The 264,407-nt window shown below is 41.0% G+C and overlaps 8 protein-coding genes across 21 annotated transcripts in view; 4 read left to right on the plus strand and 4 right to left on the minus strand.

The window, feature by feature from the left end:
• The window catches only part of map4k2 (mitogen-activated protein kinase kinase kinase kinase 2), a 72,124-nt gene extending 23,187 nt beyond the window's left edge, over nucleotides 1–48,937 (minus strand). For all 5 annotated transcript variants that reach the window (XM_036146100.1, XM_036146096.1, XM_036146099.1 and 2 more), the window contains exons 1-15: nucleotides 48,659–48,937; nucleotides 32,690–32,747; nucleotides 30,517–30,607; nucleotides 25,386–25,450; nucleotides 25,033–25,088; nucleotides 23,020–23,067; nucleotides 22,895–22,937; nucleotides 22,675–22,747; nucleotides 20,109–20,240; nucleotides 19,875–19,937; nucleotides 15,985–16,066; nucleotides 14,981–15,094; nucleotides 14,309–14,387; nucleotides 3,742–3,800; nucleotides 3,620–3,666 (exon numbers count right to left, since the gene is read on the minus strand). In XM_036146100.1, coding sequence (XP_036001993.1) covers nucleotides 3,620–3,666; nucleotides 3,742–3,800; nucleotides 14,309–14,387; nucleotides 14,981–15,094; nucleotides 15,985–16,066; nucleotides 19,875–19,937; nucleotides 20,109–20,240; nucleotides 22,675–22,747; nucleotides 22,895–22,937; nucleotides 23,020–23,067; nucleotides 25,033–25,088; nucleotides 25,386–25,450; nucleotides 30,517–30,607; nucleotides 32,690–32,747; nucleotides 48,659–48,754 — 1,106 coding nt within the window. In that variant the 5' untranslated portion in view covers nucleotides 48,755–48,937. The remainder of the gene's footprint in view (nucleotides 1–3,619; nucleotides 3,667–3,741; nucleotides 3,801–14,308; nucleotides 14,388–14,980; nucleotides 15,095–15,984; nucleotides 16,067–19,874; nucleotides 19,938–20,108; nucleotides 20,241–22,674; nucleotides 22,748–22,894; nucleotides 22,938–23,019; nucleotides 23,068–25,032; nucleotides 25,089–25,385; nucleotides 25,451–30,516; nucleotides 30,608–32,689; nucleotides 32,748–48,658) is intronic.
• A 2,014-nt stretch (nucleotides 48,938–50,951) lies between these two features.
• Nucleotides 50,952–66,630, minus strand: men1 (multiple endocrine neoplasia I). 3 transcript variants are annotated; one of them, XM_021309537.2, is made up of 10 exons: nucleotides 62,568–63,003; nucleotides 59,256–59,464; nucleotides 58,647–58,775; nucleotides 56,672–56,712; nucleotides 56,502–56,589; nucleotides 54,967–55,103; nucleotides 52,182–52,323; nucleotides 51,926–52,099; nucleotides 51,651–51,845; nucleotides 50,952–51,536 (listed from the first exon to the last, which is right to left on the minus strand). In XM_021309537.2, the coding sequence occupies exons 1-10, from the start codon at nucleotides 63,001–63,003 to the stop codon at nucleotides 51,324–51,326; spliced, it is 1,764 nt and encodes a 587-aa protein (XP_021165212.2). In that variant the 3' UTR covers nucleotides 50,952–51,323. The 3 variants fall into 3 exon arrangements, with proteins under 3 accessions (XP_021165212.2, XP_036001995.1, XP_012706041.2); XM_012850587.3 differs by adding an exon at nucleotides 66,494–66,630 and having other exon boundaries at nucleotides 51,324–51,845; nucleotides 62,568–63,105; XM_036146102.1 differs by having other exon boundaries at nucleotides 50,952–51,845.
• Nucleotides 66,631–67,359: 729 nt separating this feature from the next.
• Nucleotides 67,360–106,930, plus strand: rtn3 (reticulon 3). 3 transcript variants are annotated; one of them, XM_021309540.2, is made up of 9 exons: nucleotides 67,360–67,675; nucleotides 83,944–83,991; nucleotides 89,165–92,353; nucleotides 99,003–99,210; nucleotides 99,585–99,723; nucleotides 101,689–101,758; nucleotides 102,031–102,077; nucleotides 103,373–103,431; nucleotides 103,874–106,930. In XM_021309540.2, exons 1-9 carry the CDS (start codon nucleotides 67,591–67,593, stop codon nucleotides 103,920–103,922), a joined length of 3,894 nt encoding a protein of 1,297 aa, XP_021165215.2. In that variant the 5' UTR covers nucleotides 67,360–67,590; the 3' UTR covers nucleotides 103,923–106,930. The 3 variants fall into 3 exon arrangements, with proteins under 3 accessions (XP_021165215.2, XP_021165213.1, XP_021165214.1); XM_021309538.2 differs by lacking the exon at nucleotides 89,165–92,353 and having other exon boundaries at nucleotides 67,379–67,675; XM_021309539.2 differs by lacking the exons at nucleotides 83,944–83,991; nucleotides 89,165–92,353 and having other exon boundaries at nucleotides 67,382–67,675.
• A 7,241-nt stretch (nucleotides 106,931–114,171) lies between these two features.
• On the minus strand, nucleotides 114,172–125,837 carry si:dkey-106g10.7 (uncharacterized protein C11orf95 homolog). Of its 2 annotated transcripts, none has more exons than XM_036146109.1 (5): nucleotides 125,261–125,837; nucleotides 122,973–123,347; nucleotides 117,563–117,919; nucleotides 116,936–117,391; nucleotides 114,172–115,506 (listed from the first exon to the last, which is right to left on the minus strand). In XM_036146109.1, the coding sequence occupies exons 1-5, from the start codon at nucleotides 125,382–125,384 to the stop codon at nucleotides 115,016–115,018; spliced, it is 1,803 nt and encodes a 600-aa protein (XP_036002002.1). In that variant the 5' UTR covers nucleotides 125,385–125,837; the 3' UTR covers nucleotides 114,172–115,015. The 2 variants fall into 2 exon arrangements, with proteins under 2 accessions (XP_036002002.1, XP_012706042.2); XM_012850588.3 differs by having other exon boundaries at nucleotides 122,973–123,476; nucleotides 125,261–125,831.
• A 5,828-nt stretch (nucleotides 125,838–131,665) lies between these two features.
• si:dkey-28a3.2 lies at nucleotides 131,666–149,674 on the plus strand. Of its 2 annotated transcripts, XM_036146104.1 has the most exons (8): nucleotides 131,666–131,791; nucleotides 131,881–132,011; nucleotides 136,538–139,861; nucleotides 145,080–145,751; nucleotides 147,310–147,359; nucleotides 147,443–147,504; nucleotides 147,591–147,911; nucleotides 148,393–149,674. In XM_036146104.1, exons 3-8 carry the CDS (start codon nucleotides 136,706–136,708, stop codon nucleotides 148,407–148,409), a joined length of 4,278 nt encoding a protein of 1,425 aa, XP_036001997.1. In that variant the 5' UTR covers nucleotides 131,666–131,791; nucleotides 131,881–132,011; nucleotides 136,538–136,705; the 3' UTR covers nucleotides 148,410–149,674. The 2 variants fall into 2 exon arrangements, with proteins under 2 accessions (XP_036001997.1, XP_036001998.1); XM_036146105.1 differs by lacking the exon at nucleotides 131,881–132,011.
• A 2,592-nt stretch (nucleotides 149,675–152,266) lies between these two features.
• ecsit (ECSIT signaling integrator) lies at nucleotides 152,267–158,823 on the minus strand. 2 transcript variants are annotated; one of them, XM_012850591.3, is made up of 8 exons: nucleotides 158,713–158,823; nucleotides 158,319–158,473; nucleotides 156,722–157,127; nucleotides 156,381–156,604; nucleotides 155,423–155,480; nucleotides 155,065–155,213; nucleotides 153,426–153,531; nucleotides 152,267–153,342 (listed from the first exon to the last, which is right to left on the minus strand). In XM_012850591.3, the coding sequence occupies exons 2-8, from the start codon at nucleotides 158,439–158,441 to the stop codon at nucleotides 153,056–153,058; spliced, it is 1,353 nt and encodes a 450-aa protein (XP_012706045.2). In that variant the 5' UTR covers nucleotides 158,442–158,473; nucleotides 158,713–158,823; the 3' UTR covers nucleotides 152,267–153,055. The 2 variants fall into 2 exon arrangements, with proteins under 2 accessions (XP_012706045.2, XP_021165216.2); XM_021309541.2 differs by lacking the exon at nucleotides 158,713–158,823 and adding an exon at nucleotides 158,570–158,706.
• A 5,527-nt stretch (nucleotides 158,824–164,350) lies between these two features.
• Nucleotides 164,351–243,353, plus strand: eml3 (EMAP like 3). 2 transcript variants are annotated; one of them, XM_012850592.3, is made up of 24 exons: nucleotides 164,351–164,768; nucleotides 198,200–198,376; nucleotides 198,551–198,671; nucleotides 200,325–200,798; nucleotides 204,591–204,701; nucleotides 204,961–204,989; nucleotides 207,037–207,072; nucleotides 208,092–208,212; nucleotides 209,452–209,601; nucleotides 211,289–211,358; nucleotides 212,376–212,492; nucleotides 212,777–212,872; nucleotides 224,307–224,441; nucleotides 227,681–227,819; nucleotides 228,068–228,219; nucleotides 228,343–228,468; nucleotides 231,326–231,457; nucleotides 232,947–233,014; nucleotides 234,943–235,031; nucleotides 237,243–237,340; nucleotides 238,862–238,949; nucleotides 239,217–239,315; nucleotides 239,402–239,532; nucleotides 242,558–243,353. In XM_012850592.3, exons 1-24 carry the CDS (start codon nucleotides 164,744–164,746, stop codon nucleotides 242,762–242,764), a joined length of 2,991 nt encoding a protein of 996 aa, XP_012706046.2. In that variant the 5' UTR covers nucleotides 164,351–164,743; the 3' UTR covers nucleotides 242,765–243,353. The 2 variants fall into 2 exon arrangements, with proteins under 2 accessions (XP_012706046.2, XP_021165218.2); XM_021309543.2 differs by lacking the exon at nucleotides 200,325–200,798 and having other exon boundaries at nucleotides 164,355–164,768.
• Nucleotides 243,354–244,291: 938 nt separating this feature from the next.
• Nucleotides 244,292–264,407, plus strand: part of mta2 (metastasis associated 1 family, member 2) — a 47,589-nt gene continuing 27,473 nt past the window's right edge. The window contains exons 1-3 of one of the 2 annotated variants that reach the window (XM_036146107.1): nucleotides 244,292–244,681; nucleotides 253,588–253,655; nucleotides 261,610–261,703. In XM_036146107.1, the coding sequence (XP_036002000.1) occupies nucleotides 244,654–244,681; nucleotides 253,588–253,655; nucleotides 261,610–261,703 (190 nt within the window). In that variant the 5' untranslated portion in view covers nucleotides 244,292–244,653. Of the gene's footprint in view, nucleotides 244,682–246,884; nucleotides 246,919–253,587; nucleotides 253,656–261,609; nucleotides 261,704–264,407 lie in introns of those variants that run through there. The other variant, XM_036146108.1, reaches the window with a different exon arrangement.

Raw genomic sequence — 264,407 nt, forward strand, 5'->3', positions numbered from 1 at the left:
CAATTGTCCAAATTCAAAGTTGAGCTTCATGTCTCTAACAACTGAAATAAACATTTTATCATCAAAACCACAACATCTATTAGTCACCTCTGACCATGCATCTCTGCAGAGAAGAGTTGCAAACCAGTACAGTTTGTTGTCGGGTCTAAATTATTAAATGAGTGTTCAATAAATATTTTTAATTTTTTTGATTTATACCAATAATATAATTTTAAAATTGAATCCTCCATCAAAAACTTAGCTAAATGCTGATTTATATTATTATGAAATTGATCAAATGTAATACGATGCCCCTAGAAATATAAATGGGCATATGTGCTCTAAGAATATATTATAATATATTAGAAACATATTGAAACTTGTTAATGCTGAATTTCTGCTTATTTGTCTTTATTATGACTAAGTTAATGCCTGTTTATCCATGTCTTCATATTGTCCATGTGTTCATTATAGATTACACTCAATATAGTTTGGATTTCTTCTCCTCACTCTCAGCTGGAGTTATTGTTAATAATACTGTAAAACCATTTTCTAACTCCACATTTCAAACCTTTGTTCTCAATTCTAATTAGTAAAAAGTTTCAAATTAAAGATATAATTATAACATAATAAACGAGATTGTGCGGTGACCATTCCCTACACTAACATATGCTGTCTTTCTTTACTTTTAACAAATGTTTTACTTTTGAATTGTATTGATCTACTTAAGGAAATTCTCACACCAGGTTGATGAATCGATTACTTTAAGATGTATTTTTGTATTTTTTTCATGTCTCTTTTGGTCATGTGTTGCCTTGGAGGCATGCCCATTACCAGCACTGGCAAGGAACTACAGTCTCACTGGGGAAAACCAATGGACAATAGAGAGTTAGTGATGACTTAGACAGTATTTGGGTTTATTCTAGGTATACATTCCCCAGAATAAACGCAGAGACAAATTTCCCATCTGTAAGACTATAAATGGAAATATTTATTTTATTATTTATTTCAATATGTAAATAATCTCTGCTTTCCAGCGATTTCATTTAGTTAAAAGAGTGTTAAAAAAGAAAGTTTGTACCCTCCTCTTTTGATAGGCAGTGGTATATGCTTGTAATACCTTTAAAAGTCGAGTAAAAGTTGAGTAAAAGTATAACTGTTAAGAGCTACCGCACCTGGTTGGCGGTGAACACCCTAAGTGGACCCAGCTCTTTTTACCTGGGTGTTGAAATGTTCAACACCCATCCAGGAGTCTTTATCAATTCTGATCAACCAGCAGTTGGAGCGCAGCTGTTTTTAAGCACATGGAGGCCCATTCTCGTAGTCTCAGATCCAAATCAATGACCCACTCGTCACCAAGCAATAGCTTCTAAGACAAGAGCGCTGTTCAATCCACCATCGGAACACTGAGAATGGATGGACCACCTGCAGACCTACTAGGACATGGATGTCCACCTAGACTGACAGGTTGGACTAGGAGAGCATTGATCACAGAAGCCAGCCAAGAGCAGAGGGCTAATCCAGGTTGAGTGAGTAAATAGCCTGTCCAGAGATTAGCTCAAACCATTTGCATTTCCAGCTGCACAGACAGGGGCTCAATCCGAACGTGCATAGTAATAGCTTCTAGCTCCTGTTCCTTGAACTTTCATACGGTCAACAGTTAGAACTCTATGGTGGGAACGAATGGAGCTTCGGGCTGCTGTGCCGAATTTGGACAGCCTTTAACTTTGATGTCATTGGGGCGCGCATGTGGCGCATCGGGTAGCGCAACCCATACACAGAGGCCTTGGTCCTTGACGCGGTTGACCCGGGTTCGAATCCGACCCGCGGTCCTTTGCCAAATGTCTCTCCCCCTCTTCTACCCCCCTTCCTGTCAGCCTACTTTCGGAAAAAGCGAGCGGCAAAAAATCCCCCCCCCCCCCCCAAAAAAAAAAAGTAACGCACATGGATGATGCGAGTCAGATTGTGGGATACCTTAAAGCTTCTTAGCACTGGTAAGGGACGTTGCGATGTCGCTAGGCACTGGACATTGCAAAATTCCTAGGCTAAACTAGATGCAAAAGGAAGCATACAAGCTCCTTTTATTACATCCTCTTACTGACTGCACTATTCAGACAGCACTTATCATGGTGAATGCTGATGCACTCCCGCTTTGGCTAAAGAGTCCTGACCCAATAAGGATATTCTGATGGACCCTGTCTCTATGCTGTGGAGCTGGAAATATGAATGGCTGGAACTAATCTTTAGACTGGCTTTTTACTTTCTGAACCTGGATTCCCCACCTCTGGCTTTTGCTCAGGCTTTTGCTCAGGGACCCGGAGTGGCAGTCTGTGGGAGTCAAACCCAAATCCTCCTTCCTGGAGGATTGCGCTCGAACCACAAGGTTCGAGCGCAATCCTAGGTTTGAACGCAATGCTAGAACCACTAGGCCAAGATTCCACTATTTATTGATGTATTTATTCTCTATAATAAATTATTAAATATCATTTAATATAACACTGATTTGGAGAGATATTCATGTGGTCATTTTTAATGAAGCTACAGCTAACATGAACAGACTATCAGCCATTAACATCCCATAATAATCCACGAATGTCAGTGGCTGGTATTCAAGCTCATCCTTTCACAGTAAAACTCATCATTACATACTGTTACTAAGACTGAAGTCTAAGAGCAGGACTCTTTGTTACGTCTCAGGTCTTTGAGGCACAAGTCTAAATTGAGTCTGAAGCCTTTTTTTGCAACTAAAGTGCCAGTAGAGTCAGAGTCTCTAACTAAAGGTGCCATCTGTGCATGTTGTAAGATGAATCTGCACCCCAGTAACAAGTCTCCACAGCCCCTAAACGGATTGCCCTGTACTTAGTTCCATCTATCTTCCCTTCAACTTATACCAGCTTTCTTCTTCCTGCTAAAGTTAAGCATCCCCACAGCATGATGCTGCCACCATTGTTTTGTGTCTTGGGGATGGTGTGTTCAAATATATGTAGAGTGTTTTACTCAACACAGAGCGTTTTTCATGATGGCCAAAAAGTTACATTTTGTTCCCTGTATGTCTGTTGACAAACTCTGAACAAAATTTTTGACAGCGGCTTTTGTCTGGTTACATCAAGTCAATATTTGTGATTGGACAAATAATAACTGTCTTTCCAATAGAGTCAGTGTTATCCAGGGCCTCTTGGCCAGAGGTGGGTAAGTCTGGCTTCAGAAGTAAAAATCCTGCCTAGTTTTAATGCATCCTCTTTACTTAACCAGGTTATTTTAAACCAGTGGCCTCAAACTTAAATCCTCGAGGGAATGGCTACACCACCGCACTAGCATGCAGTCAAGCTCTGTTAACAAGCTCACATTGGAGTAAGGTGTGTTCAACCAGAGAAACATCTAAAAGTTGATGCACACCAGCCCCCGATGACTGGAGGTTGATACCACAGGTCTAAACATTAGTCCCTGGCTCAATCCGAATACCCTTACAGAGCAAGGGCTCTATAGCCAAAGCGGAAGTGCGTCAGGGGTCGCCAAGATAGGGACATATTAAAGAAATAAATACAATTTCTCTGCTGTCTGTCTTCAGGATAACCTGTCCATCACATCCCAGCTATGTTTTAAAATCAGAATAAGGATAGGAATGAAGGGAACAACTTACGGGGAGTTATCTTCATCTCCAGACAGACTCCAGTTATCATAGGAGACCTGCTGAAAGCACAGCCTTTAGTAATGTTATCTGCCACATATGCCATCAGAAGCAGGACGGTCGGAATGCATTACCAAGTCAGGATAAGGCTCTGTGACTTTTCTCAGTGGACGTCCAAACTTTATTTGGTCAACTGCAAAGAGAACACCTCAGTTAATAACAACTTATTTCAGTAATAAACACAAGTTTTTGCAGCTCAACAGGTTTGTAAGTTTCTATTCTGTCTTCACTGAAATGCAACATGTGTGAAGATCCGGTTTGTCATCTAACCACAACGAGCCTGAGCCGAGTTCAGTTCACCTTCAAAGCAGCAAATGAGGAAACTGTCAAAGCACAAGCTGCTCTCTTATTTCACCCCTTTTCTCATAATGTTTCTAAAAGTCTGCTTCGGGCAAGGAGGAAGGTTTTATGCGTAAACCTCTGCAGTAGTTTTCTTAAACCTAATCAAAGTATGAAGGCCTGTAAAAAAAAAGGAGAACATTTCAGGTTTTTGCTTTTCACACTCTTTTAAGAAATAAAAGGACATGTGTGGGATATTTTCTTCATCTCTGGCAGTCAGAGAGTTCACTATGACATAAAGATTGACTCAGAGAGTTCAAACAATCTTCCAAAATAACAGAGAACATTATGTGCCATTAGATACACTGCGCTGGAGTTGATCAAAGCTGTTTGATTTGAAAAAGCTGATGTGAAAACTCTCCACTTCAGTAGGAACATTGATACTGTACTCAACCGAAAGGCAAAGCCACCACTGCCATAGCTGAGACTGTACTACTTTCACTTTCTTCTGACTATAGTAATTCAATACACGGATAGACACACAACACAGTTTTTCACCGGAGCTCTGAGTCGACTTGTCTCGCTCTTCAGCTGAGCTCTCTCTCTCTCTCTCTCTGATTATAACTGTGGTTTGGTTGCAACGCATGTTCTGTGTTGGCACCACAGCTAACGGTTCTCAAGCTGCCAAACAGGGGACACTGCAGTAACACAAGGCTAAGTGATGGAACAGCACACAGCGTGGTGTACTGGGTGTGGGATGGTCAGTGGTGGTGAAGGAAAAAAACGGAACTCACATTCATTCCATCCATTTTTACTGTATCACTTTTTCTTTGCACCCAGATGTCACAAAGTATTTTAAAGAAGAAGTAGACCTAGCTACATCTGGGCAATATGGGAAAAAAAGAGATCAGAACACATCTGTATTGAACATATTAAATAATTATATCAATACAGTTTAAAATTAAAAGTCTAGTGTAAAATGACACCTGTTTCAATACATACTGACACAAACTTATAAATAATAAAATGAATCAGTAATGTGATTTTTCTCAAAGGAAATCCCATAAACCTGTTCCATTAAGTGTCCTGGTACATTATCGATTACAACCAATAAATATAAAATATTACTTTTTCATCTATCAATAATATTAATGCCTAACCCATTTGTAGGACTCTTTAAGGGTGGAAATATGTTAGAGTGCAAGTAAAAAAAAGGATATAAATTTTACACTCCTGAGTACAATCTTTTGATCTTGTAAAAATGCTTAAACAACGGAGGCCCCTTTGCTCCCTGATGGACCAGAAGTTCCGTCTGTGGAACTGAATTTTAAAGCTTATTTGATTATTTTTTTAAATGACTCCTTGATTAAATTTAATTATTTTATTGTCCAGTACTACTCAACTATTCAACAGAAAAACATGACAGAAATTTAGTAAAGCTACACTCACCAGCCACTTTATTAGGTGCACCTGTTCAGCTGTGTTTTAACTAAATATCAAATCGGCCAAATCGGCAATTCATTTCAGAATCTAGATGCGTTTAAGATAACTTGCTGAAGTTCAAAGCCAGTATCAGAATGAAAAAGAAGGGGGGATTTAAGAGACTTTAAATGTGCTATGGTTGTTGGTGCCAGAGGATCAGCTCTGACTGCTGAGCTACAGGGATTTTCACCAACAACCATCGTTCAGGTTTACTAAGAATAGTGCATGCTTGCTCATCTACTTTAGAGAGGAACTTACAGCTTGTTACTATTAAAGGATACATTATTTTTGAAAGTCTGAAAAGTAATACCATGTTAATGAGCTTTACCACATATCGATGCAAAAAGTAGAATCAAATATTGTCATTCAGAACAGGCCTGCAGTTCACAGACTCGTCACTCTTTACCCAGCCTGGTTTAATACTGACATACAGCATTTCAGGCACAGAGCCAAACTTTGTAGCAGCAGCAGTCTGACTAACCATATCTCATATTGTTAAATCAGAGGTACAGGTGTTTGCGGGTTATGTGTGAACATGTGTACAGGAAGCTGAGGCCAACACCAGGCGGAAATATGACAAGCAGTGGCCAAAGTGTGAGGCCAGTCTGTTACAGCAGAAACACTTGTGCAGCCCGGCAGAATTAAGTCACTCGGGTGGGTGATGCACTTGTGTCTGTCACACACCAGGCATGTTTTCACTGCCATCCTCTGACGCAGCCTTCATCCCACATGGACAGAACAGTTAGAGGACAACAGCAGCCTGACTGAGAGCCTGTTGTGCTCCTTAAAATATGGCTCGGACAGCTCTGGATAGTGGGGGTCATCGTAGACAATGAAGCCACTTTTCAGCAAGTACAAGAAACATACAGAGGACTTTCTCATTCTTCCATTCAAGCACCACCATCAAATGCACTTTAACATAAAATGGACATCAAGACCAAATATAATTTTCTTACAGAGAATATACCAAGAGAAGAAGCAATCAAACTATCTAAAAGTTATACAAGGTTGTAAACATGGATGCTACCTTTCTGTTATCAGACATGTGCTATGTCTTTCTATCTACAGTTAAACCCAAAGTTATTTAGACCCCTGACAGATTGAAATTTAAATGTAATTTATTGAGTCATGCAGTGTGTTTTTGATTGGAAATCTCAAATAACTCAATGTATGTAGTTCCACCGAGCTCCATAATAATTCTAGCCTTGTGTGTACAAATGCTAGATCTAGGACATGCCTGATTATCTCAGCAGAAATTATAGGAAAGGCTCAACAACAAAACAAAACCTTGGACCAGCAGAAACGATCCATCTCTGATGCCGTCCAACTATCATCCTCCATCCACACAACAGAGGAAGCAGTAGTAGTAGAAAATTCAGATGTTTTGCACATAATGGATACCATAAAAGGTGTTGCGCCATCAAGCCAAGAGGAAAAATCTGAATAGGTTGTAAGCAAAGGAAGTTCACACTGCTGCATCAACTGAGAGACTGCGTCCGCGCTGGGGAGAGAAGCCACCCATGTGGGCCGCATGGGACACAAAGACTCACAAGCATCAGCAGGGTCGACCAAGCTGAGTAAAATGTGCTTTCTGTGAAACTCATTTCCCGCTGCTACGCAGCACAGGGGGGGGGGGGGGGGGGACTCTCGTCATCCAGAGTACCTGACTGGGCTCGGAGAACTGCCGGCTGGATCAAAGCTAAGTTTGCAGTCTAACTTCTGCATAACCAGACGCCGGAGTAAAAAATCCGTCTATGCTGAAATCAGCCTTGTATTTTTTCCCCAAGCTGTTGCAAGAAGCTGACTCCAGACGGCGTGGAGTGGCCTCCCACCTGCAGCCGGCACAGGACCCATTTTCCCAAGCTGAGAACAAAAGCTGAGCTGAAAATCGCCCGCTGCAACCGGGTCAGAGATTGCATGTGGGACCCCGGAGTGGCCTGCTTCAACCGCCATGTTTTGGCTAGCCCATAGCTGCGTGCCTCCCTTGGAGAACTTCAATTGCTTCCAACTGGATGCTCCAAAGTGAACCGAACTGACACACCTGCACCAGCAGGTTTGGCAGAGAAATAAACAGGAAAGTTGAATGGTTTATTTAGAAGGTTTACTTAATGCGTTTTGACTGTGCTTTTGAAACATGCGGAGCTTACAGAATAGCTCCCGCCATGCCATGCCATTGCTGATGTAATTCGAGTGTCTTTTTACGGTTCTAACAAACGTCATCTTCACAACGGCTTTCATACATTGATGGGATATTAATGTTTGTGTTATCCGGTCCGCTCATTACGCCCACAATCAAGCCAAAGCTTTTTAAAATTAGTGCTGAATGTCTGCTAGCCTATTGCTATTAGCTTCCGGTAACATTCGCTCTTCCCGGATACGCAACTACGGTTTGTTTCAAACATAAGGTTTTTTCGTTTTGCTCCACCATCGTTCAATAATGCTATGAGCGTTATTACTGCATTAATATTGAACATTAATGTCGATTTTATGGTGTTTTTGTATAACTTTAGGATTAACCGATTTTAGTGACCAATCGCTACAGCGACCCCTAGCTTCCCTGAGGTTAATCGCATTAATAAAATCAAGCGTTCCTAAAGTTTACTGAGCAAATCATTCTTTAAAATGTTATTTTACGAAATAATGTTTGTTTAACTCAGGTTTTGCACTGTGAATCGATTGAAACACATTCCAAATGTTGTTCTGAATTAGTTAAGCTAATTGAACCTCAATTCACATTCTTTAATTATTCTGATGATGATGATGATGATGATGATGATGATGATGATGATGATGATGATCAACCATTTTATTTTGTCTTTTGTTTCTTTTGTGTGTACATAGTCCCCTAGCTTCTTTTTATCTTCATTTTGTTTTGTAATTTTAGTTAAGTTTAGCCTAGTAGAGAGGATTTGTTGATTGAAATATAGTGTTAATTCAAATAAGCAGCATTCTATAGTGAAGTTGTCACTCATTTATCCTATATGTGTGTAGAGTCTGCTGTTAAAAGTATTTCAGTGCTCGAATCATTCCTTTCAACTATTGTCCCAATATCAGCCCTTGTGCTGATATTCACCAGACAATACCTAACAGACAGAGAATTATTTATTAAACATTAAATAACTTTAAACAGTGTGTAATAGTACAACAAAGGATATGGTTGATTTAAAGAAAGTGCACTCACAGCTGTATGAGCATTGCTATACTTTTTGTTGCATGGAGTCAGGATTTATTTGATGTCTGAGGCAGCGTGTGAAGTACTGAGGGAGCATCAGTAACTATTTAAAGTTCTTTTTCTGGGTGACTTCATCAAATCTGTGACATTTGCTGCGGGGGAACTTTGACCTCTTGTCTTATACAACAACGCTTCATTTCACTGGGATTTGTCTCCATTTAATCATGCACACTGTTTAAAGTACTTGTAAAAGGTTAGGCATTAAATGCCAGACACAAACAGCATGGTGCCATATTATCTGTGGGAACATCTGGTGTGTAGGAAACTTGGAAATTTTCTCAAATCAGGTTTCCAATTAGTCTGCTAATTGCATGAACCAACTCTTGAACCTGAACCTTTTCTTCTCTAGAGAGTCTCAGTTTTACCTTAAAGGAGACATATCATGCAAAATCCACTTTTTGTCCCTTAAACATGTTTTGTTGTGTACATGGAGTCTCTAGGTTATAAGATGGCGGCGCGCACAGGAGCAGCGGCTCTTAGCTCTCCAGTTTGGTGCTTGTTTTTGTGTTACTTTTTAGTGTCTACTTTCTTATTTTTGTATTTTTGTACCCACAAAATGGAAGGATTTGAGCTACAGATTGCCAAAATGAGCTTTCTGCAGAACTATAGCATTATTCTTATCACAGAGTCGTGGCTTCACCCAGGAATTATGTTTATTAAAACATGGTCCTAAACATGGCTTCTGAAAAGTTTAACAGTCCTTTTGCCAGCAGAAGTTTTGTAATGAATAATGTAGTAACGTCTTTTTGTGATGGCTAATATCTCATCAGTGCCTGACATCCCAGTCTTTCCATCCCTGGTGGTATTCTCAACTGACCACAGAAGCCATTTAACCATTCAAAAATAGTTAAATACACAACTACTGTGTGCTCAGTCATTTAAAAGCACAGGAAATGGCAAATCAATGAGTTTTAAAATGTAATTTTTTTCCCGTTCCTTTTTTACTGGAGTTCAGATAAAGGCAGATAAATTTGCCGATCTACTCTCTGGTTTATTTTTATTTAGTTTCTATTCTATGTTCATATATATGCAGCTGTGTTTCTTAATTTCATTAAAATACCTTTGATGTCCAAAGCAAATCTTAGCTGACAGTGTTTCAGTTAAAAGAGAAAAAAGACTTCCCTTGAATCTCTCATATGTGAGTGTTTTTAACTCATTGCCTGAAAAATTTCACAGACCTGCACCCAGGGTCCGAAATTAACACTCGCCAGTCGCCAAATGCGAGTAAATTTCCCGTTTGGCGAGTGAATTTCAGAGGGCTAGCTGCCACATGGCGAGTAAATGTTTGTACCAAATAAAATAAAAGTAACATAAAAATAACGAAACCCATACGATCCGTTCACAGCTCTGTCCATCCAGAGCTCAGTCTAGACCCGCCTTCTGCGGTGCTGGTTCAGCTTCTTTCACATTCAGAACCAGTCATGGCTGAACGCTGGATCAGAAAACAGATCTGCTAAGCAGATACAGTCTAAAACGCCAATTAATCTGTTTATAAGTTTCGTTCTTATTTATTCTGTTTTTTTTAACTACCTGCGCTGCGGCTCTGTGCTTCACCGCTCTTACTGCGCCTCTCCCGCCCCCCCTCTCGGAGCGAGGTGCTTTTATCAGCGGCCAGCCTTCAAAACGTGAATCGCTACGTTTAATGTCCTTCCACTCGTACCAAAATGTCCCAATTAAAGTCAGAGTCAGTAACTGTTTTTTCATGCTCTTTTGTTTTTAACGACACAGGACCAGCGGTGCTTCAGTGGGCGTGGTGCGTTGCGCTTGAATTCAGGTGCGCAAAATTACGTTACATGTAACCTGTAACATCGGGGGCGCAGCGCACGAGGGTAAAATCCAGCAGCGAGATCAGCGTAAAGACGCAGCGTGAACCCTGAGTGCTTTAAGTGTTGCAGCTGAGGGGAAAATGTTGAACCGTACACAGGGGCGGTTCTGAACAGGGGCCAACAGGGGCCTATGCCCATGTAGAACTGTTCTTGGCCCCTGTTATGGCCCCTGTACTAAAAACATGATGTTAAAGGTATACTATGCAACCGGGGTTGATTTTCCAGCGAGGCTCCCCCAAGAGGGCGAAAGTAAAAGTGCACTGTCGTAAAGATGCTCAGCTGTTCTGGTTCCTCCGTCAAGCCAGGCGTGGTTGTTTTGAGCTTAGCAGACAGGCGAACGCAACGAAAAGTGGAAAAAACGGCAGTACAAACAATGAATAACACAGTGAAGGTATGAACATCAAGCTTCTTGCAGCGCTATCTTGGCGAGGCGGTCGCCGCCGCCTCGCCAAGCCGCGACCGCCGCCGCCTCGCCAGTTTTATTATTATTATTATTTTTTTTTTTTTTATGTTGGCGAGACGCTACCGCCACCGCCTCGCCAAGCCGCAGCCGCCGCGGTAGCGTCTCGCCAACATAAAAAAAGATTATTATAATAATAATAATAATAATAATAAAACTCAATATGCTTGCATGTTTATTTGACCGGCTGAGCGGAGCGGTCGGGTCGGAGCGGGGGCGGGGGGGATTGGGGGGGGAAACAAACTTTGCACCGCTGACCGGCTGAGCGGAGCGGCGCGCATATCGAGTTAGTTTTATTTTTTTATTATTATTTTTTTGGAATGTCGGTGAGGCGGTAGCGTGAGGGAAACCCTACAATGTTACTTACAATCGCATCAGCAGAAACGCGAGGTCCGCGTCAGCCTTGCAGCCTTCTATGTTCACCCGTGTACGACTCCTCTCTCTGTCCAGAGCCCTTTTCCTCTTTCTTGCCTGCTCCAACATGGGCTTTCGCTGTTTTCTCGCTGGTTCCGGCATGATAACTGCACAAATATCGCCACTGCGCTACCAACGAGCACACCTTTCACTGCGGGCGTGTAGCAGTTCTCGCCGTAAAGCAAGACCGACTCTCATGATGCACATGAGACTTCTGAGCCTGTGACTGCGGGCCGACTGCTCCTGCAATTGCAAGTGCGGTATTTCCCCCACAGACCACCAGGGCGGCCGAGAAAACCTTAGTTCAACCTGAAATGACTCATTTAATCATCCAAAACGGTATGGAACATATTAATTAACTGAAAAATGTTGCATAGTATGCCTTTAAATTTCTTAGGATGATAAATGCTGACAAAGATAACGTGACTGACTGGTCATTTGGATCAGTTGTATTTTTTTGTTTATGTTTTTACCCAATAATAAAATAACAAAATAATTAAAAAAATATAAAAAAATAACAATTAAAATTAAGCTGTTTCACGTTAAGCTCCCGCTGTATTGAGAAAAGATCAGGGGTCTGCAACCTGCAGTTCCAGAGCCACAATTGGCTCTTTGGCTTACTTAATATTTTAAACGATGAAATGTTGACCTGTTAAGTTCCCCCCCTCCCCCCCCAATCTTTTGTTCTGTGCCCCTGTGAAAAATACTGGCCCCACCCTGACCCACCCTGCTAAATTTGGTCTAGAACCCCCACGGACCGTACAGGCTTGATGAAACTCCGCCTCATTCACAAATAAGGCCAACATGGATAGGATAATGATAATCTGTAGTGTTTTTTAATCGCCTGGATGTGAATCTGATAATTCATATTATATATAATCATCTACAATATTTTCTTTTTTTTAAATCAGGAAACAAAGGTTTCTCTTCCAGGGTCCAGTCAGCCACGTCCCAACCACACCCCCCATAATTAACATAATCTCACTCTTAATTTTTATAAAAGTTGAGGTCTGGTCAGGATTAATATTTTGGCCGGTAAAAAATATGCCTGGCCGGTGGATTTTTACATCTACCGGCCAACTTGGCCGGTGAATAACAAAGTTAATTTCGGACACTGCCTGCACCCTGTTCTGATGCATCTCCACATTCCAGTTAGAAAAAAACTAAAAAGTTCAGTAGGTCCTCTGGAAGGTTTCTCCTTGGTTGAAACATTTTGTCTCTTCTGCAACTGCTTAGTGGCTGGAGAAGAGACAGTATAAGGTACTGCTCATAAGGCCGAGTTTACCTGAAACTCCTCAGACTGAAGAAGTCTCTTGGAGAAGAGATGAAATATTTCAACAAAGAAGAACCGTCCACTGGTCCTATTAAACTTTTTTGAGAACTCAACCTTGTTTAAAAGTCTGCTTTTGATTTGTCGATCATTCTTGGTTGACTTGGGCATGGGGACAGCCTCCCGCAAAGAGCGCGTCTTCAGAACCAAACTGAGAAGAATAGTTTCATCAAGCAAAGAAACTGGACCCCCAAGATTCAGACCGGAATGGTCCCACTGTGGACCGCGGTTTTCATGAGCTTGTGATCTTTGCAATAACATTCATCTTCTGAATCTAAAGACATGAGCCTCCAAACATCACAAAAGCCAGAACCAGAAGAGGTCAGCTCAGCATTGTTTTGCTAAAAGTCACCTGTGGGTAGTTGGATCGGCTGTGGGAGCCAAAGTGAGTATCCCTCCTGCCAGAGGGGGGTTAATGTCACTATACCACCAGGAATGCACAAAGATCCATGGAGTAGAACTGATTGCAAAATACTTTAAATTGCTAAATTTAGAACAGCACAGTGCCCATGCGCCCTAGCCATCTTACATTCAGACAAACATTGAGTGAGTTGTATAGTTTACTTGTATGAGTCAAATAGTGAACAGATCTGTCATAAATATCGACTCAACAGACATATTATAGTAATGACAAAACCCTGCTGTGTTGGTATGATGATATGATCATATGAAGCGAGTTTTCTCATTCATTCCCTAAAAATTCCCCAAAGGAATGCTGAGAAATATCAACATTGGATACAAGCTTGTAAGCAGGAGGACTTTGCTGTGGAAATTCTGACCATAGACACCTATATGTGCTTTCTACAGTTTGTTGGTTGCAAGGAGCCAACAACTGAATGTCCAGACCAATTTTCCTCTAATTTCCCATGTGTCTGAGCATTCACTGGACCTCTGTGTGCAACATCACATGTGCACACTGAGGTTACACCAGTATTACACCTGTTCAAAACCTGAGATTATAACAAGTTACATGGCTCACTAAAATAATCAAATTACAGCAATAATTTATTTTAGATTACTTAGTTTAGATACAACTGATTTAGCCAAGATTACATCATAAAGGCAAAAATCTTGGATGTCTTTAAAGAACTGTACAGTATGCTTTATTTCAGAGGGGTCCTGCTAAGGAAGAACTGAAAGACATGCACATCTTTTACAGTTAAAATTTTATTGCAAATAAATGTGGTACAATGCAGGTTGCACAGTGCAGCCACGCTTCTGTCAGTCTGGTCCAGGGCAGCTGTGGCTACAATGTAGCTCACCACCACCTGGGTGTGAATGTGTGCGTGAATGACTGATTGTAGTGTGAAGCGCTTTGGGGTTCATCAAACTTGATAAACCGCTATACAAGTGCAACCCATTTATATATATTGTTATAGTCCTTAGGCTTGTGCTCATAAAATAAGAAACGTATAAACAGAGCTGCTTTTCAAAAACGGAGATAGAACAAGAAGGAAGAAGCCGTACACTGCAAAGGACTCCAACTACAGCGCTCCAGAAACAAACAGCAGGTGTAGAGCTCAAAAACCAACCAAATTGGTTTAAAAACAGCACTTACAATCTCAGATAAGCAGATCTCAAACACACAGCCGCACAAACAGCTGACATGCAAACTTACATTGTTCTTCAGACAGGGTCCTCTCTGCAGGCAGACGTTTTCCTGATGACTGAATCTTGTCTGGAGCCACTTCACCAATCTGTCAACACCATCAAACACACCAAGATCCATCAGTGAAATTTCACAGAAATATTAATACAGAGAATCAACATTTAACTATGAGCCTCAGACCAGGTAAGTTACAGCAGATGATATGTAATGTTGAAACTGAGAATTGTGTCATTTTTCTTTTAAACTTGCTCTATATTTCAAAAAGAAGAGACAAGAGCAGGTGAAATAATGTGTACTGTCACAGCATGTTCTGAAAAGGCTTTAGATGGTCTCATGTACTGCTTCATAGATTCTGAAGGTTCCTTCACAGCACTGTTTGGATGTGATGACGGTAGAAATATAAACGCAACAGCTAGTAATGCACAGTGTCATATCCAGCAGTGTGTTGTGCTCTGCATGTGGCTCAGCTTGGCTGACATCAGTATGTCATCACAGCAGCACACATGCAAATGGACCTGGATGAGTCATTAGTGCAAGAGGTTTTTTAGTGAGATGTTTCAAATATACTAATTTAAACATTTGTAAAACAATATTTAGTAAAATTTAACTAATTGTCCTCATTTTAAAAATGATTTTGAAGACTAAACAATACGATTTTGCTGACAACGATGAGCCACTGACCTCCAGTTCGTCATCTATGCTGTGTGTGAGAGAGTTGTGCAATGCAGGGTTGTTGGCCATGTCCAGCAGCTCAATGATCAGGTTACGGGTCAACAGCTGGGTCACAAATGGATGCTGAAACAGCAAGGAATGTTGAGAAATATGGTACAGTTAGCATACAGTTAGCAATGCTTCAACTCCTTTTACAATTTTCCTGGACAGGAGACCAGAAGAACTAAAAAGCTTTAATATTAGAAAATCTCCTATTAATCTTATTACAAAATATTCAATTATACAGTAGTAGCATGAGAATACGATAAAAACAACCAGTTGTGTGATGTCAGCCGATATCATAGCAATAATTTTAATACTTTCTAGTGGCCATGGTTTGTGTTTTGGACTGTTTATTTTTCCACTCCATGCTCCATACCTCCCAGCCACCACTTAGCACTGTGATCAGATCCACTTGCTGTCAACATTCCACCTGTTTTCCTGCTTTTATATACCCGCCTCACTCAACACTCCCTGCCAGAACATCTCGTCTTGTCTCACCGCCTGCTTGTGATGTTCCCCAGTGTTTTCTCGTCGCCCTGCCTGTATGATCCTTTGGACCTGTTCTCATCCTACCCTCGCTAGTTTGGTTTACCAGTGATTCTGTGCCCCGCCTGGTTAAGGTTCCTCCCTGTTTCTCGCCCTGCCCACACGGGGAACACATGAGCGGCATCTGGTCGAGTCTGTCACTGCATCATATTATCAGGACTGCTTCTGCTGCTTCATCTGGTCATCTGTTGGTCTGCCTCCACTTTCACTTCCTTAAATAAACCGTTTAAATTTACCATTGTGTTGGCTCGAATTACAATAGTGTAATTAACACCTTAACTTGATTCCTTCTCTAGTTACAGAATTTCAGTCGACCTTTTTCTCGATGTAAAAGTGGGAGACGAGGCTGAGCTCATGAATGTTGCATACAGTCTTTTTTTAAACTCTGTCGGCTGGTTAATTACTATGTGGGAAAGGCTGCTGACCTGCAGAAGTGTTTCAGCTGAGGGCCTTTTCCGGGGATTTTTGTTGAGAGCCATCTTCACAAAACTGTGAAAACCCGCAGACCTGCAAAGAGATGAGAATGAAAAGAAATAAGAAAAACTGTCGGCTTAAAGAAGGAAAGTTGTTCCCTAACAGATCTGGGTAACACTGACTGTACAGTACTGTCCAAAAGGCTTGAGCCAGGCCTTGTGTCCTGAGAAATTATCTGAGAACTATCCAGATACTGTTTTTTTAAATTGATAGTATTTTTAGTATTGATAGTAGTTTTAGTCCAATAAAAGATTAAACCTTTACCAGAAAAAGGCTTCACAAATTTGATTATATGAAGATCAAAACTGTTTGCACGCTAAATACATGTCTGCATTTTGATACTGTCGCTTCATGCTTGCTCAGTATGAGGGATTGCTGCAAAGCCATGGACAATGCAGATGACTCTCCCTGTGGCTCTACGGTTCCCCAGGAGTGAATGCTGACTTTGAAGCAATCAACTGGGTTCCCCTATATAGTAAAATTTTTGACCAATCTGTATAATCTGACCCAATCTGTATAATCTGGTTGAATTTGAAGTTGGACAGTGCCTTGAGATGACATGTTTCATGAATTGGCGCTATATAAATAAAATTAAATTGAAAAAAATTGAAAAACTTTTATGTCAAGCATTTCATCTGGGAGATGACCTAAACCCAAAATGCCTCAAATACAAGATGTGAAACATGCTTGTAAAACAAGATGGCGGCCCTGCTATTGTAAACAATGAAAACAAGAAAATGTTTGCTGCTAGTGGTTTTACACAGTGAGGTAAAAACAGGCTTCAGGTCACTTGTGTAACTTCAAACTGGATAATTAAAATCGCATTTGCAATATAATCACAATTTTAAAAAGCACAATCTCCAAATCACAGAGGTCTGTAATTTTTGGCTATGTAACAATTAAAGGATCAGACGCGTCCTTTAGGTGTCTGTTATGTTTAAAGTGGGTTTGCCTCCACATGGAAGGGAAGAGAGTTGCAGCAGTGAGATAATCAAGTTTAATTACTTCTTTTAGAGTTTATATAATCAATATTTTTTTACCATAAACTTTCAGGAGACTTACCATAGCATTAAGTACCAGTCAAAATGTTTAACACATAGACTTGTTTGTTGGTTGCACTTTATGTTCAACAATATTTTGATAATATATTTTCCTAACCATATACAGTATTCAGCATTGCATGCTCTTCAATGAAGTGCATTGACAAAATAAAATCCAGATTTTCAAAAAATTTTATCTAAAAAAAATTGTAAATTCAAATGATTCTATTAAATCGTTTTATCACCCAGCCCTAGGTTCGCATCAGTCATCGAGTCGATTGATAAAGTATGTAACCTAACCTGACCCTTGCCATACGGATGTCGCTCCGCCTAGCTCCACTCATCCATCTGGGACCTCTCCATGGGAATTGCCTTTATTGAAGGCTGGGCCTTATCAAAAATCCTTGCATATGATTGGATAAGCCACTTGTCTGTCATCTTTATCGAAGTGCTATTTCAACCACTCACACCAAAGCTAACCCGTGACGCTGTGAGAACATTTTTTGTAAATGTGTTTGCGGCTCTAGTGGCACGCGTTTTATTGACAGTGAGCTGACAGGAAGAGGGGGAAGACAGGCGACAAAGCACCGCGGATCGGAGTCGATCCTGGGCCAACCGTGTTGAGGACTAAAGGCCTCCTAACATGGTTCGTGCTAACCGCTAACAAAACAAAACTTGCCAAATCCGGTCGGGGGAGAAGGGCGAAAACATGGTTTCCACCAACAAAAGCCTTCAGAGCCGTTCTCTGATGTTCTTTTAATGAAACAATATTAGGTAGACTGGACAACACGGAAGAAATAGCAGCATCAACGTTAACGCTTGCTTCCTCGATGCGAGCCGCCATTGTTGTCTGAATCAAAGCAGTCTCACGTCACGGTCGCTTATCCACTACGTCACATCTATGAAACTCCAGCCCTGCGTCCTGATTGGCTAGACAATAAAATTGGTTGGAGAAATCACTCTCTATGGGAGATGTCCCAGATGGATGTGAGTGAAGCTAGGCGGAGCGATATCAATCTGGCAAGGGTCAGGTTATATGTAACCAACCAGAAGTTAAATTGAAGACAATAATTATATGCAATACACGTTAACATCATATCCAGGAGATTTCTATACATTTCAGCAAAATCTCAGGCTTTGGTTATCCCCTGCAAATGAGTCACATAAAAAGCAGATGTAGGGGGTAATTTATTTATTACATGGGGTCCTATTAACACAGGATAATCCTAATCCCGTGTGAATAGGGTTTTAATCTGTATTACCTTAATCCATAGTTTTGACTTCTTGTACTATTTGGCAGCAACATAATAGCAATAACACATAAGGGATAGCTAGTTTCATTTACATATTTTGACATATTTTTCTCCAGTATATTAAATGCATAATATTAATATGTAATATTTAGGGCTGGGCAAGTTAACGCGTTAATTTCGCGTTAATTCATTAGACTATTAACGGCGATATTTATTTTATCGCGCATTAACGCATGTGGCTCAAATGCTTTCAGTCAGTGTCAGTCAGCACGCGCGCTGACTGCAGCGCGCTGTCACGGAAGCACTCTCCCGCCCCCCCTCCCCTCTCGTACATGGCTCAGCGGCGCCAGCCAATCAGCACGCAGGCTCAGCCTGGCCCGCCCACTCAGCTCTCACACAAACTTCAGCGCCATCTGACAAACTTAAAGAAACAGCTGAGAGAGACCGCAGCAGCGAAAAAACATGAACAGGGAAGTAGCACCGTTTGGCTTTATTTTAATACCGTAAATGAAATCAAGCTGTATGTTTTGTAAAAAGCCGGTTCATTTCAGTGGAAACACAACAAATTTATCTAAGCACGTGAAAAAACATGAAAACGTCGAGCCCCAGAAACAGAGAGAGGAGACGAAACTTCTCTCACTGCCCCGACAGACCCACAGACTGACGTCTCTGACTGAGGCGTTTCAGTTCTCCAGGGAACATCCAGGTAGATCAGTGGATGGATGGATGGATGGATGGATGGATGGATGGATGGATGTTACTGGAGCCCACACATAACATGTAATTAAGACCTTGAAAGAACCCAGTACATATATTAAAAAGTGTTATTTAAGATAAGATAACATTAGTTAATCCTTTTTTTAATCCCACGACGGGGAAATTTATAGGATTAAAGCAACAGGCAGGTGCACACAACACAGACAAAATTACATAAGGATTGAAATATATAAGAGGTGGATTAGCGAAAAAACACTGAACATAACATTATTATTATTATTATTATTATTATTATTATTATTATTATTATTATTATTATTATTATTATTATTTAATTGTAATAATAAAATAAAAACCACAAAACCCAAAAGATCAACAGTTTCATGATACATCAAGCTTAGGGACTGGCTAATATACAGCAGGTCAAAAAAGGCCATATTTTGGCTGCAGTGCTTGCTGTTCTCTTATGAAGAAAAGATCAACTAGTGCACTAAATTCAATAGATGGGTTGAAAATATCCTGTATAAAATAAGTGCTACAAATGTTACAACACTTTTGTTCATATGGCAGCAGAACATTAAAATAAAAGTGCTTTTTACACTACTTTTGAATTCATTCTTGGAGTTTGTAAATACAATGCGATTAATCGCGATTAATCGCGATTAATCAGGGCGATTAATCGCGATTAAATATTTTAATCGTTGCCCAGCCCTAGTAATATTATATAATTCTCTCCATGATAACACTGTGACCAAAGAAAGGTTCATCGTCACTTTTAGACCATTTCAACCAGTGCTATGCATGATTTTCAAGCAGTGCTGTAAAACTTACCACTTGGCTTTATCCTTTAGTTTTGGAGGCTGGAAACTGCTCTTGGACATCAACATCAGTGCTCTGAAACAAATTTCATTTGAGTTTATAAATGGTTCTTTATTGCTTACATGCACTAAAAGTGCAGGACAAAAGACAAACAGAAAGCCATTCTGTGTTGTTTTTCGGATATCTGTGAGTCTGGCTGTTTTCCTCCTGTCTGAATCAGAGCGCCAGCTGTCTGTGCTGACTCACCTCATTGGGTGGAGGTCAAACATGGGCGGCTGGAGCTCAGCCAGCTCGATGGCAGTGATGCCAACAGCCCAGATATCACATAAGTGGTTGTAGCCGCCTTTCTTCTCCACTGCAGCCACCTCTGGAGCCATCCTGGACAGGTAAAGGGCATATCACTGCTGAATCGTGCTGATGACCATAGTATGAAGCAGACAGTGATATCTTCCTCACTTTTTAGGGCCAATAAGCCATTTGTTTAATTTAGGGCTGGACGATATAGAAAAAAAGCATATTGATAAAATAGAAATAATTTAGATCGATATCAATAATTATCAACAAATTCTAAACATATATTTAAGTGCAGCCCTGGATATTTTATGCTGCTTCTTAGCGATCTATTATTAGATAAAGACACACTGAATTCAAACACAACCCTGGATTCAACCAACTTTTTACCAAAACTGCAAGTTTTTAAAAAAGAAAAAAGAACTTGTGCTTTCTGAACTCTTTGAAGCAAAGTACAGAGACAACGCCCTTTGCATTGTCTCTGTACTGAATTGTGCTATACAAATAAATTTGCCTTGCCTTGCCTTGAAGGGGGCGGAGCTTGGTGAAGGCACATTCCCGTGTTTGTGATTGGTTGGGAGGATGTAATGACGGTAGTATTAACCTACATGATAGGCTAGAAAGCAAAAGGAAGGAAAACTGTTCTATTGAACTTTTTATTGAGTCTTTTGATGGATCTATTGATCGATATATATTGTTATTGAATTATTGTCCAGACCTAGTTTTATTTCAATTTATGTATTTCTTTTTATTCCGTCTATGCAAATGTGTTGTTTAAGTCTGTATGTACCTTTCTTTGTTTTTTTTAGATTTACTTTGGTTTGAGTCTGTTTGATGCATTTTTTATTTATTTTTTTAATTAATTACCTTTATTTAATCAAATAAAAACCTACGAGTTTAAGACCTCTTTGACAAGGTTGACCTGGCCCAGAAAGACAGCAGCACATGTCGTTGTGGACAAAAATCTTAAGATGGAAGGAAAACTTTCAGTGAAGCAAGTTCCAACAGTTCCAGTTCAGATTATAGGGCAATCCAAGAAAATGGAGCAGAGAAACTGAAAGCTTTTTTTTCCCTTTTCAGTTTAAACTCGTGGTACAAATAAGCACAACATGACTTAGGGCAAAACAGTTTTCAGTTCTTCGTCAAATTGTCTTTCATAAGGGATTAATTATTTTTTTTAAAACTCAGATTCATTAGCCTTGGCTAATTTTCTCTAAGCAACATATAGCATCCCAAAAGAAATGTTCCATGTCCTCTGCCAATTTGGACTTGCAGTGGCAGCTGGAGTTTTTCTCGTTTCTTGATGTCTCAATTTTCATCCAAAAAGTCTCTTCATTCTGGACATGTTTTGAGGTAACAGGATTATAAATTGAAGTCAGAACAATCAGTGTCTCAGCTGTGAAAATAGAACATGACAGAACAAATATATATATTTTTAGTGTGGTCCCCTAGCACATCCAGATGGCCAAAAGGTTTTTCATTAAAAGAGTCAGCCTCAGTCAGAGAAAAACTTGTGATGATGATGCTAAGAGGGGGTATTTGAATGGAAACTTTACTGTCTGACAGTATATTTAACAAATATCATGAAATGAAGTACCAGCCTATCTCTAATTAGCTCCAGGACCAGGGTTAGCCTAATAGCTGCAAGCAAAAGCAAAAGTAGGTGATGAAAAAAATGTGTAAAATTAAAACATCTTGTCCAAAAACATCAACGGCCCCACATAACTGCCTACGTCTGTGATGAGTGTGCAGACAGTGCCCCCATTGACAGCAGTTACTCATATACAGGACATCAAGGATTTTTTCAGCTTTCTACTCCGTATTTGATCTAAAAATATTCTAGATTGAGCTAATTTAGAGGGATGGTTGGTTTGGGGAGTTAGGTGGAAGGAGAAAGACTAAAGCCATTTACAAGCCTATCCTTGGTGAAGGTTTTTAATCTTGCTGAAGTTTTCAGGCATCGGGTGTACGATTTACACAGCCATCCAGTAAAACTATGCATCTCATGTGTTGTAGAGGCAAATTAACAGATCATTTGTTCTGATAGTGTCTGATATTTTATCTAGAATGACATGATTACTGTATTTGTTCATCTTGTTTGTGTAAACTGAACTAGATGGGTTACATTTCTAATGGTGGTCATGAAAATAAATTTTAGAGTTATGAAAAACCATGCTTCCTTTGCAAATGTATTTATTTTTTCACTCATATCTTTATTGCAACACGTTTTTTAAATACAATGAGAAAGAGAAGACACAACAAAATAGTCAAATATCAGCACAGATATTGTCAGCACAATATTTACCATTATTATTATCACCATCACAAGGTTTTCTAATATCGTGCAGCCATCGTGCAGCCAACATTTATGTTGTCTCTTCTAACACTGGGAATCAACACCCCCCCCCCCCCCCCCCCCACCACCCCTATTTAGAGCAAATCAGTCTGGGGAATGAACACTAGATTGACTGTTAATAGTATGAACATAACTGTTTGTTCCAGGCTGTTTGGTTCAACTCACCAGTAGGGAGTTCCAATAAAAGACTTTCTTTTGGCCACTGAAGCACTAATCTCTGCTGCCACTCCAAAGTCAGCTACACATAGTGAGAAGAAGAGACAAGCACAGAATCATGTTGAAGGCGTATTCAGAAGTTTCTGGTCAGAGTCTGTGCCAAACTAGAGTCTAAGGTTACTAACATGTGTCTGTGAAGGTGTTAAAGAATTTAATGCAGATGACTTACCCAGTTTGACATCACCTCGCTCGGTCAAAAGGATGTTAGCTCCCTAGAAAATGCACATACACAGTTTGTAAACACAGGATGATCTCATTTTATCACTATAGTAGTAGAAACTATAGAAGCTATACCTTTATGTCTCTATGCATTTTGCCTGTTTCATGCAAGTGATACAAACCCTGAAAAAAGACAGAAAATAAATTAGATGAACATACATTTCTTTTGTATTAGTAATTATCTTAATGGTTTCCAGTATGTTAAAGTCATAGATAGATTCACTTGTCAGTAGATACTACCAAAACATCCATGAAGCTACATTTCCAGTTATTTTTACAGGTGCTACTTTCTTTTCTGGGCTCTTTTTCTAAACCTCTTACAGTTTAGCTTTGGTAGGTCAAGTCTGAAACTGAATAATACATTCACTGTATAAAACAATTTATTAGCAAGTTAAGAATAAAAAAGGATCAGTCATATTTAGGCTTAAATTGTTAGTCAGCCCAGCGATGAGCAGGTAAATATGTTGCTTTACAAGGAGGATGACAAATCCCACAGCACCACAGGGAATAAGTGCTGGCATCATGAGTGGACACCCCACTTGCTGGGCATCTGTGTATTTGCTCATATTATCGTCATATCACCATATCGTCATGGTGATATGCACATCTGACATATCATCAATTACAGCTAGACCAACAAGTCTCATGTGCCCAAAAAGGCAACCCTTAATGACCTCTGACTTGTGCCTGTAGTGCTGATGGTGTGTCTGTGTCAGTTAACTAACACTCATCTGGCAGTTGTCTGATATACTATTACACCACTTCTCTGCTGTTGTTGTAGACATACAAACTGAAATATTTCCAAACCCAGCCGTGCACATGTTGTGTACCCAATCACCGACGAATCAGTGGCGCAGTAGTAGTAGGGACTTCATCCTACAATTGGCGGGGTGCTGGTTCGATCCCCCGTTCCGACTGTCTTAGTTGTTATTTCCTTGGGCAAGACACTTCACCTGAACTGCCTGCTGGCAGTGGTCATAGGGCCCGGTGGCGCTGATGCTTGGCAGCCTTGTTTCTGTCAGTCTGCCCTAGGGCAGCTGTGGCTACTAACATAGCTCACCACCGTCAGTGTGTGAATGACTGATTGTAGTGTGAAGTGCTTTTGGGTTGTCAGACCAATTAGAGCACAATACAAGTACAAGCCCTTTACCATCAGACTATTCTACAGCTGGAGCTTAATTATTTTCACCAGTCACTGTAAACCAGCCCAAATTAGTAGGGCCTTGACGACTAGCTTGAACATGTGGAGTAAATGCTCTTATTTGGGAAAGTGTTTCCAGTGTGTTGTATTTCATTATTTTTGCCATATCAGGGATAATTTGTACCACAGCTTTCATTTAAAACTTTTATTTGACAGCAGATACTTTCTTTTTTTTAAGCAGTAGATACTTTCTAAGAGAGAAATGAAACATAACATGGCTGCGATGTTACTGTCAGCCTCACAAGCAGGGTTGATGAAGAAAGACTACCCCACTCTTAAATCTGATTATCTTTAGATTAATGTGCCTATTTGCGAAATTCTGAGGTTTAAAGTGAAACTGAACAGTGACTTGTGCAAACAGGCTCTGGCTTTATGCATCAGGGCCCTGCAGTCTATTGCCAAACAAACAATGGAATGACTTCTGAACTATTTTCTGTGGCAGATATTTAGCTTTATTGCAGTAAAGACACCAAATTATCATACTACAAAAATCCAGATGGCTTTTCCCTATTAGTACACACACATTTTGCCTACATTAGCTTACAACCACAACTACTATCAATCATCCATGTTATGGTGAGCCTAAATACTTTAGCTGAAGACAGTAGGATTTATTTTCTTTAGAACTGAGGAATGGTCTTTCATGATAGGAATGTACAAGGTTCAGAGGAGCTCCAGTTTCCTTACTGGCAATAACAACCTTAAGAGTCTGTGTCCCTTAGAGAACCACAATGCAGTGAGATAGTTAGGCTTAGCTGGTAGGCTGATGGCCTGTACTGCAGGACAATTAATCTGTAAAGTATGCTAAGAGAGCTGTGGCTGCAAAATAAAAAAAACTGATAATGGCAGAAGTAATCAATGAGAAGGTTTTATACAAAAAGCCTTACCTGAAGGGTTTCCCTGCACACAAATGCTATCTGTTTCTCTTTTAACGGACCTGTCACTGGAAACACAGTTTGGGTAACAGTTTAGAAATCACCAGACATTGTGTTGTTTTTTTCTATGGGTGGGTTTTCTTTGACATTAGTGACCATAAAAATGACAGACTTTATGAATCTGGTAGCGCTATTATCTCGTTCAAGATTTACACTTTTTTAATTTGATCAAATTGTATTAGTGCAAATTAAAAAATGCTTTTTATTTTACAGAATAAGAATCTATTACAGCAAAATCAATCCTAAATGAACAAGATGTTATTGAAGTCAGCCACAAAAAGCACTAAAAATGGATCAAAACATACCTTGGTACATATCCTGAAGTGATCCTCCCCCACAGTACTCCATACAGATCCACAGTTTGGTGTTCCTGTGGAGATACACATCTTTTTACAGTTAATATAACTTTGCTGTTAAAGTGGCAGGTTATTGTCATGAAATTAATAAAACTATGAATAATCATTTCAAAACTTCTTCCATCTTTAATCTGACATATATACAGTATGTTTGAACAGGGGGGGGGGGGGGGGGGGGGGGGACGAATCTATCAGGGAATAAAAATCTAAAAAAAGCTGAAATAACCTGATGCATAGGTGAGCACATCCTTAAACAAATACTTTTTGAAGCACATTTGATTGAGTTTCAGCATTTAGTCTTCTTTGGTCCTTCAGCATGTTCCGTCTTGACTTGGTATTTGCCATTTTCCTGAGCTTACATTTTCTTCTAGTGAAGCCAGGAATATTTTGGTCGTTTTAACACAAGCTTGAACTCACAGTGATGCTGAAAAATAAAATTCCACTTTTACTTTTCCTTTAGAGCAAAGTTCTGAAGGTTTTGGGTAAAAAACTATGTGGTATTTAAATCAGAGTTGTTGAACTGGCGGCCCTTTTTTCACGGAAATGATGAAACAATGACGAGGTAAACATGGCTCATTGACGACTAAAACATGATGAGACTGGTGGGAGTTTTTGTTGATGAGACGAGAAGAAAATGTTAGTAGGTGGTCTGCCAGATGTTCAAAATGCATGAAATTTCTGGCTATTGTGCCTGTAGACAGTCAGTTAAAAGCTCCAACATATCAGCAATGCTGCTCCATCTGCTGACTAAAACAAGACTAAAACCTTTTTTAGTTTTTGTCAAGTAAAACTGTACGAAAACTACTGCATGAAATTAATAAAATGTGACTAAAACTAACAAGGATGTTTGTCCATAAGACTAAGACTAAAACAGTGGCAGCGGCTGGTCGAAGAAAGAGTAGAGACTCAATGGTGTTAATTAAATCCAAACATAACGTATTGCATAACAAATCTTGAAACACATTACTTATAAACATAATCAGCCCTTCTCTCTTTTTCCAGTAGAGCAAGTTTGCTTAAATGCTCCTGACCCATTATGTTGCGTGTGTATGGTTTGACTCTTTTTAAGCAAGAGAAGCTGCGTTCTACACCAGCTGATGTAGCTCCTATTTTGGCAACCAAGCACAACAGCTTGTACAGCTGTGACATTGCACCATCTAATTCCATGTCTTTAAAAAATACCAAAAATCACACAGTTTTCCTCTCTTCCCATTGCAAGTCCCAATTTTAATATAAATCCGTCAGTTATTTGATTCCCTGAATCAAATAACTGACCATATATTCTCAGGACACTTAGGAAACACATGTTTCATTTCATCAAACTTCCTTGGATTGACCAGTTCCAGAAGCTGCCGGCTTTCTAGGTTTGAAAAACGCCTTGAAATCTGTTCTGTCAGATTGTCAGCGATAGCCATGTACAGTTTTCTGTAATGATCCTGAGGGTCATACATTTGTAACTGGCGGCGCTTTCCCATGGGCTCATCTTGAGGGTCTGCTGTGAGATTTGCTGCTTTTGAATAAACAATTTGAAAAGCCTCTTCTGACCTTTTCTCATAGACAAAGGCCTGGAGAGATACAATTTTAGTTTTACAAAACCCCACATCCATAGCCCTCTGTTGGACAATGTCAAAAATAACATCTGTTTCACAGAAAATTTGGTTGTACGTGTACAAAAGGAAAACTACGGAAGAGGATTAGGGCCATTCAAAAAAAAAAAAAGTCTATTTAATTATGACTTATTTCTCAGAATTCTGCGAAAAAATCTAAATTCTGACATTAATCTCAGAATTCTGAGAAAAAAGGCGGAATTCTGGCTTTAATCTCAGTATTCTGAGAAAAAAGTAAAAATTCTGACTTTAATCTCAGAATTCTGAGAAAAAAATTAATAGACTTTTATTTTATTTTTTTGAACGGCCCTAATCTTCTTCCATAGTAAACAAACTCAAAGTCCATCTTCATTATGTTCCCATTGGCACAATCTATTGTCTCATCATCCATGTTTTCTTTTCCAGATACAAGCTTTTCAAAAACCTATAGCAGGGTATCATAATTATCTCACAATGTGAGATGTAAAATTCCATCTAGTGGGAGCATTTTTGGGCAGTTTTGAACACCCTACAGACTGAAGAAATGACAATCTCTTTGTAAAAAGTGGTAAACCCAGTGACAGTTGCAAAAATACTCTTGACTAAGGCAATCATTTAGCACCCTGAAACAACACTAGGTTCAGCCTGTGTGCATAACAATGCACAAATGTAGCACTGGGGACTATTTCTTTAACCTTGGCCTGCACACCCCGTTATAGGTTTGGGCCACTAGTTTTCTCTGAAATTGTAGCTCTGCATGTTGTGGCTTAAAACTTCAAACACAGACTGAGCATCTCGTCCTTCTGACAGATAAAAAAAATCCTTCCTGTATTTTGCCTGCACTGTCCACATACCGAATAATAACAGACATCTGTGCATGGCATGATAAATCTGTACTTTCAGCTGTTGAGCTGTCTGAGAGCGGACTCAACAGCTGATTAAAGCGCAACATACTCATGAAATTAAACACATTTTAGCTAATATGTGATGCAGTTTAATGACTACATTTATTAAGTTTAACAATGTATATTTGACCAATTATTTTAGAAAATTTACATGGGAGGTTTAGCCTCCAGTCCCTAGTAATCAATAAGAAATCCCCACTGGACTAAAACTAAGATGGCTGCCGAAAACAACACTATTTAGAACTGTTACTGAGAGCGTGATTAGACCGCCATGTTCTACTGCAGGTATGGTGCCCTTTCTGTGATTCTTAATGTTTTTATGCCAAACTTACCTTTTGAAAATGGGAAGTCTGTTTCATCAAACCATAGTACATTCTTTGTTTGTTTATTGAGACTTTAGCCAAGCTCAGATGTTTTCTTTGAAAAAAAAGATTCTGTTCTTTGACTACACCTTACTCCAGGAAACTGAATGAACAGAGGACATTTTTTGCCACATGTAGAACATACCCAGTTATCAGCCATTGTTGCTGTCAGCCTCTTGACAACATTCTTCACTGCCTTCCAACTCTCTTATTAAACACCCTTCAGCTTCCTTTTTCTGCAGCAGTGGAGTCTTGTGTGGCGTTGATCATACAGACCATCACCGTAGAATGCATCACATCTTGTTTTCTTTGAAACAACTGTACTTGCTCGTTCAGGGTCTTTCCTCACGCGGTCTTTTGCTTTTTGACAACTCTTCTGAGAATGATTTTCATTCCACTCTGAACACTGAAGTCTACAGAAAACCTACTCACACAGACCGATATCTTCTTTTTGATTCTCACCACCCACTGGAACCCCAAGTTTCTGTCATCAGAACCTTACACCATTGAGCCAAACATGTCCCCACTAGGACAGAAGGGAAGAACAAGCAACAGAAACACGTCAAAGATGCTCTCCAAACCTGTGGATACCCTAACTAGGCTTTTGTCAAATCAGCAAGGAAATCCAAAAGACACGTTGCAGAACAGAATGTGGAGAAGAATAAGCACAAAAACATTGTAATCCCATATGTTGCCGGAGTCTCTGAAAAACCTGGGAGATCCCCAAACAGTTCAAAATGCAACAGGACCATCAGACAGAGGCTGGTGCATCCCAAGGACAAAACCCCCAAACCTAAGATGAGCGGAGTGGTGTATGCAGTTCAGTGCAGTGAGGAATGTTCTGATCTTAATATTGGAGAAACTAAACCACTTCTCCACAGACGCATGGCTCAACACAGGAGAGCTACCTCCTCCAGACAGGACGCAGTCCCCCTGCAGCTCAAGGACAAAGGACACTCTTTTGAGGACCAAAATGTTCAAATTCTGGACAGAGAAGACAGACCGTTTGAGACGGGGGTGAAGGAAGCTATTAACATAAAACAAGAAAAAAAACAACTTTAAACAGAGGAGGAGGGCTCAGGTTTCAACTTTCAAAAACTTACAACACAGCAATAGGTTTGATTCCTGCCCAGTTTCACCCCAGTTCACACCTCCAGACATGTGACCACAACATTTCTCCTGTGAGCCAGGCAAACCATGAGCCTAACAACTCTCCATGGAGAGGGCCGATCAGTTTCGGGTGAATCTACATGTGAATCCAAGCTGTGACAAGGCCTCGCCGGCAGGTCTATGAAGCTTGGAACTCCACACTACTCCAGACATTTTGAATTGAGAAAGCTTCCTGGATGGGAAGCAAAACGTCTTCAGCTTCAGAATAGAAGTCCAGCTTTGTGTTTTTTTTGTTTTTGTTTTTTATATTGCAGAGAGCAGCTGCTCCTGCCCAGTTTATGATGTAACGATGATCTGTCCACATCAGGATTATGACTCCAATAGCGCTCACTAGAACCTTCAGGACTGATGTAATGTTGAGGATTCCTGTCCTGATTGATACTTTTGTACATGGGAGAACTGTGAGCCTTTGTAACCCTTCTACAAACTATAGGTTTAGCTAAAGGATATAAATTACAGGAAATTTCAACCAGGAGAAGTGAACTTTATGTCAGGTTTGTGGAATTCACTATAAATGATGACAGGTGTGTACCCAATAAGACTGAAACTGAATTAAAAGGTGGCTCAACGCAGTAGTTAAAGGTTATAAACAATTAGGCTACTAAACTACTGCAGCTTTTTTTTTACTTTTCTACATTAGCTCTTTTTGAGTTGAATTATAAAGTGCACTTGTCCCATTAAGTGTGTATAAAGTTTTGAACTGACCTTTCTGGTCTCCTTTTTTACATCAGAAAAACATGACATGTCAGCACAGAAGTGATGTTTTAAATCCACCCTAGGTTCTGAACACGCACTCTGATTTATTCACTCCTGTAAAGAGGCAGCTTTGAATGTGCTAACATATACAGTACACGGCATCATTCCACGATGTTGACACAGTAATACGTTGACCTGGCTACAGTAGAACAGGCTGCTGTGCTGACTAAACACCAATGACAGTGGGGGAGGAATCCAGCTGCAGTGTGAGGAAAACAAACCTTGACTATGAGAGATTTTCATCCATCAACAATAAGTAATTTCACTCATGTAAAATGGATAGGCTAAAAACATTCGTCACCTGTGATAGCTGCCGAAGTAGGCCACAATGTTTTTGTGCTTGCATTCCTTCATCATGGTGATCTCCTGCTGGATGGATGTGATGTCATCACCTGTCCAGACAGACATCTAAGTGAGTGTTTACTTCTCAACAAGACAGAGTTCACACCAACAGGAGAAAATTACAGAGCTAAGAATCCCAGGCCTAGACTAAGAGTGAGGGTAGGACGTATTTATGATCTGCAGAGGTTGTGGAACCTGTTTACTGTGGCGGTCTATAAGAGAGTGCAATTTCTGTAGGTCAAACAATTGTAGAAAAATACTGTAACAGTATGCATCAGGACTTTATATGCTGCTGCATAATCTAAAGAGGGGAAATATAGAAGTAGAATAAAATGCTATGATTCCGTTTTTCTGAGTCTGTTAATTACAGGCTCCAATTTATTCCAATATGTCCATCTTTATACCTTCTTCATACTGGATGTAACGCTCTTCATTACTAATGTTCATCCACTTAAAGAAAAATCCCTTACTGCCATGAAGAAAACACAACCCAAACTAAATCCTGCACATGAAGGCGGTTTAATTTCTTATCCTTTGAAATCAACTGTGTAGGATGTTCTTTATGATAGTCTTCCTGCACCAGGCATATACAGAACAGATAACCAGCTAACTTGTTTTTTTCTGTGAAATCATTTATCCAAAAATAAGAGACCTGCATTTTGCAGGACTACATGTAGCTCTCACTCCCAGCATGCATTTGCTTTGGCATTACCTTAATGAGCTTATGAAAAATCACAATTATTGTCAAACAGAGTTGGATGACTCTTAAATCAGACCACTGCATGAAGACTGTCAGGAAAACAATGCTCGTTTGAAGAAGGCCATGATGTCAGCTGACCTCATTGTAGACGTATGATAAACCTGACCAGCTGAAGTAACCATACATCATCACCGGCTTTCACAATCCACAGTAGTCACCGGGCATCAACAAAAGAAAGTAAATGGTAGAAACACAAAACCTATGGGTGAAAAACAAAGTAAATTCTTACTGTTTCAATGGGATTTAAGAAGGAAAGTAGCATCAAGGTGCCGCTAACTGAAGGACTTTATTTATCATTTGTACATCATCACTGTCACCACATCTGTAAAAAGTTAGGTTAATTGGTTGCTGGAAGACCCAAAGTGTTAATTCAATGCACCAGCATCAGCAGTGACTTTACAGAAGCAACCGTTTCAGCGTAACAATTTATGACGACGTCTACATACAGTCTAAACGTGAGAAAGATCAGCAAGAAATTCTAAATACATTTAGAACAGCTGGCAATCTCTTCAGGAATAGAAATTCCATGAAATTCACCATAAAATCAGAACATGCAATGTTTAGAGAAACTGCAAAAACCAAAGGGCTACATCTCACATGCTACATACTTAAGTTAGCGTGTTAAATGTTTAAATTCATGACAGGAAAGGCTTTGAAATGGTGCTTTTCTTTTTAGATAGAACGTGACAGCACTAGACAGAGTTGCTTTAGAATGAATGTCTGGAACGATGTGTTCTCTCCAGATTAAACCAAAGAGGAGATCTTTGGCCACAACAAACAGATCCATCTTTAACAAAAACCAAACACAGCACGTCAGCACTAGGGTGAAGAATGGGGCTGGAGGGGGGGGGGGTGATTTGGACTTGTTTTACTACTATAGGAAAGTTTGCAGTTAACCATTAACTCCTCTACCAAGCTATTTTACAATTAATCTGTTGTACAGTTGAAGCTTCGCCAAAACAGTCATCAGTGGAACACTGATGTAAAACACTGCAGGGAATCTAAAACAGAATGACTGAAAAAGAAAAGAACCAAGATACTGAAATGGTCCAGTCAAAGTCTAGAACTTAACCTGTTGAAATATGAGATGAAAGCTGTCCAGCAACTAACATCTGCAAACCACAAAGAACCAAAACAAAGTTGCAAAGAAGAGTGGGCCTTATTTCTCCCAAAGGATGTCAGAGACATGTAGAGAATTAAAAGTTATTAAAACTTCAAGTCATTAAATAATAGGGTGCCCTTCACACACAGTTTCATCTTTTTAACAAAAAATGAAAGTGTTGAGTCCATCTCTAGAATGGACATCCTTTCCAGCACTTATTCACTGTAAAAGTAATTTGCTTGAAAGTCATGTTTAAAGTCTCAAACCTACCAGGATCCAGCTTGACAATCTTAATCGCTGCCAGTTCAGACGTCCTGATGTTGCGAGCCTGAAAAACAACAAAAATTGGTCATTTAAAAGGAAGATTTAAAGACTATATATTTATCTTCATATTTCATACAAACAAGACTGTAGATGAACCTCAGAGAAAAACATGCACTGTTTTGGCTGTCCAGTTTGAGGTCTATCTTTAGTTCAATTAGAGGAGTCTTTAGTCCTTTACTCTCATTCTGATCAGAAAATACACTTTTATTCAGAGTAATGAAAAAGAAAAGAACTATTGGTTAAAGTTTGGTCCTTGCACCATTTGTGCCAAACACAGCAGATCCCTAACAAATTTGGCCTGTTTCGGAATAGTTTTTTTGCGACATCAAAACGTTTCAGATAATTTAACATCGGATGTTGAAATGATTGTTGCAAAGTAAGGCAATGTTGGTTTGCATAGTTTGTTTAGCCTAATAAATGGAATCATCCTTTGAATTTTACCTTTGTATGACACAAAGAGTTGTTTGATGATCTGAAAAATCTAAGAGTTGCAAAAAATTCCACAAATAGAAGGAATTCCTGAGGGGGCAAATAACCTATTCACAGCATGCTGACACTTATACCCCCACCATGTTTGGCTCCAGCTATGATGCTGTTTTTCTGAAAAATCAAAAAAATCTCCACTTTTGTCCTGTCAGCTGATTTCCCTAAAGTCTTTCAAGATGTTTTTGACAAATATGAAATGGGTCTTGTTTTTGGTCTGCAGTGGTAGAATATATTGTCAAATAGAGCCAGGTTGATTATTTTAAATAAATGAAACCATCCTATGAAAAGTAAGTGTGACTTAATGGAAAAACAGAAGAAATCAAAGAGAGGAGAGGTGATCTTTCATGTATCTGCAGCCAAAAATGCAGCTAAAATAACTTGAAATCTTGTCTGTGACATGTTTTGATTTAAGACCTGTGCAATGACCGAGGAGGCAAGAAGGTTTGAAGTTAACCTGCTGCTCACAGCCACCAAGAGACGTTTTCACACAGACAAAGTGTCATGTTGGTAGGAAGTGGGGGAGGGGAGGTGTGAGCAATACTTCATTCTAACCGACAGCACTGCTGTCATTTATGTAATTATCATACAGCATCGCATACCAAGGCCGGCTCGAGCGGTTGAATTATGAAAGCCTCACGTGGCCAAAAAGTGTTTTATCATCATGGCCATATCACACAATAAGTAACAGAAAAAGCATTTAAATAACACTAGAATGAATATACAGAATTATAAATAATTATATGCCAATGACAATGTCAATTTATTTATATGGCACATTTAAAAACAACAACTGCTGACCAAAGTCCCTCTCAATGTTGCCAACAAGCATGCTCAGTCAGCCAGAGGCCAAGGAAAGGCTGAGTTTTCAACTGACATGGACATGATTTTATGGCCTGAGTGGTGCAAACATTGAGAGGTAAGGTATTCCAAATGCTCAAACACCACAGGATGGCATTGAGCATTGGCATTATGATAAGACCTTATCACCCTTATCAAGTTGGAGCTATGACTAGATTTTTTCCCAACAAGGACTGATCAGATCTTTGCTTCTGAAAATATATTAATAAAGATTAGAGAGACTCTTGATTTATCCAACACCAGGTGGTCCTTACCTTGCTAGACTACAATGTATTCTGTCTGAAAGGAGCATCTGGGACTAGGTAAGGCTTGCAGGCTGGTTCTTTTAAGTATTTATTTCTCATAAGTTCCCCATAGGGTCCCCCTAGGATGAGCATTAGGACCACTCATTTTTATAGTATAGGCTGCTTAGTCATTGCACAAACTTAGCAACACCTCAAAATCTTTTTCACATTGCACCACACACAGGTCCATATTTAACAATTACAATCCCATTACATGCATTCTGAAAACCCAACAACTCAAAGTCGCAGTAAAACAAAAGGGAAAATGATTCTCTAAGGAACCAGTAAAGCCATTGTTTATATGTAAATAACATATAAGAGGTGACTATAGCCCCATTTACACTTCCCTTGTTAAACCGATCCATGCCGAGCTTGGACCGAGCTTGAATCAGTTAACCAAGCCGAGCTTGGTTCTGATGACCATTTACACATCAAGCTAGAACGGTTCCTCGCCTCCTAGTGACGATCTACGGTACTACTGCTCTCTAGGACTGATAACGTTCAGGAAGTTATCCTTGGTTATAATTGTGATATTTTGTTGTTTGCGTAGAGTCAGGCAAAGAAGACAACATTTGGTGAATTTAATTGATGGAGTCGGCTTTTGGGAAGTGGATAAGACAAACGATAGTCTAACCAGGGCTTACAGATGCAGGAAACGACAGACGCTGAGGTTCATCACACTGCTAAGCAGAATCATCACTGGATACCGTGTGGCACGGTAAGGAAGGTATTTTTATGAAAGTCTGAAACCGCAAAATGAGTCAGCTGACTGTAAGGAGATGACGCGGTCTGCTCATGCACTTTTTATTATCAGAGAACCGTGCCACTGAATAACCAGGCCAAGTCCACCCATCGAACTGGTCTAGATTTAGCGCGGTCCGGTTGTGTCTGGCACGGTTCAGTTCAGTTTGCGATCCATTTACACTCGATAGTTATCTCAGTTACCGAGCTCGGACCGTTCTTGGCACGGGTTAAAAAAGGATAGTGTAAATGGGGTATAGATATTAAAAGTTATTGTAAAATATCTAATGGTGTAAACATCCTCAGTTCGTCCTAAAAACATTAGTCATTCCCATTCACTAACTGCACTGACATCAGATGGAATATTTCAACTCTGGGCATCCATAACAAATGAGGTAACAACCGACAGAACAAACCGTTTCCCTCAACACAACCTGTGGCTCGTCTGTTTTAACTTCCTGTTTTCTTTCCTGTTCCACTTTAGAGCTTCCTGTAACTACAGTGATAGTGATGTCACAAAGGGGTTTGTCAAAGACAGGCCTGAAATAATACTCAATGAGGCTTTTACAGACAGGAGAAGGAAGAGGAAACTTCCCTGGACTTTCAGTAGGCCCCCAACATTCTGTCAACCAGAGATATGTAAAAGAATTGTAAAAAAAATTAATTTCTATCAACTGAGCCCAAGCTTTTCTTAATGAGTGAATGGGATCAGGATAAAAACAGCTGGATAAATGAAAAACAAACCAGCAAAGAACCTGAATTTTAAAGGAAGAAACTGAGGAAGAGTAATATTTTGCTTTTTTTTTTTATTTTGCACTCATTAATATACATAATGTGACATCAGGGATTACATCTTTATTAAAATGAAACTGCTAGGTCCTCTGCAGGAAGATCTGGGGTTTAAATTCCAGACTTGGAATCTGTATACTGCACATGGAATTCACATTAGCAAACATACATGAACTACAGCATTTTCAACACAAACCAAACAAAAAAGAGTTGAGTAGGTCCTCTCTGTACTGGTTCTTCTTTGTTGACACGTTTCGTCTCTTCTCTAAGAGACGTGCTCAGTCTGTGTCGTGCATCCTGCCTGTTCAAGTTATTTTTGGGCTAGTTGGCTGTTTTCTATTCTCCGTTCTGCTAAACTCCATTAACTGGAATTAGCTTCACCTAGGACTCTGCTTTTACCCCTTAACACCTCCACTAGTCCGCCTGTTAGCACACCTTTAAATACCTGACTTCCACAGCCATTCTCTGCCAGATTTTTTTTGGGGGGGGGGGGGCAAAACTCACACTCTGACCATTAAAATACAGGCAGAAGTAATTTTTCAGAAAATATTTGTGTGAAACATATTTAATATTAGAGTAACTATATATATATATATATATATATATATATATATATATATATATATATATATATATATATATATATATATATATATGTAATATGTTTTCTTTAAATAAGGGGTTATTAGAACTCCCCCCACCCCAACATAAAATGGTTTGACCATTAGGACAACGTCTGGCTGCAACTTTGAAAGTTTGTTCCGCTGCAAACTAAGAATCACAGGTACACAGAAAACAAAAGAGAAAAAGAGAAGATGACACCAAAGGCTTGATGGATTTTATGAGTAAATATTCTTTAAAAACTCAGTGTGAGTCAGGAACAGGTCCAGGAACGGAATTGCAGAGGAATGGTAAGAAGCAATGCATTTATCAATGTGATTTTAAAGTATAGCATCCGCTAGCTAGTGTAAGGGGGAAAACACCTTTTCTTTTACAGAAATACTTAAGCTTAGCGCCAAAAGAGCAGAAAGCAGAGAGAGGGCAGAGGTCCAGGTACAGTCTGAAAGACAGAGTGGAGCAGGAGAGCCAGCTGAGGCAGGGAGATGGGGGGGGGGGGGGTACGCAGCGTGTGTTTGAGGAGGAGACAGAGAGAGACAGAGAGAGCCATCCCTAGCGATGACAGAGACAGTGCAGGTGGGGGGGGGGGGCTTACTGCCCGATCGGATAGTCTGAGCATAGTCGCTCAGAGACGGATCACGCTGTTAATTTTAATGATCTCGCCTTATGGCCAACAAAACTGACTGATTCTGATGGAATGAATGTTGTGCGTTTAATGGCAAAAAGGAAGCCTTTCTCAGAGATGGCAAATGAACCGCCAGCAGATTTAGAGGGCAGAGAATTCCCAAAGTATCTAACATATTCTACCTCATGCAATGGAAGAGAAAAAAATGTTAGGGACTGGCTAATGTACAGCAGGTCAAAAAAGGCCATATTTTGACTGCAGTGCTGATGTTCTCTTATGAAGAAAAGATCAACTAGTGCACTAAATTCAATAGACTGGTTGAAAATATCCAGTATAAAATACAGAGATTTCCAGGGCATGAAGTATACAGTTAAGTTGACTTTTTGTGTGTGTGTGTGTGTGTGTGTGTGTGTGTGTGTGTGTGTGTGTGTGTGTGTGTGTGTGTGTGTGTGTGTGTGTGTGTGTGGTGGCGGCAGGTGTAGAGGGGGGGCCCAAAAAGACAGTGTTGTCCCGGGCCCTAGCAAAGCTGTCAGCTGGCCTGCTTGTGAGAGTTGCCATCCTGCATTAGTGTTCTGGATTTTCTTGTCTTGCCTTGGCCTCGCTGGATACCTCATTGGCTTTCTGATTCTGGACATGACCTTGAACTGTTTGGTTTACTATTCCTCCCATCCCCTTTGGAATTGTTCTGCATCCATCCTGTTCTGCTCATCACCTCCTGCTGTATGTCTGCACTTCCTGCATTTAGCTCTTTTCTGGACATTGTCTGCCTGCATCAAGTTTCTGCTATTGCTTCATTTATTTTCAATAAAGCTTTTTATACACAACGGGGGGACTGGCTTGAATATCAGGTTCTCTGTCTGTACGTTAAAGTCTGAGGAGTAAAAGGTAAACTGAGCTTCATAAGCAGCACCTTCACATAGTGGATCAACAAGTTTTATGATGACCGCCAGATGAGCCAGCAGTCACCCTTTCAGGAAGGAAGATGTTCTCACCCTGCATAGAGAGGAACATTGGTTTGCGAGAAGACTAAAGGAGGCCATTTTTGTGACGAGAAACCATCCATTTTTTAAACGGGCTGGTGACCTCCGGGTCCAACGGTCGCCTTCTTACAATGCCGTTAATGCGAGTATGACTCAGCCCCCTGGCAACAATTAGTGGCCATCAGGTAGGCTGATAGTCCACTTTTGCATGTGAGCAACTAGTTTTAATTGTCACTGTTAAACTTGTTGATCCACTATGCTAAGGCTGAGTTTACCTAAAGCTCGAAAAGAGGCAAGGCAAGTTTATTCTGGTTGCTCTAACCACTAGTGTTCCATGTACACTTTTCCTTACCCGACCCGTACAAATCAAATGGCAGCCCACTGCTCCCCAAGGGTGATGGGTTGAAAGCAGAGAACAACTTTCGTTGTAATGTATCTTTCAATGTATGTTTCAATGACAATAAAGATGATATTACTATTACTATTACTAAAAGTGCAGCTAACATCTCTGCAGACCCCACACATCCTGCACACAAAGACTTTACCTTCAGGTCAGCACTACAGACTATTTGCTAAAACCAGCCACTACAGAGACAGTTTCTACTATAGACATTATATATGTAGGCACACCAAGGACTGGCCCTGAGTCCGATTAGCTCCACCCCCGGAAATCAACTCCAGTACCCCAGATGGTCAGACTAGCAAATTACAAACTGAGCGAGTTATCCCGGCCAGAATCTGTCCCCCGTGTCGGCAGCGCATACAGCAGGGAGAGCAAATCCAGTGCGCTCCGTCTCATTTCCAATAAATATGAATAAAGCTACAGCTGAACTGTAAAGCCTTTCCGCTTACACGCTCTTATTCAACAATGGCATTTCTCGGAATTCTTTCGGAGTTTAGGAAAGAGAATGAAAAAAAATCTCCTTTTATATGGTCACGTTGGCCATATCGAGAGTCACTCCGGCAGACACCGAAGCAGCAGTGTTTTGTTGTTACCATCATATTTGCTGATGCAATATTCGGGACAGAGCTGTCTGCTTCACCACTCTACACAGCTTGTCCGACCACAAGATGGCCACGATGCAGATGCACTGCCTGTTCTAAATTTAGTAACTCGACGTCATGTGAGGAATGCCCCATTGGAGCTGACGTTTCAGCGCGGCCGCCATCTTGGATGGGTCTCTCACGTGCCCCAGTGTATTTATTTGTACTGAGGATGCTGTTTGGTCAACAAAAATAAATCATGATTCCCTGAATTTTTACACAATTTTCACAAGGTTTGGTTTTGTTACCAACGGCAGAGATGTTGTTATGATGCATTCACACATAAAATTCATGTTTTCATGCCGAAATATGTTGTTTTATGCTGTTTAACAGAGACAAATATTTTATGACATAACAATAATGTATAAATCAATATATTATATTTTAATAAAGAAAAAAGTTTGATTGTTCATTGAAATTTATTTCACTCTCTTACACACATTTAATTCTGAGCCTTCAATACACAACAATAATTTATTAATATTTTTGCGTGATCTGCATGCACACATTTATACAAACCGTGTTTTTTTTTTTTTTCAAAGGCCTGGAAAAGTATTTCTTAAAATTTCCAGGTCATTCCAGTGTCTTACGGTGTCAAACTATCCTGCTTGCAACTGGGTCTGGAGCTTAAGCCTTGAAAAATAACCGTTTTGCACAGCTTCTTGCATCTGAATTGCTTGCCCGAAACTACATCAAGGTAGATTTAAATATCACTGGAGAAAAATCAGCTAAATCCCATTCCAGCTGGTGCATTTATTCAACCAGTGCAAAATGCTGCACAACAAATGAGATGTGGCAACACACTGGGGCTGTCATGAGGAGTCCTTCTGAACAGAGAGGATTTCCTAACAGCTGTGCTTTTATGGTGCATTCGAGTACATCTGGTACACTGGATTGCCTAAATATAATTTAAAAAAAAAACTCCAGAGGGATTTAAACCTTTTTTATTCTCAAACATCTAAACAACATGATAGAACCTTTCAAAGTCCATCCATCCATCCATCCATCCATCCATCCATCCATCCATCCATCCAGTGGTTATTCATGCTTTAATCTAAAAAATTTCCCAATTTTCCTATCAGTGGCCACTTTATTTGATCGAGACAAACTGAAAATGTACTGAACAATTGACATGGCTGGACGACATGGCCAAAACATATATCACAATATATTTCTTAATTTTGGTCTATATGATATAATTGCAATATTGATATAAACAAAATAAAAGCCTCAGAAAGACTGCAAAGAATGCCCACAACAAATGCCTGTACAAACTTATGACAATTATTTTACAATGTTTATAAAAATTCTCCAATAAAGTTTTTTTAGAATAATTTGCTTTAAAAAAAAAATACATAAAACCCAGAATGTCAGTCTGTGATAAATGCTGTATTCATAGACTGTAATGTAAATTGAAATATTGGAAATATCACATCACCTTTATTGAATAAAGTTATATCACAATATCTAATGATATTGAATTATTGTCCACCCGTATTAGACCCCTTGTAATAAAGCCATTCTGATTCTGATTGTGCAGCACATACCTGCTTTGTGACCCTTTTCTGCCCAATCTTTAACTCCTTGACTGATGTCTTAAGAGTTGCCTTAATGTTTCTACAAAATATTATATATTTTCTCTATTTTGCACCAGCCCCTCCAGCAGAAAAACATCAATCCAACATGATGCTGCCACCTCCATACTTCCCAGGTGGGATGATATTCTCAGGCCTGCAAGCTTTCCCCTTTTTCCTTCAAACATAACATCCATCATTATGGCTTCAATCTTAGTCTGATCCACAGGACACGTGTCCAAAAATTCTGGTCTTTGTCTCTGACTTCATTTACAAACTATTCTCTAGGGTTTTATTATGCTGTTTGCTGAGTAATGGCTTCTTCCTTTCTGAGTGACCATGTACAACACTCTTCACTGTGAATAATGGCACTATCTTATCAGATCCAGTTTGCATCTTAAAATTATCAATTTTTATTGATCTGGGGTGGATACTCACATTTTGCAACATTACATGTTCATCAGGGACACAGAACCAATCTCCTTCTTCCATTCATCCATCCCTCACCTATACCCCCTTATCTCTGTAGGGTGATGTATTATTGGCTTCATGAAGTGGAAGTGATCCAGTTTGATGCAACCCATGAGTCTGGATGGTTTACCACCTTTAACATCTTCTCTCTTTGCTCCTTCAACGTCCAGCCTGCCTCCCTCTCACGCATAAATATGCATTTTGTCTTACTTTAACTGACTTTAATTCCTCTTCCTCTTCTCTTTAACTTGCTTCCTACTCTCACTACAGATCAAGTATGAATATCAAAATCCATGGGGGTTCTGCCTGACTTCAACATGTCCATCACCACTGCAACCAAGTTAGTGCCCTGAACTGATCCCAGATATAATCCTATCCCCACCTGAAACGTCTCCTCTATCCAGCCTGGCTCACACTTAACCCGGCCCAACTCAGACACCTAACTACTTATTTATATCTTTCTAACTTTATTTATATCCCTCATTGGGGATCTTAAATCTTGAACCTTAAATCACTTTTTAAAAATTAGGGGCAAACCTGGAGTTCAGGTAAGTTGGCAGATAAATGTAATTTACCCAACAAGGAAAACATACCTTGGGATCACGAAACAAACAAAGGAATGAGGGAACCTTAAAGTTCCTAAAGTTGTCTTATGCAAGCATCATGGAAATATTCTTCAATTTACTCTAACCAGCTCCTTTGTTAGACACTGTTCAGTTGCTTTTTAAGAAAACTCATGAATCAGCTAATTGCATGGGAGTAGCACATTTAGGCATCTGGAGTTGGTCAAAGCCACTTGGGTTCAAAGTGAGTATTAGCGTGGGGAAGAAATGGGATTTAAGTGAATTTGGCTGCAGCGTGGTGGCATAGATTTTCTGAGTATTTCAGAAACTGATCATCTGTTGGGATTTCACACACAGCCACCTTTCAGGTTCACAGAGAATGGTGTGAAAAAGAGGAATCATTGTAGCCAGTATGCAGCAGTTGTTTTGATAAAACACCTACCTCAGGAGAATGAGCAGACTTGTTTGAGATGACAAAAATGCAGCAGTATCTTAAATAACTAAAGTTAGCATGCAGAATACTTATTAGGCTACAATTTACACAGGCTAGCCAGAATCTGGTTAGAAAAGATGCTAACCAACAAAAGTGTTGCTTGGTCTGATGAGTCTCAGTTTCAGAGGCAAAGTTCAGGTGTTCAGGTCAGAATGTGGCATAAACAACAAGCGAGCATCATTTCTTCCCTCCTAGGATAAATGGTTCAGGCTGGTGGTGGAGGTGTAGTGGTGTGGGAGGCTTGTTTTAGGTACACTTTGTTACCCTTCACACCAGTTAAGTATTGTTGAAACAGCCAACATGAGTCTTGTTCTGATGGCTACTCCCATCAGCATAATGCGCCACATCACAAAGGTCAAATCATCTCAAACTGCTTTCTAGAACATGACAACGAGTTTACTGCTCTTCAGTAGGCTCCACAGTCTCCAGATCTCAGTCCAACAGAGCGCCTTTCCTTCTAGTAGTGGAACTGGAGATTTCCATGGATGTTTAGCCAACAAACCAGCATCAGGTCTAAAAGCAGAAGAGGTTCCAACTCTGTAACTCAACTGCCTTTTTGGAAATCTTCAGCAACACTTGGAACCAACTTTATTGATGGATCAACGTGTTTCAGCACAAGCCCAAAACGCATTGGTCTGTCAATTAAGTTAGTTAGAAGTACTTCAAGGGTCACTGAAATTTTCACTTCATCAGATCTTTGACCATCTTCATGCACTTTGGAAGTTGGTGAAGATGTGCCAGAAACCTTTGGATCTCTGCTTTTTCTCCCCAGGAGACTTTATTGTCATTTAACTCCACGTTCACAATATATATTTGAGTGAAGTTGTGTTGCAAAACTCCAAGTAAAAACAGAAGACAAAAAAGAAACATAATTGTAAGCATGTGCAGTATAAAAGAATCAAATGTATATAATAAAAATGCGAAAATAGATGGCTTTTAGAAGCATAATCTCAGAACCTAATACTAAGCCCTGGCCTAATTTAAAATGTTTTAAATATTGCTAAAACATTTTAATTTTTGGAACCTTTAATATTGCATCAGTTTTTGAATTGTTCCAAAATGAAGATGGTAAAGGAAGTTAGTAAAAAAACAACATCTAAATCAAACATTCAGTAACTATCTCACGGTTTATTACCTTCATTTTACATTATTAAATGTAAAAGATGAGACAGACCTGCATTAGAAGTTTATTTATATAATGTTTATAATAACTGAATGGAGTCAGAGAGATCTTTGTGGTTTCTGAGAGTTAGACACTGATACATGAACTGAGTTGTTTCCTCACACCAGGATCTATTGAAAGCCCACACAGTCACATGAGAGGGTTGACCCTCCACTCCAGAAGGAGCAGCTCCACCAAATCCGCCAACAGAAGAAGTGGGAAGTGATAATGTGCTATTGTTTGTAACTGTATGTAGTGTTGCTCCCATTCACAGCTGACACACAGACCACAGTATGTTCAGCTGTCAGACCAATACAAAGGTGCTGCAGACTGTCAGTCAGCTGATCTGAGGCCAAAGAGCTGCGGCCCCATCAGAGTCTGAATCAGTAGTCACTACAGTTTAACCGCCATGAGAGGCGTCTCTTGGTCTTTGGTTGGTTGGTACTGCTAATACCAGGCATGTGAAAAACAGAACATGTAGTCAAACAGTGGATGATAGGTCTTCATTCTTTCTACAGCTCCAGGGCACCTTTTTTCAATGTATTTTTAAAAACCGAGCAGATTATGCCTTAGTGCCAAAAGGCAAGCAGAGACTTGTATCCAAATACTTTTCACGCATACTCTACTGAACACTAAAAAAAACACACTGGGGAGTTAAATCAGTTAACTTGAACATTTGTATACACACATATATATATATATATATATATATATATATATATATATATATATATATATATATATATATATATATATAAATTTTAGCCTATAACGGAATTCAAACTGATTTAAAGCTAAATTCAGCCACTGTCAGAAAACAACAGCTTACACAACATGATAAGCACAAAGGAAAAGGAATATTCTTTTAAAAATAACACGTTCAGCATTTACACACCTGTCAGTCTGTGCCCTGAACAAACCACTGGCTACAAACTGAAACCCCATCACTTCCTTTGACACATAAGAGTCTCATGGGAAAAACGGCAGCCAGTGCGGGCTGAGAACATGTGAACTACGTAAAGCTGAGACCAGATGCAGCCTCCTGCTTGAGAAAACTACTTTAATCAACTGTTTCTGAAAGAGATAAGACAAGATAAGATAAGATAAGATATACTTTATTGATCTCACAGTGGAGAAATTCACTTGTCACAGTCTAACAGTCTAACATTACAACTGTAAATGTTACAAAAATGTTCAAAATGAACTTAAACTAAATAAAATACCTCACTCCTTAAAAACAGAAAGGTCCATGCTGTGGTTTAATGAGTGGACTGGTTTTCTAGTTTAGTCTCTGGTGGCCATGTGAGACGGTCATTCAGGCAGGGGGAGAGGTCTGGATGAAAAACAGGGTCAGGGTGTTATTCGAGCTTAGATAGATCATGCTACTTGGTTTTCTTTTGCAACCCAGAATTATTTTAATTAGTTTGGCAGATGATAAGAAGCCATTGTCTTAATCTAGTCATTGACTTTATTGTGCCCCTCTTCTGTCCCTCTACTGGTATAAATAACAGTTTAGAAGTGGCAATTGATAAATGAATCGACATTTGATAACTTATCTCTATGACCCTCGAGAAGGTGGTCCTAAATTATCTTCACCCCCTGCTCAGGTCTTCGTTGGATCTGCTGCAGTTTGCCTAGCAGCCTGGCGTCTGGGTACCATCACCTACCTGCTACACCGAGCTCTGGCCCTCCTGGAGAAACCTGGCTGCGCTGTGAGGATCATGTTCTTTTGTTCCTTCTGTGCTATTTATACTAGACATCATTTAGAGGAACAAGCTGGAGCGGTCAGCAGTGGACCACCACCTGTCCCAGTGGATACTGGATTACCTCACTGGTCGACCGCATTTATATTAAGGTGTATAGGATGGTGAAGGGGTATGATTAATTCATTTTAATTTCTTCATGCCCCTTTATTAGGCATATTCACCAAATAAGGGATGTGATGGGCCGTGGAACACTGGACCAGCTCTACACCCTCAGCAGGATCCTGGAGGGGGCATGGGAGTTTGCCCAACCAGTCTACAAGTGCTTTGTGGATCTGGAGAAGGCATTCGACCGCGTCCCTCAAGGGATCCTGTGGAGGGTACTCTGGGAGTATGGAGTACCGGACCCTTTAATAAGGGCTGTCAGGTCTCTGTACGACCGGTGTCAGAGTCTGGTCCGCATTGCCGGCAGTAAGTCGGACTCGTTTCCGGTGAGAGTTGGACTCCGACAAGGTTGCCCTTTGTCACCGATTCTGTTCATAACTTTTATGGACAGAATTTCTAGGCGCAGCCAAGGTGTTGAGGGGATCTTTTTTGGTGGCCTTAGGATTGCGTATCTGCTATTCGTGGATGACGTGGTCCTATTGGCTTCATCAGGGCGTGATCTACAGCTCTCACTGGAGCGGTTCGCAGCCGAGTGCGAAGCGGCCAGGATGAGAATCAGTGCCTCCAAATCCAAGATCATGGTCTTGAACCGGCAAAAGGGTAGACTGCCTTCTCCGGGTTTAGGAGGATGTACTGCCCCTAGTGGAGGAGTTCAAGTATGTTGGGGCCTTGTTCACGAATGAGGGGAAGATGGAGCGGGAGATCGACAGGCGGATTGGTGCAGCGTCTGCTGTGAAGCGGGCGCTGTACCGATCCGTTGTGGTGAAGAGAGAGCTGAGCCAAAAGACGAAGCTCTCGATTTACCGGTCGATCTACGTTCCTACCCTCAACTATGGTCAAGAGCTTTGGGTCGTGACGGAAAGAACGAGATCCCGGATACAAGCGGCTGAAATGAGCTTTCTCCGTAGTGTGTTTGGGCTCTCCCATAGAGATACGGTGAGGAGCTCAGTCATCCAGGGAGGACTCAGAGTAGAGCCGCTGCTCCTCCTCGTCGAGAGGAGCCAGTTGAGGTGGCTCGGGCATCTGGTCAGGATGCCTCCTGGACGCCTTCCTGGTGAGGTGTTCCGGGCATGTCCCACCGGGAGGAGGCCCAGGGGGAGACCCAGGACACGCTGGAGGGACTATGTCTCCCGGCTGGCCTGGGAACGCCTTGGGGTTCCTCCTGAGGAGCTGGCCCAAGTGGTCAGAGAGAGGGACGTCTGGGCCTCCCTACTGAAGCTGCTACCCCCGCGACCCGACCCCGGATAAGCGGAAGAAGACGGACGGACGGACGGACCAAATAAGGGATGGACCAAATGTATGTGGGAGTGTTTTAATAATGGGTACTTTATGTTTACAAAATTAATTGCTTTATATTTATTTTCATACATAATATCGTAGTTTGGTGTAGAGAGACAAAACTGTGATTATTCTATTCTATTATTTCCTATAACCTTTCATAATACTTGCACGAGTCTTTGATTTTGAATTGGATTTGCTCAATTTAACTTTTAAGTATGAGCTTAGAAATATACAAAAATAAGGAAACACAACTAACTACAGACACAAACAGAGCTGGACTGAAACAGAAGCAAGCTAAGCTTCTGCTTTAGTCCCCCAAACCATTAGGTTTCCGCCAGGAACTCGTACATTTTCACACAGATCATAGATTTTAAGAATTAAGCCCAAAACACACCAGAGTCATTCAACTGTTCACATGCTGATCTGATTTCTTCAAAACCATAAGCCTCGGACAAGAGGTTCCCTCCACGAGACACTGGACTCGCAGCATGGAGTATTCCTCAGAGTATACAGGAAATCCAGACAGCATCAATAGAAGCTGCTGGTGTGGCAGTAATCACAAACCTGCAGATGCTGGCTGAACAAGCTAAAAGAAGATCGCCATTTCGCGTTCGGCCTTTTTCAATATTTCTGTGCTCCTACCATGGGTAAGTGCATACTGTTTCTATTGCCAATAGAAGTTTTAGTTAGAAATTTTCCCCGAAGCGGATATGTTTTACTTTGCCACCATGTCTCACTTCCTGTCTGAATCATGACTTTCCAGCCAAATTGATGCATAAGTCCAACAACACCTCTGTTGGACCTCTGGTACATCTTGGTCGGATGCTCTTTATATTCACTTCAACGTATTCTAATTGATCCGAACATCATAAGACCCAATTTTCTGTCAGATCGGATGCTAAATTGGATTCTGTGGGTTTGGGCCCTATGTGTTCATACAGAGAAAGCATAGCGATACATTTACTCTGGTTCCAGGATAGCTAGTTTAAAAACGTCAAATGCTCAAAACTGAAATTTAAAATACATAAGTGAAAACTTTGCTTTTAATGCACAAAGAAAAATCTTTATAGTTTAATAGCTGCGTTAAAATAGTTACTATTTCACACTATCACTTCAGTCTCTTGTATTTGAGCTGGACTTGTTGGTCAGTACATTTCCACAAATAACTCCCCATTTTAAATGGCCATTAGTAAGCCCAAACACTTCATTTTGTCCTCTTCTGCAACTCAAACAAAGCTTTATTAAAATGCTCTTCAGAATGGTTGGTGGTTGATGGGCATAACAGCAGGTGGGCCCCCAAATCAAAATCTGTTCAAGTTCCCTACAATGCTGAGCCTCCCCTAGAGACTAGTTTAACCCACACTAGACCTCCTTTAGTGGTTTCATGGCTCATATTAAACCTGAAGTCCAAACAAAAAAGTACACAGCTATAAATAAGAGATGCCAGCATGGGTAATGGACCTTTTTTCCTGTTTGGACCCATAAGCTGCCCAGTCGGATATGGAATCTGAACAATACTCCAAATTCTTGCTCAGCGTCTGCAGGATGCAGAAGGCACCGGGGGCGCTAACAGAGCAGGATGTTTGCATCCTGACACTCAATAACATAGAACATGTTCTCAGGCAGGGCAGCATATTCTCATTTGTGTAGTTTTGTAGCTTCTCAGCATAAAGACATGAATCTGTCTGCTTTAACACAGAAATATAATTTAAAAATCAGGGGAAAGATTCAACGGGACTCAAGCGACTGAACAAAGATGCCAGAGGGCTGGCTCCATGTCAGTAGAGGCTACAGGTGAAGTGCAGAGCCTGGGCATTATGGACAGGCTCACAGACTACATGACCCACTGACAGCTCATCTTGGGGAAATGTGTGATCTGCTGGTGGAGAGTTTCTCTTCTGCAGCCATCTAATCTATCTGAGGCTCTCCAAACAACCAGCTTCACTCTCATGGCAGGAAGTAAAACTTCCTGTACGGTTTGTGCACAGATGGCGAGAATTTTGACATAAACGAACAAACTGACGTTCAGTTCGGCCCATCTCCCTGAAGAAAACCTGGCGGACTCCCAGCGCATTTACCTTGAACACATCTCCGTAGGTGCCGCAACCGATCCGGTGGATGAGCTCGTAGTCCTCCAGGGGGTCCAGGAAAGAGACCCCTATCCTATCCATCATGGGAGACACCTGTGGGAGCTATTTACACATCCTAGCTGGGACCGACGGAGAAGACAGATCCAGACCCTGGTTCCTGCCGGCAGGGCGATGGGAGCAGACTAAATCCTGCTACTGGCTCAGTCACAGCGCGGATCTGTGACTGCAGGCGCAGCGCGGCGCACACATTCCGGGTCTGAAACTACAGCCCTGGTTCTTAGCGCAGGAACCAGAGCGCGCATGAGCAGAAGCGCCACTGAGGCGTTCACGGGTTGGGGGGGGGGGGGGGGGGGGGGGGGGGGGGGGGGGATGTAAATGGTGAAAAACTGGGACTACTATATTATGTTCTTAGCTATTACATGTCTTATAACGCACATGTTAACACAGGACGTTGTATTGGCAAGGAGGTTTAGTAATAAATAAAGATAACAAAAAAAAAAAAAAAAAATGCTCTTAACTAAGGTATCAGACACAGATGAACCATGGGGCCAGGAGGCATAAACCCTGTAGAGGTGGGAGCAAAAAGAACCAGGGAGAAAATATACAGAGGAAGGTGAAAGTACTCAATGAGTGGAGGCTGAGACAATGAGTAAGTACTAATCCACCAAAAGCAAGAAGCAAAATATAAACTAAATGTCAAGGATGAATAACTTAAGGGAGTAACTAAAGAATGCAGGCAGTTCCACATTCAGTCAAAACAGTGACTGAAGGTCAGCAGACTCAGAGGACACTCCATTAACAGCAATTAATGGATTTTCCTGGAGGTCATGGTTTTGTGTTTAGCACTATGCAACATGGCATCCCGCTGTTTCCAGGTCATGTTTATTAGTTGGATCCAGGAAGTTAGTTACTAAAAAGACCCAGAAGGTCCTGTTGGGTCAGATTTAAAGCTGCTGCTGAAACAGAGCTCTGAGGAGAGTCAGAGTCCTCCTCAGCTTCTCCATGAACTGTTTGAAACGCAGCCATAAAGCTACCAGACGTGCAGCATCAGAGCAGAATCACAAGACTGCTGCCCAGCAGCTGAAGAGCTGTTAAGATTATACACATAATATTATCTGTTTGGGTTTTATTCGCGTTCAAAGATCTCAGAGATGTGCTGTTTAGGACAAAGTGACATGACGATAAATTGATATTAGGGTAAGTTTTCAATGTGGGTTGCACCAACTTAGTTCCCAGTACACTTCTAGAGAAACAGATCCATCTCAGTACTTTCTCTGGTTTCTTTCACACTCGCCTTGAACCCGGGCTAGTGTTCCCACAATGTCACACGTACTAGTGATGCTGACAGGAATCCAAACCAACCTGTGCGTGTTACATTCCTATTGATGGAGTCATGCAGCACCGCTGCTGCTTGGTGTCTGCTCAGGATCCAACTGTGGTTAATCACTAAATTGCAGAATTCAGTTGCTACAGCGTTCCTTTCTATATAAAGTCCATCAGTACTGGGGTTGTATAACATTAGTGTAGAACCCTCACAGCAAACTAAGCCTGTCAGCAAAAGTCCAATTCTCCAGGTGTTTACAGTGAACTAATGTTAGGGGGAGCGGTGGCCTAGTGGTTAGACCATTGTGCTTGTGTGGGAGGTTTGGGGTTCAATTCCCACAGACTGCCGCTCTGGTTGGAGCTCACTGACCTTTAAACAGCAAGGCTTGGTTTCAAAAGAAGTTGACTTTTGATTTCCATTGAAAAGCTTTAACCAGGGTTTAAAAAAGGAAGAATATTGATGAAGTTGATGCCTGAGTCATGATGATGAGGCCATGATTCCTCAGAAACAGTTCTTCGCACCGGCTGTCTCGTCATCAATCACGTTAGCAGCAGGTCATAACATCAACAGTGCCTTTCAGAGTGCTAAAGATGCTTCTAAAGGCGAGTCAACAAAACCATTTCAGCGTTGTGCGACAAGCAGGGTTTACTATAATCATGACAAATTATTGTTTTTTTTATTATTACTTTATTACTTGCAGATACAAGAAAAAGAACTACAAGTCATCAAGCAGAACGTTGTAGCAGGGTAACCCAGGGGGGCTCCATGGAAACAGTGCATGGTCTCTCCAAGCTTCTCAAATCAACGGAATCAGGCATTCTTCGATCTAAAGGCCACCTACTTTAGAAACAACGGAAACAAAAATAAGGCAACATAGAGCTAGCAAGAAAGAAGCCGTCAGTAGAGCTGAGTGGACAATGTTACACAGTAACTATCCTAAATTAATCGCTTCAGTCATCAACAGGTTCTTCTTATCGGTACGAGTGGGTTTTTTTTTTTCCTTTGATGTTCCCCATCACTTTGGCTTCTACATACAAGTCAATGAGAAGATCCACAAGCGTGCAGTTGGCTGTCAGTTAAAACACGAACTAACGAGTGACCGCTTACAACCTATCTAATCAGCCACGTCTCCTAACTTCATTTCTTAAATTAAAACTAAATGAAAAGCTCACTTCTTCTGATATGTGATGTTTAACTTATCTGTGCAAGTCAAATGTATTGCTCAGAAGAAAGAATGTAAACGGCGATGGTTACCTACATGAAGACAAAAACAAGTGTCTCTCGGGGTTTTCACAGTTTTCCCTACACTCTCCTCAACAATCAGCATGTCTACAGTGACTTGCGCTGGCGCTTCATGAAGGACATAGAATAATCCCCCGCCGGGGTGCTCTTCTGCCTCTTCATCTGGACCTGGGACTGAGCGGTGAGCTGCAATTTGATGGCGCTGGAGTTCACCTTGGCTGCACACAGCAGCTCCTTCATCCCCTTCATCTTCTCGCTCTGAAAGACCACCACTGGGCCGGCTGGGCACGGCGACGCCAGCTGCTGGGACAAAGGGGAGGAGACAGAGTCTGAGCCGGGGGACTTGGGTGTCCCTTCCACCTCTCCAGGCCGCAGGCACTGGGAGGAGCGGCGGCGGGCAGCTCCTTCTCCCACCTTCTTGGGCTGCGCTGCGGCTGGTTGTTGGGTGGGTGGTGAGGTGGGACCAGCCGGAGGAGACAGGCTCTGGTCCTCCAGCTTGGACTCCCTCCTGGGGCCCCGCCTGCGGCCCTCCCGAGGATCCTCGCTCGACTGGTCGTCATCGTCCTGGCACTCAGGTTCTTTGGTGATGATCGACACTTTCTGCCGCACCTTTCAAATCAAAACAAGTCGATTTTTAGTTCCAAAGCACCAACAGGCCCAAATCGAAGGCTCACAGCTCAGATTCTCACCTGAGCGTCAAAACGGCTCAGCGACTGGACCAGGTATGTGGCCCAGCCCACATGAAGAACCGGAGTGGGGCTTCCCTCCTCCCACTTGCAGATTCCATCATAAAAACGGAGCAGGTGAGCAAAGCATTCTGGGTCCTGGAGTGCAGAGACAGCTGTCATCTGCTTGGCGTTCTCCTGAAAGAAAATGTGTGAAAATCGGTGAGTCTGATGTGGATTTTCATCCTTTTAAATCTTACATTCAGCAGTGAGCGCTCACCTTGTCAGCCCCTTCCCCCCCATCTCCGTCCTCCCCAGGACTCTCAGCAGTAGCCGTCTCCTTCAGCAGAGTGGGGATAACATCATTTGCGATGTCGAAGAACTCTTTGTAGATCTCCTCATCCTCACGGAAATAGTTATAGCTGCAGGAGCAGGAGAAGAGCTTTAAGAAATCTGGGAGGAGGTCAAAGTTGTGCTTGGAGGACATGAAAGAACTGAATGATTTCCTACTGGTGCTAATAGCATTACAAAGGAAATATTTCTGAGGGATTAAAGGACAGCCTTAGAAGGAGGCCATGCTGATCAGAAGTAAACTTCTCACTGTGGCCATGGACCACGCTGCGCAGGTGTCAGAAAACAGAAAACAAGTCCAGATTCGACACGATCTGAACTCCAGCGATGAAGCCCTGCTAGAAGCAGATGCACATATTTCCCTGTGATTGTGGCGCGAGGCGGAGCTGAAACTCAGGAACAATGGGAAAGCAGGAAAAGGAAGCTGATAAGACAGGGAGGGAATGCGTGTGCTGGTATTAATAGCCGCAGCTCACGGAGGGGAGTGTGAGGACGCCGAGCTGAACATTTCCTGGATCATACAACGCCTTTCAGGCCGAGTCTCAACAGTCTGGGCTTTGTTCACCAGCAGCTTAATCACACACAACTTTACACACATTAACTTAGGTGCTACATACCACTGCTTTAAACATTTTTTTCCTATGATGATGCGGCAGTTAAACTTCTGAAGGTCTCAGTTAAACCTGTAGCGATCTGCAGGCAAACAGGTGAGCTTTCACTGCCACCCTGTGTTCACTGGGAGGAAGTAACAACCTGCCTCTGATGCTTCTGATCACTTAAGATTTCACTCAGCTCTCAGTGATGGGCCGACATTTTGTTTCCCCCCCCACTGAATATATTCCCTCATATCAACGGTTTCATTTTGCTGCACATGTCGGAGTGAAATTATGTCGCTGCCTTGATTTTAAGGCTTTTTAACGCAGTTTTGTGCACAGCTACGCCACTTGGTGGTGGAAATCTGAACCTGCACTATAATTGTACTGTTTGATATCAAAAGTAGATGTGAAAACAATTTAATATACTTTATATAATTTTATGTCATATCTGATAATAAATCTATTACAGGTATCAAATAAGACTAGACCAACTGGACTGAAAGCATCGTAGTATGTCCAGTATGTGGCCTGACGTGATCAGAATACATGGAAACAGCAGATGTAGATCTGCTGTTTCCATGTATTCTGACACTCTGCCTAGAGGGAAAGATATTCATTAAATGTGTCAGAATTTTTCCTTACTTTATTTTCACTTATGTGTTTGCTGTGCATATTGTTTTTCATCCACAGTTTCAAAGACACAGACAGGGCCTCTTGAGGGCCCAAACAGCTAAAATGAAAATGAAGCTTTCATCCATTAAGCTTTCATCCATTTCATCCAAGCTTAACATTCATGCTGGAAATGATTTGATTTCAGAAGTCCACTAACGTGTTTACAGATCCACCAGCGAAGGAAATACTTTGGATGCTTCCACAAGCATTCCTGACAATCACTGCGACCAGCGACCTCTAAATGACAAAAGCTGACCCACTTCCAGGGGACCACTACAGTGTGCCACGATGGATGTCAACAGGGTAAGAGTCAAGGCAAACAAACTGCCCCTTTCAGGTGGAGTGAGAAGTTGGTTCTGCATGGTTCTGAGGAGAACCTCACAGCCCACCAGAACCCTGACCTGTTAGCAGTCAGAGCCACAAAGGACCCATCCCCACTCACCCACGCCTGTCTCTGCGCTGCTCAGCCAACTCCTGCATCACACAGCTGCTGCAGATGACGACTGAACCAACTCAGACGGTTTCATGAAGCAAAGATGAGCCCCTGCCTGTCAATCTGCATCATGGAGCCAAAAATAAACGGTGCTGCTGGTAATTCAGCAGCGTTCACCTAAAGTGAAATATAAAAATAGCGACTAAAACCAGGCCTGTTTGAGGACAGCAGGCGGGAGACAAAAACCCAGCACAGCTTTAAGAAAGTAAAGCTCTGTCTCATCGGTTTCTCACCTGAATGAAAGCTAACCATGAATAAAATCAACTGCAAATCTGTCCTAATAAAGAGACGGTGATTATTTCTGGAGACAGGCGGTTCTGGATTGATTTGGACTTCTAAAGCATGTCCTTCTGGAGTTCTACTTGCATCTAGAACCACGCGTATGATGTGAAACCTAGCAGTAGCAGGCCAGGTGTTCCAGCTGTGCCGGGCTGTGGGCCACCAGGACGGTTCCGTGGAACATCAGGAACACGCATTCAGTTTGATCTGTTGCTCTGCTGCATAATGAACTCGTGTGTATGATGAACTATGCTTCATCTTTCCATTTGTCTTTTTCTGTGTCAGTTATCCATTGAAGGTAATAGTTTTGTTGTTCATTAATAATCATTGCAGGTGAAAACCCCTAAACTTGATATAAAGACAGACGTAGAAAAGATTTATCTATGCCTAATTGTCCCAGGTTAGATAAATCCTTGCAGGAGGCTGGCCCTAGGAGAATCTAACAACAGTGCAGTGTGCAACACAGATGGTTTAAGCAGCCATACATGACTTACAGAGACTGTGACATTACACGCTCAATGGCGCAGTAGTATTTGATTATTCTGAATAGTAAACCTAGTTTTCTACATGGTATCAGAATGAGCTCTAATGACTTTAATGCTGTTATTGTTCTAAGGTTCTTCCTGGTAGAACGTCACAGTAAAGGCCTCCCATCCCTCTGGGTGTGAACTCACTCTTGCATGACCTGTGCTGCCTCGGCCCAGGACTTCAGCGCCTCCTGCACATTCCTGTGTCTGTAGTGGAAACCAGCCAGGTACATGTAGGGGTAGATGTGCTCGTTGTTGTAGAACTTCTGAGCAGAACCGACAGCCTGAAAAGAAAACAGGCACACACAAACAAAGGCAGAACATCATTAGAAATAATGCTCTTTCAAATCGGAACAAACGTCTGCTTAACCACTGAGAGGTAACAGCTTAATAACACGAGCAGAACCAGAATACCCAAACCCAGCTGTCTTATTGGCTAGAGCTGAACTTTAGCCAACCGGAACACGGATAGAAGTGATGTCACAGAATCCAGTAAATCAGTTCTGCCTGCATGCATATACATATCCAGGGATTTTTCACAACGCTCAGCCAACATGTTACAGCGTGGCATGCAGGAGGTTTTCACAGGAGGTCTGCAGGACTCTGGGCTTCTCGGCTCACAGCCAGCATCATGGGTCCACAGTCACTTGGGAGAAACCCTCAAGTTACAGGGAGCAATAAAGGACAAGGCCTTACAAAAGTATTCACACCCCTCAAACTTTCCCACATTTTCACATTAGGACCGCAACCTTCAGTGTATTTGATTTGAAAATTAGATCATAGAGCAACGCTAAGCAGAGAATGATTGTGGAGAAGGAAAAGTCATTTTTGCTGAAGACCCAGGACGACGGCAGACAGCTCAGGGAGAAAGGTTAAAGCGGGGTTTGGTTTGAAACACTATCTCAAGTTTTGATGCTATGTGTAACAATAACTGACGAATCACTGTTCAATTACAAGGGTACAAAGGTTTCATGAACCTACTAATTAAATAATGGTGGCAGCATCATGCAGTAGGGAGCATTTCTTTGAGAAAGGAAAGGGATGCTGGTCAGAGTTGAGGAGAAGATTGATGAAGCTAGATTTAAAGCTCCAAGAGACCTGGCCTGGGGGAAGTTAACCTCTCAACCAGAGACTAAACATACAGCCAGTGCTACAAATTTTAGCAAACTTAAGCTATTTTTACAAAGGAAATTGGCAAAAACCTCCATGAAAAGCTGATGGATACCCCAAAAAACTTACAACTAGATATCCAACAAAAGGTTGTTTTATAAAAGGAGCGACTCAGGGGAATGAATATTAATGCATGGACCACTCTTCAGATTTTTTAGTTTTGAAATGTTTAAAAGCCATGTATAATTTTCCTTCCACTTCACAATCATGCACTACTTGGGCTGCTCTATCAGACATCCCAATAAAAGAGGTTTGCTGTACGTGACGAAATGTGGCTAATTAAGGGCTAGGAATGCTCCTGAAAGTCACTCCTTATTAGTTTGGCCTCTGTGTGGGGAAACTGAAGCAGGTAGGAGCTTTTCAGCTGCTTCAGAACTGAATTCTAAGTCCTGCAGAGTTCCATTCAAAAAAGCCTGCCTTTACTTTTTCTGCAGAAAAAGCTTTTGATGAATTTCTATTCCTTTCTCAGGCTACTGGCTTGTGGCATGTGGGAACCCTTCAGAATGCTGTACCTTGAGATGAATTTGCAGAGGGTTCTCCTTCCCTGGTATTGGTTCTTGGTCCTCAAGGTCCGCTAGAGTCCCCATTGCCATAGGATATCTGAAGTCAGAAACAGGGAAGGAGGAGTATGAGAAGCACTCAACTACAGGAACAGCAAGCATGTGCTTTATTTCAGACTCACCTGTCCAGGTCACCTCGATCATACAGCAGCCAAAGAAGTTTCTGTGTGATAAAACACAAATACAGAATTATGAGTAAAGGTTGATGTCATTCCACTGCCCAGAAAGGGTTTTTCTCCTTTCAGTTCTAATATTTTTTTACAGGCGTGGGCCTGAAATGGACAGTGCCTTCTAAAAACTGAAGCAAGGAGCTGAAAAATATGACCCTTAGTAAAACGTTGGAATCCTATCCATTGATGGATGGTTATTCTGTAGCTTTATTTTGTTGTAGACAAAATGGCAGATGCGTCTCTATTATTCATTTCAAGGCAAAGATTTCAGGTATTGTGTGCAAATGTTGCATCAAACTTTTGTTCCATCATAGCTGAAAAGCCAAACCTAATTTGAGTGTGCACTAAATGCTCCGTCATCACGTTCTCTTTATTTTGTAATTTACAACCCTCCTAAGGCATGTTCAGGGCAGTCAAACATTTTTACAGTAGCAGGCCACATACTATCAGGTAGGAGGGTGCACTTATGCCGGTGCCCGAGCCCCGGAGGGGAGAATTTTGAAAAACAGACTCTCCCTGATATATTTTGGAAACTTTCAAGACAGGTGATTATTTAAACAATAGAGTCAGAGTGCATGTTTCAAATTCAATAAAAGGCAAAAAATGTGAATGATCAATTCTTCAAAAACATTTCTTTTTTATTATTATTCTTAAAACATTATTTTTTCACATGATGTTATCATCATGTTTTAACAAGGTAAGGTAATCTCCATTTGCATAAAAGTTGTTTAATTTGAATTACTAGCACCACATAAAACAGATCAGATTAGGTGAGGTCTATTCATCCTATTATTATTCACAGTTCTGTTATAAAAACGATCGTAACATTTCTTCACGAACAAAGTCGAATTTTTATGATAAAAATACAGGGTTGGAATTTGAAATTAAATTTACATGTTGAATTTATTTCAGTCATATCGCTCTTTTCGAAATCTCTTATCTCAGTTTAATTTCACTTGCACTCATCACACACATGATATCATATCATCGGCGAGGATTCTAGAGACGAACACAAAATGCAACCCCTGAAAAACTTTGATAATTTGCTGCTGTAATATTATATTTTATTATATGTAATATTATAGTTTTTTCAGAATAAAAAGCTAACAGATGTGCATAATCAAAAAATATCAGAAATACAATTATAGAGCATTCAGTATTGTAAGAAAGCCCACGCTGTTTCTGGATAAATACATTATTGTATGAGTTAAGTTCTATTCCGTTTTATGCCTCTTTCCTTGTAAGTTTGAAATGTCCCATGCTCCTGAATGCACCATAGCTTTCTGACGCTCGTGAATGCATCACACTGGTCTATGAACGCGGTTCTGTGTGCTGTGCATGTTTGATCTTCCGCTTAAGACAAAGCTTTGCAGTTTCAAAACTCACGTCGGCTCTCACGGTTTTATTGCACTTTTCGGCATAACAGCGGTCTGTGTTTTGATCGGAAAAGTAGCATCTCGGTTGGAACAAGGAACCCAATCACTCGTTAATGTTGCTCTCAGTGGAGACAGATGCTAAGCTGATTTTTGGGATGTATAATCGGGGAAAAGTAGGCGGCGGCAGGAGCTGCTATAGACGGCGATTTGCCGCCGTTGACCGGCTACTTTTGACTGCCCTGCATGTTTACTGGGTAGACTTGGCAACAAAAGGTCTTAAATATAGTTTCAGCTTTTGGCTTGAGCACGAATCAAAGTGACACTGAACAGCGGTCTTTTGGCAGCACTACTGTCTGACCAAGAGCAAGAACTCAGCCAGGCAACAATGGGTCCGTCTATATTGATATTGACAACAATGAATATCTTTGCAGAATCCTTTCTTTGGGATTGATACATACCTGAATGTGAATTATGTTAGAAAACTCCTGTGAGTGCTATAATGAAAAACCCACACATTTAGTCCTGGACAGCTTAATAGTGGCGTTGCTCACCTGCTGCAGCTGCAGGAGCTCAGAGCTGTCGGTGTGCAAATCAAGAGAAGGGTTGATGGCGCAGACCATGAAGGCCACCTCCATGTTTCTGTCACACTTCATGTAGGACCCCTTCAGGTACAGCCAGCTCTGACAGAAGCAGGAATAGTGCAGTGATGTGAACATAGAAGCACTGAACAGAGTTCTTATGTTTCCATTTCCCTTAGAAGTAACAACTGGCCAAAATAACCAGACTTATTTTAATAGAATTTATGTTTCTCCCCCTATAACACATGAATGTTTTACATAATATATCTAGAGGAATTTGCAAAGATCTATATGATGTTAAAATGTACTCAGAGCACTAGTCAGCTATGGTCTGAGGGGACCATGGCAACCATGACGGCCAGTCTGCAAACTTCATTCAGATCAGTTTTACTTGTATTCTTCTATCTTCTGTACATCTATATAATGAACTTTTCAACTTGTTCCCAGAACTTCACTAGAAAGGCAGAACATTGTAGAGAAGATTGTAGAGGTGATGATCTATAATTGATGCCTCTTTATATAATCTAGATTTAAAACAATGTGTGTGTCTTTCTGACCGCGCTGTCCTAAGCTGGGACTAACCTTCTCGTTGACTCCAACTGTGACCGTCTGCCCTCGGCGGTCTTCATTGCCTTTCCCATGCCAGGTGACCTCTGCTGTCTCCTCCCCGTTTTTCCCAAATATGACCCAGGCGTGGTCTTCTGACAACGCCAGGTGGACATCCTTAAGACCCAGAACCTGACAGGCCGCCACCACAGCGAAGGCCACCCCCGAGCTGTCCAGTTTGGTACCTGGTAAAATGAACAAATAACAACTTTCATCACTTAAAACCCACCCAATGCAATGTGAACTAATAAAAACATAATAATAAAGTCAGTTAGGTAATTCAGCTGTGATTTAGTTTTATTTTCATTTTTCCAACTAATCTATCTTTGTGCCTATCAATGTTTTACAACCACATGCAGATGTCAGTATCAATAGATAACAGCTAATATTCAATTCAATCCAAAAAGTGAAAGTGAAATAGATATAGTTCAAGCATTTCTTTTAAATAGGTTCGAGTATTGTAGCAGGCCACTTATGAAAACCCCAAACTCAGAGGCTTAGATAAGTTGAAAATGATAAAAAGAAAGTTTATGGTAGGAAATGTTATGGACTATACAGTTATGGGGAAGAGTGATGACTGATGACAGCTGTCAAGGCTCTATGGAAGCATATTACTGGAAGGTAAAGTGAAGGAAAAAGTATGGCAGAAAAAGGTGCACAAGTTAGGGATAAATGCAGCCTTGATGTGACTGTGAAGAAGAGGCTTTAGGTGGTGATTGAAGAGAGAGGTGTGGGATGCTGCTGGAGTCACATCTTCAGAAGGCACCAGACACAGACGTACAGGGGCTACAACTGTCACTGTGGGTCTCGGCCCACTGGGTTTCATCAAGTCCAAAGTCAAGGCAGTCACCTTCCTTCTGCTGACAAGCTTTATGGAGATTCAGATTTCATTTTCCAGCAGCACTTGGTACCGGCCCACCCTGCCAAAGGTACTAATATCTGCCTTAATCACAGTGGTAACACTTTAAACCTACCGACCTAAACTTAGCAGAAAATCCACAGGTTGCTGTTAATTAACCTACATGATGGTCCTTTTGCATTCTAGACCATCATGTAGGTTAATACTACAGTCACTACATCGTCCCAACCAATCACAAAAGCAGACCCAGGAACGCCCCCATCACCAAGCTCCGCCTCCTACAAAGAGTTTGCAGAGCTCGCATTCTTTTTTCTTTTTTAAATCCTGCAAGTTTTGGTAAAAAGTTGTATGAATAAAGGGTTGAGTTTGAACTCAGTGTTCTTTCTCTAAACATAGGTCATTAAGCAACAGCATAAAATGGCCAGGGCTGCACTTAAAAGATATGTTTTGAATTTTTTTTTTGATAATTATCGATATCGAGGAATATGATTTCCATTTTATCAATATACTTTTTTTTCTATATCGATCAGCTCTAAACACAAAACCCAATAAAGACAAAGTGAAACAAACAAAAATCATGCGGACCATAAGGTGCACCGTATTATAAGGCGCACTGTGAATTTACGTGTCTATGTGTGTCTTTGTCCACATGTAAGAAGCACCAGATTATAAGGCGCATTACAGATTCTTTCCAAATGTCTAATATCACTCCGCCTTTCTGGTAAGGTGACCAGATGTCCCAGATTTCCAGGGACAGAGCCTTTTTTGGATGTCCTGTCTCCGGCAAAAACTGTCCCTGATTTCAGTGTATCGTGGTGGAGTAAAAAAAGTTTAGCACAACAAGAGGTATTTACCCCGCCCTGCCACTGTCTCGACATAGTAGGGCTTTAATGAACGCACCTTCCCCACCCCCATAGGCGCTGCAGGTCAGACAAAACAAACCAACCCCCAGGCAGAGATTCTGTGCTTAACAAAAATCAGAGACGTCCCCAGTTTTACATCCCCATCAAATCTGGTCACTTTCCACGCTCTCTCCTGAGAGGGAGAGCTCTGCGTCTCTGTTGGGAGGACAGTGTAGTTGGACTACACTGCTCTGTTTCTAACATACGGCCAAAATAAACGTAACTTTTATATTGAATTAACTTACTTTGTTTATTGTTGCTAGCGCGTACTTTGGGCGCGGGGTGCCTTACATGAATGCACTTCTAGTTTAGACATTACAGTCAGGCAGTCCTGTAGACAGCTCAGGGGTCAGATCAGGTAGTGACACAGTGTACCGTAATGCTCTGGATATCCATTGAGTTATAGTTACACACTTTAATGGACTTTTGAGCGCATTGTACCACATAAAATCTGCCAGTGAGTACAACTTTAATTAAATATAAGGGTACACCGCATTATAAAACGCACCATAAATTTTTGAGAAAATGTAAGGATTTTAAGTGCATATTTTTCCTATAGTCCGAAAAATATGGGAAGCATTCGCAGCCTGCCCCGACACTCCAGATTGGACTCAGGGGCATCCTGTTTCCACTGAGTTCTCCTGTAGGAACTGAACAGGATTTGGAATAGAACATACTTGTCCCGGGGAGGACGATGCTTATCAGGGCACAAACCAAGCAAAGAGGTTGAAGGACTGGCCGAGATTGGACCATGTCAAAGCATTCATCAAGAAACAATACAAGTATTTATTTAAGCATCAAATGTCCCAAATGAACGTATGAAGATCTGAAGAGAAGAATGACAACAAATGCCACATAACAGGTGAGCGCAGACGTTACTGAGGACACCTGAGACTCATTACAGCTAAACGAGGTTCAATGACGTATTGAGCAAAGGCTGCAAATGTTTTTTTTAAATATATAAACCTACTAAATGTTCTGGCAAACCTTTTACACAAGATTTAGAATAAGCTGTTGTGTTTAGCACTTTTAAGAGAAAACATTCATTGAATCCGTTAGGGTTCTGGGATACAGCTCCACATAATGAATATAGAAAATATAAAGCTCTGTCAATACTTCCTGTGTGTCCTGACTTTCAATTCAATGTGGGCCTACATTTCTGTATCAGAAAATCCCTTTTTGGGTCTGGCTTAATATTCAAAGTTTCTTAGAAAGCTACTTTTGGGTTTTTTAATTATCTGTAAGGCATGACCATCCAAATGAAGTGAAATAAATACGTTCTGTGGAATGAATCTGGTAAACTCTATGAACATCCCTCTATAGACCAGGCATGATTGATTGACTGAACCTGGGTTTCTCTTTCTGAACTGAATCAGTTAAAGAAACTACGTATATTCTACCCACATGAGGGAAAATGTAACATCTTACAACAATAACAGAAAATAAATCACAGAGTTTTCTTCTCCTCCATTTTCTCATTAGAGTAGGAAAGAGACTCGTCTTTGGACTGAGCTTTAAAGGTTGTACCTGTGATGAGGCTGAACAGAGACTGGATGTGGGCCCGGTCCTTGAAATAAGATCGACTGAGACTGTTCCAGATGACATCTGACACTTTCTTCACCAGCTCTCTGCTGGACCCAGAAGCAGTCCTACGGTACTGGGAAAGGTCCACCGCCCCGCGGATCTGGGCCGTAAAGCGTTCGTACAGTGCAGAAATCATTCCTAGCTCCACTGTGGGGAAGCAAGAGGTGGGACAGTCTGGCTCCAGCGGCTCGAACCGGACCCCTGGAACATTTATGGGTATGACCCTGTTCACAGCCAGAAAGTGCTCAACAAAACCCAGTACCAGTGAGAGGAGAGCCAGGTCTGGCTCGGACTTGTGGAGCTCGGCTTCAAACAGCTGGACCACGCCATCTATGCCCCTGAGAGGAAAGTACTTCTTCTGCGCTGAGTGCAGACCCATGATGATCCACTTCCAGACGGAACTCAAACCGATGTCTGCGCTCTTGCTGTGTGAATATTACCAAGAAGTCGGGTCAATCCACACCATCGTCTCACAGGGATCCTGCCGAAAGAAAACACAGTAAAAGGCAGGTGCAACGTTTTTACAAAGAAAATAAAACTTTTTTTTTTTTAAATGCTCGCTGACCCTGCTATACAAAAGACCTCTGGCCCATACGGACGAGGAAGCTACATGCTTTAGTTTTACAAAGAAACTATCATGGAAAAATGATCATCCATGTTTATAATGTTTCTAAAGTCTCTTTCAGATCATACTTCCATTTCTTATGTATTACGCCGTGTAATGAACTGAAAGGTCCCCACACAGGATGGGGTCTCGGTGATGATCAACAAACACAGTGACCATTTTTTTCAAACTTAATATATTTATTATATTTTTATTGACATGAAAATTTCACAGCAGATGCTGGTAGCAACCCAAATAATGCACACATGCAACCAAAGTCAGGCAAATTACTCCACAAATCAAGCTATGTGCAATGAAGCGGGATGGTGAAGGAAATAAGTATCGAAGAAAAGAATGTGCAAGAAGGCAGGAAATCTGCTGAGACCCATCAGTATTAAGACAGCACTTTACTCCTGCTGTGGCAAATCAATAGCAATTGATTTATTATCAGCTGGTTAGCTATAAAAAGGTTTCTCATTAAACAGAGAGCTATAATTGGTAGAAAAATCAGCCATGCCCTATGTAAGACTTCCACATGAGGAGGTGCTGCATTTTATGCATCTGTGGTCCTGGAAGTGAATGGAGCTCCTGAATACACAGATTTAGATGGGTGACCGCATCCTTTTATCAATATAGTGTGAGGATAAATAGCACTTCAAATATGTAGGAGAATGAAATCACTCGTTAACTGACTAATTGAGGGAAGTATCAAAGAAGAGCATTGCTAATGAGGTTACAGGTACATCTAACAAAATGGAATTGTTGGGAATATTTTTATTCTTTTATTGTGTTAATGATTTATTGGGTTTGTCATCATATATTTACTGGAATATATACGTGAGGTGGTTAGTGTTGTAGCTTTATCGTTTGTTTGTGTCCTTCACTTCTCCCATTCTAGGAGACCTGCAGAAGACAGGAAACATGTGTTGATAATGATACAAGGTGATGCACCCAGTTATCTGTGATACTTGTGACCCATTCTCTGAGTAGTGAATGGTCTGCAGTGAGTGCCTAGAAGAGATGTGATTAAATCATGCTGTATTATCTTGGATGTGATTGTTCCCCTACTTCCTTAGTGCTGCAACTGTGTTTTGTAATTAAGGACCTCCACTATCGGAAATAAAAAGAGAGGTGATGATGGGGTGTGCTTCAGAGCGATGGAAGATTTGTAAATGATCAGATTTCTGTTGTTTCTCCTATCGAGAGCAAAATTAACATCTGTTGTCTTTCTTCCCTGTGTGTTGTTTAATGAATGCTTTAGGTGCTTTAAACCTGACAGGAATATTGTGAAAAACTTATATGTTTATCCCTATTGTACAAAAAGTGAAACTGATATTCTATAGTTTCATTACACATAAAGTGAAATATCCCAAGCCTTTGTTTTCTGTAATTTTGGTGATTATGGCTTAGTGATAACAGAAAATTATAATATTACATAACATCGCCAAAAAATGTTTTTTGTGTATGTGTGTTATATAATGGCCACATTATGGGCTACACAATCATAGGAAAGACTGCTGACTGGACAGATGTCCAACAGACACTCTCCACAAAAAATCTCATCACTGAAGACGTTGGTTGTTCAGAGTGCTGTATCCAAGGCTGTTCGTAGAAAGTTGAGTGGAAGGACAAGGAGCAACAGGGATAAGCCCAGCCTTGAGAGGATTATGTCTCTTAAACTATGAAACAAAATGGATTTAAAATTTTGAGGAAGCTTCACAAGGAGTAGACACACATTCAGGAAAACACTTGACTGGTTTCACAAAGCAAGTAAAACCTCTAGAATAGCCGAGCCAATCATCTGACTCTAAGAACTGAGGAACCAATCCAGAATGTGCCAAATCCACGGCTGTAATCAGATGGATGGGTGAAACATTCACTCAACGTCAAAGAGAATAATATCTGCAAACATGAAGAGTTTTAATTCTTCTTTATCTTTCCTTTATATAAAACCAAATTTGACAGTCTCCAGATTGTGTAGGAACCCCCAGAACATGGCTGCATTTAAAACACAAGAATACTTTAGCTACCTAACAGGAAAAACTATCAGACAGTAAAGGTGATGAGAACTGAAACACAGAAAATGAAGGAAATGAAAAGATCATTCCTGTTAATGCATATGCCCTTTTTTAATCAAACTCAACAAAAGTGTTTTACAGTCCATGCTGTTTATTTATGCATTTATGAACCAAAGATAGCAGGAGTTCTAAGCTTTGGTCAATTTATTGAACAAGAACTTCTATATTTTATATATGTTTTTAATATTTCTGTTTGACTCTGGGTGACTGATAGCTGCATCTCTGGATCCTAAACGCCTCCCAGGAAGAAGCAGGACATATCGGAACTGGTTTTGGTCAAAGCCTCGTGTCTCACTCAACTCAGTTTTGCGTCCAAGAGTTTACTCTTTTTTTTTTTTTTACTAATCCGAGTTCAGTGCTTAAGAATTCGGCATTTGCACATTAATATGCATATGAAGAAGATCGGTTTAGGTGAGTTTCTCGAGCGCGACCCATAAAACTCTTTGTCGAGCAAAGTGTGACGCCGTCACGCAGGAACGGAAACATCTCGTTAAACTATACTGGCTTCTTTTTAAATACTGTAAACAAGGCTACCATAAAATGAAAGGATTTGTTATGGATCATAACCGAAGCTGCTTGGCTCCTTGTGTAACCCAGGTTCCAGGATGAGTGCAGCTGGATGTAGGTGTAACAGTGCAGTGGTGGGCGGGGCACCCGCACGGCTACACTCAACCACTCAGCGCCAAGATACGAACCCTAACACATTTAGTTTCAGGAAACACGCTAATTTACCGCAGCCTAACCGGATTATTAAAGACGCATGTGAACTTCCAGTACAGCCTAAAGTGATCTATTAGGTAAATGCGTTTACCAGACTGGCCGACTGACCTAGGCTAACTAGCTAACTTTACTGGCTTGAGTCATTGATTACCTCCAAGCTTTGTTTCGCTCTTTTCTTCATTTAAACTTTCTTCTTTCGCTGAGTAAATAACGCGCAGAACCAATCGGAAGCAGGAAATTAACCTTTATTTCAAAAAGTCCCATCGCAGCAGGATAAAGCAGTGACTACACAGTTCAAAAACCAGCTAACAAGCTACCAGGCTGCTAGTTAGCTAAACTAATCTTTTGGATCACTCGCATCCTCCACACCGTTTAGTAAAATACATCATCACACTCTCCCGCTATGCGGACTCGCATTGAGCTATTGGTAACAGTAAGTATTACCTGCGATTTAGGATATTACTTACCAGTATTCTCACAGAGGAAGCCACATGTTTTTGTTTGTGTCCCTCTTCTTTTACCGCGCACTTCAGTCTGCCCGAAAATGACTCGCAGCGCGTACGACTTGTGACGTAGGCAAATCTTAGCAGATCTCACCACAATGTGCACCTCCCCCGTGACAAGTGGATGCTGAAAGACGGGGCCCATCCTAATGTTTGTAAATCCTTGTGCGGGAGCTCTATGTGTATGATGGGAAATGTAGTTTTTCAAAGCAGATCATGACAACATTCAGTAGGGGGCAGCATGAGCCATTAAGACATAAACTGATTCAAAATAGAACAAAGGTACGTATTGCATAATGGGTTACAGACTTGCATTAGAACAAATGCACTTTAGTATATCATTCACAGCACCACAGCTGTGAATAACATTTTCTTAATTTAAATAAAGTATGTAAAGCCTAATATAAACTGCTAAAAGGCATACACTGCTAAAACGCAGTTTAGATAATAAAATCAAAACGCAATACGATATTAAGTTAAAATGTGGGAATTAGTCTCTCTAAAGCATGAAATACAAAAGCCGTTTTTATTCAGAGTTGTACACCATACAACCCGCTGTACACCATACAACCCGCTGTCATGTCTTCTGTTTTGTTCAGGAATATTCTCTCTGCTTCTTTACGCCATGTCGAACATTTCAGCTTCATAAGAAATCGATAAAACTGAAGAGTTACTAGATTGCGTCTCAAACCCAATTGAGCATAGGAGACAAAGGTTACAAGTCACAATGAGTATTGCAATCTTAAGCCTTAAATTTTTCTGCTTTAAATTACTGAAAAGCGCTTGGCTAAAATGCAAACACGAGACGGAGGAGTTTAACGGCAGACATTGAACGCATCAGAGCCGACATGTTTTTTTTCCACCCCTCCTCCATAATCTGGCCGTGCCTCGATTCCGTCTTGCTCTCCGCTCTTTCCTCAGAGCTCAGACGTGCTTGAGAGGTGCGGAGCCGAAAAGTCACAAGCTACCGACACGTTGAAAGGACAGGAAGCGTCACTTTTTAGCTTAGGCGACAGACATTTCGCTGCCACAGTCCCGCTTGTGTTTAGAGCTCCAATAAAATGGATACTCAGTCCTCCCAGATATCATCGTCGCAAGGTTTTGCCGACGGACAGAACTCCGCCGCCAAAGAATCAAAAATGTCCGGTAAGACTTACTGTTACTTGCTATTAAACTGGCTTGCAGCATTTTAACGCTGACATAAGATGTTCCATTTAGATTAAGGCAAACTGGACATATTTATTGGAGGGAACGTGTTTGACTTTCTTGAATAACACAAAGCCAAAGTTGACTCTTCATCATAAACGCGTGTCTGCCTTTATTCGCTTCATTTGGGCCGGCGTGGCCACCGTGAGGAACACCTGGGTTGTTACCGTCTCTGCTCGCCACACTCGTGTTCAGTGTGTGACTGCGATGCTGAAGTCAGCGTCTGATTCGCGGCCTGCTGCTCAGCCCCTGAGTGGAACAAATCTTAGTTAGGCGACCAAACCAGCCAATTTCGGCCACTACAGTAAAAAATGTGGGAGGTTCTCTACTGCGTTGAGAAACGGGCTGATTCAGTGCTGCTAACGGCCCTAAACTGCCTCCATTTCATGTAAAACCAGCACTTTGCGCACAGTGCTTTGACAGATCTCAGATCAGGGTACCGCAGTCATCCTTTCAGATTGTGAACATAATCTGCTTTTCCTAGACGCTTTGAAAGCAGCCAAATGCCAAATGGACAGCTGCGGATCGCAGGCCAGCTTCGGCAGCCCTGCAGGCTGAAGCTTTGGCCTCCAAAGTTGCGCCCCGCCGCCGCTCTTCCAGGGGAAGCCCTCCGCTTTGATGTCGCACTTTAAAGGGCCTGAATGGCGGAGAATGAGGTGGAGCATTTCTCTGGAGGGGGGGGTTGTACCTCCACACGGGAGACAGTGGGACCTGTGGGCTGGCAGAGCCTGCGCAACCCAGCACCAGGAGGCTGGCATCAGACACAAAGGGGGCTGTGAGGAAAACGCACGACGCTCGGGCTGTTTGACATTAGCCAGATTAGAATACGTTTCCCAATACATCCTTTTACACGTTTGTGTCATACTTGGCCGTGCAAGCCGTCGGTGGGGGGGTTAAGAAGCCCCACTGGTCTGCTTTATCGCTGAGCTTTGTCGCGCTGCTCTGCACTGCAGATGTATTGTTATTGAGCAAGTGCCTGGGAAGGGAGGACCCTCTTAAAGGCGCATGGTCGCTTCCCCTGTTTGCCTTCTGACACCCACGGGCGTAAATATTTCTACCGTCTGCCTTTCAGTGTGTGAGGTGTGAGCGAGTCTTGGATCAAACTGAGGATCTGTGTTTTCTCCGGCACTGATTGACAGCCCAGGGTGTACGTGGGAGTGGCTGCTTCCCATCACTGGATGGATGCATGGGCTGAGCCAGGCCCTGCCGTGGGCTGAGCCCTCAGTCAGGACTGGACGTTTGGAAGAGTTTCAGCACATCAGTGTTTGGGGGGCCAGAGCCATACGGCAGGGTGTGGCGTCTGATGATGACTTGCTTCATCTCAGTTTGTTCTCAGCGTTGGGGAGAAAACGGCTTGAGATCAACAATAGAAGTGTAACCACCTGCATTTATTTAGGTGTGCAAATGTAATTATATTGTTGTATAGTATGCAAAAAGAGAAATGCATCACTTTTTTTATTTATTTTAGAAAACATTCAGGGAATAACATTGCTTCAGCACGGCTGTATTGGGGGGTAAAATGGTTAAGGGAGTCTTAATGTGGGTGGTTGTTAGGAGGGCTTCCCAAAAACAGCACGCCTGACTCAAAACAACAGTAGATTGGGTCCTGAAATCAATTCACTTGTCCTGGAAAAAATCCTCTACTTATTTATGTTCACCTCTTCCATGTTGGTATGGGGTAAGTGTTCTATTTTTTTTCTGGCTACCCAATTATGAGCGGGTAATGTAAACATGTTTTTTTTCTTTAATTTGAAATAAAAACAGTGACTACAGAGCTGACATTTTTTACCTTTCCCAAAAATATAATTGATTAATGTGGCTAGAATTGCTGAAACAGTAAAGGTGGATCATCGCCTTTACTGCTGAGATTTTCAGCATTTTCAAATCTGCGTTGTTCCATGATGGATTGAAAGAGTAAAAGGAGAAAACTCCACCTTTTTATGTATTCTGCTCCACTTTCTTGTTACCTGATGACCCCTCTTGACCTCTGTCCCACTCAATCGTTTGTTCTCACACTATCATTTAAAATACTGGTTCATTTATAGTAACTTCTTACTCCTTTTGTGCTTCTTCACGGACACGCATCACAAACCACACAAATAAATGCATAAACTCAGACCTAACTGTGTATTCCTTTTGCCTCAGTGGTCGGGACAAACGAGTCCGCCTATTTGCGTTCCAGTTTCCCTTCTCAGGCAGTAGGAACAAAACATGGACGATCACACTGTTGTTAAAACAATAACAATGACTAACGCTTTTCTAGGCGGTATTTTGTGCAAATAAACAGAGCTGAAGCATCCCACCTAATGACCACTGAAAGGTAGCACCTGTACAACTGACTAAATGTTACAAAAATAACAGAGAGCTGCTGCAAACAGTCAAAGTACGAGGTTTTATTCAATGTTGCTGTGAGTAGCAGCCATCATGAAAACAGAAGTCTGTTACCATCCTGTTGAGTTTCTGATTCGTAATACCAACTTTGGGGCCGTTCCAGTTCATTTTTCCACCGAGGACAAATGGAATACACTATAAGCACAATTTAGAGAGACCAGTTAACCCAGTAGGCACTTTTTGGGACTGGTTGAAGAAGCCAGAGTACCTATAGAGAACCTACACCTGCAAACTCAATGAAGAAAGACTCTTGTTGGGATTGAAATCCAGGACTTTCAGCTGCGAGGCAACAGAGAGAACAACTGTGCCACACAACAGTCCAAAAACATGTATTTGAAAAGTTAAATGTATTTGAGATTACACTGGCAATGTAGTCACCAAAATCTAGTAAAAATGCAAACGATGTAAATGTACCTTTCTGTTCCTTGGTTCTATGTTTGTTTGTGAAATGTAGAAATGTTGTTTTCATTCAGTAAAACGGTAGCTTTGAACTGTTGTTAAATCTATTTGTACAGTGTATTGTTGATGAGGCTTGCTTTGTTTTCTAGGGATGCACCATGTGTCAGCATTAACATCGGTATCAGCCGATGATGGTCACTTTTTAACATGGCAGTATCAGTCTGATATAGGGCTGCAAGTTAACGATTAATAAGTTCATCTGAAATTGATCTTATCAATCCACTAGGGCTGGACGATACGGCTAAAACTGATATTCTTATGTCAATATATTTTAAATTTTGGCCATACAATGTAATTATATCAATATAAATAAAATAAAAGCTACAGAAAGAACGCCAAGATGCCCACCACAGATGCCTGTACAAACTTTTGACAATTATTTTGCCATGTTTATAAAACTCCAATATAACATTTTAGAAATATTTGATTTAAAAAAATAAAACCCCATAAAACCTGGAACATCAGTGATTGACAAATGCTGTAATCATAGACTATAGTGCATATTGAAAATGTCTTTTCGATTTTGAATAGTTTTATTTATATGTATGTATGTATTATGTATGCTTGTGAAGGGGAGACTACACTCGGGAAAATCATTTTAAGCGCTGAGAAAGTATCTTGCTCTCTTTCTGCCACAGAAAGTGGGCCTGCTCCGCGCGACCAGACGCACACACTGTGGCGAAATAGTTTATAATTAACCCAAAACGCAGAAAACATCCAGCCAAGATTTTAACTTTTGATATCTGTTATGGGCAAATATCCCCCACTAACTTAGTAAATCCTTTAGGGTCACATTTCAGCTGTGACGAACATGATCCTGTCAGCAGGAAATCTCAGACTGTGGCCGAGACTTTTGTGTGGCAATGGAAAACAGGCACCCCTACGATCAACTAACAATTCATTGATCAGTGGCCATTTTCCTAAAATCAAGAGTTTCTCTTTTATCTAGAGGGTCTTTCCATACATCAAAGGCAAAAAAGGTTTACACTACGCTGAATTAAAAAACAGGCACTTCGTTATTTAACAATTTATTGAACCTGCAATAAATATTGAGTGAATTAATGTGTGGTTTTCTCACACATTATTAAACTCAGACATATTTATAAGGTATAGTAAAATCAGAATCAGATATACTTTAATAATCCCAGAGGGAAATTGCTGTCCCACATTTAAGTTTTTAAAAATATTAATGTACTGGGTAACAGAATAGAAAGAATAAGATGAGTGGATTTTCTTGTTTTTTTTTTTTTGGGGGGGGGGGGGTGCCCTGAAGTGGATGCACTGAACTGGGAGGGACATTTGCCAACCAGTTCTTTTTTTTTTTTTATTATTTCTGAAAGGATATTGTTTGATGAAAAGATGTGTCCAAAGAGAATTAGTTAATATATTACTGGACTATTTCATTAAACTTATTTGATTGTGGCTTTGTTTTGAATGATTTTGGGATTGAGGAGTAAAGCATGTGGCTAAAGAGCTGATCTTGTTTGTATTAATCTAGGCAGTGCTGGAGATGGATGGCAGACACTGATGTGGCTCACGCAGCTGAAGTTGCTTTTTGTAAGACATTTTGTAGTTAACATTAGGCCTACAACTAGCAGTTATTTTAATAGTTGACTAATCACAAGTATTGCTTTGTATGATTTCCATTGTCTCCTAAGTCACTTGTAAAAATATTGACATTTCCAGTCTACACAGCTTTGAATGCCCCTTTATACCCTGATCATAAAATATTTTAAATTTAAAGGAGCAAAAAGTAAGAAATTTACTGTAAAATTAATCAATCATCCTCATTTGTCCCCCGGGATAGAAGTAACATTCCCTATAAACAATCGATTCTCTCCATCAACAATGTCTTAGTCAAGTCTTTCTTCTTCCAAACCTAGAGGTACGATGCAGAACTACTTCAGTGCAGTGTATTTATTTCCTGGTTTCTGATCCATTCATATGAGAGTTCCCAGGGTTGCCAAAATGGAGCGTAGCATTTGGTGTTTCATGTTGGCAACAGAGCAGCAGCCTGCAAACATGGAGCCAGTAAGAGAAGGAGAGCAGAAATAGAACAGGATACAATATCATACACCTGTCCCGTGTAAGTAAAAATTCTGTGGGGTCGGTGGGAGGTGAATTTGGTCGTGTTTCACAGCGGCAACGGACCATTGAGGGAACAGCATAGGCTGTTGTCAGAGGCAGGCTGTTGGCCCTTTAAGGATCTCCATGTCTTTGTGGGTAAGCTGTTTAATCCACAATAACAACTTACTGTAGCTGAACAGTCTGCAATCATTATCTTGAATTTATTTGCGTAACGTCCTCGTCTCTCTTGACTTTGTAACCTGCGTGAAAGTCTGCGAAAGGGAGGAGAAGGAGGGGGTACGCCATCAGTTTTGTGACACTAGGTCTCATTATTGCTCCTTTATTTAAAGGAGCATAGCATAAGTTCCAGTTCTTGCCAACGTTTGCTCGCTCAGGCAACAATATGAGATGTCACCAGTGTTGTGCACGTGCATGGGAGAAGAGAAAAGCATCTGCAACTGCACAGGTCTGTTGTTTAGAGGCGTAATGTCTTCTGAGGTAAGAAAGTTAGAAATATTGAAGTTAGCCCGTGATCTCTCGCTAATGCGTCAATTATAGTGGAGACTCAACAAAGTAGCCAGGTGAACGAGAGCAAGCAGCGCGTCACACTCAGGCCCACGCCCAGAGGATTCGCCCTGAATCACTTTCTCATGAACTGACTAATCCATGCTAAACAGGCAACTGAGGTAAATGGAGGATAACTTTATACGTCGGGCAATTGTAAGGGCATGCATGGGGGGAAAATGTATATTAACTTCAAAACCTACGCCATGCACCCTTTTTTTTAATTTTGTTTAATAATCCCTGTCAAATTTTTTTTGTTAAAACGTCAAAGATCTAAATGTATATAAAAACAGTCTTTTGACCTTCAAACTTTTAACATTGCATAATGTTTAGAGATTTTAAATTGTAGTGCAAAAAGGGGAGCATATCAACATGTTTGCCGTCGGGCTTGCTCTCTTTGATGAGACATTCCTTAACTGTCCTTAATGGGGAAATTTGGGCGTGACACAGACAGAGTTGGACTCCAAATCAGAAATGAAAAACAAGCTGATCTAATCTAAAGTTAGACAGCCATGTGAGAAAAATATGTAAAATTGTACAAGCAACACATCTGTGTAGCTAAAGAATGCGTAAATGGACATCAGCCTCTAAGAGACAATGTAAATGATTACTGGGGGGGGGGGGGGGGCCTGGGGGGGGAGAGTTGTCATGCAGCTGGAAGGAGGGGAACAGCATGGACGGAGTGTGTGTCGAGCTAATAGCAGCTAGCGCATTAGTTCATTTACACAGAGTGGTTTTCTCCCAGGCGGGAACTTTCATGTCGCTCTCAAACATAGAGGCGTTTCAAATAAACAGACCACGCTTAGCCTGGGGGTGGGGTAAAGCCTGCTGGCCTGCCAGGCTTATAAGATACTGGGGGAAACCCTGAAGTCTAAAAGCAGCTGGGATGAAGCGCCTACAGAAGTGCTCCTTTGAGCATCTGGGATACAGCGGTCTGTCACTGAAAGAGCTCTCCAGCTATGCAGCAGCTCCATGCATGGGATAGGAGACATTGTATATTAGTGGTATGTTTCTTACGGTCCACCACCTGTACTGGGTGCAGGAGGCATCCCAGGATAGAGCTGCCCCTCCTAATGAGTTTATCCAGCTGCTTCCTCTCGGCTACAGTTAAGCTGCTGCTCCAACAGACCACACCATAGAAGATGGCTGATGCCACCACAGAGTCATTGTCGGTCTTAAGGAGCGCCCCTGCACTCCAAAAGACATTAGCAGGTAAGAGTCTGCTCTGACCCTTCCTGTAAAGAGCATCTGTGCTGTGACTCCAGTCCAGTTTATTGTTCAGTCCACTATCTCAACATCAGTTCCTGAGATGTTAACTGATATCGGTGTGCCTGTGAGAGTCCACCACAGGCTCCTTAGTTTTCCCTGTATTTAACCTGAGCTGGTTCTGCTGGTGCCAGTCTACAAAGCTCTTTATCCACTGTCTATACTCTGAGTCGTCCTCATCTGTGATGAGACCGACTATGGCAGAGTCATCAGAGAACATCTTGAAGGTTAGCAGCCTGGTGAGCTGATGGAGAAATCTGCAGTGAACAGAAACGGTGCCAGCACAGTTCCCTGTGGTGCTCCTGAACTGCAGGCCAGCCTGTCAGAAACACAGCTCCATGTCCTCACATACTATGGTTGACCAGTGAGGTAATAAGTATCTACTGTGACAGGTGGTGGTCCACTGCTGACCACTCCAGCTTGTCCTTCAGAAGTCGTAGTTGGATGGGGTTAAAAGCACTGGAGAAATGAAACCTGATCCTCACTGTGCTCTGAGGTTTCTCCAGGTGGGCCAAAACTCCATGTAGCAGGAAGATGATGGCATTATCCTCCTTGATGCCAGGCTAATATGCAAACTGCTGTGGAGCCAGTGAAGACCTCACCAGGGGGCCAAAATGGTATAGGATCAGCCTCTCAAGGGTCTTCATCAGGTGTAATGTTATTGGTACCAGCATCTAGCCGTTGAGGTTTGTGGTCTTAGGCACTGGTACCACAAAGGAGGTTTTCCACAGCTGTGGGTACCCTTCCCTGCTTCAGACTGATGTTGAAGATGTGCCCCATGAAGCTATAAAGCTGATCCGCCCAGCACCTCAAAAGCCTGAAGCTGATGCGATCCTCAGTTTAGTCTTTTGCAGGATGTTCCTAGCCTCGTGAGACCATCCTGATCTCGCGAGCTTTCAAGGTTTCACTCGCAGATCAGTCTGGCTACTCTCCGTTAAAGAAAATTTGGAGCCGTTCACCAAACAAACGTCCAATCAGCGTTGGCTTTGAGGCGGGTTGAGGTGTGACGCAACGGGAAGCGCGTCAGTTCAGTCTAAAGAACATGGCGGCTTCAGCCGATGAAACTAGCGTTAGCGTGGCTATCGAGCAAGTTTTATCGGAATTACAGAGTATTTCTCTGCTGAGCTAACGAGCCTTTACCTGCAGCAGCAAGAGTAGCTTGGCTTGTGGTTGTGTTTTCGTCGTCGCTCGTAACAGAGCGACGACGAATCTGATTGGTTCATTTGGCCCGTCTATCACCAACATAGGCCAATCAGCTAACCAGTATTTTCGCCCCTTCCCAAAGTTACTTCAACGGAAGGTTTCCAGATGGATATGCGGAGCAAATCTATCTGGCGGAGTCAGGTAAGGATGTTCCTCACCTGGAATGCTGATTCGGATTATTCACCCATTTCAAGTCACCTACAGCCTGGGTGTTCTGTTTGTGACCTGAAATTGATTTCAATATCACTGATGTTGTTGTCTTGCAGCTGTGCCGCCATTTTCTTCCTGTAGTTTTTTTCCCTCTCTGATCTTTTTCCTCAGTTTTTTCTGTACTGGTCTCGATTCTTCTCTCCTTCCTGAGCTGAAAGCCACCTTCTTCTCCTTTAGTTAAGAATTTATCTCAGGGCTTGCTGTTGGTGAAACACCTAACTTTCATGAGGGGCACAGTAGAGTCCACACATAAATTGCTATAGTCTGTGATGCATTCTGTCACTCCATCAATGTACTCCTCATTAGGATAGCAAACTACATCCCATGCAGTAAAGCTGAAGCGGTGCTTTCTCTGCCTCCTCTGACCATTACCTCACTGTGCATGTTACAACGGATTGTGTGTAAGGGGTTTTTACACAGGCTGGAGGTGAACCAGCTTATGATCAGAGCCCCCCCATTAGAAAAAGGGGTGATTGAAATATATGCCTGTTTGCAATTTATATACAGTGATTCTAGTATTTTATTGTCACTCAAGTTGCAGGTAACATACTGATTAAAGGTGGGGAGGGTGGAGGCAGGGATATCACAGGGTGCCCCGGCATTTGCAGACAGGGGCACATACGCTACTATCATGATTAAGCCTGGAATATAATTCAATATCAATATATTTCAATAGACAGACATCTGGTTCAATAGAAAAAAGTGGGTCAATAAAAAGTTAAATTGAACAGTTTTCCTTCCTTTTGCATTCTAGCATATCATGTAGGTTAATACTACAGTCTTTACATCCTCCCAACCATTCACAACGCTGACCTAGGAAAGCTCCTTCACCATGCTTCAAAGAGTTCAGAGAGTTTTTCTTTTTTAAGACTTACAGTTTTGGTAAAAAGTTGGTTGAATTAAGGGTTGTGTTTGAATTCAGTGTTCTTTATTTAAAAATAAGTCATCAAGCAACAGCATAAAATGACCAGGGCTGTACTTAAAATATGTTTTGAATTTTTGATAATTATTGATATCGATCAGTATGATTTCTGTTTTTTTCAATATACTTTATTCTATATCATCCAGCACTAATCCCAACTTGCGAGAACTTTCTTGGAACTGTAAAAGGCCTGAGCCAAACAGCTAGCTGTTCTGTATCCTAAGTGTGAAGCATTTATCTAATTGTAAAATGTCCAGAGCTGCACCATCTGTTATTAACATACAAGGCCACATCCCTTCCTCTTCTCTTACTGCTCATTGCTGTTCTTGATTGGCCAGCAAAATCCTGTGACTTAAACCTGGTAGAGAATCTATGGGTTGAAGAAGATGAGCGACACCAGACCTAACAATGCAGATTACCCGAAGGCAGCTATGCCACGCGGCATTGTTACTATGGGTGGACAATAATTCAATATTGATATTTATTGCGATATAGCTTTATTCAAAAAAGGTGATGTGACATTTCCAATATTTCAATATACATTACAGTCTACGATTTACAGCATTTGTCACTGACTGACGTTCTGGGTTTTATGTCATTTTGTCTTATTTTTTTTAAAGCAAATATCCTAAAATGTTGGTGGAGTTTTATAAACATGGTAAAATAATTGTCATAAGTATGTACAGGCATCTGTTGTGGACATTCTTTGCAGTCTTTCTGAGGCTTTTTTGTTTTATTTTTTGTTTATATTGTTATCGGAATTATATTGTATCGACCAGTATTGGTATTGGCGATATCATCCAGCTCTAATTGATACAGAGATTGATAAAAATGAGACACAACCAAGTATTGAGTGAATAGAAAGAAAGATATTTTTCAAAAGCTTGACATTCTGGTTTGAAATGTCAATTGTTTTTCAACTTATGCAATATTTATATTTTCTTAGACAGAATTTTGGATTTTTTGTTATCTGTAATCATCAAAATTACAAGAAATACAGGCTTGAGACTTTGTATAATGAATTAAAACAAAAACCTAGCAGATTTTAACTATTTTGATTTTTTATTTTTAAGATATAAATGTGTATGCTAATTTTTCTGCTTGTTCAACAATGATTCTGTCGATCTGTTCAAGTAGTTGGGATTTTATGTGATAAAATGCTCTACATGGCTTGTATTGCCTTTCTGAAAGTGCTGTTCTTGTTGTCACCACATAGCTGTGGTGGGTTATGTATGACTGGGACCTAACCAGATGAAGGTTTTTCCCAGTAATCTTTACTAGGTTTACTTTTTAGTCCTACTACCAGATGGCTTGGCCCTCACATTTTCAGCAGTTTCTTGCTGAGACAATTTTTGACGTGCACAGATGAGTGAGAGCAGTCACCAAGGAAGTGGCACACTTCCTAATGAGGCCCTCATTTCTCAAACCATATTACATCAGATGGGTTTGGTTTGTTGGTGAATTATTTGATACATGTCATCTCAGTCAATCTTTGTCATCTTGTGATAAACAGATTGTTGCATCTGTCAGATTGCATGTAGGGATCTGTAGTCTTAATTATGTCCTCTGTTGCTCATCTGCTAAAACCAATGCAATAGGCACAAAGATGTTGTGACTGAAGTTTTTGAGCTGCGTCTCTCAGTCCCAGATCTTCTTTCCCAAAGTTTCGCATGCACACATGCTCATTACTTTAATTTTATAATTTACCATTATGCTGGTTAATGAACCAGCACCTCCATTTCTTCATGTGTTGCCAAGCTGACACTCCTCTCTCCAGTCAGTGCTGGATCACATCATGTCAATGAGGTTAAAAAGGCAATCAGAAAGCCCCAGGGATGGACGGAACAGGACGAAACCCTGGTAGGAAATGCAGGCAGGTCTGCAGAGGTGTCCTTTTTATTCATAGAGTAGGCTGTGGATGCCAAGGCCCCAGGGACAAAGCTGACTGCTAAATACTAACTTTTTGTATGTAACTTACTGTACCACAGGACTGTTCTGTTTATAAAGCAACAAATCTTTATTGATACATAGACAAAGTGTTAAAGCCGGAATTTGGCCCATATCACCCAGTTCTTGCTGCTTCTTTATCTTATTCACATTCTTAAAAAAATCCTTAAATGTTAAACAAGTATTTCCTGATGCTGTGTGACTGTCACAGTTCATCTTGTTAGACTTAGCTGATTGCATTACATTATAATGCTGCGGTGATCCAAAAAGCCACTTTCTATAGCTCATGGATTCTGTTTTAACATGCAAATTTAAAGACAGTGCATCTTAATTATTATTTTATTTTTTTTGAGTCAGTAAGAATGGAGGTAGGAAAACACGCATGTATCCTTCCTCTCGCGGCTAGTTTCACCTAGTAACCTAGGTGAAACTAGCCCTAGCAAGGAGCTACAAGGAATCCCACAATCCCTTGCGTGACTTTGTGTAAGCACAGCCCACCTCATTAATGAAAATGTCCGGAGAGAAGAGAGCGCACACTTTGTAGTTTGACTCGCATCATCCATGTGCATTTCGACATATAATGTTGGAGTTAAACGCTGTTCGAAATCAGCTCAGCAGTCCGTAGCACCTTTCCACGATTTAATTAAACAAAATGGCAATGTTGTCCAGCTTGGAATTTAAGAGGGACTGTCACATTTGATTGACATTTAGATAACACGTTAAAGCATTGATTTACTGTAGCTTTACACAGGCCTTCCTGTGCTTGGTGATTTTCATTTAGATTGGCAACATCACATTGCGTATGTAGGAAGAGTCAGTGGAAACAATTTAAAAGAAAACCCATATTGGATTAGTGCAGTTGGTACCAATGCATGTAATATAGGTTTGTGTGTATTTCCTGTAGACTGAGTAGACTATGGTTTCTCAACGGGGAGGTACCGCCCCCTGGGAGGCGTTATAAATGTTTAGGGGGGCGCTGGTATGTGGGCGCTCAGGCACCGATGGGGGCGCCACAATTTGGCTTGTACAAAGTTCATTTGAACTCTACATTTTAAACTTCCATGGTTTCCCAACTAAAAATAAAGTCTGAGACCAAGAACCCGAGTCTGCTGCTGCCACTGCTGGGTAAAAGGAAGTAAACCCCAACATCACCCCTGGAGATCTCCCCTCTGCTCACTGATTGAGCGGAGAAGCCAAACAGGAACAGTCTCCGTAGTAACGCCCAAACAAATCCACCACAGCAGCAGCAAAACCCAGGAAACACAAACGCTACTTTTGACAGCTGTCACCTTATCTTTGTGGGCTAAAACTTAAATAGCCAATGAAAATTTAGACAAGCATGATAATGTAACCAGGTTTAATCACACACAACATTTCAATCAAACATGGAGGAAAACAGGAAGAACTGCAGACAATACAATGCAAATTATAGAAATTATGGGTTTATTCCATTACCCACAAATGTACACCTGCCAATGTGCCTGCTATGTGAGCATGGTTTCTCTAACAAGGCAATGAAATCCTTCACGGCTACTGGAGAATCTGTCAAAAACATCCTGACAAGGCATCAAAAGACTCTACCTACTTCCAGTCTCTGAGGGATCATCATTCAAGGTGCCCTACAATCAACAGCATGTTCACTAACAGCGTCAACCAGACAGAGAGTGGGTTGGTGGTAGGTGTGGGCGATATGAAGAAAATCTAATATCCCGATATCTTTGGGCTATATCACGATACACGATATATATCGCGATATGTTGAAATAACCTTGAATAACAAATGTTTTTAGCCAAATAGTGCCTAAAGTTGCATTGGTATATCTCATATTAACTTGCCAATTTTTCTTTTGTTTGAAAAATTGATTGCAAAATAAAAAAACAAAAATAAAATGTTTTATTTTACCCATTTTTTTCCCACCACAGTTGCACATAGAAGCTTTTCACAAATTACAATATTGTCACATTAAAGCTCTTTCATGTAGGGCTGGGCGATATGGATTAAAAAATAAATCTCCGATTTTATTATACCAAATCCGATTAATCGATTTTTTTATTTATTTTTTTCCCCTCCTTTTTGTTTAATTAAAGAAATTATTTTAAAACCTTGCTTTTATGTCAAGCATTTCATCAGGGAGTTGACCTGAATTCAAAGTGCAACTAAAAACAAGCTGTGAAACATGCTTGTAAAACAAGATGGCAGCCGTGCCATTATAAACAATGAAAATATAACAAAACATTTGCTGCTAGTGGTATTACACATTGAGCTAAGAACAGGCTTCACTGCACTTGTGAACTTCAAACTAAGTTAAAAAAAAGTAAATAAGTAAATGAAGTACCTTGTATTATGGTAAAAAAAAGTTTCTATTTAACATTTTGACAATACATTTGCATAAACATATAAGCTTATTCTGCATCACATGCTGTTCTCTTCATGGAAACCCAATGAGTGTATTGGCAAAATAAAATCCAGATTTTCCAAAAATGAAATCTTAAAGAATGGTAAATTCGAATTAATCGATTAAATCGATTTTATCGCCCAGCACTACTTTCATGGTCAACACTGGACCTTAAAAAGCAGAACATCCCAGCGGCCAAAAGGGACACCAAGGAAAAATCTGACACAAAATACACCTGAAATAAAAGGTATCATAAAAATGTGACAATCCCAAAAACAAAAGCTTATAGTGACTATAAAATCAAATGACCAGTCGCAGCTACATATTCAGAGCATCTCAAAAATATGTTTTGTAAATTACCGCGTTTTCTTCGACATCCTTCCACTGCCTGAAAAGCTCGCTGTCGCCATAGTTCTTGCTGTCTTGTCAGCGTTAAGTAAGCGCACGGGTTCGTTGTTGTGTGCGCGCGCGCGCCAGAGCACTTTCTGGTTTATAGCAGGAGCGAGTAATGCGTTCACAGCATGTGTGAAAATCTAAACTCATGGTGAATTAAATGCAGCGGCTCAATCTTGCCAAGAAAATTTACATGCGATGGTCGTGATAGTCATTTTAACTATTGCGCGGAGGAAAACTTGAGATACATCGAGTATACTCAATATATCAGCCATCCCTAGTTGGTGGCATCTTGTAATATAGCACTACTCATTGCAAAGGCCAGCTTACCGTTCACTTGGGGGGAGTCTCTTGTTATTCCCACAATAAAGGAGGCGATCTCCACCATCATGCAGCGCAACCCGGCGCCAGTCACCAAGGTCATCCCGCTCAGTAATGACAGTGTGGCCCGCCGCATACACTGGATGCGACCACCACGGCCAACAACAATGTCCTCCTCGTGGCCCATGTCCGCTGTGGGACAGGGTCCGTCTCCTGCTCCTCGCTTTCCCCATGTCATATCTTGTGGAGCAAGGATTCAGCCAACCTCTCCACATGCAAACGAAATATCAGAACTGGCTTAACCTGGTTAGCTCTGGCGCACTCAGGCTAAAACTGACTTCCAAGTGTGCAGATGTGAAAAGCTAGCAGTGGTCGACCAAGCAAAGGACACTTACTAAAGTGCTTTTAGTAACTCAAGGGCTCATTGTCACATTACAACTAAAACATTTCCATGTTGTTTTACCAGTTTCTCCATTTAAGTAATGTACAAACATGACCTACTATGTCTCAGAAACATACATTTTGATGGTAATGTGTAAAATCAATGCTTTAATTTCCTGTAAAATTACCAGATGTGCTCAGCAGCACACCAACTTGTTAGGGGCAACAGTACAGCTCCAGTCCAATAGAAACAGGGATTTTAAAGCTAAACAATGACTTCTCTCGTCATAAAACCTGTGCCAACTGAAGTCCTTCAGTCTTAACACACTGCTTACTACAAGAACACTTAAAGCACCATCACCCTGTAGTTTTTTGGCAAGGCGAGGGTGGTATAAGGATCATGGAATGGTCAGAGGGACATTTGTTCAAAAAAGGTTGAGAACCACTGCCTTAGAGGAAGTTCTGCCTTTCTTTACTCTGCCTCTATCAGTTTGCCTCACACCTCTGGATAAGACTGAGACTTAGCATTGTTGTTTAAAAAGTGAAGGAGTGGTGTGCTGAATTTGACTGAAGGAATGTTGTTGCACCACGCTTAACCTGCCCAGCTTGTGTTAACTCCATTTGAGCTTGGCCCATGGGCAACACCCCACCCTGTCTCTGGGGAAGAAACATTCCCACAGTTGAGGAGAGATCTTTGCAAAGCCTCAAAGAAGAATTCTAGTCAACTAATGACTTCCTCTTTTATAATATATTCAAATGTAGAATGTTAAACGTGGTCCAGTACACTTTTTACAGGGCAGTCCAGTTGTCTAATTGAATAGCTCCCTACAAGTAGGCATAATGTTCATATGGGATTTTTCCTGATCTCGGTTCCTGATTTCTCAAAATGTATTTTTTCCTGATCTCAGACAACTTTCCTTAAAATAGAAAATACTGTTTTTGCCCCATAATTCAAGCTTCATCATCTGTCACCATACATCTCCTTTTTTGCAGCTTTGGGTTTAATGCATTGTAAACCTTTTACGTGGGTTTTATTTAGAGAAACTGCTTCATGTTTTTTATTCGTTTTGATTTAGTTCCACCAGGGTATCGTCATGTAAAAGTTTCAGGATTTGGAAAGTCTACTTGTGTGTTGTAACACTAACCCAAAACTGTAAGAGTAGAGCTTCAGAGAGAGATGGTTGCAGGCGACAGACAGGTGGTCTCATGCTTTAGGAAACGTTAGCCTGTTTGTGATCAAAGCTTTTCCTTTGTACTTCTAAAGGTGAAGCAGCTTAAACCTCCAGTACTCGGTAAGGTGCCATAAAACCTCTGGTAGCCTTTTTACTGTGATTAAATGGTTAATGTATCTCCACCTTTCATAGCATCAAATAATTCATAACGATTAGGTGTTTTTTGTCTGTTTCTTATCTAAACTTTATTGGCTTTGAAATTTTTTGAAATAGGTTTTGGGTCTGAAATGTAGGTGCATGGGTCATTTTTGATTTACAGGTCTAGATATGAAATGCTTGGAGCATTTCTCTTTAACATTGCTCTTCTTCACTCTTAGATCTAAGTTGTATAGCATTTCGAGTTAAGATTGAATAAGTCCTCTCTTGATTTGAATGTCTTTATTTGGATGGGTTTCAGTAGAAGTTTTTTTTCTTCTAGTATGATCATTCTTCTGTCCTTTTTTTCCCATCTTTTCAGATTCCTTTCTTTCCTCTCCGCCTGTATCTCTCATTCAGTCTCCTCAAGGCAAGTCTATGGATTCTTTAATGCTGCTCACCTGCTCTATTCCTGGATATTGTTTTTTTTTTTTTGTTTTTTTTTTTTTTGCTGGCCTGTTGCTTTACTGCTCTTCATCCCTCTTTCTAGTGCCCCTCTCCTGCTTGTGAGGCTGTGAATAAAAATGCCACAAACTAGTTGGTTAAAAATAGCAGCTCCCACCCTGATCACAGCTGCTTCCTCAGCTCAACTAGTCCTGACCCACCTTCTTTATTACAAACATGCTTATCCACATCTATTTCCAGTACTACTAACTCCTAACTGTAATTGGCCAGATAAGGGTCTCCCCAACTTTTCAGGGATTTAAAGCATCAGTAATTTTCTCAGTGTCTCACCTCTGTTGTAACCCGATATGCAACCTTCCCAGCTTATGCCCAAAACAGCCAGCTCAACCTCTGACAGGTTTTCATTGGGAGTTTATTTTAGGCTTGCAAGATGTGCAGCTATGCATGGCTGTGTCCTGAGCAGCAGTAACTCTACAGAAAAGCTTTTAAAGACATTTATATCTATTATACCAGTTAATTGATGCCATTTTTATAACATAGGGCTTATCAAACTAATTAGTTCAAATCACCAGCAGCCATTACCTGCAGTTAGAACCAGTCTGTTCAACTGACGAATCGACACATCTGCTCTTCGCCCATCTTCAGTCCTTAGACCCTAAGCATTGCACCTGGAAAACTTAGCTTCCTGTGATGCCAGGAGCCTAATCCATTTTAGTTTACCAGCTGCTAGCAAGCATTATTTAGGTCAGCATCACTGACTGCAAGTTCAGGATAATCCCAAGATTGCCACCTTATTTTAAGAAAGCAGAGAAGTTCAAGTTCACATTGTGCACAGAAACCTAAAAGTAGAACAGGTTTGTGTCCCGGGAGGTTGTTCCTACCTTCGAGCTGCCCTAGTATCTGCATACCCCTCCCCCAGTATCAGCTATGTCTCCAGAGGATGAGTGGCACTGGAGATACCATCCACCACCTAGTGGTCTGGGCCTTCCATTGCCTGTTGCTCCTCACTCATGTTCCATCCTCGTAGTTGCTTATTGCTCAGTAGGGTTTGTGCATGTCTTAAACCATAAAACATTCAAAGTAAGTTTTCTTTAAGCAGTTGTTACTTTTTTACAGCCTCTTTTTGACCTGTGGATTGTTGCCTTACTATAGCTGCCATGTTTTTCCAGCCACAGTGAAACTGTGTATAACGCCATAGAAAGGCACCATCCCTGTTGACCTTAACTGATTTTTAAGAAGTATTTCATGAATAAAGTTTTGAATTGATAACATTGCTTGAGTTGACAATAACAACGTAAACCAGTGAAATTAACCAAAACATGGTCAGTTGTAAAATCACACAGGCCAGTTTGATAGAAATATTTCCTTGTCCTGCTGTGGATAAGGCAGCATCAAACCAAGTAGATGGGACAACCAGTCAGTCAGTCAGTTTCACCAAGTCCTGTCAGGGATGTAGCAACAGTTCACTTGTGTAAAGAGAATGTTAAGCCAGAATCACTAGTAGAAATAAATCCAAACTATTCCAGATTATTACTTGGTAATTTAACTTGTGAATGTAAATTCTTCTGTTCAGAAAAAATGGAATTCTTTGAAAAAGTAGGAATAATTTTAAAAACTGTTGTTCAGTTGTTGGTCTTCTGAGTAGATTGCTATCCTATAGCTGTGGTATTAAGTGCTGCATCAGCGTTGATGAACTGCCAAAATAGCCTTTCACACTGAAAAATAGAACCTGTTTGTCCAAATCTCAACATATTCTTAGCAATTATTTTGAGACTTGTACACATGGGTCAGTCAAAGTTATTAAGGTATAGTTTGGTTTTAAAAGGTTGGTCCTGATTGCTGTTATTTGAAGTATGGTTCTTTCTGTGAAGTTATCAGTATTGGTGACCTTACCTGCTGTAGAAAGATGTCATAACATTACGAGCTTTTTAGGAAGTGAAATAAATCCTCGGAGAGGTGGAAGCTAACAAGCTAGCCAGACAGTCCGCTTTTGCTGACTTTTGCAATGAAATGGCTGAAATAGAAAACATCAACAATAGCAGAATACAATTGTTTGCAATTGAAATTGAGCTGTTTGACAATTGAATACAATTGTCAAACAGCTCAATTTCAAATTGAGCTGTTTGAGTCCATCTTATGTGTTGAGCTTCAACTCAGTCCGTACCAGCTATGCCAAGAACTACGTACATCTTTGGACCTTCGTAGTTGGACCGCAGCAAATGTATGTTCCTATGCTTTCAAGGTGTGAAGTCATCAGATGAGGCAGATTAATAAGTCATACATCTTCTTAGCTTGATAACGTACCTTCACTCAGAAGCTCACGGTCATATGACATCTTTCTACTCCAGGTACGGCAACTGTTGCTGACAAAAACCTCACAGAATTGCACTTCAAAAACCAAACAGCTAGCATGTTTCTTCATATAGTTCGAGACCAGAGAAAGTGCTGGAAGGAGCATAGAGTAGTGAAGGGCGCCCCCACAGCTGTCAGCTTTGAGCCGATCAAAGAAAATGGGCCCATTTCAATCTCAACCCAGATGACTGGCGTGTCAGTGATGGAGATGCACCTGCAAAGCCTAACAATATACTCTGTAGGTCTTTTTCTTGACTTAGAAAGAGGCTTGTCTTACCATTAAAAGTTGAACTAGTCTATGATTTATTGATGTGGCTGGATACTCAGTGCTTCTGCAGTATGTTTTTTTTTTTTCTAAAACAACTCGTGATTCATTATTCTTGGTCGAATAGCTCTAGGGCTGTGAATGTAATTGTCACAGCACTGTTTGGGAATTTGTTTACAAGCGCAGAGCCAAAAGACTACAGCACTGTTGGTCACTTGGAAAGTCCGTGTTTGTGTCCCAGTTTCAACAAGCCATTGTATTGTGAAGCAGAGGAGGTGGTGGTCCAATTCAAGACAAAGTGAGATAGTCATTTGGGCTCCACTAAAATGGTCCATGTCTACAGATACAAGGGCATGTTGGTGCTTCCCAATTAGTCACGTAACAAGATATTTAAAAAGAAAATGGGAAGCCCAGTGAAAAAGTAATCTTAACAACAAAATAGTAATGACAATTAAACACGGTAGAAAGGCCCAATTCAATCCAGAAAAAAAATACATTTAAATGCTGTATTTGAGTTAAAAAGTAAAGAGTTTATTCTTGAGTAAATATTCCAGTATTTTCCTATCATGAATGGACCGGTGAACTGATCCGTACATTTGGAGCAGCCGCTGCCAAACTTTATCCCCTCTGTGTTTCAGTAGATCAAGACGCCAGCCTAGACTCACCGAGTGGTCTTACTCGGTGTGAATGTTGAGACCATTTTGCTAAAATAGGACCTGTCCATTTTAAACTTTTCAAATCAAATCTGAAAACCAGCCTTCAAACTGACAGAAGGCATCTGACACAGACTGGAAGTATGCAAATTTAAGAACATTAAAAAGATGAGCTGCAAAAGTTTGTAACCTATAGAGATGACTGATCTAGACCAGTTACACGATTCTGTTTCATTGTCCATTCAAGTAGCATTTACTTATGGAGTTGATCAAACATATTGTTGGAAGCGTCCCTCCTTTCACTTTTAGCAGTGGAATTAGATATCCAGTACTTTGGTGTGTTCCTGTTAGACTTTCCTCTCAAAGACAAACTAAGGAACTGCCATAAGATTGTAGATGGACGTTTGTTCCTATCCCTTGATAGCTTTTAGAATTGGTTAATGTTGTATATTCGTACAAAATAGCACCTCCATCTGGTGAATATATTTTGTCATAGCAATTTGACCTGCTTATTTTTATTTTAAAACCGGGACTGCTAATCAGGTCCCAAACATAATTGCCTAAACTACAGGCTTCTTCAGAAGAAAGTCATGCAGAAAGCAAAAGGAAAATGTAAAGATGACCTCGCCCTGAAGCTGAAGAGCTGTCAGTTTAGCAGATCCATCACTGACATTTTGTATATCCCATCTGACTTGGATTGAAGTTGATAAAAGCAGACCTACTTTGATAAAGTTTCCTTAAACAACTTTTTCATATTTGGCTCTTGGTGATTGACTGAATGTGACTGTATTGGCTTATAATTGCATGAAACCTGACAGTAAGTTAAATTTGACTGTAGTGGATTGATTTGTATTGAAATAAACAATGTATTAAAACTTGGGGGCGGGGGTAAATTGGGTAGGATTCAGGATATAAATAAGACTTTTTTTAACATACCTGGGGCCAGATAAATAAACTTTATTTATTTATCTGGCCCTCAGGAGCTGAGTTTTCTTTCAAACGCCTCCAAAAAGGTTTTCATATTTGTCACATGCACCAAGATTAATTTGAGAGTGAAATTCTTTAAAAATAGGGTTCAAAGTTTGAAGTTGACACACCAATGAGATTTTGAACCACAAATCAACTTGTGAACACAGACACTCTCAGGAATTTCTTTAACGTGGCTGACTGGATATATTTCATTGGTAGTTCTCATGGTGCTGAATGCGTTGCACTGTGTACGCTCAGCAGGAATGCAAGATTTTGCTTTGGGGCAGCTATAACAAAATGTGCACAGATCAGTCTGGACATGGACAGGAAATTCTACTGATACTACATTCATGAGTATGTACAGATTACATATTAGCAAATTAATAAACTCACATACTTATGCATATGATCAAACAATTACTGAGATGGTCATGTCAGTTTGTTTTAAATCTTTAGTTGCCTGAATGGCAGAGGAAGTTTGAGAAAATTGCCCCTTTTACAGACATTCTGTTTTTGCTACTTAACCATATGCTAAATAGAAACAAACCAATGCAGTCAAAAAGAAACTGTTTGAACCTACAAGTATTTACTGTGTCTAGCTATATACATTTGTTATGCAATATTGCATAGTCATAGCCACACTGTTCATAAGAGAGATAAGTTGTCAGGTTGATTGCTTCATGATGCTTAGTTTAGATTCTAAGTAGTTAAGAGAAGCATGCAAAATTGAGAAACCATCTCTATAGTTTTTACATTTTCATGATGCTATGCATGAATGCTTGGGCTGCTACCTTAAGGCATAGCCTAATGGTAATAGAAGTGCATGGAAGCTCAGTAGTAGTGACTCTCAATCTCCCCACTTTTGTCCTCTTCACTTTTGCCTGTTCATAATGATGCAGACAAGAGAGGGGTCCTGGGTTCTGACAAGTCCACTGAAGCTGTAGCCACATCATTGCGCTTTTCTTCCCAACCAGGCTCATTCTCCCCCAGTAATTACAGCAGTGACACATCTCCAACAGATGGACAAGATTCCCCAATAAAGGTGTCTCCTGTTTCAGAACGGATTAAGGCACTAGAAGCTCTTGCAGCCAAAAAAAAGGAACCTGATTTTAGGGGTAATGGAACTTTCACTCACTACAGGGAACGACACAATGATAAATCTGTTGTCGAGGGGCCCAAATCTCCCACAGAAGGCTCCAAATACACAGCTGAAGGACCCAAATCTCCCACAGAAGGCTCCAAATTCACAGCTGAAGGACCCAAATCTCCCACAGAAGGCTCCAAATTCACAGCTGAAGGTCCCAAATCTCCCACAGAAGGCTCCAAATTCACAGCTGAAGGTCCCAAATCTCCCACAGAAGGCTCCAAATTCACAGCTGAAGGTCCCAAATCTCCCACAGAAGGCTCCAAATTCACAGCTGAAGGTCCCAAATCTCCCACAGAAGGCTCCAAATTCACAGCTGAAGGTCCCAAATCTCCCACAGAAGGCTCCAAATTCACAGCTGAAGGTCCCAAATCTCCCACAGAAGGCTCCAAATTCACAGCTGAAGGTCCCAAATCTCCCACAGAAGGCTCCAAATTCACAGCTGAAGGTCCCAAATCTCCCACAGAAGGCTCCAAATTCACAGCTGAAGGCCCCAAATCTCCCACAGAAGACTCCACATTCACAGCTGAAGGCCCCAAATCTCCCACAGAAGGCTCCAAATTCACAGCTGAGGGCCCCAAATCTCCCACAGAAGGCTCCAAATTCACAGCTGAAGGGCCCAAATCTCCCACCGAGGGCTCCAAATGTGCAGTTGACATGCCCAGATCTCAAGCTGAGGGTCCCAAATCGCCAGATGAAAAAATTACACAAGCTCCTCAGAAAATGGAAGATTCAGCTGATAAGGAGTCACCAGAATCACCATTTGAAATCCTTGGAGACTTGAAGCATGTTGGTGAATTTGAAGAGACAGAACAGTGGATGAAGGCACATTTACCTCCTGTGCCAGATTTTGATGCTGCTGGCTTAATCAAAAGCACTAATTTGAGCTCGATGAAGGAGACGGACACAGATATGTCGGCTACCTTTGCTGATGTTCCTGATGCTTTCATGGATTGTCCTGTTGAAAGCCCAAAACCAAAAGAGCTTGTTGGTGAACAGAAAAAAATGGGAGTTGAAGAGTTTGATGTTAGCTTTTTGCCAACTGCTTACATGTGGGATCATCAGGAAAAATCAAGTCCAGAAGATTCATCTAATCTTGACATGGCGACGACAGCTTCACCTGCACCTCCTGCAGGCTTTGGTTCCACATCTCCTCCTTCATCCCCTCCAGCTTGCACTGCTGCTAATCAGAACGTTTCTAAAGAGATGAAAGGCATTTGGGCTGGGGAATTGGAGCAGCCAGAGGCAAATGAAGGAGACAGTTCAGGAGAGTCAGATGATACGGTCATTGAAGATCATGTTGTTGAACATGGGTCTGCTTCATCTCAATCTTTGGATCAAAATTCTATTGATGAGACCACATCCCCTACATGCGCAGCTTCTGATCTTTCCACCACTGAAAAAGAGGCAATCCCGCCAAAGTTTGAGAGAAAACTAATGCAGGTTCCAACCATAAACGTAATTGAGACTGATGAGCCCAATTACAGTGAAGAGGAGATGGAACCCGAGGAAGATGAAGACAATGAGGATGTAAAAGGACCAGACATGGGCCCCATAAGCACCTCAGAACCAGACCCAGAAAATGCTGAAAATAAAGTTCCCAGAGCACGGCCATTAGAAACTGAATTTATGGAAGGTTATTCACCTCCATCCTCACCTGTAGACTCAGAGTCTGAATACTCCCCAAAACACAAGATCATCAAGCCTACTTCTGAAACGGGTGATACGACTTCTGCCTTAAAATCGGATGTCTTTCCCAATCCAACAGGCTCAGTGGACTTACAGCCTGACAAATCGCAGTCCATTTCAAATGAAATTAGCAATCCAACTTCCATTTTTGTTGTTGACAATGAAGAAGTGGATTTCCCAGACAATGACGATGATTGGTCAGATGAAGCCCAGGAAATTCTGTTTAAATCCCCCACAACTGATCTGTCATCTCAAGAATCAGCTCCTTGCCGCCAGCCTTCGGACAAAGAAAATAGCAATACAGCTGCAGAAGAGGATTACATAAAACCTGTTCCTCCTCATATTTCCAGCTTCATGCAGGATGATATTTATGACAGACAGTCCTTTGATTATGACTTTGATATAAGCTCTTCCCTGGATCACATGGAAGTTAAAAAGTTAAACAATGCTAAGGAACGTTTTTTGTCTGATCCTGTTCAAATTGATGATGCCGAAGACAAACTGGATTTGGACAGCGCCATTTCCCTCAATGGTGATGACATTACCAAGTCTGATAGTCAGCCATCTTTAGAAGATTATCCTGAAAACCCATATTCCTGTTTCCAACATGAAACAATAACCAGAGTTGAGGGACAAGACGTTATTAAGAAGACCATTGCCAGCATTGATGCAGATAATATGGAAAATAGCAACATACTTCCATCTCAGAAACCAGTTTCACACATTCAACAAGATCCCAAAACCGGTCACAATGCAGATGAGACAAAATGCAGTCCAGACAGAACCGTCACTGGCAACCCAGCTTCTGAACCTATTGATAGTTTTGTGGAGTTCATGAGAGAGTGTCTGAAATCAAAGCAGGATGAAGAAGCTGACCTTGTGGATCAGGGGCTGCCATACGATGAGCCCAGCAAGGTTGTTTCTTCTGTCTCCCAGGCTTCTCCAGGCATGGTGGTGGATTTTGATCAAGAACATCTTACAATCAGTGCTCTCAAAGATCTAGGCATTAGCCAAGAAGAAGTGGAGGAGTCGGTGAATCCTCAGTGTGAAGTCACAGAACAGAATCAACCAAAGTCAGATGTTACCCCTACACAGCCATCATGCTTCTCCTCAGACACCAAACATCCTTGTTCCCAAAGCGACCGTGTGTTTGACGGCACATATTCCAGTGAGGTGGAAGCCATAGACGAATGGGTAGCTGAAGCCTACCATCTTGCAGAGCATGTCTTGACAGCTATACTAACCCACTTATCAGGTAACATTTCTTCCCTCTGGGCAGTAGGCCTGCTAACTTCATGCACTCCCCTCAGCGGGACCCTCATAGATAATTTTCTTGCTCAGTTTAGCACCACACACACACACACACACACACACACACACACACACACACACACACACACACACACACACACTCCATGTGGAATAGGAATGTTCACTTTGAACTCTTGAAGATGTATGTAATTACCATCTCCATACTCTTACAATGGAGATGTTATAGGAAATGTACTAGGTTTTTAGGTTTAACACTAATTTTAAAGGGAAAACTTGTTGCTTTGGTTGAATACTGTAAACAGAAAATATCGAAATAAAAAGGAAAAAAACGAAAATGTTCGAGATTAGTTTTTCCAAGCACAGCTCTGGTCCTCGAATATAAAGCTTACAAGTGTAAGGCCACTTGTACAAAGCATTGGAGCATCAATTAGTTTTAGAAAATTTTCATTAGATAAAACGTCGCTAAAGTTTATCGTTCAAAATAAATGTCTGAAACCAAAAAGTTTGATTCCCCTTATCTATTCCTTTGGCAAAGTACACAGCTGACTACCGACTGTTATTATTACCACATCTTTATCGGTTATGCAGTTGATGTTATGCTGTCTACATATCCTGGTCATTATTTTGAAAAATTAGTGCATATCTGTTGAAATCCTGGTTTTGTGTCTAAAATTGTCAGTATGGAGTCCTCCTTGGGTTAAACGGTGCTCTTGCAGTGAATTTCGAATTAACATTGCTTTCGGTTGACCTGACATAATGCAGTACAGAGCTACCATAATACGTTGGTAGCTCTGCCGCTCTGGGGTATAAAGTCAGCTCAATTTAAAAAAAAAAAAAAAAAAAAAAAACACCACTCCCTCCATCTTGTGCTTCCATAGCGAGTACTGTTGCACTTTTCAAACCCTCTTGAGACTTCTTCACAAAAGCGACTAAAAACAAATATACCGACTTTTTGTGTTATTGGCAAATTTACATGAAAGCACTCAATTATTCTGCTGTTAATGTCTTGAGGCAGCCGGGAAGGGGCTGGTGTAAGACTTTGGATATTGGACATTTGTGCTCTGCGGCTTCAACAGTCCGCCAGAAGACGGAGAGCGGCAGCCCCATATCAGCCTCCCTTTATCGGCTCGAACAGGAGGCAGACGCCACTGAAGCCATGGAGCACGAATATCCACTATCCAACCTAGAAGTAACTTCACCACGGTTGCTGTGAACTTCCCTCTCTGCCTTCCTTTGTATTGAAACCTGCTTGCTGCAGTCAGAGCAAGAAGAAGAGTAACAATTCTTTGTCCACATTGCAAATGAATCATGATGCGCAAAGCTGCCGGTGATCCCGTCTGGATTACAAAGTGGAAAATAAATATAATTTATAACTGGACTGATCCCGTCCATCACTGCCTCTGCAGCACCTGCTTTGGGCTTCACTGAGTCAGCGCCTTGAGCAAGTGGCTCTGGCCTGTTTGGCTCCACAAACCCTCCCTCAAACTCCGGGAACAAGTGGGTGGGGGGGGGGGGGGGGATCCTCCACCGCAAAAGACCAAACCATGGTGTAACTACAAGCATAGCTCTGTTCACTCTCCATAATTTAATGTGGCAAATCAAGCTTGCGGGTTCTTCCCCCATGCTCAACACAGCCCCCTCCCCTCCTGTTCCTGCGTATCCCGCCCACTTTAGCCTACTTTAATCAAAAAAATACTAATTAGCTGTAAACATTTACAGCAATGTTTAACGGTTCTATATCATGCAAAAAAATAGAGTAGGTCCTCTCTTAACTGGTTCTTTGTTGAAACATTTTGTCTTTTCAAGAGACTTTTTCAGTCTGAAGAGTTAAAGGTAAACTCGACCTTATAAGCAGTACCTTTGCATAGTGGATCAACAAGACACAAGCTGTGTTTCCATCCAATGCGCATTGAAAAAGGTTGATGGAAGAGCGTCTATAAACAGACTTTGTCTTCCAACTTCATATAAGCAATGTACATTTGAGCTAAATGACACTGTTGATATGACAACAAAGCTTGACAAAGTTTAAAGGTGCATTCACATCGAACGCGTACAAGGTGAATTTTTTCATGTTGATCGCCTGCAGTTGGTCGCTTGATATTAAGGTTTTCTTGTAAACGATTTACCGGGACAATGCAGTGAAATTCTGCCTGGCTCACTTCAATGCGTCATCAAGCTGTAGGAGCATCTATCAGGCGCCAGTAACCTACACGCCCGTTCCTGGGCGTGTAGGTTACTGGGCAGGAATAGCTTGGTCAAGGTAGGTAATTCCTGGAGGGGGCAGGTAATGACCGCTCTATGTAGACAGTCATGGACCACTTGTTTTCCAGGACAGGGAGGGTCTACTCAAACATGCATTATTCAAGCAAACTACCACTTTGGGCATGATTTTGATTAAAGAACAGCATTATGACACTGTTAAAAGCTCAAAAAGTAGATTTTTGCCCAAATATGCCCTTTAAACAAATGGTAGATGTTGAAAACGTATCATGTTGTATAAAGAGAATCTGTTGGCGATAACCTTTTTAAATAAAGGTGCTTAATTGTTAACATATTTCATCAACATCTGGCGAGCACCAACTTGGCCCAGAGCGTTCAGCTGTCAAATCATGACTGTACATGTACATCCCCAAAGACCAAAATGCAGGAATGCAATTGTAGAAGATATTTGTTAGACAATCTTAATGCTTAACTTGTAATCATGCTAAAACGACAAATTCCTTATAACAGAGGCCAGTCAAAGTATAAAAAGAGAAGTAATTCCTTATACCAAAATCACTGTTAGAGTTGGACTTGGGCAGTATTGTATTGCCTTGACTTTAGAAAAGCTTGCTGTGTATTTCCTCTTGCATTCATTATGAAACCCAATATCCAGTAAAACATGATGTGAATGACATCATAGCTTAGTTTGAGACTAAAGCTACATGTCATCCTCAGAAAATGGATCCCGTGACCCTCTCCTGCCCCTCTGTCCTTTCCAGCTTGCCAGTGGTCTTCCACCAGAGAGGGAGTTGGTGCCCAGTGTTTGTTGATCAGAACCATGAAAGTTACACAGTGGTACAGTCAATCCCCAGGTCAGGTTTCTGGCCATAACACACTTGGTAGTGTTGAAGCACGGTGCAGAAAATCAAAGTTGAGAGCACAGCTTGCAGCCGTCTTGGTGCACAGTTATTTTGGTGCTGCCATTTTATACTTGGGCTTCAACAAGATGCCATCTGAGGGGATAGTTTGCCTCCAGCTCATTTATCTGCTGCTTTTCTTTTTATTCCGTATGAGAGCAGTTTGAAATAAGTTTGTTTCCATGGTTACTCAGATCAGGGCTTTTTCCAACATGTTTGACCGTAGCAAACAAGGTATTCATTCCCTCCACACACACACACACACACACACACAGCTGCAGGTATGCAGACAGTAATCCTGACATTCACTGGACGACATGTGGAACCCAAGAGCTGACCCAGCATACAACTGTGGGCTGGGCCTCCTGCAATTAGAGCAGAGGATAGATGGCAGAGCTTAAAGGAAATGTCAGTTGGAGCTGAGTATCTTTTTTGTGGCCTAACAGGGGTGTGTGGGTTCAGCATCATCGAAGCACAACAGTAGTGTGAAGGAGACTTGCATTATCTGCGTGTAACTGTACTGGAGAAGGGATTTCTGCCTCAAGGTGTCCTGTTGAGTAGGTGTGAGCATATTAATGAGGTCTTGCAATTCTTAAAGATTCAGTGTCTGGCAGTTTCTGAAAATAAATTTTAGTAGTTATTGTTTTATTATTAAATTATTTTCATTTGTCTTAGTATCTGTTTCAATAGAAACTTTTCTTAGAAACTGGAGTTCTGATTTGAAACTGCCATTTTTATTGAAGCCATCGTATACAAAACCATATTGTGATGATCTTTTTGGCCATATCACTCAGCTGTAGCTTAAATGCCTGGGCAGAAAATACAGGTTTAGAGTTGATATAATAAGGATTCCCATTGTTATAAAATAGGTGCATAAATTAGCAAAGGGCTGAAGTGATCCAGAGATGCTTCTATGAAGACAAAACGGCTACATTTTTAATTCAACTCAACTAATTAAACCCGGCTAAACAAACAGAACACAACTGACATAAAAAATGATCCACAAGGATGTAGAAAGAATGCTGACCATATGGAACCAATAGGGCTAACTACAAAAGGCATGAGGGTTGCATACTTGAATGTTTTGTGCTCATCACACCCAGTAATATGTACAACAGATTTAGTGTGGATGACCCAGTCAGAGACATGGCACTAGAGAAAGACAGCAGACTAGTCGCCTCCAGCACTTCTCATGTCTTGCATGTTTGTCCGAACTGTTAAAGGATAAAATGGGGCGATAATATTGGCCCCTGATGTGTTGTTCAGTGCAGTCACAACCACACCACTGAATTACCTGTTTTAGGATGCAGCTCCAGGATGGTCAGGATTTCCGCTCAGCAGTCTGAAATTGACCCGTTTTCCCTGAGTGGCTCAGTCACTGGCTGATTGATTGGTCCGTCACTACAAACATATCTACATCCAAAACTCCGGCTCCCCAACATAAAATCACTTCTAAAAGCTAGTTTGCTGCAAGCTGCTTCCATAGGGCCATATATATCACAAAAGACGCTTTAAACAACCCTGAAATCCTAGTTGGCACTAGGCAGAGCTGATCGTTTGTACCTCCTGTGTGTGTTTGCCTTTGGCTCCTGTCTGTTTGCACTGAGGACTGCAGCGACGTTTGTGAGTTTCTATATTTAAAAGGAGAACTCTGAAAGTAGGCCGCTTTGCCTCCGCAGAGTACAGTGAGGGTGAGGGAGAGAGAAGAATAAGGCCCGTTGAACTCTGGCTGCTTCCCTGTGGGCACAGACAGCAAAGCATGCTGGTAGGAGACCCAAACCCATACAGTACAGCAAAACCTTGTTCCCTGCTAACTGTAAATACTGCCTTTTTTAATGGCAGGAAAGCAGGATTTATAAGAAGTGATCCATGCAACATCAAGTCTGAACAGCTGAGGTGACATTATGCACCTTTTAAAATTGGATTTAGTTCTGGTGAAGTCAGATGTCTGTATAGATCCAGTTCTCTCCATCCTCTTAGGTCCTGGAATAAAAGGAACCTGGGCTTCTTCATCCCAGTGGATGTCCTGAACAGATGCACATAGAACCAACCTGCCACAGCTTTACTCTCCTAAAATGCTGACTGACAGAGGGGCGGTAGAACTGAGCTGCATAGAGCCCCAGGGACATTAGGCCACGTGGTTTCTCCACTACCACCCACATACGGCTGTTTAAAACCTTGTTTCCACAAACTCAGGGAAGGGATTGCAGAAAGGGGCAACCCAATTTAGCCTTGCATAACCACCTTAGACCCGAGCTGTTACATCGACATGTAGGGCTTCCTCGCCTTAGGTATTCTGGGGTGCAGATGGCATTTTTGGAACATGGTAACGTATTATTTGCTCGCCAAAGCTAAATAAACCATTGTTCTCTATGTAAAGAAGCCAATGTTTAGCATTCTGACCTTACTCACCTCTGGTTCAGACAGATCCAGCTCTTTCATAGGTAGAATTATTAGAATACACTAGAAATTATTTGTATTGACCCCCAGTGGGAAAGTTCAAGTACACCAGCAGCAAAGTAATGGGCTGATGGCTCTAGTTCTTTTTCTGATTGGTTCTACGTAAAAAACTCCCTCCTTTTGTTGAGAATTGTAATTTTAAATATGACTCATTAGGGATGTGCAAATCGGAAATCCCTTTTTGTACCAGTCTTTTGTAACATTTGCTCTATACCAAAACCCAATCCCAACTTAATAAAATCGGTGTCTTGTGTATCCCATAAACCCCAGCAGCTTCAAAGTGCATTAAAAGAACACGTGACATCTCATTTTTAAATGCTCCACAGTACTACTGAGAGGGTGTCATTCTTAAAGCACCAAGACATCCATGATGCTGCAGCGTCTGTGATTCCTGGCAGCAAAGTACTTTTGTCCCAGCTGGAGGTTCTCCAGGACAGCTGCAGTAAGCTGCTCCAACACTTTTAACTTACTTAAGAAAGCTGCTGCAATTCTCTGACAACTGGTTGCACACAGCACTCATGGCTAAATGGACATCTGACTCAGCACTTAACCACCTCTCCTTTCTTCTGATGGCTAACGCCAGCATCACCGCTTCCTGTGTTGCTATGACGCGTTGGGAATTGGGCTTGTAACATTTCTGGGTGGGTGCAGGTAATCCTGTGCAGAACTAACATGATCGATTGAGCTGAATGCAGCTGTAGCCCGGTCCCACGGTGGCCAGAGCGGGTCACATGACCCAGACGGCCAGGAAGGCTCAGCAGGCAGTACAGCTTCTTCATTCTGAATAACTCTGCAAGGGTGGAAAAACACTTAAATTGTCAGAGAAAACTGATTTATGTTGATTTCTCATATCAACATAAAACCGGACTGAGTTCCAAACCTTGGTCACTCAGAACATGACTTCCTGACTCACTGGGTTTGCACATAATCGCACAGCCAGAGCGTTTATCAAGACCCCGGTCTGATCTCTGGAGCAGACCGGGGCAGCCCTACTGTTTAGTTTAAGGCCAGTAGGTCACACCGTAGTCTAACGCGCCTCTTACCTCCCCACAGTTCACTCTTTGATCCACTGGCGGGACCCGAAGAAGTCGGGTGTGGTGTTCGGCCTGTCCCTGCTCCTGCTGCTGTCGTTGGCAGCCTTCAGTGTCATCAGCGTGATCTCCTACCTGCTGCTCGCCCTGCTCTGCGTCACCATCACCTTCCGCATCTACAAGTCTGTCATCCAGGCCGTGCAGAAGTCTAACGACGGACACCCATTCAAGTAAGACCAAGACCTACCATTGTTTTCTCTACAGGACTCATGTTGGGACGTCGGCCATAAAACAAAACTAAAGAGGGCTTAATCAGGCTCGTACATGACGATACCAGCACTTTCACAGCTTAATATTGTAACCGTACTGAGCTGTGCGCACAAAAGCAACCCCCCCCCCCCCCCCCCCTCCTTAATGAGTCGATGATTGTCATGAAAATATCTCCTGAATCCTGTGTTTAGCTGTGTCTAAGGGCTGCTGGGCTTAGTGTAAAGCCTTCTCACCACAGGCTGGTTATTTAGGGATCTCTGTTGCTTTTCTGCTTCAACACTCAGCCTCATTTTGTGGTCTCATTTTCTTCCCTCCTCCCAATTTTTCTCCGCAGAGCGCTGATAGAGAAGGATGTCAGCATCCCTCCAGAGACCTTCCGCAAGCACGTGGACACCAGTCTGGCCCACATCAACCGAGCCCTCAAGCAGATGAGCCACCTGTTTTTGGTTGAGGACCTTGTGGACTCTCTAAAGGTGAAGAGCAGCAGCACTATCTATCTTCCTGGGTTCTCATCGTTTCCTCTGCATTTTACAGAAATCCAGTTCCGTTGTGTCTCATCAAGGCCAGTCTCACAGGGGCAGTCTTTTTATAGTCGCTCAGCAGGAGTTAATCTTCCTGAAATCATTTCTGCTTGAAAAAATAAACCCCCAGGGACAAGAAGGCAGTTACGATGCCTGATAACAGGACTGCAGTTTAAACTGCTGTCAGAGAGCAGCTTTCAGTCCAGCTGGTACTGAATGTAGATGAGCGTGACTGTTGGTATGGGGGCAAAAAAACCATCAAAGCCCTACAGTAGGTCTCACTGCATCATTAAATTACAATGTGGAGGGTTAGTTGGTTCAAATCTCCCAAAGGGCCACATCACTACACATTCATAGTATTAATGGCTAGGTCAGAGACTGAGCTATTCTAGAAATGAATTTAATAAGCTCTAAATGAAGGTTTTATTGACAGCTGGTGATGGGAGTCACTGCAGCTGAACAAACCGTAGGAGGCTGCTCCTTTGTTCTTCTTTATGAAGCAGGGTACAGCAGGCACTCAGCCAGAAGGTGAAACTGATGAATCACTGGTTCAGCTGCATTCCTGGCCTCACCTAAGGTGATGACTAGACTGTGTTTGTAGAGACATTTGTCATCGGTTATTTGGGAGGGGCACGCTCGCTTTCAGATGATTGTGTTCAGGTATCTGGCACCTCCCATGCAGCTCTTGGCTAACATGGTCGGGCTTTGACTCTGACAGAGGGAGCTTCACCTGTGACTTGTCTGTCAGTACCCTCTGGCTTTGCTTACATTTCTTTTTATTTTATCAGAAATAGCCACATTGTTCCATCACAATGATAGAACATCCAATTCCTAGTTATTTTTTGTTTCTTCTGATTGATATGTGGAATTAGTTGTTTTTCTTTTTTTAGTCAATATGCAACCAAAGTTGCTGTTCTCTGGGAACACATCTGGGTCCTACAGATGCTGTGGTTTCGGTTTGCTTCCAAATGGACCGTGGTGTGGTTCGCTTCTGGTTTGAATGCTAGACGGCCTCGAGCTGAAGCAACTACAGAAAACTTGCATCTCTTTGGACTCAACAAGCCACCGTAACAGTAAAGTAGTACTGAAATCATACCTGCCGCCGTCCCTGCTGGGAGTCCTTCAGTTTGCAGGACCCATCCTCCAACGCCGTTACAAAATTAGAAATAAATTATCTGGAAACCTGCGTTGAATGAGCTGCTCTTGCCACTCACTATGATTTATCAGCTGTAATAGCAGCACTAATATGCAGAATAGAGGTGCTACTTACAAGAACAGCTTTCTTCCATTTGCTGGTCTGCGCTACGTCCCGCCCTCATAATTTCTGTCCAATGAGAGCAACGATCGTCACATGTGTGGTTTTATCACAAGTTATAGTTCACTTGCAAAAAGGACAATCTGAAAGCAAACCTCACCAACCGGGAGAAAATAAAGTCAGCTTTTGGTCCGGACCAAACAAGAAGACAAAATAACCAGAACCAAACATGGAGAAGCATGTACAGCACTTTGAATTGCCTTGTTACTGAAATGTGCCACACAAATAAAATAATTCAACCAAATGGCCTTCCTAATATGAATACACCAACCCTTTGTAATGAGCCCAGTCCTTGTCCAAACAAGTCATGGGAGGGATCAGTCCAGTCGTCTCTCCCTGACGGGTGCAGGAGCCCAGAAAGCAGAGGCAGCCACAGATTCTCTATATGACTGTAGATGTGTTGAGGTGTGGAACATGAGCTTTAAATGGAGCAAACAGTGTCTGGGAGAGGATTTTCTAAAAGTCTGGAAAAGCAGGTGTGTGCAGCAGACACCCATGAGATGGCTGCTGCTGTGGAAGAACAGGAGCTTCTGACTTCATCTGAGAGTGTTGGGTCCTAAATGTTTGAGTTCTGATTCGCCCTGTGCCTGTTTTTCTAACAGCTGGCTGTGGTCATGTGGTTGCTGACCTATGTTGGAGCAGTTTTTAATGGAATCACCATCCTCATCCTGGGTAAGCATCATGGAAACCTTTCCTGTTTCCTGACCAATAATCAGGACCCAGTTTAAATAGTGCTAGTTCTGGTTGATTTTCTTTAAGGCCTTGCATTTGTGCACACGTTATATGAGTTAGTTAACGGTCTACCCGATTATGATAGAAATAAATGTTCAAATGATGTTCATGTTTAAGATGATTTGAATGCTGCATATGTGAGGTTCTGATGAGAAGGATGATTAACAGCAAGCAGAATCTTCATATTGACCCATCTGTTCTCTGTTCTCCAGCGGATATCCTGCTATTTGCTGTACCTCCCGTCTATGAGAAGAATAAGGTGTGTATGTATTTCCAGCTCCACCCCTAGGGAGTACCACAGTCATGCCAGCTGGGAGCACATGTCTGCGTCAGCTGTGAGCTCACTGGATGACTCCAGCCTTCATCAGACACTGAGGGCTTTCTGCACCTCTCTTGTTGTGGGCCCCATCCAGCTGCTGACATGATGTCATTCTGGTGTCACAAAGCATGGCCATCAGCATCACTGCCTTAAACGTTATGATGACGTAACATATAAATACATCTCTGAATAGAAACACAACATCCATGTCGGAAAATAAGTTATGGCTTGTCAATTTGCTGTTGCTGGTTTTATTAGTCAGTTTAGGCTAAAAACATCAGCTAATGTCCGTCTGTAGTGGCTTAGGAGTTAGACAGGACAAACTACATGGCTTAACATTTTGATTTTGTTCTTACAATCCAAGCTAATAAACTTGGTAGGATAGAACACAGGGTTAGTCAGGATTATTTCAAGTGAGTTTGTATGAAGTTAGCTGTAGTAGAAAGATGTTACATCACCCTGGGTTTGTTATAAAAATAAATAAATCCCCAAAGGTATGAAGGTCAACAGGATAGTCAGACATGCACTCTATTAATCCACCCAATCAGTTCATTTTGAGGCCACTGGGTAATCTTAAAACAACCAGGAGACCTGGAAAGCACATGAATGCTCAGGCAACTCTGCTAGTTTGATGAAAATCCAAAAGAGCTCTTACACTGGCATTCTTGGCAAAGCTGGAGCGGACTGACAACTCTCAGCAAGCTCTCAACACGTGCAAGTCCCCATGGACGTTGTTTTGGCTGAGCTGGATTTTAAACCAGACCTGTTCTGTTCACCAGATCCTTACAAGCAGGTCTAAGTCTTTCTAAGAGAATATTGTGATCAACTTTATCAAATGCAGCACTGAGATTTAACAGGACAAGTATCGACACAAGTCCATTATCTGAGTCCATTACAAAATCATTAGTGACCTTCACCAGAGCTGTTTCAGTGCTATGAGCTCTCAAGCCTGACTGAAACTCTTCAAACATGTCATTACTGTGGAAATGTTCACACATTTGATTAGCAACTTTTTTTTTCTCAAGAATATCAGATGAGAAAGGAATATTGGATACAGGTGGATAATTTACAGAACCTCACTTGAAGAAATTTTTTTCTTTTGACTTGCTTCTGCTCTATTGTGGTCTCGTCCATTAGGGAGCATCTCCTGCATTTTGTTTTTTTTACTGTCATAAGAATAAATAATTGGGAAGGTAATGTAGTTTTTCTGAAGGAATGTCTGTTTTTCCCTGCAGACCCAGATTGATCAGTACATCGACGTTGTGCGCACTCAAGTCAACAATACAATGGCAAAGTAAGTGAAGGGATACAATTTTAACTGTCATTTCATGTTGGAAGCAATTGATGGAGGAAGGGTAGCTTCTGACTTCATCTGAGCAACGTGTCCTAAATGTGCTATCACTAATGGCACTCTATCCATGCTGTTGGTGATACGTCACACATCGGGGCAAATGAGGCAGACCCGTTCAGGAAAACACTCTTGACCACCAATGGAGGGCTAGCTTTGCTCCTTGTTTATCTGGACGTTATTGGGAAAATGTTTAAAGTCTTCTACATTCATCATCTAAAGACAGATTTAGTCACTGCATGTGAAGCGGGAACAGTCCAGGGTGTGGCCTTATCTGCTAAGGTTCTGCTAACCTGACATGTATAGTCCGTGGAAGATGTTAATCATATCTAATCTGGAGGAATGCTGAAAAGGCTTTCGCTTTAATTCTTGTATTTTTCTGTCACAGGTTGCAAGAGAAACTTCCTGGAGCTATGAAGCGCACCAAGACTGAATGATCCCGCATCAGAAACCTCCATGCCACCACCATCCTCATCTCCATCACTCTCTGAAAAAACCAACCTCTTATCTCACCCAGCTCCTCTCCACTTCCCCAAACCCTCCCTCTCCAAGTCCTCCGCCCTGCTTCATCAACCCCCCCCCCCTCTCTACACTGAACCGTGCTAGATAGAAAATCTCAGAGCTACTCAATGTTCAATGTAAAACTACTGCGCAGCTTAACTTGCAAACATTAAAAAAGAGCCGTGCCTGCAGAGCCATGAGGCACCATGCTTATGCGGAGGTCATGTGACCCTGCAGCGTTTCCCAGCTGCAGAAAGAAGGCCGATTCCAGTGAACTAGACTGAATCTATGACCTGGTTTCATCATATCCAGAGAGCACAGGGCGGACGACGGCCGGCTCCTAAAAGCAAATGTCTGTACAGAAACCACACGGTTCCCTGCAGGTAAACAAAGCAGTTCCACAGCTAACCTTTGGCTTACTGGGGCCAGTCTCATCTTGCCCTTTTACTTAACATCACGTTCCGTGCATGGGAAGTCATTTCAGGAGCTGGGACTGGCTCTGCTCCTACTGATTGGCCTGTTCACTTCTTTTTTTTGGTTACAGGCAGTGTTTCAACCCTCTGCAATGCACTGATTGTTTTTTTTTCTTTTTGTTTTGAACCCATGAGCAGGTGGAGATAAAACCCTTTGAACCCTGAGCCAGCTGTGATAATTGGGTCTAGTTCACTGTGCTGAGAAGCATTTTTCAGAAAACTGTTCTTGTAAATAACCCAGAAAACGACAGGCTCTCTGCTCCATGGAACACATTGGCCTGGCTTTTTATATTGAAGGAAGCCCCCTGAACCCCAGCAGTCTTGACCGTTTTTTGCACCTGTTCAGTCCACTAAGTGTTGAGCTCTTGTTTTCACGTGTATATTTGGATTCTAATTATTACTACTTAGAACTGCTCTCAGTACGAGTTCTAGGATGGCTGCTTTGAATCCCTTATAGCTCGATAACAGCTTTGTAAGCGTTATGTAAGGTGTTATTGGGCTTCTTAATTTTAACCAGTAGTTCTTTAAGTCCCCTATAGAAATAAGCAGCACACTGTGTTTAGAGGAGTCCTAAATCTTTAATTCCCACATGGTTTCTCAGATTGCTGTTGTGTTGAGTGTAAAATGTGAATGGTTTGAATTGTGTTTTGCCAAAATAAAAGACTCTTGATTATATAAAAGTTGTTCAGTTTAATTTAAGACAACAGGCCAAAGCAGGCCATGATCTGGAAAACGATTGCTAAAATTGAATGTAAATTTTTAAAAAAAATGTTTGTTGCTGTGATCGTTTTTGTAATTTTTCCTTCACGGTTTTGAAAGATGCTCTTGAAAAGCCGCGACTATGATTTATCGACATTTTACACTCCATACAATGTTCCTCAGTGACCTTGGAGGAAGGAAGAGGAGTTCAGGTTTGTTACTGTTAGAAGGTGCCATTTAAGATGAAGTGTAGCTGGAGGTTGTAGAAATCCTTTTTGGAGTGGTTATTGTAGAACTCTTACTATGTTATTATTTTTTTCTTATTTTTTTTCTCGACTGCCATTCAGTGCATGTCATAGTATAAGCTGGAACAGATCTTCATCCCTTACCTATATAGCCTGTAATATATTGTTGATCCAGACTTTTGTTAAATAAGATTACTACTTGTGATTGTTTTTGTGGTGTTTTTGAACCCGGTTAAAAAACATAGTGATGTGTCGGTCCTGCAGTTCCGCCTTGAGATGATTCTAAGGGACAGCAGTCTGAATAGAGTCATCACCACTTCTGTTACTTTTCTATCCTGCTGCGGCCTGTCTGCACGTGTCCCTGCATACTGACTGAGCACTGATGGAAGGTCATGCAGAGACCTAGCCAACCGGTGCGCGCTGAATGCTTCCTCTCTCATGGAGTGCTCCCTCCTATGCATGACTTCTGTATGTCGCGTCACTGATTCACCTACACGGGTCTGAGATCACTTTTTGTTGTTCACTGTTTCTGGTGAACCCAGAGTATGCAGCCGCTTTATGTCTGCCACTGAGGAAGCTCGCTTAGCGCGTGATTAGTTACATATTGTTTAAAAAAGCTAAGAAGGAGGTACTCATAGGTTCTGGAACATATTTGCCACGTTTGTTTTTATATAGTTTAGATGTAAGAAACGGAAGTCAACCGAACAAAGAAAATTCTCACCCCTGTAAATGTTTGGAGTTTAATCCAACTGGATGGATTAGAATTGATACAATGTCCAAGGAAAAAAAAAATGTTTAGTTTATTTTTTTCATTATTTTGCTAAAGATTGTGCCTATTAAATATTAACGCTGGGTTCTTTAGTTCACATACAGCATTAAAATATTGTAAGTTTTGCGGCTTTCCTGATAAACTTAAGACATCAGGGCAGTTTAAGAGCAAAGTGGTGCGTGGGGAAAATTGTAAGAAGTCTTATTTTTAGAATGGGTAAAATGAATCAAATCTCTGTATGCTCGATGACATCAGAGGTCATGTTTGCATTTGGGCTGAGCTGACCATGACAGTGACTTGGCTCATGAGTGTGGAGCTGGTAAAGCCACTTATCTTTCCAGATGCACTGCATCGTGGAGATGGAAACCAGTGAAACAGCGAGTGGTGTTGGGGTGCCGCCAAGGTAAATGCATCACAAAGTGTGCATAGTTCTTCAGCGTGTAGAATATGATAGAGAGGAGATTAAATATGATTTATCATAGCATGTTTTGTTTCCCCTCCTTTTCCTATTTGTGTTTTTATCTGTGATGGGAGAAAGTGACAGGAATGTGTCCACATTCTGTTTCCTCACTTGTTTTGCTTTGAGCTCTTAATTGGTATTTGGACATTGTGAACTAACGGCTCAGTTTTGTAGCAGCTATGACTTTGGTTTGAGTTTGTGAAGCATTTGGACAGATGTCGCAGGAAAAAAAGAAAACTGCAAAATGTTTGTGGTCTGTACTGATGTCAAAGTGAAATAATAAAAACAACTCAAAAGATCTGTGGCTATTTGTGGATCTGTTCACCTCTGGAGGTTCATTTCAGACCAACAGGATTCCAAATCAGTTCTCCCAGAATGCTTGTAGTGTGGAGTACAGGTGGAACATTAAACAGAAAAAAGTCCAGGTATCTAAACTAAGACTGCTTTAGAAAGCTACTGTTTGGGTGGAAAGAGTGGTAAAGGTCTTATTTTAATTTTATATTTTTTCATTTTTTAGAGCTGGAGTAATTTACATTTATAACCCTCTTTAAAACATGTATTAAAAAGGAAATGTTGACTTGCCAAACTGGGAATTTGGGTGGTTAATATTTAAAAAGCTTTTACCAGCAGGTTGATTAAACATCGGGTGTATAGACAATTGTAATCCCTTTAACAGCTCAGCATTTACAGTTGAATTAAATTTTATGTAAAGCACCAATTCACAACACGTCATCTCAAGGAACTTTACAAAATCAAATTCAGTCAAATCATACAGATTGGTCAAAAAGTTTCCTATCTAAGGAAACCAAGCAGATTGTATCAAGTCTTTACAATCAGCATTCACTCCTGAAAGAGCGTAGAGCCACAGTGGAGAGTCGTCTGCATTATCGATGGCTTTGCAGCAATCCCTCATACTGAGCATGCATGAAGTGACAGTGGAGAGGAAAACCTCCAGCAGAACCAGGCTTTGTGAACGGTCATCTGCCTCGACCGGCTGGGGGTTAGAGAAGATGGAGCAGAGACACAAAAGCACAGAAGCACACATTGATCCAGGAATCCTCTCTACATTATATGGTAATAGTGGATGATATGCCTCCCTGGTTGATGTCACAGCTAACAGAACGCCGGACCAGGTGAACCTACTATGAAGTAAAAAATTATAGAACTAAAAGTTGAAATAATGAAAATTGGAGAATAGAAGCACTCAGCAGAGTGAGAAAAAATAGAACCTGATGTCCTCCAGCAGCCTAAAACTATAGCAGCATAACTAAGGATATAGCTATAAGTAAGTCTAACTATAAGCTTTATCAAAAAGGAAAGTTTTAAGATTAGTCTTAAAAGTAGACAGGGTGTCTGCCTCACGGACCAAAACTGGGAGGTGGTTCCACAGGAGAGGAGCCTGATAGCTAAAGGATCTGCCTCCCATTCTACTTTTAGAGACTCTAGGAACCACCAGCAGACCTGCAGTCTGAGAGCGAAGTGCTCTGTTAGGAACATACGGGGTAATCAGAGCTCTGATATATGATGGAGCTTGATTATTAAGGGCTTTATACGTTAGAAGGAGAATTTTAAATTCTATTCTTGATTTAACAGGAAGCCAATGAAGGGAAGCTTAATTAGGAGAAATATGATCCCTCTTGTTGCAGGATTTTGGATCAGCTGAATACTTTGAACTGCATTTTGTGGACTTCCTGATAGTAAATAATTACAATAGTCCAGCCTTGAAGTAACAAAAGCAAAAAATATTTCTAATTTTGGTAATATTCTGGATTTACAGAATGCTTTGCTATGATTTTTCTGGTTGATTTGGGAGCCCAGCATTAAGAAGCTTTGAGGAAGACTGCACCAGTACATCACACAATGAACAGAAAGGGAATACTTTTCCAGTAAAGGTGAAGTTTTAGTCTTTGTGGCCTAATAATAAAGTGCAAGAATTTCAAAATGAGCCAAACTTTACTGAGCATGATTTGTTTTTCCACTACTGCATCCCTGTATCCCTGTATTCTTGACAGCTTAAACAGAAATGTCCACTTCACTAGCATTGAGGGCACTGTTCCATTTCTTAGACGGATCTGTTTAGAGGTTACTAACTTATCCTGCAGTAGGTAACTTTCTGAGCTTCAGACGCTGAATCCAACAGCTAGTCTGATTTGGTGATTTCTACAATCTAAAAATGCCTCTAGCCTCAATATAAATGTTACAGCAAGTAATGAGTCCTTGGACAGCATTATTTTGCATTTGATAAACATAAAATAACTTAAAAAGAAAGGTACAGCAGATCCATGGTTTGTAACAATGACCTTCCAAATTAAGGCTCATACAGCTAAAGGAATGTGTTAAATATACACAGGCAATGGTTTTCTGAAAGAGAAGTTAATGGTGCTGGCAACAAAATTTAAAGTTATACATCCATCCATCCATTTTGTTACTCACTTTATCCCTCATGGGGTCGCGAGGGGTGCTGATGCCTATCTCCAGGTTTTTAAAGGGCAAGAGGCGGGGTTCACTCTGGACAGGTCGCCAGTCTGTCGCAGAATTTAAAGTTATGCTATTTTCAAAGTTTTTTTTTTTTAACATTTTTGAACACCAGTTTACTTTTTATTAAGATAGTTATTCTGATATAGATCCGTTGTTATATTCTGTTTTGTAGAACCAGTCTCAGATGGTAAGGTCATTGTGGTGGGCCATGTGCTGTGTTGCTATAAATTTTATGTAAAAAGACATTAACTACCAATATTATGGTAGCTACAAAATGTAGTCTTGCCACACAAGTATAGACGAGCACCATTTGAAGTAGAACCGGCATGTTCTCCCTCTGCATACGTTGGGTTTCTGTGTGCTCCAGTTTTCTCTTCCTGTCTAGAAATGTGTGTAATATTCACTGATTGATGGAAATTCCCCTGTGGCATGGACACACATGGTGTACTGTCGGGCCAACTAATCCAGTGTGTAGCCAATTACTTGCCTATCTACTGCTCGGGTTGGCTTAAGCATCACCATGGGCCTGCACAGGATTTAGCAGGTATAGAAACTGGACACTTGGAGGGTCTCAGTACAACCCCACTTGGGAAAAGTCTAAATAATCTTTCTAAGCCACGTTAGGACTACCTGTTTTGGCCCCTTTTGTAGCTGAAGCAACACTGACCTGCCGAGGATTGGACCTCTGAAGGTCTGCGGTGGTAAGATTCAAGGTAGGGCTACGATACGAGACCACACCTTCTGCTCCGTTCACCGCCACCTGCCAAACTACCATCCTGTGGACGGGCTCACCTCCTCCTGGACATTCCTTGTCTCCATTAACACTAACCACTCTCCCTAAAATAACACATACCTCTCCTCTTCAGTGTGGGAATCAGGATCCCACTGAAAACCTGAACACCTTTTCCCATGCAGAACATCAATAAACTTTTCAAACCATTCCAGCTTGACTGTAATTGTCGCCAGCTCTAGTCTTTTCTTACTTCAACATACATAAAAGTGATCCAAATCGATTATCACCATTTATTGGTACTGTTTAAGAAAAGCAAGAGCTGAGAGCCTTGCAGCTACAGCGAAGAATCTTTACTGACTGAGCTACAAAGTGACAAAGATCGTGGAGGTTGAATTGTTTCCTTTAGAACAGGTTCCTTTCCTTTTTTGACATTTAAGGGTCATGATAAGCAATCTAACATATAAATCTCTACTGTTGAATAACCTATAAATATTGTTTGTGCGTAAGCTAACTATAGAGCAAAGCAACGGTCCCAACAAATCACATTAGGAAGGGTTTAAGGATCAATGAGTTTTTATTCTCTGACGACAGGATCCACATTTCACATGTTGGACTTTTGAAAAGTGAAGAACAAGGAGCAGAGCAATCACTTTTCACACACATTCACAGTAATAACACTCACACAAAAGCAATGCACCGTGTCTCAACCCAACACCGCATTTAAACAATTAAGTGCTAAGTCAGAACTCTTCCAAACACAAGGAACCCGTTCCAGGCCATAAATATGAAGCATGTTCTACGCTGTGGCCTGAGGCAGGTTTTCATGTCAGCTTTACGACAGCTTTGGATTATACTCAGCTTTCATCCTTCATAAAAAACATCTCAACTACTTATGCATGTCAGTCCGGCATAAATAATACAACGTCAGGCGGCCACTCTCACACAACAAAGGAGTGTCAAATGCTGCAAAACTATTTATACTGAACATTACTCAAAGAGGAAAAGGCAGAAAAAACAGCATGTAATGTGAAAAGATCCGTTTCAGCAGAAAACTGGCCACCAGTCTGCATCAGGTCATTTTTAAGGCATTGTGCCTATTAACCAGGTGCAATACAATCATTTAATACTTTGACCCTCACATTGGAAATATCAAATGAAATTAAGCCATTAAATGTTTTTTTTTTAAATATATCAAATGAATGCTTTTAATACCAGAACAGGATATTCTGCAAACGTTTCCATTGTTTTAATCCTAATTTTTGCGTCCAGATGTTTTAAACCATGGCCATGTGGTATAAACAATGTGGTAATTATGGTGACACAACAGAAGCTAACAAATAGATATCCAAAACTGTCAAACATTGTCACCCAATAAAAGAAAATAGTGATTAAAGTGTTGATGCAAACAGAATCCCTGAGATGTGTTTTTCAAGAGAAGAACAAGTGACATTCTATGGCAGAACTATTTTACTCGTTGCATAAAGTTTGTACAATGAATGAAAAACAACAACAACAATGAAGCTGGAACAAATTCTGCAAAGTGAATTTATAAATCCAACAAGCACTTTTCCAGCTTTTTAAAAAATGCCTTCATTGTTCAATTTTGAATAAAGTAGAAAAATTGGACTTACTCACAAACACATTTAGTAAAAACCAGGATGCAAAAAGTGCTCATACAAAGGAAAAAATACAACAAATTTGTATATATTTACACATTTGTGTGCAGCATTAAGGTAGGATGAGTTGGCTGATGGAAAGGATGCAGGATGCTGCATAATCTAGACTGAGATCACGCCTGTGATCACAACGTCCTTCACCTGCACATGTAAACAAGGAGCAAATATTCTGCAGTCATCTGAGTCCCTCGCTGCACACTCCCATTCATTGTCTTCAGCAATTACCTCAAACACATTTTACTGGCTGCACAGATAAGGGTGGAGTTTAGAAGAGCTTTAGGGACAAAGTGCTGCGTTGTATTCAGAGAAAACTCACCTCGGTCTCATCTATCACTCGGTTCCTAACTTCCTGAGAAAAGACTTGGGCCCTGACCAGAAACAAGCCCCAAGTATGAACAAATAAATATTTGATGGTGTGCCTGAACCCTTAAGGCCCAGCGACTCATTCGTTTATCAAGTTGATTTCATAAAAAAACTGTTAACAATAGTCCAGCTGCCAGAATCCTTAAAGTTATCACTGAAAAGAAGTCCAGCCATCTCAGTTATGTTCTATTTATTCTAAACTAATATGGTTGCTTTAAGCTCAGTGAAACAATGTATGCTGAATATTTGTATTGTAAGAGCTGAATTAAATGCAGCAGTCTAATAAAGTGAGCTCATGGAGCAGTTATTATTTACCAGTGAAGGCTACAGCAGTGATGAAGACGCTAGGTCTCTGCGGGGTGGAAGCTGGCATCAGGCAGCCATCTTTGGAGGAAATGGCTTCTGTTTTTGCGTTCTGTTGAAGCTGTTCCATCATTAGCTTGGCACATTATTCCCACATCCTGGAGACGTTTATAGGCCGAGTGAAAAAACGAAAGCTGAGAAACAAATTAACCAAAAATAGTTTGGATTTTTTACAAAATAACTTTTTTTCCAACAATTTTCAAACGTATACCAATAAAAACACTTTCAAACACATTTAGATGTATGTCCATTGCAAGAGATGTAGCTTGTTGGTTTGTTTTTGTTAACAAAATGCTCTAATTTAATGCAACTTCTCAAAACGGTGTTATGCTGATGGCAACGTGTTCATCATTTTATGTACTATATGTAACAGACTCTGGAGAGCAATCATCCACCATCACATCTCTTGATCATGTCTGATGTGAGTTTGGGAGATGCTTCTATTCTCCGAATGAGTGAATTTGAAAAAATGCAGGCTGTGCAACGTTTAGCGCCAGCTTCTTTTCTTTACATGTTTTTACATCATTTTCCAGTAAAATACAAATGATGTTATAGATCTGAGGATCTTTACTGGTTCAACATATTTTTACTTTAAAAAAGAAAGGGTAAACCACATTTAGACAAAGAAAAGGGTTGTGAAGGAATTAGTCCTTTGGGAAACTGTACGTTGTCGGGACATTAGCGTTAAGGACCTCAGATTTCTCACACTCAGTTCTGGGAAATACGCTTGCAGGGTTTCTTAGACCCCCTTACATTTCTGCCTCTGGCATTTGTTCTCATATTCTTTCTTAGTTTAGTGTTTGTAATTTACAGTTTTATCTATTTTTTGATGTGCTTCATATGCACATATGATTCATTAAAGCGATAAAAATGGCACCTACACCCAGTGGATGGACCAATGTTGTAACAACTTGGCAAAGAACCCATCTGGGAACCTGTAACAAAAACATAGCAGTTTAATATGCATCAGTGCTTGATGGGTAAATACAGGATCTGATGGATTATCCTCTACAAACTGCAAGAGTGTTTTACAACATGTGACTTTAAATGCCAAGCTAACAGCGCTGTGGATCAAGGTTACAAAATGTAGAAACTAGGGCTGTCAGTTTTAACGCCTTATTAATGCGTTAACTTTGTTAAACCATAACGGCGACAATGTTTTTGTCGCGCATTAATCGTGCGTTACAAACCATTCCCTGATGTTCTTTTCCCCGCAACGCTCTCCGGACTGTGTATTTTTTTTTACCCTCGGTGCTTTCCGTAGTTTCAAGAATGCTAGAGACCTGTAGCAAAACAAACCCGCGCTCACTGTTACCAAATCCACTTATTTTATGCAACTTTAAACTTCTTTTTGCTAAAGTTGCATGTAAATTTCATGAGTCGCGGGTTGGGATTTTTGGGCTTGTTTCTGAAAGTGAAGTTGCTAATTTGGGCTCTAAAATAAGTGACAATGCACAGGACTTATAGAGACCTGCTTGCACTACAGACACTTTGAGTATAACCAGCTGAAATATCCCTCTGCCTTAATTCGTGCTGCAGTGCTTAAGCCATTAAATTAACAGTAAAACCTGTGACTTTATTTACATGTAAAATGTATTAATTTATATGTAAATGCTTCATACCGTGTCTATCTCTGTTTAGGAGGCAAAAAATATTTTGGCATGAAATCTTTATTTGTTTACACATTTGTTTACATCATTGTGTAAACATCAGGGCGTTATGATTAGTAATTTAGTCATTATTGGCCAGAGTTTAACATTTTATGGCACCACAATGTTTTTATTCCAATTCTGAGAAGTGCTTGAAAAATAAAAAATTTAAATATTTTTTGTACAGGCATGTTTTTAGTAGTGTCACTTATTGCATAATTGCATATTAAAATGCCCAAATAGGCTTTTACATTTTTAGAAATAAAAAGATAAAATATACAATTAATTTGCGATTAATCTTGAGTTAACTATTGAAATTATGCAACTAAAATGTTTAATCGTTTGACAGCCCTAGTATAAACAAAGCCGAATGTAAAAGCATTCCGATTTAACCGTGATACCAGCACACTAACTTGTATTCTTCTGACTGCAGTTCTCATGTAAATTTGAAAATCTTTTTTTTTTTTTATCTCTCTCAACTATCCTCAGTGACCGAACCTGCTTTGTGACGCAGACTGAAATCATCCACCTATAATTCTCACTGTTGTCTCATAGCGCCTCTGCTTGAGGCCGTGCTTCTGTCCAATTCAGCTTTACTCCAGCAGAAAATATGGCTTTGCATTGTTATGCTGTATTCCACACCGCTTCATGGATTCCATCACATGGAGAAGGCAGAGCCACGTGGCTCAGCAGTAGCAGTAGCCTCCATGTGTTATCTGATACAACAGATAATTCACCCTATTTGTCAGGATTTGGTTAATTCATCTCCAAAAGAGAGATTTTGTGCAAAAACATCAGTAGCTTCCAAAAAGGAAATCTAAATAAAGTGTCGTGGTACTTCTACATGAGTCACTGGACTTTAAGTGTTGATTAGGCTTTTGACGTTTTTACAATGTTTCTTTTCCAGCCATACCATAAAAGGTAAGAGGATATCCCATATTCGTAATCTTATATCTTCCTCTTGTACTCTTGCCTAGCATAAGACAATTGTGTTTTAATGTCATATTGAAGGTGAACTTAAGGGTCGTTAAATGTTAACGTTTGAATTTAGTTTGAGGACCGACAGGTGAGGGCTGTTTCTGACCAGAAGCCAGGAGTGACTACACAGACAGAAGCCCTTTCTAGGTGCCAAACTGTGCGGGAGAGGGAGCCGCTTCAGTGTGTCCGTGGTCCTGGGTGGAAAAACAGTCATCAGAGTGAACAAAGTGCAGGGCGGTCTGGTTGTAGCTCAGCAGGGCTTGCTCCTTCTCCTCGGCGCCGTAGAGCAGGGAGTGGGGATGAACCTGCTGGATGTGCCGCTTGATGGTACTGACCTTCAGCGTGGCCAGAGTCGCTCCACACACCATGCAGATCAGGCCGTGTCTCCTGCAGTCATAATCCATCAGGTAGTCCATTCGCCAGCGCACCTGGTAGTTCCTTCTCTGGTCCTTCCCTGGGTAGTGGCCATGGCGATGGACAGAGGCTGCAGTACCAGAATCACTGGACTTGCTCCTCCCTCCTCTCACACGCTCATCCATTTTCACCGTGTTGAGGGCAGCTTTGACATCAGAGGTGGGGTCCTCACTTCTGCCTTTGGTAGTACTGAAGACAACAGCTTCTCCGGGGTTGATCACTACAACAACAGATATTAAAGTGAGGGATGGAGCTTCTCGGGTTAAACAAAAATAAAGTACTGTGCTGCTGATTAAAGCTCATTTCCTGCAATGAGAGCAGTTAACAAAGAACATCTCTTATAACACAAGTTATCTCTGGTGCCCCACAGGCCGACATTCTTCACCTTTGTAATGGCATTAACACACTACTGGTTCCACATGATCTTGACCCCAGGAGAATTATTTCCATTATCTCTCACATGCTAATGTCTATTTGCACAATTCAGTTCCTCATGTTTGGACATCCATGCAAATTGCACAGTTCTGGAACTTGTAGATCTAAATTTATTGCCCAATATGTTACTGTGTATGAGTGAACCCATTCGCTAAACTCATGCAACTGCACAGTAAAGGGACAGCTATCTGACTTTTTGACTTATAAATAAGTCTATTTTTAGATGCTGAGGACTATTTGCAAGCTTTAAGCCTCTCAGGGAGTTTTGTTGGTCAGTCCAATCAAATGATTTCAGGAAAAAAAAGTGTTTTACATTACGTCTTGTTGTGTTTGCATGTGTAATCTGTGTAAATTCTAAGGCAGCCTTCTCAAAAATGTCATTATGGTAACACATACTGACAATAAAGATTCTTGATTCTTAATATTTTTCCTTTATACATGCTTCCTTAATTCGGTTACTATTTGGGGGGGGGGGTGGTAGACTCTTGTTATGCTGATGATGCGTTGCATTTGAGGTACAGCAAAAACAAGAAGATCCAAACTGTTGTTTCATACTGTGCTTTGCAAATGAATTCATAGCCTTTAAACTTCTTCCCATTTCATCACATAACGGCTATACTTTTCTCACTGAAGCTGGTTTGGCACCAACTAACATTGCTTATGAAAATCAAAATGAAACAACCATAGAAGACATCCTGTAAACAGTTTTAGTTTCACCAAAGGTAAAAACAAGGCTTGCTTTTCCACTGTTGCACATGTACGCCTAACAGAGAACGGTGGCACATTTCAGGTGGTGACGGCAGAAATGAGGCAACAATAAACAGAAGGCGCCTAAACAACAGCAATAATATCAGCTTATCTAATTCTAGAGTTGCAAATAAAGAAATGCTCTCTTCAGCATGGAAACCACTGGATCAGCTGTAATCTAACTCACAACTCTACATGACTCCAACATTTGGAACAACACTGGATCCATTTCATCCATTTAAGTGCTGGGTCTGAGGAAAATAAATATTATTTATATGACCTATTTTTTTTTTAAAGTATTTACTTTAGATTTAAAGTTGGAGATCATTGTGGAGTAAGGGCATTGTTTTCTAACATGAAAGGAAGTAGCGAGTTTAGGATGGCTGCAGGACCGGATGACAATAATAATCCGTAATAATCAGGATTTAACAGCGGCAAAAGATGGCAAACATGTCGACGTTTCTCACCGTCTGGTATTTGCACACCATCAGCAGAGTCTTTGGTCCAGGCAGCAGCCATGGCTTCTCTTTCTTGTCGGCTCAGAGTGGTGGTCTCTGGGTGGCATTCCTGGATGTGGCGGCGGAAGCTGCTCACCTTGCTTTCATGCAAGACCTGAGAACACACCATGCAAAAAGTGCCCTGGTCTTGGGGCCCATAGGCTACCAGATAGTCGAGGCGGAGTCGCCAGGGGTCACCCCCCCGCAGCCGCCTCTTCCTGGGCTGTCGGAGAGGCTGGGAGGCCAGCTGAGGGGCCCCGACCCCTCCATCCTCACCGATAAGACAAACATCCTGAGTTAAAGTGCTCTCACCCTGTGGGAACACATCAGTGTCCATCTGAACGCTCTTAAGCTCTTCTGTAAAAAGGTCTGCCCCCTTTCCTTTGGTGTTTGCTGTGGGCTGTGTTTTGATTGAGTCCGCTTCACCTGTTTGACAGCAGATAAACAGATGGCATTCCATCAAACCTAGCACATTTTAACATTTAAATCATCAAACCTAGCACATTTTAACATTTTAATCATCAAACCTAGCACATTTTAACATAATGTGGGATAAAACATTGACCTGAGGGCAGGCTTTGTGTCAGATGTTCTCACCGTGAGTCTGGGCCCAGGCCTGCAGGATGCAGTGTTTTTCCTCTGAGCTGTACACCAAGGAGTTGGGGTGGCTTTCCAGTACGTGGCTCTTGATGTGATCCAAGTGAAGCGAGGGAAGTTCTGCCCCACACACCATACAAAGCAGCCGGCTGGCCTCCGCTTCATACTCCATCAAGAACTCCTGGCGGAACCAAGCGTGCAGAGAATCATTTAGGTAGCGTTCCAACGTCCGCGCTGACGGTCCGGGGAGTTCGTTGGCCTCCTCTGGGGGCTGGAGGGTCTCGTCCTCTACGGGCCTTGGGGTCAAAGTGGGGGGCTGTTGTGGGTGCTCCTCAAGTAGAACTGGATCTGGAGTTTCTGCGTAGGTTTTTCGTTAAATCCAGACAAAAAAAAAAAAAAGCACAAAAATATCTCTTGAGAGCACAACCTTCGTGAGACAAAATGCAAGTCAGAATCTTTTTTTTAAATACCAGAGTGTTCTAGTTTACAGACAGCCTAGTCAAGCATTAGGTTTAATGACTTTTCTGCATTAGCACCAATCACATTTCCCCTCTAGATGCTGAAGTGTAAAACAGGTAGAATGTCGTCTGGGATGGACACACGATGCCTTTGTCCTGCACAAGTCAGGTAGGTTTCTGCAGCTCCTAACCTCGGTTTATATTCACTATGGATGTATTTATATCTAATGTGAAACAACTATTGAAGTCTAAAAGCATAACTGCCTGCTTATTGTTAAGACTGTAAATGTAGAGGCTCTGTGAAGAAAATGAATCAGACTAAGTTCTTAGTTTGAGTTTGGGTTGCAGGATTCTAACAGAATCACTGACTTCCAGGACTGGACCTCTTCTTAAAGCTGAAAGCGTTCATGTTTTCATTCTGTGTTGAACAACACTAGCAAACTTGATTAGGACATCCTGATACTTTCTTGGCCCTTTGCTGCCAGCTGCTGTTGAACAGGAAAATGGCATAAAATGATGGCCGCACCTCAGACAGACAAGGGTTGGTATGAGAGGAACCGAGGCTCGCTACAACAGTCTACCCTGGCTTTCATTCTTGGCACAACTAAAAATAATAGCATGTGCAACCAGTCAACACCAAGGCGTAAGTGACTTTTACATTTTGTCATGTTTTAACAAGATTGTGATTGCCAACTTGTGCTTAAACTCAGTTTACTTGGATAGAGACCATCTGTCCATCTATCTTCTTGCATTTATCCGGGGTAGCAGCTTCAGTAGGGAGGCCCAGACGTCCCTCTCCCCAGCCACTTGGGCCAGCTCCTCCAGGAGAACCCTAAGGTGTTCCCAGGCCAGCCAGGAGACATAGTCCCTCCAGCGTGTCCTGGGTCTCCTTCTGGTTGGATGTGCCTGAACCATCCAGGAGGCGTCCTAACCAGATGTCCAAGTCACCTGAACTGGCTCCTCTCGACGTGGAGGAGCAGTGGCTCTACTCTGAGTCCCCTCTGGATAACAGAGCTCCTCACCCTATCTCTAAGGGAGAGCCCAGACACACTACGGAGAAAACTAGATGTTCAAAGCTTCAGTTATTGTTTTAGAACCTAACCTCACTTTGAATTGAACCAGAACTTTCTCCCTGACCTGTCTCCTTTGTTCTATGGTCTTTACTGTGCTTTTTGACCATTAATGTTCTCTAAAGACCGCTGAGGTCTTCACAGAAGATCTGTATCTATACTGGGATTAAATTAAACCAGGTAGGTTCAGAACCTATCTGCTTAGCTGGTTCTGCTGGAAGTTTTCCTTCCTGCTAAGGAAAGGGAGGTTTTCCTCTCCACTGTCACTTCATGCATGCTCAGTATGAGGGATTGCTGTAAAGCCATCAACAACACAGACGACTGTCCACTGTGGCTCTACGCTCTTTCAGGAGGAGTGAATGCTGCTTGTCAAGACTTGATGCATTCTGCTGGGTTTCCTTAGATAGGAAACTTTTTGACCAATCTGTCTGGATGATTTGATTGAATTTGACTTTGTAAAGTGCTGTGAGATGACGAGTTGTGAATTGGCACTATATAAATAAAATTTAAATAATGTAACATCTGAGGGCAACTGGTGTCTTTGAACTTTTAGGGGTATCAGAGTATAGGAGAGCAAATTAAAATTCCCTCCACAAGTTTTAGATTCATATTTAAAAAACAAAATTATTGTCATCATCATTTTCTTCTGCCCTGGAAAAATGCTCTACTTTGTGTTGTTCTGTCACAACAAATCCCAATGAACCAATTTTTCCTTTGTGGTTGTAACATTACACAACATACAAAGGTTAAGGGGTGTGACTACTTTTCCAATCCACTATATTTGCTATTTACTCTCAAAGCCATATCAAATAGATGAAGTGTTTTTACCATGCTAACTCCAGACACAAACCCTAACCCTAACCTCCAGGTGAAGAGAACCAAGGAGAGTGGTAGGAAGAGAGGAGGTGCTCTGGCTGCGTTAGTGAATGCAACCCTGGTCATTTAACATTCAGAGAGACATCTGCAGTAAGGGCATTGAGCTGCTTGGTGTTAGCATGAGACCATACTATCTACCTTGGGACTTTCCATATGTTATTATGGTAACTGTTCACCTCTGCCAATGCTGCAGCCATGTGCAATGTTCTCCACACTATCATCAGCAGCCTCCAAACACAGCATCCCCAAGTCCTTTTCCTGATCTCTGGGGATTTTGATAATTTCTTCACCCTCTACACCAGGGCTATTCAACTGGTGGCTCGCAGGCCACTTCCAGCCCACAGGTGATTCCAATCCGGCCCGCAATGTCTTTGTAAGAAAAAAATCTGAAATAATACATGAAAAATGCCTGGGGACAGCTCCATGTCTCCATGTGTTCTTGATTTACTGCCGTCTAGTTGTCCCTTGTAAATAAGTTTTATTTTTCTCTAAATCATCATATTACATTCTCTAAATCAGGATTGTCTTACAGCTGGTACAGAAACTACCATTGGCATGTCTGAGTACTACAGTAAGCTATCTAATGCAGCAAACCATGTGGGTGAACCCAAAATAAGACAGCTTTTGTCTTTAGTTGTACTTCAATTATTGCTTGGCGAAGACTAACCATCCATCCATTTTCTAACACGTCTATCCCTCATGGGGTTGTGAGGGGTGCTGGTGCCTATCTCCAGCTGTCAGTGGGTGAGAGGCAGGGTTCACCCTGGACAGGTCACCTGTCCATTGCAGTAGCGAAGAGCATTTAGAAGGCAAAAAATAAAACACTTTTGAGTCTGCAAAACTGTGACGTGAACCCCACACAGTTTTGAGTTCACCTCATTGTCCACTTTAGAATCCATTTTTAGATTCTTTTATTTGTTTTTTAGCGTTGCCCCGCTCTACATCTCTGATCTTTTACAGCTCTTGAATGCCGCGTCTTCGTCTTAGGTCAGCTGACCTTTCATTACTGTCAGTACTGAGAACCAAACACACATCAAGAGGGGACATGGCCTTCTCTGTGACTGGTCCTTCATCCTTGGCGATTTTTAAATCTCTTTTAAAAACAAATATTTTCTCTTGGGCTTTTCATACTTAGTGGGGTGTTGGTTTTATGCTGATCATCAGTTGTTTTTATGTTAATTGTATGTTGTGTGTATTTTCTTATTTTATATTTTGCCTTTGGCTGTACAGCACTTAGGTCTGTGTTTCAGAGTGCTATAGAAACAAAGATGGATTGGGTTGGATCCTGTCAGACCCTCTGAGAGACAAGCTTGGGCTTTCAGCAGTGGACCCCCACCTGTCCCAGTGGATACTGGACTGCCTCATTGGTAGACACTGGACTGTGTCTCTGACAGGCTGGTCTGCAGTACAGGAGCACCACAGGGATCTGTGCTGGCACTGCTACTGTTCACCGTCTAAATTACAGACATCTCAATCAGCTCCCCTGGATGTTACCTTCAGAAGTTCTCTGATTGCCAGGGGAATCATGTCCTGATCAACACGGGGAAAACTACGGAGCTAGTGGTGGATTTCTGATGGCACAGACCACCACACTGACACCTGTTAACACCCAGAAACTTATGTTGAGATGGTGGACTCTTCTAAGTACCTAGGTGTTCACCTGAAATACAAACTGGACTGCAGTCACAACATTGATGATCTTTATAGGAAGGTTCAGAGGAGACAGATCTTTTGGAGTGCAAGGAGGCGCTCCTGAAGACCTTTTGACTGTTGTGGCATCAGCCAACTTCTAAGGTGTAGTTTGTTGAAGCAGCAGCCTATCTGTAGCTGAGAGGAAGTGCTCAGATAAGCTCATCAGGAACCCAGCTCTGTCCCAGGGTGCCCCCTTAACAGGTGCAGGTGGTGGGAAACAGAAGAACTCTGGCAAATATAACATCAATGTTGGATAATGCCCCCCCCCCCCTCTGTTACAGAGTTGGATGGCTTCTTTAGTGACTGACTGCTGCATTCTAGGTTCACAAGGGAGCACTTTTGCAGATACTTTTTTCCAGCAGTTGTTAGACCATATAACTATCACTGCTCACAACAAACTAAAAAGTTGTTTACAGCCTTGATGTTTTTGTACAGATTTTCTTCCATTCTTGTAAAGAGGCTGCTGGGGTCTTGAAAATTATTCCATGTGTTTATTTTTAATTAAATTGATTACTGCAATGGTGTTTTCACAGGTCTGCCAAAAAAGTTGATCAGACAGCTTCAGCTGATCCAGAACGCTGTTTCACTCATCCTCATTAAGACTAAGAAAGTAGAGAACATCACCCCAGTTCTAAAGTCCTTCCACTGGCTCCGTGTATCTCAGAGACTAGACTTTAATACTTGTCTTGTGCTGTATCTGACCTGCTGCTACTGTTCCAATGCAATGTGCTTGCCTCTGCAATGTTTTCCCTTTGTCTCTGTAACATTTTTCTTTTTGTGTTCATGTACAGTACTGTGTATCATCTCCTTACTGAAAAGTGCTTTATAAATAAACTTGCCTTGCCTTAGGCATAAAGATATATGCATGTTTTGTACAGTTTTAAACCACCCTACTCAGTTGCACTTTCTTTAATCTGAGTATGCTATTTTTAATAATGACTGATTTTTCTTATGTTGTAAATCTGCCCTTAGTATACAGTCACTTATTCTTACTTTTTGTTTCCACTTTTTTTTTTTTACCTTTGTGTGAATTTCCATTTGACTTTCCCTTTGCTGCCAGTACACCTGACTTTGCCCACTGTGGGACAATCAAGGATATTTCTACTTCTACCTAATGTTGTTGTTGCAATCCTAAATATTTGGCACAGTTTCCCTCCGTGTCCAGACCCCAAAACATCACACAAAGTCCCACCACTGACCCCCCCCCCCCCCCCCCCCCCCCTCAACACCAGGTTAGGACATAATGCATATTATCACCAAATGTGAGATTTAGAAAACTCAGAAGTCTTTCTGCCTACTTGTAGCTCTACTCACCACCTATATGCTGGCCAAAGTGCATAGAGTCTTCTTCTCCCTGGAGTGATGATGCAGAACCGGTTCTCTGACCTCCCCCTAGGCTCAGGTGGCTTTCCCATCCAGAGCGGATCACCTCCTTGTCTGCGGCACTCCACAGGAGAGAGTCTGGGTGTTTTTGCCTGATGTGTCTCTTGATGGTACTGAGCTTCAAGGTGGCGAGCGAGCTGCCACACACCATGCAGATCATGCCGTGCCTTTGGGGGTCAAAGTCCATCAAGTACTCGCTGCGCCAGTATTCATGGTAGTAGCGCCGGTGGTCGCGGCCAGGAATCCTGCTCAGGCCTGGACGCGATGCTCTCTGGACCCTGGGTTTGCGGCCTGAGGGCCCGGGTGCTGGGGAGAGAAGGAGTGGGTGATTGGGTCCCTCTGTGATGCTCCAGTAGCTGGTGGCAGGTGATCTGACAGGTGTGACCATTCCAGGCTCAGAGTCATCTCCACCATGGCCATTGGGCACATTGTCCTCTTCAAAGAAGAAGACAATACATAGATCAGGCTCACAGGTAGACAGTTGACCACCAACCTGAACTGAGCAAGGCACTTTATGCAGGTTGAGAACTAAGCATGGGCCAGTTTCCGGTCTAAAGAGTATACCACTTTTTTTAAATGTTACATTCTCTAAACCATTAAAATGCGTCATCATAATACTCCAACAACTTAAATCCATCAGATACCATCCAGGAGATCCGGATGTGCCTTGGGTATATTCACTTTAAAGGGACAGTGTGTAAGATTTACTCCCATCTAGTGGTGCGCTGAGTGAATTACAAATGACCAGGAAGCGTGCTCTGGTGCCTCGCCGTTAAGCGTGTAGCTACTACGGAAGCTGCAGAGTATCATAAATGTAACCATGTACAGGCAAATATGCCTGAAAGAAGCGTACACTGAAGAATAACAACAAGTCAGCAACTTAGAACTATTTCCACTGAGCTCGTCCAGGGTTAGCTAACAAACAAGCTAGCCGTCTCTGCTGGGAGGACAGAGTGGTTGCTGGACCACACCGTCCTGTTTCTAACAGAGCCAAAATAAACTTCACTGTTATATTGAATTAACTTCGCTGTCCAGCAGAAAGCCTGCAGCCTCCGCATCAGTTTTAAAGCTCCGCTCCCACCAGTTATTACTTCTTTTTCTTTTCTTGGTTACTTTCTCTTCCTTCTCGCTGGACAAAGAGTATGGATGGTTCTCCATTTCAACAGAAAACAGCAAATACAATGATCTACGCTCGTCTTTTCTTGTTTCCTACTCCTCCTCCACCGACAGCATGTTTTCATATAGCAGACAGATAGGAAAAACGCGTAAGGCTAACTTCTGGCTACGGTAATCAAAAATGGCGACCTAACATGACGCCTCCCAGTTGGTGCACCGCCACCTATGCATTTATAAACTACTCATTCTAAGGTATAAGAAGGCTTTCATTTTTGATGCCATTGTAATTAGACTTTTTGGCAGAATATGTATTTATGAAAGCAATACTTGATTTTCCCTAATAAAAAACAAAATCAGTTACAGACTGTCCCTTTAAAATAGGAAATATTGAGGCAATCTGAGGAGATGTCCCCCTATGCTTCCTAAAAGCTCATCCCACAAGTTGGACTGGCCTGCTGGGCACTTCTTACGCATCATATGGTCAAACTGCCCCCACAACACCTCATTAGAATTAAGATATAGTGTCTGTGCTGGCCACTCCATTACAGACAGAATACTACATTGAGATACGGTATTCCTGATTAATTTAATGTTATTCTAATTGAAGAAAAATTTACTGTTTAATAAAAGGATAAGAACATTTCTAATTGATCCCAAACTTAATCTTTGGTGTATATATACCCCCACGACCCAATCTAAAATAAGCATCACTTTATAATTAAATAGTTTTGGGCCCAATCTGTTTTTTGTTTGTTTGTTTTTTTAAATAAAGGTTTAAATATGCAATAAGAACATTCTGATAAGATTTAGGTACAGACATACACACTTTGACCTATTTTACTTTTGAAATGTATACATTTGAAAATTGATTAGAGGCGAGCCTGTCTGTATGGTCACTGACCACTAGATGGCAGCAGTGAGTGTGTTCAGTTTATATGCTGTTGAGCCTTTGTTTATAGGAGCCACAGAGACATAGGGGCCATGCCGCTCCACGGCTTTGTCCCTGACACGGATTAACTGTCTGACTGACAATGGCTGTGTCACTGACAGCCATGCACACCAATTCAGCTGTGGGTCAAAACGATTTTTTTTATTTTCTTTACCTCCCAAGTCGCTCCCCTCCTGCGTCGTTTCCTCCTCTCCGCTTATTATTAATGAGAGCAACTCAGACTGTTCGGCAGATCGGAGGTCCACTGGCTCGGTCTCCCCCGTCTCTTTCTCTTCCATCACTGGCCTGGCTGTTGATGTAGTTGTAGCTCGTGTACTACCTCCCTCCTCAGCAGGTCGAAGCGGCAGAGCGGGACATGTCACTCTCACATGAACAACATGTCACAGCAGGAACATGTTCCGCCGCGCGGCACCGTTCGACACGCATCTGGCTGGCGCTCATCGTTCTGGAGCCCGGGCTCTCCAGGGTTTCTCCCACGCGCCCCGCAAGGGTGCTAAGTTAACTTTTCATAGATTCACTCAATCCACCGGCGAAAAGACTTTGTAGAGCTCAAGCAAGCCTCGTCTCAGCTTAGGCCTCCAGTAATGTATTTTAAGGTTCTTGCTTGTCTTCTGGGTGGGGAGCCGGACTAGGGGCCCCTGGGGCTCCTTAAGGGGCTCCTGGGTAAATTTAAAGAGACAGTAACAGTGTCGACGACGCACACCCACCCCGGAGGGGGGCAGAGCGAGCAGCAGGCGCTAATACTGATAAGCTGCTAATACAACCGCTGTTGTTCTTTCATAAACACGTTATGGCAGAGATGCTTTAGCTCATGTTCAAACACAAGGTGGCTCCACGGCACACTAGGGCCTCCGGGCCCCACCCAAAAACATGTTTTGAGGGAGGTTTTATGTGTAGTTTGACTAACCTACGTGTGAATTTACTGTTAACACTAGCCTAATTCTATTAGTTGATTTAATTCAGTTGATGTATATGGTGCAAGAGAAACAGATTTAATTAATAGGCAGTTACGTAGAAATATATAATAAAAACCAATCCAATGTATACCAATACATCTAGCCGACATTCAAATTCAGTTAAACACTGTCAGGTTCAATTGTAATAATAATACAATACAATCAAGGTAGTAAATCACATGGCAGTTGGTAAACGTTACCTTAGTAAGCCCAATCAATCATTTTTAGACTATGATTTCTGAAACAATCCCTCCTCCGGTGCAAGAACAGGACAGATGATTGCATTCGATGGGTTTACTGAGCATCAGTCTCTTAATCTGAGGAAGCATGTGGTGACAGTGGAAAAGAACAACTCACAAGAAGCTCCGGGTTCAGTATGAGCAAAAGTCAGCTATGACTGAAGAACCATGGCAGGACAGAGGTTCCATCAACAATGATGGAACCATCAGGTTTCCATCATTTTTCTCAATTGATTGTTTAGTTTCTTTAGTTTATTAGAAAACAGGTACCAGTGCCTATTTAAAAACCTAATACAATTAAACCTTTTTTAAAAGCACTGGTATGGGTGTTCAAAATAATTTTAAATAACCATAGCCTTTTTGTCTCAATTTGACATAGAAAAAATATTGCATAATTTTAAATAGTCATACCCCATGACTACTATTTCTCAGGATGTTTTATGTTCAAACTTCAAAAGACCATGTTAACAAAGATGGTAAATGCTACAAGCTAAGCCCAAAATGAATCATTATTAATCGCCAGGTTTGTGCACACAAACAAGTAATCTGACTTTGGTTCCCCTTTGCTCTCAGTGAAGACATTGACATTCAAAGCATTGACACTCTGACAAGTGTTGATTAAAAATTATTTTGTCACTACCGAAGAAGTTTGTCTCAAGGGCCTTTTCCACCAATGTGGCTCGGAGCCCGTTCCTGTTTCCTGCACGTGTTTTCGACCCCTACTGGTGTGTTTCCACTGGAAAAAACATATGTGCTGGCAATGGAGAAGTAGTTTGGGTTGGGCACCGCAAAATATGTGGTGTTGGCACGTAACTGCGATATCACCCGTGGGGCCAAGCTGACTTCTAACATATAAGGTTAGGACACCACAGGGCAAAAAAAAAAAAAAAACAACAAGCATGGGTGAGCAAACGAAGATTCAACGGTGGTCTGCTTAAGGTTGTCCAGAGTTTCAGGAGAAATTTGAACTGAGCACCCAAAAGAACAAATTGTTTGCTGAGCTTGCTATGAAGATGGAAAGAGCAGGATTTTTTATGCTCCAAAAATCGGTTTATCAATAAGCTAAAAAAAGAATACAGAGACACTAAGAAAAATTATCACGTGGCAGAGCTGGGATAGGTAATTTATCAGCCTACTACATGGAGCTGGACAGGATTCTAGGTTTCCAGTCTGCTGATCGCTGGAAAGCGGAGGATTGGTGCAAACACAGTTATGACCCCCCCACCCCCACCCCCACCCCCTCCAATATCACATCAGTTACTAAAATGGGGAGCTGATATGGGTGGGTGGTTTAAAAATGCATGCAGGTTCCACTCATCATGCACCACAAACACTTCCATTACCCATAAAACCATAATGGATTTATAATGGAGTTTTACTGCGAGGAGGGATGTGCCGGTGGGGGGCGAAAGCGGCGTTTGTGGGGGTGTGGGTGGGGTGGGGGGGGGGGTGATGAACTTTTTTGGAGAATTTATATATGCAGCAATATGAACTACAACAAATGGTTTATTCAGTCAATTCATGGCACCTTTAAATTCTATTTGAAAATGCTTTGTAAAAATTGATTTCTACCCTCCTCATGTATGCCTGCTACAGATGAGTTTGACAATACATCTTTGTATAAATAAACTTCTTAATCGATCACTTAATCTGGATGGAATTAACGTGGCCTCTGGTAATAATGTAAAAAATCTTGGTGTTATTTTTGATCAAGACATGTCATTTAAATCCCATATTAAACAGGTTTCCAGAGTTTCCTTTTTTCACCTCCGGAATATCGCCAAAATTAGAAACATTCTGTCCAGGAGTGATGCTGAAAAACTAGTCCATGCATTTGTTACTTCAAGGCAGTACTACTGTAATTATTTACTATCAGGAAGTCCACAAAATGCAGTTCAAAGCCTTCAGCTGATCCAAAATGCTGCAGCAAGAGTTCTGATGAAAATCAACAAGAGGGATCATATTTCTCCTATTTTAGCTTCCCTTCATTGGCTTCCTGTTAAATCAAGAATAGAATTTAAAATTCTTCTTATAACGTATAAATCAAGCTCCATCATATATCAGAGCTCTGATTACCCCGTATGTTCCTAACAGAGCACTTTGCTCTCAGACTGCAGGTCTGCTGGTGGTTCCTAGAGTCTCTAAAAGTAGAATGGGAGGCAGATCCTTTAGTTATCAGGCTCCTCTCCTGTGGAACCAACTCCCAGTTTTGGTGCGTGAGGCAGACACCCTGTCTACTTTTAAGACTAATCTTAAAACTTTCCTTTTTGACAAAGCTTATAGTTAGAGTGGCTTAGGTTATCCTGAGCTACCTCTATAGTTATGCTGCTATAGGCTTAGGCTGCTGGAGGACATCAGGGTCTGTTTTTCTCACTCTACTGATTTCTACTGTTCTCCAGTTTTGCATTGCTTGTCATCATTTCAGCTTTTAACTTTTTGTTCTCTCTCTCTTTTATCTTCATAGTAGGTACACCTGGTGTGACGTTCTGTTAGCTGTGACATCATCCAGGGAAGACAGATCACCCGCTATTACCATCTAATGTAGAACAGATTACTAGATCAATGTGTGCTTCTGTGCTTTTTTGTCTCTCTTGTTGTGTCTCTGCTCTGTCTTCTGTAACTCCCAGTCGGTCGAGGCAGATGACCGTTCATACTGAGCCTGGTTCTGCTGGAGGTTTTCCTTCCCGTTAATGGGGAGTTTTTCTTCCCACTGTCGCTTCATGCTTGCTCAGTATGAGGGATTGCTGCAAATCCATGTACAATGCAGACGACTCTCCCTGTGGCTCTACGCTTCCCCAGGAGTGAATGCTGCTTGTCGGGACTTTGATGCAATCAACTGGTTTCCTTATATAGGAATTTTTTGACCAATCTGTATAATCTGACCCAATCTGTATAATATGATTGATTTGACTTTGTAAAGTGCCTCGAGATGACACGTTTCATGAATTGGCGCTATATAAATAAAATAGAATTGAATTGAATTGAATTGAATCAAATCTTTGGTGATTGTTTTCAAGTCTCGGCTTGGGTTAGAAGGCCTTCTTGCCATAATTCAAATGTTTAGCTCCCTCCACAGATTTTCAATCAGATTCAAGTCGGGGCTCTGGCTGGGCCGATTCATCATTAATATTGTTTCCAGTCAGATGAAGCAGGTGAAGATTAAACCTTAAGATAAATGTTAAAAAGCTAATTCTGCTATAAAAGAGGATATATATATATATTTTACAAGCGATGGAAATTAAATGAGGAAGCAATCTTTGGGCCTTTTAGATAAACTGAGGTAAACAGTACTATTTCCAGCTAAAATTTAAAGGAGCACTTTCTGCATATCTTGAGTTTTCAGGGAGTTGGTTCATGCCCTGAGGATCGCAACTAAATGTTTTCTCTCCTTTTTTAACGCTGTTCCTGGGAAGACAGTGAGCAGGTCTCAGAAGAACTGAGGGATCTGTTTGGTCCATCCCTGACTTTTGGATGAGCTGCTGTAGCCTGATTAATTTTTACACAGACCAGTATTGACACCATTACTGTGATCTAACAGAAACTAAGGACCTGCAGCAGTTTCTGTGTCCCTTTTAGATAGGAAACCAATAATTATGGAAGCATTTTATTGTGTGAAAAGACTGATTTAGTAATACATTTCATGGGATTGTTAAAATTCAGGTCTGTTGATAACAGCTATGCTTTAGCCTCATAGAGTTAGTTTAATGCTAATATCTAACCTTGTATTATCAAGACCAAAATAATTAGTTCTGTCTTCTCTATTAAGATAGAGAATGTTTTACTCCTCTGCTGATGGATATCAATCAGTCATTGTAGTGAACTTTGTTCCAGTAACGACACACTTAGAAATAGAAACTAATGTGTCATCAGATGTTGTGCTACTCTAAATCTGATCAAGGAGAATCATGTACATGTTGAATAAAAATGGCCTGAGAATAGACCCTTGAGGAACCCAAACTGTGTTTTGTTTTATTTGCTCATATTCATAATTACCAAATGACACAAAACAGTCTTAGTCTGTCAAATAAGATGTAAAGCACTCGAGCACAAGACCAGACAATCTGACCCACTTTGAAAGTCTATCAATCATCATTTTGTGATTATCTGAGTTAAATACAGCACTGAGACATCCATATACTTAGATGATTGCTGTATCTTCATGAATTATGGATATAGTCATACATTGCTCAGACATCATAGATGATTACATTACTTATTTTCTTTTCTGAAAAGTTTGTATTACACCATAGTTTCAGTTACTTTGGTTCTCATGCTGATTTGCTATTGTTCATTAAATATGACAGATTAGGATTACATCTTGCAGTAGTAGGAGTAGAATGTAACATTACATATATTGTTGGTTGTTAAAGTGGGTGAAAAGCATCCCCTAATGGGTATGAATCGATGCAAAGTCAGTACTAAACATCTTATGGCAGATGTCTTTGTTTGGTACACATAATGGAATCCTTTTCCACAATCAGAAAGATACCTATCGAAACTACAAATGTGTGCAAATAGGTGAAACGACTGGGACCCTTTAAGTCTGCCTGGTTTTATAACTTGTAATGGTACTCAGATATAAAGTCTGATATCCCTCTCAAATCTGAAATTAGGCTTTTGAGATACAGTTAAGTCCAAAATTATTCATACCACTTAATATAGAATTAATGTAATCAATTAATTTACCTACATGTTTCTTGGATCCAAGTAACATAAACATTTTGCAATGCCCCGGCCATAGTTTCAATTTGAATCTGTTAGTAAATCTCTGAAGGGAGCTAAAGGCTAGAGTAACTATAAGGAGGCCTTTCAACCTCAGATTTGGAGTTTATCACCAGGATAAGTTGTTAAAATACCAGAAAAATGCAAAAAGGCTGAGAACAATCATAAGAAGGGTTTGATTTTTTAACAATAAATACTTTTAATTTAATTAGCGTCTAAACTATTGCTGATGTCCCATTGTTCTAATAGAAGTTAAATAAAAACACATATACATTGACACTTTTACTTGTTATATTTACTTTGCGAGATGCCTGTGTCCTTTTCGAACAAACCAACTTCTTGATTGAATAAAATATTTTCAACTAACTCTGCGAGCTCTTTGTTCAGTTATTCCAAGAATATTCCAATTTTTGGCAGCTTAATCTTTGACCATAAAAACATAGTGAGCTGTCAGGTGGGTTGATCGACACACTAGTCGTCTAATTTTTGAAGAAAATAAAACTATGCTATTTTCCTCGACTGAATATCTTGCTTAAAAATGAAGTAAGATGAGCGGCTTTAGCAGGCCACTGCATTTGTAGTAAACACACGCGCGCACGCACGCACGCACGGAGCGCGCATGCAGGTCCCACATCCTGGTACTTTGAGCGTTGTCAAGGCAGCTTGAGACTGAGCACGGCTGGCGGACAGTAGCAGCAGTGGCCTGGCCCTATTCTGTCCAGACAACGTCCGTGTAAAGTGTCCTGGAAAGTTAGGTGTAGCTGGAAGGTAACATGTGCATGTTTCACTCCCTTGCTGTTGTATTCTTGCTGCTTTCCCTCGGTAGCCTGCTCCGACCTTCTCCCTCCATGTTCTAGACGGCAGCACAATCCGACAGGCGCCTCGTCCGTGAGGACAACAGGCGGAAGATGTTGTCCATTGTGCCGCCGCCGAAGACGGGGATCCGGGTTCGCTCTACGGACAAATGCCGCCGTGTTTCTCACTGAGGGTTGGTATATTTCCGCTAACTGCGCTTAGGTTTTAGCAACGTGGTCGCGCCCCTAACCAAACAATTAAAAGATCGGGATAAAAACGGTTTACGTCCGGGACTCATTAGGGATTGAAAGAGGACAGGATTAAAGGGACAGTGACGGTTTCCTTCCTGGTTACAGCAGCTGACACGCTTCCACACACCATAGCGTTATGGCATGAAATAAGAAGCGAATGTCTTTAAGCCCCCTTTAGGCACAACATATAAAAACGCATTGTTTATATGTTACAACCAAATGTCTTTTTGCCATCTACAAATTATTCTAAAACAGGTGAGTCGTCACCATTGTCTCCTCATTTGCACAAAGCCTTGTTGTGGTGGTTTAAATCGATTATTACAATTTAGGAAACATATAACTAAAATTAATTATTATTCTGTGAGATTCAGAATGTCTTTTCTAACACAAGAGAATATTTATTCATGTTGGGCCATTTGACACGCAAGTCAAGTTTATTGGTATAGCACATTTCGGCAGCAAGGCGGTTCAACGTGCATTACATCATGAAAACATAAAAACATCATAAACACATTGAAACAGTCAGTGGTTGTGAGACCAGTAACCAGCATTAAATTGTATCAAGTAAAAACATCAATATATGTTGGTCAATGGTCCTGTTATTATGGGCTGAAAGCAGGTGGATTTTAAGCCTTGATTTAAAGGAACTCAGTGTTTCTGCTGTTTTGCAGTTTTCTGGAACTTTGTTCTAGATGAGTGGAACATAGGAACTAAATGCTGCTTCTCCATGTTTGGTTCTGGTTCTGGGTATGCAGAGTAGGCCAGAACCAGAAGATCTGAGTGGCCCGGAGGGTTGATACAGCAACAACAGGTCTTTAATGTATTTTGTTGCTAAGCCCTTCAGGGATTTATAAACGAACAGGGGTATTTTAAAGTCTATTCTCTGAGCTACAGGGAGTCAGTGTAAGGACTTTAGAACTGGGGTGATGTGCTCTATCTTCCTGGTTTTCAAGAGAATGTGAGCAGCAGAGTTCTGGATCAGCTGCAGTTGTCTGACTGATGTTTTGGGTAGACCTGTGAAAAGACTGTTGTGGTAATCAGTGCAACTAAAGATAAATGCATGGATGAGTTTCTCTAGATCTCATTGGGACATTAGTCCTTTAATCCTGGAAATGTTCTTCAGGTGATATAAAGCTGACTTTGTAACTGTCTTTGTGTCCTTAAATATTCAGGTCTGAGTCCATCACTACATCCAGATTTCAGATCTGATCACTAGTTTGTAGTTGCTGACCCTAGTTCGTTCCTCTTTAGGTCCAAAGATTAAAAACTTCAGTTTTGTTTCTGTTCAGTTGGAGAAAGTTTTGGCGTAGGGTTTGATTTGTTCTAAGCATCTGTTCAGTGCATGGATGGGTTCAGAGTCACCTGGCGATATTGTAACGTAGAGCTGTGGATCATCTGCATAGTTATGGTAACTAATCTTGTTTCATGTTAGAACCTCAGCCATTGGGACCATATAGATATTGAATTGAAGGGGTCCCAGGTTTGAACCTTGGGGTACCCCACATGTGACTTTTGTCCGCTCTGATGAGAAGTTACCTACTGACACAAAGAAGTCCCTGTTCTTTAGGTAGGATTTGAACCTATTGAGTGTTGTACCAGAGAGTCTGACCCAGCTCTCTAGTCGCTCTAATAATAAATATATCATAGTCAACAGTGTCAAATGCTGCACTGAGGTGGGATTTGGCCAGATTGCTTTTTTTTTATCAGGGGTTTAATAACTGCTGTTTTTAAAGCCTGTGGGAAAACCCATGATGAGAGGGATGAATTTACTACAACAGGCTGGAATTTTTTAAGGAAGGTTGTAGGTAGGATATCAAGACAGTAGGAGGAGGAGCTTAACTGATTTATAATTTCTTCTAAGCTTTTACAGTTTAAGTAGTTGAAATGTAGCGATTTTCTCTGCATTTATGTTTGACCATAAGATCGGTACTGGATTTGGTGTGGATGTGCAGATTAATCCTAGCCTGGGTGCCATTCCGAATTTAGTCCCGCCTACAACGTTTTAGGTCGGGAAGTTCGGTCTGGCATTGCTCAATAGTAGCGCGAGTATGCTCGCCCAATATCTGGCGGGTCAATCGAATTGTCAGGGCGGGCTTTATACGATGATGGACAGATGATCAACGGTGACGTGGTTGATCAATAATCAACCACGTCACCAAAGCGCGCTTGGGTTGAATTCGTTTAACAACGATGGCTGCCGCTGGAGAGTTGAGGTGTGTAGATTCTGCTATTAGGTCTGTTCTAGAAGATATCAACAGGTTCGTGTGTTGAAGGACTCCTTGGATCCTTACATTCATTTTGCAACACCGGCAAAAATCGTTAACGCTCATCTTCTTATGCTAGGCTAACAGTTGAGTTCCGTTGACAACAACTATGCGTCGCTTAACATACGTCACACACTCCGTTGCTCTTATTGGTTGTAGGTCTATCGAATTGAGTGCAGAGGAATTTTTTTTCCTGGTTCGTTAGAAACACACCCCATAATCACAGCTCAATGGAGCAGTATCAGACTCAAATTCTGACTAGAATTGAGTATGACCATGTCAGGCTAGATTAATCCTCTATTTTCTTTTGAATTTTCTCAAGGAAGATCAAGGTCAGGATCCCCAATCTCCAATCCTGGCCCTCAGACCCACTGTCCTGTAGGTTTTAGATCTGTCCCAGCTCCAGCACACCAGATGAAAACTGTCTTTTAGCTTGACATCAAGTTCATATATAGAAACAGCAAAATGTCTAACATCAAGAACAAGGATTATTGCTTTACAGAAAAAAAGTCCCTTAGAATATAAAAATACATATTTTTTTCAAAAACTGTGTTAAGTTTAGGCATTACAAATAAAGAAAGAAGCAGTTAAATACTTAATGAAAGCAAAGATCAGATAGAAATCACTTTTCTTTATAGTAAAGCTGCCTAATGTTAATTCTGGAGTTCTGACAAACAAAAAGTTCTAAAAGAAATGCATCAGAGGCAAACGTGTCAAGATGAGCCTCCACCCTAAGCTTCAGTAGATGTTAGACCTCCTGTTAGTGGGAGTTATTTGTCTTTTAGTATGTATCTTATTATTTTCCTCTGACATTCTTCTGGTAAAATGTTGGATTGCTCTCTTTTAAAACATTGACTTAGATTGCTGAGGTCTGCAGAAATGTTGGTAATGTTTCCTTTCAGTCAGGTTGATTTCTCAAGATTGATTGTTTCAGTGCAACAGTGTGGTTCTTGTCATTACAAGCGTAGATGAAATGATTGTGCTAATGCAATACTGTGGCTTCAGCTGTCAGGCACATGTTCCCACATTTGACTCTAAAACACTTTGATATTCAGAGGAGTTCGTGGTTCACGGTCAACCTAACGACCGATTCTGTGACTACTTAACACGTCTGAATCACTAGCTTTCCAACACCAGGCCTGACAGTTGGTAAAAGTCATTTCTTGTTGCTTTGCCACTGAACTGTGGATTACAGCCAAATAACGGCACTTTTAATGGTCTTTTCAAAGGGCATTGTTGCAGAAACTTTGGGGTTCTCTTTAAGAGTATACAGCCATCTGGGTATTTATACCTTCAGGTAAACTTGTTGAGACTTTGGTAATTGTCTTACATGTTTTCCACTTGTGTGTTGGTTGGACTTCAGATATTTGTAAATGGCTTTGTAACCTCACAGACTGAGGGCAGCATCAATTGGTTTTGTAAGATTGTTGCTGATACCGTTCGCTTTGGCATTTTAAGTAACTTTTGTTCCAAAATCTCTGGGCAGTTGAAAATCCACACCTTTTTTTATTGTTATTTATTTTTTACAAATGCTCACACTTGCTGATGTGCATGTAATTGAAACTCTTTATAAATAACATCTGGCTGCAATTCATCTTCGTAATTATCATCAAAATAGCCAGATTAGCTATGTTTCCTTTTTGATTTTCTGCATTCAGGTTTGCTATTTTGTTTAATAACAAAATAGTATGATCTATGTGGTGTTGCTTGTTTTAGATTAGTGTTATAAAATTTTATGGCCCAGTGATGAGCATGTAATTCAGCTTGTCTTGATAGATTGAAATGTTAAAACTCCGAGAGGGATTAGCTGCTGTTATAAGAAACCACAAGCTGCAGCCTTTGTTTGTAAATGTAATGTGGCAAAAACAATATTTGTACTGCCAGAACAATGGTTAGTTGTATGTTGTAAAATGTTGTAAACCACTGCTTCTTGTTTGTCAAGAACATGCCAGAAGGTCCTACTTAAATTGATAACTAGAATATTTTTGCTGGGGTGTATTAGGTTTTACAGGCTTATCTTACATTCCTTATGATTAAGAACTTTCAAAAAACATTCATTACATACTTTTTGTTTACACAAAGTTGATACCCTTATCCAGAAAAATTGTATATTAGCCTTTTGATGTACATCCTGGTAAATAAATTTCAAATATTCTGGGGGTTTGATACAAAGATGCATCTAAAAGTTGTGTTATTTCCCCTAGGTACTCCTGCACACCAGTACAATGCCATCTGCTCTGCACCATCACACTGGAGAACACTGTGGAGTTAACAGCCCTGAATTTGTACAGAAGAACTCGACTGATCCCCTGCTACAAAGAAAAATATTACTGTTAGATGAGAACTAATGGGTTGTCTAAGCTAACGATAGCATGCCATCTCAGAAAGGTAAAGGTTGTCCAATAACCCATCGCTACCGGTCTGCCTCCAAATATGATGATGCCATGCTTGCCCAAAAGAGAGAATATTGGAGGAACAAGAAAAGAGAACAGAGGGCCCGACTGTCTGAACAGAGAAGAAAGTCAACACAAGACAGCCGAGAGGAAAAGCTCTCATACATGTATATTTCTGCTGGGGTCAATGCCAGTTTGTCAGACCCCTCTCCTTTACTAAATAATGATATCGCATTTAGTTCTTTATCAAACAGTGGAAAGACAGTTGATCACAACCCAACAGAGGCCTGTAAAAAGCAGGAGTGGCATCAGACAATGACGGTCAGCAAGGTCTTGCGTAACTTGCAGCCAACATCATGCTCCATCTCGGCTGCAGCAACTGAGGGTGGCGCTGTCACAGGGAAACGCCCACTAACCAAAAATGTTAACGATCTGGTTACCTCTGCAAAGGGCTGTGGAACCCAACATAACACCAGTTCAACAGTGCCTCCAGTCAGAGTAACCCATATTACCAGCAGCAGCTCCACAAAACCAGAACCTAAGCCATGTGGCTCTATGCAGGGCTCAGCAGTCCCCAAAACACCATGCGAGGCACAAGTTGCATTGAATGGGCTCCAGGTCTTACCTTCCAGTGTAACCACAGATACAAGGCGTGCATCTTTGTGTGGCCCTGTTTTAAGTAAGACAGAGGCCCAAAGAAGACACACAATACCTCAAAGTGGAACACAGAGTGCCTTGGTCACTAAAAAAAGGGCTACAGGTTTTGTCATTACATCAGCTCAGCTGGATTCAGAGGAGGAAAGGGCAGCCAAACGACGAGAGCACTGGAGAATCAAAAAACGAGAGCAGCGAGCAAAGCTGGCTGCTCAGATCGCGAAAGCCAGAGAAAGGCCACAAAGCAAAGATAGGACTTTTAAGGGGCAAACGGCACAGAAAACAAGACTTGTGGCCAACTCAGCTCTTCTCCCCTGTCAGCCGTTTCGGAGAAGCGCAGGCCAGAAGCAGACTCCAGTTCGAGTTAAAGTGCCATATTCAACTGCCAGGTTGGAGACTAACAAACTGCAAAGTGGGTTAGCTGTAACTAACCTGCAAACAGATCAGAAAAAAGTACAGAATCCACATAAGACGAAGGAGACGGCCATTACAGCATTCAATACGACTCCAGTAAAGAAGCCTGCAGAATCACAGAGAAAGCTAACATATGTGCATCATTCTAACTTTACCCAAGGGACTGCATCATGTAAGACACCTAGACAAAGGGCCATTGAAACAAAGAAGAATTTCCTTAATCAGACAAATTTAAGAAGTAAACCTCTCTTTGCGGCTTCAGTTTTTAGCACTAGAGGCATGCCCAAAATGGACCCTAATGACACACCAGAGCAAATAGTAGCCAAGCGGAGAGAGTACTGGCGGAATAAGAAGCGTGAACAGCGAGCTAAGCTGTCGCTGGAGAAGAAGATTCGACTGAAGGAGAAGGACTCTTTGACACGGCGAGTAAAGCGTTACCAGCAAATCCTTGAAGAGATGAGGAAGGCGAGAGCTGTGACGCTTTCCACGGAAAGGGCCCCTACCCTAGCAAACGAGGCCATTGGAGGGTTCATCAAAGAGGATGGGACTCTCACAGTAAACATACCTCACAGTAAGAAATATCAAACCACGGCTGGAGACAGAAGTAATGAGAAGCTCAATGTCATTTCTGAGAACACCGTGATGCAACCACAGTCACAAGCTAATATGAAGTGGAGAAGTGTTGCACCTCCAACTAGCTCATCTCAGGGTAAAGGTGGTTTTTGTCTTGCTGTGCAGACGGTCAACAAAACGTCTGACTTACTTACTGTCAAAACACAGCCTGACCTTGACGTAACAGCCGGTTCTAGTTTAAAGTCGAGCAAAAATGTACAGCAGCTCACGCTAAGTCAACTCCGGTCCCCTCAAAATGCAGTGGCAGCCACAGCTTCACACTTTGGTGGCTGTGTCATGAAAATTAACATCTCAAGCCATGAACCGCCGCCCCTCTCAGCACAGTCTGTGGGTCCAAAGCTGACAGAAGAAGAGAGGATGGCGAAGAAGCGAGAGTACTGGAGAACAAAGAAGCGTGAGCAGCGAGCAGCTCGTGCTTTTCGACTGAAGCACAGTATCTTCCAAGCAAGAACGGGTTCAGCCTTACTGAGGAGGAAGGCTCAGACACAAGAATCATCAAACACTGCGCAACTAAGCACCGATCTTATTAAGTGTACAGACAAAGCACAACCCTTTTCCTACACTGCTGTGCCTGCCCTGCCAAATGCAAATGAGATAAAACAGGAAGCTGAGTCTGTGCCCGCAGCTGACCTAAATTCTCCAGCAGATCGAGCCATCTGTCCAGACATCAAACCCCCAACCTCTCCACCTGCACCTCCAGCGCCACATCCAGAGCCTCAGCCATCTCTACACGCCGACAGCCAAGCCGCCACTCTGCTGGCTGTAGCCTCCATGAAGAAACTCCTGGAGGAATCCCTCAGCACCGTTTCTGAGAATCAACGGGAGCAGGCTGGCGTGGCAATAGAGAACACCGAACAGAATTTAGAGCAAGACATAAAGCCCGTTTTATCACAGCTTTATTGTGCAAAGAATGAGAAAGCTGTAGTAGCTGCTTGCTTGACATCCCAAAGTAAAAACTCGCAGTCAGATGGTGATGTGCTGGAAGGGAAAGATTTACCAAATCCCCAGCTCAAGGATTTCTTACAAACTAGTGAAGCAGTTCCATCTGTTTCAGCCTCAGATCAGGTGGTGCATCCCACCTGCGATCAGTCATCCCAGACCCCTTCAGCGCCATTCATCAGCACAGCCTCCTCATGTAGAACCCAGAGACCTTTCAGTAGAAATGGGACCCCCCAAAGCATCTGTTCTGAGCCACCAAAGCTCCATCACATCTCAACTACATCCTTGGATCCACCACAGCTCCATAACCTCGATGAGCAGAGTCAGGGCCACAACAGTGATGCGCCATCGTCAGAAAGGTACCGCAGCAGCATGACCAGGCAAAGCAGCACGAGCAGCCTTCAGAAGAAGAGGGAGTACTGGAAGCTGATGAAGAGACAGCAGAGGGCCAGGTTAAAGGCCAGGCAGAAGGAGCTACTTTCAAAGAATACCCAGGTGAGCCAAAGCAGCCAACCTCCTGAGATTAGATGCTGGTCCTTGTGCCATAAAACCAAAAATTCTGGATTTTTATCAGTATAGTCTACAGTAGTACAGTATATTTAAGTGTACAGTAGTGTATTTAAGATGATCTGCCCGGTGGTAAATATTTACAGCTTGAATAACAAGCTTTTATAACTTATTGACAAGGCTCATTGTTTTTTATGGGGCAGGCCAACACAGTAGTACGTTATTATAAAGTGGAAGGGAATTGATAGAAAGATGTATTGTTTTCCAAGGTGGAAAATTGCCTTTGGCTCACTAATAACGATGACAGTGTATTACGCTACAAAACAAAATGGTCCACAATAACAGTAAAAACATTTAGGATAAGTAGGTAGTAGTTTTAGGTAGTAGTTTCTGCATGGAGTTTGCATGTTCTCCCTGTGCATGCGTGGGTTCTCTCCGGGTACTCCGGCTTCCTCCCACAGTCCAAAAAACATGACTTAGGTTAACTGGTCTCTCTAAGTTCTCCTTAGGTGTGAGTGTGTGTGTGAATGGTTGTTTGTCCTGTTTGTCTCTGTGTTGCCCTGCTGTAGACTGGTGACCTGTCCAGGGTGTACCCCATCTCTCGCCCATTGACAGCTGGAGATAGGCACCAACACACCTCACAACCCCATGAGGGATAGACGTGTTAGAGAATGGATGGAAGGATGAATAGACGTTGACCAGTTCAAGTGAATATCTTTGGATGGGTCACTTTTTTGAGTAAATAATGCTGATACCATTTGGGACAAATTTTTATTTATTTTTTTTAGAACACAATAACATTTTCTGGACCTCAAAATCTTAAACTGAGAAAAAAGGGAATCCATTCCATTGCAGCAGACGAGCCTCCACCCATGTCTGCTCTATATTCGTCCATCTTTTCTTCAGCCATGACCAGCTTCCCTGGTACTGCTGAAGAAACTCCCCACAGCATGATGCTGCCACCTGTCATCTCAAGGCACTTTACAAAGTCAAGTTCAATCATATATACAGATTGGTCAAAAATGTCCTATATAAGGGAACCAGTTGATTGCTTCAAAGTCCCGACAAGCAGCATTCACTCCTGGAGAAGCGTAGAGCCACAGGGAGAGTCATCTGCATTGTACATGGATTTGCAGCAAATCCCTCATGTCGATTATTTTACAAAAGGATGGGATAACGCCATTTGAAATGTGACAAAAGACAGGTTTTATGCTAGCTGCAGTTTGACTGATAAACTGACAAAAGCCTGATTAACTTTATTACTGCAATGCCAAAGGGTAAATTATTTGCTCCTAAGTAATTTCCTCACCTGTGTACAATGGCTTTTATTCATATCTCTGTGCACTGCGCTGCTGCTTTTATTAACTGATCTTTGAGTCCATTAGAAACACTCATGAGTTGCATTGCCTTAATACTTATTATTTCTCATAGCTCCATGTCACATTGTACAGTGTTTATTTTAAATCTAAAAAGTCCAGCTTTCCCTAATAAAATCTTAATATTACTCTGTGAGCTGTTTTGTTTACCTGTTTTTAGCAGTTGTACTTTTTTATAGCTTTTAATCTGATCTTTGCTCTGCTGTGAGCACTGAATATTGATCTGATGGTTTGGTGCTTGATTTGTGGACAATCATACTGTGTCAACTGTTTTCATCTAGGTTTTGTGTTTGGCAGATAAATTAGGGGATTGCCAAAGTTTACTATCTGTATAATGTCATCTTTAGTCAAAGATGTATTTGTCTCAGATCTTCAGGAATGGCTTTTTGTGGTTATATTTTGCATTCAAACCTGTTGGTTGTGGTAGATGGCCACGCACACTGAGACTGGATCAGGTTCTGTTGCAGTTTTCTTCCTTTTAAAGGGGAGTTTTTTTCTCTCCACTGTTGCTACAAGCATGCTCAGTATGAGGGGTTCCTGCAATATCAATGACACATTGCAAATGACTGCTGTGGCATCCAGGAGTGAATCCAGCAAATCAACGACTTGATGCAAAACATTTTGACCAATTTAAATAAGAAATTGTTTGATAACAGGGAACTCATTGGAATGTATACAGTTGACTTGGAATCTGTCTCTATGACTGGATTAAAGGTGCTTTTTTTGTAAAGTGCCTTTAGGTGATGTGTTGTAAATTGGTACTTGTTTTTAAAATGCCAAGCCAAACTGCAACCTTTATGTAGAAAAACGGCTTCAAAAGGCTTTGTTTCATTGTTGGAAGAGAGAGTTTTAGGGGTTAGAACAGGGTGTTTATGTCCTAGAAAGAGTGTATGTTCCCCGGTTCCAATCCCAGCCTACCACTCTTGTTCCCTGGGCAAGACCCTTAGACCCAGAATGGACCCAGGCGCCGCCTGTGGGAGCCCAAGGGATGGGTTAAATGCAGAGGATGCATTTCATTGGAATGCACAAAGTTGCAATGACAAAGATTAGGAATATTATTAAAAATATAGCAAGAAATTGGAGTCTTGATATTGGAATATGTACCGTGTATCATGTGGACTCAGTCCTTCCATCCATCCGTCTTCTTGCACTTATCCGGGGTCGGGTCGAGGGGGTTGTAGCCTTATCAGCGAGGCCCAGTCTTCCCTCTGCCCAGGGACTTTGGCCAGCTACTCCGGGGAACCCCAAGGAATTCCCAGGCCAGCTGAGGAACATAGTTCCTCCAGTGTCCTGGTTTTTCTTTCGGTCACAGCCCAAAGTTCATGACCATAGATGAGGGTGGGAATGTAGATCAACCGGTAAATCGAGAGTTCGACTTTTGACTCAGCTCTCTCCTCACCAGAACAGACCGGTACAGCGCCTGCTTCACTGCAGACGCAGCACCAATCCGCCTATCGATCTCCCGTTCCATCTTTTCCTCATTCCTGAACAAGACCCTGAAATACTGAAACTCCTCCATTTGGGCAGGAGATCCTCCCCGATCTGGAGAAGGCACTCTACCCTTGTCCAGCTCCAGTCTGTTGACTACAGTCTATATCATAATATAGATTTTTAGGCTGTATTGCCCAGCCCTTCTACTTTGTTTTGGTCTGTCACCCAAAATCCCGATAAATTCCATAGAAGTTGTGGTAGTTGATGTGACAAAATGGGAAGCACTGCAGGAATGTGAATACTCTTGTAAGATACTGTACAACAGCAGCACTGTCTACTGTTTGTTTGTTTTGGTTGAGAGTGCAAGAAGGAAATGAATGTGAGATTTTCATGAACTTTACTTTTTACAGTGGTGATTCACATTTTCTCTATCTTAGCACATTTTTTTCTCTGGTGTTTCTTTGGTGTTTTTTGTTTCTTTTTGGCAGCACCTAGCATTTAGCTGGGAGCAGGCACAGAGCCAGTGTCGCATTGCAGAGGGGGAGGGGACTAGTTGAGAGGTCTTATAGCTTTTTAGCTATTTCCCTTCTTTACAATTCATATTATGAATCTGATCTGGCTCTGAGCTGTATTTGTCCATTGCTCTAGTTTCAAAAATTAAAAGAAACTCAGTTTGAACCATCAAAATATGAAGTAGTATCAGATCAACAAAGAGACTTAATTTGCTTTGTAAACAACAAGAAGGGCAAAATGGAGAGAGTGTGGATTATGAGTTGTGCAGCACACTTTGAGCTATTTCAGCACCATGGATATTGCCATGGATTTATTATTAAACAGCCAACCGCTGATAATCTAGTAACACAACTGCCGGTAGGCTATTTCAGCACCACGGACTTAGACAACAAATTTGCTCAAACCTGGGTCAAAAGGTTAAAAGTAAAGCAAACTAAACCAACAGGTTGGGAGACGAACGATACAAGGTCAATGACATTAAGTGATGATGGACGCCACTATAGCCTACATCCACGAGCTGCCACTAGGGGGTGTGCGAGATGAAAACTGTAATAGCAGTCTGACAGTGTTTTTCCCCACACCATAAAGACATGTAAATAAACATTTCCTTTGTAAAGACTAATATCAAAAACTATAAGTTTAATCAATACATAAGAATGTATTGTAATGATCCGTATTAGACTTTATTGCTAAGTGCTGTTGCACCCTTCCTGTTTTTTTAAGTTAGGTTGTTTTGGGGTTATACCTGAAATGTTATACCGGAATAGGGGTTCAGGGGACTGGTGGGGTGAAACTGTCCAGCTCTGTTTGTCCTAAAATAAAGTGTTAGCAGCAAAACATCGGTCTGGTGCTTGGGTGTCATAATGGAACGATACAGTATTCACACGAAAAATTATTTATTTAGAAGAAATCTTCTACGCTTCATTTTAAGATGAAATATCTGCAATGTGCTGTAAATGTGCACCTAGCTTGTGGCCTCTACTTCATTAATTCTGGCAAATATGCTCAATTGGCTGGAACCAGGGAAACTGTCATGCATGTGAGACATCTAAGGTTAGTCATGAATGAGGAGAGGAACCAAGAGAGAGTGAGGATTTCTGAGGCAACAGAGGAGATAACTGCAACAGATCCAGGAGAAGAAAATGAGCGAAAATCAGAAAATGTCTCTCTATCTCTCTCCTGTCTTCACATTATTTACGTCAGCAGAGGAAAAATTTAAAACCTCAAGTTTTATTTACGAGATTAAACTGAGTGACTCGTCTCTGTATCGATCACACACACCTACAAACAGCGCTGACCATGGTCCTGTTATCTGACCTGCTACCGTCACTGATACACATGTCACGCCCACACCGCTGCTACTGCTGGGAAAATTGGTGGTAGACGCGATTTCTTGACTATGCTGACGCTCAGAGCTGTAATACTTTTCATTGTGATTCAGACAGATGCAGTTCATTTTAAAGGTGCAGTTTTAGCACATATTCATACGGGAACATGGAAACCAGCACTCGGTGGTGGGGCTTTTTTCTCTTTACCTCCAAGGCTCATTTTAAAATTTGTTTCTCCATTAAATTGACAGGAGTCTAAATTTGACGAAGAACAAACATTTTTATTCCAATTTTTCCATTTGCATTTGAATCTTGATAGAAGTGTCTTGGCAAAAGATTCTGAAAATGAAAGCAGTTGATTTTTTTAGGTTGGCTCAGTCTCAGCCCTGTAAGAAGGAGCCTCTACTTCCACTAGAACCTGAAACATTACTCCACAAACCTCATGCTAGTGTTTTCCACATTTAAAGTATAAATAGAGGGTCCTTCCAATAACTATGGGTACAATGGTTATTTCTGTTTCTGAATATTCCTCTGTTTCTGTCATTGTCTATCTTTCAGACTGCAGCACTTAATATCAATGCTGCTAAATGTATGAAGCCAAGAAAGCCAGCCGTCCAGCCCGGCTCGTCTGTCACATCCGTGGCTGCAGTTAGCAGCATCCCTGAAGTCTTGGTTGTTACAACATGTAAAGCTGAACAGTCACCTGACGCTCTCCAAGTCAAACTCCCCAGCATTAGCAGAGAGGGAAATGGGAACGATGGGCCTTCACCACATCTAACCGAGTTTGATGCTGAATCTTCACAACACTGTCAAAAGTGGACACCCAGAACCACAGAAACCGACTCAGCCTCTTCCCTTCCTATGCTGAAGCCCCCTGATAACCCACTGTCAAGCATCCACCTGCTACCCGTTGAATTTCCTAATAAACATCAAAATCCCATCCTCAGTCCTATAAAAATCCCCTGTGCTCAGCTTCAAAGTCCCTTAAATACGGCTCAATCTTCTGCCCAGGCGGCTTCATTAGCTACCATGACGCCTCCAAAACCCATCCCAGGGGAGTCCGAGGAGGACTTTCTGAAGAGGAAGCGAGAGTACTGGAGGTTGAAAAAGAAGGAGCAAAGAGCAAGGAAGGCATTTCAGGACAAGGGGCTCACCCCAACGAGAGCCTCCAACAACAATAGGAGCGCCCTGCCTGCCCAGGATCTACAGACACTGACCAGAGCTATGCAGGTAAGACCAAATGTTCTACAGGTTACAGTCAGTAAGGTTGGAAAATGTGCATCCTTTCAAATGCTCCCAATTTTGATTGACGTTCAGATTAACTTTGCAATTGATTTAATTTATCATTTTATCCCAGATTTGACTATGAAAGCAGTTCCTTAAAAAGTTCTTTATAATGTTAAAATCCCATCTTCTTGTGAAAGATCCTGTGAACTTGCTGCTACTTTCCCTTTTATCTGTCTGCTATTTTCAACAGAAACATTGAGGCTACAGTTAATCCAAAAGTATCCCCTGGCAGATCTAGATTTAAATTTCTATATTTTTATATAACCCAGACCTTTGTTTGTGACAGGAAATGACAGGGATCTCCCAAAAGACGATTAAACAATGTTATAGGGGGAAAGATTTTTGAGACAAATTCTTTTAGTTTTTACAAAATATTTATTTCATTTCAAAGTTTATTTGGTAGGGACAGACACACATAAACATAGACAAACTGAACAAAACAGCAGTCCCATGTTTGCGTCATAGAGCAATAGCAACAGCTAATTCGCAGCACTTGTCCCTAGATGGGCTTTTAAAAAGTACCTCTAAAAATTAAAGTGATAGTCATTTAAAATAGCACAACATAATATTGACAACATCTGCAAACAAAGAATGAAACATAAAAACATCAAAAAAGGATCCAGTTCTGTTTTTGACATTACCAGAGTTTTTTTTTTTTTTTTTTTTTTTAACATACTAAAACTGGTTACAGACTTTAAATCAACATGAAGAGAGTTCCAAACTGCAGATTCTCTCACGGACAGAGCATTTTGAGCAAAAGTGGTTCTTCGAAAGAGGACCTTACAAATTCTCATACCTGCAGTCAACTTTTAACCAGATATGAACTTCATATGTTCACCTCAGGTGTGAATGTGGGTGTGAATGGGTGAATGACTGATTGTAGTGTAAAACCCTTTGGGTTCGTCGGACTTGGTAAAGTACAAGCCATTTACCATTTTACCATATGGCAAAGTTATTGTCATACCATCAATATTAAAGATAAACTTCAGTTACATTAATTTTTGTACTTTTATTACTAGTATTCATCGTACTACTGACCGCAGGTACAGAGCAAACAGCAGGGGATGCTGTTGTCACATTTACAATAATTTAGAAGGCCTGTATTTGGACAGAAAAAGGTGAGGCAGGTCTGGCTTCCATGTTAGCAGGCTGCTACTGGTTAGCCAAATGCTGTGCTCTATTTTGGGAAATCTCATAAGTCATTCCAGACTGTACTGCTAGGTTTAAAAGGAGGAAAACTTGACTAAGACATTGTTGATGGAGGGAACCGATTGTTTCTAGGGAATGTTACTTCCATCCCAGGTAATTATTTTGGTTAATTTATGGTAAATATCTTACTTATAGCTCTTTTAATGTTTGTGGTAGTACCTGGTCAAAATGTGAAAAGGTTCAAGGGGTATGAATACATTTTGAAAATGTTCCTGAAACCATTTAGCTGTAATACTAGATGAGAGAAAAATTGTGACTGACGTATGTTTTCTGTTTTTCTGTGTTCTTTTAGGATTCTAGTCAGTGGGTAAACTCCTCTGAAGCATCTGAAAATCTAATCAGGTTGGAACTGATGTTGAGTTTGAGGTTTTCATTATTGTTTATGTCAGCTTTTTTAGTATGATAATAAAATCTTATATTCTCAGCATCCCAGTGGATCTTGACCCGGCGCCCTTTATGTACACAGACTGCCCAGCTCAGGAAGAAGGTAACGGATCATCTATGACTCTTACAGCATGCATGCTTATCTGTTCAATAAGGCACAAAACAAACTTGGCTCTAACTGCTTTTCAGGTCAGGCAGATTTTTTGTTTGCTGACTATGATGATGATGATGATGATGATGAGGATACGATGTCAGAGGTGGTCTGGAGAAACCGCTATCTCATGGACTATGATCCCCTCAACCAGCTGCTGGTGTGCATGGTCTGTGGGGAGCTGCAGTACTCTCACAGCCTGGAGGGAGTGAGGGCCCACATCGATGAGGCGCACCCTCTCACCCTGAGGCTGGAACCCAGCCAGAAAGTGAAAATCCTGGAGGCCTGGGACGAGCAGGTGTCCCAGCGGGAGCGCTTTTTCAGCAGCCAGCTGCAGCAGCATTGTGGGCCTTCAGAAGGTAAACTGAAGCTGTTCAAACTTTCTTCCTAGTTAACATCAACATTGACCACTATAACCTTTATATTTACTGAATTTAAATTCATTTGGATTTCATCAGTCCAGTTTTCTTGTACCAGAGGTAAACTTTACCTCTGGTACAATAAGTAACCTACAGTGTATTGCACTTTTTGCTTTAATTTTAATGTTCTATTAATAGAAGCATAAAACAAAAAGCATAACTTTGTCCAAATTTAATGAAAGGTTGCCCAAAGTCTGGACCTTTCTACATCATCTTCCTATCTGATCAGAATTAGAATCAGCTTTATCTGTCAGGTATGTCTATGCATACCAGGAATTTGACTCTGTGCTGAGTCTGCTGATGTAACTGGGTATTTAATTTAATTGGACCATGTTCTCTTTTTTTGTTTTTTCTTTTGTATTTTTCAGTTTCTTCAAGAGCGTCATAATTGTGTTTCATGTTTTCTGACTTCTTTTTGCAGGAACATTCAGAAACTGATCTGGAAAGGAGATGGCGGCAGAGTTGTCTGGAAACCAAGTGTAGAAGAGAAAAACATCTGTTTAAATGTCTACTTTCAGTTCTCCATTAAATTTTGGTTTGTTTTATTTGCTGAAAGCCCTTTTAAAATAAAAGGCTTTGAGAGAATTAAGCCCCAAATAGTAACCCCCTCCTTTCCTAACAGGGTTTGGGAAATGCGGTACGAACCTTTTTAGATTAAAGCTGACCCAGATTATTTGTTGGATTTATTTTTTATATTTTGGAATAAAAGACCAACAAACTTTCTGGGCTTGATGTGTTCATACACAGTTAGAACATGTTGAATAATTCAGTTATGGACACATCCATACTGCACAGGAAGGCAAGGCAAGTTTATTTGTATAGCACATTTCAGTATGAAGACGATTCAAAGTGCTGAACATGAACAGAACGTAAGAAAAGAAAACATACAGAGGAAAGCACATTGCAGTGGCATGTTAGCGGCAGGTAAGGAAGAAAAAGGTGGACAACAAGCTTAATATAATGACATTTCAGTTAAGGAAACACATTCCAGTCTTTATTTGTGTGGATTAATTGGACCAAGTTTTCTCGTTTCTGGTTTTTGTTCATGACTGTCTCAAATTGTGTGGTTGCTTTTAAAGGCATCTCTACCATGCTGCTCTTTCAAGCCCATATGCTGTATATGCTCCTGTTTTAATATTTGAGGCAGCTGTTTCTTCTAACTTCACATTTGGAAATGTTTCTGCGGTACCTTCAGGGTTTTTTCTGTCTTGCATAGAAACAAATACAAAGGTAGCTGTGAAAGGCCAAATGTTTTTTTTTTTTCCATGCTGTTTTATTGCTAATATATTTTTGATCAACATTATTTATTATTTCTTGTATCTCCTTAAACATAATTGTTTATTGAAGGGTTAGGGTTATTCATGTTAGAAGTAGTACAGTCTCTCATTTGTAAGTATTGAACATCTAAAGATTTTTCTGCATGAGTAGTAAATGGATGAACGGAGGCCTCGCAGCTAAATATTGGAATGCATTCCCGTTTTTTCCCCCTTTTTATAAAGCTTAACAAGCTGAAAGAAGTTTCAGTTCAAGCACAAAGCTGTAAGGGAAGAAAACTGAAAGCACAGCTGTAACAGTGTGATGAGCTTGAATTGACCTTGTTTATTCACATTTGAATGTAATTCTGACTTAATGATATGTTTACCTGTTTGAAAAAAAATTGTTAAATGCCTTTTCCAGTAATAAACAATTTTTACATTTGGTTATTCAGTGCATTTTTTTTTTTTACATATCTAATCATTGTTTTGATCAAACAAAAATTATTATTGAAACAACTTTGTGTTAAAAAACATGACAGGGACAATATTTAAAGTCTGTAAAAATGTTTATGAAATCCAGAAATAATCCAAGTCTGGGAGTTTAGAAATGAATCACACATTATAAAAATGGGAAAGAAATATTAAAGATTTAATTTTCCATCAATAGTTGACCTAAACCAGTAAAGCAGCATTAGCTGGTTCTCTGTTGTTTTAGATATAAGTTTAAACTACATGACTATGGTTTAAGGTAGAAATTTCTGGAGCTATTCAAGAATCGAGAATCTTATTGTTGCTGCGTGTTACCATGGTGACATTTTTTTCTAGATCAATTGAGGGTCATGCAGCATGTTCCCAGAGGCAACACAGCTGTACCCACTGTCACTAAATGTTTAATATTTTAATGTGAAATTACAGTATAGAAGTTGAACAAAACCAGCATGACTCTCTTTATTCAATAGGAGCATGGTGTTTATATAGTGGCCATCATCAGGCAGGATGTATTGTGCTAATAGATTTTCACTAAAACTGGGGCATGTGCTTAACTTTTTCTGGATCCCATACTTTGTCCACATACAGGCAGGGCTGCAGTTAGTCATTCACCAAACATGCAGCACACAAGAACTGTGGCCCACTTTGAACAAGTTTTTTGTCTACCATTAGATGAAAGCCACTGGGACTGTATGAAAAGGTCAGCTGCATCAGAGAAGTATGTGAGAAAGGGGCGGGACATGTACAAGGACAGCAAGACAGTGGTGAGGTGTGTGATAGAGCTGGATGGGGCTCAATACATCAGGGATGAGCTCTGAGATCCTGTATGTGACGGGGATGGACGGGTTTTAGTTATGTTTAGCCATGACATTGTGATCTGTAAGGGAAACAAGGAGGAAGCCACCTTGTCTACTCTTCTCCATCTGAGAATTTTCCCATTGTTCTTGCTGTTAGCCAATGAGGTCAAACTAATAGTTTCCTGCTAATCCTAATCACCAAAAACAGGAAAAAGGCCTCAAATTAAAACAAAAGCTTTAAAAATGTTCAGCACCACCTAAATAAAGATAAAAAATAAGTCATGTTACATAATGAAAAAATGAAAAAAAAAAGTTCAAATACAAAATAAACTGAACATTCACACCCATAATAGGAATCTTTAGACCTCATGTTGCAACTGCGGTAGACGTTAACCCCTAACTGTTGTGAAATATGCTATTTGTGAAGAAACATTAATTATAAGTTGAACATAGCACCATTCTAAAATAGTGTTTTCATAATTCAAGAATGATTGAACATGTTCAAGCTCCAGGTTTGCCTCCACTTTGCTTGATTGAACTCATATAATTAGAATATTGTGAAAAAAAATGTTTTTTCAGTTATTCCATTTAAAGTGAAACGTGTATATTATAGTCATTGATTACATACAGACTGATGTATTTCAAGTGTTTCTTTTAATTTGATGATTAGAACTGACAACTGCTGAAAATCCCAAATTCAGTATCTCTGAAAATTAGACTATTACTTCAGACCAATACAAAAAAAAAGGATTTCCAGAAATGTTGTCCAACTGAAAAGTATGAACATGTACAGAACTCAATACTTAGTTGGGGCTCCTTCTTCCCTGGGTTACTGCAGTAATGTGGCGTGGCATGGAGAGGATCAGTCTGTGGCACTGCTCAGGAGTTATGTGAGCCCAGCTTGCTCTGATAGTGGCCTTCAGCTCTTCTCCATTGTTAGGTCTGACGTATCGCATCTTCCTCTATACCTCATAGAATTTCTATGGGGTTAAGGTCAGGCAGGTTTGCTGGCCAATCACGGTCCTTAAACCACGTACTGGTAGCTTTGGCACTGTGTGCGGGTACCAAGTCCTGTTGGTAAATTAAATCTCTATCTCCATAAAGTTGGTCAGCAGCAGGGAGCATGAAGTTCTCTAAAATTTCCGGGTAGACGGCCATATACCATATAACATAGAAAGGATTCCCGGATCAATGTGTTTCTGTGCTTGTTGTGTCTCTGTCTCTGTCTTTTTTAACCCCCAGTCGATCGAGGCAGATGACCGTTCACACTGAGCCTGGTTCTGCCAGAGGTTTTTCCTTCTGTTAAAGGGGAGTTTTCCTCTCCACTGTCACTTCATGCATACTCAGTATGAGGGATTGCTGCAAATCTGTAGACAATGCAGATGACTGACCACTGTGGCTCTACGCTTCTCCAGGAGTGAATGCTGCTTGTCAAGACTCAATGCAATCTGCCGGGTTTCCTTAGATAGGAAAGTTTTTGACCAATCTTGTCTGGATTATTTGACTGAATTACTTTTTAAAGAGCCTTGAGATGACATATGTTGTGAATTGGCGCTATATAAACAAAACTTGACTGAATTGGATACCTGCTTTTCCAGGCAGAGATGGGCTGGTGCCAATCTCCAGGGGTCACCCCGGACAGGTCGGTCCATCACAGGGCCGAACAACCAATGACATTTAAATACATTTTGTTCAATAGTTAAAGAAGAACCCCAGGTTCCTTTTTAATACTCATTCAGGAAAAGAGACCATCTTTGAAAAAGATGGTAATTTTTTGTTTATTGCAAAAATGTTACAAATTTTCTATACTATTGTGGAACTACTGTAGGTGTTATCAGGTGGCATAAAACAGGAAAAGGAGTGACCACTGCACTGCCAGTAGGCTGCCAGGCATCAGTCTAAAAACTGAGACCAGAACAAAGCAGAAAGTACTTTAACGTCTTAAAAACCTTTAAACTGTAACCCTCAGACTGAAGCTTTTACTCCCCTTCCCTACAAAACACAATAGGTTTCTGAAACATTTGTTTTATTTGCTGACCAGCAGGTCTGGACAGTAAAAAGCTTTCACGTTTCTCATCAGACTTTTTTTGATCATGTAATTCTTAATTATCATTACTAGTTCTTTGAAACCGGGCAACCGTTATTTATTCCAGGGTATTCTCTAAAGCAGTCGTGTGTTCTTGATCTTGTTTTAAATTTGGAATTTATTTCTGCTGTTTAAATGAAATGCTGCTTTTTTTCTGTCATGTGTTACAGGTACATAGTTTCATTTAGAGCACATCAGCTGTCATAACTGCACAAGAAAGGACCTACAGCTTGTTTTTGGAAGGCTAGAGGAGGTGTCACAACAAAACACAGAATTTTGCTTTGAGTGATGTTTGAAAACTAAACCTCATGAACATCTTCACAGCTCATCTCAAGTTGTGATGCTTTTGTGTTATTTTAAATGAACTACTTTATACCGAAATCTCACTTTGTCCAAAGAAATAAATACTTCTTAGCAGCAATAAAAAGCTTGGTTTTAGTCTCTGTCATTAAGAGTTCATTGTTTCATCCCATGGCTTCTCCTGGACTCCTCTTCCTCTACAGCCTCAGGATCTTCATCAGACTGTGGATCTTCCCTTTGGGTCTCTGGATGAGGTGGATGGCTGTGGCCCGGCTCTGGTTGCGCTGCCGCTTGCAGTTCCTGAATTCCAGCATCCAGACGGAACAGAGTGGGAACTTTACCTAGGATGGGATTGTTCTGCTGGAGGCCAGAGATCCACTGATTCAGAGTGACCTGGTCCCCCTGACTGGTCATGCACATGGCGAAGACTGGACCTTCATCCACTAGAAGACAAATACACGCGTGTTACACACTTCCCGCCAATGATCCAGTCAAATGAGGTTGTAGAATGTTACAGAAGTCTTACAGTCGTCCACGTCAAAGCTCTCATCATCCCCCAGGTCCCGGTCCAAATCCAGATCCAGCTGCAGAGGATAGTCAAAACACCGCTCTGGATCATAGACTTCCTCTTCCTGTGGGGAGAACAGTTACAGCTGAACTTGAAAAATACTGTATTTCAGGGCTAAAGATTAAAGGCCTTCCACATACTTCTGTGGAGAGAGTCAGCCGTGAGTGTGCGTGGACTAAGGCGGACTCTGCGCATACAGGTACCTGCACAGCTACATTTTAATACTGCATACGCAGTGTCATACTATAAACTGCTCGGTGGCAAGAAGTCTTTACACCAAACCGTTTTATATGCGACACCGAGCTTGATACACTGAGCTGCTCCAACCAGGCAGTCAGAAGGAATCGTGGCATCAGTCCCTCTCTGTTCTCACTGTCAGGTGTGCGGTGGGAGCCTGCTAGAAAAGAAACAGCTCTAGGTGCCCAGCTAGCTAATCACACATTTTACCATCCGTTCTGCTGCTTCGTCCCACTGGCAGAAACTGTGGGAATTGTAGGAATTTGGCACAAGAAATGTAGGCAATAGTACGCTCGACTATAAAGGGTAAAACGTCCGCGGAGTCAGTGGGGAGTCCGCCTTGAGTTTGCTCGGAGTGAACTATGCCCGAATATGTAGGGGCCTTTACTTGAATACACTTCTAGTTTAGACATTACAGTCAGGCAGTCTTGTAGACAGCTCAGGAGTCCAATCAGGTAGAGACACAGTGTGTGGTAATGCTCCAAATATCCATTGAGTGGAGCGGCTTCTTTGCTTAGCAAAGTCCTACTTCCACATTTTAACAGATTTTTGAACGCATTGTACCACATATAATCGGTAATCATACGTATTATAAGGCGCACCATCAATTTTTGAGAAGATTTAAGGATTTTAAGTGCGCCTTATAATATAGAAAAATACAGTATAGGTTAGAAGTGACTGAAGGTTATGAAGGTCAGAGGTGTGTGGGTGGTGGTTCCAGAGCTGGGGAGCAGAGCAGGAATAGATACATACAGTAGTTTTATGGTTAGTATATTTATTCTTATCAGTCTAGAGCACACAAGTCAAACTCAAAGGCCCATGGGCCAAGTCCAGCCCGTCAAGGCAATTAATCCGGCCCTCGAGAGCCAAAAAAGGCAAATCATGTCATGAAGCAGAGGCGTATATCCTTTTAAATTGTAGAAAGTGGCTAAAACTGTGCCTCCAGCAGCAAATGTTGACTTTTTTAACCGTATAGTAACAGCATCCTGCCACTAGATGTCAGTTTTCCCACAACACATTAAAACAATCCAGAAATGTCCAAAAAGAGAAAAAGTGATGCAGAATGATGAGTTTAATGTGTAACTGACCACAATATCAACTTTGTTACAGATAAACTGGGCCTAAGGGTGCTTCTTTTATGTTACTGTGCATTTTTTATACTTCTATGTGAACTGAAATCAAATCAAAAGTATCATCTATACATGTGCAACCGGCCCTTTTAATGACTTCATGATGCCAACATGGCCCAATATAGAATTGAGTTTGACACCCCTAGTCTGGAGTTTTGGATGTTGTTAGAATAATATTTGACATTATATTTGATACTATAAATTCAAACAATAAGAGAGGATCAACAAACCTTTTCTTCAGGTGGGGTGGGGTCAGCTCTGAGAACGTAGTAGTAGACACACGTCTTCCTCAGCCACAGGGGGAAGGGCCCCTCCACAAACACAGGCTTGTTTGGGTTGTGCTTGGCCAGCAGCTCCATCTGGCTGGGGCTCTGGATCCCTGTAGGCAAAATGCAGAATGTATATGAAACGGATCCAAACATGCAATCATTTTCTCTTTACCTGAGCATGACATCATCAGAAATGTCAATACATAAACACAAAAGATCTGATATATTTATTCAAGTTATTGAATATTTATTCAAGAAAACACATTTTACTTGATATCTGACGTCACATAGGCTTTTTGTATTTTGGAACAAGTCATACCTACTATGTGTGGAAGCTGAATTTCTTCCCCACTTTCAGTGATGTCTGTGCAGGGCAGCTGTGGGGAAGAGCACACAACAACATTCTAGATGAATTTTAGACAAGAAATCTAGAGATCTGCCACATTTTCACTGATTTTTACATTTAACAGAGAACATGTTATATTCTATGTTTGCCATTATGTTGCCAAGTATAAAAATAAGTGACATCTAAAGCAGTGTACAACATTGTAATGAAGCAGCAAAGACAAACATATATGCACACTAAAAGCTGACACCTACTCTCAGTTTTCCTCCAAACAGAAAATATACTCTTGTGTTGTTTGGTTGTAATATTGGTGCACTGGGGCTGCACAGTGGAGCACGGTTGGTAGGTCCAGGGCTTGAATCCCAGCCTGGCGTTTACATGTTCTCCATATGCATGTGGGTTCTTACCAGGTACTCCGACTTCCTCCCACAATCCTAAAACATGACTGTTAGCCGCACTCCGTCCCCACCTGAGTTCGGGTCACCCAAAGCTTGATCCAGTTTTCTTAGCAACCGTTTCTACATGTGAGCCCCCTGTGATGGAAACTGATGATGAAGGCAACCATTGCTAACCCTAGATGTCAATGTTTTTTTAACATCTACCCTGCTGTAATCTGAACTAATAGAGTGATCTAAATTTATAGAGTGATTTCAGCTTTCACAGCTTCCACCTGTGCCGATGATATGACTGTACCAACATAAAGTTAGTGAATTATTTTGTGCCACTGCCAAACGTTTAGGCCATGACTAGAACTGTTTGGAGTTGTCTTACGGCTAATATAAAGAAATACAGCCGAAATCACCAGAAACTGTAAGTGCACTGATACTGCTGCAAAACTGTGTGAGCGTCTAGCAGAACACAGGTTAGATCAACAAAAATCCTGGATTATTCCTCCCAACGCTGTTTAAGCTAGGCTAACCTAAAACTGTACCTGGTAGACGGTGATTTTAGAATCCAGGTCATTGGCAATGCGAGTCAGGCTCAAGCGAGCCAAGTCCACCGGGTCCTCAGGCAGGGGCTGAGGAACAGGGAAGGGGTTTACGTGCTTGAACCTGGGGAACCAGTACATGATGCGTTGGTACTTTCTCACAGGGTGGCTTTTCTCGCCAAAGATCTGGACCAACAGGACCTTGGTCTCAACGTTGGGCATTATACCTGAAGAACAGACAGGGACATTGAGAAAAAACCTGAACCCTGTGGAACTGCTTCCCTCATCAATAATCCCGCTCTACTTGGAGCCCTGCTCTCTATGTGACAGGAAAAGACACCCACCGTAGCTCTCCATCTGCTCCAGTATCTGCACCCCACACTCCTGCTGTCTGGGATAGTGGTTAAACATTCGCTGGATATAATTTCGAGGCACAAACACCTCTTTGGGAAAAACATCCAGCAGTTTGTTGTATACGCTGAGGTCTTTCTCCACTCCGAATTCTGACATCTTCTTCAGAGCGGCGTAGATAAACTCCACATGGCCACGCCGTCTTATGTCCCTCTTGGTGAAGACATCAATCACTTGGTTAAACGTGGCCTTGGTTTTGGACTCTTCGGGCACCTGCTCAAACAAGTCCTCCTGGGTGGCCAAGGACTTTGTGCTGTTCGTCTTGTCCTCATCAACAGAACGTGCAGGAACAGGCCGAATCTTTGCAGATGCTGGGCTGCAATGAAAATGCCTCAGCGCCTACAAATGAAGAGCAGTTTAGTCAGAGAACTGTACGTTTACAGTGGATTCTGTCACTTCAGCATGACAGTAAAACACCCCCAGATGCTGCTCAACAAATTTTAACCATATCGGATATGGGATTTCAAAATAAAAGCCCCTCAAAATCCCTACATTTAGTCACTTTTACTAAACCATACATTTTCAGTGAATAATTTTACTTTGGCAAAACAGTAAAACACCTCCAGGTGCTGCTCAACAAATTTGACAGTATCCACTGAAAATTTACGGTTTAATAGCGACATTGACAGCAACTTAGGAAAAGGGGCTTTCATTTTGAAATTCCACATTAGCTGTGACTCCGGCTTCCACCCACAGTCCAAAAAACATGACTTAGGTTAATGGGTCTCTCTAAATTCTCCTTAGGTGTGAGTGTGTGTGAGAATGGTTGTGTCCTGTGTGTCTCTGTGTTGCCCTGTGACAGACAGGCGACCTGTCCAGGGTGAAACCTGCCTCTCACCCACTTGACAGCTGGAGATGGACACCAGCACCACCCGCAACCCCATGAGGGATAGACGTGTTAGAAAATAGATGGATGGACATCAGATGTGGTTGAAATTTGTTGAACAGCATCTGGAGGTGTTCTGTTATGGTGAATTAAAAGTAGTCACTGAAAAAAAAACAGTTTGTAGCAACATTAACAGTAACTTAGGGCAAAGTGAATAGATGTAGAGATTTTAGAAGGCATTAATTTTGAAATTCCACACATGAAGATGGACTTTGATGAGTAACATCTGGAGATCTCCATCTGTCATCTATAAGTGAAAATAGTCACCTGGAAAAAAACGTTTTGTTTTCGTAGATATTGAGGCTAATGAGAGTGAACAAAAATAAATAAATAAATAAAAAATATATAATAAAATAATAATAAAATAATAATAATAATTAAATAAATATATATATATATATATATATATATATATATATATATTTCCATATTCACCATCAGACATGAATAATAAAAGATATTACACAAAGCGTTAAAAATTACATCAACTAACTCAAGTCAAGCGTTGCTTTTATTTAGTTACTACCGTAATGCTTGTGCGCGTGACCTAGAAAAGCGCGTGACTGCCTTGGCTGATGTGGTCCTCCTTACATGCTGAGGATCTCCAGCATTGGAGGTTGTGCTGTTCCGTTCGTGAAGCTCACCTGCTGCTGTTGGTTGTGGAGCACACTAAGCCGGCTGGTGGCCGGGGACAGGAGCAGCTCACTGATCCGGGCTGCGGTTCGGCCCGACCGAAGCAGCTGCAGGAGGCAGCGGGTAGACTTCATCCCGTCAGCGCGGCCACTCAACAGGCTTCCATCTGGCAAGAACCAACATGATCACGGCTCAGTCATGAACACAGCCATGCTTTATTAAACAACGTAGTTCAGAGTGTGAAAGCGACACTGATCCGAACCTTTTTAAACAGACGCGTAAAAACAAACCACGCTGTGGAAAATGTCGGAAAACTACTTAGATCGCGTTCACGTATTTAGTTAAAAACTCCTCATGTAGATGTTACTCGTGTTAGAGCAACGCATGCTGAGCCAACAGACATACTTCAGGTGAAGTCTCCTTCAAAAGCCGCTTTCTGTGGACGCATCCATGTTAGACAGACGGCGGAACCTCCTGGTTCTGCACCTTTAATGTTCCCCTCCAAACAAAAGAAACATTAGCGTCGGCAAATAGTTCCCGAGACTTTCAGCTAAAATGAGAAAAATCTTAAACAATATTAAATGAATAATGTGGTAATAATAAACTCGAGATTAAATAACACAAATAAAACCCCTTTACTTTGCTACACTTTCTTTGTTTTTTTTTTTTCAAGCGTCCTTCATATCTCTGAGGGTCCAGGGACAATGTCTAAAAGCCTGGCTGACACCTCTATTTTGGCCCTGAAGCCCACCCAAGGCATTCTGGAATTAGCAGAACATTAAATGAACATTTACCAAATAAAGACATGGTGAGCACTGCATTATATCCCCTAAATCCTCCTCCATTCTCCTCATTCCCATCCCCCCAACTTCCCATCCTATCTGCCCAATACTTTTCATTTGCAACAATTTTGTAAATTCTCAGCTATCTCGGTCATTGCAGCAGACAACAGGCATAAATCAGAGACAACCGGACTGTTGCTCAGTTCTTTCTGAAATGTTTTGACGCCTATCTAGGAGTCTTTGTCATCCTTAGAGAATGATCCTACATGTCCTTAAAAACAGCAGCTATCCAACTGCAGGTTGCTCAAGTGCGACCCACCAGAATTGACAAAGTCTCCTAGGTGTCGAAACGTTTTCAGAAAGAACTTAGCAAAAGTCCAGTTGCCTCCGATTTAAGGCAGTCTGGTATAGTATAAAGGTAAATTAATTATTTTCTAAAATAATTAAATATTGGGCAATCTAACTGAGATCTGGTTAAATACATGATAAAATCATACATGGTAAATGGTAAATGGACTGTACTTGCGTAGCGCTTTATCATGCCCACAGGACTCCAAAGCGGTTCACAATACATTCACGCACATGTGATTGGTTATTTTATTAGCAACCAATAACTGATGTTGATTAGAATAGAATAAAAAAATTTTGTTGTCCCACAGTGGCCAAATTCAGGTGTATCAGCAGCCAAGTGACACCCAAACAGAAAAGATAAACACAAGGGTAAGAAATGTAAAAACTAAAATTAAGAACAGGAGATTGTGCAGTAAGGGCAAGTTTGCAACATAAGAACAAACAATTGTCTAGTTATTAGTTATTCAAAATTACATAATCTAAAAGCCAAAGCAGTATGCAATGGAGCAGAGTGACCTCAGGAAATGTGCAAAACAGGCAGATATATTTATCCATAGTAAAACACCAACAGACTATTTACAAGAAAGGCAGCTCTACAACAAATTGTGGATGGGGAGACAGGGAGAATGAAGAACAAAAGTTAAATAATAATAAGTAATTTTGTTAGTAGGGTAAAGTTAAGTGTCTTGATACTGCTTAGTATTACATAGTATTACATAGAAAATAAAAGAATAGACTACTTGTTTTCTCAGAATAATATTTCAGATTTTTGTTCATATTTGTCCAGCATGACTCAAAAAGTGGGCCATTACTGTTACAGAGTAATTTTTTTTAACCCTGAAGAGTTATGATTTCTATTCTTAATAAATACCAGTGGTTTTAAAGTCCTCTTTATACTTGTTGAATTATAAAAGGTTATATGAAGTTTGGTGTCATCCACTCTTCTAACATAAATTGAAGGTATACTTTAAATAATTTTAAGATTATTATTATTCTTTAAGTAAAAACACATCATTAAAGGGGTTCACGACTAGCCCAGGTGTCCTCTTTTTTTGCAAATTAAAATATGGTCACCCTAAATATTACAAGGTCATTTTATAGCAACTTACTGAACAGCACAGCTGTTAAAATTTATCAGCCCTCAAATGTGATGTATTGGACGTGTTCTGATTAGGACTTTCACCAGCAAAGATACACAACAGGTTCCTGGCAGAAATTGTAGTTAGCGCCATAAGAGTAGAGGAAACAGAGATGAGAGGTCCAGCTCTGTATGTGACACCTGATTATAGTGCAAACGGACCAAGGCTGCAGATCTTCCTGTATCTGCCTGTGGTACACAGAGCATTTTCAATTCTAAATGCAAAGACAGAAGTTGTGTAAGCAGCCAAACCCTTTTCATGTTGGAGGGGAGGGCCGAGATGGGGGATCTTGAACGCCATATTTAAAGATTTGTTTAACTTAAACATTTGGTCTACTCTTTTTTTTCCCAAAATGGGCCTATTTTGAAAAATACTGTTGTTGACCATAGTCAAGAATTGTCTTTGGACTTTTAACCATACAAGGGTATTTGAATTATGTGATATTTACTAATGTTTAACCAAAACAAACACCTTTTTTATGTGGCCTGATGCATCTCAATAATCAAGGTAGAAAAAGAAAAAAAAAGTTGAGAAGGTGCTGTGGATGGGTTGTTCTCCGTTGAAACGTTTCATCTCTTCTCCAAGAGACCTCTTCAGTCTGAGGAGTTTCAGGTAAACTCGGCCTTATGAGCAGTACCTTCGCCTGGTGGATCAACAAGTTTAACAGTGACAACCAAAACTGGTTGCTCACATGCAAAAGAGGACCATCAGACTACCAACCAATCATTAGTGCTTTGATGGCCATGTATTGTTCCCAGGAGGCTGAGTCATGCTTGCAATGACAGCACCGTAGGAGGGGGACAGTTGGACCCAGAGGCCTCCACATCTGGTTAATAAAAGACTATTTCTCTTCACAAAAGTAATATTTCTTATGTGTTAACAAAAAATTAAACGTTATTAAAAGGTGGACAGCTGCCATGTTTCAGTTTTTGCAGTGTAGAGATGATCAGCCTGTGGTTCTGCTAATGTATAATGGAAGCCCAGGTATGCCCCATTTCCATAGTGACACATGGATTTGATTCTGTACTGGTCTGCTTGGTTCAGTTCTACACAGGTGGTTTTCCATTACAGCTGTGTACCACAGCAATGTGGGTGCAGCCGACATAGCAAGGCAGCGCAAAAAGTCGGACGCATAACGCTTTTCATCAGCCGCCAAAAATCAAAAATCTGTGCACCTGTGTGTTGGACCATGGTATTGATATGGGGCTTCCATCTTCTTGTAGTATCTAATGATATAACTGCTGTGTGGATTTTTAAAAATATGGCGGATCTGACTCCACCCCCTAGCGAATCAGTGACTGACTTACTTCATGTTTTCGGGCCGACCCACTGCACTTACAACCACATTGAATCAGGTACTAAAAAAAAGTAACCGTTCTACATAACCATTACTATTGGAAAAGCCAAATAAGCAAGTTCACCTGTAGTGAACCACTCTGAGTTAGTTCTAATGGAAAGGGGGCGTTTGATAGCTGCCTTCAGGTCATCTGCTTTCTTGAATTTGGTGTCTCTCATCTTCCTCTTGATAACACTAAATATATTCTCCATAGGGTTCAGGTCAGGCCAGTTTGCCGGCCAATCAAGCACAGTAACACCATATGCATTGAACCAGCTTAGTACCTTATAGTACCAACTTTATACATGTTGTAATGCTATTTCTAATCAGAATGCAGTAGGCAGACTTCTTAATAAATGTAGTAAAAGCTCTCATATGACCACTGGCTCCAAGTGAATTTTAGAATAAAGTACTTCTTGTCACCTACAGGGCCCTACATGCCTTCTGATTATTTTTGTCCACTTTTAACCGCTCGTGGTCTTCAATCCCAAGCTCACAATCTCCCTGTTGTCCCTTGAGACTAAAAACTAAATGGAATAGGGCATTTCAGTCAATACTGCCCCTGTTACTTGGCTTTGCTGACTCTGTGGATGCTTCTATAAACTAACTGAAAACCATTTTTTTTCACCAGGCCTTTATGTATGATTTTATTGTCCTTTTATATCCCGGTTTTTATACTATGCATAACTTCAATGTAACTCATGTTGTACTTTATTTCTGTGAAAGCCACTATATAAATAAACTTAAGTTTATTTATATAGTGATATAGTATCAGTTCATGATTTTGGACATGAGACTTTGTTTATGTATGTTTCTGTTCGAGTTGTTGAATATCTTTATTTCCTAATCCTTCTCTGCCTCTCTCATGTCAACATTTGTGTCTTCCTCACATCCACCATTGTGTCATTTCTAAGATGCTCTTACTGATATTTAAAACTCTTAATGACTGATCTTTTAGAGCATCTGTGTGAATCAGAGAAAATCTGAAGAAGACACAAAATTGAATGTGTTGTTAAAAAAAAACATGATGCATTTGTTAATCCATCCCTTTTCTAACATGTCTATCCCCTGTGGGGTGCTGGTGTCCATCTCCAGCTGTCAATGGGCGAGAGGTGAGGTACGCCCTGGACAGGTCGCCACAGAGACAAACAACCATTCTCGCACACACTCACACCTAAGGAGAATTTAGAGAAGCCAATTAACCTAACAGTCATGTTTTTGGACTGTGGGAGGAAGCCGGAGTACCTGGAGAGAACCCACACATGCACAGGGAGAACATGCAAACTCCATGCAGAAAGACCCAGGGGAGGACTGGAACCCAGGGACCTTCTTGCTTCATAGCAACAGTGCTACCTACTGCTCTAACGTGCAGCCATATTTGTTAATGTTCATTAAAAATTATTTTATATTTTCAGTAGAGAAATTACGTGATTGGAGAAAAATATTCAAGAAGACACATCTGAAGTTGAATGAAACAAGGTTTGTCTGAAGAGCCAAAAAGAATTGCTGAAAGACATAATTACAGATAACTAATGAGAACAAATATAACTCCGTAAAGCTTTGTTACTTTTCAGCCAGCATTCCAGATTTATGCCTGAAATGTTTCACCGAAAAGGGTACTCTGATCCACTGTCTGTGGGAATCCAAGATAAAATATGCTGTAATGCCAAGCTCTCTGTTTTGTGAATATACCCAGAAGACTTTTCAGTTTTCATAAAAAAGGTCAAACTATTGGACTTTGCACTCGTTCAGGTCAGCAGAGTGGTGACTCTGTGTTGGAGGAATATGAATGCACTGAGCAATGTGGATTGGAGAATTGGTAAATTGTATATGTTTGTAAAGACTTACATCACTAAAGGCAAGTGAAAATGCTTTTTATCATCTTTGGGAACATTATATAAATAGTTTAGAGAATGAACATGTAAAATTTAAATCTTATATAAATATAAAAAAATCTAAAAGCTGTTTTGTACTGTGTTGTAAATACTCCTGTGTATATTATTATTGTCTGCCAATTTATACTTGAGTTCAAGTAAAGTATGTGTGAATGTGTGGTTTTCAATGAGTCATATCTCCATTTTCCGTTTTGTAGGTTTGAATGTTTAAAGAATGTCAAAAAAAGAAATGAAAATAAAAATAAACAAACATATGAAATGTTCTAATTAATTTTTGCCATAACTGAAATGCACCTTTTCAAAATCTCAAACGACCTTCTGTAATGTTTTTGTAATGCATTTTTCAAGTACAGCACTTTGAATCGTCTTGTTAGTGAAAAGTGCTTCATAAATAAACTTGGCTTACATTTAAGCGACACCCAAAACTTAAAATGGTGCAGTACCACTAACTGCCATGTGGTGGCGAGAGAGGTCTATTAACTACAAACACTCCCTGTTACGTTTCACTGGTTTAAAAAGTTGAGAAGCTTTTCTTATGTAGTACATAACAGTTTTAAAATCTGTTTGATTACAATTACAGAAGCTGAGATTAATATATTTAGGATAAAAATGGGGTTGAGTGTCTTTTTCAGGCAACTTTAAGATCAAGCGACGTGTTTCTTTTTTAACCCCTTGATGCATATTTACTATAGAGTTGTTAGTGGATTTAGTTCTTATGGAATCCCTACTCGGTCTGAAGTCAGAATAGTGTTTTATTTAAGGGGGAAACGCGTTTCCGGTGTTGATATGCGCGCAGATTTGGAGATTGACACGTTACTGGTGTGTGCGCGTATGCGACACTCCTCTCTCAGCATGGAAAACTCACCGTAGCCTGGGGTGGATTCTGCATCTACACAAACATCACCTTTCAAGCTGAAATTTAGACTTTGGATTATGGATTCCTCCACCAACAGTTTAGGTGAGTAAAATAGCGAAACGCACCTTTTGGTTTTGCGCAGCTGGGATTGGTTTAAACTCTGTGGGTCGCTGTGTGAAACTTCCCTCTCATGTAGTGGAGGAGCTTAGCTTACTGTAGAAACCTAAATGTTGTAACTTTCGCTCAGTGTAGCTTTGACCTAGAACACGACTTCTAGTATTTATTAAAGACATACAAAGTGTCAGGCCTGTCTGTCCTGCTGCGAAGAGGCTTTCAGTGCCGTTTTTAGGCGCAGCGCTGCCGCATTCTTCGCTGTTTGGATGGGTGATGATGTGAGAGAGGAGCAGACAGGCTCGAACAAAGTGGCTGCACTAAAGGGAAGCTGTTGGCAGCTAGAAACAACCGATTCCTTGTTTTACTATCAGTAAAATGTGTGTAAGAACCGTATATGACCGCAGCTCTGGTGCGTGGGTGTGCGTGCGCATGTGGAAGAGCAGCAGACTGATTTATAGTTTGCACTGCTGCACGCGCCAGCACCGTTCAGACTGGTCACGGAATGTGATGTGACCCGGTGCACGCGGCTCGGGTCACATCTGCTGGGGGGGGAAACTTGGGAGTTTCTCAGGTACACCTTTCTGGGCTGAAAACACGTCTCTGCTCCGTAGAAAACGGAAGAAAGTGGCTTGCATTTGTAATGTTGTGCCTGTGCTCAACGTTCACACGATTCCCCTGCAGAGGCGCCTGAAGATGAAAAGATCCCTTCAGTCTGAAATAAGATACAAATAAAGTCTGTAGCAATAGATGCAAAATATGAGTTCCTTACTAGATTAGAATAAAAAGGAAAAACTGTGCATCAGAGAGGCTTCTGTAAGCAACAGCTCTCACTGTGTGTGTGTGTGAGTGTGTGTGTGTGTGGGGGGGGGGGGGGGGGGCTGCGCCGCCCACTAACTGTTGCATAGAAACTGTTGCACAATGCCGCTGTTGTTGCACATCTGTAGCCCCTGCTCTCACAGCATCTGTGCTGATGCTGATGTTTACCTGCCTTGTAAACAGATGGGTGGAAAGGCGCAGAGGAACTGTAAATATCAGCGGGAATCGCCTACCAGCATCTGTGGGCATGGCTGCGGTTTCTCTGCGCCAGAGCGAACACGGAGTTTGATGCTTGTCTCAGCAGAGGCCTCTGTTCATGATGGGGATCAGCTGGTGCTGCTGGTTCACAACATGAAGGTGCTTACCTGGCTAGATCTGTTATACTGTGTGTTGGAACATTGGAGTTTGAGTCATGCCTACATTCTCCTGTCAGCTGACTATCTTGTGATCGTTTGTAAGAAGATGAGATGGAATTACTTTTTTAGATGGTGAACCTGGACAGATTTCATCCATGCATCTAGTCAGATTAATGTGTGAATAGTTTAAATATTATATTTTACACCGGATAAAAACCATGGCTGCATCATGCTAGCAAAACACCCAGTTGTGATATAGTTGCTTTGTTGCAATGATCAGATTGTTTTTTCTTTCTTTACCATCATCAGAGTGTCCTCTTCAATCACGTGTGCTTCAGTATCTTGGCCCCTAAAATCTAGATCAGATGTGCTAGTCAGCCCATCTACTGGCCCATTATGTTGCAAATAAATTGCTAAATTGTCGGAATTGTGAACTGGTGTAAAACGAGCCTCTGATAGTGGAGTCTGTGAAGAGTTTGGCCAGTCAGAGAAATACTTGCCCCATTATAAAACTACAAAGATGGTGGCCTCATAATTTGATTCTGAATCAATCAGTGAAAAGTAATTTAAGTAAACTGGTTCTTCAGTTTTATAAATGCTTTATTCTTCTTAAGCCCATAAAGTTTTCAAAAACACATTTATACAGAAATGGCACTTAATAACTCCTGAAGCGTGTTGTTGCTGAGTGATGCCTTCTGTGGTGCATAAACAAACCTTAGACTAGAAATGACAGCATCATACGCCTTTATGAGGAGTATGGGGTTTAATAAAAACTATGTAGAGTGGTTGTTGATGTGGGGAGGGCTTCTTCCTCCACATGTTCACAAAATATGCGATACAGAAAATGTGTAAATGTGAAAGCTTTGAAAAGGCTAACACTGATTTCTAGAAGTCTACAGCTGATGCCAACAGTAAAATTCAAACAGTGTCTGGGTTTATGATGGAACTTGTCAACTCTGATGCTAACAATGCAAACCCCCACTTGTCATACTACGCTGGCTATTGAAGTCTATGATAAGTAATGTGTCAGTTGAGGTTTGATATGATTGTTCATTAGTCCTTTTATTTCACAAATACAGATTTATGTAGTTCTCTCATGATAATCTCGAAGGCAACTTGACATCTGTGCACAGATTGTACATTCTGGTTGATGATCATCAGACTAGAATTTGTGCAGACATCAGCAGGACGTTGCATCAACCAGTTGCAGCTATTTCATAGCTTTTCTTCTCCAGAATGTCGTAATAGTCTCTTTTAGAGGAGCAGGCATGCAGCTTTCAAGGAGCCTGGTGGGACACAGTATCTCTTTGTCTATTCTAGCTGTTTAATGTGGTGCATTTTGTGGCTCTGGCTGAAACATCTCCATGTGGATTCAAAATCTTTCAAGAACTTAACTTCAGATTTAACACATACTGCAGTTTACTTTGCCTGAAAAAATTCTCAGCTGTCAGTTATGTTTAGCATATTTCAATTTATGTTAGTTTTCAAACAATACTACACATTCATGTTGTTGTTTTTGAATCCATAAATGTACACATACACGTAAATGCATACTGAAGAATCAAGAGTCTTTATGGTCATTATGTAACCATAATAACATTTGCTGAGACACCAGGTCAGAATTTACACATAACACACAGGGACACAAATCCAGTCATAATGTTCAAGTTGAATGCACCAACACTTCTGAAACCCTAGAGTGTACAAATAGTCCTTAGCATCTGATAAGATTTAAATGTTCAAGTATAAAGACAGATAGCAGTCACCTTACAGAGCGATGTGAATTACTGTGCAATTGCATGAATGCATCAGACAAAACACTAGACATAGTGTTGTTACTGGTCGGCTTGAAAATTATGTAATAGAATTACGTAATTTTCATGGATGTCCAAATAGACATTAGCATATGAGAGACAGTGTAAATAATTCTCAGTTGGCTCAAGAACCTGTGGAACCAGTACTTTGTAAACATATAACAGACCATGAATCGGGCCGGTGGTATATTTGACTCTCAGCAGGGGATGATAGTAAGCAAAGTGCAGGCAGTCCAGACCAGCAGCGATGGTGTACTTGATGTACTTCAGGAGGATCCTCTCAAAGCATTTCACAACGACAGGGTTCAGAGTAACAGGAAGGTAATCAGTATTAAGGCAGATTATGATTATTTTTTTTCGATGGAGGACTTCAGACAGGCAGGGACCATGGAGAGTGGCAAGTTGGTCAGGACATGATTTTAGCATCCAACCTGACACCATGTCTGGACCTGCAGCTTTGTCGGGGTTGAGATACAGATATGTCACGTTTGTCGGTGTGAACCCGAAATCCAGCCAACACAGAGTACGTTTTAAAAGGTTTATTGAGGCGTAGAATACTGGCAGACAAGGCAGGCAGGCAGGAATGGGAATGCAACCCCAGAGTATGCAGATAGACCAGGAGGTGCAGGCAGCGATAAACTTGAGCCTGTGGTGAATGTAGGAGGTGACTTGAGCAGAGGATGCAGGCCCAAGGTTCACCAGACCAGGCAGCAGGACCTTAGGGAAACAGAGCATAAAAGCAGCACACAGACACTGGAAACCTCCTTCAGTCTGGGCTGATCACAGGCTGGGGAACAGGTGAGCAGAGGAGGAACTGATGAGTGGCAGCAGGTGGAACTGGGCTGTTGACTGACAAGTGGGCTTAGCTAATTGGTTTCCGTGGTTCTTCAACTTTTATAACTTTCTTACCACAGAAGACATTACGCCTCTAAACAAAAGACCTGTGCAGTCGCACCAGTAGATGCTTTTCCTCTTCTCCCATCCACGTGCAAACACAGGTTTCCTTTCAACTTGTCACCAGAGGGGGCAGACCTCTGCAAAAATCCTGGAACTTAAGCTATGCTCCTTTAAGCCTTGCGTGGGATCTATACTAAAAGTTTGATATGCCCAAACACCAAAAAATAGTGTATGCTAAATAAATAAATAAATAAATAAACAAATCCTGATTTATAAAACCTTGCACATGCACACCAGCAATCAATTTTGCTTTATAAATCACTGCTGCATCTGAACTTTTTTTGAATGCGGTTGGGCCTCATGTTCTTCCCTCTATACGCCCATATCCAACCATAAATGGTCAATGCAAAGCACCCCTTGGATGGCAATGTGTATTTAAATGATGTTTGATTAGCTAAAACATTGCAATGTATGTATTAATCTGTGGTACACATCACTGTGGTGATAATCAGGAGAAGAAGATTATATGTGCCAACTTTGATTTAAGATATAAAGTGGCTGATTGCCCTTTTTTATTCATTTTAAAGGTCCTTGTGTATGGTTGTGGTTCACCAGCGCAAACATGAATAACAATGCGGTTTTGAATATTTATGATAAAGATCTGATATAGAGTGAAATTGAATGTCTGAGAGGACTTGTGCAGTGTGGATGCAATAAACCTCTTTATCATCGCCAATTTCCGATATAAGCATGGGCGATAGTTTGTGTGAGGGTCAGCACATTCTGACGTCAAGTTGTAAATAGATCACCACCTTTGCGTGGAAAGTAATGCACACAAGGTTTAGTCTTATGTACATTAGTTTTGTGCGTAGGCAAGCTTTATATTTGAGACCCCTGGATTGGTGGACTGGAGTAGTCCAGAGTCATCTTCAGGTGAAAGTAAAGTTTACATTACTTTGGAAATCAAGATTCCAAATGAAGAGTGGAGAGACACAGAATCCATGTTGCTTGAAGTCCAGTATTAAGTTTCCACAGTCAGTGATTAATTGGGGTGCCATGTCATCTGCTGCTGGTGTTGGTCCACTGGATTATCTTAAGTCCACAGTCAATGCAGCCGTCTGCCAGGACATTTTAGAGCGCTTCCTTCTGCTGCGAAGCTTATTAGAGATGCTGATTTCATTCTCCAGCAGGGCTTAGTACCGGCCCACACTGTCAAGGGTACCAGAAGCTGGTCCGATGTCCATGATGTTTCTGACTTGACTGGCCAGCAAACTGGCTTGACCTGATCCCCATAGAGCAGGGGTCTGCAACTCCGGTCTTCGAGGTCCGGTGTCTCGTGCAGTCCTGCAACTTTTATGTGTGTCTCTGCTTCAACACAGCTGAGTCAAATGATCGGATCCTCAGCAGGACTCTGGACAACTTGACTGCAAACTGAGGAGATAATTCAGCCATTTGATACAGGTGTGTTGGATCAGGAAATATATAAAAGTTCCAGGACACCAGACCTCAAGGACCGGAGTTGCACCAACTGAGAGCTACTTCATTGGTGTTGTGTCATACGAAGGGCTACCAGTACTGACCTTTGAACTAGAAGAGTCAGAGTTCTCAGTTTAACTTCATTTAAAATAAATACATTTTTCATGCTTTGTTATAGTTATTGTCATTTTTAAATCTCTATAAATGCAAGTGTAATTAAACAAGAAGAGTAGCGGTATAAAATAAAGCTTTAGATGTTGCTGATTGGTGGATTGAGTTTTTTTTTTTAGAACAGGCTCATGAGCACCACATGTGGTCCTTAGGGGCTACTTGGTGCCCATAGGGACCATGGTGGTGACCCCTGTTCTATGGAGTATTGTTAAGAGGAAGATGAGAGACACCAGACTTGGAGGGCACTATCAGATTTGCCTGGGCCTTTATTATACCTCAGCAGAGTCACAGGCTAATAGTCTCAATGCCACATTGATGCAGTAATTAACGCAAAAGGAGGCCCACCCATGTACTGAGTGAATAGAAATGAACACAACATTCAAAAGGCCTGAAATTACTGTTTAAAATCAGCGATTGACTGATTTAGTATATTTCCTGGTCAAGGGCTCATCATCTGAATGATCCCTCAGTCTTGGTCTTGTGTTGGTTGGCCTCAAAACGTTGGTTCCAGGCGCAATAGATTTAGTCAAATATACAAAAGCAAACAAGCAAAGAGAAACCCAACAACAAACTGAATGTGAAGTGAAAGCTAAAGCAACAGATGTGATGAGCGCGAAGCTGCATGGCGCCTTCTCAAAAAAAGAAACAAGGTTATTGTTGCTTAGGACCGGTTATATCAAACCGTCATCAGCAATGAGACCCAGCCCCCACAAGTGAGTTTCCATTACAGGGCAGTCCTGAGACCTGGTTGATCTTTACAGACTCTTCATCCAATCAGAGCTAAAAACAGTTTGAACCTGAGAAGAGACCACAAACACCCCACCACACGAATACTGTCTGCCAGATATGTGATAATGAGAATTTACCAACCTGTTTGTTTTGTGAATGTCATTGCATCAGCGTCTGGGGAGTAAACAAGTCACAACCTGTACAGCTGGCTTGAAGTCTTATGCAATTTGAGTGTTCATCCCAGCAGCCTCACTGTTAACACGAGTCGAAATGAAGTTAATGTATCTTTTATACAGAAAACACTTGCCAGTAATATTCAGTAGTTCTATTACATTTTGTCATAATGGACACAATGTCTAACCTTATTTTGCAAAAGTATATTTACAACAAAATATATAGTTTTTATTAGGTTTCACATAAGATGAATCTTTATTACGATTTTTTTTTTATTTGACAGACAGCTGCTGCGCAGCACAATTCAGTCCAGAAATTTTGCATTACATTACATGATGCTCCTTTGTGGATGAAGCAGTCATGAGCCACCTCCTCTCCCCAAGGGTCAAATGTGCACATTTTATCTCCACACAAACATTTCCACAAGAGCAGAGCAACAAGACTATAAGTAAATAAAATCGTAAAGGATTAATGAATCCAACGACCATATCAGAAAATCCTACAGCATTAGTGTTAAATAATGTGCTAACCTTATCATCAGCATTGTTTCACATATCCCAAACTCCTTCCTTTGGCATATGCCATTATGATGTCTGCCATACTTTCTGACCTTTGGCATGTTAGGCACTATTATCCATTTCAGACATGAAGAGCAAAGCGTGAATTTATTGAAATATAACAGTCACTGCTATATAGCTGGGACTTATCTAGGGCATAGTTCACCAGAACGCTGTATCCAACTTCTCTTATCCTCTTGTGGTTAATTTCTTATTAAAAGTTTTTAATCTTGGACAACTGCAGTTATTCACCTTCTCCCTTTTTTAAACAGCATTCCTTATAGACCAGTTCATTGTTATTGTTTTGATCCGGGTTTTTCGCACATGCACGCTGGACTGGTAGGCAAAAGGCGAACACAATGGCGGACGAAAACAAAGGAAACGACGAATGCCTCTGTGTGCAACCGGGAGCACAACAAGTGGTAGGCATTGTTTAGATTCCAAAAATAAACTAACTAAAAGCACGCTCTAATTCACCCGTTTTGTCATGTAGTAGACGAGAACAGTACTGTTTCTGCCTACCAGCGGGACCCGGATGTAGGGCGGATGTAGCGCGTGACGTCACGCGTGATCTGGTCTGTTCAAGGAGAAAACGATTATTATAACAGCAGGTTAATTTTGCTCTGCATTCCTGCTTGGTACAGACAATTTCTTGATATTTAAGGAAAAAGACTAAAAGCAGCTTTCAGCTCTGAAGAAAGACAATTTGTTAGGGTAATGCTCTGTTTTATCATAACAAATTTCTTTATCCAACTACTGTTTTAGCTGCTCCATCTCTTCACCTCATTTTAACCTTGAATGTCTCTGCTCCATTCTCTGTGTGGCAGGATCCTTATTTTTGTTACTTGCTTCCTTCTCCCCCTGCCTCTTATAAGTCATTCTTTATGAATTATTATTCAGAAACATGAAAACCATTTAATACTCTTAACCATCTGATTCGGAATTCATTAATTCCCACAATCAGAATTGTGGGTATTAATGAATTCCTCTCTCTTTGCAGTTAGGAGCTTGTACAGAATAATTACTTTTTGGATAATTCTTATTAGGCACCAGCAGCCCTCGCGACCCCACTAGGGATAGACGTGTTAGAAAATGGATGGATAGATAATTCTTATCTTTACTAGAATCTAGACTTTAATATTCAGAGAAAAACACATTTTGTCAGGACTGTGTTCTTGGAAGCCACTGCTTATCTTCTAGAACGGAATGTCCCTCCTTTTCTCTAGATATTTTTTTCAATACATCTGATGGATAAAACAAATATTTTTTATGGTTGTGCTGTAGTCAGAAACATTTTAAGATTAAACATGCTAACTAAAACCATTGAAGTCAGAGGTGAAACTTTATTTTTCCTCTGAGTAATGCACAGCTGACCTTGGGACCAACTCGCTGGGACTTTCCATCCCTCATTTTAGGGGTGTTTCTTGCTAGATCACCTTTGTGTCACTTGTTAAAAGTCTTCTTTCTCTCTGCTTTCTATCATCCCAAGAAAAATATAAATAAACAGCAAGAAATAAAACAAACACATATCTAAAATTCTGATGAATTTAGACAAAAGTATACTGCCATATATTGTAAAATGATGTTTTGAGATAATACGCCCATTTTTTTTTTTGCCACAGTGTGATAGAGTGGTTAGGATTTTTTAATTACTTATGTTATGCTTAAAATTACATTAAGTAGGAGTGGACCATAGGGGGAAATGGACATGGAGCGTTTTAGTCACAAAGGACAGAGTTCAGGAGCATAATGTACATTTCACACTTTACTCAGAGACTCCATGTAGTTTGTTTTTATTGGCTTGCATCCATTTTTGAAATACTGAGGATTTAAAATAATAATGATGTTCCAAAACATAAAGTCACCACAGAGAATTAGTCTCTGTGGTGACCTCATCTAACATAATCTCATCTAACATAATGACCGAAAAGACTAATAATACAACAAACAAATGTGGGTTGCCAGGCAATCTGCTGCTCAGTCAGCTCTTCCCATTGTGGCTCATTTATGTGCCGCTATGTTTCCAGACAACAGTACTAACATTGTAATAACCACTCCTGGTCCTTCTCAAAAATAAATAAATAAATAAAAAGTAAGTAAATAAATCATTCCTGCAGATTTCTAGCTGTAGTTCTCCTCCTTTATGTTTTGATGTCATATTGCCCCCACCTCTGATAAGCATTCAGCTTTTGCTGTCTAAAAAATGCCTCACGTAGCAACCGCTACATGAGTGCGCGTTGCCATTGAGAATCATGTATGTGCATGAATAAAAATTACCAATCACTACACGTACAGCGTCTAACTTTGCAGAAAAAAAAATTCACATGAACCGGTGGTCAGTCTTTTTTCTCCTTCTCCTCCCCACAGCAAGAAGCGATTTTTCTGGCTGTGACACATTCACTAGGTTTTGTTTGTTTTGTGGGTGTGTTTTTTAAGTAGAAAAAAATAACAGTTTAATATATAAATCAAACAGAAGATGTTCTCAGGAAGGTAATTTGCATTGATGACCTGGTGTAAAAAACACCAAGATTCAGATTATTCACATTTCTTTATTATTTATTATATTATTTTGTTATATTGCTGTTTGAAAATGTTATCCATCCATCCATCCATCCATCCATCCATCCATCCATCCATCCATCCATCCATCCATCCATTTTCTTCCGCTTATCCGGGGTAGCAGCTTCAGTAGGGAGGTCCAGACGTCCCTCTCCCCAGCCACTTGGGCCAGCTCCTCAGGAGGAATCCCAAGGCGTTCCCAGGCCAGCTGGGAGACATAGTCCCTCCAGCGTGTCCTGGGTCTTCCCCTGGGCCTCCTCCCGGTGGGACGTGCCCGGAACACCTCACCAGGGAGGCGTCCAGGAGGCATCCTGACCAGATGCCTGAGCCACCTCACCTGGCTCCTCTCTACGTGGAGGAGCAGTGGCTCTACTCTGAGTCCTCCCCGGATGACTGAGCTCCTCACCCTATCTCTAAGGGAGAGCCCAGACACACTACGGAGAAAACTCATTTCAGCCGCTTGTATCCGGGATCTCGTTCTTTCGGTCACGACCCAAAGCTCGTGACCATAGATGAGGGTAGGAACGTAGATCGACCGGTAAATCGATCGAATAAAAATGTTATTAGGAAGATAATTTGCACTACAAAACCCTTGTGCTGCTACATAAAGTGCTCAAACAATTAAGTATTTATTTTTTATTGTTATATTTTAAATGTTCTGCATTGTTTGCTATCCATTGTTAATGTTTTGTGTTTTTTTAAAGAGTTATGCACAAGTTAGAAACGTTTTTCTTCTTCTCATACAGGCCTGACATGTAAAATGAGTTTTCCTCCATTTACTGCAGTCGCCTCTACAGGCTTCATTAGTCACTTCATGAGAGAGTGATCAGGGTCATATTTTCTCTGACACGGTGCGCTCTCACTCACCTGGCTACTTTGTTGAGCTGTCATCATTGATGCATTAGCCAGAGAACTTCAATATTTAGAGCTGTTTTATCTCAGAAGACACTACACCTCTAAACAAAATAGGTGTGCAGTCGCAGCAGTAGATGCTTTTCCTCCTCTCCCATGTACGACACTGGTGTCTACTCAACATCTGGCCAGGGGGGGGAAACTTTTCCAGGAGAACTATGCTCCCTTTAATGAACGGTTCTTTTTGGTTTAAATTGACAACTGGGTTACATTTGTTATCATTGTCTCATTTTTCTCATGTAAATGGAAAAAGAAAAAACAATACCGGCTCCAACAATCGGCCCAAAAAAATCGCCCCCACATATCGGTTATTGGTTTGCCTGATCTCAAGATAATGTGTATCGTATCGGCCTTAAAAAAACCTGTATTGGTTGATCTCTACTCTACAATGTGTCATGTGCTGAAAGAACAACCCACTCAGAGCAGTAATTAAACCAGGACTGTACAAAGAATACATACATTTTGCATTTAAGATGAAAACCCTTCTTTGTCTGTAAATATGCTCTATCCAGAACTCCTCAAGTGGCTTAGTTTAAGCTTCACCTGGTTCCAGTTCTGTAAAGAAAAGCACTTTTTACTATTTGATTATTAATCAGTTAATCAAAAAATAGTGATTAAACACTTAGCAAAATGATAGTTGCAGTCCTAGTTATATTGTCTACTTTTTTGCCAAGTAGAGATAGATAGATGCTGTTACATTTTTCACAAGCATTTTAAACCCTCTGGTTCTTCCCAGACCTGATTTTAACCATGTGACCTATTTTAAAAGAGTTATCAGTCTGTAAGAACTTCCTTATTAAAGGGATGCTGTAAGTAACAAGAACCACTTAGTTATTCAGCATTCACCCCCTAGAAGAACATTAATGTGATTTAGTGTCTAACTAATTGATGCTGAGAAAAGGTGAAAACTGAGTTTACCTGCCAGACCATTTTATTTTCACCTGGTGCATTTATAGTTAAGATGGTGCACAACTTCCATTTAGTTGAAATCCTTTTGTGAAAAAATGTTACATAGAGATGGACACAGCGGAGTAGAGGTTCTACCCCGATATCTCATATAATCTTGATTATTAATTCAAACTTTGAAAATAATAATAATTTATAAAACAACATGCCATTTTTTTAAGTTAGTCAAGTGATGTGAGTGAATTACCTTTTAACCTGAGAACTTTTACAAGCCAGTTGAATCCAGTTACTTAGAGTTTTCAGAGGGAAAGGAAAACTGCAATAGGTTGGTCAAAACATTTACTTCGGCATCTGTTCTATCTTTTGTTGTACTGTAGGAAAACGAGGTGAGAAATATTTAGTTTGATGTGAAAAAGCAGTTGGAGTATACAGCATTGTTTGTTATGTGGTGCTGGACTGGCAGTGTGGAAAAGCAATCAACAGTGCTGATGAGAGGTGTGGCCTCCAATCAAAGAGCTAATTATGATGGAAGGCTGAGTTTGCTAAACAACCATTACATGCTGTATGTATGTACTGTATATATTTAGTCCTTAATAAATATAAATGTTGGGGTTTACCTTTCTTGGTGCAGCAGATAGTGTATGTGTCACTGCAGTCAGCCATGTGTAGGAGGAAGAGAAAGTTTCTCACAGATGCCTCTGCTCTCTGTTTCTGTGCTCAGATGGGTTTTGCTCATGTGCAGGGGCATACAGGATGTCAAACAGCTACAAATCAAAGACCTAAAAGTACAGCGCAAAGTGTTTCGCTTTTTATGCGGCACCCATGGGTGGCCACGAGAGCATTAGTAAGAGGGCACGATCCATGATTAGTTTAATGTAAGCCTTTACATTTACAATCTGCTTTTCTGAAACTTGAGTGATATTTTTGCAAAGACTGTTTGTAAATCCACAAAGCAGCTTTCTGTTTTTTTTGGGTGTTGACATGAGTTTTGTAAAAAGAAGGCTTTTTTGTAAAGACATAGTGAAAGTGAAACTAGGTCTTCTGATTCAAATTTATTTCTGGTGGTTTTATTGCATCAAGGATTGACAACAGTGTTTGGTTTTCTGTAACATTTAATAATTACAAGTAATTGGTTATTAACAAAATGATTAAACAGGTTAGAACATCTTCTTTTAGCTAAACCAAAATAATAGGGGCACTCCCTGATTATCAGGAATTATTACATATCAGTCTCTGCCAGATATTGCTCTATTAATAATAATCCAAGGAGTGAACAAACACAGCACACATACACAGCTTCTCTCCAATACACAAGAACTGACACATCCATCCATCAACACATCTATCCCTTGGGGACCGTGGGGGGTGCTGGTGCCTACCTCTAGGAGTTCAATGGGTGAGAGGCAGGGTTCACCCTGGACAGGTCGCCAGTCTATCGCAGGGCAACACAGAGACAGAGTGGACAAACAACCATTCACACACACACTCACACCTAAGGAGAATTTAGAGAGGCCCATTAACCTAACAGTCATGTTTTTTGGTCTGTGGGAGGAAGCCAGAGTACCCGGAGAGAACCCACGCATGCACAGGGAGAACATGCAAACTCTCAGGGCAAGGGTAGGACTTGAACCCAGGACCTTGTTGCTGCATAGCAACAGCGCTACTGTCCAGCCCAGATTGACACAATACAGTCAATATACTTCATCAGTAAACCCAATAAGCAGGCTAGGAATGTTCAGCTAAACTACTAAGGAAAAGAGAAGATAATGAGGACTAACTGTAAACTAACTGACTAACAACAGTAAAATAATAGAAAAATAACTCAGGAACATTCAGATGTCAGATAGGAAATCTTGCGAATCCTCTCAAGATCAAAGTTCATGAGTTCAGAGTAAATAATCATGGATGACGAGGAAGAACAATGTTGATAGTTTGTGGACTTATTTTAACAGAGAAAAAATATAACAAAAAGATAAGGTGTGGGTTGAACGAGTGGAGACGGTGCTTAACAGGGGGCTCCACTATGATATGGAGGTGAGCTATTTTTTTGTTTTTTCTCAGGGTTTCCCTCACCTTGCTCACCCTCACCGGAGCACATTCAACAGGCTGCCTGCTTGTTTGTCCTCAGGGACACCACACACGCTAGGATATCGGGCAAGACAAATCCAACATGTACGTGGATATCCCTGATTTGAGGTCGGAGCGGTCCCTACGTTCCACGGAGTGGGCCCGATCACTCTTAACACACCACACGGCAGGGATATTTCTTATATTTCTTAAGATTATCTTAAGAGCCACGGCGATAGAGGGGAAGATCGAGACAAAATCGGGCTAAAAAATCTGGGCGTGTGATCCAGCCTTTAGCCCAGAGACAGTGGCAGTCCCACCATAAAAATTACAGAAAAGTGTAGACACAGTACAGATAGATTTCAACATAAAGAGTAATTATCTGTTCTCGCATAGGATATGTTGGACTTTTGGTTCTTCAGCATTGCCGTTCCACTTTGGGTTTATGTTTTTGTGTAGGTCTCCTAACAATAATGTTTCAACGCCAAGAGGCCCAGAACAAATAATTGCGCATGTATCTTTGAAACCTTTTGGCTTCCATGTGACCTCTGGATGGAGCTCTCTGTTGCCATGGCCAATCAGAGCTTTTTGTGTCATTCTTCATCCAATCAAATTAAAGGTATGATGGACGATCTTTTTCTGCTTCAAGTTCCGGTGGGATCATCTTATCTACTAGTTGTCCCACATGCAAATCATTGTGACATACATTAAACCAATGTGCATGCACAGTCCTTGTTAGTTTCTGCTTGCTGGCTGCACATGCACACTTCTAGTGTTTATGCATCTGGTTAGTTTAGCAGTTAGCTTCAGGGTTAGCCGTTCATTGTAGCTCCGCTGCTCTCACCATATACTTTGAAAACGGCTGAGAGCTGCAAGAAGCAAACCACGTACAAGTTTTTGGGAAGAAGAGGAAAGCCTCAGGATCCAACCGGTTGGACCAGAAAGACTGTGTTATTGCGCACAGAGTTCATCAGTTAATTTGATCTGTTAAGCAGAATGTTGCAATGCAGCAACTGTCTGAGAGCCAGCCTCCTCCAAGGAGTAACACTAAGGGTTTCAGAAAAGCAAAAGTCTAACGCAGGATTTATTTTATTTTTTCAAGATTGAAAACTTCAGGTTTTTCATCTGCAAACCATTTCCCTATATAACTGAGGTAGCTTGTATGAAACATGGTTACTGGAAAGGTGCTTAATTATCACTTACGTAACTGTATAAAAGGAACCAGATTTGAACCAAAGGTGTTGTGAAGCTTTCCAACATGATGCCAGTTTTGAGTTATTCACTTTTTCATATTCTGTCCTGTAAACAGAAAAAGAGATGCTCCTCTCAGCTTTTCCTGGCTGACACCTATTTTCGTGTTTCATTGAGGTCTGATCTGTTGATTCCGATTTTGACTGATTCCAACAGAAAAGCACTACTCCCATATCAAAGCCTATGTTTCCCAACCAATTTTTCGTGAACCTATTCAATGAACATCAAAGTGAATGCTGTTGTTTGATGTGTTTATGTTTATTGATGGGAAGTACCATATTTTGACTCAGCTTTTTCAGTATTTAACCCGCTTATTACCGATCACAGCCAATATTGATGTAGGAAAAGTCAATTTGGCCCATTTTGGTCACTTGCCTATTGACCAGTCCTTTATAAGAAGAATAGCTCTTCACATTTTCAGAACGTCTTCAGTTTTTCTTTGAACTTTAGCTGTTGTTTTACCCATTTTTCTGTCCTTAGATGTTTTAGGTATAAAGTTATGTTGTATCTACACATACAGTGCAGGCAAAAATATTCACACCCTTGGACTTTTTCACATTTTGTCAAATTAATACCACAAACTTTAATGTATGACATGGTTGTCCACCTGAACTGACAGGCTGGTAAGGAGAGCTGCAGAGCTCAAATGCACAGAAGAAATCAGATTTTTATTTGGGAGTGGCAAGAAGAAAGCCATTGTTGAAATAAAGCCATGATAAATCCTGTTTGCAGTTTGTGACAAGCCATGCAGGGGCAACAACATACATGATGAAGAATGTGCGTTGATCACCGGACACAAACTTCCTGGCCTGGGATTGGTCAAGGATGGTTTAGGTAAACCGTTGCCTTTGTAATGGCTATTAATAACTAATCTTGTAAATTTACATATTTTGTTTTTCCTATGTTGTTGTATTTAATCATTCAGTGTTGTGGGTAATTTAACATTGTCATTAATGTATAAAATTAATTTATACAATATTTTTGTGAAATTCCTACCTAAAGTTTTGACAGTATATTTTCATAATGTCCGTATGAACCAAATGCAGAATTTGGGAGCATTTATAGTTATATTCAAAACACATTTCTTCTCTAGACAATTTATTAAAAAAAAAAAAAAAAAAAATGATGGATCAATGATTCATCATTGGATCATTGATCCAATGATGCAGACAGATTCCAAGTCAATTACATTAATTCCTGTTGATCCTAGTTTTCAATCAATCAATCAATCTTTATTTGTCAACTACAAACTGCATTTGTAATCGAAATTTCAGACAGTGCAGTCAAGTTCAGTTTATTAATCAAAATGCTTAAATCCCCCCTCAACACACACATACACGCACGCACGCACGCACGCACACACACACACACACACACACACACACACACACACACACACACACGCACGCACGCGCACGCACGCACACACACACGCGCGCACACACACAGTTCTCCTAAACGGAGTAACCAGAAAAACGTGCATGCATGTTGAGACATGTCTTGTCATTTTTGGCTGCACTGGATCAGTCCTTTCAGAGGAAGTGGAACAACCAAAACCAATGTGTAAGTGAAGTGAAAAGAAGTTATGACGCAGGCCTCTAAATGTTTGAGACCATTTCCAGAAAAAACTGGTTCCAGCAGGGTGTTTAAGGTGAATGAGGGATTTCCAACAGCTCTCGATGTTGACTTTGTTAAACGGTTCATGGTATGCGTTTTGAGCTTCAGCTTTTCCCTAGTTTGAGGAATTTCTACTGACTTCCTCACATTGTTGCAACTGAAAGACATGAGTTGTTACTGCTGGTTAAGGAGCATGTAAAGAATTTAAAGGGGGCATATCATCCAAAATCCACGTTTTTAGCCCTTAAACAATTTTTTGTACTTGTGAGTCTTTAAACTAGGTTTTTGTTTTTAAAAAAATCTGAAACACAGTGTAAAACATATTTCTATGTCTATTCTACATCCTAACCCATTGTAGGAGCTCAGAAGTATAGGAAACAGATAAGTGAAACTGCTCTCTAAAATTACATTTTGAAAGCTATATGCCTCATTTTCTTCCTACTTCTTGAAATCTAGATCTGCCAGTTAAGAATAACTTTGAGTGTAACTTTATTCAGTGTTTATTTTATCACATTTAAGGTTTGTTTTATATGATTCATTCATGCGATCTGTGTTGCAACAAAAATGTGTTTTAAAATAAAGCAGACAACTTTTTTCAGCGATCGACCCAAGAAGGTGGATTTTTACTTGCAGTAGACAGAACTTCTGGAAATGTGTGACTATCAGAGCAAATGGCATTTTTGTAGGACATATGGAAATGACCACAGAGCCGTTTACCTGTTGAAAACGTGAAATATTGAATGTGAATGTTTATATGAATCAGGTTCAAACAGACGTGATTATCCTCGTATTAGGCAAACATTCACAGTATGTTCAAATAATCCCACGTGATGCTAGGTGAAAACAAAGTGTCCTTTTATGTCAGGTAACGACACTCATCTTTCACTTTTTAACAAAAGTGAAACATCACTACATTCACTTCTTGATGTTTGGAAGTGAGGTGCAGTCCACTCTTCCTGCTGAATGCGCAGGGAGGATACAGATTCTGTTGGGAATGAGACGCTGATTGTTCTTTAATGCATGCCAAACATCTGACAATGAATGTCGACTCAACAGAACAGACTCTGCTGACGTCCATGTGGCTCACAGTAGAAACGTTACTCCTGACTCTGTGTGAGGCTTTTGTTGTGCCATCCTCAAAAATGAGGTGCGTTAATAAAAACAAAGTACATTTGCCAAAGCGGGTTAATATATGTTTTGACTCTGCTCGATCTCTGTGTGTGTGTGTTTACTTGCATGCACAAACGCACTTAACTGAGTATGGATCTGAGTGAATGACATAGAGAGAGCTTAAAGTAGTGCCATGTGACCACATAGAGACAGAAATAGTTTAGGATGTGATCTGGTGCTAGAAATTTAGAAAGGCTAATATACCTCATGAAATTACCAGAAGACGTACAGACATTTAAATCATTTACTGCGTCATAATCATCTTGGTAGGGCGGGGGATCTTGTTGGAGGGACGGGGTGCCCCCCTTGGATAATGGTAGAAGAAACACTGGGTCATCTCTGCCTGTCTCCCAAGTTTCCAACCTGGTTCTTGTTTTTGGATTTCCTCGCCTCACCTTTCCCTTGTCGGACACCTCGTTGTGTTTCTGCTTTCTGCATATCAACCTGCACATCACCTCAACCACAATCATCGGCAAGCTCTTCAAACATGTCAGCTGCAGATCCTGCCCAGAGCTGTGGAGCTTCTACCCAGACTCGTCTGTGTTCACCTGCCCAGAGTTGTCAGCACATTGCTTGCACTAGGGCTGGTTTTGATTTATCAATACACCATTTAAAATCTAACATCATGTCAGGTTAATTATCGGGTTCTCTGTTTGTTCTGGTGCATCATGGTATAGTCTGACCAAAAGATGAACTTATTGCAGAAACGAGTGTTGCGCTCCGGTGCCTTATGTTTGGACCCAGACATCTGGATCCAGCTGCAAGAGGAGGAACTGAAAGCAATGAAAAGAAAGATCTGTGTCCGTATTCACAAAAACTCCTAAAACTAAAAATCTTAGAGTTTCCAGAGGTCTAATATTTTTCTTAGAATTCACATAGCATCTTAGCCCTTAAGAGAGTTCCTAATGTGAAAAATGTGAGGAGTAGTGAGGAGGACTTTTAGTGAAGCTAAGAGTGTCTTAAGGAGGGAAGGAAATACAGACAGCTGTATGGCTGATCCACCACATAAACAGTGGAGGAATTGAGCACATAAACTTCCTTAACAACCATACAATTATAATATTTAGATAAGATAAACTTTATCATCCCCACAGGGGGAAATGAATTAGTTTCAGTGGCCTGATGGGTTAAAGGCACGGCTTTAATAACGTAATTTCAGTTTTCAATTCAATTCAATTTGCCCAACACGACAGCTTTAGACAAGCAGGCAATCTGAGTTGCACCCCTTTTGAGCTACAAAGCTGCATCACGGCGTGCAACGCCCCGCTGGGACACACACAGTTAGAGTTCTTCCGTTATCTTCCAAGGGCTGGCCCCAACATCAGTGTCTCTCCCTGAAACACAAACATAATGTTGCTTTTTATTATTTTGTACATATATATCATTATTATTATTATTATTTTATTATATATATTTTTTTGCACTAGTGGCCTTTATTTACACGGGCCAAGATTTGAACCTGGTACGGCCGCATCAATGTCTGAGGCCTCCGAACATGGGTCGCATGCACTACCCCTGTGCTGTGCCTGCAAATATAATGTTTGTGTGCATTATTTGGACTTCTAAATATCTGTCTTGATTTTAAAGAAAATGTTAGGGGAGGAAAGAACAGAACTAAAAATGCGGAAGACCTTTGAGATCCAAACCAAACTGTCTATGGACCTTCAATTTTGAAGGTCCTGGTTCTCAGCTCACTGGACTGGGAAATCTCAAATCAACATCTGTTCAGCTGTTAGCCGTTAGATCTTCATTTGTTCCTCTTTTTACAATTCAAAACCAAAAGTTAAAGTATTAAGAACCCATTGCAATATTATCAGGGTTACAGAGGAGTTTATATATAAATATATGTGACAGTGTACGTATGTATGTCGCACCCCACTGAGCTGTCAAACTATTTGTTGTCAGTAAAAAAATAGCAGGGCAGATGCTTTTCTAAGATTTGATCTAACCAATTCTAGCGGATTAAAATTACCGGTAGATGCTCCAATTTAAATTCTGCACAGCTGAACTGAAGACCAGTTAAAAAAGTTAATGGAAAAAAAAGAGAATACACTGATAGTTGTAATAATCACTTTACTACTGTCTTGCATTTCTTGTATGGAGGTAATTTAAAAAAAATTAATTGGCGTTATCACTCTAAATCATCCATTGCTGTACCATGAAAACTTGTGTACAGCGTTTCTTGTGCATTCATGCATCATTTCCTGCTTCTGCTCACTGTTGTCATGCAGTGAGAGCACCCCTTTCACTGAAAAATCTGCAACAGATAGTGACTCAGTCTACAAATATTCTAAACATCCTGCTCAATTATAAAGTCTTCAAATCAGCTGCAACATTGGTGCAGTGGCTGTGAATTTTAAAAGTAGATCAGATTCCTGCTTCTCTGGAGCTGTTGCCACACTGCAGTGAGTCATCCCCAGTCTTGGCTTGGAGATGAAAAACTAAAGAGAAGAAAACCAGACTGTCAGTGTAGAGTGGAAAAGCAACTGAATTACTGCGTGTGTGCATGTGTGTGTTAGAGAGTGTGTGAATCTGGCTGCATTTTGGAATGGATATTGAATAGATAATATGTCCACCAGTGTCAACATACTTTTTGGCTTAATGACTGTTAGGAAACACAGTTTGTATTGTATAATACAGAGAGTTCTTATGATCTCCTTAATGATTTAGTTTTAGATGTAAAATCAAACAATAGCCATGGTTGCTTTAGAACTTTCACCTTGAAATGTTGAAAAGTTGTTGTAAAGTGTTCATTACAGGCCTTGGCTATTCTGACACACCTTTTGGTTTGTCTTGTATGACCTTATTGGAAATCTGAAGCTGTTTGAAAAATATTTACTATGTACTTATTGGAAAGGGAAACAATGAAATCATCCAGGAAACTAAGTCTAACATATTCTTGTTACTTTAATTGGTCATTCCTTCAGTTTTTGTATAACTGATGCAACTAACCCCTGACAGCCATTGAATAAATTTTGGCAACGCTAACTTCAATCAAAGCACTACACATAAAGATCATTAAAAATAATGCAAAGATCTTTTTTGCCATAAACAAAAACATTTCATTAGTTGGTAATTTGGTCTGGTGTCCTGAGCAGTACATATCTGTCCATCTAGCTAGGGTTAAATGTAGCATGCCTGGCCAGCTGACAGCTTTGCCAGGGTCTGGGACAACACTGATTCCTGGACAATTGCCCTGCTTGCCCCCCCCCCCCCCCCCCCCCCCTTCAGCAGGTGTGTGGCTTGTGTAGCATATACCTAAACCAAGCTATTGCTTTAAATCTAATTATCATAATGAGTTTGGAAAGCACTACTGTAGTACTGCCATAATTGTCCTCTGTCCTTTATTCTGCCAACCAGTGTTTCCTGTCACGTGTGGATAGTCAAAATATGAACCTAAACATACAATGGGCCATTTGTGAATAATAATGGTATATAAAAATATTTTCTTTTGTGTTTTAGTTCATTGCATTTGTTTAAAAGACCTGTACTCATTGTGACTGTTTGCTGCGGAAACAGCACAAGTGGAAAAAATGTTGAGAGAGCATGGTTACTGAGGAGATGCTTAAAGAATTTACTGTATTTCTCCTTTAAATATTGATTTTTAAACTCCCTCATTACCAGTTTCATTGCCAGAAAAAAGACTGTGCTCATTCATCTTGCCCGTTAAAACCAGGCCACTAACTACAGGATCTCTCTGCCAAAAACAGATCTTGTGTCTTTTTACAGCAGCAGTGGGTGTGGTGCCTCCAAACTTCCAGTAATGGTCTGACATGAAATAGTCAGTGAGTAAAAAGGAAATCTTAGCACAAATAGGAGCTAAATTTACACTAAGTTTCAATGACTAACCTTCAGTGAGTAGAACAGTAAACCTAACTGTCAGGACCTGATGCTTAGTGCTAACGTCTCATATGATTGTTACTCAGGTCAAATGTTTTTCCTTTCAGTACCAAGGGAGAACAACTGCATGCTAGCACATAGATTGCATTGAAAAATCTGAAATATATTTCATTTCAAAGACAATAACACACAGGCACGTCACTTTAAAAACTGCTAATGGTTTTTTAAACTTGTCACCTTATAATCAATTAAATCCTGAACACCTCTGAAGGTTTCCTTTTGCTCAGGACTGGATTTGAATCTATGACAGGGTTCTTGGATTTCACATCCTGAATGAGTTCTTACTTTTATTGTCAGTTGGGTTTTTACAAGTTGCAGTTGGAGACAAGCTTGTTGGGAGTTTTTTTCTGAGGCCAAACCATAAAGTAAACAGTCCCTTGGCGGAAGAGCCCAACTTCCTGTTTGGCATACTTTCCTGCTGAGGGTAAACTAGCTCACATTGTGCTGTTTCATCCAGGTTTCTCTACTTACAACAGTCTAAGGACAGAAAGTCGTCTGCTTAAGGTTGATGCTCAGTTTCAGTTTTATGTCTTGGTCTCATTAAAAGGGGACAAGTATTCAGTAGACTTGCATTTTTTTTCATTCAAAGTAAATCTTAACAGCAAATCCAGTTGCTGTTAAGTTGGATTTGCACATATGTCCTATAAACTGTCAGCATGTAACCGTAAGCATACTAAATAACTCTCCACCCTCAGCCATGAAACACGAGTATTCAACAATTAGAGTCAGACTCCTGCAGTGTAGATCTCACTTACACAACAGTTTCAGAATATTTAAAATGGTTTAAATATTTATGGGAATTTTTGACTATTCTTCCTCAAGTGGATTTGTGAGGTCAGAAACTACCGTATGTCGCATGAGCTGGCCTGGCTCACATTTGCTCTCATTCATCCCAAAAGTGTTCTGTCATGAGGTCAGGACTCCACACAGGACGGTCCAGTTCAAATCAGAATCAGCTTTATTTGCCAGCTATACGATGGTGTGTTATTACACACTGTTTAAAGTTATTTAATGTTTAATATATAACCTTCAGTCTGTTAGGTATTGTCCTGTGAATTTCAGTCCAACAGCTGATATTAAACCTAAAAGTTTAATCATTAGGATCTAAAGCAAACCCTCAGAACTCACCAATCTTCAGTAGTGGTAATTTTGATATGTAACAATCCAGCACTGACCTTACAGTAAATCCAAAGTAAGTTTACATCCTCTAAACTCCCTATTCATATTTTGGTTGATTTGGTCCAACTTTATAAATCTGCTATATTCACATTTGCCCATTTAGCGCCTTTGAGCTCTTTGCTCGTTTCTGATGCTGAGATACAACTTTGCTAATAGGTTCACATACAGATCTTCAGAATGAATGTCATATTCAAATATTTCAGCCTTAAAAACTCTTTTAAAAAGAAGAAAGGGTCTCTTGTATGTTGTGTAATCTCATTACACACACACACACACACACACACACACACACACACACACACACACACACACACACACACACACATGTCCCTGACTTTACTCTGCTCAGGCAACGTTTCTGCTTCCTGCAGGAGTAAAAAACAAAAGTGTCTGAATCCTCTCAGGCAACGATGTGTAGTTTACTGGAACTCTTTTGTGTGTATGGCCATTTATCACTGTCTAAGTGTTGGAGCGAAGTTTGGGTTTTCAGAAGGAATCGTGTTTATTTACAGATGATGGTGGATCATTAAGTTGCACAATGACGCATTAGGGTTCTTCTATTTCTCCTGAAAATACCAAAGCAGGAGGCCTGCGAGGGGAACAGCGCTCTGCATGTGTTTTTGCTTTTCTCAAACTTTTCCGTCCACATTTCATCACCTGCCACATAAAATGAAGCTGGAATGTTTTGTTTATCGTCCAGCCGGTTTTGTGAGGAGGGTTTAGCTTTTAGTATAAAGACTACAATTCATTTTCTATTTAAGACATACTCCTAAACATGGACAAGCTCAGAGATTCATGCTCAGTTCAGATGTTCATCATTTTCTAAATATGTGAATTTGTGCCTCAGACATTATAGAAGGAGCAACATAATTGCCTAAATGTAATTATGTGCAATATAAAATAATTTATAAAATAAAAAAATATTAAAGAAACTGAAACTGATGAAATAGTGTCATTTTATCTCAATGCAATGAAGACTTTTACTATGAAGGGATGAGCTTGATTATTCACCAGTGACGTTGGTGGATTATGGGACGTTAATAACGGGTTGCTAATAAGAATTTGTTCATGTTGGCTTTAGCTGCATCATTAAGGACCACATGAGTGTCTCTCCAAATCCAAGTGCTGGACTGAAATAATCTGGATCTAAAAAATGTCAAAATAAAAGCTCTTTCTATTCTGTTCATTCAGACAGTTAATACTAATTTTTTTATGTACTACAGTTTGCCTCGCTCGTTGTGTTATTATTCTTTAAAATGTGAAAATCTTTACTGTTTTGAGAACTGAGAACAAAGGTTTTTTAGAAATAGATTTGGAAAATAGTTTCCCAATATTACTTCTCCAGTTCAGAGTGAGCAGAAGAAAACTCTTCCAAGAAAACTCATATTTGGTGTAATCTATAATGAGGAGTGGACAATATGAAGACAGGAATGAACAGGTGTTAATTTAGTCCTTACAGAGACAAAAAAATGCAGAATTTGAACATTGACATCTTCTAATCTTGTTCTATTAGTTTTCGTAGAGCATAAATGCCTATTTATTTGTCTAAAGCCCATTTGGTACATTTTCAAAAAAATATCCATCCACCTTTAGCTGATTTTTGGATGGAAAATTCTATGTAACAAAATAAAAAGTATCAATACACAGTATGTTAAAATAAAAGATAAGTATTAAATGTTCAAGTAATAATTTAGGCCTGAGGACATACAGTACTGGTTTGGAACCCTAGCCTAGCCTACAGAGATGCAGGGTTAGGGGTACGCTAGGTGTTTCAGATATGAGTCATTGGAGACTTAAGATTTTAATTGGAAAATAATTGCAAACACTTCTGCTAGATTACCAAAATGATTTTTATTTGCTTAAGCCCAAAATGAGAGTTAGTCTTTCAGATATATTTCTATGCTTACTTAAATTCTGAACTCTAAAATTACTTTCCCTTTAAGCAATGTGGGGAAACTCAGCTGATTATATCATGGCTTTGTAAGGTTCTTATAGATTCATACTCAACTTTGAGTTAAATGAACACATCAGACACTCACTGTGTGGCATCATGTAAAAATCAAAACAAATTAGTCAAGATATCAAGCAGATAATAGTGGAACTCCACAGTCTGGTTCATCCTTTGGTCCAATTTCCAGATGCCTGAACGTTTCACGTTGCTTTGTTCAAGTAGTCATGGGAAATGTATAGATATCATGTTGTTCTGGAAGAAGGACCGTTTTGTGTCCCACAGATGAACGTGTTTTTAGTATGAAGTGTGCAAATCAACCTCACAACAAAAGCTAAAGACCTAAAGAAGCTGCTGAGGGAGTGTCACACTGAAATGAGTCTTGACCAACATGGGCTGCAAAGCCACTCAGAGAGGAACAAGTAATTTTTCCAACACCACCTTAAAAAGACAGATTACACCTTGGAAATGCACTCATGGATGAAATCCTCAAAGTTTGAAGACATGTTCTGTGGTATGATCAACCTAAAATGAAAGTGTTCGGTCATAACCAGTGTAATATTTTGAATAAAAAAGACTTAATCCCAGAGAAAGTTTGTGGGCAGAGCTGAAAAAGTGTCTGTGAGCAAGGGGGCCTACAAACCTGACCCAGTTACACCCGTTCAGTCTCCTCCTGACTGAACGGGTGTAAATTCATTTTAGTGAAAATTCAAAATCAGCTTTAATCGTAAAATGCAATTCTGATAAATATTAAAGTTTCCAACATGTTCTCAAGATCTATGTATAAATTGCCATAAAAGTGTACAAAGTCCTTTAGTTTCAATTTCAAACCTTATGGTTGTAGACTGTTCCATTAAATAGCGCTCCACCTTTTTTATCATTTAAATTAATTAAATTTAGATTTTTTTTTTTAAATAAGAGTTATTCGTATGTAACAAGCCAGGTGTAATCTACAATGTTCCCGTTGCTTAGACCATGATGCTGTAACTGTACAATCTGATACTGTTAGGTTAAACCAATACTTCTTGTCTGAGAAAATGAGACAAAGGGATCTAGGATTTCCTGTTCATCTACAGTCCTGAGCTGTGCATGAACAATGTCCACTCTGATTTAGAAATCAAGACTGTATGGCTATACGAAATGTTCTTACAGTTTTGATGAGTGCCTAAGGGCTTCACACATTCAGACCAGGAAACTGTTCTTTTTCTATGTCAGTTCATTACCTGTTGTGTTTGTGTCGAATAGGATAAGTGTCTTGATACAAAAAAGAGTTTGTGCTGAAGTATAATCAGAGCTATTGTCTTTATGAATAAAATAAAGAGAGGAAGCAGGTAGTGGGCACAATCGATAGGATATACTGTGTATATGTTACCTATTATTCAGCTTTAGTTCTCCTTGCTTAGCTGTTTTTAGTATATTTTTCTTGTTTGTTATTTTTAATAAACTATGGTAAAAGTCTGGCTTAAAATACTGGCTTAGTATAAACTTCATACAAGGTCTTGAGGCACCTCTTTCTTCTATGCAAATCTTTAACTGCACTTTAGCAGTGACTAACAATCAAGGTCCACAACCATAAATTACACAGTGCCAATGACTGCAGGCTGAAGCTGAATATTAGCACGAGTTTAAAAACTGTAAACAAAAGCAGTTAAAGCAGATGCTTTTTCTTTGATGTATCCCTGCTTTGTTCATAATCAAACACTCAAAGCAGGTTTTGTATTCAGTCTCCACTCCCTTGTGACCCTGATGATGGGATACAAAGTCTGTTACTGCTGATTTTTTTTGGTTTGTGGCTTTGTAAGCACTTGTGGCTTTTGATTGCACTGTATAAAGGGCAAGTATGGAAGCAGAGGGGGTGTGGTGCGTGAACCCAGGGAGTTGCTTCTGTACATGTGGTGACTGGCCAGAGAAGCTAACAAAAAATGTGTTAATTGTTTTGTTGCATACTTTCAACTTGACTATTTTGATCCACGTGGCAAAATGTTTTGGTCATCACTAGTTTATATTGTGAAAATTTGGAACTTCATTTCATTATAAGACTTCTACTGTTGTTGACCAGCTTCAGAGAGTACAAAATGCTGCATTTGAGTACATTTTCCCCATTTTAGCTTCACTCCATTTGCTTCTCATACATTTAGGTTTCTTTTTAAAGTTATTTTGTTTGTCTTTTAAACTCTTCATGGCCTTGCCCCTTCTTACCTCTTTAAGTTGCTGCACCATTATGCACTGTCCCTTTTGCTAAGGTCAGCTGTTTTTAATTCTCTTCCATAATCATACCTCTTGGCCTTGGCATTTTGACACCATGTGAGATGTTGATTTTACTTAGTGCTCATTTAATTTTAATTTTAATGCATGATGGGTTTTTAACATATTTTGGATTTTAGTACTTTGTTTTTTTGGGTAATTTCAATGCTTTTTATGTGTTGTGTTCAGCACATTTGTCCTGGTAATGTAAAGTGCTTTATAAATAAAGTTGGATTGGACTGGATTGATAAGGCACTGCACAGGACAACAAAGGTTATTAACTTGCATCTAATTATACCAATTTTAATCAAATTTGCTTCAAATCAACCAAGTTTATTCTACTAAGGTTCAGTCATAAAGGGACATTTAGATTTAGTTATGTATGGTCTAATTCAATCCAAATTATATTCCCAACATATATTTGTTATCTATGCCAGTTGGTAAATGGACTGACTTTAGACCTTTTCTAGCCATACTGACCAGTCAAAGCACTTTAAACTTGAGCCACATTCACCCAATCATGCTCACAAAACATGAACATACTCCTACCCTGAGACATAGATTGGAAGCTTGAATAGAGCCCACAACCTTCATATTGCAAGAAGACTTCTCTAAATACCACCGTCGTTGCTCCACAAGTCTTCTGACTATAAAAGAGCCCATTCTTCCTCGGCTATTTTAGTGCTGAAGCTCTTCTCACTATCGCTTCTCTTAGGTGCCCTGATCTCCAGTTTTTATTTTTTTCTGCTTATACAGGGCCTGTTCGCCACTGCTGTAAGCCTCTATCTTAATTCTAAGCTGCTACCTAATATATGAAGAAAACTATGGTTTACTATTGTAAGTGCGAACGCTCTTACTCTGCACTTACATGTCCACACAAAAACTAATCTATGATGTCAGGGTGTCAGTAAATGCATTCAGAAAAGTGCATGAAGTTTCAAAAACACACCAAACTGTGCAGCTAATACAGGCCTGTAACATCTGCTTTGACTCATCAGTCCACTTGCTAGCAGTTCTAACCACAGGCTTAGAACTTTTCAGCTCCAGTAATCACAGAGTCCTAAAGCTAGCAGGGGAACTGTGCAGTGTGCTTCTTTTAGGGCTGTAACAGTGATTCAGTGGGCTTGTATCGCTGATGGGACATTTTACATGCTGTTTGTATTTTGGAAGTTCATTTGAAAGATTTCCGCTGTTAAAATAACCAGCAACAGTGATGAGAGAGTTTGGGTGTTGTTTTTCCATATCTGTTATCAGTTTGGCGACCTGTTTTTTTCCTTCTTGTGATGTGCTGTCGTGTGGTGGGATGTAAATATCTGACAGAATAAATGAGGAGAACGTCCTTGGTGAATGAAAAGGTTTACAATTTATTAAAAACCAACTCCAGACACTGCGGCATCAGTACGCAAGGCGAGGCACATTTATTTAGAAAGTACTTTTCAGTAATAAGACAATGCAAAAATGCTGTGCATGAACAAAACAAAAAACAGAGGAAAAAAAACATTAAAGAAACGAGAAAAACATTGCAGAGGCAAGCAAATTGCATTGAAACAGCAGCAGAGGGTCTGATACAGTATAATATATAAGTTGGACTACAAACTTCAACATTAACAGTTAAAGGCAATTCTAAGCAAAGAAGTTTGTTAACCTTGACTTAAAGAAACTCGGGGTTTTAGCATTTTTACAGATTTCTGGGAGTTTGTTCCAGATAAGTGGCACATAAAAGCTAAATGCTGCTTCCCTGTATTTGGTTCTGGTTCTAGGTATGCAGAGTAGGCGGGAGCCAGAAAACCTTAGTGGTCTGGAGGAATGATACACTGATAACAAGTCTGTGATGTATTTAGGTGCTAAGCCATTCAGGGATTTATAGACTAACAGAAGTATTTTAAAGTCTATTCTCTGAGATACAGGAAGCCAGTGTAAGGACTTTAGAACTGGGGTTATGTTCTCTACTTTCTTAGTCTTAGTGAGGATGCCAACAGCAGCATTCTGGATCAGCTGCTGTTGTCTGATCAACTTTTTTGGCAGACCTGTGAAAACTCTGTTGCAGTAATCAGTTTGACTAAAGATAAATCTCTGGATTAATTTGTCCAGATCCTACTGAGACATTAGTCCTTTAAACCTGGAGATGTTTTTTAGGTGATAGAAGGCCGACTTTGTAATTGTGTTTAGATGCTTTTGGAGGTTTGGGTCTGAATCCATCACTACACCCAGATTTTAGGCCTGATCAGTGGTTACTAGCTGAAGCAACTGATGCACATCCATGCATTGATTTCTTCTAAGCATTTACTCAGTGCTTGAATGGGTTCATAGTCACCTGGTGACATGGTGATGTAGAGCTGTGCATCATCTGTATACTTATGGTAGCTGATGTTGTTATTTTTTATTATCTGAGCTAGAGGGAGCATGTAGATATTGAAGAGGAGGGGACCCACAATGGACCCTTGGGGAACCCCACATGTGATTTTTGTTGTCTTTGATGTAAAGTTACCTACTGATACAAAAAAGTCCCTGTCCTTTAAGTAGGATTTAAACCAGTGGAGAGCTGTACCAGAGAGGCCGACCCAGTTCTCCAGGCGCTCTAACAGAATGGAGTGATTGACAGTATCAAATGCTGCACTGAGGTCCAATAGTACCAATACGGTGGTTCTTCCACAGTCTGTATTTATATGGATGTCATTAAACACCTTGATAAGGGCGGTCTCTGTACTGTGGTGAGCACGGAAGCCAGACTGGAAAACGTCAAAGTGGCTGGTCGTTGTTAAGAAGGTGTTTAATTGTTGAAATACAGCTTTTTCAATAATCTTACTGATAAAGGGGAGGTTTGAGACGAGCCTGTGGTTCTGGAGTAGAAGTTTGTCTAAATTGTTGGACAATTTGGACAAACTTTTAATCAATTGTTTGATAATAGCTGTTTTTAGGAACTGGGGGAAAACACGTAACAAAAGGGATAAGTTTATTACCTGAATCAAATCAGACGTTATGGAAAAACTTTCTTAAAGAAAACTGTGGGTATAACATCAAGGCAGCAGGAGGAGGAACTTAGCTGGTGAATGATTTCCTCTGAGCTTATGTAGTTTATTTGTAGACATTTTGTCAAGATAAGTTCTAGTTGGAGACAGCTTTTGTTCTGTACTTGATATGGATGTACAGACTGATCCTCTAATCTTTAGGATTTTTTCAGTAAAGAAGTTAGCAAATTCATTGCAGGCCCTGGTGGAGTGGAGTTCAGAAGCCACGGACACAGGAGGGTTTGTTAATCTGTCGACTGTGGAAAATAAGGCACAAACATTTTTCTTCCCAGAAACAACCTTCACTTTAATTGGAGTGATGCAGTTAATAATGTCTGAAACTTTAAACTCAAAGTTATCTACTAGCTCATCTACTGAGTTGCAGCATAAGGTTGAAGTAGAAGAGTAAGCTTGGACACAAATTTCCGTGGCATCATCCTTAAATATACATTTTCTTATGATGTCCCTTTGGGTAGATGAGTGATTGGTAATTATGCTTTCAAAGGTAACAGAAAAGTGATCAGATAGGGCAACATCAGTTACATTGACTTTGGAAATGTTTAGTCCCTTAGTGATGATTAAGTATAAAATATGTCCCTGTTTATGTGTTGGCTGTGTAACAAGTTAAGTTAAACCAAAGTTTCTAAAAGTGTCATACAGTTCTTTTGCACCTATGTCTTCACGGTTGTCAACGTGAAAGTTGAAGTTTTCCACAATAATTAAACAGTCGTAATCAACACATATCACAGATAGGAGGTCACTAAAATCATTAAAATGTTTGATTTGGACTTAGGGGCCATTTATGAATGTTAAATAATTCACCTGGTTGCAGTCACCCCAGGTTCTTTTTCTGAATAATGTGGTGTTTGTATTGTAGACTTCTGTAGTAATAAATAGACTCTTGAAAGTATATTTTACCATATTTAATCTAAAAGGCAGAGGGATGTTTACAGCTTCAGTACCGGGCTCTCATAAACAACAACGTGACGGGCATATTTCCGGATGCCAGAGAGCCCCGTTCATTCCTCACACAGACATTAAGTAGGACCCATTGTGTACACCTAATTAGGGGCGTGCACAGTATGATATCAGTGTTCCTTGCATCACATTGGTGGAGAAGATCATACTATAATGCAGACGTGTCCTTGCTTACACATTTTCCCCTAATCAGTCATTCTGTTCAATCTATGTCAGACTCTGTGCCTCCAGAGTCCGTTTATCTGTAATTTCCATGGTAACCAACTTTGCAGTCCAGCTTCTGTAATCTCATAATCTCTAACAAGAACATAGTTCGTACCGGGCTCTTTACGTGAAGAGCTAAATATTCAAAAGTCGCATTTTCCCAGAAACACCTTTTTACATTTTAGTGAATCACAAAAGAATGTTGCCACTCCTCCACCTTTCCTTTGTTGTCTGTTCTCACAAAGAAAATTGTAGTTATCAGAATAGCTGCTTCACTAAATTCATGTAACCATGTTTCTGTTAAAAAGATAACATCAAGATTATTGTCAGTAATGAAGTCATTAATTAAAAGTGATTTTCCTCACAGAGATCCACTGTTTTATATAGCCAGTTTATTAAATTTAGTCTTTGATACTATCTTTCTGACTAACTGTATCTGGCAATTTATAACTTCTAAGTAGGATTGTTTATTTCTTTTTTTTATCCTTTTAGCTTTCTTGTTTCTGCCACGCATCATCACAGATATATTGCAGTTAACCAGTAAACCATCTTTCATCTATATAGAGCCTTTCTCCGCAGCACCGATGCTGCGGTCCGCTTGAAACAGCTAGAAGTGCGGCATCAGAAGTGCGCTGTCTGCATTGTCTTTTCCGAACCCACTTATGGTGAAGCAGGGGAAGACAGATTCGTGGAATTCTGAGTTTTTTGTGCTGAGAAGCAGCAGCTCGTCTGTCTTGTTCGTTAGAGAGTAGATATTCGCTGGTGGATAGGCAGGAGCAGAGTGCATAATCCCCGCTGGTGGACGGTTGACGTGCATACCTGTGCATTTTCCCCTTCTGCAGCTCTGGTAAATTCCACAGAAAGCTGGAGTGCTTCCAACCAGGAAAATGTCAGAAAATTTCCCTGGATCAATGAAAGCCACAGAAAACTGCTCATAGAGGACTGTCTGATGCTCAGGGGTTGCTATCTGGTGAAATAAACGTTAGTATAATATCAAAATACTGTACAAATACAGAAAAAAACACCGATTGCAAGTGAATGAAGTACAGAGGCAACCGTCTGTAGTATCATTTTGAAGCTACTGACTTTGCCTCATCGACTTTGCAGCAATCCCCCTCCTGAGCGAGCATGTGGTGACAGTGCAGAGGAACCACGGCTTTCCAGCAGGGAAGACACCTCCAACAGAACTAGGCTCTGTGTCAGACATTTATCATAGTTTATTTTATTGAGTATCCTTCACTTTTAGTTGTTATGTAAATTCTTACAACTCTAGTGTCAGATATACAGAATTCCGTCATTCTGTTTCATCTTCATGGAAGCAAACATCTGATGCTGGAATAGTGGATTCTGAGGCTGATGGTTGCCAACAGTTTTCCTGTTGCTGACAGCTGCTGTCAGTTTTCCCACAACGTGACATATTACGAAGTTGCCAACTGAGTACACTTAGGAGCCATTGGCCTGATGCAAGTCTTGGCTTGCTGTGATTATGATTCACTGTGAACTTTTTTCTTTTTGTTCAACTGATTTACTGGCAGGTATTTCATCATCACTGCTCTTACAAAATGCCTCTGTCTGTTCTTTCTTGGAATTCTGGAGAATATAGTTTCAGCCTTGAGGTCTACTTTAAAATCCTATGTGCTGATCATTCTGTACAGTAAAGTCAAGTATAGGGTGAGGAACCCTGGGAAACACAACTCAAACAGCACGGATACCAATAGCTGATAAATGCTATATATTTATATTTAAGCTATATGTTCTATGAAGGCTACTTTCAGGTAGTCTTTGTGTATGGAAGTCTGTGTAATCTCCTGTGCTGTAAACTAGAGATGTATTGATGCGATAAAAAATTCAAATAGTTTGTTACGCTTGATTTGATTCAACATATCTGTTGAATATGTGAGCAACATCCACATTTGAAATACCTGCTGTCAAGGTGGTTACCAGCAGTGATGAGAAAACGTGATTATCTTAGATTATTGTCTTACAGTGAAAGTTGTACCAGCTTGGTCCCTGCACAGCTTGTCAATCAGCAGATCATTACTTAAAATGTACCAATGTATTTTGAATACATGTAAGCAATACTCGTATTAGTCAGTTAATGACAGAAGATTTAAATATTAAAAAAAAAACTACTTAGGATTAAAAGTCAGAGGAAAAACATTTAATTAATGGACCTCTTGGAACAGATGATATATTTCTAGTTGGGATACTAATGGTCAAATATTCTCCCCTCCTGGCAACAGTTCATGCTCACAAGAGCCAAAAGTATTAGGTTTACATTTTTCTTACAGCAGTTAAAATGATTAATCTACACTAGGTGCTTAACAGATGAAATATTTTTCCTGTATTGACGGGAGAATTTTCTTGATTTTTACTCATTTCATTGACAGGATTGTTGTATATTTACCGTATGTTGTCTGTCGCTCTACACTGTGAAACAAATGTCCTTGCCGGAGGACAATAACCATGGCTCTGACTATTTACAGATGATGTGTCAGCAGACGGCAGCACTGATTACCCTGACCGGAATTCCACCATGGAGGTGCGTCTGCAGGCACAGGAAGATGAGATTACGCTGCTGAAATCGTCGCTGGCCGATGCCCTGCGGAGAATCCGTGTCCATGATCAGCTGCTCCCGTTACTGAAGCAGCAGCTGATAGCAGGTCAGTTTGTAGAGCTCAGCTCGGGGAATGGGATTTCTCTCAAGGTTTAATTTGACCAGAATAAATCCTGCCCATCCTAGCCTAGATCAAATACACTGTCGTGTTCTTGTAATCTTTTAATGCAGAAAGGATGAATGCCTACAAAAATATGGAACCTTCTTTTGATCCCCTCAGTGAACCCCAGTGCTGCACGGGTACTGAACCAGGTGTCTTACCCAGACGGCTGCACCAGTGGCAGAAAACTTTCAACGAGTTCAATCAACGATGGATTTCACCACGCTGCCGCTGCTGCTAGGTGACATTCAGAGCAACGCTACCTTCCATAGCGACACAGCTTACCTTAGCTGTGCATGACTGCTGGTTATCTCTCATTTTTGCCAATTACAATTTTAGAAGTTAGTAAAAATGTACAGTTTGGCTGGTTTACTTAGTCGTGATTATACTGGCATAGCAAAGTACCCCCTGTTATTATCTGCATCAATCAAAGCTATTGTAAAAGTCAGTTTTGTTGGAACATCCATCCATTGTCTTTACAAGCTTATCCTTGCAGGGATTCCACCGACAGATCGCCACTCTATCACACACAAAGACACAATGGAAACACACACACACACTTGCTATTAAGTGTAACTTAGACATAGATTAACCTTACATGCTTACTTTTGGGCTGTTTGAGCTGTGGGAACCCAGAATGCTCAAAGGTAACCAATGCATGGAAGGGTAGAACTTCCAGCTCCATACAGAAATGTCCTGGCCAGGGTTCAAACCCAGTACTTTGTGATGTTTATTCACCCCCTCCCCCCCCCCCCTTCCAGAGGAAAGAAGTATAAGAAATGAAAAGCTGCAATACTTTGGTTGCATATGTGTGCACACCCCTCCAATAAAACTATTAATGCAAATTGAATTTCAGCATTCAGTCTTCCTGGTTGGACCCCTAACATCAACTATATTTTATCTTATTAACTTAATCCAAAGCCTAGCAGTCTTACTTAGATTTCTCTGCCTTGTTCACATCTGTTTCCGTCAGATAAAGCCAAAGTTTAACTGGTCTGGTCTCGCTGTACAAACGTACACGTCTAGAAAATATTAGAAGAAAACCCACAGCATTATTTCTTTATCATGGCAGAAAGAAGAAAGTCATCCTTAATTGGTAAAAATATGTGTCACCTCTGGCATTACCAAAATTGTATGTTTATCCAAAAATATGTAAAGGCCAAGGTGGAAACAGAAAATTAGAAGAACTGTGGGAATTTCCAACAAAGACTGGTTGTGTTCTAAATCTGACAACAATCTTCCCTCAAAACTGTCTGGAACAACAAGCCAGACAGTTTAACTACCAGCCTGAATTATTTGGCCCAAAACCTACACAGAACATCACCACAGTGATGGCAGCATCATGCTGTGATGTTATTATGCTTCAGGTGAAACAGATTTTTATTAAGGTGGGTGGAAAAAAAAGGATTTTAACCCAAAACCTTCAGGTCAACTACAAAGCTGAAAATAAAGAATTAATAGATTTTTTTTTTAGCATCAAAGACGCATACAGTTAAATCAAAAGAATGGTTTAATGGCAGGAAAGGAGATGTTTTAGAATGTCAAATTTCGGAACCAATACAATATCTGGGCTCAACTGAAGAGAGCTGTGAACAAGAGATGGTCTCACAGTGTGGTAGATGGAGTGGCAAAGATGACCAAGTCTACATGTTCCATGGTGACTACCTCCTACCAAAGAAGACTGAATGCTAAAACTGAAACCAAAAGGTGCTTCAACACTGTGGCAATTTTTGCTTATGAAAAGTTGTCCGCCATGAGGAGATATTGTATTGTTTATAGCATATGTATGTACGTTCTTAGGGATGTTTGTGTGTTCAGAAATTTGGTTGTGTTCTTATGTTTATCTTGCTGTATGACTGGTCTGTGTTGTTCCCATCCTCTGTACCTTCCTCAGCCAACAGTCACAGAGCACAGTGAACAATGCTAACGGCCACATAGGAGGCGTAGTGTCCGCACAGCATCAAAACACAGTGGCATCACTGGATAAGTCGACTCAGACTGAGCCTGCCATGTCCTCAGTCTCAAGTCACGTCCGGAGCCTCCATCTTCAGGAAGCCCTTCCTCCAGGGCAGCCCATGGTTGATGGGACTCGAGGCAAGCTCCACCGTATCCCTGGTATGGAGGAGGAGGAAGAAGACCAGTTGGATGAAGAAGTCGGAGGCGACCAAGAAAAAGAAACGAGCTGGGCTTCGTCAGTGGAGGAGCCCATTCAGCCAAGCACAGTCAGATGCCTTCAGAGGGATGATTTCCAAGATAGAAGCCTCTCTCCGGATGAACCAGGCTCTGCCTCAGCCTCACTCGGCTCGGACCCAAACCTCAGCTGCCGATCTGGACCCCTGTCCTCCATCCAGGAAGGAGAAAAGATGCTGTGCGTGAGCTTGTCTCACCGCTGCTTTCTACCTAACAAAATTAATCTTCTCTTGATCCTGACTGCATGGCTTTCTAAAACTGAATCAACTTTACCATTGTCTGATTTGGATTCTGCAAACCCCAGTTGTGCTGCAATCTTTTTTCTCCTCTTTCACACAGTCAGTAGTCACAGATCAAACCATTAGCTATCAGAGCCGGAAATCATAGAGGGATCTTTTATCGATTTATCTATAGGTTTTTCCCATGTGTCAGAGTGTTAGAGTTATTAGAGCGTCGATAATACATAGACCTGCAGTGGAGTATTTGATCACATTATGACATGTCCATAATTAGTTTGCCTTCATTGAAGCAGGTGGAAAATGTGATGTGAGGGCAGGTCAACATGGGGAAATAAGGAATAGGGTAGCAGTACATGCATCTTACACTGAATAGGTTATGGAGTTTATAACACTCAATGGATGTAACAATTCAAAGAACATCTGTCCAGACCTGCAGCATTAGAGGATATGTTAATGGGAAATTATCCACATGTAGGATTAGATAAAAAAAAGGAACTGGGTTTTTCAGAGATAATTCATTCTTTGACTCACTCACCAATGTTCTCAGACAAATCGTATTCTGGCATTATTACTTTTGTTCTTCTCTTCCAACCTTTTGAATAACTCTTTCAAATGATCTGTAAATAACACATTGATGAAGCACAGCTGCTCTTGTTTCCTGGGAATGGACTGGACTTGTACATGCATGACTTACTTTTTGTCCTTTTGCTTTTTGTGGCTTGGGAAAGGGTTTGCTCTGTAGTGGTAATGCGCGGCTTTGTGGCTCTAACTAAAATGTGTTCTAACTAAAATAAGTTCACTGAGTTCTACATTTGCTGTGGATCTATACCATCTGTTGGTCCTATTAGGCAAATCTCTCACAACAATATCACACTGAACCAGTTTTGCCTTTTTGAACATCTTTTTTATCAGCCCGTGACAAATCAATAGTGAATTGTCTAAATTTATAAAGTGCTTTTCTTGTCATAATGAACACTTAAAGCGCTTTGGACTAGATCCAGATTCATCCAATCTTGCTGACTGAAGCACACGTTCATACACTAATATGTTGACACTGGCTTTGTCCCCGGGCACATCGACGTGGTCGGAGGAAGCTGGAATTGGACTTGCAGGTTTTATGTCACAAAATAACAATACCCACTGAAACATAGTCACCCCAAAACAGATCTATTCAAAACTCATGAAGTATAGAAATAACATCCGTCATGGGCAGCGACAGATGGCTGTTATGTCCACCACGGTCAAACCCAACACATAGGAATTGTGCTCTTGGGTTGCTTGTCTCCCAGAAATTTGAATGGTTGTGAAATTGGAAGAATTTTGACATTTTCAAAGCAGTCCATGACAGATAAGGATGAGGAGTCAGAAGATTTCACAGTTTTCTAGGAGTTTGTTCCAGATTTGTGGAGCATAGAAGCTGAAAGCTGCTTCTCCATGTTTGGTTCTGGTTCTGGGTATGCAGAGTAAACCAGAACCAGAAGATCTGATGGCCTGGAGGGATGATACAGCAACAACGGCTCTTTACTGTATTTTGGTGTTGATTTATAAACTAACAGAAAGTCTATTGTCTGAGCTACAGGGACCCAGTGTAAGGACTTCAGAACTGGGGTGATGTGCTCTGTCTTCCTGGTTTTAGTGAGAAGGCAACCAGCAGCATTGTGGATCAGCAGCAGTCTGGCAGATTTTTTGGGTAGACCTGTGAAGACACCATTGCAGTAATCAATGCGACTAAAGATAAACGCATGGATGAGTTTCTGTAGATCTCGTTGGTACATCGGTCCTTTCATCCTAGAAATGTTCTTCAGGTGGATTCGTTCAGTGGATGAATGGTTAGGAATCAAATCCTTTCAAGAAGAAAAATAGCCTAGTTGTTTAGGCTATGGACCATAGCCTAAACAAATGGTCCATTCTGCGATGAGTAAACACTTCCTTAAGCATTTAGGAAGAAGGTTTATTGCCAGCTGAGTTTCACTTCTTCTATCTGGGTTACACTGAAACAGTAAACTGATCTTTTATTAGTTATTTGTGGTGCTTTTGGTACATCAACTAATCATCAGTCGCGAGGGACAGTTGAGATGCTGTTTTTTTTGTCGTGCAGAACTAGAGAACCCGATATCCGAGCCTGATATGGTGTTGCACTTAAAAGGTCTATTATTACAAAATGTGGATATGACAGGCTGAACAGGCAACTGACAGCTGAACCGATGGTGGTGACAGGACAGATTGGTGAACAGGCTAATCAGTTCACAGGGCTAGCCAACAATACAAAAATAGAGGCAGTCCAGATCATGACCAGACTCAGAAAGCCGTTGAGGTATCCAGTGAGGGCAAGGCGAGCCAGGGAAAAAAACAAAAAACAAAGCAGGGTCAGACACAGGCGGTGCAACACAAACTCTGGAAGACAATCTGCCGCTGACTGGCTGTGAAAGGCCAGTATTTATAGAGTCTCACCTGGGACTAGAGTCCCAGGTGAGATGGGTCTCTAGTGATTGGAGCCATGGCAGGTGTTACAGATTGTGGAAAAGAGAGGAGCAGAGCAGGAAAACTGGGTGACAGTAGAGAGAAACAACAAATGAAGGAGGAAAAGATTTTGAAAAGTCTTCTCAGTGAAGGTAGACCATAAAATGCTGAGAGGCATTACAAAAAATAAACATTAAAATCCTCACCTTAGACACTGCAGGTTTATGTTAGCATGGGAAATAAAATAGATGACAATAAAGTTAAAACAGACTGAACACGTATGACTAGTTTGGAGGACATGATCAACCAGGAACACTGTTGGAAACATAGTTTTCACCACAATAAGGATGATTGACAACAATAAACTTAGGCAAGCATGGTAAGAATTAAAACAGTATATCTGCAGAGACTCCTAATTCCAACTGTTAAGCATGGTTGTGGAGGGGTTCTGATTGGGTCTAGCCACAAAACCTAGGCACTTTGTGGGCAATGAGTAGAATGTGAATCAGCATACCAAAGTATTCTGAGCTCAAATGTAAAGCTACCTGCCTTACAGCTAAAGCTGGGGCCAAACAGGTCCCTAACCGGACAGCGACCGCAGACACAGCAGCAAATCTACAGAAGACAAGCTGAAAAATAAGAGTGTGTGTGTTACAGTGGCCCAGATGCTTAACAGTGCATGCAGTAAAACACTCACTTTATTTGTCTAAAGAGTCGACCTAACTCTCGCCTAAACCTTCAAAACCATCCAAACTTTTATCTTGCTAATCTTATCAACTAACCAGATCATTTTTAATTAGTTTGTGAAATCTGAAAATTAAAAGAGGACGGTTGGTAATCAAACCAACATGATTCATTCAGAGGCCAACTTTCTCCAGGTGGACATGCCTAACACTGTTGCTGACATGGCAGTCACAGCAGGATTGTTTCTCCGTATCTTTTGTCAAACTAGAAGCTTCTTCAATTTAATTTTACTTTATGCATTTCCAAAGCTGCCTTGATCGTATGCTAGTTAGTTCTGCTTCTTTAGCAACAAATCCTCTCGCTGAGCTGCCATCATCCAGATATGATTTAAATATTAATGAAATCAAACTGCGATGGGGATTCTTGTTTCTCGGTTTGCATGCATGTTTTCATGCTGATAGCCTCTTACTCCCTTGCATGCCTTAGCTGTGGGATAACTCCAGTCTTGATTGTGAACCTTGGGGGGAGGAGGGGGGGGGGGTTGTTTTGAGTTGAAAGCTGATAATTTTTGTGCTGTGCCGCTCCAGGGTTCGTAGAAACAGTGAGAAACTGGGGAATCCTGAGAGGCAGCGGAAACGTCTGGACAAGAAGGCGGCGTCTTCAGCCAACCTCCTGACCCGCTCCCCCAGCCTGGAGAAGTGAGGCACACTGCCATCCTTCACAGCTGTTACCACATCCTCACTCAGCTCACTTTTTCCTTCGGCTCCATCCGCCTCACATGTCCTCTCTGAACACAGTTAGAAACTGATTGAGATTTTAAATAGGATTCCATTTCTATATCTAAATCCCCACAGATACACACCATGTTCTAATGAAGTCAGGGAATAATGGATCTGTTCTGCTGTTGCTCATGAAGTGGTTTTATGTTCATCCCCTGAATGTGTTCTGTCCCCACAGCCGAGCTAAGGAGCTGATAGCCAGTGCAGGTAAGCCTAGAAAACTTCAGACCTGTAAACTTCTTCACTGTAAAAGAAAGTGCCCCCTCTTTCAGTTCATGGGTTTATAGACATCAAGACATAAACAGAAAACAGTCAGGATTTCTGTTAAAGCCAACATCTATGAAATTCCAGCCCTGCGTCCTGATTGGCTAGACAATACAATTGGTTGGAGAAATCACTCTCTATGGGAGAGGTCCCAGATGGCTGTGAGTGGAGCTAGGCGGAGCGACATCCATATGGCTAGAGTCAGGTTAGATCTTTGGATCCTGAGTGACTGATCTCTCGCTTCACTTTGCTGGCCCAGGTTTTCTCAGACTGTTCCCTGCTGTTCTGTGGGGTTCCCTCCTGGTGTCTTTAGGGACCATCAACAATGACAGATAATGCACACAAACCATAGCCTAAGGAATCCAGGCCTCAAACTTTTCTTAGTTGTATATGGACAATGAAGTTTAATTTAGACAGAGATTTTGGGTATGATTAAAAAAAAAAGGTTGATTTAGCAATGTTGGTCTTCATAGGCACTGAAAAAGGGGAACTAAAAGTAAGTATCATTTTTTTTAAATGAGTGTCTTAGTTTAAATGATCTGCCAATGGAATAAGATTGTTGCACTTAAAATAGGACCAACTCATTTCCATCATCTTATTTCAAGTACATTATATCTAATTATCGTATTCTAGGGGTCAAAATACTCATTGTATAGGCAGATAGTCTTATTTACCTGCTCAAACAAAGGACAGATACAGTAATTTTAACCAAATCTTAACTTACTTTTAGTTCCCTTTTTGCAGTTGGCTAACAAGGTATCCTGGTTTCTTAAAGATTTACAAAATCAAGAAGTTTGCTACCTTTGGTTACAAAGAAATAAATAATAAAGGTTGTTCTGTTTTTGTTTCTCCAATCTGACTGATTTGAGAATGATATCATCTTAACTCAGTACCAAGTAAATCGCCTCTGGACTAAAAATAACTAAGCAAACAGTTCTAACCCGTTCCAAATTCAGGGAACTGACTCAGTCAAGTTGGTTTCTGAGAATTCTACTCAGCCAAACTTACTGACGTACTCCCCTTCCTTTACATACGAGTTGTTGGGAATGGAGACAGTGCAGAAGCTTTGAGCTGTGTGGGTGCAGCCTGGAATCATGTCCGCTGTGGTTAGCTGAGAGGCGCTGCTGCTCCAACTCACATGTCAGACTGATGGACGGTTAGCTCTGCTGCGTAGGCTGCCAGCACACATTCTTTGGCTCTCACTCAGATCTCATCTTAAACTCTTTGTTTAATACTTGTTTGTTTAATACGGTCAACTAAATAGTTTTGATTTTTATCACAATAAAGCAATGCAATTATGTCATTTTTAAAAGTCACTTCTGTTGATTTTAGCAGCAGTAAACAGTCACAGCTCCTTTTGCTCTGACAGAGTGCATTGTGAGAAATGGGGTCATCAGGTTGTCAGTCAGAGGCTTTAACCCTTGGTGTGGCTGGAGGTCTAACTGAGCTGCTCACTTTCTGTCTTCAGCATAACTCATACATTACCAGAGCTGTTGTTCTCCTTTCTCACGTTAAAACCAAAAGCTTCAATGTTTTTTTTATTTTATCTCATGCAGTAGACCAACAAAGTAGCGCATAATTGGAAAGTTGAACATTTATATGAAATGGCACCACTAGAAACACTTTCCACTGCAATCACAGTTGCAGTTGTTTTGGAGTATGTCTCTACCAGCATTTTTTCTTTTGCCTGAATCTTTAGCCTAGTCTTTGCAAAATAGCTCTGCTCAGTCAGGTTAGATGAAGGGTGTCTATGAAAAGCCTTCTTAAAGTTTTTCCACAAATTCTCAATTTAATTTAGGTCTAGAATTTTTGTTGACACAGTCAAGCTGAGTTCACCAGTTTCTTTGGCATTCGGGGTGGGGGGGTGGGGGGGGGGTTAGTTTTCTGCCGCTCATAACATTTTGCCAGAATATTCCGTTTTGGTCTTGTCTGGTCATAAATATTCTGAACAGACACATTAACATTTATCTTTGCTTCCTTCTGCATACAGGTTTGCCTGGCTCAAGAAGAGGAACTTACAGCCAAGGTAGACCTTAAATTGTGCTTCTCTGTATCCCCATACAGAGGGAAGCCAGTCATAACACCCATTCCATTCACAATTTTCTACTGTCCTCAGTTACTTCCTCAGTTATCCACCTATTTAGAATTCGTTTTTTGACACTTGGACAGAGGTACCTTATTGATGGATGCTATGTGTTTTCCAATTGGCTAAAGTCCTGGGGTCAGAGTTCATTTCTAAAATGTGCTGGATTTACTGGCAGAGTAAGTGCCAGTGTACACAGGAAATTAAAAGATGATATCTTACAAATGCTACTCTGTTGTGAATTTAAGCAAGCAACAATATTAGGAGGTGCTCATTGTGAATTTGTCACCCTATTTTTCCTAAACTATTGGTGGATATCCATCGTTTTTTTTCCCAGATTAACAGTCACAAGCTGTGTGAAACACACACGCTCACTTTTTCTTAGAAAAGTAACAAAGTTTTATACATCGAAGAAAAAAGTAGCACAGACACTAATAATAGACAAGGCTTGAACATCTATTTATATTTAGCTTGCATTTATTTCTATTGTGCGCCAGCAGTCAAAGTGATGTAAATTGTCCTGTATCTATTAAAAATGAAAAGCTTATTAAGGCTTCAGCAAAGCATTAATCGTAACAGCCTGATGATATGTTGTCAGATCATTCTGAAACAAGCCACAGAAGTGTAGAACTGACTGAAAGCAAAGGGATTATAAGGGTAACCTTATGCTGTTATTGTATGCTGTGGAATATATGTAAATCCTTTTAGATGGGAATATTTGGTAGATGATTACTCATACTGTTTTACTTTCTGAATATATTTATGTCTTTATTTAAAGTCATCGGATGAAATGTGGGACTAAGGTAACAGCAATTCCAGAAAAGGTTTTTAGTATGGTGATTAGTCTTTTCTTTTTCAAATCAGAGAAGTATTGATATTCAAAATAACAGAACAAATAAGGGATACTCATCATTTACGCCATGATTTATTTATTTATGTCTGGGCTCTTGCTTGTGTTTCAGAACAGTCAATTAAAATGTTCATCCGCGGCCGACCCATAACCATGTACGTCCCATCCAACATCCAGAACTATGATAACCTGAAGATGGAGCTGCCCTCTGAGAGGCTGGAGCTGGACTGGGTGTATCCTTCCACAGGGGAACCACACAGTGTTCAGCTGTGTGCTTGTATTATTGTATTACTGGTCTTGTGTTTCATTCAGACATTGTTTCTTTCACTCTGACCATGGATGAATGTTACATAGTGTGTACTGGAAAGAACTTTTCATATGCAGTGGATTAAAAAAGTGTACTGGTTAAATATCAAGGGTTTTCTTAAGGTAAAACCATGTTAATTTCATCACCCTTTCCACCTTTTAATATAAAATATATCATGAACAGGTCAGCTGGAAAACTAACATCTGTTGGGATCAAAACAGTTGCCAAGACCAGGCTACATGGGTGTATTGCTGAAGAATAAAATCTTTGGTAACAGTCCATCATTATATCATAGCACATCTTGTTTTATTTGTTTGCCCAGTTTACCTTCCAATTGTTCTCCCGTGCTCTGATTGGTGAAGCCATTCCTTCGTTGATGTGGACGTTCCACGGAGTCACAATGATGACAGTCTAGCAGCAGTCTAAGGTTCAAACTGACTGGTCCTTGGAACTGTTCATAATTGCATGTACCCGCCGTTCCATTTTAAAGGGACGTAATCTGAGTGCATTTGTCCGCTGCAACCAGGCATCACTGTGCCACATAGGTTTAATTTTTCAGAGTTTTTACTTGAAGGTTTTGGTTTTCTGAAACCTTAAAACATTTATCCACCAAGTCAGGAAAGAGCTGGATATTTTCTTTGCAACTGCACTTCTGAATACAGACATAGGAAGAATACAGGAGACCTTTCTCTGTACTATGACTTCATCTAAGGGATGCTGAACTTCATTTCAGGTTGATCAGATTCCCTATAACTCATGGTAGGTCTCAATTTAGCTGAAATTGAATAAAATTTGCTTTGACAAAATCTAAGGGTGTGTACATTTATGCAACTATAAACTTTTCCCTTTTCCTGTTAAAACTCGCTGATTTATTTGATTTGATTAGTATGTATGTTACATTAAAGGTGACAAACAATTTGTGAAATGATTTATTGTGGTCTCACCATTTTGTATGACAAAACTTGGCACCATTAAGGAGTTTGTACACTCTTGATCCACTGTATTATATTTAGTATTATAAGGAAACAGGATCTCTCATATGAATTGAGGAGTATTTATCTAATCAACAGCTCCTCATTTAAACTGTTTTTTTAAGTGTGAAGCTTTTCTTATCATATTTAGTGTTGTATTCCCAAAGTTATTGACACCTTGACTCTGTCCTCAGCTATGGCTACCGGGGACGGGACTGTCGGGCTAATTTATTCTTCCTTCCGTCAGGCGAAGCGGTTTACTTCATTGCTTGTGTGATTGTGCTCTATCACATCAACAACCGAACACAGCGCCACTATCGCAAACACACAGACTCCGTCCGATGGTCAGTAAAACAAAGTCATAATATGACTGTCCTCAGAAGGACCATTGAAGGATTTATCTTTGGATGTTTTATTCTGAGCTAATATTGCATAAAATGTACAGTGTTTCTAAATGCTGTGAGTTATTAAAGGTTATTCTCTGCATAACATGACTGAACAGCTGTCTGAGGACGTCAGGAAAACAGAGATTGTAAAAGATGTGTTTCTTCAAGCTCTGAAACTATTCGTGCAGATTTGTGATCTGGTTCCACAGTCTGTCTATTAAACTGTTTCCACAATTTTTTTAACAGACCTCATCTGTTTGAGAATTAAAAAAATATTGTTTGCGAGAAAAACCTCTACACATGCAGTGAAATCACCATAAAACCTCATAGATTATCCTTCTCCAATAACAAGAAATGTACATGTATATGAAGAAAAAGGAAATTCACCCTCTTTCAATTCCAGATTTTCATATACAGTATCAAAAAAATATGAAAACAACCTAGTTTTTAACAGATTCTAAAATTATATTGATAAAACTTCAAGAAGAACAAAAAAATAACTGCAGCAATCTACTATTTTTTATTAAACAACTGAATTCTGTATGAAAAACTAGTTTCATCACATCACTTAAGAATAAAGAATCAGAATCAAGAAGCTTTATTGTCATGCAAATTTTGGTGAGACATTAGAAAAAAAGGAAGAATGCAGACCCAACAGAAACGCAAAAGAGCACAATGGAACAAAGCTGATTTTAAGGTTAAGCTGTACGACTGACAAGAAATACTTATCAGAAGGGGAAACATACAGTGCAATGATTAACAGATATTATGGCATGTTCAGATAATAATGAGATATTCATGTTAAAAAACAAGAGAAGCAGCAGTCGATTAATAAAGCAATGTTCTAGAACCACCTCCAGCAGGTCGTCATTTTCTGTCTATCACATTTGGCTTAATTTGTCTGTGAGGCTCAGAATCCTGCTGCATGGAGAGATTAGCTGGATTCCGTTTCTTTATTTAGATTCAGTTTCCCTGTAAACTTGTTTTGGCTTGGCCTGTCATGTTTGTGTGATGTAATAATAAAGCCATTCAGGGTGGGGGTCTTACACTCAGCTGTAAATGACTTTTGGATAATGAATCTCTTTTAGCAGTTTGATGAAATGCATCTTTAGTCACACAACATTAATGCTGTGAAGTGTTTTGTAAAGAACAGTCTGCAGCCCAAAGGGTGTCAAAATACCTTCTGACAGACATTAGAAACTAATTGGGGGTTTCAAAGAACTTTAAAGGCTTTGGCATCTTCTTGCCCACTGAAATAGCAAATTTCTGGCCTGACTGGATTGAAGCCTCTGACTAAGAGGTGTGTTGGTGAAGACTTTTGTTTTTGTTCCCAATGTCAGCCAGAGTTATTTAAGAATTTAAGGATTCTCATCACAGAATCCCATGGGGGGATTACGCCTAAGGGCAATCTAGAGAGACCAATTAACCTAACAGGTTTTTGGATTGTGGGAGGAAACCAGAGTTCTTAAAAGTATGAGACTTAAAAACAACGCTACTATTTCCTTCACAAAGAGCATGTTTGAGTTTTCACAGCGGTGAACAGGGTCTAGACATGTTTCAATGGGACAGTACATTTGTGCCGTTTTTATTTTCCATATTCCTTAATGCATTTTTTAACTAGATGAAAATGTTTGTTTTTCTGCAGTCTTGCTCTTCATCCGGACAAGGTTCGAGTGGCATCTGGTCAGACGGCCGGTGTGGATAAAGATGGAAAGGTGTGATCTGAAAGGGGGCAGGAGCACGCAGAAATCTCTTCTTAACAAAATGACTTCAGGAAACAGGCTTCTTATTTGGTCCAGGCTCACCAAATAGACCGGTTATTCGTGTATGCCATTCATACACAATTTACACTACCCCTCAGAACGTTCTCTTGGTCTCTCCCCAAAGAAAATGCAGACAGGGGTTTATATAGCGGATTCTAGACATCTCAATAAATCATTCTAGACACCATATAACATTCTTGACAAACACCCTCTTAGTCCAACAGGTGTTTACAGATATGCTACCAAGAAATCATAACAGTTATTGTTATGGTGGAGTGGCCTTAAAGGAAGCACAGAGCCGTCCTGACATGATATGGGAGCGTTCCAAATCACTATTAAGTAAAAGCTCTATGTGCTGTTTATACAGACATTCATTTAATTCATTACATATTTAAAGTATAATAATTTCTCCTTCACAAAGGTAACTACTGCAGTTGCAGCCGTTACGCATATATTGCTCTCTTAATATTTCCTTGAATGAAGCAAACATTAAGCTTCTATGAGCAGAATATTAAGTTAGGTCAATGACAACATGCCATTTTATTAGTCAGTGGATTTTCAAATCATAGATGCAGGCTTCAACCAACTGGAATTACACAGCTATGTGTGAATTTCATCCCAGCAGTATGTAATGAGGCCTAGTTACTGCATACGCCAAGATGCACCGCTGTCTAGGAACCCTTCTAAGGCACGTCTGCTCAGGCAGTCACTGACCAGTAGCAAGCCTGTCATGTCTCAGGCTGCAGTCAAGCTTGCTGGCTCTCTGATGACAATGTGCTTGGTGTTGTTACCGTAAACAAGATCATTTTACATTTAGAGTTTATCACATATACATTATTTAAATTTCATTGGGTGATTTGTTGTCATTAAATCCATTCAAATTTAAATAAATTTATGCTTTAAGTAAAATAAATGTAACATGTTTCTGCTATTAAATGTAAATGATGTATGTTTTATGTTTTGCTTTAGCCAATGCAGGCATGTGTTCATATATGGGACTCCACTACCCTGGTCACCCTGCAGCAAATAGGCCTTGGAAACTTCCAGAGGGGAGTGGGAATGGGATCTCTGGCATTCTCTATTGGTGTGAGTTGTCTTTGCATACGTTGTAACTGTGAAATGCTATTCAATGGTTGCCAGCCTTTTTCACCCCACAGACTGCGTTAATGTCAGACAATAGTTTTATGGGCTGACTTTTAAAGTGGATAAATATGACAAAATAAAATGAGAAATATCCATCCATTTGAAACACAAACAAACCAATATTCATAAGTGCCAAAACTTGAGTGAATTCAAAGAAGGAATTTTGAGGATGTTTGTGCTCTTAAAACTTTTTATGTCTTTTCTTGTTTTTGATACAATACCTTTAGGACTCTGGAGCATTCCTTTCTGTGATTGATGACTCTAATGAACACATACTGTCAGTGTGGGACTGCACCAAGGGAACCAAGTATGCAGAGATCAAGGTAAACAAAGGATATGTGAAGAAGAGGTTCATTTTCCAGCCACCCAGGCTTTGATATCTTGGAGGCACTGCAACAACTTATCTAAGCAGTTCGCTCTTTCTTAAGGGATATGTGAATCAACAAATTATTTGCTAAAAACAAAAAACAAAAAAACAATTTATGATCTACTACATTAACCCTAGCAATATTCTTCCCTGGGCTGCCACCTTATCGTGGTGGAGTGGTTTGAGTGTCCCAATGATCCTAGGAGCTATGCTGTCAGGGGCTTTATGCCCCTAGTAGGGTCACCCAAGGCAGACAGGTCCTAGGTGAGGGACCAGAGAAAGAGCAGCCGAAACCCCCTTATGATGAGTCAATTAATGGACAAAATGTTCCCTCGCCTGGATGCGGGTAACCGGGGGCCCCACGCTGGAGCCAGGCCTGGAGGTGGGGCACGCTGGAGAGCGCCTGGTGGCCAGGCTTTTACCCATGGAGCCCGGCTGGGCACAGCCCGAAGAGGAGACATGGGTCCCCCTTCTAATGGACTCACCACCTGTAGGAGGGCCCAAAGGCGTCTGGTGCGTTGTGTAATGGGTGGCAGTTGAGGGCAGGGACCTTGGCGTTCCGATCCTCGGCTGCAGAAAGTGGGTCTTGGGACGTGGAATGTCACCTCTCTGGTGGGGAAGGAGCCTGAGATAGTGCACAAGGTTGAGAAGTTCCGGCTAGAGATAGTCGGACTTACGTTGACGCTTGGCTCTGGCTCTGGAACCAGTCTCCTTGAGAGGGGCTGGACATTCTTCCACTCTGGAGTTGCCCCTGGTGAGAAGCGCCGAGCTGGAGTGGGCATACTTGTTGCCCCCCATCTCGGTGCCTGTACGTTGGGGTTCACCCCGGTGAACGAGAGCGTAGCCTCCTTCTGCGTACGTGTGGGGGGACGGGTTCTGACTGTTGTTTGTGCGTATGCGCCAAACAGCAGTTCAGATTACCCACACATTTTGGAGTCCTTAAAGGGGGTACTGGAGAGTGCCCCTCCTGGGGCCATAACCTGGTGGTGAGCTGGTTATGATGGTCGGGGAGGAAGCCGGTCAGACCTGGCAGGCACAATCACTGAAAAGCAGTGTCCTCACATCAAAACGCCACTCGACTTCACTCATGGGAATCCATGGCCCCTGTCTACCCTGCACACCTCTACTTATCCTGCCTGAACTGCCCTCCACCATACCACTTTCAGTTTTCAACAGACCCGGTAAAGTGCTTGCTTTAAGCACCCTCTTTGTTTTGCGCCCTTCTGCTATTAAGCAGTGTGGAATTAACTCTGAAGAAATATTGTGAGAAACGGTAGCATAAAACGTAGATTGGGCTTCGACATCACTATTTCTCCCCTTCTCTCTCTCTCTCTGTATGTATGTATGTATGTATGTATGTGTGTGTGTGTGTGTGTGTGTGTGTGTGTGTGTGTGTGTGTGTGTGTGTGTGTGTGTGTGTGTGTGTGTGTGTGTGTGTGTGTGGGAGAGAGAGAGAGAGAGACAGAGAGAAGGAGTCATGTTGAAGTTGTGCTGCACTGACTCGGCAGAGTGTTATTTTGGTTAGATCCACAACGGCAGAGGAGCACAGCTCCAGGATGTGGGAGCGATAGCCTCTGGAACAAGGAGCAAAGTGGGCTACACAAGCAGCGGCTGCCGAGAGAGAAGCTGTCCTGCTGCACACTGCCGGCGTGGTGGCAGGGCTTCGTTCATGCTGCCTCTCTCAGGCCTCCTGACTCCTGCAAAGCGGGCTCCCCTCACAGCGGCTGCTAAGAGGCGGGTGTCAGGGCTTCTTCCACGGCGCCTCTTAAGCCTCCTCTGTCCCACAGAAGGCAGCTCTGCTCTCTGCCAAACACATAACACTGATTAGATCAGTGGCCGTGAAGAACAACTTTTTGAACCACACAGTGTTTATAGACAAAAACTTCCCAGCTTTCATTGTAGTGAATCCAGTGTGTCCTTCTCCATAGTACTGAGTCTACAAATCACAGTTGATTTTTTTCCATGCTCCACTGTCGGCTGGCTGGCCACACCCATGGCCAATCATTGACCAGCAGTCAGCTCACATAAGAGCTCTGCTCTACTCGATAACCATTGCACCATCTCTTGAGATGGAGCGAGAAATCCAGCCTGGTAAGGGAAAAAAGCCTGCCGAAAAAGCCTCAAAGTGTGCAGTGTGGAGTAGAGTACGGCCCAGTGGAGTCCATGGAAAAGACCTATTAGTTTGACTCTGGTCTTAAGTAGGGCCGAAGAAACCCAGGCTGGGCCTGAAAAAAACTGTTGCTGAAATGCTCGCAAAGGGGGCGGAGTGGAGCAGAGCGAGCCAAACCGAGGTGGTGGAAATGGGGCTTAATGTAGTATGTTGGTGGACGATGTAATAAATCGTGTGTCCCCACTACCGAACATTTTCACTCATCCACCTGTAGCTTTGGCATGCTTCAGCTAGGATTAGACAATTCCAGTGAAAAGTAAAAAGAGGAATTGCTGGAAGTCCATGACTTGTTAATCAATTAAATTGTCAAGTGTAATAAAAAACAGAGAAAACTACTGGAAGAATAGGACCTTAAAAGAATATAAAGATATCTATGTAGCACCTGGACAGACTGCATTTACCTTTTCTTCACTCCTAGAGACTCCAAGTACACAACAAAATGTATTGCATGTAATGCATGTAAATGTTAAGGGCTAAAAAAGTGGATTTTGCATGATTTGTCCCCTTTAAAGATGAATAATAGATAAATACTGTCAAACAGCATCCATTACAAAAGTCACAGTAAAAAAAAAAAACTCTAGTAGACAACATTAACTTAGGAAGAATATTAATCTTAACTAAGTATTTATGTGTATTTTTTTCTCCCCACATCTTTTTTGTCACCTCAGATTTCACAATCTCATTTCACATTTGTTAAGCCAAATAGCCTCAAGCATTTAAGAGACACTAGCAGAAATTCAAAACAAAGCCTACACTAGCACTCTCCCTAAATTGTGCTTCCACACTCAGTAAAGATGTGGGCTCAGGTCAAGAAAAACGTCCATCTTTTCAGTGTGATAGTTTGCAGCCTGCCTAATCATTTAGTCCTAAACACCACCATGGTATGTTTCTTGTTTGGCAAGAGTTATGAACTTGCCTTTTAACATGATAATGTAATATTTCGCCAGTTGCACAGAGTCTCAAGGCAGCAGATGCTCACACTGGACACAAATGACATTGGTAAAAATACTAAAGGTCACAGAATGATGGAAGCACAGATGAGAAAGAGAGTAAAGAAGAGAGAAAGTATATATGACACTGATATCACTCCTTCCTACCAAATGTGTAAACAGATGTTGCAAGATGATGCAGTATGATGTATGAAGGAATTGGGATTGTTTTCATTAGCATTCACAAAAAGTATGCTTTTTGTGTGCTTGTTTCTTTATTTAGTTAGAAATATGCCAAAAGGTGGGCGCGCTCGTGGCGCAGCGGGAAGTGTGACCCATATACAGAGGCCTTAGTCCTCAACGTGGTCGACCAGGGTTCTGATCCGACCCACAGTCCTTTGCCGCATGTCTCACCCACCTTCCTGTCAGCCTACTTTCATAAAAAGCGAGCCACTAGAGCTGCAAAAATTAATTAAGCATCAATTAGGAAAAGAGAATGGACAAGTTGACTTTGAGATGTATTAGCAAGAGTAGCTAATTTAACTTTCTGACTATATTTATCCCATAGATTGATTTACTTTTGCTTTAATCAGTTTCAGACTAATAAACAACAAATGACAGCAATCATTTTCAGACTATTCCCTTTACATTTATCCTTATAAAAGAACAGAGTTTAGGAGTCTGCTGTAAATACCACCACTGCTTGGGTAGGCCCTATGCTGTTTGTTTACAGAGTCCTAAAAACACAAAACTCCACAGAAAAGGATTCTACGTGCTAAACTCATATAATCACATAACATCATCCCACACAAGAACCAAAATGACGACAAATACAATAGACCAGTCAGCTCAATATTCCTGGTGCTGTACTGTTTAACCGGGACGAAATCGTATTGTTTGGCCAAAAATACACAAACTTTGAAAACAGGTACATAGTGATGAGATAAAGACTTTAATTCATATGTTTTAGGGATGCTGTGCTTTTTGTTGCATTATGAGTAATATCACTGAAAAATTACATTTTCCCTTTATTGTTTCTCTGTGGTACAGTGACTAAGGAGGATTACCACATTATCTTTGTAAAATGTTCCTTGGTTCTGCTCTGCCCAGAGATGCAACACTGGTTCTTTAATCTCTTTCATACCCATTAGCTTTCAGGTATCTATCCTTATCTCAATATTCAAGATATTATTGTCCCATTCACAATCACAGATTGTACTCTTAGGTTTTACTTTGCTATTTCTCTGAGCAACGCATGGTCTAACCATGTTGAGAATCTGTTGGGAAGTTCAGTCCTGGAAAGATTCACAACTGTCCTCAATGTATTCCCCTTGTTATTGATTTTTCTCCCTGCAGATGAACATTATTCAAATAGTTAGTAAATACCTCTTATTCTACATTGATGGGGTGCAACACTTTTCTAAGCTGCTTGGTGATGTCTTTATATTTCAGTATCATGTTAACAGTTCAGTTCCGTTTAGTTAAATAGCACCAATTCACAATTCCAGGCACTTCTCAAAAACAAAAGTTCAGTTTTCTAATTCAGAGAGAACAAGTGACATTTTTCAGCTGAAGTTAAAGCACTAAAATGAATAAGGCGGAACCCTAAAGTGCACTGACAAGTTTAGAATTAAGTAAAATATGTTGATGTTTTATAAATGATCAGGGTCTCTAGAGAAATGAGAGTAATAGCATGTGTGCAGCCTGCTGAAGGACAGGGGGTCCCTGCTCTGTTTAAATGGGCTTTCCCCCCCTAAACTACTCAACTTTCTCGGGAGTAATGTTCTGCATAGCTGTCATGGCAACTCTATAAATATTTAGCAAAGTCTATTTAGTGTGAATATGTTGATAACCGTGGATGTTAAAGGTTGTGCAGGATCTTAAGGTTCTCCTTGCCTTTCACTGCATGTGGGATGGCAGCCAAACACTGGACAGTCAGAGTCAGAACACACAGGCCTGTTTCACAGAAACAAAATAATTACACCCCCTCTCATTTTTTCACCAGTGGAATACTCCACATACTAGTGTGCATGAATGAGGCTTTTTGTGTTGCACTTCCCTGCTAGATTTACTGGCCTTTACTTTAAAAACTGAACAGAGAAATTGTATTCCTGATGGGGTTTTATTTTTTGTGACCTACTGCACCACAAGTAAGTAGTTGCGCCTTCACGTTTTTGTTCTTCACAGAAAAGATTTTTAAAAATCCCACAAAGAAACTCTTAGTAAGTCCTATAGGCTCCTCCCTTATTCAGGGGTCACCACAACAAGTCATCACAACCTGCACAAACTCTTGGCAGAGTTTTTACACCAGATGCCATTGCTGACATTTGAACCCAAGTCAGATTAATCAAATAGGTGGGCTTACCCCTCTACACCACCACAGAGGGACTACAAAAAGAAAATCTCAGCAGACATTCCATTTTTGAATTTAAGGTAAAAAAAAATCTATATCCAAACCAACCTGATCTTCTGTAAAAAAAAACAAAAAACAATTGTTCCTTCTAGGGATCGCTTTTGCCACACTTTGTAGCAACAGCTTCCATCAACCATTTGTGTTAAATGGTAAGGACTCATTCAGATCACTGGAAAGGAATTTAAGCCCAGTTCTTTGCAGAATTGTTTAATTTGACCCATCTTGGAGGGTTTTCATGCATAAACAACCTGATAAAGGTCATACCATCAGCATCTTGATCTCTAAAACTGTTGCATATTTCATTCCAAGGTAAACGTGCTCCAGCTTAAGGTCGTGGCTATAGATTCCCCTTTAGGATTTTGTGGTGTCAAGCAGAATTCAATCCATCAATTATGGAAAGTGTCATAATCCAGTATTTTAAAGACTAAAATGCAGAGCAGAGTTCAGTGAGTGATCTTTACTGAAAATAGTTTGAACTTACACTATGGGTCTAGAAGGAGACTAGGGAATACATAGAAAGAAGGTGAACCATGGAGCAAAGAACAAAGAACCATGAGAACATGAAACCAAAACTGCTTAAATACTGGGAGGGAAGGGAGAATGAAAGCATGAGGAACAGTAGGAGTTAATCAGGGGATAATAAAAGCACAGGTGGAAGTTGTGAAGGCTGAACAGAGGGAGGGCGAGAGCAATGATATCACAGAGACAGGGAGAAAACAGAATACAAAGAACACCATTAATAAACGGACTCAACAGCAAAATGAACTCACCAGTCTTCAGTTCAAATGACAGAACTGAAGACTGGCAGAAACTAACAGAATCAACAATAAACAAACTAAATCCATTATGAACAGAATACTAAATTATGACAAGAAGCAAGAAAGAAGGAACAGAATCTACAGACTAAATAAACACTAAAGAGTTGAAAAATAACAATAATTCAAACACCTGGGGTTAAATATTTTTGTCACTCATTTCGGAAAGAGAAAGTTGTGTTATTTTAGATTTTTTACACTCTGAATGAAATATTTCAGGCCTAGAGCCACAATGGACAGTCGTCTGCATTGTCCATGGATTTGCAGCAATCCCTCATACTGAGCATACATGAAGCGACAGTGGAGAGGAAAACTCCCCTTTAACAGGGAGGAGAACCTCCAGCAGAACCAGGCTCAGTTTGAACACTGGGAGTTAGAGAAGACAGAGCAGAAACACAAAAGCACAGAAGCTCACACATTGATCCAGGAATCCTTTCTATGTTATACTGTAATAGTGGATTATTTGCCTCCCCTGGATGATGTCACAGCTAACAGAACGCCGGACCAGGTGTACCTACTATGAAGAGGAAAATGACAGAGAACAAAAAGTTAAAATAACAACAAGCAATGCAAATTGGAGAACAGTAGGTGAACTCAACAGGATGAAAAAATAGGCCCTGATGTCCTCCAGTAGCCTAAGCCTATAGCAGCATAACTATAGAGGTAGCTCAGGGTAACCTAAGCCACTCTAACTATAAGCTTTGTCAAAAAGGAAAGTTTTAAGATTAGTCTTAAAAGTAGACAGGGTGTCTGCCTCACAGACCAAAACTGGGAGTTGGTTCCACAGGAGAGGAGCCTGATAGCTAAAGGATCTGCCTCCCATTCTACTTTTAGAGACTCTAGGAACCACCAGCAGACCTGCAGTCTGAGAGCGAAGTGCTCTGTTAGGAACATACGGGGTAATCAGAGCTCTGATATATGATGGAGCTTGATTATTAAGGGCTTTATACGTTAGAAGAAGAATTTTAAATTCTATTCTTGATTTAACAGGAAGCCAATGAAGGGAAGCTAAAATAGGAGAAATATGATCCCTCTTGTTAATTTTCATCAGAACTCTTGCTGCAGCATTTTGGATCAGCTGAAGACTTTGAACTCCATTTTGTGGACTTCCTGATAGTAAAGAATTACAATAGTCCAGCCTTGAAGTAACAAATGCATGGACTAGTTTTTCAGCATCACTACTGAACAAAATATTTCTAATTTTAGCATTATTCCGGAGGTAAAAAAAAAGGAAACTCTGGAAACCTGTTCAACATAGGATTTAAATCACATGTCTTGGTCAAAAATAACACCAAGATTTTTTACTTTATTACTAGAGGGCAATTTAATGCCATCCAGATTAAGTGATTGATTAAGAAGCTTATTTTTTGAAGACTCTGGTTCAAAGATGACAACTTCTGTCTTGTGAGAATTTAAAAACAGGAAATTTAAAGTCATCCAGTTTTTTTGTTGTTGTTGTTGTTGTTTTTTGAGGGATTTTTTTTCGTGTTCTTGTCTGGCAATGTAGCAATAAGAATGGCTGTCTTAATGCTAAAAGAGCCCAACACATTTTACTTTCACAAGTGGAGTCTTACCGCTTTCGCCACAGTGCTCCACTAGATTTATACATGCAAGAAGCTTTATTATAATTCATGCAGGGAATATTTCATGTTAAATGGACACTGAAACCAGAAGGTAGAAGAGAAAAAAAGGAGAAAAGGTGAAAGAGAAAGAGGAGAGAAACATTCTCAGTCTGCTTCTTCACCTGCAAAGAGCGATGAAAAAAGAACAGAACAACCAGTCCTGTGTTATAGGTTGATAAAGTATCAACCTACGTATAACACAGGACTTCACGATATCCTCAACTCCCTCGGTCCACTAAAACCAGATATGTCTCTTTCTCCCTCTCTGCTCCCTGGTTCACACCCAAACTTTGGCTTATGAAAGCCAAAAGGTGGCAGCTTGAGCGACTTTACCGTAAAACTGGGCTCACTATCCACAAAGAGACGTACAGAAACCCTTTTCTGCATTACCAGGACTATATTGCTAAATCCAAATCAAACTCTTACTCCAGCATAATCTGTTCTAATATAGGTAAAACAAATTCATTGTTTTCATTGTTCAACAAAATCACTAGATCCCCAGTTTCTATATAACCCCATTTGTATTCAACTGCCTTTTGTAATTCTCTTATGTCTTTCTTCAACAATAAAATCCAGACAATCCATCAGGATCTTGGTTTATACTACTCCACTGTCACTTCTGACCTTCACTCACCCACTCACCCATTTTCCTCCTTCGAGCTCCCCACCCTCTTAGAGATCTTTGACCTCATCCAGAAGTCCAAGCCCACCACATGTCAGCTGGACCCCTCCCAACAGTTCTGGTTAAATCCTGCCTCTCCTCTCCTCTCTGCCCCCCCCCCCCCCCCCCCTCCTCATTTCTGCCATCATCCACTTCAGTCTCACGACTGGTACTGTTCCTACATCATTCAAAATCGCTGCAATAACCCCAATCCTGAAAACCTGGTGCTGATCCTACCAACACTCCACAACACAGAAACTGCACTCATAAAATCACCAATGACCTCCTCATGGCAGCTGATTCTGGTCCACTCACTATCCTCATCCTCCTTGACCTGACCATGGCCTTTGATACCATTCGCCATCCCACCTTCCTCCATAGATTGTTTTCCATCGGCATCACCCACACTCCACTTAAGTGGTTCAGATCCTACCTCTCAGGCCGCACTCAGTTCATTCAACTCAAATCCTTCTCATCCCAGCCTTCTCTCGACTCTTCTGGTGTGCCCCAGGGTTCTGTCCTGGGGTCTCTCCTTTTCATAATTTACCATGTTGCTCTTAGCAATATCTTCTGTAAGTACAATATCAGTTTCCACTGTTATGCGGATTACCCTCTAGCTCTCCAGTAAACCCACCTCCACTCTCCCACCCTCATCCCTTGCTGACTGTCCAACAGACATAAAATCCTGGTTCTCTTCCAATTTTCTCAAACTAAACAGTGAAAAAAACTGAGGTTCTCCTCATTTGTTCTAAATCAACACTATCCAAAACCGTCAATTTCTCAATAACCATTGACAACGTCATTGTCTCCCCCTCTCTGCAGGTTAGGAGTTTGGGTGTCATGTTCGCCAATACTCTATATTTTCATTCTCATATTAATAACATTACATGATCTGCATATTTTCACCTACGCAACATCAACCGCCTCGTCTCTCACCCCAATACCACTTCTTTTTTTGTTACTAGCTTCGTCACTTCTCGCCTAGGCTACCGCAATTCTCTTCTCTCCTGTGTCACTCACAAGTTCCTACATAAACTCCAGCTAGTCCAGAATTCAGCAGCCCACGTCATCACAATGACCCCTCCATCCACCACACCCCCCTGTTTTGGAACTGCCTACCTCTGGAACTCAGAAACACTACTTCAATCAGACACTTCAAACCCAAACTCAAAACCTACCTGCAAAACTGCATTTAATTGGCAGTGTGTAATTTTAATCAGATTTTTCATTTTTTGCTTTTGTTATTATTGTTTTGTTGAGTTATTTTTAACCAATTTATGGTGACCTTGAGTGTCCAGAAAGACGCCCATAACTAAAATGTATTATTACTATTATTTTTCGTTATTGAATGATAAAAGAATTAGCTGCATGTAAAGCTTATGTATAGCTTGTGTAATCCCAAATATTTTATAGAATAACAACACAAGTAACTAATAGAAACAACAAGTAGGGATGGCTTTAAATTAGAAAACAGGTTCTAACGAGAAATAAACAATCCTTTCTTTATAGTTAAACTACGTTGTGTAGGTATTTATTTGCTAACCTTTTCAGCTTTCATCAACAACACAATGCCCTGCAAAACTATTCAGGCCTTTAAAGGTTTTCACATTTTTGAGGTAAGAACCACCAGATTCACTGTATGTCATTTGGGATTTTACTTGAATAATAATGATAATGGAAATAGTACATATGTTCCGAGATGTGTGGTTGATTTGAATCCAGCCCCCAATACAATACTGTGTAGAATACTTTGTAGTCTTTTATGACTCTACCAGCTGAGATTTAATCCCACCCTCCTGCAAAATAACTCAAGCACAGTCAGCCTGGATGGAGAACATCTTTGAATATCTTGCTACAGATTCTCCATTTGATTTAGGTCTGAACTTTGAATGGGTCATTCTAAGATGTTAAAATACTTTAATGTCAGCCATTCCGTTGTACATCTGGCTGTATGCTTAGGGTTGTTGTCCTGCTGGACAGGCTCTGCTCCGGCCCAAAGACTTTTACAGCTGCCACCACCATGTTTCACAGTGGGGACAGTCTATTCAGCCTGATGACCAGTGTTGGATTTCTGCCTCTCTTCGTGTTTTACCTGATGGCCAGAGAGTTTTGATTTTGCCTCATTTGACTGGAGCCCCTGCCAAGCAGAATGTGGCCTCCGAAAGTGGTCCTTGTGGCCCAAAATCGTGCATGTTTTAGGGGTTTCCCTGCTGCCAAGCACCTGACTTGGATGAATAAAGGGTTGACAGGTTTCTTTAGCCTGAGAGGTAATCCAAGGAGGACGTAGCGTGCTGCTTCTGGGACGCGTCTAAAACATGGAGGACTCTGGGCCCTGAGGAACAGGGTTGGGGTCCAGTGCCGTTCTGGGCAAACTTAAAACGTGACTCCTTATGGCTTTCATTCAACCATGGCAGGTTTTATTTTGATCTGACCAAAGAACACGGTTTGAGTTGATATCAGGGTAAAGTTTCTTTCCCCCTAAAGTTCAGGAAACTCCATGTTTACATCATTATGCTAGGAATTGAATTGTGTCACCAGTGATTTTGGCAAAAACAATTAATCACCATTTGATTAACATCTTGAATTTCCTCCACAATATAAACGTAATCAAACTGAAATAGGATTTCTCTATATTTTCCAGTGTGGGATTAAGGGTTGTGAAATAAAGGTCAGCTGCCATGTTCCGATATGCTTGACTTTGCCATTTCATGAGGACATGACTGCTGTTCTGCCTCCGTCTTCTGTAACTGTGCTAAAACTGACTGTGCTCCTCTGTGTAGACTACCAATGAGGCTGTGTTTGCTGTGGACTTCAACCCCAGTGACAGCACCAACATCATCACCTGTGGTAAATCCCATGTCTACTTCTGGACACTCACCGCAGGACAATTCACCAAGAAACAAGGCATCTTTGGTGTAAGACAGATTTATGTTTGTCTCCTGTCACTTAATCTCAGCATTTCTGTGTATTAATGATTGGTGATGAGTGAGTGGTTAACTGTTGTTTGCAGCTTCCTCAGTTTGAGCCTGGATGAGGAAACAGATAGCCCCTTCAAAGAGAACTGAAAATTAAAAGGCAAACACTAATCATGTCCAGAACAGGATGTATGAGGCATCAGTGTTGTTTTGAACAGATTAATTTCCTTAAAGCAGCACCATCTAAGTTTTGACCCAAGTATTAGCTTAATTTGAGTTATATTAAAATATTTTTCATGCTCAGTGCAGGCTGCCCTTTTCCAAAAACACCTATGTAACTTGAGAAATGTGGATCTGACTCTGAATAGGTCATGTGACCTACAGCGCTGCTTTACAGCAGTCTGAGCTCCCCAAGAGCTAACCTGACATGCTTCTACTTTTCTCAAGTCAAAGTTTGTCATGGCCATGGTTATTATTACAAAATACAGTATACATTGCTCACAAACCTCCACGTCAGCTCTTTCCTACTGTTGAAGTTCCCCTCCCTCTCCCCCTGGCTGTGCTTTGTCCTCTCCCTCTTCATTTCAATGGGAGAGTATAATCTAGAGGGGTGAATGTGGCCTTGTCTTTACTAGTAACTCCATGACTTCTCAATCTGCTGGTCCAAAGTGGTCTGCTATCATTTTCCAAAACATAGGGAGACTGTTTAACTTTGCAATAGTTCAGTGTTGCCAATGGCCTTCAGGGGCGCTACACCTGAAGATTACATGTCTAGTGCCCCCTAGTGGCTAAAGGTTACACTGTCTGAACTGTAATGAGACTACACTTTTCATATTTTAGCTCTGTTAGGATCACTAAAATTATTTCTAATTGCAACGTGCCAGAATAATTGGAGAGAAATAATTTTAGAGATAAATGTCTTTTTTTACTTTTTCCAATTGCAGAAATATAGATTTATTTCCTGGTAGACCTCCAAATTATACTGTAAGCCTTGGCCCACATGTTTTCACTATTACACTTCAAGCTTCTCTTAATAATTTTATGGCAATTTTTTGTGTGTGTCCTGTATGGTAATGTAGCATTAAGAATTGTTGTCTTAATGCCAAAGAGAGCCCAACAGATTTTACTTTCACAAGTGGAGCCTTACTGCTTTCGCCATAGTGCTCCGCTTGATTTATATATGCAAAAAGCTTTATTAGATTTGATGCTGGGACTATTTTATGATCAATGGACACAAAAATGGGAAGGTAGAAGAGGAAAATAAAGGAGAGAAACAGATGAGACAAAACCCTAAAAGGGTGAAAGAGGAGAGGAAAGGAAGAGAGCAATACAGCATCCTCTGAGTATGCTTCTACATCTGCAAAGAGATATATAAAAAGAACAGCAAAACCAACTGTATTAGAGGTACAAACAACCAACACCTTGATACCATCACAGACAAATATACAGTATTATTTATTACGAAATGCATAAAGTGACAGCTAAAGATAATAAAAGGGGTTTTCTGTATAGAAGTGAATCTTTAGGTGTCTGTGAGAGTGCAGCTGTGTATGTAAGGTTTATCGATGAGAAAAATGCTCAGTCGTGGTTGTGGGGAGCCACACCCCAGAGCACTGAGGCAGACGCCAAGCCCCTTCCTCCTGACAGGACTGCTGAACCTGGGTCAGGTTTGTAGGCCTCCTTGCTAATGCACATCTTTTCAGCTCAGGCCACATATTCTATGTGGGACTAAAGATCAGGGCTTTTATTTATAAAGCTTGCGTCCCCACAAAATGTGGCCTGAAACATGCGTACGCCACTTTCCACGCAAAAGATTTATGACAAAAACCTTAACGGTAAAATGTGCGGTTCTCGCGGCAGCTCTGACCCATGCGTACGCTCATTTAGGAGACAGGGGGAAATTGCTGACGCAGATGGTAATGTAGTGAGTTGCAGCCAAACTGCATCATGATTCCTCTCAGACGTTCAGTGTCACTCCATATCAGACTTTAATCATAGATCGACTTCATCATAACCATTCAAAACCGCAAAAGGACCTTTAAATAAATAAATAATGCCCATAAGCCAACTTAAATCTTACAACATTTTATCAGGGTTTTTAACCATCACATTCCTCTCCCTGATTATCACCAGGGTGACGTGTTCCATAGATTACAGGGTTGTTGTGACATGGTGTGTGGCCATTAATTGCTGTAAACGGTCAAACACTCTCATGTGTAAAGCTGGGAAATGGATGCTTTGGCACTGTTGGAAGAAGAATTAGGAGGAAATACGGTTTCAGGGACAGAATATTTCCTGGCCAACGACGATGACTGGCCAATATACTGCTTTAGACTCCGAGCATTGCAGTTTGCTATAACCTACAGGGGAAAGTGGCTACACCCCCCTCCCAGGTGAGAGCTGAAAGGCAGCTCTCCAACTCCCCGAGTGCAGAGAAGATGCACGCACCACTCAAACCCATGCAGCACTCAGCGTCCATCGGCTTCCTGAAATGGTTTCTGCTGTGTTCATTTTTCTTTCTTTCTTTAATAATTTTATTGGGGGGAGGGAGGGGGTCTAATCATGGGGAAAACCTGTCATTCCTCCTCTCCCTCCCTTCTCTGAATGTTGATCTATGGTTGAATCTTGCCGTGTAGAGAGCAGAACCTGCGGTGGTACCAGGTATGCACACAGGTACAGCTGTGATCTATAAATGAAAATTGCGAGCTTCTTTGCGTGCGCATGGTTTTCTAAATCTGAATATTTTTTGCCGTACGGCAATTTCTTTTTCTTGCCATACGTACACTTTTAGTATGAATTCCACACAAAGCTTTATAAATGAGACCCCAGAGCTTTTTGATGGCCAATTTGAAACATTGGCTTTGTTGTTGGTGAAGCTTCTATGAAACTAATTTAGCGATATGCCTTGCATCATTGTCCATTAGGAAGACCCATATGTGGCTAAACTTCCTGGCTGATGTCTGTTTCATGATCCTATTAATTTTGTGTTGGCACTGATCGGTCTCCCAGCAAATCAACCAAACAACATGATTATGTCATATTTCACAATTGGTTCTGAGACCTCTAAGCTTCCCTATTTATTTTCCAAATGAAATTCTCTTCCTGATTAGCTGATTTGTTTTCTTTTTTTTTTCACAATGAAGAAAGCTGGAAGGACGGAAGCAGTTAAAAAATAGATTTTAATAGCCTCAACTGGATGTCAAATTGTTGCTTTTAAAAGTATTTTTCTTTGTTTACAGAAATACAAGAAGCCCAAGTTCATCCACTGCTTTGTGTTCAGCCTAACTGGAGATGTTCTGACTGGAGACTCTGAAGGCAACATACTGCCATGGGCCAAGTCGGCTGCTGACACCAAAACTCTTGGTAAAGGGGCCAAAGGTCAGTGGTGCAGTGTGTTTACATGATAACTGGAAGGTTTTGGCCAAGAAATCTTTGGACCATGAAACAGAATCTTGGTAAAGTCAGTCTGATATTAGAACCCTAAGGTTATTGTGACATTTATATTTTAAATTACGAATGTCATTATTATGTGGATATATCATGTCATATAAAGATATAGTATTAACCAAAGAAAATAATCCGTTTAGCTTTGAATTTTGTCCTGTCCTGCATTGTTTTTCTAACAGAGACCTATCAGATTGTACGACCAATCAAAGCACACGAAGGCAGCGTGTTTACCCTGTGCATGCTGGAGTCTGGTGCTCTGCTCAGTGGAGGGGGAAAGGACCGCAAGATCATCCGCTGGAGCGCTGACCTGGCTCCAGAGAGAGAGGTTGAGGTGATGTACAGCTGCGTGTGTCTGGGTTACATCTGCCGCAGAGCTGTGTGAAGTCTTCGCCACATGCCTGGAATGTTACAACTAACAACAAAGAAAAAAAACTAACTGGGGTGTTTTATCCAGATTCCAGAAAAGTTTGGGGCGGTCCGCACCGTTGCAGTGGTGAACGATGAGGAACTTTTGGTTGGTACAACCCGAAATGCAATCCTTAGAGGATCTTTCTCTAATGGGTTTGTTGCCATAGTTCAGGTATGTTCATGTTCTAAGCCTTTTCTCTTTTCTGTTGTATCTGTCAAAGCAGACGTGTTCAGGGAAAATGGTTTCCGGGGGTCTCTATAGTGAAACTGCTGACAGCTGTTTTTTACATTCTGAATGTAGAAGATCTACAGAAACATGATGTGGCTCTTTCTACCTGTGTCAGTTTCTCCACTCTTTTTCTAGTTTTTAATATCCATTCCTTTGTTTTTCTCTTAAACACACTGGACAAAATATTACCAGGGCCAAGCACTGAGACAAATGAGTGAAAAAGTAGCCAAAGTTCACATAAAAACTTTGAAGCCCTTCACTTTAAAAGACTGTGTGATAGCCTGATTGCTTGAAAGAAGAAAAACTAACTAGAGATAGATCTACAGAAAAATAATTTGTCTGTAGACAATAATGTTTTGTCTTGGAATGTTTTTTTTTGTGTTTCCACTGTTATTTTAAAGAAGTGAATATTTTAGATCCCCTTAATGAGACGAGCAGAACAAAACTCCTTCAACCTGATTCTGTGGAGCATGCAGCTTAGCACAGCTTTTACTGCAGCATCGGGAGGAAAATTTAGACTTAGCTGCACTTTTCTGACTTGGGATAGAAACCTAATAATCCTGCGCTAAATGCATAAATGCCAACAGTCTTTGCCACAGATAGTCACTAGTGACGTATTTTGTGAATGGTATGCTAGTTACATGAAATGCAGAAAAAACTAAAAACAAGAAATGCAAACCTGCATGTTTTTTTTTTTTTTTATTAAAAGCTGGAATTCTTGTTCTAGTTCATGGGCTCAATGCAGCTTTTGGAGGTCTATTTTTATATGTCTTCTTTCATAAGATCCTGGGCTATTTAATCAATGTTGCCTAGACTATCCAGGTATAATGAGGTCTTTGGAATAGTGGAAGTATTAGGGTGAAAAAAGAAGCACTGTTAATCCCTCACAAGCATAAAGCTTGCAGTTGATGTCAGTTTTATTGGATAAAAGTGTGGTGCTGCTTATTGATCACTGAATAAATTTTTAATGTTTTGCAAAAAGTGTTAAAACACCCTGAACTTTTCACATTTTGTTGAATTACCATTACAAACCTGAGTCTGTTTTACCATAATTGTATGTGACTGATCAACACAGAGTAATGCAAAACTTCAAAGAGGAAGAACAATGCTACATGGTTTTCAAAATGTTTAACAAAGAAAAAAAGCTGCAAATGTACATGAACTCTACAGCAGATGTATTGATGAAGTAACATCATTTCTTCCACACATCATACACACTTTCCTTACTAAAGCTCCACAAAGGAACAGAATACTTCAACCTGTCTTTTGTCTCTCTAAAACAATCTGTTCTCCCTATATCTAGAACAGGGAGAGACCAATCAGATCATTTTTAACTGATTGTTTTTGGGGGTTTTCTTCCACCTATTTCAACTATTTCCATAAATCTGGGAACTTTACTAGAATGTTTACATTAGAAAAGTGGTTTTAAAAAATAAGGTGAAAACGGTTTGTATCAGTGATAAAAAAGACGGACTGCTTGTTGTGTTAAAACTGTTGTTCAGGTGAAGAAGACTCCAGTTGGAGAAGGCTGGGGTTAAAAAGACCCCAAACACAAATCTGGGTCAAAAACAAGAACACATTTTTTTTGCTATTTCTTTTACTGGGAACTGCAGGTTCAACAAGAAAACAACTGAAGAACCGGCCTCTTTTTTTAGTAAAGCCTTAATGCTGCAGGGCAGATTACTTCAGAGGAAGTGAATTATATACCGTTATAAAGGCCAAACTTAATAACTCCTCCTCCCTGGTCCTCCTGTCTGCTCCCAGCCTGCCGTCCACCTGCGCTGGCTGCATCTCCTCCTTCTCTCCTTCAACAGGATCATCTTCACTGCCAGTTGTTTTAAAACCTCGCTGCAGTTTCTAGTCATTCTTAAACCTCCTAAGGAGTTTATTTTTTATTTTTTATGAGCACAGCTCTCAGATTTTTTTCCCAGACAGCCGTCAGTCATTCACAGTGGAAGTACACAGCCAAAAACTAGCTCTTCACGTTGTGATGGGTCCACCATGGATCATAAATCAGTGAGCCCACGTGGGTCGTTTTTAATTTGGGGAAATCAGCGACCACAGACCTGCATCTAAAGTCACAGACATGTGTCTAAAGTGATTGGCAGACAAAGAGCCTGACGAGCTACAAACACTGATATAGATTACATCAATGGTTTGGAAGCAACTGCATGTTTTTCAGCTCATCATGTGACATCACAACAGTAGGCCCCCTAACGCTGTAGGCCCCTGGCTTCAGCCCAGCTAAGCCCCAGCAGTAAGGCGGCTCTGATGATCATCCTCTTCAGAGAACTAGAGCTATTTTCTGACTTTTATTGTAAAATCCCAGAGATCGTGTCATTGAAATAATGAAACAATTCCCCAATAAAATGTGTTTTTTGTAAGGATTGACATTTCCCTTCCATGTTCATAACCATGAAGACAACACTGCCTTATTTACAGCCATGCAGCAACCAAAACTGGCGATATGCCAACAACATTTTCCATTTCCTTACAGACTTATCAGTGCCAGACAGTTTATTGCTGCTGTGCGTCTTGGTTATGTCTTTGATGTACAGACAGATTTACACGGATTGCTCATTGCTCTAGAATGTCTTTGTCAAAATCATAACAGAAAGAAAATGGTGTGGAAACCATTGTAGAGCACTTTATATTCAAGATGAACTCCAGTGTTGACAAAAGAACAAGACTCAGGTCCTTCCCTTGTTTAGGCTTACTTTTTTTTTTTTATTGTTTGTGTTTCTTTAACAGACTACTCACCAATCAGATATTGATACTTCTCTCTCTCCGTCTCTCTCAGGGTCATTTAGATGAGATGTGGGGTCTGGCTACTCACCCCTCTCAGGACCTCTTCCTCTCTTGCAGCCATGACAGGCAGGTGTGTCTGTGGAACACAGAGGAACACAACCTGGACTGGTGTATCACCCTTGAGGTAAAACTTATCTCATCTAACCTCAAGCTCTGTTTATTAACTAATTCTTAGCTAAAGCTTTCTTTAAAGAAAAAACATTTTACACTCACCGGCCACTTTATTAGGTACGCCTTGCTAGTACTGGCTTGGCCCCTCTTTTGCCTTCAGAACTGCCTTAATCCTTCGTGGCATAGATTCAACAAGGTACTGGAAACATTCCATGTCCATGTGAGCCGCTTAATGAAACATACGTTTAGTCAGAACTTCCACACGACAGATAATAAACTCTGGAATTACAGCATTGTTTTCAAATGAAGTTGCTAAATGCCTCAGCTCACTGACCTGGTAGCCGTTGTGACAGCGGACGGTAGCTGCAGCCATTGATGGCAGCAGCAGAAGATTCCAGCCATGGAAGGCTGATGCTAACCAACCAATAGGGAGCAGTGGTTCCCCTAGGACCGCCACTTCCATTTGCATAATGAGGCAGAAATGTGTAGAGAAATGGAAAAAGGATAGGCGTAAATATAAAGGGTGGAAGAAATAAATGGGGTAAAAATGTAGAAAGGAAGAATAAAACAGACAAAAATAATAGAACATAAACAGAAATAAATACATTTAAAAACTCAGTAAATAATAAATAAAGTTGACAATTATAATGAAAAATAAATAAATGGGGTGATTATTAAAAAGAGGAATAAATAAATAAGCTAACTGTAAGAGATATTTACATTTATGTCTCATTTCTGTATTTATTTCTAAATTTATTTTTGAATATGTCAGACTCAGTCCTCCATCATCATGACATTTATCGTGAACGTCAATGATCCTCCCTTGTTTTGAATCTGTACTAGGACAAAGTGTATATATAATAGTCTGCATTAGCAGAGCATGATTTCCTTTTTTTCCCTAACCTTCAATGCTTTATACACAGTCTATGAGCGCCCCCATATGGTCAAATAATCAGTGTCTGAATTAATTAATAGAATACTCTGATACTGTTGCCCCAGTTCCACTGACCCTACTTGGCTTGGCCCGTTCCGCTGGGCTCTTCCCCACTCAGTTTCACTCTGCGTGGTTTGTGTTTCGACCAGCCTAGAAATGCCTGGGAGTAGAAAACGCCTCCTGGGGTGGCTTTACCAGTCAAATCATTTTTAGAAGTTGGATTTTGCATATTCGCGCTTTCTTTGGTCAAAGGAGTGGGGACTCCCCGGCTGTGGGCAGCTCTGTGAGAGCAGCCTGCTGCTGCCCCCCATCTGCTCTTAGTCTGAAAGGCAGACAGCAGCTGTCTTCCTCAAAGACTAAACTTAACAACTTTCAGTGTAAAATGAGAGAAAGCCTCGTTAAATCAGCCGATCTGATACATCTCCTGTCTGCGTACTGAAAGCTGACTCCTGTCTCCTGTCTGGAGAACCTCCTAACCTTAGTGGAAGTTGTTTGTATTTACAGACTAATTGCATTTATATAACAAGGTTTGTATGGATGGATCGAATAATGTGTTTGTCTTTTACAGGAGTATGGTTTGTGTGCTGATTTCTGCCCCAGTGGATCTGTCGTGTCTGTTGGACTCAGCACAGGAAGGTAATACAATACAAATATATCATAATAATGATGTAAGAAAAATGCAAAGTGCTGGTGATTATGTTTAAAGCAGTAGAAAATATGAGCAATAACTTTTCTCCCACATTTAAAACCCATTTTAAAACATAAACACATTTTGTAAAAGGACATATTTTTATATTTGCTATAAAGCATTAACAAACAAATAGAAAAGTTAATATTATACAGAACTGCTGGTTTTTGACATGATGTGCAGTGCAAATATTTTATTTGCACTGTATTATATTTTAAGTACATTTATCAAGTTATAGCCAACACTTCTAAAGTTACATTTGGAAATGTTTCTAGGTTCTTCAGATTATTTATCCATGACTTTCTGTTTCCCTGGGATATAAATATGACTCATTACTGTTCACTGGATTGAAGAGTCCCCATGATGATGTTGTCACTACTAACATTATGAGCATGATGGTTAGGGATGCAAAAAGATATTAACCTCCATTTCTCACTGTTAGAGAATTGCAGTAAAGAGCACCATTTCTTTCCTAAACTCTTCTGGGACAGCTTAAGTCAGATTGCACTAATATTGAGATTTTTTTGCAATAATAACAAGTGTATTTTGCTTAAAACAAAGGAATGAATATGTGGAAAACTGCCTGAGGCCCATTGTTAAGTATGGTGGAAGATCTGTGATCCTGTGGGCCTGTTTCTCTTCCAAAGGCTTTGGGGGAAATATCAGGAGCAGTGGCGTCTCTGGCATGATAAATTAAGTGATCAGTTTTAAATTAAACAGATAAATTAGCATAAACCAACACACTAGAAAATCCATTTTATATAAGCTAAATGTAATTAAAATGTTATAAATAAAGTTACAAATAAAGTTCACTCATATTGTTCATTTATTGAATAGAAAAGATTTACATTAATCCAGCAGAATGTAAACGTAACATGTGCAATTCAAGTATTTTGATTGGACGATCCGAGCTTGGGGCCACAGGATTTGTGCCCCACAGCTGTCTACTGAGAGTGTGTTGGGTATGCGCACTGCGATTTCAGATGTTCATTATTTAAACAAACGCTGGTGGGCCGGCACCGGATTTAGCCTACCAAGCTGGTCAGTTTTCTGCCAGATTTAGATACATAAACACAAATGATTCTAACAGAATTTTATTGGTAAGTGAATCTGTCTTTTTTTACAATATTGCTCTATAAAGAACGATCAAGTTCCACGTGAACATAGAGCTCCACAGCGACATCTGGTGGGGCCAGGCCCCACTGGCCCCACATGCAGAGACGCCACAGATCAGGAGATGTAAAAAAAAAAAAAGAAATTTAGAGAACATTTGCGAAAACAGGGTTCATCACTTTTAATTGTTGGAATGATCATAAATGCACTTTGGAAGTTGGGGTGATCACAAGAGACGACCCAGTGTCCCTGAAGAGGTTGTGCCTGGAGGAATGTTCAAAGGTCTCTCTCTATATGCTGAAACTCTGTGAAATGTTCCTGGAGGGATTTTCCATACTGGATAAATTTACTCAAATTAAAGGTTCCATGGGCGCGCTGGTGGCCTTAGTCCTTGATGCGGTCGATCCCGGGTTCGACTCCGACCCACGATCCTTTGCTGCATGTCTCTCCCCCTCTTCAACCCCCCTTCCTGTCAGCCTACTGTGTTAAAAAGCGAGCCACTAGAGCCGTGGAAAATCTCCAACAAAAAACAAAAAATTAAAGGTTCCATATTTTTCCCAGTGTGAAAACATCCTGCTGCAATGATGATGTATTTATCTTTATCAAGCTGCTAATAAATGCAGAGAGCATTGCAGGACAATATAACGAGAAACACGCAGGAGGAGTTTCACCTTAAATAAGTCACCATTACAAAGCAGCAACAACCAAGGTATGCTGACCTGTCAACACTCTGATTTTCTGCTTCACCCTCTAACTCTGACAGGTGGGTAGTCCTTGACTTGGAAACCAAGGAGGTGATTTCTGAATCCATAGATGGGAATGAACAGCTATCAGTCATGAGATATTCACCAGGTAAGTCATCAGTCACCTTGTAGAAATCACACATGGTTTTACGTGTGTTTCATATCTTATTCTGAATTACAGAACCCATACTTACTCAGTAGACACAGAGCATTTTTGGTCTCTGATGGTGTATTTTCTCACTTTAGTAATGTTTATTATTTGTAGATTCTTGTTCCTGTCATTAGTTGGTTTTCTGTTCTTTATGAATTTAGTACTTGCTCAACTTTCTCTTAGATCTTTGCTTTCCTGCCTGCCTTTAGTTTAGCTAGTGGGTTATTTAGTCATATTGTGTTTATCCATTGTTAGGTCCTGTTTTCCTCCCGTCCCTGCCACCTCATTGTACTCCCTCCCCTTCAGCTCCTTCTCTCTCATTTCTCTCCCCTGTGCTAATTATTCTCCCCTGCCGCACCCTGTGTTCTCTCCCCTACTTAACCTGCCAGTCTCCTCTCTCTATTCGTTGAATTGTCTGGTATTTTACACATCTATCTTGTCTACTCCTTGCTCTTTGTCTGGTCCTTGTTTTCACTTGCATAAACTGTACATTTGTTGTGTTTGGATTTAAAGTATTAAACCACTACGCACTCATGCAGCTGTTGTTTGTGTATCGGTCCTGCTTCAAACACCCCAAACCTGACAAACTCTTTTTCCAATTGAAAAGGATGCAAAGATGTCACCATTTCTTCCCTGGTCCATTTTAGATTTCAACACAGATCTTTCTTCATATGGGCTGAGTGTCGTTCTGTAAAACAAGACCAAGATTATCACTGCTATGATTTGGCTCATTGGAATAGTTAGTACAGAGTTTTCCAGTATCAGCCAAGTTAATTCAATTCAATTCAATTTTATTTATATAGCACCAATTCATGAAACATGTCATCTAAAGGCACTTTACAAAATCAAATTCAATTATATTATACAGATTGGGTCAGATTATACAGATTGGTCAAAAATGTCCTATATAAGGAAACCAGTTGATTGCATCAAAGTCCCGACAAGCAGCATTTACTCCTGGAGAACCGTAGAGCTACAGGGAGAGTTGTCTGCATTGTACATGGCTTTGCTGCAATCCCTCATACTGAGCAAGCATGAAGCGACAGTGGGAAGAAAAACTCCCCATTAACGGGAAGGAACAACCTCCAGCAGAACTGGGCTCAGTATGAACGGTCATCTGCCTCGACCGACTGGGAGTTACAGAAGACAGAGCATCTGCAATCTCCCAACAGTACCATAAATTTGAACTGAACAATTTCAGTAGTCCTGAGGATGGAAAGGTTGATGGAAAATATTGTGAATTGTTACATTTTCCTGTTTGAGTTCAGTTCAAGGATCTGTGTGTATTATTCAGTTTCTAGTCAAATAATAAATAACATGGAAGGTCATGAAATGAGGAATAATAGTGAATAATAGTTGATAACAGCATAGAGGAAATATTCCAAAGGTTGAGAAAGGGAAGTTGTGTTTAATTAAGCTTTAATTTGATCTGATAATCAAATGAGTTTAAAAATGATGGAGGGCTTGGCTAAAGAAGATTTATGGCCCAAAATGTCACTAAAAAGAAAGATGGCGACAACCGCTAACTCTGTCTCACTGCCTTTCTCTCCATCTTGATTACTCATCTGTTATTCTCAGGCTCACCTTCTTTCTCTGGACTTTCTGTTATCTCTCTCTCTCTCTCTCTCTCTCTCTCTCTCTCTCTCTCTCTCTCTCTCTCTCTCTGTTACTCCATGCCGCTTTTCTCTTCCCGGCCAGGCACACCCACAGATAGACCCCAAGTGGCGCTCAAGAACTTGCATTTTGCCCTGGATGGGAAAAGGGCCCCTTCTTCTGGAGCCAATATTTTTCTTCTTTCATCTACATTTGAAAATGAAAATTACTCGCTCTGCTATTACTTTCCCTCAAAACTGTTTTGATATTTGACAGGCACTTGTTTGAGTTCTTGTGGGAATTCTGCACCTGCCTGATCCTAAGCGTGCACAAGCCCCCACCTAGAGCCTTCCCTCCTCCTCCTCAGCTATGCCCTCATGCAGTGCTGAGTGCCATGCCAGACCGCTTCCACCGCAACATCTGACCCAGCCCCTTTACCTTCTCTATTAACTAGTCACTCAACTGTGAAATTTTACTCATTTTGTTACAGCTAAATGCATTTTAGTTCTATTGATTTTAGTTCTAAAAATAGTAGAAATCCCCTTTAACTGTATAAATTGCTTCTTCTTTCTGCAGACGGACGCTTTTTAGCTGTTGGCTCTCATGACAACTTCATCTACATCTACAGTGTGACAGAGAGTGGCCGCCGCTACAGTCGCTTCGGAAGGTGCAATGTAAGTTACATGCAGGTGCATTTTAATTAGTAGCAAGAAGTAAGAATTTCGTCATAAAATAGATTTTGCTTATTTAAAAAGTAAATTAAAAAGTAAAATTCCTATAATGTTGATTTATTACAAAGTGATAAAATCCAAGCATTTAATTCAGATAAGTTGGATGTTTCCAGGTAATAGCTAATGAAACACAAACATCCGTTTCTCAGAAAATTTTGATTTTACAGCAGACCAATTGAAAAATAATGTTTTTGCAATACTGAAATGAGGGCTTACCGAAAAGTATGGCCATGCACTATACAGTATATGCACTAAATACTTTGGGTTAGGGTCCCTTTAAATGAATTACTACATTAAGGCATGGCGGCTGCTGAGGTGTTGAGGGAACCCAGGCTGATTTAAAAGCGGCCTTGTCTGTGGTGTTGGTTCTGGTGTCTTTCATCTTCTGCTTGACAACAGCCTGTAGATTCTCTGCTGTCTTTAGATCCGGCTAGTTTGCTGGTGATATGGTAGTCATTAAAGCTGGTATTAGTACTTTTAACAGTGTGAGCTGGTACTAAGTCCAGCTGGAAAATAAAACCTCCATAAAGCTTGTCAGCAGAAAGAAGGTGGTCTAAAAAGGAACTGGTAGAAGGCTGCGTTGACTTTGACTTGATAAAACCATCTGGACCAACACCAGCAGACAACGTGACACCTCAAACTATCATCATCTGTGGCAATTTTACACTGGATCCCAAAGAAAGCCTGGATTCTGTGCCTTCCCACACTTCCTCCAGACAGTGGGACCTTCATAACCAAAAGAAAAGGAAACTTTTCTTTCATCTGTGAAGAAGACGTGGAACACTGAACAACAGCCGTGTCCTTTTTGTTTTTTTCTAACACAAGGACTGTGACCATTTGTGTCCCAAATCCATCTTTGTGTGGCAGCTCTTGACGCTCTGACTCAAACTGATGTCCATACCTTGTGAATCTCTTCCAGACTCTTGAAGAAGCTTTGCTTCACGATCCTTTCAAGAGTGCATCTCTTGAAAGGATCTTCCTTCTTCTGCCACACTTTTTCATACCACTCAACTTTCCATTAATAGGCTTTGGTACAGGACACTGAACAGAGAACATTTTTAGTAATATCACTCTGTAGCTACCAGTCCTTGTGGAGTGTGTCAGGAAGTGTCTGCTGGACAACTGTCATACAGGCAGTCTTCCCCACGATTGTCTGGTCCATGACATGCCTATAACACAATTTTGTACAAGAGGTGATTTGTAAAGGGTCTGATTTAATATTCAAAACTTCTAGGAGCCTACATTTTGTGTTGTCATTAGCTGTATAATGGAGAATTAAAATCACTCTGTGTGTAATGGATTGAATTACTGAATGTAATGGGTAAGAGAGCCCATTGTCTTGAAATACACTTATACTCCAGTCTTATGTGCATGTTTATCATTGCATTTATAAAGATTTGTGAAGAGAAAGAAAATGAAGATTCAAATAGTCTTACCATCATATCTGCCTTTCTTTTTTACTAGGGCCACTCCAGCTTCATAACTCACCTTGACTGGTCCAAAGATGGCGGCTACATTGTGTCAAACTCGGGCGACTATGAGATCCTCTACTGTAAGTAAAAACCAAGGCAGGTGCTGTTACAGAAGTCATTAATTGAAAAAAACTCTTTCCATCAACATACCAAGAAATGTCTTTAATAGTCTTTATTGATCAGCTAATGCAATCAGGACAGCTGTAGGTCATAGAGTGGCGTGGTCATGAACCATTTGCAAGGTGGGCAGTTTGTTCTCTAGCCCAGCCCCTCCAAGTTGTCTTATGCATATCAGAAGCACATCGTTTTATAGACTAACTATTCTTAATGTGAATGTGTTGTGATAGGGGACATTGCAGGAGGATGTAAGCTGTTAAGGAACCGCTTTGAGAGCAAAGACAGAGAATGGGCCTCTTTCACCTGTGTGCTGGGTTTCCATGTCATAGGTGAGAAGCATTAAACATGTTGTGCAGGTAAAGCGTTGTGTTGGAACATGAAGCCAGGCTGATGGCAGGGTTTCTGGGGTTTACAGGCGTGTGGTTGGAGGGCTCAGACGGCACAGACATCAACGCCCTGTGCCGCTCCCACAATGAGAAGATCGTGGCTGTGGCTGATGACTTCTGTAAGGTCCACCTCTTCCAGTACCCCTGCCCTAAACCTAAGGTACTGCTTACACGCATCCGTCTTCATTTCACAGGCCTTCTGCATTTGAAGACTTCAGGTCTAATGAGTCAGTCACGTTTGGTTTTTGATTTAAAGGAATTCACAAAGGTGTTGATCATCATTATCATCATCATCATCACCCAGAACAAGAGTTTGATTGACTATTACCAAGATCTTTCAACAGCCTAATAACAGAGGCAACATAAGAATATCAAAAAATATTATATTATATTATAGATTTGGGCCTTGTAGCACAGGGCGACCCAAAATGAGGATGAAGGTTTAAAGCTCAGTGGTCAGTCAAGAATGAACCTGCCGATTCAGGTGGCGGATAGAAAAAATATATAATAAAAAGATGTAAATCTATTTTGTTTATCTGGACTATAAATGTTGAAATAAAATAAAGATTCTGTCCATTTTATTCAAACTTGAGGGCTCAGAATTTAGTTGTAAACAGCCCAAATTTGGTTTGGAAATAATAGAGCGGGTCAGAACTTTCATTCAGGTGAGACGTGTTGATGGTCAGATGGACAGACCATTTCTGACCGTTGGTGCTACTATAGATGTAGTCTTTACATCCCATTTTTGGACTGCTTTTGGCACGCACACAAAAAATCAAATACATGTGTTTTATTGTACTTTGTTTCCTTTATTTACAAAGATCTCTATTTGCCTACCTTATCTCTGTGTTCTGTAAAGTAGTTATTTAAGTTAATATTAGTTTAAAAGTGTAAACTAAACCAGAAAGTGCAGCAATGGCAGAATAAACAAAGATTTAGCAAATATAGCAGAACTAAGACAAAGCTCATTCTCAATACGAAGCATCACACAGGAGGAAGTCAAATGACAAGAACAACCAAACAATGTAAAAACTGGAACCTGGGAATGTAATACACTACGACCAGTTCTCCCAGAGAACCAGATGAAAGGTGGAACCCCAGAGGGACATGATGATGGTGTTAGCCCTGGCTGACTACTCCTAGCAGTACAGACAGTAGATCTTCCTATAAATGCATGTTTCATCCTGATTGCATACATCCTGATCTGCTTCTCCTGTCTGCAGAAGCAGACAGGAGGTCGGGTCATCGGATGGGTCCTAGCATTCATGAAGTATTTGGACCCTTCAGTATTATTGCCAGCCACTGCCAACTCCCCACACATTGTTATATGAGCGCCTTCCTTCCGCTCCATATTCAACTAGAAGATTATTTCTGCTTCTCTCTTCTTGATGTTTCCTGGTTCCCTCCTGGTCTGGGGTGTGCTGCCACTGTTTTTATGCCTCCAGCTGTGTTGGCCTTGGGTCAGAATATCCTTTTATCCTGAGGGGATGTGAGTCTTCTCCCTGCATAGCCTAAACGTTGGTGGTCTTCATGCCCAAACTGCTCAGATGCACAGGGGCTGGGAATGTGTGGCAGATCTCAGGTCAACTTCCTCTCAGCGAGGTCCCACCTTATTCGGGCTCCTGGGATTCAAGCTTAACTCCTCCTGACTTCCTATGCTAATCCTAGCTTCTTACTTCTAACTTTATACACTCTGAGTTGGCTTCTCCTCCTTTTTTGAAGTTTGTGCTGTCCTTTCCTCACCTGCCTGCAAACTGTCTTCCAGTGAGTCGCTGAAAGCAACCCCTCATTTAATGTTAGTTGACAGTTACCAGATCAGATGTACAGTCTCACTCCTGCAACACTGCAGCCCCTTTCTCTGTGTGCTGTTGATTTTGTTGCTTTACTGCTTTCACTGCTGGAGGTGGAACTTCACACACTAACATGCTACATCAGCCTAGCAGGCCATGTGGTTGCAGGCATTCCTAAAACGTCTTCACAGACCAGAATTTAAACAGATTCACTAACAGAGCCTGAAAAATATTACGTTTATAACTAGTCTGGCTGCCAACTTCTCCATCAGGAATACCAACGAGTGGATATTTCCTACTTGGCTCTCCGAAGTGTTGACTTCTGAGGATAAATAGAATGCAGTCAGAACCTGATGTGACGTAGAACCAGAAGGCAAACCTGACCAAAAGAGAAAAGGATAAAGTTTGAAAGAATAAAACCGAATGTGGGGTTTCTGAAGGGGATAACATTTTAAAATAGTTGGAATAATGGAATAAGACTCATAAAGAACACTAGAATTGAAAATGTAAAAAATATTCAAGAAAATCTTCAAACAAACAAGAAATAAAAACCACATATCGAAGGTAAAGTACACTATTGCAGTACAAAAGTAATCAGAACTGTTCAGTTTCTTCCCCATTTGTCACATTATAACACGGGTATTTTATTTAGAGACTGTATGTGATGGACCATTTTACCACTTACTATTGACCAACACAAGGGAGTGCTTTACTGTGTCGTGATAGGAAGAGGATGCATGATTATATACAACTACAAATCTGAACAGTGGGCTGTGTTCAGAGAACAAACAGCATCATCAAGACCATGGAACCCAGCAGACGGGTCAGAGAGAAAGTTCTGGTCCAGTTTAAAGCAGGATTTTGGTTCTACAGCAGTCTTCTAGGCTCTGAATATCTCCTAGAGCTCTGGTCAATCCATCATGTGAACATGGAGAGAGGACGGAGCGCCCGCAGATCTACCAGGACAAGGATGTCCACCTGAACTACCAACTGGATTCAAGTTGTCTGTAATGACATGAATTCATTCATGTCTGCCTGTGCAAAACACTTTCATCAACAGTTTTTTGATGCATCACTGGCTTTTGAAATGCATTAGCATTTTCTTATTGTGTTTGGGCAGGATCCTTACAAACCTGCAAGGATTGTAAAATCTCATCTGACAAACATTAAAAATGTACAAATTTATGATTTCATGTTGTTGGTTGGGTACAAAGAAAATAAACTTAAAATCAGGAATGTGCAGTAGTACATGAATACATTCTGATTCTGCATCCTCACGTTGTGAGAAAGGGTTTAAAATTGGATATCCTATGCTGAAGAAAGCCTGGTTTAGGATAGGCTTTCCTTTGTAAAAATGGAAAATGACCTCTCTTCACTCTTATATCTCCTCCCCAGGCACCAAGTCACAAGTATGAGGGCCATGGGAGCCACGTAACCAACGTCTGCTTCACTCACAATGATTCCCACTTGCTCTCCATTGGCGGGAAGGATACCTGCATCCTGCAGTGGAAGGTGACCGGTGGTGGGGCGGGAGAAAGCAGGGAGGTGCCGGCCTCCGTCTCGTCCACCTCCACAAGCTCTCCAGAGCCTCCTGCCACCTAGGCCGGGCTGCTGATATCACCGCTGAAGGGAGAGGAAGACGTTGGCTCGCAGCCACTGAGGCATAAACCAGCAATCAGCTTCACTTAGCCTCCGAGACGCCACTGCTGTCAGTCTCATGAACACAGAGGAATTCTCCTCAGGGGAAATGCCAATATTAACACCCCACTATAACTGTGTAAATCCATCTGAAACTGACACGTGGGACAGATCCGTTTGCATTCTGTTGTGTATGTGGCGAGAAAAATGAGCACGTGCGTAGAGTGGTGCATAATGTGACTGTTATTACCTTATAGTTTCTGTGAACATGCCTGTTGTAGTTGTCTTGAGTTTACTTGTTGCATTATAACACGCAGTATGCCATGGTGTCTATGAAAATGTCCTATATTTTTGTACTTTAACCAGTGCTGACCAGTGTGGGCTGGTTCTGTGCATGTATGAAACAAGATGGAGAGCAATGAGCCGTGCTTACCTTACTAAATCATCCTTTTCCATCACCTTAGATCAGTATACTTGAAAATTATTACTTTTAGGATTTGTTCTGTGATTTTTGTATTGATCCTTAATACAAACAAAGAAGTGAAAACTGGAAGTTGTGTTGTTTATGAGTTGTCATTAGGGGGCAGTGCTGACCCGGTAAAGATGAGCTGTACCCCCATGGTTTGCTGGAACAGAAGATCTCAGTAGGAACTGAACGTTGGTTTAGGAAACATTCATATAAACAACCGTATAAATGCAATGAGAAATATAGACAATACATTTGTTACTATGCTTTGATTTTTAAAATGAGACTTATGAGCTGACTGAAATTTTTGGAGTTGCATTCAGTGGTGGTCTTTCAAAATTTACTTCACGTTGTATGAAGAGACAGCAGATTATGAATGCGGTGTCAAACAGGATATTTCACTCGTCAAATAGTGTGTGATTTATATTATTTATCAAATAATCTGGCCGAAATTTAGAGAGTAAACTCTGGAGATGGCATAGTCTTCATTAGTACTGAAACTAGAATGTTAGAGCTAATAGTTATAAAAGGTTTTTAAAACAAATAGTTAGAAACGTTTTGTTTTGTTTTTTTCATTACTGATTTTGGGACTCAACATCAGCTTTGGCTAAAATGTTATACGGAAGATCTGGAGTTGGACTTCTAAAGAAAATGGACCGAAATGGCATCGGGATTGTAGGGAACCTTGTGATGTTGTGTACTTTCAAGGGTCCAGTCTGAGTCAGGGAACTCCACCATGTTTATCTTAGTATCTGGGATATTAAAATATAAAACTTTGTTAAAATTAAGGTTAGAGTGTTAGGGGTCTGTGGTGGTGATGGTGGGGTGATAAAATAATAGAAACGTAAGTTATTAAAGGTAAAAAAAAAGGTTGAAATGTGACATCCACGCCAAAGGTCTGGTTCTTTACTTCAATCGGGACCGGGTGAAAAAAAATACGTTGATCGTTTCTGCCGGAGATTGCCGACGATCGCCGAAGATGACGATTCGCGCACCGTCGGAAGGGACCAGTGAGTGTGTGTTATGTGTGCGCTGAACTAAGCGGAGGTGAAGAAGAGGAGGATGAAGCTTGGAGCGGAGGATGGGAGGAAGAGTGGAGTAAGAGACAGGCTAGCTGAGTGTGAATGAGTGAGTGAAGAAGAGGAGAAGGTCGTCCGAGGGGCCGAAGAAAAGAGGATACTTGGGCTTTTTTGGGACGATCTCCGGAGCTTTACTGAGGGAAACTTTCAACTTTTTACCCGCCACAGCTCGGCTTGTGCCCGGAGCCGGCTTTGTTTCGCGGCGGGGGTGTCTGAGATAAATGAAGGAATAAAAGAGAAGCCGTCGATATTATTTATACCCAAGTGGGGAATACCCTGGGATTGATTTTAATACAGGTTGCAGGAGAATGGCGGCCAATATGTACCGAGTGGGAGGTAAGGAATGGTTTATATATTTTGAGACCCCCTCCCCACACATACACATACACACACACACATACACGCACACACACAATGTGATTGTTCGATTTCGACACCCAGGTTGCTAGCCGCTAGCTGTCTATGCGGTTAGCTGCTAACTCGAGCTAGCTGTTTCCTAGCTGCCGTGACGCTGAAGTTAGCATTAGACTTGTAGCTTCCGATTGGACTTGAGTAAAGCTGCTTGTTTTAAGGAAAAATGTCTGTGAAAATTCTCTCTAGTTTAGGGAATTGGACCACAATGCATCAGATCTAGATCAAAACCTGAATGGCCCACTTTAGACTGAACAATTATTTACTGTTTAGATTGATTTTGTGTGTTGACACAAAATGTGTTTCAGTTTTGAGTCCAGCTTGAAAGGGAACTGTTCTTGAACAGGTTTCACACCTGGACTGGATTGCTCTACAACGAATCGGGGGATGTTTTTTATTCAACATGTGGAAGTGCAAAAAATGTTTAATTCGTTGTTTTGGTGATGTTAGAAAGCCTAACCTGTCAAGTGGGGAATAGTTCGCTCAGTTTTGGAACATTTGAAGAACCACAGTTGTCAGCTGGACTTTACCAGAAGTTGATTTGCAACGACGAATAAAGAAAAACAAGAAATATACCACGAATATAATGGTGTGTGGATCTTAAAATATATGTGGAAGCAGTGTAGGCGGATTTAGAACAGGTTTGACTCGTCTAAAAGTTGCTGTTTTCGTACAGGACCCAATCTACTGGGGTGCAAATGCTAAAAGAGCTTTGAAATGGCTATTTCCAACTTTTTTTCTTGAATCAAATGTGTGTATAAGAATGTGCTGCCCAGCTCTGACTTTCACTCCGTGGTCTCCACCTGAAACCTTCGCCTCCGCTGTCCTGCTACTTCAGATGTTTTGCTTGCCTTCCACACCTGAACCAAAAGGCTAAACTATCTCACTAGCACGCAGTCCATCTCTGCAGAGCTTCGCATTGAAGCAGAGAGACATCTAAAAGTTGCAGGACAGCGACCCCACTGCAGTTTGACACCCCTGATTAGCACCAGCAATCAGGGGTACTCCAGGACCCCTCAAATCTGGGAAATAGCCCCGGATCAAAACCTACAAATCGGAAGCCGACTTCGACGTCGCTTAGCCTTCGTGCGTGCTTCAAGTTTTGCTTTGAAAGATCGTAACAATCTTATTAAAACGTCCAAACTGTAATTGGATTTAGCAAATCAACTCCTGCACATTTTTAGCTTACAGCAGTTAGTAATGTGGCTTGTGTATGCAGCGCAGATACAACATTCAACTTTACAAACATGAAAGCGAAATCCCGGCTACATAGTTGTCTCAACAAATATCCCGCGACGGGCTGTTGTCGGGCTCCGTGAACTGCTTTGTGAAAAGTTTGGGGGGGAAACAAAACCGAGACCTGGGAGTGGACACCTCGGGGCTCCGAGGGTTCTTGTGGTCGAATTTAAGCGAGATAGTTTAAACCTGGCGCTTATGTTTTAGTGTGAAAACAAGACCGACGCTATTAGCATTAGCCGGTAGCCGCTAACGAGCCAGCGGCGCCTCGCGGGGTCTGTAGCAGCTAGCTTGGTCGGAGGGATGTCGCCATGTCGCTTCATTTGTTACGGCAGCTCGGTTCACCCGGAGCGCTACATTTAGTTAGCTTGGAGCCGCCAGATGGTGCGGACTGCTGGACGTTGTTTTAAAGATGGCCTCCTGTAAAATAGTTTAAAGTTCCCTAAACTATAATAAAAACAACTTGCTTGGCGAAACATTTGCCGTTCAACTACATTCGGTAAATTCTAGCGTCACAACAGCCTGCACACGTCAGTTTCCGTGTTGGGGGAAACTTTCTCATTAGAATAATGGCGTGTGCGAAAAGCCTCTGAATGGACTCTCTCTGAGCGGCGGTACATGCTGTGCACGCCGCTCCATGTTCCTTAACGCGAGCGTCAACTTGTCGCTGTCATTTGGCTAGCAGCGGCGCTTTTATTCCGCCTAGCTTTAAGCGGCGTTGCTTGGAGAAGCGTGCCTTTTTTTAATTTTTCACGCTGTCTGTTGTATATCTGGCGCCTTTTTTTTTCCAGCATGTCTGCCGACTAACTGTTTTCATCACGACGTTAGAGAGAGGAGCTCGGAGTCGGGAGCGGTGTCGCAGGGCAGCCGTGGTTTCTGGACGCTGTGGCAGCCAGCTCTCCTCACGATGGTCTGCGGGGATTTAGGTCATGCTGATTAAACGCTCTTCTGCACACTATGGCGTCTTCACAACCGATTGTTCCTCTTGCTCCTTCACTTTCAACCTTTTTAAAATGCTTGTTAAATATGCATGACTGTGAAAACAAAGATCCACATTGGTAGAAGTACTACCGGCAGTGTTTACCAACACAAAACGCACAAAGACGTGTTACTTTAATAAGAGATGGATTACTGTAACGCCACATAATGTTCCTTATTAAGAACCATCTCAGGTCGATTTTACCTATTAATTCGAATTTGCAACTACTGAAGATTTAATTATGGAAAATCGAGATTATTTTTTTTGCCAATCCACTCTCCTGGTCTTCCATAAAACTTGTTTAGGACAATATATTATCAAAATACTCCAAAGAGAAACCTGTTTACCCTAAGACAAGGCTCTTTAATTGATTTTTTTTTTCTTTTCTTTTTTTTTTTTTAGTTGGTGTGAAGTTGCACAAGTAAAGTGAAGTCTGTTCTTAATGCAAAATACAACTAGCAGCAAACATTTTATTATATTTTCATTATTTACTATGAGGGAATCTGCCACCTTGTTTTATATTTCTCACCTTCAGACGCATGCACTAGGACACTTTCTATCAAGACATTTTTTTGGTTTATTGTAGGATTATCCTTTTATTGGTCACCACAAATAGACCGGATAAAGATTCATTATAGATAAAGATGTTTCTAATCAAGGACTATTTAAAATAATAAAATTAGCTGTTCTTATTAATCGGAATATCAACATTCAAGAGAATAGCCTGTTGAGCAGGACATCAATCCTTGTTGAACATAAATTCAATTCAATTCAATTTGATTTATATAGCGCCAAATCATGAAACATGTCATCTCAAGGCACTTTACAAAATCAAGTTCAATCATATTATACAGATTGGGTCAGATTATACAGATTGGTCAAAAATTTCCTATATAAGGAAACCAGTTGATTGCATCAAAGTCCCGACAAGCAGCATTCACTCCTGGAGAAGCGTAGAGCTACAGGGAGAGTCATCTGCATTGTACATGGCTTTGCTGCAATCCCTCATACTGAGCAAGCATGAAGCGACAGTGGGAAGAAAAACTCCCCATTAACGGGAAGGAAAACCTCCGGCAGAACCGGGCTCAGTATGAACGGTCATCTGCCTCGACCGACTGGGGTTACAGAAGACAGAGCAGAGACACAACAAGACAGACAAAAAAGCACAGAAGCACACATTGATCTAGTAATCTGTTCTACATTAGATGGTAGTAGCAGGTGAGCCGTCTTCTCTGGATGATGTCACAGTTAACAGAACGCCAGACCAGGTGTACCTACTATGAAGAAAAAGAGAGAGAGCAAAAAGTTAAAAGCTGAAATGACGACAGTCATTTCAATGTAATTCAATGCAAAACTGGAGAACAGTAGAACTCAGTAGAGTGAGAAAATTAGACCCTGATGTCCTCCAGCAGCCTAGGCCTATCACAGCACAACTATAGAGATAGCTCAGGGTATGAGCCACTCTAACTATAAGCTTTGTCAAAAAGGAAAGTTTTAACATTAGTCTTAAAAATAGACAGGGTGTCTGCCTCACGGACCAAAACTGGGAGTTGGTTCCACAGGAGAGGAGCCTGATAGCTAAAGGATCTGCCTCCCATTCTACTTTTAGAGACTCTAGGAACCACCAGCAGACCTGCAGTCTGAGAGCGAAGTGCTCTGTTAGGAACATACAGGGTAATCAGAGCTCTGGTATATGATGGAGCTTGATTATTAAGGGCTTTATACGTTAGAAGGAGAATTTTAAATTCTATTCTTGATTTAACAGGAAGCCAATGAAGGGAAGCTAAAATTGGAGAAATATGATCCCTCTTGTTAATTTTCATCAGAACTCTTAAACTAACATAAAGTGCAACCAACAAACTAGTCTATGTATTAACCTGTCTGACTGCTACTTAATGCTATGGTGAGATTCCTAAAAGTTTCTGTTAAAAAGTATTGATTATATAAACTCTAAAAGAAATAAAATTAGATTTTCTCCCTGCTGCAACTCTCTTCCCTTCCTTGTGGAGGCAAACCCACTTTAAATATATCACTCACACCTAAAGGACGCGTCTGATCCATTTGTTGTTACATAGCCAAAGAATTGCAGGCCTCTGCGATTTGGAGATTGTGTTGTTTTTAATTTTTTTAATTGCAGTTATATTGCACATGCGATTAATTGTTCAGCCCTACTGTGGAAGTTGAAGCAGTTTGATGTAAAGTTACTCACCACAACCTGGAACTAATGGTAAAAATGCTGCTGGTGCACTGTGTTAGACACCAGCCTTAGTTTCTGCTCTGTCTGAGGAAAGCTGCTGCGCTGGTGGAGCGTCCAGTCGGCATCAGGCAGCTGCTGCCTTCACAGCTGGAACAATCCAGCTCCTCCTGCAAATGTTGAGCACCACACCACGTACAAGGCAGCGCTTTAAGAAGAGCTGCTTGTCTTTGGCTCCTTTAATACAAGGAGCGCTATAATCAGACATTTAGGACCATAATGTCACATAAGATTAGAAATACTTGGGGAAAAAAAGAACTTCTGACTGAAGCAACGGGACTGACAGTAAGCTGCTTACTGTCTCCTTGGTGCTGCTGTGCCTTGTGATATTACAGCCACTAACTTCAGTTTGTTCCTGGGCAATTCTTTATGATTGACAAACATAGTGGTGCACACTAAGTCTGAAAAGTGCGACATGCATTTGTATTTAACTCCCTGGCTCATTATTTAGTGGGAGGATTTTGGTGCAGTTACAGTTGCTGGGCCTTTTCAGCACGTGTCTAAAGTTTTTGGAGAGTTTTCCTTGGAGACTCCACCGGACTGGATGATGAGACACTAAACAGCCCTTTTCAAGTCGTGGCCTGAGTCTTAAGCTGAGCAATACATCACAATATGTCTTTAGCACAACCAATCTATGCAGTATCAGTATTGCCACGGCCTGCTTGGACTGCGCTCAATCTGTTCTACTTGTGCTCTCAGTGCCTGTACAATATTCTCTGATTCTTGTTTAATGCCGCAGAAAATGTTTCAGGAGAGCCTTAAATGTCTTGAAAGTATTTTTAAAACTACAACAAAGTCTTTTTAGTGCCAGAGCAGCAGATGCATATGGTGATTGTGACATTCACCAACATTATTGCATATTTCCTTATACGGCGTCACCCAGGGTAGAAGTTTAAGCATTGACTGGGTCAGTCTGAAAGATGAATCTGCTTAGATCCAGAGCTTCCCATCATGCCTCTGGCTGTGTGTTTAGGGCTGTCCTGCTCTGATGGGCTTTATTGGACCAACTCTGGGCAGCCCCTCTGCCCCTGCTGAAGGGGAGCAGCCCTACAGCATGACTCTGCCAACACCGTGTTTCACTGGGTGTTTGGTGGGTTAAGGGTGATGTGCAGCGTTGCTCTTCAGATCAGAGGAGACCTAAATGGTGGCGATGATGAATCTGAACAAGAGACTTCCAGCATCGCTGTTAACAGCTCCAGTTAGTCGTGTTAGGCACATTCTCTGCTGCTGTCTAACGGTGCATTCAGATCAAATGCCTTTTGAGCGTCGGTTTACATGCAAAGTCTATGGTGGACGCGCCACGGGGGGCTTCAAGGGGTCCATGAGTTGCGTGTCTTGGAGCTTTGGGTTCGTTTCGTGCCACAAATTTGGTTTGACGCGTGTTAAGCGTCTCTAGTGTGTTCGGCGCTAGAGTTTGAAAATCTGAATTTTTGCAGCTGGACGCGTGGCATCAACCAATCAGAGACTTCCTCTACTTGACATAGCGGGGGATTTTCCAACAGGAAAAATATTTTAACTTTAGATCACTGATAAATGTGAACATCGAGACAAGCTGAGACAGATGGACAGATACTGTTCAGCTGAAATGGGGCGCCTGTAGGTGTCCTGGTGGGAGATGCGGGCATGATGGCGGTCAGCAGGTTGTCGCACTGGGAATAAATAGCTGTGAAAGCGACCCTCACCAGCACGCAGCTCCTGCAATAGGCGGTGAAACTCAGCAAACTCAAAACGCCTCTGAATTATCTGCTGAATTCAGACACGGCGCAGATTATATTATTCAGTAAATAAAGCCAAGCCAATTTATTCAGTAAATAAAGCCAAGTCAATTTCATCCTCAACTTTCCAAAGAGTCTGGCAGAGGAACATAACAGGGTAGGTCCTCCCAACGGGAGCCACTTTGCCAGACGCACCATCAGAGCGTTGAGGCTCTAAACGGCACGTCCGACTTTTATGTGCACAAGCGTCCAAGTTGAGGCGTTGGACGCCTTTTTTGACGCTCAAAGGCGTTTGGTCTGAATATTGCAAACATTGATCCTTCATATGTTGTGAAGCTAACCACCTCTAAGGATGTCCTTCTGCCACCTTCAGTCATTGACACTTGGGTGAAATAGGATTGTTACAGTGACAGGACACCTCTGGATGTGATGAGTCAGCACTAACAGCTGGTAAATGTGTGCCGTACCTACGATGAACGGCTGTAAAGTTAAATGGTTGAACAGAGGATCTGGTTGCTGTTATTCAGGAGGGACGCTCTCATCTAGTGAAGCCTGTTAGTGGGCTGCACTGACTCATAGAACATCATTTCCATCATCTCATTTCCATCCAGTCATCTGTCAGTGTGTTGAAGTCTTCATATCAAGGTCATCGCACACCCAGATAAACGAGCAGGAAGGTTAGCACGGCTTAAATAAAGTCACAGGATGCAGCTGGTCGATGTCAACGCAAGTCACAGACTGACGATGATCGTACATCAGAGGCCTTCTCACCGTGTGTGTGTGTGTGTTTGTACTTGCTGCTGAGTGAGAACCTATTTTATGTATTTTACCACCAAAGTGAGGACCTTTATTTGGCCCTCTCTTTATTGGGTTAGGTTTAGGACCACAGCGTCAATTAGGTTTAAGTTTAAAGTTAAGGTCAGGGTAAGACCATGCAAAGGGTTGAAAATGACTGGAAGTTAAGGCAAAGTCCTCAACAAGTATTTAGAACAAGGGTGTGTGTGTGTGTGTGTGTGTGTCTGTCTGTCTGTCTCTATTGTGCGGACCAAAACTTGACAGTAGACCAACGTTGTGTGGACAGTTGGCATTGTGAGGACATCTTCCAATGCAAGTTGGGCTACGGTTTAGGTTTATGGTAAAGATGTGAATTGAGTTTAGGTAAGGTTAGGTGTGACCTTAGGTTTAGGGTTAAGGCATAGAAAGCAACAGAAAGTCAATGGAAGTCAATGGAAGGTCCACACAATGTACATCATTGTGTGGACCTGTAGTTATGAAGGCGCACAAGCCATGGGATATAGTGCTGTTAAATATTCTAGACATTTTTTAGAAAGTGATTATGCCATTGTGTACATAGACTTTATTGTTGTGTATATAGACTGCATTTTTCATGATAAATGTGTTTTGTCTATCTGAGGGACTGCAGATGGAAATTAGCTCAACACAATACATCTCTTCTGTGTTTCATTGATCAGTGCTTTTGTACATGGTCCCTGCCAACTAAACTACACACTATCCATTGTGTGTGTGTGTGTGTGTGTGTGGGTCATGAGTGAAGCTGAGCAGAGAACATCAGTTTGATGGAGTTAATGACCGGTGATGTCATCAAGCTGAGCAAACATCTTCCTGGAGCTGTTGCTGCGCGGGCTGACTGGCTGATAAGCAGATGAAGAGTCTCCTGGTTCCCACCTTCCACCACCTGAATGTGATCCCAGGGGACGGGCACGCCTCCTGCTTCCAACCAGTGTAGGGGGAAGTTATTGGGAACTCTCTGGAAGCAGTGTTTCCTTAACATCTGACAGTGCCTGTTGTTGATTTGATGTGGATGAGAAACCTGCTGCCTGAAAGCACCTTCGTTCTGTAACATCTTTGAAAATCCACACGGCGGTTTAATGTAATGAGTGAGCAGCAGTTTTCACTCAGCTCATTGGTCCTCTGGTTTATGGGCGGCAACAGATGATTGGTTGTGCTTGTGCCCCTGGTGGCACCGTGTGACTGGGTTCCTCGTCATTGTCTCTTCAGTGCCGCTTGTGGTGCCCGTGACTTTATGTTCCCCAAAGGTCAACGTCTGACGTTTGTTAATATGGAATCATTCATGTGTTGTCACCTTAATGCATCTCCGGTTCAACTGCAGAGAAAAGAACCCTAATCCCGGGCATTTTTATGCCACTGCCAAACATGGCCGTTAGCGTAAGTTACATCCACACACCAGGGCTGCACGCCACATATGATAATGTTGGGGAATATGGTGATTATGAAGTAAGATGCCGATAAATCGGTGAAAAGCAGGAATGTGTTGGTCTTTGGCTTCACAGCAAACTGCGGCCCCAAATGATGAGTCGTCTGTCCAGCTACTGGAAGATCCAGTAAATGTTCTGATTTGTCAGCAGCATGGTTCTACGGAACAAGGAGCTTCAGTCAGACATGTTCTGTGTGGGTAAAAACGGAGAATCTGGTTGGGTCGTTCTGATTGACTGGGGCTCAGGTCAGGAGGGTGACGACAGCCGCCTCAGAGCGGCACGTCGTTCATTTGGGTACCGACTCACCTGGGAGCTGGAAGCAGACACTGATGCACATCTCGGTTTCTCATGCTCATCTTGTGCAGCGACTGTTGTCACAGATTGATTCTAGTGTTTCTTTTTTTTTTCAGACTATGTTTACTTCGAGAACTCCTCCAGCAACCCGTACCTGATCCGGAGAATAGAGGAGCTCAACAAGGTTGGTTGTTTTATTTTCTATGCTTTTTAAATGTGTTAAAGTCATCATCAGAAACAGCTCCTGCATCTCTTCTATGCAGCAATCTGATGAAAGTGTGCAAGCTTTGTATCGACACACTATTGGTAAATGATGGCTATTGTAACGACAGGGCAGTGGTCCAGAACCCACTTACATAACAGCAGCATATGACACAGGGCCGTTTCCCTGTCACAGGATTATGCTGATTTATGTAACCTAGAGGTTCTAAAGGACCTGTGCAGCGCACCAGGAGCGCTAAAAGCTGCTGAATTCAGCAAACTGGGTTAAAAGAGACTTTAGGCCAGTTTTTCAGCCATGAGCTGGAATAAACAAAAATCTGCTCCAGACTAAATTGTTGCAGTGGTTTCTGATAGTATTTCTGATATGTGCGTTTAAGCTAATCTTTCACCAATTCACTGTGAAATCTGTATAAGTACCATTTTTGTCATTTCCTGTGCAGATTGAAGGTAGTGTAAATGGAGATGCAACATTGTATCATAGAAATTCATCACAGTTATTAATATTGTCACAGTCTAGTTAAAAGGACCCAAATGAAATCCCTTCTTTCCAAATTATTTTTTTCTTCCATTTCTGTTTTTGAAACAATGTTTTAGATCCAAATATATTCCAACCACCTACATGTTGTTTATATTTAACAGAAAAACGGCACAAATAAGAAAAACTCTTACTATCTTTTGTTTCATGATAGTAAGGGAGCTCTGGTTTGGAGAACTGAAAACTCCAGATCTGAGCTCAACGTTTGTCTGAACTGGTTTTCAGCAGCATGGTTGACACGGCGCTGTAAATTTGTTCTCACTCATCAATGATGATTTCCTCAGTGCCGCCTGGGCCAGGCTCTTGGACCAGCCTTGTGCTGAGAGCCTTCTCTGTTCCCACGCAGGGCAGCCAGGTGCCAGTTCTGCTCCAACAACACTTGGCTTCATCAGTTGGAATTGTCACTTATGGCTTTTAAAGGTCTTCTTCTGGGCATTTTTGTGTAGTGAAGCACTAAAGACTAGTTCAGCTCATAAAGCCACAGCTCCACTGGGCCGCCGTTTTCGCCCGCCCTACTCGGCTCCTCCCCGCACGGATTATGTTCGCCCGCTATAACGATTCCACCGGCCTAGAAAGATCTGGAAGAAGGACACGCCTCCTGGGCGTCGCTTTAGCCCCCGTCCTCCTCCCCCAGTTGACCCTTTAAAGTAAACAACGAAAAAATGGTAAATGATCAAAATACATCATCATAAAATAAACATGAAGAAAAACAATAATATAAAAAATGTTTCCATAGCTATATATGCAAGATTGTCTTATATTTTGAAGGAGTAATCCACCAGGACAAATGTCTGGCTCACACCTGTGATAATACAATAAGCAGATCCTGTCTGAACTCCGTCTGCTTTGAAACGGTGTTGCAGAACTTTGGTGCCGGTTCCCGGGACAAACCACTCCTTCTTCAGGCTGTTTTCAGTGACAGAGTTAATGTTTACACCTTTATATGAGATCGTTTGTCCCATTCATGGCACAGCGAGGACACGTTAATAAATATTCTAAATGCAGTGAAATTGTTTTATGAGCTTGATTAGGCGCGGGCTGCCGAAGTAAGATGCTGACCCACCCGGGGGTTTAGACACATTTAATATTTAAAGCTTTATATTAGATCTTTTGCCTCAGCCATGACAGGAGGGAGGAGAACATGTTAATATTTTAAAAGATTTTTAACCACAACAATATTATTTTTATCTCTTGGATTGCACGCTCGCTACCAGGCAGCAGGCTGCTCTGTCAGCAGAGTGAGCGTTATGCTTGACCAAGTTTGAGCTCCTTTCTGGGGGACAACTTTGCTAAAAGCACCCCGCTGCTCCCCCCGGGTGCTTTATACAGAAAGGTGGGCCGGCAGCAATGACAGGCAGACAGCCGCTGCCTTGTATCACACGAGGTGGATGGAAAGACTCCAGAGACAAAACTTAACAGCTTTCAGTGTAAAATGAGAGGAAGCCTCGATAAATCCACGGATCTGATACCGCGCGTTTGGGTATAGAAAACTGAAGTGTTCTTTTTTCTTTTTTTATTAACCCTTCAGGTGTGGTTCATGGTTTGAAAATGATAAAATTATATTTTGGTTTGACCTACTCTGTTCATAGTGGTCCTTTTATATTAATGTCGTCGCTCTTCAGTTTTTCTGGACTTCCTCGCCCCGCTGCCAATCACTGAAAAGAGAGGCGTTCACTCATTTACTCCTCTCAAGTCAGCTCACATTGGCCTTACTCCTCAGCAGAGCTGCAAGAACCCTGGCCCAGAGAAAAACTGTTGCTAAAACTCTCAAAGTGTGCAGAGTGGTGCGGTGCACAGCCAATACAAGCCAGTGGAACTGGGCCTGAACATTGCTGTCTGCGCCCTCCAGTTAAATCATAAGGCCTATTGTTAAAATGAGTTGGAAATACCCAGAAAGGATCGTTACTCTCTGAAATGAATGCACAGATTGAGCAGGAGAAGACTAATCATGATGATTATTATTGGTGTAGTGCTTATCTTTGTCTTTTGTTCAGCTTGTTCAATGTGACGCCAACTCTCTCCTACCACCACATGCAGAAAGCTTTGTGCGCTGACGAAGACTTTAACTGTAAAGTTGAAAGTGTGGGTTTCCTGGTCTTGTAGTCAAGTGTAGCCCGGACAACAGGTTCCACCACGCTTGTTTTCTTACTCCAGCACTGATAGCAGTCGCCATTCTCCTCCTCCTTGTTCTTCTTCCTGCAGCACTTCCCCGCAGTACCATGCCACCCACTGGTGTGGCATACGTATTACAACACATGTCGCGGTTTGTTAGGCTTCAGGCGGTTTCATCATTACTCTCAATTTTTTTCCTATATGGTCATCTTAATTTGGCTTTGCTCGGCTTTGTGTGGAAACTAGTTCAAACCCATTGTAGGCTAAGACTACCCTTCTGATAGGATCCAACCTTACCAAAAACACAGGAACTGATCAGAGCTGCTACTGAATGCGTCTGCATGGAGCAGATTCTTGTCTCCACTGTAAAAAATATTGTGTATGGCTTAGATTCATGTTTACACTCAATCTATTACAGAATACAGTAAACCTTTCTTTGTCCTTTAAGGGCAACGCCAGTCTGGAGGGCGTCTTTTCGCATCACATGGCGCCTTCCTCAAACACTGGAATCATCAGAACAGATCTGTGGATTTTGGCCAAAGACAGTCATCCTTTTGTGCCAGCTGGTGGCATAACCTACCATAAGTAAATAAATAAATTACAATACCAAAATGAACTTGATATACCGTAAAATGTTTACAATGTAAATCTTTTGAATAACTTCAAAATATTAGCATATTAGCATTCCTTTATACCTTCACTTAGAATAGATTCCTCTGAGGAACCGCTGATTTATGAAAAATTGGAGTGCCAGGCAATATTTTTTTTCTCTTGTTCCTGTCATGAAACAACAGTTTCTGTTTCATAGGAAATAATAGTGGCAGATTTTGTGACCTGTGTCCGATGCTGACGATGTGCAGGGCCGCTCAGTGTATCTGCAGCAAAATGACGACGAGCAATCACACAGACACGCCTTCCAAAAAGAAGCAGTTATAGTCATGCTATACAGGGAAACCTTAAAAGTTGATTTTTTTTTTTCTAAACAGGTGCCAAACTGCATAAAACAAAAACCTTGGTAACAGGTCACTCCAGTATCAAGGTAGTTTTCCTAGTCTTGGAATGAAGGGTGAAGGCAAGGCAAATTTATTTGTATAGCACATTTCAGTACAGAGACAATGCAAAGTGCTTTACATGATTAAAATATAGGAAAATAAAACAGAATAAAAGCAAGTTGGAATAAAATGTAGAAACAAAGTAGAACACGGAAAAATAGAAACTAAAGGCAAACATTAAAAACATTTGGACTACAAAGTTGAACTAATGATGTTTCAGCAGAACTATTTAACTAGAACAGTCGGTGCAATCCTAAACAAATGTGTTTTTAATCTTGATTTAAAGGAACTCAGGCTTTCAGTACTTTTACAGTTTTCTGGAAGTTTGTTCCCGATAACCGGAGCATAGGAACTAAATGCTGCTTCTCCATGTTTGGTTCTGGTTCTGGTTTTGCAGAATAGGCTGGAGCCAGAAAATCTGAGTGGTCTGGAGGGTTGATACACTGATAACAAGTCTGTGATGTATTTAGGTGCTAAGCCATTCAGGGATTTATAGACTAACAGAAGTATTTTAAAGTCTATTCTCTGAGATACAGGGAGCCAGTGGAAGGACTTTAGAACTGGGGTGATGTTCTCTACTTTCTTAGTCTTAGTGAGGATGAGTGAAGCAGTGTTCTGGATCAGCTGCAGCTGTCTGAAGGTTTGGCATTGTGAGAACTCTAGTTTGTAACACTTCTGAGCTTCTGATTAGCATTTTGCTGCACACATTATGGAAATACTAAAAGAAAAAGAAAAACAAACATACATCTACTGCAGTCAGTAGAGATTAATGTGCACGTGCATGAGTTTAAGAAAACTTGCTAAGCCTGGTGGTTGCAGTATTGGTAGGGGACTACCGCAGCAGAGTAGGACCCCGCATGGTGCAGCACTGTGCAGCTCATAGGGGGAGCTCAGCCAGCCTGGCTTCAAATACAGTGGAGGAAACCCTGGTTTTACAATTCAAAGTCACCTGAAGCAACAGTTCAACGTCATCGTCTGAGCTTAACATAGACATTATATGTCCATGGGTCGACGCCCCATGGACTGCCGCTGCCTACTGAAGCTGACGGTTTGGCGTGTCCGCCATTTTGGATGGGTCTGTCACGCACCCCACGTGCATTTATTTGTATTGAGGAAGCTGTTTGCCCAGCTAAAATAAATCCTAACTCCCTGACTTTTTACCCAATTTTTACACGGTTTGGTTTGTTACAAACAGCAGAGATGTGGTTACATGACTCTGTCACACATAAAAAACATGTTTCAATGTGAATGTATGTATCTGGCTCTGGGTTTGTGATTGGTTGAGAGGATGTAAAGACTAGTATTAACCTACATGATAGGCAAGAATGCAAAAAGAAGGAAAACTGTTCTACTGTTCTTTTTATTGATCCCCTCTTTTCTATTGAACCAGGTGTGTGTGTGTGTGTGTGTATATATATATATATATATATATATATATATATATATATATATATATATATATATATATATATATTTTTTTTTTTTTTTTCTTTTTTTTTTTTGAATTATCATCCAGTCTTATAAATAAATACATGCATCCTGAGGACTCTGGGTCGGGTTCTCCCATCTCTGGTGCTGAGATTGTCGAGGTTGTTAAAAAGCTCTTCGGTGGCAAGACCCCGGGGGTGGATGAGATTCGCCCTGAGTACCTTAAGGCTCTGGATGTTGTGGGGCTGTGTTGGTTAACGCGGCTCTGCAACATTGCGTGGATATTTGGAGGCAGTTCCCCTGGATTGGCAGACTGGGGTGGTGGTCCCCCTATTTAAAAAGGGGGACTGGAGGGTGTGTTCCAACTACAGAGGAATCACACTCTTAAACCTCCCTGGTAAGGTCTATTCAGGGGTTCTGGAAAGGAGGGTCTGTCGGATAGTCGAATCTCAGATTTAGGAAGAGCAGTGTGGTTTTCGTCCTGGCTGTGGAACACTGGACCAGCTCTACACACTCAGCAGGATTCCTGAGGGGGCATGGGAGTTTGCCCAACCAGTCTACATGTGCTTTGTGGATCTGGAGAAGGCATTCGACCGCGTCCCTCGAGGGATCCTGTGGGGGGTACTCTGGGAGTATGGAGTACCGGGCCCTTTGATAAGGGCTGTCAGATCTCTGTATGACTGGTGTCAAAGTCTAGTCCGCGTTGCCGGCTGTAAGTCGGACTCGTTTCCGGTGAGAGTTGGACTCCGCCAAGGTTGCCCTTTGTTACCGATTCTGTTCATAACTTTTATGGACAGAATTTCTAGGCGCAGCCAAGGTGTTGAGGGGATCCGTTTTGGTGGCCTTAGGATTGCGTCTCTGCTATTCGGGGATGACGTGGTCCTATTGGCTTCATCAGGGCGTGATCTACAGCTCTCACTGGAGCGGTTCGCAGCCGAGTGTGAAGCGGCCGGGATGAAAATCAGTGCCTCCAAATCCGAGACCATGGTCTTGAACCGGAAAAGGGTAGAGTGCCTCCTCCGGGTTAAGGAGGATGTGCTGCCCCTAGTGGAGGAGTTCAAGTATCTTGGGGTCTTATTCAGGAATGAGGGGAAGATGGAGCGGGAGATCGACAGGCGGATTGGTGCGGCGTCTGCTGTGAAGCGGGCGCTGTACCGATCCGTTGTGGTGAAGAGAGAGCTGAGCTAAAAAGCCCAAGCTCTCGATTTACCGGTCGATCTACGTTCCTACCCTCATCTATGGTCACGAGCTTTGGGTCGTGACCGAAAGAACGAGATCCCGGATACAAGCGGCTCAAATGAGTTTTCTCCGTTGTGTGTCTGGGCTCTCCCTTAGAGATAGGGTGAGGAGCTCAGTCATCCGGGAGGACTCAGAGTAGAGCCGCTGCTCCTCCACGTCCAGAGGAGCCAGTTGAGGTGGCTCGGGCATCTGGTCAGGATGCCTCCTGGACGCCTCCCTGGTGAGGTGTTTCGGGCACGTCCCACCAGGAGGAGGCCCAGGGGAAGACCCAGGACACGCTGGAGGGACTATGTCTCCTGGCTGGCCTGGGAACGCCTTGGGGTTCCTCCTGAGGAGCTGGCCCAAGTGGCTGGGGAGAGGGACGTCTGGGCCTCCCTACTGAAGCTGCTACCCCCGCGACCCGACCCCGGATAAGCGGAAGAAGATGGACGGACGGATGGAGCCTTCTCTACACACCAACAATAATTTTTCCATATTCTAGCGTGCTGTGCATGCACGCATGCATACACATTGTTTTTTTTAAAGGCCTGGAAAAGTGTTCTCTAAAATTTCCAGGTCACTTCAGTGTCTTACACTACCCTGCTTGCAACTAGGGCTGGAGCTTACGACCCTTGAAAAAGAACTGTTAAGCAACACACATTGCGTGTGTTGGTACTCTGTAACTCCAGGGTACTTAATATGGCAATATGATTCAGCCTTAATTTGTGATATACAGCGATAAAAGATTAATAAACATAAAATGATGGTCCATCTGTTGGGTTTCTGCATTGTTCTCACCAAGTAAAGACTAATCTTGACAACCAATCTCAGCCAAAATGGTGATCTGCACCACGTGATCTATTTTCAATAGTTATCCCCAGTTATTGCAACCATAAGCTGCAGAAAACACAGGTAAAGTTTCTCCCTCAGCGTTTACTCCCGTTGGCTGCTATGCCAGCCTTAAGTAGGAGAGACCCATCAAATATGGCAGCATCGTAGGATGCGCTCCAGCACATAATGAGGTGTCTACATATATAATGTCTGTGTGTCCATTCTGAAAGTTGACTTAGTTGGGGCTCTTTTTAAGCAGATGTTTGTACCCTTGTTGAGTTTCAAAGATCATATTGCCTACTAGTGGTGTGACAGCAGAATTACAATGTTTATACTAGTTCTGTGTGCATGGAGATCATAATTAACATGTTGTCAAGTAGATGTGGCAACAGGAATGGAAAACAACCTGTTTTTAACTGGTGAAGGGGAAATGTGAACCGCAGCTGTATCCGAGTAATGGCCTTCATTTACTTACAATTAGTTAACTTAAACACGGAAATACTAATGGTTAGCTAAGGTAAAATTTCGTACATTTGTTTGTTTATTGGTTTATTTTGGTCGGGACAGCTACAATAAATGTAGATCATTATATAAATAAATCTAATTTGCTTCATCACTATGTGGAAAAGCAGGAACTGTAAACATACCTGAAGATAGGAACAAAACATTAGGAAGAAAACAGGAGTCACGTTCATGCCATGTTGAAGTTTCGACGTTAACCTCTAACTCTGCGTTTACAGACAGCCAATGGGAACGTGGAGGCGAAAGTGGTGTGTCTGTTCAGGAGGCGAGACATCTCAGGCAACCTCAACACTCTGGCAGACAGCAACGCAAGTGAGTAGCAACCACCTAGCTCCTTTCAGGGCCCCTCCTCTGCTCTGCAACAAGAGTGCATGTATGATATGGCTGGCTGCCTTTAATGAGCCTGTTCCTCATTGTGTTTCACACAAAAGCCTCAAAGCGCCTCTTCAGCTTTTATGTTGTGAATTGTAACAAGGCCTGCTCCAGGGTTAAATTAAGAACACTTACTGAAGTCTAGTCTTTCTGAGGCTTTCTGCACACACACATCATGGCGGCCTGTCTTTGAAGGGGACTCTTGGTATTAATCTGTCAACTGCTTTTCTTTTCTTTTGGGATTGAAATATACTCATTCACATTAACTTACAGAATAATGCATCTGGGTCGTTCTATGTAACAAGCACTAATTAATTGATACTTTATTCCCCATTGTTTTTTTTATAAGGAGATAAGGAATGCTTTATTGTCCCACAATGGAGAAATTAGGGAAGAATATGTGGAATTATATCTGGAAGAATAAAATGACTGTTATGTAAAGGCCTGCACTCACAGAATGAAGAGCTGAAGGTGAAGCAGGTGCAGGTTCCACTGACCATAAGGCAGGAACAATGACTGGTGAGAGGCAGAGGAGCTCTGCATTGGTTCTCATGGTTCTGGAAAACGTTGGGGGCTTTTAGAAGAAGCTCCATTGGGATCCAAACGATTATGATTCCTGTCAGTTCCTAATTCTGCTTTCAAAACGGTAACAAAAGTGCTTCTTTCAACAGAAATTAGTATTAGATCAATTATTATAATTGCTTAGTGGAAAAAAAATATGGGAATGAAAATAGTGTTTAACATTAATGAAGCAGTTTTGTTTTTCAGGCTTTATTTTCCTTTCTGGCAAAGAGAAAAAGACAACTGTAGACTTTGAAAGTTTATTGATAAGATTCAAAAGGTGGATACTATATCAGTCCATGAGGTCAGGTAGGATGCTGCCTGCTACTCCTCTCACATGTGTCCGTCATAATGTCTGCAACAGACTTCCTGTTGAAAGCGGTTGCTGTCCGGATTTCACTAAATAAATATCTAAGAAGCTCCCTGTTAGGAAAGGGCAGAGATGATTCCTGTATCTCAGCAGGTGGCATGTTATCTAACGGAATAGGTTTCATTCTCTGACCAGCAGCAGTGACTGCGCTCCTATAAAACATGACGTTGTACTTGCAGACAGTGATGGTGGCTGTTGGTCACCACAGCCGACTGGTTGCAGGATATAGAACAGGGTTTCTGCACGTGTCACCAACTCATATTTAAGACATATTAAGACCATTTTCAAGTCCATTATGAATGAAATTTAAGAGCTATATCTCGACACACAGAAACCTCCAAAAGAACTACAGTCATAAAAGTACTCACACAACTAGGAGAATCTATTAAAAAAATACTTTTAGGAGTAGTTTTACTGCAGTGTACTTTTTCCTTTTACTTGAATAGTATTACTAAGACGTATCGCTACTCTTATATGACATTTATTCCAACTAAACCCACCGCGAGTAGCTTTACTGAATAGAAAAATAGACTTGTTTTAACCAACGATGCAGCACAGTTTATATTAAAGTGAATGTGCAGTAGATATTACTACTGGAAGGACTTAGCACTGTTCTGACAAATAATCATTACCTATTATAAGTTTGATGTAGACAAAAATTGATCTGGAAAAGTGTTATTTCTGCATGAATTTGTTATTTTGGAATTATGTTGTCTTTGACTTTTATTTTAGTCTTTAAGAGCCCAGAACTTACACAAAATCTTATGTTTTTCTCTGGCTATCTCCTTTTTAAAAATTGAATCAGATGTTATGCTCAACAATTACTAGTAGCCATTTTACCAAATATACATTCAATAAAGCATAATTCTGTCTCGCAGGAGCATTTTATCGTGCATCTTAAATGGGCGTAAGAAAATAAAGACCTGTTTAAAGAAATGTAAGACTTAATTCAGTGAATTTAAGATTTTTAAGGCCTTACGTTAGAAAAAGACTGCTTAAAGCATGGTTGATGGTGAGGGCTTTCCTGGGGATTATTAGTGTTTCATATATTTTCTTTTCTTTAACTTACTTGTTTCTATTCAGTAAACAGGTTCCTATTTGGTTATATCTTATAAATATGTCCAAGTTTCATAATGTGTGGGAAAACCACCATTTTTGTTTATTCAGTCAGTACAGGCGGCACAATACATTTATTGTAGCAAAAAATTAACCTTTCATGTTATGGAAACACCCTCTCGATACAAGAGAAAACTAGGGTTCTTAAGAAAATTGCCACTTACCATTTATCTGTTAGTCGATCTATAAGATAAATTAACTCAATCGATAACTTGCATCCCCAGTTTGTACTGTTGATTTATACGACACAGTTTGAAAACGTGTTCCTGAGTGTAATGGCTAAAGACATCCAGGTCTCTGTTGCCGTGTAAACATGAAAAAACAGAACTTTTCTTTCAGGGAAACCCTGTCTCATGCACTGTATGATTGAGATCAGTAGAAATGAACGCACACAGGCACAATTTTAAAAACCACAGAAAAAGAATAAAAATGGCAGGTAGCTGTTTTGGCTGCTGACTCTTCTGAATAGAACCACGGTTGGACATGGCTATAATTCAAAGTTGCCTTAAGCAACAGGTGGAACTGCATCATCTGTCTGTAGGCAGAGTTACTGCTGCCGTGTAGACAGAAGAATTACAACGATTTCATGTCACAGAA

The sequence above is a fragment of the Fundulus heteroclitus genome, chromosome 14, assembly GCF_011125445.2.
Source record: "Fundulus heteroclitus isolate FHET01 chromosome 14, MU-UCD_Fhet_4.1, whole genome shotgun sequence".
NCBI classification, from domain to species: Eukaryota; Metazoa; Chordata; class Actinopteri; order Cyprinodontiformes; family Fundulidae; genus Fundulus; species Fundulus heteroclitus.

What these genes read in the sequence shown, in the direction of transcription:
- rtn3 (XM_021309540.2), top strand. Translation starts at nt 67,591, where the DNA reads ATGGATACTCAGTCCTCCCAGATATCATCGTCGCAAGGTTTTGCCGAC. An exon ending in AATCACCATCCTCATCCTGG is followed by an intron (nt 101,759 to 102,030) that starts GTAAGCATCATG and finishes TCTGTTCTCCAG; the next exon opens with CGGATATCCTGCTATTTGCT. An exon ending in CCGTCTATGAGAAGAATAAG is followed by an intron (nt 102,078 to 103,372) that starts GTGTGTATGTAT and finishes TTTTCCCTGCAG; the next exon opens with ACCCAGATTGATCAGTACAT.
- ecsit (XM_012850591.3), bottom strand. Translation starts at nt 158,441, where the DNA reads ATGAAGTCTACCCGCTGCCTCCTGCAGCTGCTTCGGTCGGGCCGAACC. An exon ending in GGAGCAGATGGAGAGCTACG is followed by an intron (nt 156,605 to 156,721) that starts GTGGGTGTCTTT and finishes TCTGTTCTTCAG; the next exon opens with GTATAATGCCCAACGTTGAG. An exon ending in TCAGCTTCCACACATAGTAG is followed by an intron (nt 155,214 to 155,422) that starts GTATGACTTGTT and finishes TTTTGCCTACAG; the next exon opens with GGATCCAGAGCCCCAGCCAG.
- si:dkey-28a3.2 (XM_036146104.1), top strand. Translation starts at nt 136,706, where the DNA reads ATGCCATCTCAGAAAGGTAAAGGTTGTCCAATAACCCATCGCTACCGG. An exon ending in CACTGACCAGAGCTATGCAG is followed by an intron (nt 145,752 to 147,309) that starts GTAAGACCAAAT and finishes GTGTTCTTTTAG; the next exon opens with GATTCTAGTCAGTGGGTAAA. An exon ending in GCATCTGAAAATCTAATCAG is followed by an intron (nt 147,360 to 147,442) that starts GTTGGAACTGAT and finishes TTATATTCTCAG; the next exon opens with CATCCCAGTGGATCTTGACC.
- men1 (XM_036146102.1), bottom strand. Translation starts at nt 63,003, where the DNA reads ATGGGTCTGCACTCAGCGCAGAAGAAGTACTTTCCTCTCAGGGGCATA. An exon ending in CAGTTGGAGTCAACGAGAAG is followed by an intron (nt 58,776 to 59,255) that starts GTTAGTCCCAGC and finishes TGCTTCTGTCAG; the next exon opens with AGCTGGCTGTACCTGAAGGG. An exon ending in CTCTGCAAATTCATCTCAAG is followed by an intron (nt 55,104 to 56,501) that starts GTACAGCATTCT and finishes TTTTCTTTTCAG; the next exon opens with GCTGTCGGTTCTGCTCAGAA.
- eml3 (XM_012850592.3), top strand. Translation starts at nt 164,744, where the DNA reads ATGGATTCCTCCACCAACAGTTTAG. An exon ending in ACTGGTGTATCACCCTTGAG is followed by an intron (nt 231,458 to 232,946) that starts GTAAAACTTATC and finishes TGTCTTTTACAG; the next exon opens with GAGTATGGTTTGTGTGCTGA. An exon ending in GTCGCTTCGGAAGGTGCAAT is followed by an intron (nt 237,341 to 238,861) that starts GTAAGTTACATG and finishes CTTTTTTACTAG; the next exon opens with GGCCACTCCAGCTTCATAAC.
- si:dkey-106g10.7 (XM_012850588.3), bottom strand. Translation starts at nt 125,384, where the DNA reads ATGGAAGAGAAAGAGACGGGGGAGACCGAGCCAGTGGACCTCCGATCT. An exon ending in GGAGGGGAGCGACTTGGGAG is followed by an intron (nt 123,477 to 125,260) that starts GTAAAGAAAATA and finishes TCTTCTTTGAAG; the next exon opens with AGGACAATGTGCCCAATGGC. An exon ending in CTTTGGCCAGCATATAGGTG is followed by an intron (nt 117,920 to 122,972) that starts GTGAGTAGAGCT and finishes AAACCTACGCAG; the next exon opens with AAACTCCAGATCCAGTTCTA.